General features: G+C 38.7%; 1 protein-coding gene across 1 annotated transcript; it reads left to right on the top strand.

Moving 5' to 3' along the window:
* Positions 1 to 109072: 109072 nt before the first annotated feature.
* On the top strand, positions 109073 to 265232 carry SNAP91 (synaptosome associated protein 91). Its single transcript, XM_089906135.1, has 28 exons — positions 109073 to 109769; positions 162343 to 162485; positions 163124 to 163199; positions 163954 to 164056; positions 165819 to 165912; positions 167583 to 167694; positions 175617 to 175723; positions 179727 to 179768; positions 185360 to 185430; positions 187513 to 187518; positions 191008 to 191035; positions 202427 to 202536; positions 204982 to 205100; positions 222945 to 222959; positions 223108 to 223275; positions 229236 to 229343; positions 229986 to 230249; positions 230489 to 230566; positions 230727 to 230798; positions 231223 to 231306; positions 232585 to 232668; positions 241078 to 241212; positions 242763 to 242912; positions 248700 to 248730; positions 249844 to 249955; positions 259252 to 259335; positions 260091 to 260195; positions 263650 to 265232. The coding sequence occupies exons 1-28, from the start codon at positions 109640 to 109642 to the stop codon at positions 263740 to 263742; spliced, it is 2724 nt and encodes a 907-aa protein (XP_089762261.1). The 5' UTR covers positions 109073 to 109639; the 3' UTR covers positions 263743 to 265232.
* Positions 265233 to 270332: the final 5100 nt, after the last annotated feature.

Genomic DNA, 270332 nt, shown 5'->3' with positions numbered 1-270332 from the left:
CAATGAAAGAGGCAGGAGATATACCAGGGACGTGTGTGGCCCCAGAGAGAGCTGGAACATAACAGGAGAGAAAGAAGACACAAAGTGTCTTACAGGGCAGAGGAAAGGAAAGTTGTCATCTAAAGCATCCCCCCAATTCCAGTTGCGTCGCTGGATCTGCTGGTGCAGTTGCCAAGTGCCCTTGAGCTTTTCTCCTCGCCTCCACTCCCTCTTTAGCATGCCATCCAAGGAAGGTCATTCACACTTAGGGCAGGCAGAGGACAGATCAGTACTCTTGGCTTTCAGCTTCTAGGAAACTGGAGGTGAGAGCCAGGAGTTCCTGCCCCCAAGAATTCCCCATAAGAGATCACGGTGGTGGCAGGAAGGGGGTTGTGTATCAGACACCCGCTGGGCCCTGCATCACAGCCCCTGAGCTTCAGCACTGTTCACAGCCGTGACTTTGGCAAATTACTGTGTGGCTTCACACTGAGAGCCCCTTGCCTCCAGCACACTCTGAGCGTCCTTTGCTGCCTGCCCCCCGGGGCCACTGTTCCAGGACCAGGGCAGACAGCTCAGCCCTGAAGACAGGAGGGTCGTTTCCTCCTGGGGCCAACCTCAACCAGTGGGTGATGGAGAAATATTTCTCCTGGTCAAATTGTTCAGTAGACAGTTCGACACTATCTATGTACTCATCAGCCGGCCCTGATGGGATCAAGCCCCAGTTGCCCACCGGGGTGAATAACTTGATAAAATAGCCTTGTAGTAGTTTTTCCTTCTTCCCTGTTTTACACTTTCTGGTTCCTTCCTCTGGCCCCTCAAGGTCACATGCTAAATAAACAGCCTGCACACAAGCCTTTGTTTCAGTCTCTGCTCTCAGGGGAGCCAGGCTGAGACACAGCAAGTGCTAAGGAGCCAAAACAAAGCTGGCTTCAGGGATTATATCCATGAAAACAGCAAGCAGCATTTATGTGGGTCCTAGTCACTCTAATTTTAAATATTAGAAAAATAACTGTATGGTGTATCCAAGGTGTCGGTAACTGTGGTCCCATCTCAGAGGTCCCTGGTGTGGACAGACCTTGCATGTACAGTTCAGTACCCCTAGTACAAGCCAGACCTTTTCACCACCGCACTATCTTATTAGGTGTCCAGGATATGACACCTCTTGGACTCACAGGCATCCTGAGGTGCAGTGGGGAGGTAGGTAACCAGGGAACAATCAGCGGGAACCCCAGAAAAGTCTTTCTTTCTAATATATCCCTCCTACTATACACTCCCTGGGTCTGGTGCCAGTGCCCCCTAAGTGATGTTCTCTTGGGGACTAAAAGCAAAATCAGTTGGTGTTTTAGTCGTGACAGTGCTGCATTAACACACATACCCCAGATTTCAGTGGCTCAGCACAATGAAAGTTTATTTCTTACTTTTGCAAAGTCCAACGCACATACTCCAGCAGCTTTCCAGGACGGGTGTCCTCCAAATTCCTGCCATCCTGTCGATTCACAGGGTGTAGTGAAAGGGAAAGCAGGATCCAGCGTAGATGATGTCTTACATCCCAGGCCTGGAAGTGGTACGTGCTGCTTCCGTCCAATCCCATTGGCCAGAACCAGTCACATGGTCCCACCCAGATGCTGTGGGCTGGAGACTGCAGACTCCTCGTGTGCCCAGGAGGGAAACAAAATGACTTGGTGAGCAAAGGAGTGTCTCTGTCTCCTGTGGCTGGAGGCTCTTGTGATTGCCGGGCCATCATGGAAGAGGACTCAGATCCCTCCTCAGGCCCATTCTCATGGCACCGGGCTTTTCCCCTTCTTGGGCCACTTGCCCCAGTTTAACTCCCAGACTTCTGGGGTCCCAGCTGGTATTGCTCATCCCTTGCTCCTCTCTTCCGTTTCCCCATCCCCACAACCTCTATTCCTCTCCATACCCCATGTTCTTTTACAACAGACTTCAAAGACTTTTTAAATCTAGAGCCTAAATCAAAAGTAGTCAAATTCATTTCTCCAAGAGAACAGAAGGCTCAGTCTTTGAACCCTCCCAGGGGTAAGAAATAATTACATTCCATCTCTCTCATTCAGCAAAGGAAAGGCTGAAAAAGAACAAAGCAGTCAAATTTTCACCTTCAGGGTGACTGAATATTTGTATTTCGCTATGACTCATGTCCCCTTTTCTCCGTCCGCATCATCCCCTTCCCCATTCAGGGCCTCACCATCTCCCACCTGGACCTGTCCTGAGTCTTTGCATCTATGCTACACCGTCACTGATATCTTCTAACATGAAAATCTGTCCAAGTCATTCTACAGAGTAGAAACTTACAATAGTTCTCAATATCTCATAGATATGCTTGCACTCAACAGCATGATACCCATGGTAGGAAGAGTAATGCATCCTCCCACCCTGTAAAGGTGTCCACATCCTAATTCCCAGGACCTGTGAATCTGTTTTGGTAAAATGGACTTTGCAGGTGTGATGAAGGATCTTGAGATGGGAGATTATCCTGGATTATTTGGGTGGGCCTGGGATCATCGCAAGCATTTTTGTAAGAGGAAAGCAGAAGGATATCAGTAGTAGGAGACGTGGTGATGGAAGCAAGAGGTCGGAGTGCTATAAAGAAGGGGCCATGAGACAAGGAAAGCAGGAGGCCTCTAGGAGCTGGATGAGCCAACGAATGGATTCTCTCCTGGAGCCTCTAAAAGGAGCCAGCCCTGAGACACCTTGATTTTAGCCCCACAAGACTTATTTTGGACTTCTGGCCTTCGGAAGTGTAAGAAAATAAATGTGTTGTTTTGAGCCACTAAGCATGTGGTAATTTATTACAGCAGCAATAGGAAACTGTTATAGTTCCCAAAGCTCTTTCCATCTTCAGCTTCAACCCCTCCCTCTTCTATCCCCTCCAACCACAGTGTAAGAATCACTGTTGAAGGTCTGACCGCAAGTTCTAGGGGCTCCAGGCCCCTCAGGAATATCTCTCTGCCTCCAGTGCTGACTTTACAATGGGAGGTTTGTGTCCCCAGATGAATGAGTGGTGTGTGGGTGTGCTCTTTCTGTGAGAAATAATAGGCACCACACTCTGCTCTCTGCACTCCATAATATTAGATTCAATTATTTAAAGTTAATTTGTTAATAGATTGAAGTTTCATTTTCTTTCTTTATTTTTTATCCATGCTTCATGGCTTGAGGGATCTTAGTTCCCCGACCAGGGATCGAACCCGTGCCCCCTGCAGTGGAAGCACAGAGTTCTAACCACTGGACCGCCAGGGAAGTACCTGAAGTTTAATTTTAAACACAGGATGAATTTTATTAGTGAGCACCCAACTTCTTTAAATTCTTAATAACTATAGTTTCCTCATAAAATGAAACGGTAAACTATTACCTCTGAGAAATTCCTCAACTTCACTGGGTTCTTGTCCTAAACCACTTTGCTGGTTCTCTCTTTACTATTAGCCTTGACAGTGGTACCCAGGCCTTTTGAATCCACAGCTGGGTATGGATCCTGATCTCCCCACTTGTACCCCTGACCTGGGAGGAACTGGAGGTAATGATGTCACAAAATTATATACAAGAAATCTGCTTTTCATCCTGCCTTTGCAGAAAATTTAGCTTTGTCTCAGGGTCTTCTTATGGGAAATGTAAACAAAGACAAAGGTCAAATGAATCTCCACTGTGGGTTCAATCCATGGCCTTTCTGAGCGTCTGGTCTTCAACCCTAAGACATCACACTATGTTCCTAGGCTTGCCTCGTTGTCTCATGGTTAAGAAGCCTTCTGCATAGGCTGGAGGCCTACCCGCAATCCTGGGTACTAGGCTGGCCATGCTCAGCTCTTGGACACCAGCTGTGACTGCTAGGACCTGCTCTGGAGTCAGACAGAGCTCCAGGGATGCAAAGGAAGTCAGTGTTTGGAAAGTACAGCAGACTTGGCTCCAACAGCACGTGCTCCATGAAGACTTCCCTAGTCCCCTCACCTCCCAAGTAGGAATAACCCACCTCCTCCGTCATGCCAGCCCCACTCTGGACACACTTCTGGTCTGGCACCTAACATAGTGAAACGTTACCATAATCACTTGCTCACATCTGTGTCTTTATAATAAACAGCAAGCTCCCTGAGGGAGAAGACCACGTTTTCTTCATCACTGTGTCCCTCCTCCCCAACAAGATGCCACAAACCAGTATTATGGAGGCACTTAATAAATGTCTGATTGATGAATGAATGAATGGATTTTCTAGGATCCCCTCCCGGGATCTCCGGGAGTAAGAGATTGTGAACAATGGGTCTGCATAACAGCATCCCTCTATTGTGCTCATCTGAGACGGGTCAGGCAGATGGCTGTGCGGTGCTACCAGCAGTCCAGGCAGAACGCTCTGAGCCAGGAGGTGAAATCAGGCTGAGCCTGGCAGCTTCTCCCTCCTCCGGCCTCTTGAGGTATTTGGCCCCTTGGGCTATTTCCTGGAGGAAGGAACCAAGAGCCTACTGGCTGCACAGGCTTTGGGGGCTGTCCTTGGAGTTCTCTATCCTAGGTACCTAGGGGTCAGCCTGGCCTCTAGGTGTGGCCAGTGGCAACCTGCTCGACAGCTCCAAGCGTGAAGCCACCAGTTCAGTGGAGGACAGGTTGCAACATGGTGACTCACCCCTCTCCTCCCTGCTGGAGCCATGAATAGCTACGCTCCTGTTCTCTGATTTCGGAATAGGGATTTGAAAAGTCTGTCAGACATCTTCTGCAGTTTTTTCAGGAATCCGGTGCTGTCATTTCTGAGCACAAAGAAGGGCCTATCAGAGCACTTTATTTTGCCCTTGTCTCTTCTGACTAGTTGATGAGAACTATGTTCTCAGCTGTAGGACAGAAGCCTCTTCCCTGAGAAAAAGACATATGGAAAATCAAATCCCTATTTTGCATTCATTTAGAGGGAAGATGCATAGAAAAGGCCAGAGCCTCATTCACAGCAAGCATAAAAATACATGCACAAGGGTGTACACAAATAATGAAATGATGAGATAAATTATGTGATACAGCCCCCAAATTTCAGAATACTATAGAGTTTTTAAAAATGGGTATCTATTAACACTGATAAATAACTCTATAATATACTTTTAAGTGAAAAAGCAAATGATCTAATTTATGTTTTAAAAAAACACCCTATAGATGTATATGTATGCCTGTGTATTTTGTAAAAGCAAATTTCTATAAGAAATATATAAATAAACTATACTGGTGAGAGGTGGGTAGAAGGTAATTTTCATATTTTTATTCATAATTCTATTTTGTTTAAATTTTTATAACCAGCATCTACTTTTTATTTAAAGACCAAAACTGAAGAGGAAATTAAATTAATAGAAAAAGGAAAATGGGCAAAGAAAATGAACAGTTTTTAAAAGAAAACATACAAATTACAACTTACCAAAATGTTTAAATGTCTATTTTAACTAGCTTGAAAGAAAAGCAAATTAAAGCAACATAGAGGTGCTATTTTGGGCACATCAAACTAGAAACTATTCTTTTTTAATACTAGTAAGTAGTCTGGATGAGACTATGGTGAGATAGATAATCACATTCTTTTCCACTGGTGGTGGGAGTTCATAAAATTTACATCGGTATATTAATTCGGAAGAATACAGGCAAAATATATTTGAACCTTAAGAAAGTTTTACTTTTATATTTTTCTCACCAATTCCAATTCTAGAAACTATATAAAGGAAATAATCAGAGATATGATAAAAAATTTGTATATCAAAATACTCATTACTGTGTCATTCATAAAAAACAAAAAAGTAAAAACAACCTACACATTCAACAGTAATGAAATTGTTAAAGGATAATATTATGCAGCAGTTTACAATCTTGTGCTCAGAGAATATTTAAAGGCATGTTAAAATCTCATTGTATAATTCAGTGAAATCAGGGACAAAACTTATTTAAGGTATGAATTCAATTTGGTAAGCAAACAGAAATCTAGATATGCATATGTATTCACACAATCATAGATAAAAGACTAGAAAAAATAGACAAAAATATTAAAATTTGTTAGAGCTGGGGGTTGCAATCACAGGTGATTTTTATTTCTTTATAATGTTCTACATTTTCCATTTTTTCAGCAATGTTCTTTCTTTCCACTAATAATCAAGAAAAATAGTAAATTTAAACTAAAATAATATCAAAAGTAGAAGGGGAAAACTTCCTAGAGTTCTTTTTGACTAGCATCAAACAAATAAACCATTGGCTATCCGTATGTGATGTACTCTAAGTGAAATATATTTTAAGACAGAAAATTTAAAACGCCGGTAATGTCTACTTGTAATTTTCCATAAGCTTTTAATGTTGAATATATTGGCTTTTTGAATTTGGAATCACATAGTTCAAATAAACATACAGCTGCTTTGAAAAGTCCATAAGTATTTTTACACCAACCAGGGAATTCACATAGATTCAGCTGGGTTGCACCCACTCAGTACAGCCAGTCATATACATAAAGACCTTGTTACAAAGGATCTGTGGTTTCACGGTCCAACTCCAGCTCTGATTCAGCTCTGCACTGAAACAGGATTTAAGGCATCTGTATTTTGGATGCAGAGGATAAAAGAGCTCACTTTATCTCACCACCCTCTCCAGGAAACAAATGCTCCAGATAGCAGCCTGGCACCAGCAAATGCTCCCCGGTTGCTTCACTAATGCCTCATCTTTACATACATGTTACTTTTGCTGAGAGGTTTTCTTTTTTTCAAATGAGCATAGAGAATTCTTGGGGAAAAAAAATTTTTTTTAATGACTACCCTTAAAAAGTATTTCTTAAAAAAATAACTCTATATACTTTATATGGGTGATATTACACAGTCACCATCCTTGATAAGAAAATTCCTGCCAATTTCTTCATCTTTCCTTGGGAAGTCCAGATCATAAGAGAAAAAGTATTCAAGTGAATCTCATTATTTTCTGTCCAAAATTGCTCTCTTCCATATTCAAACACATTTAAGAAACCACAATCAAACTCTCTGGAGACTAGGCAGTCTAGTCCAGATTTGATAAACGTTTATACTTTGCACTTCGTTTAAAGTAAACAGAAAGGGCTGATGTTGGCTGGAGATCAGTCTGTATGTGCTAATGAAAACACTCCACATGGTCCAGGTGGTATGTGACAGGCAAGTGTTACTCACACAAATACCTGGGAAAAGACAATGCTCCCACATAGAAGGGGCAGCAAGCTTTGCCCCGTTCAAGTGATTTGTCGATACTTTAAAGGTACCAATATTCAAACTTGGGTTTCTCTAACTAGTCCCAGTGTCTATTTGACTCTCTTTGCTTCTGACTTACAAAGTCATGCCATACTGTAATACCCTCTCACGGAGAATGAAAGATTATTCAGTATTTGGGATAAAATAGACTGTAACTTGAAATTCTCCCTCATTTGGCTCACTTTCCATGTACTTTGGCTTTTTCTTTTTTTTTTACCATGGAGTGTTCTTCCTAGAAACTACTATATCAAAGGGACTTTGTAGGAACTCTCATTCCTATTTGTGCATTATTTATCTTAATTTCCAAATTATGTAATCAATTCCAGAATAATCTAAGGAGGAGGCAGGGTAGCTAACCAAGATGTGTATAAAGTCTAACCAGTTGCCAGTGGCCTGTGGCACATCCACATATGTGGCCTGTGTGACACGTCAGCATAGACACTCTTCTCTGGGGCTGTCGAGTCAGTCCGAGGGTCAGTAGAGCACAGGTTCCTTGCTCCCCTGGCCTATTCCAAAGCTCTTTGAATATCCTGGGTGCTCTTTGAAATACAGTCTGGCTTCTGTTGCTATGGGGTTATGTAAGTCTAACTTCTTCATCTTGCACTTTCTGACCACAGTGTTGTAGTGAATCAAATAAAATGGCATTTTGTGAAAGAAATTAGATTTTGGTGCAGTTATGACAGGTCACTTCTTTTTTCTCTAATAATGAGAAACGAAATGGAAATATAACTTTCCAATGACCTCCAGAGGTTCCCCAGAACTTCCATTGTGAATGCTTATTGCCTTGGGCCCCACGTGCAGCCACTGGCTCAGTGACCCACTGCGTGTGGTTATTCTCTAGAACTGACCTGCCTTGCAGGGGAGCTGCTTCAGCGTTACTTGATTCTTAACTGCGCTGTCCTTGGAAGTTTTTTGTAACCTGGGAGGTACAGATGCTCTTCAGTTACCCAAGACCATTATTTGCCAGGTTCGTTACCCCTAGTTCCAGATTGCCAGAATCGATTTAAACCTGATTCTGCCATGACTTTGGACAATATATTAAATTCACTTACAAAGCCTCAGTTTACAGTTTACCTGCAAAATATTGTCAGGTCTAGGGTAAGAGTTAACTGAGATAACGTGTTTAAAATGCTATCACAGAGACATACAAATGGCCAACAAGCACAGGAAAAGATGCTCTGTATCATTAGTCATTAGGGAGATGCAAATCAAAAACCACAGCAAGACATCACTTCACACCACCTAGGAAGGCTAGAATCAAAAAAAAATGAAAAGCAGCAAGTGTTGGTGACGATGTGGAAAAATTAGAACCCTTGCATATTGCTGGTGGTAATGGAAAATAGAAACTGAAAAACAGTCTGGCAATTCCTCAATAAGTTAAACTTAGAATTACCATATGACCCATTAATTCAACACCTGAGTATATGCCCAAAAGAACTGGAAACAGGTGCCCAAATAAAGACTTGAACATAAATATGTAAAGCAGTACTATTCCCAATAGGCAAAACATAGGAACGGCCCAAATGTCCATCGCCTGATGAATGGATAAACAAACTGTGGCATATCCAAAAGGCGGAATCTTACTCAGCCACAAAAAAGGAAGGAAGTGCTGATACATGCTACAACATGGATGAAATCTTGAAAATATTATGCTAAGAAAAAGAAGCTAGATCCAAAAGGTTACATATTAAATGAATCAATTTATATGAACTATCGAGAATAGGCAAATCCATAGAGACAGAAAGCCCATTAGTTGCCAGGGACTGGTGGGAGGGGAGATTGGGGAGTATAATGGGTATGGGGTTCCATTTTGGGTGAGGAAAATGTTCTGAAACTAGATAATGGTGATGGTCGCACAGCACTGTGAATATCAAAATGTTACTAATGATAAATTTTACGTTACGTGTATTTTACCACATGAAACTTTGTTATCACATAGTAAGCATTCCATAAACATTAGTTATTATTACTAAATAACTTTTGGCATTTTTATGTATTCTCAGAACAATATTACTTGACGGTTATTATCTAGCAATATTATGCATTGGGCTTTATTCTATTGTTGTCTAACCGATAAATTTTTTCTCTCTCCAGCTAAACTGCTTGCACCATCAGATCGGAATAGGACCTCATTATCTCTCACTAAGCCATCCCTGTACATAGACAGAACTTCCTGTGTAAACTGATCTGGGAGATGCTGAACAGCTTATCTGCCCCAAGGTCTTTACCCCACGGGCCCACTCTGAGCTCTGAAATTCCATATGAGAAGGACTCCGATGTGTAAGGCACTGTGTCTCTACCATTGAACTGCAGGGTTATTATCTGGAAGAGGTAATCCAATGTACCACCAGACCAGAAAATTTAACATCGTAGCATGAATTAAGTCGGTCACCAAAGAAAACATCTGAGGAAATGAGACTTCGGTGGGGGATGACTGAGGTGACCGTTTGGCCTATTAAGGTGATCTTCAGTGAGTGGTTCTGAACCACCAGGGCCTTGGGAGAAAATAGTACTGTGGAGGAGGGCAGCTGAAAGGGAGGAAAGAAATTTCAGAAGCAATTTTCACCTAGTTGAGATTTTACCAAGATCTTGTGTTGTATCCAATGCCATTACTTCTACCCCGATAGAGTGAGCACCCAATATGACAACCAAGGGGCTTCTTTTGAATGAAGAAATGAGTGAATGAATGATGTCTGGAATAGGTTTTAAAAGACCTCCTTCCTCTACCCCTCTCTTTTATCACCAATATAACTAAAGTAATAATAATAGGAGTTAACATTTATAGGGCTTATCATGGGCTAAACCATTTATATGATTATTTCATTCAATCTGCCCATAATCTTATGAGATAGTTACTATTATTATCTCCAATTCACACACACACAAAAGGACACTGAAACTTAGAAAGGTTAAGCAGTTTGCCCAAGTTATAGCCTCGTAGAGTTGGGTCTCTATCCATCCAGAACCTCCACTCTAACCACTCTGCAGACTATTCTAGTCAGTCTTTCACTCTTAGTGGGAACATCAATCAGCATGAGCTAAATGGGTGTCAGAGTATGAGTCAGAGACAACAGAAGCAAAAAGCAATCACGGACACTGTGGGTCGGAGGGCCATTTTGGTCATTTCCCTCTCTGCCCTTGCCAGTCTCCCATACTTCCCACCCAAGCCTGGGAGCTGGAATTGTTAATATCAAGGCAAGATCACTGTAGCCCCTATGAGGAGAGCATATCAAGCGCTAATTCCAGGTGCACTGGCATTCTCCCTTTGTGGAAAACAAAATTAAACAAAAAGGCGTATTGAAATAATGGATGCAACTTACAACTCTTATTGGCCGTTCATTAGGTGATGTTCGTTGCAAGTGCTATGTTTAGCTTGTGTGGAATATCCACAGCCCATTTTGTTTCTTTTATTTTGTCTCAGCATATTTACCAAATGGCCATTCATGAGTTTTAGTAACACATCTGCTAAGTCAGCTATATTTATTCAGTGACTTCTCAGGATAGCCCCTGACCAGCAACTTCAGACAATTCAGATCCCTGGGTTGGATATTTCTTAGCATTGGCATTAACCATTGTATAAATTGGTCCAGTTCTCCTTATAGTTGTGCAGATTTGTTTATCGCATTTATGTGCTTCGAAGTCAAGTAAGACTTCGGATCTAAAACATCTGGGTGTGGAGTGTCATATAACCAAATCATCTGGTGATATTTGGAATTTTTCACTCTCTGAGTCTATTTAACAACCACTTTTCTTTTTCTATATCTCATTCTCTCCAAGGGCTCAAAATCTCAGCGTGGCTTTTATCTAGAATTGCCGTTGTTTCCTTGACATGTAGAATTTTCCTTTCACAGCTAAGGAATTGCTAGGCTATAGCGTTTCATCCAGGTGATTGTAAAACCTTTATCTCTTCCATGCCGTGATGCTCTCCAGAGGCAGCGAGCAGGAAATGTTTTAGGATTTAAGTGCAAGAGTGGTGTGACCAGGAGCAGCTGTCCCCTTCTGACTTGAGCAGAGGCACACAGTGACTGGGGACAAGTTACAACCCTGTCTATGCACATGTGGTAACGTGTTACTCCAAACACCCGACAATCCTCTGCTCCCCCCTCACTACACACACAAACCCACATGCTGGCAAATGGCTAAATCGATGCAACCAGATGGGTAAGTGGCCTGAGAGTTGCTGAGACCATATGATGCAATTAGAGATTTGATTTGATGGAGATGTTAATTACTTTGCGTTCAGATAAACACTATAATGTGTCCGGGAGGGAACTGTTATTTGGAGTTGACTCCTGTTTTAGAGCACAGAATGGCAGGAGGCTACTCTGGTTGGTTGCTTTAGGATCTACCCTCTCAACAAGGCTTCCTGAAAAGATAATTAAAGGACTCCCAGCTCAGCTAAGCACATAATGTTTACATCAAGCAGACAGTACCGACAACAACAAAGAAATACTTCTCAATATTTGTATTTTGGTTTCTGAGCTTCTGCAGGAATCATATAAAGCAGGTTAAACATATGTGTCTGTTAGCTCACAGTGTGCGTGTTGAACCTCTCTTCCTTACAAAGTAGGTAGCTATCTGGGTAACGATTCAACAGTGTTACTTACTGAATGGCTGCTACGTTTTCAAGACTGTGCTGTGTGCTCTGGCAATAAAGATGTTATTACTCCCTTCAAGGAAACTACAGTCAAGAGTGAAAATGCAAGAGAGGGAGGGTCAGACTCTAACCAAGAGGCCAACTCAAGAGTCATTTCTTTCTTTTTTCCCAGCAGAATTCCAATTTTGTTTGGGTAGCAATGTGCCCTGCCCCAAGTGATGAATTTTCTAAGCCAATCATGGCATCCCTTTTCTCCTTTCCCAGACACTCCTTTTGCTAGCCTCTCCAACTAGGGTTGACATATTTGCCATTGATACTTTCTTCCACTTGGGACACTGAAGTGAGGATGTAATGACTGGAGCTATAGCAGCTATATTGTGATGGTGAGGTAAAAAGCACAGAGATGAACATCCAACAGGCTGAGAATGGTGAAACCAAAGGGTAGAAAGACATTTATAGGTTGTTGATGAAACTTTGGAAGCAGAAAATAAATATCCCTAGGGTTTAACCTTCCATTAATGTGGTCTTCTATGACATGTAACTGAAGGCTTTCTAAACTGTTATAACATATATCCATAAACTATTAATCAAGCAATAGATAGTTCTAAAATCTGTGATGTTGACTACTAGAGAAAGGATAATTAAAACAGAAATATTTATCAAACACTTACTATGTGTCAGATATTCTGCTTGATGTCATTAGACATACACATTGAAAAAGCACACATTGAAAAAGCACAACCTCTGCTGCAGTGGAAGAGGTAGAATGTGAGCTGGGCCCTGAAGAGTGGTTAGAATTGAGACAGGTAGAAGATAAGAAAGGGGATCTTTCCAGGGAAGAAAAGCAACCCAAACGAAGGTAAGGTGGTATGAAAAGTCTTGACTTCCTCCGGAGACAGTAAGTAGGTCTCTGAAAGGAGAGGTGAAGCATTGGAGAGCAAAGAGAAGTCAAGTTGGGTGGGTGGGGCTTGATTACTGAAGGTCATGATAGTCAGACAGAGGAGTTTGGGTCTGATCATCAGGTAATTGGGGAAGCACTGAAGGCCAAAGAAGGACCATGAAGAAAATGATTGCAAAATTAAATGCAGAATGGAATGGAGGGGATAGAGTCTGGGAATAGACGGGCCAGTTAAAAAACTGTTACAGAAATAATAATATTAATGTAACACTACAAGAACATCAGCTAATGTTTATAGAGCATTTGTTATGTGCCAGACTCTCTTCTAAGTGCTCTCCATACAGTAACACATCTAATCCTCAAATGACTCTGTGAGATAGGTATGAACACTTTTACTAATAAGGATCTGAGGCCCTGAGAGTTTGCCTAACTTGCCAAAAGTAATAATTAAGGCAGAGCAGTAGTACAGTAACTAAGTCGTAATATAGATATGAGGGCTTAGACTAGGGTGATGTACCAGGGAAAAGAAAAAAGCCAGTCTAGTAAGCTCTGTAATCTTAGCAGCGCCCTTCCTGCCCCCAGAGTCATCAACAGATGCTCATAAAAGTTCCTTTGCCCTACATCCATACTTCTAGAACCCTTTGTACACTTTGCTTCTCAGACTTGCTTGTTCCATCTTGCAGGTTATATGCTATAAAACCTTCCCCATATTTCTCACCGTTGTTCTCAGTCCTCTCCAATGGACTTTCTGCTTTGACCTCTCACTGATTCACGGATCATGAACCCCAAATGCCCGGTGCTCTGATCACACAGTGCATGGCCAACCCCCTTCCCATTCCCAGGCCCAAGCTGCCTTCATTCTTAGAGCCCCAGGCCTCCAGCTTGCCCTGCAGGAAGAGCAGGCAGGATGAATATGAGGGACATTTATCCCGGAAGAATTGGTCTTCTGAAGGTTGGGTTGTTGACTAATTGAATGAAAGGGTAATGTTCTAGACACCAATATCTCCAGTCTCAAGAGGAGAAGAATAGTGTTACCACCCACAGAAGATAAGACGTGAAAGAGGTCCATGATAAGATCAATCTGGATATAAAATGATAGACCTGTAGCCTAACAGTGTCAGAAGGTATCGATAGTAGAGGGTTACTGAGCCAAATCCTCTGATGTTGGGTTTGTGTGGAACATTCAGGCAGAAGGGTCCTGGGGAGTTAGTAGCTAGGATGAAGCAGCCCAGTATGAAGTCTGAAGCTCAAGATGCTGGTTTGGGAGTCAAAACATAGTCATGGGAGTGAAAAGTGAACAGAGACTGGGTAGAGCGAGCAGATATCAAGAGAAGAGTCTTAAGGGCTCAGGGGACAAAAGCCCAAATAGGAGGCATGAAAGTAAATAGGAACCAAAGGACCAAAAATGGAGACTGAGAAGGAATAGAAGAGTAGAGGGAGAAGCTGGACACCAGGGCCAAAGAATTCAAGAAGAGAAGAGAGTTTCTAGGAGTTTTTTACCTGATTCAGTCTCAGAGGACTCAAAGTGCAACTGAAAAATATATTTTCTTAGAAGGGTCTCCAAACCTTTACAGTTAGATCCTGCTTTAAAATCGATATATTTTCAGATTATGCCCATTGATTTTTATCCATTTGCTTTCTAAAGGACATCTTGGTTGCTTCCAAGTTTTGGCAATTACAAATAAAGCTGCTATAAATATCAATGTGAGATTTTTGTGTGGACGTAAGTTTTCAACTCCTTTGGGTAAATACCAAGGAGCACAGTTGCTGGACCATATGGTAAGAGTATGTTTAGTTTTGTAAGAAATCAGTAATCTGTCTTCCAAAACGACTGTACCATTTTGCAATCTCATGAGCAATGAATGAGCATTCCTGTTGCTCCACATCCTCACCAGCATTTGGTGTTATCAGTGTTCTGGGTTTTGGACCATTCTAATAGATGTGTAGTGGCATCCCATTATTGTTTTGATTTGCGTTTCCCTCATGATATATGATGTAGAGTATCTTTTCATATGCTTACTTGGATATATACATCTTTATATTTTATTTGGTGGGGTATCAATTAAGATCTTCGGACTTTTTTAGTCTGTGTGTTCTTTTGTTGAGTTTTAAAGAGGTCTTCATATACTTTGGATAACAGTCCCTTATCAGATACATCTTTTACAAGTATTTTCTCCATGTACCGTTGTTCAGAATCTCCAATTTTATCTCATCCCTGCCATACTCTACTATAATTTTTCTTTGACAATCAAAAATGATTTTTCCCTAGAACTATGTTATGCAATATAGTAGCCACTAGCCACCTGTAGGTATTTTAATTTAAATTAAGTAAAATTAAATAAAATTTTAAATTAAGTTCCTCCATTGCACCAGCTATACTTCAAATGCCATGTGTAGCTAGTGGCTACTGCACTGGGCAGAGCAGATATAGAACACTTCCATCATCACAGATAGTTCCATTGGACAGTTATGTTCTGTAGATTCAAGGGATTATAGTTTTACAGGATAAGATCATGCTACATTTTCTATCTGCAGATCATAAAGTCTCTACATAATGCCAGAACAATCTGATACTTTTGTTCTTTTGCTCCTGTCATTAATTAAAATTTCTGCCTAAATGGATCACTGTTAGACATAGTTAAGGTAATTTGCCACTATTCCCAGATGCTTCCGGCAATTACGAATGTCTATCAAGTTGCTATTACCTTTCAGAATTTTTAATTCATATTTAAGGATCTGGATTTCCTATGTATTCCTTGAGTCTCAAGGTCCAGTTGAGGATGTAAAAGGAGAACCTGAGTTCACTAGGAAATCAAGACTTGGTGCTCATCCTTTTGTCTGACTTGGATATCAGAGCATTTCATAGGGACAGTATGCCTGAGTATAAATAGCCTACAGTCTCTGTGTTAAGTACATACCTAAGAGCCACTGTCTACTAGACCATAGCCTAAGACATGTGGAGCAGATCAAATTAACAAGAGCATTAAATAAATAATTGATGTAGCTTCAACTAAATAACCAAGCATAGTAAATAAATAAACCCTAAACTGGCAGGATGTTCTTGTCTATTCTAAATCCAATCAATGTTGGCTGAATACCAGTCTTCTTGATGCAATTAAAACACAGTAGTGCACATATGTTGTCCTCTAAGTAATATTTTTTTTTACAGGAATGCATGCTATTCGCCAAGGATGAGTCAATGTCATGCTTGAATTGTGCAGGGTTGTAACTGCAACTTTGATAACTTTGCTGTATTTTGCTTTTCCATCGTAATCGTAATCTATATGTTTGACTACTTCAGACCTTTATGATGTTTTCTCCAAAGATATAGAAGAGACATGCATAGGAAGCCTAGGGATAAATATTTACAAGTTTCATTTTCCTGGTCCTATGCTCATGCCTTTCTCTTTTACACGCACATGCACACACACACACACACACACACATCCACGGGTGCACTCACACCCTGGAGCTTTAGCTGGGAAGAAAACCTTACAATAAATCCACTTCCAATGTAACAGCAGCTTTTCATACTTCCCATTGCATAGACCAGAGAAAAATCTCAGTATTTCTGCTGTCTTCTGAACTTGGTGAGGATTACTGAGCCATGAGTGTAGGAAGACATTTTCCATCCTTCTTCTCTTATCCACCTATCTTCCAGAATGCTCAGAAAAGGAGTGTTATGCTTATTTTTCTGTTTAAAAATCATCCAGTGTTTCCTGTGAGTCATCAGCCGGAGGAGTAATATGACTCCACCTTATGGCTGAGTAAACACACAGAGATCTGATTTCAGGCTAGGGACAAATTTCAAAATGCACATATAAATCACATAGCTGATCCGTTTTTTTCCTCTTCTAAGCAATCGTACCAGGCATCCAACAAGAGAGTGAAAATCACACTTCTTACTTGAGTACATGATTCCCCACTTTTCATCACCTCTTTTTTTGTTGTTAAAAGCATTTCTTTCTTGAATGTTTTTTCTCCCAACTTGGGTCATCTTTATAATTGATTTTTCAAGGTTAAGTAATTTTGATTATTACTGTTTGGGTAATGAATGAGGGAGTTTCAGGACAAAGCATCAAGGAACAGTTCTAAGAAACAGTTTAACACGGGAAGAACTGGGGGCAAACCAGAAGACATGCAAAACAATCCATATTTCTAACTATGTGGGCATATGGCTCAGAGGTAGGTGACTAGAAACAGGATACAAGGGCAGGAAGAAATGGTCAAAATGTTCTTTTCACCATCTAATCCCATGAGGGTTTATTTCATTACCTGGCACTTTTCATTCCAGAGAAAGGGGTACAGGTCATAACCTATGGCCACAATGTAGCAAGAACACTAGAAAAGAGAAACACCTATCTACTCATTTGGCCATTTGGCCAAGTTAGGAACTTTTATGTGAAAGGAAGGAAAGAATGAGACAACTAGAAGGTGGGTAAGAATGGAAAAACATACAACTTAGAGGAGAGTTGGGTGACCTGGAACAGACTTCTTATTCCAAATCCCGCCATCTCCTTGACGATGTGGAATCAGTGCTGCCCCTTGTTGAACAATTGACTCAGTTTATGACCAAGGATAAGCCACATGATCTCTCTCTGGACTGCAAATCTCCGTGCCTCATAAATTAAGGATTTGGAGACCCACAGAACTTCAGGGTTTTGTGAAGATAGAGTAAGAAGAATGACCATCAGGTCCAATAATAACAACCATTTTACTTCGAGGGCTGAAAGAGAGACTTCCCAGAAGGCATCTTGATATCCTGGATCAATGATATATACTCAGTGCACTTGGCTTCTCGCACACACTCTTTCCCACTAACTCATAATCCACTACTCTGTGCAAGACCTTGTGATGACCCTGATCATCAGAGCAGCTTGAAACAGGCAGCCTGGATTCTCTTCCTGGGCATTTGCTTCTGTGGAACCCTCATAATAACCAATGTGATGAAGTCTATTTGTAGGATAATTTGATCTTTCATTATTATCAAGAGAAAATGATGTTTGGATGTAAAGATTTAGAGACAAACTAATGTCCTTTAGAGTGAAAGGTAGGGTGGGGGAGAGGTGTAGCAGATGCTGGTGCCTGCACACTGGCTGGGCTTCCAGCTGCCAGCGACTGCACCAAGGACTTTCTCTTGCTACTGGAGCCCACTCTGCCTCACAGAGGGCAGGCTTGACCCATGGCAGAATCGTTGCCCCTCCCCCGAGCAGCCCTCATTTGATGACTAAAGCAACAACTGATGGGAGTTGATGTGTCAATGTCCCAACTCCCTCACCCTTCTTGGATGCATGGTCTCCATTGGCTTTCAGGGTTTCCCCAGGGAAATTAGACTCCACTCATACGAGGTGATAACTGGCTTCTTAATGTGCCCTTTATTGGTTGCCTCCTTCCTGTCTCTCTTCCCCACTCTCTTCTGGTCACATCCTTCTCCTCCCAAACAAACTATTTGCTTTTCAAGTCTTATCTCAGTGTCTGCTTCTGTGGGACGCCAAAGTAAGATACAAGGTCACTGGAAATTTGACTTATTATATATTAGTTTTATCTTAAAGGAAGCATTTTAAAAATGCCTGTGCTGGGTGTTCTTAAGTACTTCACAGGTTTAAATCTCATCAACCCTTTCAAAACTTTCTGAGTTGAGATACTCAGTAAAATTTGTGTATTTGAATTTTCTGCAAGAGTAGAAGATAAATGCTTTCAATCTTTTCTTTCCTTTTTATTTTAAATGAGTTAAACTTTAAAGTGGATAAATCCCTAACAATATTTAGGTTTTTAACTTAGTTGTAAAACTCTATATAATATGAGATCACCAGGGAGACAAAAATGATATATAATTATCTCATTATTTCACATTGATTCTCAGTTCTAATTCATTTATGCATGGGTTTCTCTTATTAAAACTGAAGTACTGGTAATAGCTACCACCTACTTTTATGGAATTTTCAGTTTTATTGATATTTTCATAATAAAACTCATCTCTATTATTCTGTTTTTATGATAACAAAATGACCTAAAATACATTAAAATGCACTGTGATATAACAGCATAGGATAAAAACGAAGTTTCTTCATGAAGACATGAAATTTAAAATCAGATTGCCTGGGTTTAGATCCTGGTTAATGATACTTTCAAACTGAGTAATCTTGAGCTATTTACTTAACCTTTCTGTGCCTTGGTTTCTTTATCTGCGAAATCAGGGTCATAACTGTTCCAAATATATAAGTTTCTGTGTGGATCGATGAAACTGTAATTCCAGAGCACTTCCAGATGCCTGGCACGTGGTAAGAACTCAATACATGGCAGTGATTTACTCTCATTGTTATCACTCCTCCATCTGGATCATGTGAGGTCAGCCTCCAGCTCCTTGCAAGAGCATTTTTCTTATTCAGAGCTGGGTTATCCCCTGAGAAAATGTGAACAACTGTGGATCAAAATGCTTCTGTTAGAGTGTAACTGTGTTTTTGTGAGTAAATTGGAGGTTCTCTATCCTTTCCCTTCTTCCCCCACCATTGATCACAGATTTGACCAAGAAATGAAAGACAATCACATGATTAAAGGACAAGACATCTTCCTGAAATTCAAGACATCTTTCCCGAGTCTCTGCAGGAATGGTGCGGGATGAGAATAGTTAATTTAGTCAGTCATCTTCCCCCCACTACATATTCTTTCCTTGTAGCTCAGCAGTGACAGGACAACTGGATAATCACCGTCAGACCTCCCCCTCCTCCTCCCCTCCCCCCCCACTGCTTTGCCATTGTTTTAGACTTTGTTACTCATTATGTAATGTGTTGCCTTTCAAATGGGTACCCCTTTTGTGAGTCATCTATTGACTTGATTTGCCTGTGTTTTTTCATCTTTTGATTCTTTGGATGGCAGATGGTAGTGTTTGACAGATTTTCTCATTTTAATGAAGGGCCACACAATTAGAGTGTTGTACATATGTCATTATCTTATACACCTTAGTGGTTTCCCCCTTATTTCCCCATGTTTCAAGTCTTCCTGGAAACGTCATAGGTATTAGGCTTGTAAACTCAATTTAGGCAAACAAGGTTGAACTTGAGAAACATGTATAGAATTTTCCTCAATGTTCTAAAAATAATCCTTTAATTTTTTCATCTGCACATATTAAATAAGTAGCCATTATGTAACCAGCGCTGTCTGAGAATTCAAAGGAGAAGGAGAAAGAGAAGAAGGAGGAGGAAAAGCAGGAGAAGAAGAAGAAGAGCAGACGTTTCTAACCCTCCATAAATTTATAGTCTTTGGGGGGAGATGATACCTAATTAGAGGTCAATAAATAATTATATAGCACAAGTGCATAGCACACTAACAATCCCTGCCCCCCACGGAGGCTTGGACTCAACTCGTAACAGAGTTTCTCCCTTCTCTCAGTGTGTGGGCTGATGTGTGAGACCTCCATAAAGAAATCATTTCTAAAAATTCTGATTCTGGTACTGAATCTCTGGGAAATATGAGGAGTCATTATTTCTCCCACATTCCCTTCTCCCTCTTCCCCAAGATACAGACTAGAAGTGAAGTAGAAATCCAGAAAAGAGTGACAGAACTGCATTCTGGAGGACCCGTGCTCAAATTCTCCTGCGTGGGCCTGTAACCTTGTCAATCACACAAGCGACAATTTTTCCTCACTGTTGGGAAATGAATGGGATTAGCCAATGTGATTGTTCTTTATTGCAATGAGGAATGGTGAGTGCCTTTTCAGGAAGATAAATTTCACAAACTGTAACAAGTGGAACAAGCTGTTTCTCTTTGCTGTTTTTTGGGTCACTTTAAGAAACCAGATTGGGGCCTACCGACTGAACTGTCCTCAAATGAAGACATGGAGCTAGTGTGTAGCACAGTGACCTGCCATTTTTGTCACAAAAGAGGCAAAAAACATAGAACGCCACCTCTCCCTGTGAGGCAATAGCCTGTATGTGCAGAGAACTCTGGGTCCTCATCTCCCAAAATAGAGGTTCAGATTTGCTTGGGCATTTGGGCGGAAAAAAAAATCTCACCAACAGAGGACCAAAAACCTGTATGGGTAATGCCAAAATGTTGTATACTATTGTTCTCAGTAGAGAATAAACAAAGGAGTGGTAGAGAAATTAACTGGCCTCAAAGTGTCTTGGAGTCCTCAAACTTCTGTCTCCATTGCTTAACTTAGAAGAACCAAAATTAGGCCCAGTTCAGAGAAGGGAGTTGTTGCTGATTTGGCCAAGTGATTAAAATAAATGTTGACTGGCCTATTTAGGGACACTTTAAAGGAAGATGTGCTTTATGAACTAAACTCTGAAAGATGGGTAAGATTTGAATACTCAAAATACACTATTGGGGTTAAGTTCAAAGCTTATAAACAGATGGAAATGGGAATTTATACTGAGAGAGAGTTAAGGAAGCCTTTTCAATGAATTGCCCTGGTGATAGCCTGAGGTCTAAAATGTGACAAAGAGGATCTCATCAAAATTACTCCAAAATTTATATCCTTGAGACCAACGTGGAGTCAGTTGAGAAGGGTGAGGATGAAGTAGGTTTTGAACATCTCATTTTAAGGTGCTGATGTGACTTTGAAGCAGCCTGTCCTTCAGAGGGGTGGAAAAATGAAATTGGAGCAAACTGAAAGGGTAAGATGGGAATTAGAGATTAAGAGATCACCCCTGTGGAGGTACCAGCTGCAAAACCGTAAGAGATGAGGGTTCTCTTTGGAGTTCACAGAGCAATGAGTACAGAGGGCAGATAAAAGGATGGTAGGGATCCATATGATGTGGGAAGTGAAGGAAGAGACAAGCCAGAATAGGGCAGAAAAAGAAGACTGCAAGGCTGAAGGACAAATGGGGAACCAAGGAGTCACCAAAAACTAAAAGGGAAGGGGGAGTTTCAAGGAGCATGTGATAATAGCCTAAAGGGTTATAAGATCAAGTCGAATGGAAACCAAGGAAAAGCTACTGAATGTTATCACATTTGTGGGAGCAATTTCAGTACTGATAGGGCAAAAAGTCAGAACATGGGGAAGTGAAGCAATGAGAGGATATAAAGAAAGAGGTGACCAGAGGTTGGGCAGGAAAGGAAGGGAAAAGATGAAAAGAAAAGGTGAATTTTAGGTGAAGCTGATACAGCTTGAGCTTCACTGCCCCTTACTTACAAGGATCTCTTCCAAGGCCCTGGGAGGAATGCTAGCAATGGACCCATATGGTTGTATGTTTTGTAAATCTTGCAAGAGCAAGATATTTTTACTGCAATTTGTTGTAAGACCATTTTCTTTCCTCTTTAACTTCTCCTCCTCAGTACGGGATGCAAATTAAGGGGGAGTTGAATTGGAGATCCATTTAGTTTGGGTTTATTGGAATTTATTACAAAGTCACAACTGAGTAGAGTTAAATTACTGCTGGTTGACCGGATATAAGAATAGCTTTCAGAAATAGCTTCTGCCCACACTATGCAACATCATGACACGAGGACATCAACACAAAAATAGGTCAAGTGTTGCCAGTATCCTTTCAAAATGATATTTAAAATTTGTCACTTAGAGAAAACTTGAAACTCCCCCAAATCTTGTAACTCACGTAGGAAAGAAACTTGATAAAAACTCCTCTAAAATTGGCAACAATTCTACAATTTAACATGCCCTTCCCAAGAACAAGTTATGACCCCCCAAAAAAGTTTTCCCAGACTAAATAGAATTAAAAACCAAAGTTCCATCAACGTACTAGAAGAAAATCTGAATTATTTTCTTTTTCTCAATATAGAAAAATGCTATTACAAAATTTGTTGTCATATGAGGAGGCTAACAAAAAGTATGTTGTTTCATCTGGATTTTTAAATCAGCTTTTTAAAAAATGTGTAACTTGTTATGATTTATTTTCTCCTTCCAAATATATATTTACTTTTAAAACTAATTTTGTATTCTTAAGCTTCGTACCACCCCAAACCACAATACCCTCATGATGTACCCAGGTTTTATTGTTTTGTTGTTTTGAGGGTAGAGGGTGGATTTCAAGTGAAATAATAGCCTACTTACTAACTGTGACAAGCAGTATTTCCTGATTTCATTTTTGTAACAACCATTCAAATTAAATATTATTATACCTGTTGTATAAGTGATGGAACTGAGCTTTAGTTTCCAAGGTCATTCTGCTAGTAAGTGGGAGAGCTGGATTTAAAGGCAGATCAGTCCAATTTAAGAGCTTATGCCCTTTCCATTATAACTACGAGGTAAACTGGAAATGTGGATAGCTAGAACAAAAATGGGGATTTTAAGCACCATGATTCATTAATAAAATGTAGTGTTGACTATTTGCAGAAAACTCTTCTGTTTCTTTTTCTTTTTTTCCCTACTAATTGATAATTCCCATGCAAATACACGGGCTTCTCATGCCATCTCAAAACAACAGTGTATGCCTCTAATATTTAAATATTCTACGATTCTGGCCACATACCATATTGCATTACACTTATCAGTCTATAATAAATACAACACCATCACACTGATAAAAGCAAATATAGGAATTGCTATTAAGAAACCTCAGAGAAGGAGGCAATAAATGTGCTAATAAAGTCAAAAACTGGAAAGCTCGTTGAATATCTTTCATTATAGCAAATGTTCTGTTCATAGTCAATATGAAGTATGCTAATTTGGATTTCCTGGCTTGTTTCCATCTTAGTCAGTAGGCATCTGTCAATTCTCCGAGGCAAGATGGCCACTGGCTGACTCCCAGGTGCTTATGTAACAGGAAGAAAACAGCTCAAGCAGATACATGCCCTTCCCGAATAAGAATTTCTATTGTATGCAATATATTCCCTCCAAGATCTTCCATTATATTAAATGCTTCCACCTTACAATGGTACTTTTAGTACTTCATGAGTTTGATATTAGAATATTTCATGAAAGTGGATGTGATTATTCTTTGGGGGTTGTTTAGCATCTAGAGAAAGGACAGGTTAAAAATCTGTGATTAAATTTTATTGGTTTATTCAAATGGCAACCAGGACACCATAGTGTGATATTTTTAATCATGGTTTTATTTGTAGAGTCTGAACACACCTAGATGATGGGAAATGGCCTATGACAGACAGGCAAGAACTTTGTAGGAGGTAATTATTACGGGATTACAACCAATTCTTTCCTGAGATGGACTACATGTGAATTTCTGGGGAACTGAATCATCTTACAGTATTTTATGTTTCCTGTGCTAATCTATATAATATCCATTTTTAGCATGAATTTGTCATTAGGGTGTTTCTGAAAGCTTATGGGCTTTTAAAATAACTCATTTCCACTAATATCTTTTACAAGATAGAGAGTGCTGCTCTGAGAAATGATCTAAATGCAGTGTCTATTTGTAGCTGATTAAATGCAGAAACTTGATCTGGGTGTCTATATGGCAAATTCGTCAACTGCTCTTGGCTTATACCTTAATATAGAATTGTGATGCAGACGACTAAAGCTTTTGTAGTAAGCGGAATGCTATCTGTCTTGATTTTGATATGTTTCATTAGCATAAGGGAGAGGTACCTTACTAATATTATTTTGATGATGTTTAAAAATTTGTTTTCTGTGTATACAAGAAACTAATAAAACTTAGATTACGCTATAGCAGTGTACTTGGTTTGGTGTGAATCCAAATATAGTTTTGACAGTGTTGTTTCCTTTTTTCTCAACTTGAGTTGAATTTTATTTAAATTGTGATTACACGTTGTCAGGCACTATTCTGACCAAATCAACTGTTTAGCTTGGTATCAACTAGGTACCCACAGAGCTCATTTTGTGACGTTAGGGACTTTAATAAAACCAAAAAAGAGCAAGCTAAAAATATTCACTAGGCTGTAACCCTAGCATTTACATACTGCCCAGAGCCTACTAGGTACTAATAACTATTATTTAAACAAATGACTTAAGGGTGAAGTTATAATTCAACTGCATCTACTTGATAATCATGGTGAGGTAAAAGCAAACCCAGAGAACCAACGGAAATATGTGTGTATGGAATGTAGATTAATTTGTAGAATAACGTATGAACCCTGTTTCTTAATTTTTCATCCTTCAATAGTGTTTTTTAATATTGCATCCTGGAGAGCAGGATGGGGTCTGAAGACACAGTTGAACACAGAAATGTGAGCATTACTAGGAGGACTGAGGAACCTACCAGAAAGCGGAATTTTAAAATAGATCAATATTCTCTTTCTGCCCAGGTAATGTAGCACATAGGTTTAGCTATGGTCAAAGAGATGGACTTAGTCATCTTTCAAGGAAGCTTTCATGTCACTGATTCTTACCCTAGCTTTGCTTCACTTAGCAGAGTATGTCTCTTGTGTTAATTTTAAGGAAGAACTGGAAATCGTTACTCAGAATCCACAACCATTTTAGTATAGCTTAATAAAAAAAACCTTAGGCATATAGAGATATTTAAATCCATATATAAATATTATACTTTTATATTATATAATATAAATTTAATATTAACAATGAGAAAAATGTGAACCATGATTTCCTATGCCAAACTGAAGGATATAGTAAAGATTCTGATAGAGTCTATTTGTAACTGCATTGTCTTATCAGAAACAAGAAGTGCCTATCTTGCAATTAGGCATTCCTTCCTGTTTTGAGGACCAGAAGCCTGCTATCACGTACTGAGTTCCGGTCAGCCAAGAGAATGTAAACATCATAAACAAAAGGTAATGTTCGAAGAGCATTCTGCTATGGCCCTTATTTGTCTGAATTATGTGAACAAGTATCTAGTGCTCGGAGTTTTTTGTTTTTTGAAGTATAGTTGATTTAAAATGCCATGTTAGTTTCAGGTGTACAGATTCAGTTGTACATACATATATATATATTCTTTTTCAGATTCTTTTCTCTTATAGGTTATAACAAAATATTGAGTATAGTTCCCTGTGCTATACAGTAGGTCCTTGCTGGCTATCTATTTTATATACAGTAGTGCTTATGTGGTAATCCCAACTCTCAAGGGCAACTCTCACCCTGCCCTTTCCCCTTTGGTAACCATAAGTTTGTTTTCTTTGTCTGTGGGTCCATTTTTGTTTGTAAATAAGTTCATTTGTATCTTTTTTTTTAGATTCCACATAAAAGTGGTATCATATGATATTTGCCTTTGTCTGGTTTACTTCTTTTAGTGTGATAATCTCTAGGTCCATCCATGTCATTGCAAATGGCATTATTTCATTTTTTTTTTAGGGCTGAGTATTACATCTTCTTTATCCATTCATCTGTCAATGGACATTTAGGTTGCTTCCATGTATTGGCTATTCTAAATAGTGCTGCTATGAACATAGGGGTGCATGTATCTCTTCAACTTGGAGTTTTCTCTGAATCTATGCCCAGGACTAGGATTGCTGGGTCATATGGTAACTCTATTTTTAGCTTTTTAAGGAACCTCCGTACTGTTTTCCATAGTGGCTACACCAATTTACATTCCCACCAACAGTGTAGGAGGGTTCCTTTCTAGTGCTCAGTTTTAACAGGCTTAAAATGATCTACTGAGATGAGGACAGAACTTTAACATAAATAAAATAAATAACATAAATATTATTTGTTTTATTTATGTTAACATAATAATAAATGTTATTATTTAAAATAACATAAATGTTAAAGTACCCTAAGTTTGTCACAGATTTTCAAGAACCTTGAAAAATAGTTTTTCTACTTGTGAACAATGCAATTTCATAAGTAACATCAACTCATGAACCAACCAACGAAGAAATATTTGGCCAACCTCCCAAGTTGACAGGTGAGCAAGTGACCTTTCTGGAGGTCCAGACTGTCATTGGCTTGGCCAGTCTCTCAGCTGGCTGGTGAAAGATTACAGACTAGAATCAGATCTCTCACCTTTCGGTCCTCTCTGCTTTGCAAAATTGTATAACCTCATACCTGCACTGCTGTTTCCTTTCTTAAAAAACCGACAGAAATAAATATGTGCTATCTTAAAGGTGAATGGACTAGAAATTTCCCATGCTGGCCTGTCTCTGACCCCTGAACATTATTGGCAGAACATGGGTATTTCCCACAATGGCGGGATATTGCACCCTCCTAGAAGAGATCTATTTAGGTTTCTAATTAAATGATTTGACCTGTAAAGGAACAGTTGTGTGTAGCGGATTGTTAATATTTATAATGTGCATAGTGGCTCAGGAAAAACTAATCATAACATCTAGTACAAGTTCAGGTACACAAGCCATGCTCTGTAAATATTTGACTATAAGGGTGTTTAAAATCTATTTGAAACGTTCTCAAAGTGAACACAAACACGGTTATGCTACATGATTCACACCTTCTCTCCTTCAGACAAACGCTTATGTAGAAATCTATCTTCTGGGTTGTCTTGGGTGAAGTGCTCATTAGAAGAAATGGCATGAGTTGTACATCTCCTTGCCCTTTCCAGACCTAAGCTTCTTTTACTCAAAAAATTATCCAGCTTTTTTTTTTATCGTGACTATTGTGTCATAGTATATTTTAAACTAATTTCTGCCTCTCCTTGTCATGCCCCACCCTCCCCAAAATGGTGGGAGAGATGAAAACAGGACTGTTTGTAATTCAAGTAGACCCCACTAGAGTGCACCATATGATCCAAAAAGCTATTTAACAAGTCTTTAAAGTCTCAGAATGGAATCACAACTCTAATCATCCAGGAAAAATTTCTGAACACTTAAGTAAATATGTGCTTTGAAAAATAGTAGCTTGGAAAACTATTAAGAACAAGACCATAGAATTTATATTTACTACATTTATAACTTCTGCACCACGTGAGTTGGCTCCAGGGAATGCTAATGTTACATTTTTCAAAGGTAAAAATCATTTTAACATTTCTGTGTCAATAATAAACAAGCACAGACTACTTTCTTGAATGTGGCATATGACAGAATCTTACACTAAGAGTTTGACGGGCATCTACTTTATGTTCTGGTAAAATGATGAGAAGAGGTTACCGGTTTTAAAACAAAGAGAAAACAAAAGCAAGTGCCAGAAAACCTGGGCGTTGGAACAGAAATGGTGGAAGGAGAAAGCATCTGATGGAACACGGCATTAAAACTTGGTCTGTGGATATAGATGGTCTTGAATGAGAAGACAAATGCTCCTAGAGCCCTTGAGGGAAAAGGTAATGAAAATGAAAAACCCAGCTGTGTGGACAATAGAGGGTTGTGAGCGATGGGCGGGGCCCAGGAGGAGCAGAGGCTGGGATCACCCTGGAACACAGGATCATCGCATGGGCTCCTAGAAACCTGGGGTCACTCTAATTGTCAAAACGACAAGTTGATATTGGGGAATACGTCAGGACAGGAAAAAGGAGAGAGCCATTTGACATTTGAACTTATAATGCAAGACAAGGACTGGCTGCTATAAAGCCCAACCCAAGAGGTCTTTACGTTGCTGGTGCCTCCATCAAATAACTGAAAGGCTGCCCAGGAGGCCAGTCACACGCCTGGAAGCTGCTGCTGGGGAACAGGCAGAGTGTGGTCAAGACACAAAAGGAAATGAAATTAAGTTGGGAAGAACAGCTCCGTGGTCATGTAATTCTGAGAAGTGTTATTGAACACCCCCGATGACTCCATAAAAAATGCTTCTTCAGTTACATGGACTCCACAGGTAAATATTTCAGGTGTGGAAAAAAATAACAAGAATTTACAAAGAGACTCCAAGAAATTGGAAGGATGAACATCAAAAGCATAAGCCAATTTATGGTTACCAAAGGGGAAAGGTGGGCAGAGATAAATTATGAGTTTGGAATTAATAGATACACATTAGTGTATATAAAATAGATGAACAACAAGGATCTACTGTATAGCACAGGGAACTCTATTCAATATCTTGTAATAACCTGAAAAAGAATATATATATATATATATATGTATATTACTCTAACACAACATTGTAAATCAACTATACTTTAATTAAAAAATATTTTTAAAATGAAGCATTAAAAAAAAAAAGCATAGGCCATCAAGAGGAAGTTGTGCAAAGGCAGCAGCCATAAACTCCCCCGCAAGTTTTAGGGTTATTGTTATTTAAAAAAATTCTCTTTGAATGGCTAAGCCACAGAATCCACATGTCCAAAAGTAATGACTGATCATCAAATCTTTGTGTTTATTTTTAGGCACCATACAGTATTTCACTGCAAGGGGCTTCAGGTCAGCCATGTATATAACTCTTGTAAAGGCAGGAAAGTGGTACAGCACAGCTGTTGAACATGGTAAAATGGTCAGATGAGTATGGAAATGTTGAAACCAAGATTATAGTATGGAAGGAAAACATTTATGATCTGATAATTGAAGAATACCTCCCTGGATGAGAAGAAAAAGATAATTTAGACAAGAATTTAAATGTTCCAGCAAGATTTAGCAAGGTGCTAATGGAATTGACTGAGAGACCTTTGACACCTGCCTGAGCTTTGTGGTCTATTGAGAAAAGCAATGATTCCACAATGGATGGTGGGAAGTGGCACGGTCAGGACAGACATCTCCAGGTAATGGACAAAAAACAAACTAACAAAACAACTCAAGAGGCCTTCTGTGTGGGCACATCTGCAGAGAAATCTAGCAGTAGTGCATGCAACAGACTGGCACTGACCACATTCAGTGGGCTTCTCTGCCCTGGAAAAAACATGAAATTTAGAATTACCATTGATTCTGAGAATCATTCTATGTTCCATTCCTTGGGCCTCTATTTTCACAGAATAATTGCCTTTTCAGTATTTACTGCATGTTTCACCCAAAGGAGTCCAATTACAATAGCAATTTATGAATAATTGAAGTTGAAATATAAGTCACAAGAACTCTGAGACAAGTTGGGAATTGGAGTGATTTGTTTCTATTTAAAAATCAGGAAAAATTTTTCAAAAACTATTATTTTTGTTTCTAGCTAACACTTCTCCAGTCTTAGTCATTTTGCTTGTGCTTTCTTTGACTGCTTTGACACTTTCTCAGTTAAAATTCTTCATAAACCAACTGAACTTAGTATGAGGCTGTTCAAAAAGACACTTTTAAAAAACCATATCAGATCATTCAAAATAAATAAATGTGAAGTATTCAAGAGCTATCATACCATTCTATGAAAGGGAAAGGGGGAAAAGAAAAGAACTACCTGAAAGTAATTCTCTTGAAGATATCTATGACATACTGTTGAAGAAAAGAAAACCGCCAGCAGTATGTATAGTCTGACCTCCTCATTTAAAAAGAGATAGAGAGACATAGATGGACCTAGAGACTGTCATACAGAGTGAAGTAAATCAGAATGGGGAAAACAAATATTGTATATTAACGCACATATGTGGAACCTAGAAAAATGGTACAGATGAACCGGTTTGCAAGGCAGAAATAGAGACACAGATGTAGAGAACAAACGTATGGACACCACAGGGGGAAATCGGTTGGGTGTGGTAGTGGGATGAATTGGGAGATTGGGATTGACATATATACACTAAAATGTATAAAATAGATAAGTAATAAAAAATAATAAAGTAAAAAATAAATAAAAAGAGATAGATGCTAGATAGACAGGTAGGTAGATAGATTACACATGTACACAGTTTAAAGTATAAAAGGACACACCGAAATTATTTTATATTAAAAAAACATATATAAGTGGTATATTTGTAGCCGATTCTTGTTTCTTCCTTTTACTTATTTGCATTTTCCTAATTTTCTGCAATTACTGTATGTTCCTTTGAAATAAGAAAATAATTTTAAAACTTATTTAAAACTAAAACGACTCATTTTCATATAAATGCCCCTGGTATGGTTAAGAATGCCAGAACTGGTGACTCAGTAGACTACTGCTGGATCTGACTGCTGTATTTTGGGAATTTTCTTTTTTTCTTTTTAGTGAGTCATGCATGGCAGTTTACTCAGAGTGAAGTAAGTCAGAAGGCGAAGGGCAGGCATAGTGGAGCTCATCACTTTAAGCTCTTTCCTCACCCTATCCAGATCCTCAGAATTACACCAAATCTGGTTAAAAGAGGCCTATCGGCCTGAGTGTTCCATCAGCATGATGTATTGTGTACAGACCCTGCTTGGCGGCCAGGCCTTGCTCCACCTCTGCCTAATTTGTCTTGACAGCTCCCAACCCTCACTTTGCCTATTTTGTTTCTTCAGTCTTAGCTCTAGCCTTGACACCTGCACCTTTGCCTCGACACCTGCACCTTTGCCTCTGAGGTCACAACTGGTGTCTTTCTGGCTGCCTCGGCTGTGTTCCAACTGTACATTGCACTTGACATCTCTCTCTTTCTGGAAATTTCTTGAGGGGTCTCTTTCATGTAGCAAGGATTAGCGGGTACAGCTCCTGGCCTGGCTGACCTGTTTAAACAGCTCAATTCAGGATTCAAGCACACAGTCAGCACCAGGTTAGAGGAAGTCCCAGCTGTAATGAGATTTCTCAGCAGGACGATGAATCTGGCATGGTGATGGGAAAGTGCAGGGGTGTAATACCAGGTGTGGGCAGTGGTTCCTGGGCAGATCTGTCCACAGGATCAAAGCACCAGCTTCTAGATTGGGTTTATAGGACAATTGCCAATCTTGAGGAAGAACCAAACAAGAGAGAAGCAGAGCGCTGGTACTTATTTTATAGAACTGGTAAACTGAGCAGGTTAATGCAAGAACATCTCAGAATTGGGATCAAGGCAGATAGGCTCTCAGGGCTAAGAAGCAGAGCCACAGGACAGCGCAAATACTGGAGCCCCACTCTCAGAATGCAGATACTACAAGAGGCAAGTTACAACTCTAAGATGAGAACAAGAGCTTAGGGCTTGAGTACCAAATCTCACCAGAGGGGGAATGAGGCAGAGAGTATTGGCTTAGGAGCTGGGAGAGCTCAAAGAAGCTTGGAGAAACAGTAGGGAGCCCACATTGAGACTCCAAAGGGAAAATGGACAAAGGAAAATTAAAGCAGACCAAAATCAGAGAATTCTGGATGACACTGGAAGTTATTCAACCATATGAACTCATTTGAAAATAATTTTTAAGTACCCAAGTAAATTATAAGTATGTATTCGTTGTAAAAATTCTAAGTTATTACAGGTAAGGTTAAAATTCTTTTTTGAAACCATCCCAACCTGGTCCACTCCCCTCTCCTCTCCAGTGATATCCCAAATGTATCACTTTTACTATCCTTCCTGGCTTTGTATGCATTTATGTGCAGATTTTAAGGATAATTATCCCCAAAGAAGAGCTTTCCAAATATGTAGCAATTGGAAAAATGACTAAGAAGAAGTAAGCATTTTGCACCCATGATGAATGGCCTTTGATGAGGCTGTCTTGCTGTTACTTTTCTCAGAAAGCTAGCTTCTCATCTTAGCCATGCAGGCTGTGCTGGATCTCCAAAGGCAGCACTAAGTATCTGGGCTATGGCTTCAGACATGAGCAGCGGCCCAAAGATAATGACAAAACAAAGATGTTTGAAAGTATTTCATGTTGATGTTAAAACAAATTCAAGTACACATTATTAGAAAAGCCAAAACTTTGTTGAACTCCTTGTATTTATGTCATATTTTAATATTGGTTTGCTTTTAAATTACAAATGGAGAAAGGGCAGTATAATCTCATTGTTTAGAGTCTTGGAGATTCAAATGCACCCACATTAAACAGGTCATGGAGTGTGATGCTGTGATATCATATGATCACTTGCCCCTCCTTTTTGTATGTGCGAGTGTGCACACGCATGTGCACACCCACACACGCCTCCCCCACACCCAGCCAAACTGTTAACAGTAACAGTTCTTCATTTACTAGAATGAGGCTTTATGTAGATGCCTAGAGTTGCGGACTCCATCTCCCTCTGTGTGTGTCATGAGTCTTCCATCTTCTCCATCCAACTGGACACAGTGGGGCATACTTAACCACATCACTTCTGTTTTTCTCTCTCCCTTTCTCTTCACTTCAATGCCCTTCACACTTTCAACCCTTTTTACTTCGTGAACAAGAATCATATATAGGAGAAAATGTTACGATTGAGATAGTGATTTCAATGTTTAAAGCTCTCTCTGAATCTTTATTACAATCTCACCACGTGAACCAGGGTGGGCAGAAAAGCTTTTCTGGCATTATGCTGTTTCTTTAAATTGACATAAGGGCTTCCCTGGTGGCGCAGTGGTTAAGAATCCTCCTGCCAGTGCAGGCGACATGGGTTCGAGCCCTGGTCCAGGAAGATCCCACATGCTGCTGAGCAACTAAGCCCGTGTGCCACAAATACTGAACCTGTGCTCTAGAGCCCACGAGCCACAACTACTAAGCCAGCATGCCACAACTACTGAAGCCCATGTGCCTAGAGCCCATGCTCCTCAACAGCAGAAGCCACCGCAATGAGAAGCCCACGCACCACAATGAAGAGTAGCCCCTGTTCACCACAACTAGAGAAAGCCCACGTGCAGCAACAAAGACCCAATGCAGCCAAAAATAAATAAATAAATAAATTTATTATTATTATTTTTTAAAGACATAAAACAGGTTGTTACCCTAGCCCCTCTCACTTTTTTCAAAGCCTGCTTCATAACTGGGTCAGTTTTCAGAAGACAAGGCTACTTCCTTCCTGTGGTCGGTTTTGCCAGCCACCCAGCTGGACTCTGCATCTGTAGCAGACACACCTCGTCTGCCCACACCTGCTGGCCCACAAAGGTCAGCCGCTGTCATCCAGTGGTGGGCATGCCCATCCTCTCAGGCCTTCCTCCCTTGTTCCCATCTGTTCCTCCTCTGACCCAGTCTGGTTTCTGGTCCTGGCCTCCATCAGTTCTGTGTGATTGTACTCCTGACCTTGACATTTGTGAGCTTCTGGTCCACATCTTGATCTCCCTCCAAGACTCTGGCTGGCATCTGTATTAACAGCCCCCTTCAGTTGGTGTTTTCTCAGTAGCAAAATTCACACCATGTGGGCCTTCATTCACTCCATCTAATGTGTGTCAAGCTAATATGGCACAGCTGATATCAGCTAATATGTGTCAAGGTTCCTTATTCCCCCAAACAGAGACTTAGCTCTTTTTCCAGCCCCTTCCATAAGTAGTTTCAATGATGGCTTCCACCTGTCATTAGGTGGAAGTTCACACCCAGCTCTTGAGCCAACACTGACAGTTACGAGACACAGCACTAATGGTGGACTGAATCTGTGGTCTTTCTGTTGTGGACCCAGAACGAGCCCACCACACTGCAGCTCTCTCTTACTTCCAGCTGTACAGACCAATACATACAGTAAAGTCTATGCCTGAATTTTCTCAGCTAGCAATCTAGTTTCCTTCCCAGGTCTGGGTCATGGCCTCTGCCTAAGCCAGTCCACTTCGGGGAGCCCTGACAAGCCCAGCTCCTGCCAGTATGCCTCCGCCATCACCACCACAGCCGACTGCTCCATGCACACTCCCTCACACGGAGTCTTCTCCTAAGCAGATCTGGACCGTATGCCTGGTTTTGAGCACTGCCTATTGCTGGTCACATCCACCAGATTGGATTTTGTGTAACATCCTCTGAAGCAAAATACACCACTTTGGACCTGTTCAGTGTGTTACAGTTTCTTGAGATTCTTTACTCTTCCTTCCATTCCCATCCTGTTGATCTTTCTTCTGGACACCACTTCAGCCATGTTGCTCAGTCACTGCATGTCTCAGGCCTGAGCTTGTGTGAGTTACAATATGTGATGATGCTAAGGTAATCACATAATGTGTAATCCAAACCAGGACAATTCTGAAAGTAAAATGGAGTCCTAATAATAACTACAGCAGGACAGCAACATGGATGGACCTAGAGATTATCATACTAAGTGAAGTAAGTCACATGGAGAAAGACAAATGCCATATATCACTTATATGTGGAATCTAAAATATGACATAGGGGAGGACCTTCAAGATGGTGGAAGAGTAAGACACAGAGATCACCTTCCTCCCCACAAATACATCAGAAATACATCTACATGAGGAACAACTCCTACAGAACACCTACTGAATGCTGGCAGAAGACCTCAGACCTCCCAAAAGGCAAGAAACTCCCCACGTACCTGGGTAGGGCAAAAGAAAAAGAAAAAACAGAGACAAAAGAATAGGGACAGGACCTGCACCAGTGGGAGAGAGCTGTGAAGGAGGAAAGGCTTCCACACTAGGAAGCCCCTTTGCGGGCAGAGACTGCGGGTGGCGGAGGGGGAAGCTTCGGAGCCGCGGAGGAGAGCGCAGCCACAGGGATGCAGAGGGCAAAGCGGGGAGATTCTCGCACAAAGGATCGGTGCCAACCAGCACTCACCAGCCCGAGAGGCTTGTCTGCTCACCCGCCGGGGCGGGTGGGGCTGGGAGCTGAGGCTCGGGCTTCGGTTGGAGCGCAGGGAGAGGACTGGGGTTGGCGGCGTGAACACAGCCTGAAGGGGGCCGGTGCACCACGGCTACCCAGGAGGGAGTCCGGGAAAAGGTCTGGAGCTGCCAAAGAGACTTCTTCTTCCCTCTTTGTTGCCTGGTGAGCAAGGGGAGGGGATTAAGAGCGCTGCTTAAAGGAGCTCCAGAGACGGGCAGAAGCCGCAACTATCAGCGCGGACCCCAAAGACGGGCATGAGACGCTAAGGCCGCTGCTGCCGCCACCACCAAGAAGCCTGTGTGTGAGCACAGGTCACTGTCCACACCGCCCCTCCCGGGAGCCTGTGCAGCCCGCCACTGCCAGGGTCCCAGGATCCAGGGACAACTTCCCCGGGAGAACGCACCGCACACCTCAGGCTGGTGCAACGTCCCGCCAGCCTCTGCTACTGCAGGCCCGCCCCTCATGCCATGCCCCTCGCTCCCCCCAGCCTGAGTGAGCCAGAGCCCCCGAGTCAGCGGCTCCTTTAACCCCATCCTGTCTGAATGAAGAACAGACGCCCTCCGCGACCTACACTCAGAGGTGGGGCCACATCCAAAGCTGAACCACGGGAGCTGTGCGAACAAAGAAGAGGAAGGAAAATCTCTCCCAGCAGCCTCAGAAGCAGTGGATTAAATCTCCACCACCAACTTGATGTACCTGCATCTTTGGAATACCTGAATAGACAACGAATCATCCCAAAATTGAGGCAGTGGACTTAGGGAGCAAGAGTAGACTTGGGGTTTGTTGTATGAGATTGACTAGTTTCTGATTTTTATGTTTATCTTAGTATAGTTTTTAGCGCTTGTTACAATTGGTGGATTTGTTTATTGGTTTGATTGCTCTCTTTTTTTAAAAATCTTTTTAATTACTTTTTTAAAATAATTTTTTTTATTTTTTATTTTAATAACTTTGTTTTATTATTTTTCTTTCTTTCTTATCTCCCTTTTCTTCTGAGCCGTGTGGCTAACAGGGTCTTGGTGCACTGGCCGGGTGTCAGGCGTGACTCTCTGAGGTGGCAGAGCTAAGTTCAGGACATTGGACCAGAAGAGACCTCCTGGCCCCACGTAATATCAATTGGCGAGAGCTCTCCCAGAGATGTCCATCTTAACGCTAAACCTACCTAAGGAGATAAAAGACCTGTATGCAGAAAACTATAAGACACTGATGAAAGAAATTAAAGATGATACAAATAGATGGAGAGCTATACCATGTTCTTGGATTGGAAGAATCAACATTGTGAAAATGACTATGCTACCCAAAGCAATCTACAGATTCAATGCAATCCCTATCAAACTACCAATGTCATTTTTCCCAGAAATAGAACAAAAAATTTCACAACTTGTATGGAGACACAAAGGACCCCGAATAGCCAAAGCAATCTTGAGAAAGAAAAATGGAGCTGGAGGAATCAGGCTTCCTGACTTCAGACTATACTACAAAGCTACAGGAAGCAAAACGGTATGGTACTGGCACAAAAACAGAAATACAGATCAGCGGAACAGGATAGAAAGCCCAGAGATAAACCCATGCACCTATGGTCAACTTATCTATGACAAACGAGACAAGGATATACAATGGAGAAAAGACAGCCTCTTTAATAAGGGGTGCTGGGAAAACTGGACAGCTACATGTAAAAGAATGATATTAGAACACTCTCTAACACCATACACAAAAATAAACTCAAAATGGATTAAAGACCTAAATGTAAGGCCAGACACTATAAAATTCTTAGAGGAAACCATAGGCAGAACACTCTTTGACATAAATCACAGCAAGATGCTTTTTGACCCACCTCCTAGAGGAATAGAAATAAAAATAAACAAATGGGACCTAATGAAACTTAAAAGCTTATGCACAGCAAAGGAAACCATAAACAAGACGAAAAGACAACCCTCAGAATGGGAGAAAATATTTGCAAATGAAGCAACTGACAAAGGATTAATCTCCAAAATTTACAAGCAGCTCATGCAGCTCAATATCAAAAAAACAAACAACCCAATCCAAAAATGGGCAGAAGACATAAAGAGACATTTCTCCAAAGAAGATATACAGATTGCCAACAAACACATGAAAGGATGCTCAACATCCCTAATCATTAGAGAAATGCAAATCAAAACTACAATGAGGTATCACCTCACACCAGTCAGAATGGCCACCATCAAAAAATCTACAAACAATAAATGCTGGAGAGGGTGTGGAGAAAAGGGAACCCTCTTGCACTGTTGTTGGGAAGGTAAATTGTTACAGCCACTATGGAGAACATTATGGAGGTTCCTTAAAAAACTAAAAGTAGAACTACCATATGACCCAGCAATCCCATTACTGGGCATATACCCTGAGAAAACCATAATTCAAAAAGAGTCGTGTACCACAGTGTTAATTGCAGCACTATTTACAACAGCCAGGACATGGAAGCAACCTAAGTGTCCATCGACAGATTGGATAAAGAAGATGTGGCACATATATACAATGGAATATTACTCAGCCATAAAAAGAAATGAAATTGAGTTATTTGTAGTGAGGTGGATGACACATACTATGGAATGAAAAAGAAATGGTTCTGATGAACCTAGAGGCAGGACAGGAATAAAGACACACACGTAGAGAATGGACTTGAGGACATGGGGAGTGGGAAGGGTAAGCTGGGACGAAGTGAGAGAGTGGCATGGACATATATACACTAGCAAATGTAAAATAGCTAGTGGGAAGCAGATGCATAGCACAGGGAGATCAGCTTAGTGCTCTGTGACCACCTAGAGGGGTGGGATAGGGAGGATGCGAGGGAGACACAAGAGGGAGGGGATAAGGGGATGTATGTATACATATAGCTGATTCACTTTGTTATACAGCAGAAACTAACAGAACATTGTAAAGCAATTATACTCCAATAAAGATGTTAAAAATAAATAAATAAATAAAATGTGACATAAATGAACTTATCTACGAAACAGAAACACTTTGCTGTACACCAGAAACTAACACAACATTGTAAATCAACTATACTTCAATAAAATAAAGCAGGCAACAGGTATCAACATGAGCTAAACCAGGCAAACCAGTTGACTCTAGTCCATAACAAACAGGATGATAAATACCCTCTATACTGATTTTTATGACTTCCTCTTCCAGCACTAAGAATGGCCTTAGGAGAAGCTCATTGTATTTTTAAAAATCTAAATATTAATTTTAGCAACACGTAAACTGTTTTTTGGTCAAATATGCCTTAGCATACTAATGAATGTTATCAAACAATTATACTTAACAGATCAACTCATTTAGTTGTTCAGTGTCTATTTCCAGTTAATGTTATCTGTCAGATGCTAGCACACAGTGGTTGCTTTTGGATATGACAGGTTTGTAAGTTTACATTTCTGCACAATTAAATGAGTGAGGAGAGCTCTATTAAGATTTTATCATCATCATCATAGTAAGCCCTGTGGGGATCCATGGGAATGAGGGTACCTCACAACTCCAATCATCAAAATCCTATACACCAAAGCCTTTTCTCCTACATTGTATGATTGGAACCTTGGGCTCAAAACGGGTACCAATTTGTGCCTTTAAATAGACATGGGATTTGGAGGTGTGGCCTGAGAAAAAAATTTTATTGAAGTATAGTTAATTTCCAATGTTGTGTTAGTGTCAAGTGTACAGGAAAGTGATTCATATATATATGAATTCATATATATATATATATATGTCTATTCTTTTTCAGATTCTTTTCCATTAGAGGTTATTACAGGATATTGAGTATAGTTCCCTGGACTGAGAAAATTTTATCCTTATGCAAAGATAAGGATATCTTCTTCTTCTTGTGGAGGTTAGAATTCGCCTATATTAATGCAAAACTATCCATGAATATTGTTCTTAAATGTTACCATAGAACAATACTTTGCCAACCCAATGGGCATCTTCTTCTCTTCCATAACATACCTACTTATCAAACATGAAGGTTCTTACATTTTATTAATGTCCTGATGAACTCTGTCACAAGAGAGATCAGGTATTTCAATGCAATATGGAGCTAATTTAGAGGGAAATCATTATTTTTCTTCATTGCATGAGGCTACCCCTTCTCAGAAAAGATCTGGAAACAGAATCCATGCTGTACACACACACACACACACACACACACACACACACACACACACATTGCCCGCAGCCTAATATAATCACATCTGAGGTATGCACTTAATTTGAAAAACTTTCCATTTTCTCCTTATGATAGCATTTGGTTGTGTTCCAAACACTAAGTCAAGTCCAACTATGTACCTTCCCACAAGTTCTTGAGAGGTGCTAATGTTCTGTTGTCAGGTTAATAAAACGTAGGCCACCTAATTGAGCCTTTTACTAAAGAAGCAAGTATATTCAAAGCAAAATCATTTGTTAGGTAATATCATAGCTGGTGTCTTTACTGGGAAAGAAGTGGAAAACACCAATGAAAGCATAAGCCCAGAGTCTCATGAAACTTCTCAGTTTATGCATTTTAAAGACTCATATGTCAGAGACATGCTATTTCAAGTCCTCTTATAAGGAGGACTTGGAGTCTCCCTGCCCGTGGCCATCAGTTTGTCCCTTTAAGGAAAGGCCATGGCGGATGGCAGAGGTCTTCAGAGACTTCATAGTCTCATAAATTTTGGTGTCTTTGTTAGAGAGTAGATAAGATACTTCTTATCGAATAAGTCTGGACATTGAATAAGTCTGGACAAGCCCTGGAAAGTGACCACCTGTGTTTAAATCACGGACCAGCTGCTGAATAGATATGCCGTCTTGAACAAATTACTCAACACCTCAGGGCATCCATTTCCTCATCTGTAAAATGGTAATAATAATTTGTACATTCCTCAGAAGATTATTGAAAGGATCAAAGGAACTAAGAGTAGTAAAGTGCTTTACAGGAGCGCCTGGCATAGTAAGCGTTTAATAAATATTAGGCATTATTAATATCAGACATGCCCAACAGAGAGGGCAAACAGTTGGCCTATGTACTGCCACATCCTGTGACAAGGGCACATTTTTCTACTGAACCCAGACAGAAGCTCAGAATCCTTCTAAACATGGTGCCCCAACCGGGCACTACCCTATCAGCCAGGTAAAACCTACATCACAAGGAATGGACAGCTAGAAAGAGCGCTCACGCAAGAGCACACCCCAAAAACGCATTACGAAAATAGTGTGTTCGGGCATGTGTGGTGGTTTTCCTGCTGTGGGAGGTGAGTTGCCTGACAGAAGGAGAGAAGTCAGGCTCCATTTGGCAGGCTCTGACTTGCGGAACTCCCATTTCAATGGGAGATCCACGTGCATACGTTTAAACCTTGACAGCTGTGGTGTAAAACACCTCCCCCGAATAAGTCTGCAACTGATACTCCACAGGGGTTTTGCCTGTAACATGATCCCCTGCACTTTGCATCCTCCATCTCCTTTCATTACGCAAATCTCATTTCAAATCAGATGTGGAAAAACAGGCACCAGGCTTTGTACCCAGGGCCTTAAACAAGTCAGGACAGGAATTCCCTGGTGGTCCAGTGGTTAGGGCTCGCTGCTTTCACTGCTGCATGCCTGGGTTCCAAGCCGCATGGTGCAGCTAAAAAATCAAAATCAGAAACAAGTCAGGAAGGCCTCAGGAGAATTAGGGGCTACCCAGAAGACAGTAGAAGCCCAGACTTGTGAAATATAGTTACCAGCTGAAGTTCCTTTAGCATTTATCGATACTTTCTAACAGTAATAGGGTTATGCATGAGTAGTGGAGACATTCATATGATGTGGTCCTTTATCTTTGAGAACAAAACTTTAATAGGTGAGAAAGAGCCATAGGCAAGCAATTATAATACATTTTACTAAAAACGTGATAGGTTGGACGTTGGACTAATTTTCAAATAGATACAAAGAGAAAAGGATTCAGTGTGTTTTCCAGAATCACCTAAGAGGTTAGTGTCAGGGCTGAGGCTGGAGATAAATGCTTCTGCCTCCCAGTTGACTGCCCTTGCTTCAACAAGACCTAATAATCATAGAATATCTTGGATTTACATTTATGCTATCTTATGCTGCAAACACAAATCACTCTACATAAATTACCTCACTTTTCATAAGACTTCTGTGCCCCTCCTAACTGCTTTGGTTTGCTGGGTCTGTATATGAGTTCTGTATATAATATTGATGTACAATAACTGCTTTGGTAAAGCATTAGCTTTGTTAGTGATAAGGAGAAGCAGTAGGATAACCAGGAGTGTCTGGAAGGAGAAATTATACATTTTAAGAATAGCTAGGGCTTCCCTGGTGCCGCAGTGGTTGAGAGTCCGCCTGCCGATGCAGGGGACACGGGTTCGTGTCCCAGTCCGGGAAGATCCCATATGCCGCAAAGCGGCTGGGCCCGTGAGCCATGGCCGCTGAGCCTGCGCGTCCGGAGCCTGTGCTCCACAATGGGAGAGGCCACAACAGTGAGAGGCCTGCATACCGAAAAAAAAAAAAAAAAAAAAAAGAATGGCTAATCGATACACAATTTCTGCCACCTAATGGTTTTAAAGTTATTTGAATGTCTGGCATCAATGCTTTACACCTACATGTGAAGAGGACAAATGATGGAAATGAACAAATGCTCAGGGAACAGCCTGATAGTTCAGCAATATAAGGAACTATGACACAGGAAAAGAATGTTATGTTTCCTTGAATATGACAAAAGGAATGTTTACAATTAGCACTGAATTTTAAAAATTTTATTGGGGTATAGTTGAATTACAATGTTGTATTAATTTCTGCTGTACAGCGAAGTGAGTCAGTTATACATATTGTTTTTCATATTCTTTTCCATTATACCTTATCACAGGATATTGAGTATAGTTCCCTGTGCTCTACAGTAGGGCCTTGTTGTTTATCCATCCTATATATAATAGCTTGTGTCTAGCACTGAATTTTTGATGTGTGATAATACACTTTCAAAATGCCAATATTATCTTACATAGAAGCAAGGAATAGAGGGGAAAAAAAATCAATACACTGCCTGCTTGAGCTACACCATAGTGAGTATTGGTTCTAAAATCAAAGTGCTTTCTATAGAAGAGCTTTCAGGGGAAAAGTTAAAATTAGAATAGCTGGGGCTTCCCTGGTGGCGCAGTGGTTGGGGGTCCGCCTGCCGATGCAGGAGACACGGGTGCGTGTCCCGGTCCGGGAGGATCCCGCATGCCACGGAGCGGCTGGGCCTGTGGGCCATGGCCGCTGGGTCTGCACGTCCGGAGCCTGTGCTCCGCAGCGGGAGAGGCCACAGCAGTGGGAGGCCCGCGTACCGCAAAAAAATAAAATAAAAAAATTAGAATAGCTGTTTGAGGATTGAGCAAGAAATGTCGTGCAGGTAGATTCAAAATATTTGAATAAAGTTCAAGGTGGGAAGCCTTCGACCCTGTTTTCCAATAGAAATCTAAAAACATCTTAACAGAAGTTCTTGAATCCTCTTTATTATAGATGGGGGGGGTGTGCTAAATCAATGAATTGAATGATGGGAAAGAAATAAACACATTCTTTAACTTGAAGGAAGAGTCATCTTAGGGAAAGGATGCATTGGAAATCTCAAATAAGGGGAATAATTTCTTATTTGCTTGTTTCTGGTGAAGATGCATTCTATCTGTGAAAATTGACTTACCCACTGATAAAAAAAATATCATTTCTCTTCTCTAGGACCACAAACAACTACATTTTTGTTTTGTTCCTCCTCTCACATCATTAAGGATTTTGACATGGTATATTATTACATACCAAATGGAACATAATGCACCAAGTAGAATCATCACTCAAGACAAACAAATACTACCTGCACATTGTGGTTTAGGAGAAAACACAAAACAGCATGTTATTAAATATTCAGCAGATTTCCTCACTTCTCTTTGTCAGGAACTAAGTACAGCATTGGAGGATACTCAGAGTATAAAGTTGGTGTGTTTACACTAATAACACACCTGTTCTCTAAATAGAGCTGGCTTCTATTTAAGGAGAGACCAAACTGAAGTCATATCCTGCTATAAATTCCTTGTTTCTTTGAGTTGTGTTACAGTGCATTGCTACTGCAAGCAAATGATACCAAGTCCAAGAAAGTCAGAGTCGGTGCATTAACTCTATTTGGTCAGATTAGTAATTCATATTGCTCAAAATGTTAATTGGTAAAAGCATAAGTCTGCAAATATTCTCTGATTTCTTTTTTGAGGCCAACACTTTGCATTCTGTGAACTCAGAGCTCTTTATTTATGGAGAACTGAGTTCTAGCCTCAGCTTTGCTGCTAATTAGCTATGATAAGTTTACTGGTCAGGTCACTAAGTTTACTGTCACTCAATTTCCTAACCTGTAAATGGAGATATTTTATGAGATGGTTCCTAAGATCTTTCCTACTTCTGAAATCCTCACTCAGTTCATGAAATTATAACAAACACATTCTCTCAGCGTTTCTGTGACTAATAATAATAATCAAATTTTAGTAAGTTAGGGATATTTGCAGGCCTTGTAGGACATGTAAATCAACAAGTAAATCATGATTTAGGACTGGGCCTGGGGCAAATTATTTAAAGGCCTCTGTCAGTTTCAGGATAAAATAAATTTTGACTAGATTCAAAGACCACAATGATGTTTTAACATTAACTCATGATTTGGTTTGTTGAGTAGTTGAATTTCATCTGGTCCTGTGGAGGTTTTCTAGTTAAGTCTCTAAAGGACAAGTTTCTTGTCATTAAAATCAGAAGAAATACTGTGTCTATTGAAAAATTGTTTTTCTAAAATTTCTCAGGGTTTTCTTCGAATTCCCTCTGTTAGACCTAGGAAAAGAATAGATAGTTTTGGAAGTTGGGGCCTTTATATGGAGCCAGAAAGAATCTAAAAAAGAGGGGATAAATGTATACGTATAACTGATTCACTTTGCTGTACACCTGAAACTAACACAACATTGTAAATCAACTCTACTCCAATAGAAATTTAAAAAAATAAATAAATGGAGCAAGAAGGAGGAGCTAGTAATAGTGACAGTGTGGCTTCTCCCTGAACTGGTTAAAGCATGTAACAGAAACAATGTACTATTTCTTATGCTTATTGAATAAAGTTCTCTAGTCTGTATTTTGAAATGATAAACTTTATTTTTTAGAGCAGTTTTAGGTTCACAGCAAAATCGAGTGAAAAATACAGAGAATTCCCACATACTCCATGCCGCCAACACACACAGCCTTCCCAACTACCAACATCCCATACCTGAGTAACGTGTCTGTTACATTTGATGAACCTACATTGGCACGTCATTATCACCCAAAGTCCACAGTTTACATTAGGGCTTATTCTTGGTACTGTGCAATCTATGGGTTTTGAGGAACGTATAATGACACATTCCCACCATTGCAGGATCATACAGAATAGTTTCATCGCATTAAAAATCCCCTGTGCTCTGCCTATTCTTTCATCCTTCCCCGCTAACCCTTGGCAACCACCAATCTTTATACTGTCTTTGTAGTTTTGCCTTTTCCAGAATATAGTTGGAATCATATAGTACCTACATTTTCGGGTTGGCTTCTTTCAATTAGTAATATGCATTTAAGTTTCCTCCATGTCTTTTCATGGCTTAATAACTCATATCTTCTTAAAGCTGAATAATATCCATTGTCTGGATGTACCACAGTTTATCCATTCACCTATTGAAGGACACCTTGGCTGCTTCCAAGTTTTGGCAATTATGAATAAAGCTACTATAAACATCCATGTGTAGATTTTTGCGTGGATATAAGATTTCAATTCATTTGGGTAAACACCAAGGAGTGCAATTACTGTATCTTAAGAGTATGTTTAGTTTTGTAAGAAACTTCTAAACGGTCTTTCAAAGTCATTGTGACATTTCACAATCTCACAAGCAATGAGTGAGAGTCTCTGTTGCTCCACATCCACACCAGCACTTGTCAGTATTTTGGATTTTGGTCATTCTAATACATGTGTAGTGATATCTCAATGTTGTGTTAATTTGTATTTCCCTAATGAAATATGTTGTTGAGCATCTTTTCATATGATTACTTGCCATCTGTATATCTTCTTTGGTGAGATGTCTGTTCAATTCTTTTGATCATTTTTTTACTCAGCTTTTTCATTTCATTTTTCATTTTCTTATTGTTGAGCTTTAACTGTTCTTTGTATATTTTGGATAACAGTTCTTTATCAGATGTGTTGTTTGCAAATATTTTCTCCCAGTCTATGGGTTTTTTTCTCTTGATTCTCTTGATATTGTTTTTCATAGCGCAGAAGTGTTTAATGAATTCTAGCTTATCAATTTTTCCTTCATGGAAGGTGCCTTTGGTGTTGTATATAAATGTCATCGCCATACCCGTCATCTACATTTTCTCCTAGAAGTTTAATAGTTTTGCACTTTACATTTAGGTCCATGATCTATTTTGAGTTAATTTTTGTGAAGGGTGTAAGTTCTGTGTCTACACTTAGTTTTTTGCATGTGGCTGTCCAGTTGTTCCAGCACCATTTGTTGAAAAGACCATCTTCGTTCCATTGCATTGCCTTTTTCAAAGGTCAGTTGACTATATATATGTGGGCCTATTTCTGGGCTCTGTCTTCTGTACCATTTATCTATTTGTCCATAGTTTTGCAAATACCACACTGTCTTGTTTACTATAGCTTTATAGTACATTTTGAAGTCAGATAATGTTAGTCCTTGAATTTTGTTGTTCTTCATTATTTTTTGCCACTCTATATAACTTTAAAATCAGTTTTTTGATAATTACAAAATAATTTACTGGGATTTTGATTGGATTGCATTGAATCTGTAGATCAAGTTGGGAAGGACTGACATCTTGACAATATTGAGTCTTCTTATCCATAAATATGGAATATCTTTCCATTTATTTAGTTCTTCTTCAATATCTTTCATCAGAGTTTTGTCATTTTCCTTATATAGTTCTTGCACGTATTTTGTTAGATTTATTCCAATGTATTTGGGGGAGGTTAATGTAAATGGTAATGTGTTTTTAATTTAAAATTCCACTCATTCCTTGCTTCTATGTAGGGAAGCAATTGACTTTTGTATATTAACAGTGTGTCCTGCAATCTTGCTATAATCACTTACTAGTTATAGTTTCAGGAGTTTTTGGTCAATTTTTTCAGCTTTTCTACATAGATGATCATGTCATCTGCAAACAAGCCAGTTTTATTTGTTCTTTCCCAATCTGTATAACTTTTAGTTTATTTTCTTGTGTTAATATGTTAGCTAAGACTTCCAGTAACATGTTGAGAAGCAGTGGTGAGAGGGAATATACTTTCCTTGTTTCTGATCTTAGCAGAAAAGCTTTGTGTGTCTCACTATAAAGTATGATGTTGGCTATAGAGGGTTGTTTGTAGATTTTCTTTATGAAGTTGAGAAAGTTCCCTTCCATTCCTAGACTACTGAGAATGTTTATCTTAATTGGTGTTGGATTTTGTCAAATGCTTTTTCTGCATCTATTGATACAATGATGTGATATTTCTTCTTTAGCCTGTTAATGTGGTGAATTACATTAACTCATTCTAGAATGTTTAACCAGCCTTACTTACCTGAGATAAATCCCACTTGGTGTATAATTCTTTATATACATTGTTGGATTTGACTTGCTAATATTTTGTTGAGGATTTTTGCATCTCTGTTCATGAGAGATGTTGATCTGTCGTTTTCTTATAGCATCTTTGTCTCATTTTTTTGTATTAGGGTAATGCTGGCCTCATAGAATGGGTTAGGAAGGATCCCCTTTTATTTTACCTTCTGGAAGAATTCACCAGCGCACACATATATGACTGGTGCTTTCTGTTTTGGAAGGTTATTAATTATTGGTTCAATTTCTTTAATAGATATAGGCCTATTCAGATTGTCTATTTCTTCTTGTGTGAGTTTTGACAGATTGTGTCTTTCAAAACATTAGTCCATTTCATCTAGGTTATCAAATTTGTGGGCATAGAGTTGTTCATAATATTCTTTTATTATCTTTGTGTGTGTGTGTGTGTGTGTTACGCGGGCCTCTCATTGCTGTGGCCTCTCCCGTTGCAGAGCACAGGCTCCGGACGCACAGGCTCAGCGGCCATGGCTCAGGGGCCTAGCCGCTCTGTGGCATGTGGGATTCTCCCAGACTGGGGCACGAACCTGCGTCCCCTGCATCGGCAGGTGGACTCTCAACCACCAGGGAAGCCCCTTTATTATCCTCTTAATGTCCGTGGGATCTGTAGTGATGTTCACTCTTCCTAGTCAGTTTTTAAATAAGTGATTGAAACATTTCTTGTACCTCTCAAAAGACATCAAGTAATTGTTTTTTATTTTTATTTATTTTTAATTTTATATGGCACATGACTGATTAGGATTTAGAAATTAATGGCATTTGGTACAAAAATGGGTCCTCTACTCACTTTCTATAAGGAAGAATAGCAAATATAATTTGGTTTCTGTACATTAGCCATAAACTACTTAATAAAGAATAATATAGCTAAAACGCTCCTGTAGAAAAGAACGTATCCCCTTAATGTGTTTCTTTGTTAATAAAATAAACTATGTATTTTAAAAATATATTGAATTTCCAGCATCTTACAGAATGGGAGAAAATATTTGCAAATCATCTATTTGATAAGGGGTGAATATCCAAAATATACAAAGAACCTTACAACTCAATAAGAAAAAAATATTAAATTAAAAAATGTGCAAAGGAACTCAATAGACATTTTTCCAAAGAAGACGCACAAATAAAAAACAGATACATTAGGCTTCCCTGGTGGCGCAGTGGTTGAGAGTCCGCCTGCCGATGCAGGGGACACGGGTTCGTGCCCCGGTCCGGGAAGATCCCACATGCTGCGGAGCGGCTGGGCCCGTGAGCCATGGCCGCTGAGCCTACGCGTCCGGAGCCTGTGCTCCGCAACGGGAGAGGCCACAACAGTGAGAGGCCCACGTACCGCAAAAAAAAAACAAAAAAAACAGGTACATGAAAAGGTATTCAACATCACTAATCATCAGGGAAATGCAAATCAAAACCACAATGGATATCAATTCACACCTAATTAAAAAGGTAATCATTAAGAAGACAAGAGATAACAAGTACTGGAGAAGACATGGAGAGAAGGGAATCCTTGTGCACTACTGGTGGGAATTTACATTGGTGCAGCCACTATGAAAAATAGTATGAAGAGTCCTCAAAAAATTAAAAATAGAACTACCATATGATCCAGCCAGTCCACTTCTGGTTATATATTCAAAGGAAATGAAAACAGGATATCAAAGAGATATATGCACCCCCGTGTTCACTGCAACATTATTCACAATAGTCAACATTTGGAAACAACCTAAGTGTTCATCAACAGATGAATAGGTAAAGAAGATGCAATGTATAATAATATACAAGTATTATTCAGCCATGAGAAAGAAGGAAATCCTGCCATTTGGGACAACATGGATGGTCCCTGAGGGCATTATACTAAGTGAAATAAGCTAGACAGAGAAAGACAAATACTGCATGGTATCACTTATTTGTGGAATCTTTTTTTAAAAAAAGTCAAACTCATAGAAACAGTAGAAATTTGTTGTCAGGGGCTGGGAGGTGGGGGAAATAGGGAGAGGTCAGTAAAAGGGTACAAACTTTCAGCTATAAGATAAATAAGTCCTGAGGATCTAATGTAAAACGTGCTGACTATAGTTGATAACACTGTATTGTATAATTGAAATTTGTTGAGAGTAAAACTTAAATGTTCTTACCCCCCCCCGCCCCCGCAGAAAACAAAGAGATAGCTATGTGAGGTGATGATGTGTTAACTAGGTGGTGTAAATTCTTTCACAATGTTTATGTATATCAAATCACCAGGATGAACACTTTAAATCTAATAATTTTTTTGTCAATTATACCTCAGTAAAGCTGAAAAAATATATATATGGAATTCCCCAAAGGATCTGTTAGATTTTGTATGGCACACCCATCATTCTAGTTAGCATTTTTCCAGCTTCTGCTTTTCATAAGGAAGTAATTCAAGAATTAAATGTGAGTCTTCCTCTCATTAAACAAGTCGAAAACCACCCTTCTTGGAAATTTTGGTCTTCTCCATACAAACATTCTTTAGGGACTTTTTTCCCCACAAGGCAGTCTCTCAATGGCAGCTATCACATAGCTAATGAACGAGTTTGTGCCAACATCTAACATTTTATCATAAATTCTTAATTATTTCCTAAAAATATTATTAAAATATTAGTCATTTTTTCAACTACAAGTAAATCACTCTTCTTTCAGTTTTTGGAGTTTAACATAATCATATTAATTCTTGTTTTACCAACTGGTATCTGAAAATGTTTTGAAAGTCTTTGTAAGACATACTTTCAACATATTCCTTTAAATAAATCCATAAAGTAGTTAAAAAAACAGTTCTATTCCTTGGCATTAGGTCACAATGTCAATTCTGCAACAATAAAACAATTGTTCAGGTACAGAATCAGAAAAAAGTAATCTTTGTCTTTCATTTATTATTTTACAGATTTTCTCTGAAAGCATTTATATTTAATCCTTGCACATTTAAAAAACATTGAGTAATCAATTTCCTAAAGCCAAATATATTCCTTGACTGCATTTATTTTTTGCTATTGAAGTTCTGCTGTTATGAATTACATCTGAAGTTCAGTAGAGTGTTTAACATATTTAACTTCCCTAATTAATTTCATGTTAGCACCAGGGATTGACAGTGTTCCCTCAAACCTCTGTTCATCTGCATACAATTCACAATGACAATGCAACAGAGCAGTGACCTGGGTGAGCCCACAGAGGAAGAAAATAGTGGTGATCAGAACCCCCAGGGTCTGGGCTTGTGGAAGGGGGAGGGGTTTCTTTGATCCTTTCTGGTGTGGAGTAAATCCTGACGCAAGCAGAAAAGCCTAGGGAAAAGGGAAGTTGTCGGTCTAAACAAGTCTTATTTCCTCTTTTCCTTTCTTTCCTTCCTATATTTCTGGTCACCAATTCCAATGTGTGGGAGTTTTTCCCACACCACCAAGCAATTCTCTGACACGAGCTGGGTGTCCTACAATTCAACTCAATTCTGACACTATCCACCTGGAAACAGCATCAGATCCCACAGGTTAGGGGCTCAGTCCCTCAAAAATGCCCCACCCAACCCCACTCACCACTTCAGTCCATGTTGTCACCAGTGCCTCTGACCAACCAACCATAGATCAGAGGTCCCAATGACCCCTGCTTTGATTAATTTGCTAGAGTGGATCACAGACCCAGAGAACTATTTTACTTACTAGATTACCAGTTTCTTATAAAAGGATATAACTCAGGAAGAGCCAGATGGAAGATCAGTAGGGCAAGGTATGGGGAAAGGGCACAGAGATTCCACGCCTTCTCTAAGCATGCCACTCACCTTGAATCTACAAGTATTCACCAACCTGGAACTCTTCAAACCCCTTCCTTCTGGGTTTTTATGGAGGCTTCATTACTCAGGCATGACAGATTAAATCATTAGCCACTGGTGACTGATTCCATCTGAAGTTCCTTTCCCCTCCCCCAGAAGTCAGGGGTGTGGGACGGAGGTTCTAACCCTCTTTTCACAGGGTTGGTCCTCCTGGCAACCAGCCCCCAACCTTAGGTGCAGTCCAGAAGTTGCCTCACTAACACAACAAAAGACACTTTTATTTTCATCACTTAGAAAATTCCAAGGGTTTTAGGAGCTCTGTGCCCAAAATACAATGAAGACCAAATATATATTTCTTATTAAAAATCACAGTGCCACACCTCCTTTCCTCTCCTGTTCTCTCCTCTCTCCCTGTTTCAGTTTAGACTCTTTTATTTACAAGGAGCAGAAATTCATTCAGATTCATTCCCATAAAGATTTAATGTTAGAATACAGCAGACACCAGAAGTAAGAGAAACTGGTTGTATGACTTCTCTATCATAATCTGTTTTTCTTTGTGCATCTGTTCTGTTTGCACCCCTCTATCAACTGACTTCTCATTACTATTCATTTGTGCTTCCACCATGCCCATTTCTTGACTCTACATCATGCCTTCAGCTCCAGTTTCCTTTCCTAATTCACTCAGTTTCTCATTCCCCAACTCTGAAGCCCCAAGAAATGAATCTGACTGGCTCAGCCTTTACGAGCCATAGCATTGAGGGTTCTAATCCCCTGGGGCTGAGGAATAGGACCCCGTGGTGCAGAGGGGCTATGAGCCAGGTGGGCAGTGATCAACTCTCTAGTATAATCTTCTTTTAACTTCCTCTCTTTGTGTCTTTATTTTTTTCAAGTAGTTGCTGAATAGTCATGATGTGCCCATTACTGTTGTAGGCAACAGGGTTTGAAAGACTCATTCTCTGCTTTCAAGAAGCTATGTGTCCATGAGGAGAGAAAAGCAAGCTAGCAACAGCTGTCAGGTATTGTCATAACAGCTGTAGTAAATGATGCTAAAGAAGCACTTGGAAAGGGCACCTCAGCAGACGGCGAGTCCAAGGAGTTCCTCAGGTGAGATGATGCCTGAGCTAATTTTAAGAGAATAAGTAGGAGTGATAGGAGTGGGAGGTTGGTGAAGAGGGGAACACAGGGGATTCCCAGCAGAGGGAGCCATTTGTGCAAAGGCACTGGGGTCAGTGACACACTGTAAACTCCTGGAGCTGCAAGTGGTTTGGGGGTCCTGGGCACCTGGCAGGAGTCAGGCTGAAGAGGCAGGCAGGGGCTAGACCATGAAGTGTCTTGTGGGTCCTGAGTTTGGAAGACAATGGACCATGGAAGAATTCTTAATTCAGTAGTAATACAATCAGATATGTGTTTTATAAAGATATGTCTGCTAGGGCTTCCCTGGTGGTGCAGTGGTTGAGAATCTGCCTGCTAATGCAGGGGACATGGGTTCGAGCCCTGGTCTGGGAAGATCCCACATGCCACGGAGCAACTAGGCCCGTGAGCCACAACTACTGAGCCTGCGCGTCCAGAACCTGTGCTCCGCAACAAGAGAGGCCACGACAGAGTGGCCCGCACACCGCAATGAAGAGTGACCCCTGCTTGCCACAACTAGAGAAAGCCCTCACACAGAAACGAAGACCCAACAGAGCCAAAAATAAAAAATAAATTAAAAGAAGGCTCAACATTAAAAAAAAAAAAAAGATATGTCTGCTAGCAACACTGGCAGTGGATTGCACTACTGGAACCTGGGAAACAAGGTAGAAGGTCACTCTACGCTTCAAGATAGGAAATGATGTGAGAGCCAGAATTAAGGAACACGGACAGGGGTGGAAAAGAAGGGAAGGATTTAGAAAACAGAATCAACACATACACACAAAGGATCTAAAAGAAAAAGGGGTCAGGGGTCTGGTAGGTTTACCTCCCCAAATACTCTCCAAACTCACTAACATAGGTCCTAGTCAAACGCCCAGGTCTTTCTTCCATGTCTGACCATTGGTTCCCACAGCGGGTGAGAAGAGTCAGGGAGAGAATAAGGGTTCCTATTTAACATCGAGGAAGAACTATTTTAAGATGTCTCCAACCCCCTTTACAAAACTTATCTACTTTCATCCCTCAAGCCCCTTTTCCGTCAGCTCTCTCTGCCTTCTAGCCCTTTCTGCCACGCTCTATTTTCCTACCTTGGCTGCTCTACTCTCCCCACTTCCTTTGATATTGACCGGAAATTCCTCACTCATCTAGTCAGTCAACATTTACTCACTTCCTGCTGTGGTCAGGAGAGAGTGATCAGAGAGCAAAAGATCGGAGTAGGAGTTTATGAGCACACAGGGATAAGCAAAAATTGCACATCAGCAAGGCTTTCATGAACTCAACGTGGTCCCAGACGTTTACTGGATCTCATGCTTTAGAAACCAGAGGAGTGTTGATATAGGTTTCCATATCTTACTGTCTGTGGTCAATAACAAGGGTAGAGACAAATGTTATTTGGGACTACTTCCTTTGGATACCCCTCTAGCCTGTCTCACCTGCATCATCTCCTCCATCTGCAATAAATAAAATTACCGTTCAGGGCTGATAAACATGTAACTCTTCCTCAGAATCATTAGCAGTCTCCCCCCCCACCCCCAGAAAACCGGTTAGTGTATTCTTCAAGCATAACTTGGTGTTCAGCCATGACTCCCTGCCAACAGACTTCTTGTCTCTGAAATGGACGAGGAGAGAAAGAGAGAAAGAGAGAGAGAGAGAGAGAGAGAGAGAGAGAGAGGAGGGGCAGAGTTGAGCCCTTGTTTTGAGTTTTATCCTAGGACGGCTTCAAGGAGCATATGCAACACCGGGATCAAGCTATACCCCTCTGACTCCTAAGGCATTTCACCTCAAAAGTCTGAGCAAAGTATGCCTGGTTTATTTCTGGAAAGGAAGTGAAGCTGTGTGTGAATTCAGGTCATCCAGTGAGGAAGGCTCACAAGGAAGATCAATGGCAGAGCATGCCCTCCTCTGCTTCACAGTGACTGGCAAGCAGGGCAGGGTATCCATACATCTAAGGGACTGATGAAAGCTTCAAGGTTCCACTGAAGTGCAGTTGGGAACAATTTAACAGTGTAGCAGCTGAGATACATAGTAACTGACAGAAAATTCCTGATAGCAATCAGGGCCTGGGGTATTCTGTTTGGGCTGAAGCAATTCATAGACTACCAAGAAGGCAAAGTTGCAAATCTTGCCCTAGAGGTCAGGACATTGACATGAAATTGCACGTGGAATTCTTGCAGCCAATCACAGTAGACTCCCCTAGATGCTTGGTAAACAATCTCTGTCTTGGCTGCCATGTCAGGGCCAATATTCGGTGGCCAAGGACAGCTACAAAAAGGCTTCCTGCAGTTTTACTTAGGTTACCTTCTGCCTCCAACTTCCAGAAGATCAGATGTTTCCGCTGAAGAGACTGTGCGCCTGGGACCATGAGCTCTCAGGCTCTCCCGTTGTGCTTTCCGCCCGTTGTTCAGTGAGCGCTATAGAATACGCAATCCACAGAAGGCAGGTGGGTGACAGCTGCATCAATTTGTAGCACTGCATTCCTTTTGACATAAGTTGACACCTGTGATGGCATTTTAGGGTAGTTTTGGAGGCCCTCTCCTAATTCACTTGTACAACCACCTTCCTTGCAAACCAGAGCTACTTTTCCCAGCTTCCTTGGTTAATGAGAAACTGAAATCCCTTCTCTCTGAGCTACAGTTTCACCTCTGTTTCCAGGTCACACCCATTTCATTGCTTGAACCCACTTGAACTGTAACTTAATTTGCTTATAAAATATTCACTAATTATATATCCCTGGGTAAGAAACTCAATGTCGTCCATGATGTAACCACTTCTTCCTGTTCTAAAACCTCCTCTAAAAGCTCCCGTGTTTTCCTCCAATTCTTCCAACGATTCTTTTCCACATCTTAGGGTCCCCTCGGTCCCCATGCAGCCGCCTCTCCAAGTACTACATCTGGTCTGTACTTTCCCCTCAACCATACAGGAAGCATCATCATAGCACCTCTTCAGGCTGACTTTGTTGGTTTATTCTCTGCCCATTTGAATTGTTTTACTATCTAGTCTTCCTTTGATTTTGGTGGAAGATGGGAATTTATTTTGTACCATGTACTTAGGCTGTATTGACAGAACAGATGGGAGTCAGGGAGGTCAAAGGAGCTGAAATATATGTATAGAAAGTCAAAGCTGTCAGGGAGAGAGAGAGAGAGAAGGGGGGAGAGACAGATTCTCTGTAGAAAATTACCGCCTGCTGTATTAGTTAACGCTTTTCAAGTCACTTACTATATCACTAAGTTAATGTACACAGTGATTTTCCCCTCTTCTTCCTATAGCAGGTAGTGATGATATTTTCTGACAAACCTGGGCAATCTCCTTATTTATTCTCTACTCCTCCCCTAAGCAGGACGGCAGTCGTCTCCCTCTGAAACAAAACTCTCACGGTTCAACAGCCATGCCATTTCGTTTGTTTAATTACAATGCTTATTTTTACCAATACCCAGCAGCCTGTTACTGAAGGCACATTTTTAGAAATCTAACAAATAAGCAAATACATCCTTAGATCACAGACACGGCTATCCAAATTTGTACACAAGGGAAAGAGCACTTATCACACCTACACACTTGTTTTGTTGGTTGGTTGTTTTTCCTATTTCATCTACTTAAAGGCATTTTCTGGAGAAATGACACATGATTTCTAGTTTTTTAAACCATAACTAAAGCTGCCTTCTTGGGTATTTATGTGAATACTTTCTGAAAATCTTCTGTAATTATATTCAACTCTTCTTTCATGCTTTAAAATGGCTTTATAACAGAGCAAATAAGCAAATAAAATTATGTGGGCACAGGCAGGCTAGAGAATAATTAGAAAACTATAATGGTAACCCAGCAGGACTTTCATTTGGGAAGTGCCCAGATGGCTTCCTTGGTGAATTCTTCTCACATGTAAGGAAAAAAATAATACTAATTTATCCAAACTTTTTAAGAATATAGAAAAACAGGAAACATTTCCCCATTTGTTTGTGATGCCAGCACAACCCAGATAATAAAACCTACAAGGACATCTTAAGAGTAAATTAGAGCCCAATCTATCTCATGAAGACAGACGCAAGAAATCTTTCAAATAAGTGGTTGAATATCCAGATGGGAAAAAAATGAACCTTGACCCTTAACCCACACTCACTTCAAATAGATTATAGACTTACATGTAAAAACTTCTAAAGTAATAAATCTGGGAGAAGAAAACATGGAATATTTAATAGCCATGAGGTAGGTAGGCGAAGAATTCTTAAACAGGACACAAAACATTTCTAATCATAAAGAGCAAGAATGATAAATTAGACTTCATTAAGAAATTGTCCTTATCACAGGACAACAAAGTAAATGATATGGCAGTTCACAGAGGAGTTTTTCCATACATATATCCAACACAGCACTTGTATCCAAAGTGTATAAAGAACTACTATAGCTCAATAAGGAAAAGGCAGCCAATCTAATTTTTAAATGAGGAAAATCTTGAACAGGCACTTCATGAAAGAGGATAACTAATAATGGAAAAGAATCTGAAAAAGAACTATATATATATATATCACTTTGCTGTACACACATTGAAATTATACTTCAATTTAAGAAATGGTTAATTAAAAAGCAAAACAAAACAAAAAAAGGGCTTACCTAAATATCCAATAAGAATTTGAACAAAGCTCTCAATATCATTAGCCAGTAGGAAAGTGTAAGTTAAAGTCACAATGAAATACCGTGACACAGCTGTCAGAATGGCTAAATGTTTTTTAATGATACAGTAGGTCAGAGAGGGTGGGAAACAACTGAAACTCTCATACACTGCTGTTTGGAACAACTGTTTTGGAAAGTTGATTGGCAGTATCTACTAAAATGAAACTTGCAATATCTCTATGACTCAGCAATTCTACATATCTACCCCAAAGAAATGAGTACACATGTTTACTCTAAGACACAGATCAGAATTGTCATAGCACTATTAGGTATAATAGCCCCCAACTAGAAACAATGTAAATGTCTATCAACAGTTAATGGATGAATAATTTATGACATGTTTATACTATGGAATGTTTTACAGCAGTAATAAAGGATGAACTACTGGTATGCAATGACAAGGATAATTTCACAGAAATAGTGCTGAACTTAAAAAGCTGGTACAAAAGTGTACATTCTGTATTCTTCCATTTTACAAAGTTCAAAGAAAGGCAAAACTAATGTATGATGATAGAATTTTCTTTTTAAAAGGCTCCTGAATGATTCTAATGTGCATCTAGGTTTGAGAACTACTTACATGCCAGGGAGGTAACTGAGGTCCCAGGAAGTGAGGAGACTTGGCCGGGTTTTCTTGATTCCCAGCTTTGTTTTACGTGTATGAACAATACTGCCGCCTCCATTACAGAAAAATGATCCCACCAGAATTTGATTCTATGTGCAACACATGGATCCCAGATCCTAAGCTGTTTTTACAAATGTCCTCAACAAACTCACTCAGTGTAGATTGACTCCATGTGCGCCTGAGAGATGGCTTTCATTCAGGAGTGAGTGACCATTTCTGATTCTTTTTCCACAAAAATTTTTTAGATAATTTGTTATTTTATTTTTATTGAAGTATAATTGATTTACAATGTTGTGTTAGTTTCAGGTGTACAGCCCAGTGACTCAGTTATATATATACATATATATTATTTTTCAGATTCTTTTCCCTTATAGGTTATTACAAAACATTGAGTATAGTTCCCTGTGCTATACCGTAGGTCCTTGTTGGTTATCTGTTAATTTCTGTTATTTTAAAATGGCAAGCACATAAGAGTATCCATAAACATGAAGGAAGCAGAAGCAATACTTATTTCCCTCAGGTGTCATTTTACATCTCTACCTGATACTAGTTAAACCAATGTTCTGATATCGGTGTTCACCTTCTTCTTCTTTTGGCTTTTTGTTCATTTTTTAATAAACTGAAATATAGTTGATGTAGAATATCATGTTAGTTTCAGGTGTACTACATAATGATTTGACATTTGCATTCATTATGAAACGATCATCATAGTAAGTCTAGTAACTATCCATCCTCATACAAAATTATTACAATATTATCAACCGTATCCCTTATGCTGTATATTACACCCTGTGACTTATTTATTTTATAACTGGAGGTTTGTACCTCTTTCTGTTCATTTTAAAAATCATTTAGAAAGATTCTGAAAGGCTTAGGAAAAGGAGAATTTCAATCTCCATTGGGGAATTGAGAAACAGTTTTTGGTCTATTAAAAATGCTTATTATGTATATTCGGTGCCTTAATTCTACGTGACAAAATGATAAATGCAGAAGAACGCTCATATTCTCTACTTTTGGCATTAGCAAGCATTGAATGCATTCAGATTAATAAAATTCAAGTGTTGCCAATATAAACGAAAGAGGCTGTTATCACTTTGCACCCTTAGTTATTAGCAATCATGACAGCTCAAGGAAAGTCAACTGACATTTATTTATGAAAGGATTTGAACAGTCACAGCTGAAATTCACAAATGTAGATGCAGATAACTGTGGAAAGTCACAAGAAATGGTAGGAAAGAAAAACTAGTAAGGAGAGCAAACGTAATCAGCTTTGTTGAAACAAGGAGTATTAATGGAGGTAACTCCTCAGTTTTTTACTCTTCTGAAATCTTTCTTTTCTAAATTTCTCCTTCTCCTCTCTTCCTCCTCCTTCTTTGTCTTCCAGAGTGTTGTCACCTATACAAAATGCTCTGTGGAGCTTGAAATGTGTTTCCTTATTAGTTTATCTGAATCTCAACTTATTTTTTCTATTGGTGAGAACACTGGTTCTTAACCTGTAGCTTTTTTTATCTCCAAGTATATCAATGGTGTTAAGTAATACCCATCCAGTGCCATTTTCTTCATAGTTACCATTTCCTCATACTTCTCAACGTGCCTGATAAGTCACACCTGCTTGTGAGTTCCCTTCCACCCACAAGTCAACCATCCTAATTCATGGCCAGAGCCAAGGGCTCTCTGCTCCACCCGCCACCAGTATTGCAGTTCTCATTGCTAGCTGGGCAGCGAGTCATCCAGCTCCAAAGCCCCATCATATTATCTGTGTTCTTGGACCACTGCTGGTACTGTCTCAGGTTGGCTTCTCTTGATGAAACAATCAACACATGTGTAAAGGAGGGGCTGACGCAGATTGGGCATAGGGAAACGTCAGACTGTGATACAGGATGACAAAGCCTCAGCCAAGGCCCCAAGGAGCTAGAGCACATCCTGTTCATCATTGTGGTGCCCAATGAACCCTCACTGGCCCGCCAACATCAGTCACTGTATGTGGGCCTCTGGGAAGGGCTTGCCTGGAAGGAGGAGTCTGTCTGCTGCTGAGGCAAACCCAGAAGGTGCTGACAGCTCCGGCATTGAGGCCTTCCTGGAAGGGGGATTGTTTCCATCACAGAGATGCATGAGGACAGAATGCAGATTAGGTCACGTCTGAAAAGGATCCAATCCTCCAAAATGACCCCAGATTTCACTTGAAAGACTATAGGTTTCATTCAGGTCTGATCTTAATTTACAGCCCAGAGTGTGGGCCAAAACGTCTCCATTTACTTTGGGAAATACTCCCAAATCTCACTTACCTAAATACTTGGTACACTGTAAGGTCACTAAGAGGGCTTTTTAAAATGTACTTTTGAAAGAGATTTCTAGTTTGGTTTTCAAGAAAGATTATGTATGAAAAAAAGTTTTGGAGGGAAATGATATAACTCTAAAAGAGATTTAATATCAGCGGGGGAAAAGGATTAGGGAAAAAGAGAACTCATGGCATCTCACTGAAGTACGTTTGATCTTAGGCCCTGCTTTAGATATTAATTTCTGAGCTAATGAGGCTCGGCCAGACTCTTGGGATGTAGGAACCATTTTCCAAAAACATATTTAGCTTTATCCTATTTCCCTGAATCCAGACCAGGATCCTATAAATCTGTAATTTAAATTCTGTCCTGGCCATGTAAAAGGTTTAACCACTACGTTAAATCCAGCAGACAATTTAACAATCCTAATTTAGGGGCGTTAATCCCTTTTTTTTTTTTTTTCTTCCGGTACGCGGGCCTCTCACTGGTGTGGCCTCTCCCGTTGCGGGGCACAGGCTCCGGACGCGCAGGCTCAGCGGCCATGGCTCACGGGCCCAGCCGCTCCGCAGCATGTGGGATCTTCCCGGACCGGGGCACGAACCCCTGTGCCCTGCATCGGCAGGCGGACTCTTAACCACTGCGCCACCAGGGAAGCCCCCTTTCTCTCTTGAGAGTGTTCCATGTTTGGTCTCATCACAAAAGTGAGCACCCTGTTACCACCAAGCTTTCCATCCTTGAAACAGCTCCCATTAACCAGCAGAGCAGCCTAAAGAAGAAAAATGTCCACTAAGCAGAGCATGGATGTTCTCTCAGGACACCAGAGCTTTGCTGGGAACTAATTTGAAACCAGTTTCCCATACATTAGGCTTCACAAGGTCACACTGTGCACTTTTGGTATCTGGCCGATAAGGGTATTTTCAGTAACAGTTTCAAGAACAGGAATGCTAGAATGCTAAACCATTGTTTTCGATTGTCTTACCAACTGTCAAATCAAATTCCTTTGTTTCTCTGGTGGCCAATAAGAATTGTATCAAATATTTTGTGTGTGTGTATGATTTTAAAAATTGAAGTATAATTGACATAGAACATTATATTAGCTTCAGGTGTACAACATAATGATTCAATAGTTGTATATATCGTGAAATGATCATCACAGTAAGTGTAGTTAACATCCCTCACCATCCACAGTTACAGAACATTTTTTTCTTGTGATGAGACCTTTCCAGATCTATTCTCTTAGCACCGTCCAAGTACACTAATACATTATTATTAACTATGGTTGCCATGGTACATTACATCCCCATAGCTTATTTATTTCATAACTGGAAGTTTGTTCCTCAAAAATATTTCTTGAAATAAAAACAAAAAATACTTTTGTATTATAAATTTGGAGCTTGTGTCATTGATCAATAATCCACATACTATGGGTTGATCCTATCAATTATGTAAAAATAGAGCATCCACCTTATGGTCAGATTCACATTTCATTCAAGAAAGGTTTGGAGAGTTTATTGGGGTCTATGTCTGGTGATGAAAATAAATATTCTACTTCAGTACTAAAGGTACTCCTGGAACTCTTCCCTTTGTTCAATTAATTGATTAGGAGCAATTCAGATGCAATGTTTCCTCTTATTAAATTCATAGCACCCCAAACTTTCTTCAAACAAAGCAAGGTTAACATTTTGTTCTCAGTCCTTCAGAGTAAGTGACACTATCCAAGTTCTTCTCACTTTCTCCTATTGCTTCTTCTCCCTCTTTTATCCTCCTCAACCAGAGTAAGTGACACTATCCAAGTTCTTCTCACTTTCTCCTATTGCTTCTTCTCCCTCTTTTATCCTCCTCAACCAGAGTGTAAGCTCCTCCAGAGCAAAAAAAAACAAGCCTTGTTTTCTATCGCCTTCATTGCCTGGCGCGAGTCCAGTAGATAAAACAGTCCCCAAGGCCTGGACAAGTGGAACTATTAAATGTAATTTTACAGTTTGGTGGGGTTGAAGCTGTAGCACATATCAGCCTGACGGGCCTATGTAATTAGTTCCTGTGAGAAGTCAGGAAAAGGAGGCGATGTCAATAAACTAGAACTCAGTCAGCAAAAGTGACCCATGTCAGCATGTAATTCCCCTTCCTCGTCCTCCACTGTCACCATTCAGCCATCTTTTCCACACTGATGGTCACCATCTGGCAGTCATCTCTTCCCACCTCTGCCCTCCAGCCAAAGGACTCAGGTTGATCAAATTGTCAGTGGGGAGAGAATGAAGGAATGGCCCTTCACAGCATAACTAGCCCTGAGCCCCACACCTCTGTAGGAATCACCTTCATAGTAACAGATGAAACCACAGGCCTCTGAAGCTGCTGGGGGCCTCAGAGTTCTCCAGAAGCCTGCTGCTAAAAATAAGTGTTAGATAGAAATGCAGACTCTCAAGCCCTGCTCCTTTCCTACTGAACCAGAATTGGAGGTTTAACAAGATCCCCAAGTCATCTGCATACACAATAAAGTCTGAAAAGCACTAGAATATGCTTCATTATGTATACCAGAAAGCTGAGCCCGGGAGAAGCCAGGTACCTAAATAAAATGCATCAGGACAGATTTGTAGATCAATTCATTCATTGATCCTGGAGAAACAATAACAGGAAAGTGTACAACACATTAGTAAAAGCAGGGCTTTGGCTCCTTACAAAAGACTTTACCATCAATTGAACAAGAAATCCAATTGCGTGACAATACTTCGGAGTGTATCACAGCAGTTCATTAACATTTCTAAGCACCATCATAAGGACTATACAGTAAATACTTGCATTAAATTAAATTAAAAAGTGTTTTCTTTTTTAACTCTTTATTTTATAGTGGAGTATAGCCGATTAACAATGTTGTGGTAGTTTCAGGTGCACAGACATATATATGCACGTATCCATTCTCCCCCCAAATCCCCTCCCATCCAGGCTGCCACATAACACTGGGCAGAGTTCCCTGTTCTATACAATAGGTCCTTGTTGGTTATCCATTATAAATACAACCGTGTTTATTTATTTGTTTGTTGCTTTGTTTTGTTTTTACCTGAGCTGGGTCATACAAGTGCTAAAAGACATTTCTTTGTCTTTAAGCAAGATTTTTGTAGTTTCTAGGATTCCTAAGGTTATTACTCCCTTCATCCTTGACTTTTCTACCTGGTCTATTATTTCACCTCCAGCCACGTGCAGATCCCTATTTTTTAATTACTTGTTAATAAAAGGTAATATATGCCCTACATGGAAAATACAAGAGAATATCTCAAAGATTAGAAATTACCTAGAGTTCCAACCCAAGAGAAACACAGTTAACATGGGAAATGTATTTTCTTCCAACTTTTTAATGTAGTTAAAATGATACTGTATTTATAGGTTGGTATGCTGATTTATTTTAAATTAAGAAAAAGAGTATTATCAGGTTATTACCTGGAACATAATCAAAACTTCATATAGGAGACCTTCAAGATGGCGGAGGAGTACGATGTGGAGATCACCTTCCTCCCCACAAATACATCAGAAATACATCTACACGCGGAACTGCTCCTATAGAACACCCACTGAACGCTGGCAGAAGACTTCAGACCTCCCAAAAGGCAAAAAAGTCCCCACGTACCTGGGTAGGGCAAAAGAAAAAAGAATAAACAGAGACAAAAGAATAGGGTTGGGACCCGCACCGGTAGGAGGGAGCTGTGAAGGAGGAAAAGTTTCCACACACTAGAAGCCCCTTCGCGGGCGGAGACTGCGGGTGGCGGAGGGGGAAAGCTTCGGCGCCGCGGAGGAGAGCACAGCAACAGGGGTGCGGAGGGAGAAGCGGAGAGATTCCCGCACAGAGGATCGGTGCCGACCGAAACACCAGCCCGACAGGCTTGTCTGCTCACCCGCCGGGGCGGGCGGGGCTGGGAGCTGAGGATCAGGCTTCGGTCGGAGCGACGGGGAGGGGACTGGGGTTGGCGGCGTGAACACAGCCTGAAGAGGGTTAGTGCGCCATGGCTGGCCGGGAGGGAGTCCGGGGAAAAGTCTGGACTTGCCGAAGAGTCAAGAGACTTTTTCTTACCTCTTTGTTTCCTGGTGCGCGAAGACAGGGGATTAAGAGCGCTGCTTAAAGGAGCTCCAGAGACGGGCACGAGCCGCGGCTAACAGCGCGGACCACAGAGACAGGCATGAGACGCTAAGGCTGCTGCTGCCGCCACCAAGAAGCCTGTGTGTGAGCACAGGTCACTATCCACAACCCCCTTCCGGGGAGCCTGTGCAGCTCGCCATTGCCAGGGTCCCGGGATCCAGGGACAACTTACCTGGGAGAACGCACGGCGCGCCACAGGCTGGTGCAACGTCATGCCGGCCTCTGCCGCCGTGGGCCCGCCCCTCACGCCGTGCCCCTCCCTCCCGCCGGCCTGAGTGAGCCAGAGCCCCCGAAGCAGCTGCTCCTTTAACCTCATCCTGTCTGAGTGAAGAACAGACGCCCTCAGGCGACCTACGCGCAGAGGCGGGGCCAAATCCAAAGCAGAGCCCCGGGAGCTGTGAGAACAAAGAAAAGAAAGGGAAATTGCTCTCAGCAGCCTCAGGAGCAGCGGATTAAAGCTCCACAATCAACTTGATGTACCCTGCATCTGTGGAATACCTGAATAGACAACGAATCATCCCAAATTGAGGAGGTGGACTTTGGGAGCAAGATTTATGATTTTTTCCCCTTTTCCTCTTTTTGTGAGTGTGTATGTGTATGCTTTTGTGTGTGATTTTGTCTGTATAGTTTGCTATTACCATTGGTCCTAGGGTTCTGTCGGTTTTGTTTTTTTTTTTAGTATAGTTTTTAGTGCTTGTTATCATTGGAGGATTTGTTTTTTGGTTTGGTTGCTCTCTTCTTTCTTTTTTTTATTACTTTTTTATTTCTAATAATTATTTTTTATTTTAATAACTTTATTTTGTTTTATTTTACTTTTTTTCTTTCTTTGTTTTCTCCCTTTTATTCTGAGCCGTGTGGATAACAAGGTCTTGGTGCTCCGGCTGGGTGTCAGGCCTGTGCCTCTGAGGTGGGAGAACTGAGATCAGAACATTGGTCCATCAAAGACCTCGCAGCTCCACGTAATATCAAACAGCGAAAATCTCCCAGAGATCTGCATCTCAACACCAACACCCAGCTCCACTCAACAACCAGCAAGCTACAGTGCTGGACACCATATGCCAAACAACTAGCAAGACAGGAGCACAGCCATACCCATTAACAGAGAGGCTGCCTAAAATCATAATAAGATCAAAGACACCCCAAAACACACCACCAGACGTGGACCTGCACACCAGAAAGAAAAGATCCAGTCTCATCCACCAGAACACAGGCACTAGTTAACTCCACCAGGAAGCCTACACAACCCACCAATCCAAACTTAGCCACTGGGGGCAGACACCAAAAACAACGGGAAATACGAACCTACAGCCTGCGAAAAGGAGACCCCAAACATAGTAAGTTAAGCAAAATGACAAAGCAGAGAAACACAGAGCAGATGAAGGATCAAGGTAAAAACCCACCAGACCTAACAAATGAAGAGGAAATAGGCAGTTTACCTGAAAAAGAATTCAGAGTACTGATAGTAAACATGATCCAAAATCTTGGAAACAGAATGGAGAAAATACAAGAAGTGTTTAACAAGGACCTAGAAGAACTAAAGAGCAAAAAAACATTGGTGAAAAACACAGGAAATGAAATTAAAAATGCTCTAGAAGGAATCAATAGCAGAATAACTGAGGCAAAAGAACGGATAAGTGACCTGGAAGATAAAATAGTGGAAATAACTACTGCAGAGTAGAATAAAGAAAAAAGAATGAAAATAATTCAGGACAGTCTCAGAGACCTCTGAGACAACATTAAATGCACCAACATTCAAATTATAGGGTTCCCAGAAGAAGAGGACAAAAAGAAAGGAACTGAGAAAATATTTGAAGAGATTATAGTTGAAAACTTCCCTAATATGGAAAACGAAATAGTTAATCAAGTCCAGGAAGCACAGAGTGTCCCATACAGGATAAATCCAAGGAGAAACACGCCAAGACACATATTAATCAAGCTATCAAAAATTAAATACAAAGAAAAAATATTAAAAACAGCAAAGGAAAAACAACAAAAAACATACAAGGAAATCCCCATAAGGATAACAGCTGATCTTTCAGCAGAAACTCTACAAGCCAGAAGGGAGTGGTAGGACATATTAAAAGTGATGAAAGGGGAAAACCTACAACCAAGATTACTCTACCCAGCAAGGATCTCATTCAGCTTTGACGGAGAAATTAAAACCTTTACAGACAAGCAAAAGCTAAGAGAATTCAGCACCACCAAACCAGCTTTACAACAAATGCTAAAGGAACTTCTCTAGGCAGGAAACACAAGAGAAGGACCTACAATAACAAACCCAAAACAATTAAGAAAATGGTAATAGGAACATACATATCGATAATTACCTTAAATGTAAATGGATTAAATGCTCCAACCAAAAGACATAGACTGGCTGAATCAATACAAAAACAACACCCATATATATGCTGTCTACAAGAGACCCACTGCAAACCTAGGGACACATACAGACTGAAAGTGAGGGGATGTAAAAAGATATTCCATGCAAATGGAAATCAAAAGAAAGCTAGAGTAGCAATTCTCATATCAGACAAAATAGACTTTAAAATAAAGACTATTACAAGAGACAAAGAGGGACACTACATAATGATCAAGGGATCGATCCAAGAAGAAGATATAACAATTGTAAATATTTATGTACCCAACATAGGAGCACCTCAATATATAAGGCAAATGCTTTATGTATAAACAGCCATAAAAGGGGAAATCGACAGTAACACAGTCATAGTAGGGAACTTTAACACCCCACTTTCACCAATGGACAGATCATCCAAATTGAAAATCAGGAAACACAAGCTTTAAATGATACATTAAACAAGATGGACTTAATTGATACTTATAGGGCATTCCATCCAAAAACAACAGAATACACTTTCTTCTCAAGTCCTCATGGAACACTCTCCAGGAAAGATCATATCTTGGATCACAAATCAAGCCTTGGTAAATTTAAGAAAATTGAAATTGTATCAAGTATCTTTTCCAACCACAACGCTATGAGAGAGATATCAATTACAGGAAAATATTGTAACAAATACAAACACATGGAGGCTAAACAATACACTACTTAATAACCAAGAGATCACTGAAGAAATCAAAGAGGAAATAAAAAAATACCTAGAAACAAATGACAATGAAAACACGATGACCCAAAACCTATGGGATGCAGCAAAAGCAGTTCTAAGAGGGAAGTTTATAGCAATACAATCTTACCTTGAATCAAGAAACATCTCAAATAAGCAACTTAACCTTACACCTAAAGCAATTAGAGAAAGAAGAACAACAAACCCCCAAAGTTAGCAGAAGGAAAGTAATCATAAAGATCAGATCAGAAATAAATGAAAAAGAAATGAAGGAAACAATACCAAAGATCAATAAAACTAAAAGCTGGTTCTTTGAGATGATAAACAAAATTGATAAACCACTAGCCAGACTCATCAAGAAAAAAAAGGTAGAAGACTCAAATCAATAGATTTAGAAATGAAAAAGGAGAAGTAACAACTGACACTGCAGAAATACAAAGGATCATGAGAGGTTACTACAAACAACTCTATGCCAATAAAATGGAAAACCTGGAAGAAATGGACAAATTCTTAGAAATGCACAACCTTCTGAGACTGAATCAGGAAGAAATAGAAAATATAAACAGACAAATCACAAGCACTGAAATTTAAACTGTGATTAAAAACCTTCCAACAAACAAAAGCCCAGGACCAGATGGCTTCACAGGCGAATTCTATCAAACATTTAGAGAAGAGCTAACACTTATGCTTCTCAAACTCTTCCAAAATATAGTAGAGAGAGGAACACTCCCAAACTCATTCTACGAGGCCACCATCACTCTGATACCAAAACCAGACAAAGATGTCACAAAGAAAGAAAACTACAGGCCAATATCACTGATGAACATAGATATAAAAATCCTCAACAAAATACTAGCAAACAGAATCCAACAGCATATTAATAGGATCATATACCATGATCAAGTGGGGTTTATCCCAGGAATGCAAGGATTCTTCAATATATGCAAATCAATCAATGTGATACACCATATTAGGATATTGAAGAATAAAAACCATATGTTCATCTCAATAGATGCAGAAAAATCTTTCGACAAAATTCAACACCCATTTATGATAAAAACCCTCCAGAAAGTGGGCATAGAGCGAACTTATTTCAACATAATAAAGGCCATATATGACAAACCCACAGCCAACATCATCCTCAATAGTGAAAAACTGAAACCATTTCCACTAAGACCAGGAACAAGACAAAGTTGCCCACTCACCACTATTATTCAACACTGTTTTGGAAGTTTTAGCCACAGCAATCAGAGAATAAAAAGAAATAAAAGGAATCCAAATCGGAAAAGAAGAAGTAAAACTGTTACTGTTTGCAGATGACATGATACTATAAAGAGAGAATCCTAAAGACTCTACCAGAAAACTAGTAGAGCTAATCAATGAATTTGGTAAACTTGTAGGATACAAAATTAATGCACAGAAATCTCTTGCATTCCTATACACTAATGATGAAAAATCTGAAAGTGAAATTAAGGAAACACTCCCATTTACCATTGCAACCAAAAGAATAAAATACCTAGGAATAAACCTACCAAAGGAGACAAAACACCTCATGCAGAAAATATAAGACACTGATGAAAGAAATTAAAGAGGATACAAACAGATGGAGAGATATACCATGTTCTTGGATTGGAAGAATCAACATTGTGAAAATGACTATACTACCTAAAGCAATCTACAGATTCAGTGCAATCCCTATCAAACTACCACTGGCATTTTTCACAGAACCAGAACAAAAAATTTCACAATTTGTGTGGAGACACAAAAGACCCCAAATAGCCAAAGCAATCTTGAGAAAGAAAAATGGAGCTGGAGGAATCAGGCTCCCAGAATTCAGACTCTACTACAAAGCTACAGTAATCAAGACAGCCTGGTACTGGCACAAAAACAGAAATACAGAGCAATTGAACAGGATAAAAGCCCAGAGATAAGCCTACTCACATATGGTCACCTTATCTTTGATAAAGGAGGCAAGAATATATAATGGAGAAAAGACAGCCTCTTCAATAAGTGGTGCTGGGAAAACTGGACACCTACATGTAAAAGAATGAAATTAGAACACTCCCTAACACCATACGCAAAAATAAACTCAAAATGGATTAAAGACCTAAATGTAAGGCCAGACACTATAAAACTCTTAGAGGAAAACATAGGCAGAACACTTTATGAGATAAATCACAGCAAGACCCTTTTTGACCCACCTCATAGAGAAATGGAAATAAAAACAAAAATAAACAAATGGGACCTAATGGAACTTAAAAGCTTTTGTACAACAAACGAAACCATAAACAAAACGAAAAGACAACCCTCAGAATGGGAGAAAATATTGGCAAATGAAGCAACTAACAAAGGATTAACCTCCAAAATTTACAAGCAACTCATGCAGCTCAATATCAAAAAACAAACAACCCAATCCAAAAATGGGCAGAAGACCTAAAGACACATTTCTCCAAAGAAGATATACAGATTGCCAACAAACACATGAAAGGATGCTCAACATCACTAATCATTAGAGAAATGCAAATCAAAACTACAATTGGATATCACCTCACACCAGTCAGAATGGCCATCATCAAAAAATCTACAAACAATAAATGCTGGAGAGGGTGTGGAGAAGAGGGAACCCTCTTGCACTGTTGGTGGGAAGGTAAATTGATACAGCCACCATGGAGTACAGTATGGAGGTTCTTTAAAAACCTAAAAATAGAAGTACCATACGACCCAGAAATCCAACTACGGGGCATATACCCTGAGAAAACCATAATTCAAAAAGAGACATGTACCACAATGTTCATTGCAGCACTATTTACAATCGCCAGGACATGGAAGCAACCTAAGTGTCCATTGACAGATGAATGGTAAAGGAGACATGGTACATATATACAATGGAATATTACTCAGTCATAAACAGAAACGAAATTGAGTTATGTGTAGTGAGGCTGATGGACCTAGAGTCTGTCATACAGAGTGAAGTAAGTCAGAAAGAGAAAAACAAATACGGTATGCTAACACATATATATGGAATCTAAAAAAAAAAAAAAGGTTATGAAGAACTAGGGGCAGGACGGGAATAAAGATGCAGATCTACTAGAGAATGGACTTGAGGACACAGGGAGGGGGAAGGGTAAGCTGGGACGAAGTGCCAGAGTGGCAAGGACTTATATATATTACCAAATGTAAAATAGATAGCTAGCGGGAAGAAGCTGCATAGCACAGGGAGATCACCTCGTGCTTTGTGACCACCTAGAGGGGTGGGATAGGGAGGGTGGTAGGGACGGAGACGCAAGAGGGAAGAGATATGGGGATATATGTATATGTATAGCTGTTTCACTTTGTTATACAGCAGAAACTAACACATGATTGTAAAGCAATTATACTCCAATAAAGATGTTAAATAAATAAAGGCCACCTTGGATGCTGCCTACCAAAAAAAAATACTTCATATAATCGTACTCTATAGTCATAAAGTAATAAGATCCTTCATAATCATAACCTTAATGATTACATAATATTTTATTGGACACCATAATTTACTTAACCATTGTTTCATTACCAGACACTTAAATTATTGGCAATTTTTACTTTTCAGATAAAGAGGTGAAAATCATCATTGTGAATAAAATTTTGTTCATGCTTTGGCATGGAATCATTACAAAACTCTTGATACAGACTGCCAAACTGATTACCAATTCTTTACAAGACTGATCATCTCATCAGAACCTCACAGATACTTAAGGTATTTATTAATTTGATTGGGGAAGATCAAATTTCATAGTGTGAACAGAAAATTTTAAATTTATATTGTATTGGGTTGGCCAAAAATTTCATTTCGGTTTTTCCATAAGATCTTATTGTAAAACCCCAACGAAATTTTTGGCCAACCCAATATTTCTTCTTTGGTGAATAATTCATTTTTTCCAATGTTCATTTATCTACTGACGTTCATAGCATTTTTCTCACTGATATGTATGGGGTAGTTATAGATATTGTCTTTATTTGGATCTATGTTGCAAATTTTTTTATTGTAGCCATTTTAATGTACAGGAATTTTTTAAACAAAATTTTATATAGCCAAATCTATCTTTTGCTTACTATATCTTTTGTTTGCTTCTAGGCTTAGAAAATATTCTCCTGCTCAGAGATACACTATTTATTTCTATTATTGTCTAGTTATCTTCTGTCTTGACTTTTAGATTCAACAGTTTATTCCGTCTGGAACTGATTTTGGTGTGTGTTATGAGATGAGAATATAAAGGAATTTTTCCAAATTATGAACCACTTGTTTCAATACAATTTACTGAATCTTTTTGTTTTGTACTCAGTTATTATACCACACACACATATAATATACATAATTATTTAATATATAAAAATATTCTATTGTCTGTTCTGAGCTATATATTCTTGAGTGGGAAACACTATTTTTACTATTGTGACTTTATGGTATGTTCACATACGTGATTGACAACTCTTTTCTTGCTGTTTTTCTAAGTTTTTCTATATATTTTCCTGTATTTTCAATATAGGATTTTAATTGTTAATTTCTAATATTCTATTATGGTGAGAGGATTTGGTGGATGTTGCAGTAATTTTTTGAAATTTACGGGAATTCCTTTTTGCCTTGTAAAGGGTCAATTTTGTAAATGTTTGATGTGGGCTTGTCTGATAGAAAGGTACAGAATTCTCTCTATACGTCCATTAAATCAAACTTGTTATTATATTTTTTATATCTTCCATATTCTTACTAATTTTATGTCTGCTTGATTTACAAATTTTTGAAAGCTATGTTAAATAAACCACTATGACTGTGGAGTTATCAAATTGGCTTACTATTTCTTAGGGTTTTTTTTTATGTATTTCGTGGCTATGTGGTTAAATACAAGTTTATGATCAATGTTCGTGCTGGTTTTTTCTTTGTATTGTTATGCCATGTCTCTTGATTTCAATTAGTACTTCAGTTCATATTCAGTTCATATTCACAGTTTCAATTTCATTACTTGTGATTGGTCTGTTCATATTGTCTATTTCTTCCTGGTTCAGTCTTGGAAGGTTATACATTTCTAAGAATTTGTCCATTTCTTCCAGGTTGTCCATTTTATTGGCATAGAGTTGCTTGTAGTAGTGTTTTATGATGCTTTGTATTTCTGCGGTGTCCATTGTAACTTCTCCTTTTTTATTCCTAATTTTACTGATTTGAGTCCTCTCCTTCTTTTTCTTGATGAGTCTGGCTACAGGTCTCTTAATTTTGTTTATCTTCTCAAGAAGCAGCTTTTAGTTTTATTGTTTCCATTTCATTTGTTTCTGCTCTGACCTTTATGATTTCTTTCCTTCTACTAACTTTGAGTTTTGTTTGTTCTTTTTGCTCTATTTCCTTTAGGTGTAAGGTTAGGTTGGTTATTTGAGATTTTTCTTGTTTCTTGTGGCAGAATTGTATTGCTATATACTTCCCTCTTAGAACTGCTTTTGCTGCATCCCATAGGTTTTGGATCATCGTGTTTTCATTGTCATTTGTCTCTAGGTAATTTTTGATTTCCTCAGCGATCTCTTGGTTATTTAGTAACATGTTGTTTAGCCTCCATGTTTTTGTGTTTTTTACGGTTTTTTCCCTGTAATTGATTTCTAATCTCAGCGTTGTGGTCAGAAAAGATGCTTGATATGATTTCAATTTTCTTAAATTTACCGAGGCTTGATTTGTGACCCAAGATGTGATCTATCCTGGAGAATGTTCCATGTGCACTTGAGAAGAAAGTGTAATCTGCCATTTTCAGATGGAATGTCCTATAAATATCAATTAAATCTATCTTGTCATTTAAAGGTTGTGTTTCCTTACTAATTTTCTGTCTGGATGATCAGTCAGTTGGTGTAAATGAGGTGTTAAAGTCCACCACTATTATTGTGTTACTGTCGATTTCCTCTTTTGCAGCTGTTAGCATTTGCTTTATGTATTGCGGTGCTTCTATGTTGGGTGCATATATATTTATAATTGTTATATCTTCTTCTTGGATTGATCCCTTGAGCATTATGTAGTGTCCTTCCTTGTCTCTTGTATCATTCTTTATTTTAAAGTCTATTTTACCTGGTACGAGTATTGCTACTTCAGCTTTTTTTGATGTCCATTTGCATGGAACATCTTTTTCCATCCTCTCACTTTCAGTCTGTATGTGTCCCTAGGTCTGAACTGGGTCTCTTGTAGACAGCATATATATGGGTATTGTTTCTGTATCCATTCAGCCAGCCTGTGTCTTTTGGTTGGAGCATTTAATCCATTCACATTTAAGGTAATTATTGATATGTATGTTCCTATTACCATTTTCTTAATTGTTTGGGGTTTGTTTTTGTAGGCCCTTTTCTTCTCTTGTGTTTCCCACTTAGAGAGGTTCCTTTAGCATTTGTTGTAGAGCTGGTTTGGTGGTACTGAATTCTCTTAGCTTTTGCTTCTCTGTAAAGATTTTGATTTCTCCATTGAATCTGAATGAGATCCTTGCTGGATAGAGTAATCTTGGTTGTAGGTTCTTCCCTTTTGTCACTTTAAATATATCACGCCACTCCCTTCTGGCTTGTAGAGTTTCTGCTGAGAAATCAGCTGTTAACCTTATGGGAGTTCCCTTGTATGTTATTTGTCATTTTTCCCTTGTTGCTTTCAATAATTTCTCTTTGTCTTTAATTTTGGTCAATTTGATTACTCTGTGTCTCAGTGTGTTTCTCCTTGGGTTTATCCTGCCTGCGTCTCTCTGCACTTCCTGGACTTGGATGGCTATTTCCTTTCCCATGTTAGGGAAGTTTTTGACTATAATCTCTTCAAATATTTTCTTGGGTCCTTTCTCTCTCTCTTCTTCTGGGACCTCTATAATGCGCATTTTGGTGCATTTAATGTTGTCCCAAGGGCCTCTTAGGTTGTCTTCATTTCTTTTCATTCTTTTTTCTTATGTTCTGCAGCAGTGAATTCCACCATTCGCTCTTCCAGGTCACTTATCTGTTCTTCTGCCTCAGTTATTGTGCTATTGATTCCTTCTAGTATATTTTTCATTTCAGTTATTGCATTATTCATCTCTGTTTGTTTGTTCTTTAATTCTTCTAGGTCTTTGTTAATCATTTCTTGCATCTTCTCGATCTTTGCCTCCATTCTTTTTCCGAAGTCCTGAATCATCTTCACTGTCATTATTCTGAATACTTTTTCTGGAAGTTTGGCTATCTCCACTTCATTCAGTTGCTTTTCTGGGGTTTTATCGTGTTCCTTCATCTGGTATATAGTCCTCTGCCTTTTCATTTTGTCTATCTTTCTGTGAATGTGTTTTTTGTTCCACGGGCTGCAGGATTGTAGTTCTTCTTCTTTAGTGCCCTTTTTGAATTGATATTCTTCATACCCCCTTTTTCCTCCTCTGCTGATTTGTAAGCTATAGATTGTATTTCTGCCTTTTTGGTGATTACTCGTAAATGTTTACATATATGCAAATAATTCTAACAAAGTCTACTTTTTTAGTACTTCTATCTTCCTCTCAAATATCAGATTCTCATTGTAATTTACCTATTAAGCCATCCCATCTACAATCATGTTACTGTTATCTAGAATTTCATTTTTCCTTCTTAAAGGCAAAATTTTTATGTTTTAATAGTCAATTACATTTAAGAGGTCCTTTTATCATTTTCTGAGCTAACAATTGTTTCCTCATTCCATGTCTCCACTCTTTATTTATTTATTTTTTTTGCGGTACATGCGCCTGTCACTGTTGTGGCCTCTCCCGTTGCGGAGCACAGGCTCCCGATGCGCAGGCTCAGCGGCCATAGTTCACGGGCCTAGCTGCTCCGCGGCATGTGGGATCCTCCTGGACCAGGGCACAAATCCATGTCCCCTGCATCGGTAGGCGGACTCTCAACCACTGTGCCACCAGGGAAGCCCCATGTCTCCACTCTTAATCCAGTGTTATTAATACGTGTATAATTTAGAAAAAGTCTGAAGGGGGTAAACTCTTTCTGACTATGTCTTTCTTCTTTTCATTTTACCTCACTTTTTAATAATAGTTTTGCCACATAAACAATTTGAATTTGGCAGCTATGTTCCTTTAGCACTTTAATGATATTATCCTATCATTTTCTACCATCCATGGCTACTGAGGAAAAATTTGTTACCAGTTTCAAAGTATTTCCTTTCAATATAATTTACCTTTTTCCCTTGGTAGCTTTATTATAAATAAGTAATCTTATTTTTTCTTTGATGTTCAACAGTATCACCATGATACATCTCACTTTGAATTTATTTTACCTGCTTGCTGTTCTTAGTGTACTTTTGTTATGAGAACTCACTCTTTCTTTTTCAGCTCAGCTATTATTTCTTCAAATGTTATTTTTCCTCTATTCTCTTCTTCTGGAACTTCTATTAGACATGTGTTAGAGCTGCTATACATAAGCTACTGTCTCAACTGCTCTTTCGTATACCTCATCTCTCTTTCACTCTGAGCAAACGCTTCAGTACCATCTTTCAATATGCTAATTCTCTCTTTGACTAGGTCCAACCTAGAGGTTATCCTACTTTTAGAGTTTTTCATTTCAATGACTATCCCTTATTTTCATAATTTTTGAATGTTTATTTTCTCATGTCTGTTTAATTTTTGCCTTATCACATTTTTTTTTTTTTTTTTTTTTTTGCCGTACGCGGGCCTCTCACTGTTGTGGCCTCTCCCGTTGTGGAGAACAGGCTCTGGATGCGTAGGCTCAGTGGCCATGGCTCATGGGCCCAGCCGCTCCGCGGCATGTGGGATCCTCCCAGACCGGGACACGAACACGTGTCCCCTGCATCGGCAGGCAGACTCTCAACCACTGCACCAACAGGGAAGCCCACATTATCACATTTTGATTGTTTTTTTCGTTGTTATTCAGATTCCTTCATTTAGCTCTTAGAGACTTCTACATATATTCATTTTGAAGTTGTTGTCTAACTGATACGAAATACTGTTTTAATCTGAGGTTAATCTGTGTCCCATTGTTGATTTTGTTAGATGGCCTTCTGAGATCAAATTTCTTGATGCACTGTAGAGGTTTGGCCATATTTCTGAAATTAAATTTCCTCATGTATGGTAAAATTTTGGTTTGTAGACTCATTTTGAATACAAAGTTTTTCAGTTTCATTTTTTCTCAATCTCTTAGCTATTTATTTGCTTTTTGTATTACATTTCATCTAGAATTTCTATATGTTTGAAATGGGTGGGATGGGGAAATAGGTTCTCACCAGTTAATTCTGTCATGTGTCATCTCTTTTTCTTTATTAATACTAAGGTAAATTCCTCCAAACATCACAGAGATTGTGTTTAGAGATGTTAAAACTTTAAATTAATTTGGGAAAAATTGATACCGTATTAGACTTTCCAACCAAGAACAAGGACCTTGTGAATTTCTATTTGGTCAGGTCTTCTTTTCTGTCTCTCAGTAAACTTTCATATTCTAATGCCTTCTGGAATAGTTAAATCTATAGTACTCAAAAAAGTTCTTTTTATTTATTTATTTTTTGATGAACAACAGAGCAATAGATTTTATTACACTTGTCTTAGTGATTCGTATTTTAACATTACAAAAATGTATGTCCCCTTTTAAAAAATTCAGATAATACAAATATGCACAAACTAAAGGGCATACATTATTTCCTTCTTCTCCAGTCCCTTGTTCTTTCCTAGAATTAATTCTTTTATTTTATTTTTTAAAACATCTTTATTGGAGTATAATTGCTATACAATATTGTGTTAGTTTCTGCTGTATAACAAAGTGAATCAGCTATATGTATACATACATCCCCTTATCCCCTCCCTCTTGTGCCACCCTCCCACCCTCCCTATCCCACCCCTCTAGGTGGTCACAAAGCACTGAGCTGATCTCCCTGTGCATGTGGCTGCTTCCCACTAGCTATTTATTTTACATTTAGTAGTGTATATATGTCAATGCTACTCTCTCACTTTGTCCCAGCTTACCCTTCCCCCTCCCTGTGTCCTCAAGTCCATTCTCTACGTCTGCATCTTTATTCCTGTACTGTCCCTAGGTTCTTCAGAACCATTTTTTTTAGATTCCATATATATGTGTTAGCATATGGTATTTGTTTTTCTCTTTCTGACTTACTTGGTTCTGTATGACAGACTCTAGGTCCATCACCTCACTACAAATAACTTAATTTTGTTTCTTTTTATGGCTGAGCAATATTCCATTGTATATATGTGCCACATCTTCTTTATCCATTCATCTGTTGATAGACACTTAGGTTGCTTCCATGTCCTGGCTATTGTAAACAGTGCTGCAATGAACATTGTGGTACATGACTCTTTTTGAATTGTGGTTTTCTCAGGGTATATGTCTAGTAGTAGGATTGCTGGGTCATATGGTAACTCTATTTTTAGTTTTTTAAGGAACCTCCATACTGTTCTCCATAGTGGCTGTATCAATTTACATTCCCACCAACAGTGCAAGAGGATTCCCTTTTCTCCACACCCTCTCCAGCATTTATTTTTTGTAGATTTTTTGATGATGGCCATTCTTACTGGTATGTGGTGATGCCTCATTGTGGTTTCGATTTGCATTTTTCTAATGATTAGTGATGTTGAGCAGACTTTCACATTTTGGTGGCAATCTGTATGTCTTCTTTGGAGAGATGTCTGTTTAGGTCTTCTGCCCATTTTGGGGTTGGGTTGTTTGTTTTTTTGATATTGAGCTGCATGAGCTGCTTGTATGTTTTGGAGATTAATCCTTTGTCAGTTGCTTCATTTGCACATATTTTCTCCCATTCTGAGGGTTGTCTTTTCATCTTGTTTATGGTTTCCTTTGCTGTGCAAAAGCTTTTAAGTTTCATTAGGTCCCATTTGTATATTTTTGTTTTTATTTCCATTTCACTAAGAGGTGGGTTAAAAAGGATCTTGCTGTGATTTATGTCATAGAACGTTCTGCCTATATTTTCCTCTAAGAGTCAAAACAGTTCTTGATCAATGTTGCTAACTTAAGATTCCTAGAATGTATCCAGTACGCAGGAACATTCAGACTTGAGGTGATATTTCTCCTCATTCCCTACAAGGTCTCTTCTATCAATTAATACCACTCGTTATTTGTTTTTTACTGTGTAAGGATGTTATCATCAGTGCTTCATGCTCTGTGAGGACATGAGTCCATTTCTCTCCCTGGGATTGCTAGCTGTTCTGATAATTTAGAGCTACGTCTTCTTGGACTCATTTCCTACAGTCATCTGTTTCCTTTTTCAAGGACAATGTCAAAGCCCAAGGCCAGAAACACATGGCCATAAGCCAAGAACAGAAGTGCTCTATAAGCTAGAGCAGCAGAGGTAGTTGATGGAAGGTGTGTGTGGGTGTGAGTGTGTGTGTATTTGTCCATATTAAGGACACCTGCTTATAAGTCTCCAGAGAAAAGAATTGTTTCTCATAATTGTTGAGCTCTACTTCCCCTCTGTTGCATATTGTTGATTATAAAGTATTTGTTCTGAATACTAATTATCTGGTGGGGGGTGGGGGGAACTATAGCAATCCAAGAAATAAATATACCATTATGTTCATATTTAATCCATTTAAATTTGACTGTTTATTTATTTAGCAACGGGAACTTCCAAATGTTTTTGAGTACCAGCATGTCATGCTTGAACCTAATTAACTCCTTTCATTTTAATTTACTTATGTTATGTCTGCTATCTTCAAAAGAAATGTCACTTGGCCTACCACTCACCAAGGAAAAATAGATTTAAAATATAGATAGTTTGTTCTGAGATTTGCCCATAAAACATTTACAAAATGGAATAATTTCTGAACTGCTGACAAACAATATCCTATATTTGATATATGTGTGTACATAAATAATGCTTTCTTTCAAAATTAAAATCCTAAACAAATATCGTATATTAACGCATATATGTGGAATCTAGAAAAATGGTACAGATGAACCAGTTTGCAAGGCAGAAATAGAGACACAGATGTAGAGAACAAACATATGCACACCAAGGGAGGAAAGTGGGGGTGGGGTGGGGGGATGAACTGGGAGATTGGGATTGACATATATACACTAATATGTTTAAAATAGGTAACTAATAAGAACCTGCTGTAGAGCACAGGGAACTCCACTTTGCTGTACAGTAGAAACTAATACAACATTGTAAAACAACCATGCCCCAATTAAAATAAAAATCTGGGGCAAAAAAATAACAAAGGAAAGTTTAGTACTTCATAAATCCAAAAAATGAAAATCCTAAACAGTATCAAAATTTCAAGATCTACAAAATTCCTGTTGACAACAATAACAACAAAGAAAACCAAATCAAAACGAAACAAAATGTCATTAGATCAGAAGGACTAAACCATATTGTCTTGAAATGAAATGTGTGCTACGTGGGTCATCTCTTTAGGCACCAGAAAATCAATTTCCCATAAGATAAAATAGTTTCAATCAAGCATTTTTTTCTTTTTTTTAAAATTTATTTATTTATATTTATTTTTGCCTGCATTGAGCTTTCACTGCTGTGTGCAGGCTTTCTCTAGTTGCAGAGAACGGGAGCTACACTTTGTCACGGTGCACGGGCTTCTCATTGCAGTGGCTTCTCTTGTTGCAGATCACGGGCTCTAGGTGCATGGGCTTCTGTAGTTGTGGCGCACAGGCTCAGTAGCTGTGGCTCACGGGCTCTAGAGCGCAGGCTCAGTAGTTGTGGTGCACAGGCTTAGGTACTCCGCGGTATGTGGGGTCTTCCTGGACCGGAGCATGAACCTGTGTCCCCTGCATTGGCAGTCTGGTTCTTAACCACTGCACCACCAGGGAAGTCCCCAGTCAAGCATTTTTAATTAAACTAGTTTACAACAGAATCCCATTACCCCAATTAAAGGACTAAACATAGTATTTGTAGACACTTCTTAATAACTTAAAAATAGATACCAACAATTACGCTTAAAATTCCACATTAAAACAAAAATCCTAAGATCCAGTAGGCTGAAGTGAGTTATTATAAGTAGGAACTTCTGAAATGTTGGCCGTTCCTTGCAACTCTTTCAAGCGTCATGAGAAGACAAACCAAGATTTAGAACATCCCTTTGTCTGAATTATGTCCTTGTACTTTGCCACACATCACTCAATTAAAACAAAAAGCCTTGAATTATTACAATAATAATCTGAATCTTTGACTTCAAGAAATGAATTCTGTCCTATGAAAATCATTAAAGCAAAAAGCAATAAATACGTTATAATATTTTTGAGACTAGGTCGTTAATAATCAACCACAGAAAATTCCCAGTTCAGAAACCAGCTTTTCAATACCCACTGCTATATTTAAAATGGATAACCAATAAGGACCTACTGTATAGCCCAGGGAACTCTGCTCAATGTTATGTGGCAGCCTGGATGGAAGGGGAGTTCAGGCGAGAATGGATACATGTATATGTATGGCTGAGTCACTTTGCCGTGCACCTGAAGCTATCACAACATTGTTAACTGGCTTTATTTTAATATAAAATTAAAAGTTTAAAAAAATAAACCAGTTTTTCAAGAATAAAAAGAATCCACTTTTAAATATATTTTAAGTATATCTTTCATTCTCAAAAACCAGAAAATATGTGAGTCCATAGCTATTGCTCTAGGTTCTGCAATGTTCCTTCAACATTCCTTCAGAGGATTTAAAAGGATTTAATTTTTAATGGAATGAAATTTAATAAAACTGTTCTTCATTACAAAATGCCAGTAATTGGAATTGCTACTGTAACACAAGCTTTCAGCTTTTCATCCAGCTTTTCATTACTGAAGGATTTGATAGTAGCACCTTTTCAAGTCACCACTTTCATCCTTAAATATCAACTTTCTTCATTTCAACTCATTCTAACATCTTACCCAGCTCTTTCTCATTCCTAATTATAGCAGCCCAGTTAATCATAAACATGATACAAAAGGGAAGTAACAAGTAGGTTCTGCAGATTCAAGAAAGCATGCCAAGTTGTGGATTTCTTCAGAGGACAATTTGAGTTATTGACTTCCAAACTCTCACCTCCTCTGTAATATCCTCCTCAGATTGTATCCATCATCTAGCTAACCAGTCTAATTCCAAGGAATTCATTATCTTTCATGGCTGACCATTTTGTTTTTAACAGTACTAAAGTGACTATTCAAAGAGACTCCTGGATTTACATAAAGAAAGTCTATTCTGTCTTCTCCAAGACAGCACTTAACATTTTTGAACAAAACTATGACATCTACCTACCCCCAAGTTACCTTCCCCTGTGTTAAGAATTGGCACATTCTTCAATTCCATTCCCTCACCCTTTCTCATCTGAGTATAGGCCAATTTGCCTATATCTCTCTTACAATGTGGCTTCCAGAACAAAATAAGTTCAGACAGTCTGATCAGTGACAACTAAGATGGGGTTGCGACATCCCTATTGTAAATTCTATTCTTCTGGTTTAGCTCCTCAATATGGAATTTGCTTTTTGGGGAATGATATCAAATTGTTGTTTCATTTTGAATTTATAGTTAAAGTCTCTGGGCCTTTTTATCTGATGTGTTGTCAAGCTGGTCTCTTTAATACAATATTTATATTTTTGGACCTATATGAAGACATTTTCATTGTTTTCTTTTGTACTAAAATTAACCCGCAAAAATAAAAACAGAAAAATACTTAAATAGCCACAGTTCCACTAATCTAAACATATCAAATCAACCATTTAAATTTTTCCCTTAAATCTTTCCTGTATGCTTAGTACTACTCCTATCATACATACCATTTTGTTATTTCATTTTATATTATGTTGTATGTTTCCATATTTCTAATACATGGATTCCAAGATTTCTATTTAAATCTTCTGCAGAATTTTCTGTTAAGTTAATATACCACGATTTCATTAAGCATTTCCAGTTATTATTATAAATAGTCCTACTTACTTCCCAGGATTTTAAGGTTAGATGAACTCCTCTATGAATCTACAGTAAAATGGTCAAACTGCTTCCAAAATGTAAGGAGATGCATGTGCTAGGTTTCCCCTAACTCTGTAGGAATGACCATCCCAAGGAATACCCTCTAAGTATTTAAGGATATCTTTGTTTCCCTCAAATCAATGCATGGATATTACAGATATTGGGTTTAACTTCTTAATTAGAAAATGAAGAGCAGTCATTATCCTTTTCTACCTTATGCAAAATTCCCTAGCAGTGTCATGCAAGCACCTGTTTAACCTGGTCTCACCTGACCTTTCCTACTCTCCTCTCTTCCTCCAGGCACAGTTAATAACCTCTACCTGTGTGTTCCAATAGCCTTTTGTACATGTGTCTTGAGTAAGATATACAATTCATCACATTGTTTCATAATTGAACTCTACATCTTTGTCTCTTACCTAGACTGAGATTTTCAAGGGAAGGATGAGGTCTTCATTTTTCTGTCACCAGTATGTACAAGTGTACCTGGCATAAAGAGTAAGTGTGTTGTGAAGGAACAGAGAAACATACCCATTCCATCTTGTCTGCAATGGTATTACCATTATAATGGTACCTTTTTTTTTTTAAGATACATCCCATTGATTATTATTAATGTTGAATATTTTTCCATGCTTATTCAATCGCTGAATCATCTGTTGTGTGATTGTCTATGTTCTTTGCCCATTTATATGTTGGGATAGGCCTTTATATTGCCATCATCAATCTGAATGTCCATTTTCATTTAACAAATGCTTATATCGCATTTATGATTTGCCAAGTGTTGCTCTAAGTGCTTGGCAAATATTAACCCATTTAATCCTTGCAAAACCCCTTTGAGATAGGTGCTATTAGAGGTATAGAGAAATTAACTCACTTGTCCAAAGTCACACAGCTAATAAAGGGTAGAGCCGGGATTTGAAACCAGGGACTTCAGAGTCCAGGGTCCTAATCCCTATATTATGCTATCCCTATTCATATTTTAAAATTAAATTTTGTAATATTTAATTTTGTAAAATTAAATTTTGTAATATTTATTATTGTAACATAATCAATAACTAGTCTGTGGTTGTGCTATGTATTTTAGCTACTCTATTTTCAGTTGTACTAACATTCTGAAAATAACTTCAGTGTTTAGAGCTATCCAGACCAAAGCTGGATTATGATCTGGAGCCCCGTTCCCTCAAATCGGTTGGTTGTTTTTAGTGTTGATTTGCCTAGCCTGGCATCTGACACCTCAAAGTGGACCCCTCAAAGTGGTAGCCTCACCCACTGATCCTTCCCTCCCCTGCCCCATGTGCAATCCTGATTGTGAAGATGTTATCCTTGTTTCCAGGATTTAATTCACTTTCCCTGCTAAGACTGAGACTCGTTTATCCATAGAATTGACTTTCTCCATAGCTTTTTTTTTTTAATATAAATTTATTTATTTATTTTTGGCTGCGTTGGGTCTTCGTTGCTGTGCATGGGCTTTCTCTAGCTGCGGTGAGCGGGGGCTACTCTCTGTTGCAGTGCGCAGGCTTCTCATTGCAGTGCCTTTTTGCCAGCCTCCCCTGCTGGGAACTGTGCTGCTCCTCACCTGGACTTCCTGCTCACCACATTCCAGCCACCTAAACACTAGGAGGCAGATTGCGCCTTCCACTGAGAAACCCCCCACTGGCTCATCCCAACTATCAGACAGAACACTGTGTCAGACAGTAAAACGTTTCCTTCGAGACTAAGGCCACCTCCCCTTTTGGGTGTCATGATCTTAAACTGCTACTTATACCCACAGAAAGCATAGAGTCTCTTAGAGTGTGAATGCTGACCCCCAGCCTCCAAAGCACAGCACAGACACAAGCCAAACTCCCACCCACACCCACCCCACACCTCAGCATCCTCTGCCAATTCTTGGCTCATTTCCCATTAGCCACTGCCTCTCTGTAGGGATTCCAGCTATGCTCACTGCATTGAGAGAATCTGTTAGTCTTCTTTACATTTTGTTCTCTCATTTCAAAGCTTAGAAAGTTGCCAAGCCTTGGAAGACGTTGGGACCGAAAGGCGAGTATCAGGCTCTTCCTTTAAAGTTTAATCTCATTCATTTGATTCATTAATCCACATTTCAGCATTCTTCTGAATATGAATTCTGTTTCTAATATATTCACATCAGCAAATTTATTATCTGAAACTTGTTAAAAAATGTCTCTTGTATTTCATTCCACTTACTCTCGTCATATACAAGGCCACTCACATATACGCAGGGTCACCTGTCTCATTTGAACACCTAAGGATCCATACAGCTGTACTGTAATCCAGCCTACATTTCTCTCTCCTGTCCATTATGTTGCCATAAGAGACTGCAAAATGCCATCCTGAAATCCGGGTAGATTTTTTACACAGATTTGCCTGATAAAACAATGTATTTGTGTTAAGGAAGGAAAAGGTGTCCCTAGGGATTTTGTGATATGTGTTTGATTTTTTTATCTTAATTGTATTTCTCTTCCATATTCAGAAGTTGTAAAGTTGATGTGGTATATCCCTAAATGGCTATGAACTTCATTCCAACCTAATAGTCCCTGCAGGTTTCAGAAGTAAGGCTATCTACTACTAAGGTATCTTGTGTTATATTCTCTCAAAGTTCCCCTAAGTCTGGTAATTTTTCTCAGGAGAACCATAAATATTTCAGAAAGCAGAAGTGACAGGTACTCACTGGGTTCATCAGATATTTCTTGATCACTAGATTTGAGTAAAATAGCTTTCCAGTAAGTATTATAAGTAGACAGCTGATTTCTTTACAGTCATCAAGAAATAGTAGGAATTATTTTGAGAAGAATACAATGGAGGCCTTTTATAAAAAATAATTTTGTTGCTTTCACAATTGAGCTATTTCCATTGTTTATAAAGATAGAACTCCTCCCATTTTATCTCAGGTGGCTTCTGTCTTCATACAAAAGACCCTCACCACTTCTCGTCCATCATTTCATTAACCTATTTAAAGTTGATTTCAGTGACACAGAGTTCACTTGAAGCACAAAGTTCCAGACACCTTTAACTAACAGTTCAGTGTTCTAATCACTTACACAATTCAACTTCTGTCTCAGTTGTTATTCTCTATTACAAAATGATTTTTCAATGGCCCATTTATAAGAAAGTTGTTTCACAGCCGTGATCTTAAAATTTGGAATGAAAGTCCTAAAATGATTGCATGTAAAAAATTCCATCCTGTCCAATGTTAACCCTAGCAACAGGGCAACCATGATAGAAATGAAAGCTTTATGAAATTCTTAACATTTTCTCATTGCTGTGGGGATTTTCTTAGCTGAATGCATATATATATATATATATATATATATATATACGTAATTTTAAATTAGTGCTTTCCCTTAGCAAGTTCTCATATATTTTTTAGTGTCCCAGAGCTAGAATTGTTAGTTTAACTCCTCACCATTCTGAAAAGAAAGTCTAATATAGGTTTCTACTTTTAGGCTTATGTGGTTTTAGGACAAATTTACCTTACTGGTCCTGACTTTTGGTAATCTCTCATTCCAGAGAACAAGAATGAAAAGAGTGAACATTTTGTAATTAGGAAATTCAGTAAATACCCTCAATGAATACTAGAAAGTATAAAATGAAAAAACGACTACTAGTTTTGATTCCTTAAACGCAGTATTGTGTTTGTTTGTTTTTTTTCAGTGATTTACTGGCAACACCAAGTGAGCAACTGTTTCCCATATGAAAGGCATCCTTTAACATGTCATCCAAAGTAACAGGTTCAAAACCTAATCTCTCTGCTTTAACTATCAAGTACTATTTTGTTTGTATGTTTTGTGTAGTATGTGGAATCCTAACCATTTTCCTTCAAAATCCTATCATAAAAATAAACAAGCAGCATATACAACTACCTCTGTAGTCACATATACTTGAGCTCAGTTTTGTAATGCTTATAAATGGGCAATTAACACCTTTGCATACTTAGCTAGTCTAATTGTGATGTTAATCATCTATCTTTTGTCCTAATCCATTTTATTTTAATATAGCCATTAAGCAAAGAAATAAAATGAGAACCTGTAGTCAAAAAGGTATCTGTGGATACTTAGAAAACATTAATGTCTTCATCTATATGTATTACAGGGTAAGGCGTGCAATGGAAAATGTTAAATTCCTATGTTGTGATGAGTCAGTTTTGCTCTGTGGCAATACAAATAACTGAATAAAGCAAATTTGTCCTTTGCTGTATGCTGACAGGATTACCACGTGATCATACACCATAATTAGTGACACTCCACACTCTCAGGAATCTTAAAGTGTGGAAAGCAAATGGAAAAAGAGTATTATCTAATGCACCAACAATTCAAATGCACATGTGATAAAATGGTTGCTTTTAGTACAGCATGCATGGAATGAGGTCTTCAGAATTTGTCAGTAGCAGGTGTTGGCTATATAAATATACATCCAGAACTGTACGTTTGGCCTCTCTCTGTTTCCCCTTCTCTGTTACTTCTCTTTGTTAAGCCACTGACCTTACGGCTTATGTGAGAATAACTTACCAGAAGCGACTCACGTTCTTCAGATTAGAATAACCAATGTGTATTATTTTTTTGCTACCATCTAGTCCACTTAGAGTACCTCTTTTAAGATGGATGAATTCGGAAATAGGTGGCTTTTTAAGCTATAAGAGCTCCATCTATTTGATTATGTTGAACATAGAATTCATTGCCTAGTATACAATCTTCTAATTAAAAGCTCTATAGAAAAAATACACTGTGTGCAGTATACTTTTAAGAAATTTGCTTATAGACACCCGAGGGTCACCATCTGCTCCTAAACGAGAGATTTTGCAAGTTTGAGAAAAATGCCATTTATTTAGTCAAATGTTCAGTCTTCTGGCTTCCAAGACCAACTTTAAGTCCCTGGTATGGTGTTATATTTCAAGGTAACTGACCAGGCATTTAGGGGCAAGTTGTTACTCTTGGCCTTCTTCAGCTCTATAAGGGACATGATTCACCTTGCCTATAATTGACATATATCCTAGGTAGTGGCTTCCCTTTCTGATTGCAGACCTTAGTCAAATATGCAATCCAAAGGCTTACAAAATGCTTGCCCCATGGACATAGACTACATCATAAAATAGACATTTCCGCATTTGGTTCACTTTGAAGAACTGGAACATCGCTTTATAATCCATCCTGCTATACTACATGCTTAGTGATTGATGAGACTAACTTCAAAGATGTAACCCTGTAAAGAAACTTCCAAATAAATTTTGATTAACAAGCTCAAGCTAGGTTGCCAGTGCCCCAGAGCAAGATCAGATCTACTTGCTTACGGCACATGCAACATCTAGGCTAGAGTTTGGCACGTGGCAGGATGTCAGGAAAGGTATTTGGTTTGTCTACTAGGTGAAATTGATGGACTGGCCAGTTGTAGTTATGACTGAACCACTCAGCAATCCCATCATTAGAGGTTCTTCCAAGACTAATGAGAATCATTATTCGCCTAAAAAAGGCAAAATCCAAGGGTTCCACCTGAGATTCCACCTCAGATAGAAGAGAAACCGTATGATTTGCTCATGCTTTTAACTGGTTTCTGAATGGTCCAGTCTCCTACTAATGATATGGTGAGACCAGATTATAACAGAACCTCTGGTTCTAACAAAATTACTTGTCCTATATCAACCTGTACAAACATGGCTTATAACTAACCTCAGAAATTAAAAAGGTCTCCACAAGCTCAACAGTAACACTATTTTGTGATCATCACAATGATATTTTAGGGCTTCCCTGATGGCGCAGTGGTTGAGAGTCTGTCTCCCGATGCAGGGGACGCGGGTTCGTGCCCCGGTCTGGGAGGCCGCGGCTGGGCCTGTGAGCCATGGCCGCTGAGCCTGCGCGTCCGGAGCCTGTGCTCCACAACGGAAGAGGCCACAACAGTGAGAGGCCCGCGTACCGCAAAAAAAAAAAGATAATTTATAGAAAATAAATAGAAAAATACTTTTTTCATAGAAAAAATACTTTTTATAGAAAAATACTTTTATCTTTATAGAAGAATACTTTTATAGAAAAATACTTTTATTTCAACTCACAGGAAAATTAAGATATCATATGATCACAGTCATTTTTTTTAATGATTAGAAAACTATATCAGAAGGAAAGACACCAAAATAACAAGTGATTATCTCTGGGTGTTAGGATTATTGGTGAGTATTTTCTTATTTCTTCTTTCCCATATCGTCCAAATTTTCTACAATAAACAGGTACTATATGTGTAATTCTAAAACTTTTATGTTTAAACTGTTACCAAATTGCTATTCATGTTTCACTTATGTCATTTCCAGATAACTGTTCAGTTCACCTCTGCAGCTTAATTAAGACCTAAATTTTCACAAATGGCTGGGATAAGAACATAATTTTATTTGAATGAATGTTTGTCAATGCTTTTCTGCAAACAGAAAGAAAAGCCTGAGCTAGAACTTGTCACACACAAAAAAATGAATGCCACTTAGAAAAGTCAATCTATTTGTTATTCCTTTTTAAAAGAAAGGCGTATGGATATCTCATCTGTATTCTGTTTCCCCATGCTAATCTGAATTCATGGTGAACGGTAACTAAAACTTAGTGTGGTGTGCCTGGCGAAGAATCATAAGAATTGCTTTTATTATCATTTTTAGAAAAGGAATTTCCATTTGAGGTTGCTGAAAGTTTCAGTTCCTAGAGTTGAAAATATCAGTTAAATTTGGTAACAAATTCCCTTTGTTTTGGGAAATTCACCAGGAAGGAACTTTTAGTTACACATAAAATTACCTCCCATTGTTCCTGGAGAGACTTGGGAAGTCACCATAAATCTGAATGTAGTTTCTATGGAATAAATCCTTGTTCTGTCAGGTAAATGCAAACGGCTGCATTTTCATGCAGACTGTGTCTTTGCAGGTTAGTGAACTGTTTTCCCCAAATATGGATTTACACTGGATATTAGTGCCCTCCACGTACCAAGACTGAAGTACCCCAAATTTGGGAAATACATTTTCAACTAGTAATGTGATTGTACCATCTGAGCCTTCACTGTCAGCTATGCCCTGCTTCTTCTGCTAAAGGAATGGGAGTTTCCAATGTCGGTCTAGCTGGGGCAAGAATGGGAAGGAGAGACACTCCTTGAGATATGGAGCTAAAGAAGTAGGGAGCCAGGGCTTCCCTGGTGGCTCAGTGGTTAAGAATCTGTCTGCCAATTCAGGGGACACGGGTTCGAGCCCTGGTCCGGGAAGATGCCACATGCCGTGGAGCAACTAGGCCCGTGCGCCACCACTACTGAGCCTGTGCTCTAGAGCCCGCAAACCACAACCACTGAAGCCCACACGCCTAGATCCCATGCTCCACAACGAGGAGCCACCGCAAAGAGAAGCCCGCGCATCACAACGAAGAGTAGCCCCCGCTCACCACAACTAGAGAAAGCTGCGCACAGCAACGAAGACCCAATGCAGCCAAAAATAAATAAATAAAATAAATTTATTTAAAAAAAAAAGAAGAAGAAAAAGTAGGGAGCCTGAAGTGAAGGAACGTGGAGATTTCTACTTGGCTGGAGTAGTAGACTAGCTTCCAGACACACAAGAATCTGCAGGGGGCAGGGCTAGAACCCCGACACTGGGTTCAAACCTCCAGGTAAATCACTTCAGCACCAGAGAGTATTATTTCCCAAAGATTCAGTAAAGCCTTACTGAACATCATTGCCCTGCACCTCAAAGGGGTTTTGAAGGGTTCAGAGAAAGATATATCTGCACTTAGAGCAAATCGATCTTGCATGTGCAGTGTTAAGTCTTACCAGAAATGGTCACAGGTGACTTGGAAAACTCTGGAGTTCTGAGTGGTCATCTGGGTGGGTTAGAGAGATGTGGAAGCATTCCCTAGTGATTCCCAGGACTACGTGAGGAGAGGAGTCCTAGGAAAGAGATTGCAGACTTCAACATTCTGGGCAAGCAGGAAACACCAATCGTTATGGCTTGAATAGTCAAATAAACGTGACCCCAAGCCAGGGAAGAGAGGTGCGTTGCCTATACACGTATAATCCAGTCTTTATAATATATCAAAACACAGGGTTTGAGACTTTTAGTCAATCAGATGACCCATTTTGAGTTCTCAGTTTCACCTGTTAAAATGTGTTTAGCAAATGCTTCACTTAAAAAAAAAAGTTTTCCATATTGTTTTCAGTTCTACCTAATTCCTGATACTTTCCTCTCTGGCTTCACTATGAGATTGTCATTCCATTCTTATTGTTAGAAAGTTCTTTCTTATACCTTCCTCTCCTCCAAGCTAACATTCCCTTCCTATGTATATGGAGAGAACTGTGCCCTCTACTGCAAAGAACACATCAAATTGCTTCAGAAAATAAGATAGAATAAGTCAACCTTACATTCCTGACGGGCTATCGGAGGAGTCCATAAATGATCCAAATCCTGTTAAAAGGTTCAGCACGCTTCCGAGGAAAGTGGCCTGAATCACTTCTCAGGATCCTGTATGAGCATTGTGGCTCCTACTGCATGGTTTTCATGAAAACAGTCTTGTTTACCACCTCCAGGAGAGTCTAGCCCTGACGTGGAGGCAAGGTAAACAGCGGCAAGTGACTAAGAACCGCTGAGGCAGGAGAAGCATCCGGACTCCTTGTTCATGTTGTTGACCAGACTGGCTTCTCATACTTCTTGAAGAGCTGAGGCAGGCTCCTTCATTATCGTCCACCAACACCTGGGAGCCATTCCTCTGCATCACCTGTCAGGTGGGGACCGAACAGTGTCAATTTCTCCACCGTATCCTCAAACTAGGTATCTGGGAGAGTCCTACAAGCTGCTATTAATTGGGGGTGGGAGGCATACAGGGAAGTTGCTTTCTCCTTCAGGGCTTTATGGATGAGACAGGGGCAGTCATGGGTCTGTAGGAACCCTCCGTTCTGCTCTTGCCTTCTTGTCTCAGGGACAATGGCTTCCCTCACAGCACCTAGTCCATCCCCTTAAGGGCCTAAGGCTGGGATGCAAATAATCAGAGTGCAGTTCAGCAATGAGAGTTCTGGAACTGGGCCAAGACACAGAGGTCAGTGACCTCTTAGCAGCTCAACATTAGGAGAAATTCAAGTCCAAGCTGAGGACCAAGGCAGGTGAACTAAGAACCAGGAGCCATGTTGGGCAGGATGGCTGACTGGAAGGTGAGCAGGTAAGAGGGCAGAGGAGAGCAGGGAGGGTGAGACTGATGGGCACAGAGCAGCTTGGTGGGAAGGAGTGCAGCTCTGAGCCCCCTTGGCTTGGACCATTGCACCTGCAAGTCTTTAAAATGAATGATTGCACCTGACATTAATTATCCAATTGGAGGGGTAGTGACTGAAACTGTGAGCCTCTGAGGGCTTTCTAAGGCCCCTCAGGCACAGACTGCCAGAAGTTAGCCCTCCTCCCCAGAACACAAGGATGGCTGCCACAGGAACACGTAACCCAAGGATGTACCTCCTTCTAGGGGCTGAGACAAGCACTGGTGCCTCCTAGTTAGGGACTGTCACTGCTTCCCGCTCTGTGAGGCCTGGAGCTCCGCTTCTTCAGGTGTAAGAAGACTTCCTGTGTGGAAACAGCCGGTGTTTTTGTGCCACCCCAACAGTACGCTTTCTTTTCTCTTTCGAGACCCACTCATTCATCTCACACTCATTTTCCTTTTGCTCTGCCCTTCACCTCTACTTCCTGATAATTTTTTTCTCTTTCTTTATGCTTTCCTTCTTGACTTGTTTCTTTCATCTTGTCAAGATGCACTTTATTCCTCCTAATGAATGGAAGGATACTAGTCTGAATTAAGAGTACAAATAACCCCAAGCCCAGACGCAGGCCAGCCCACGCTCAGAGGATGCCTGTACCCTCAGCTCCACGGGCCCATGCTTCCTGAATCCCAGTCTCTGGGGATAGGATCGAGGCCTCTCCTTGGAAGCAAAACCAGCAGGTGAGCCTTGAGAAACCCCTGCATCAATGCCGCCTCCTTCTAGGGCAGGGACTCTGTCCTTTTCATCTTTGTCACTCGGTCCCCAGAATAGTGTTTAATAAAAAGTAGGTGCTCAAGGGCTTCCCTGGTGGCGCAGTGGTTGAGAGTCCACCTGCCGATGCAGGGGACACGGGTTCGTGGCCCGGTCTGGGAAGATCCCACATGCCGTGGAGCGACTAGGCCCATGAGCCATGGCTGCTGAGCCTGCGCGTCCGGAGCCTGTGCTCCGCAACGGGAGAGGCCACAACGGTGAGAGGCCCGCGTACCGCAAAAAAAAAAAAAAAAAAGTGGGTGCTCAGTAACTTCTTGTTGAAAGAAGAACTAAACTAATGGCCAAATTGAATAAATAATGAAGTATCAGCCCTGGGCGAAACAGTAAAAATGTATTCAGTTTTTCAGCTTATCACGTTTATCAAATTTTGCCTGTCATCCCAAAGCACCAACACCTTCCATTATACCCTTGATCTCAGTGATCCTAATAAAAGGTTCCATTGAGTCCTTATCCCACAAACCAAACATGTTGATTCCGTAATTTGCTTTCCAAAATTTTCACTAAAACATAATTGCTCATTTTCTCTTCATCTAGGGTCTCTGTGCCTTTTGTGATGACAGCTCCCTAATATGATAAATAAATATGTATATTTGATAATTGTATAAGGGTAAAAGTGTTTCCTGAGAGCATTCTCCCTCTCCTTTTAGGTCTTGTGGATTCATTTGAATACTGTTTTCAGAAAACATGGGTATCCAATGTCTTTGCCCTGATCCCCTGGTGAGACCCAGATAACAAAGGCTGCAGGCTTCCTGGGAGGAAACCTCAGCAAAAAAAATTGGGAAAATTTATTGGATAAAATAAAGTATTTGATTTGTAGCACCTGCTATAAATAAGAAAATGGCCTTTGCAAATTTTGTTGGGTTTTTTTTTTGTTGTTGTTATTTTGTTTTTATTTTATTTTATTTTATTTTTTGCGGTACGCGGGCCTCTCACTGTTGTGGCCTCTCCCGTTGCGGAGCAACAGGCTCCGGACGCGCAGGCTCAGCGGCCATGGCTCACGGGCACAGCCGCTCCGCGGCATGTGGGATCTTCCCGGACCGGGGCACGAACCCGTGTCACCCTGCATCAGCAGGCAGACTCTCAACCACTGCGCCACCAGGGAAGCCCTGTTGTTGTTTTTTTTAAAGACACTTACTACTATGGTTTTTCTCAATATTTCTCATATATTTAAAACTAAGCATGCATTTCATGTTATGGTTTATAAAATAAATTTTAAGCTGGAAAGAAAAATCTTTTACTTTTGAAAAAAATGACTATTAAAATCTTATTAATTACAAAGTGAATTTTTATCTTTTGTTTTAGCCATCAAAGAATTTTTAATATGGTTTATAATTTTAAATTCTATAAATACATGATATTTTTATATAGGCCTGAATACTGCATCACTTTTTCCAACAGGGCAAAAAAAGTGTGTTTTTAAAGATATAAACCCATCTAAATAAATATGAACTAAAATTTATCCTTGACAAAGATGACTGTGAAATAAGAATAAGTGAGCCAGGTTACTGAAATTCAAAATTCAAAAGGTAGGCCAAAAAAATAAGATAATAATGAAATTAGAAAGTTGCTAACATGTTGAGACAGAAGTTTGGGATCACCAATGGATCCCAGTGGAAAGAACAATCAAGAAAGCTTATGGTCATGAAAAGATGCTCAACACCATTAATCATCAGGGAAATGCAAATCAAAACCACAATGAGATGTCACCTCACACCTGTCAGAATGGCCATCATCAAAAAGAACAAATGCTGGTGAGGAGGTGGAGAGAAGGAAATCCTCACACACTGTTGGTGGGAATGTAAACTTGTGCAGCCATTGTGGAAAACAGTATGGAGATTTCTCAAAAAACTAAAAATAGAACTACAATATGACCCAGCAATTCCACTCCTGGGTATATATCCAAAAAAAAAAAAAACCACCTGAAAACACTAATTCAAAAAGATACAAGTACCCCAATGTTCATAGCACCATTATTTACAATTACCAAGATATGGAAGCAACCTAAATGTCTATCAACAGATGAGTGGATAAAGAAAATGTGGCATGCATATATATATATATATATAAAGGAATACTACTCAGCCATAAAAAAGAATGAAATTTTTCTATTTGCAACAACATGGATGGACATGAAGGGTATTATGCTAAGTGAAATAAGTTAGACAGAAAGACAAATACTATATGATATCACTTCTATGTGGAATCTAAAAAAATACAACAAACTAGTGACTGTAAAAAAACAGAAACAGACTCACAGATATAGAGAGCAAATTAGTGGTTACCAGTGAGGAGAGGGAAGAGGGGAGGGGCAATATAGGGGTGGGGGATTAAGAAGTATAAAATACTATGTATAAAATAAATAAGCTAGGGGCTTTCCTGGTGGCACAGTGGTTGAGAGTCCGCCTGCCAATGCAGGGGACGCGGGTTCGTGCCCTGGTCCGGGAAGATCCCACATGCCACGGGGTGGCTGGGCCCGTGAGCCACGGCCGCTGAGCCTGCACGTCCGGAGCCTGTGCTCTGCAACGGGAGAGGCCACAACAGTGAGAGGCCCGGGTACCGCAAAAAATAATAATAAATAAATAAGCTACAAGGGCATACTGTACAACATGAGGAATATAGCCAATATTTTATAATAACTATAAATGGAGTATAACCTTTATAAGTTGTGGGGGACTTCCCTGGGGGTCCAGTGGGTCAAAGACTCCACGCTCCCAATGCAGTGGGCCCGGATTCGATCCCTGGTTGGAGAAGTAGATCCTGAATGCATGCCACAACTAAGAAGTCCGCATGCTGCAACTAAAGATCCTTCATGCCACAACGAAGATCCCGCAACTAAGACCCAGCGCAGCCTAAATAAATAAATATTTTGAAAAGTAAAAAATAAATAAAAATTGTGAATCACTATGTTGTACACCTGAACCTTATATAACATTGTAGAAAAACTATACCTTAATAAAAAAAAAGAGAGAGCTTATGGAATTCATTTCTCGAATCTTCATTAAAAAAAGAGATTTTCCCTAGTGTGGAATGACTTACGTGGATTGTTATCAGAAGGCAAGAGCATGTACTAGATAAACATGCAAGTATCTTTGGCCCAACAGGCCTTTCTTCCTATTCATGTGGTCCTGGTATTTCAAACTAGATTGTCAACTTATTTTTTTTCTGTAATATAAAGCATTGACATATATACACTACCAAATGTAAAATAGATAGCTAGCGGGAAGCAGCTGCATAGCAGCTCGGTGCCTTGTGACCATCTAGAGGGGTGGGATAGGGAGGGTGGGAGGGAGACGCAAGAGGGAGGGGATATGGGGATATACGTATACATATAGCTGATTCAGTTTGTTGTACAGCAGAAACTAACACAACATTGTAAAGCAATTATACTCCAGTAAAGATGTTAAAAAACAACAACAACATACATTTTAAATTTAGTGTCCAAGCTTTGGTGATAGTCAACTAAATTTAAATCAATAAATTATTTTACTTGCAGCTAGACCACATGAAGTTTCTTCTGAGCATGGTTTGAGGGGTTCAGTTTCTGACCCTGTGACAGTCTTGGTGGACACTGTTTCATTAAATATACTGGAGCTACATTGAACAGAATAGTCTGTACTTATAGTTTTATTTTTTTCAGTCTCCCATAGAAATAACTCCTAAGAAGAAAGTAACATGTAATAATAAAAAGACTAGGAAAATGGACTCCAGGTTCACATATAGGAAACATACACATCATTCAAGACAGAATGTGTTCAATACACATAAAAAATATGTCTTTTTATCTTATTAAGGAGAAAAGAAAATAACTTGGCAGAACTGTACACCTGACTGTTTCCATGACAAGCATGGTGTATGCTCTCTTCTATTCACTAGCTCAGCTCTGAATAAGGACTTGCAAGGGCTGAGGCGGGGCCACCCTGGAGAGGCACTACAATCCTTGTCACACGATGTTCTGTTGCCAGAGTCCGCAAGCGGTTGCGGTGGAAGGCAACATACTGTAAAACGCACTAATGCAGATGTGTGTGTAAGGCATTATAGGAATGTGGCGGCTGAGTGTGCAGCTCACCTTGTGAAGGCACAGGGGCAGGGGCTGAGGCTCTCAGGTGTCCTGCCTGTACACATCCTGCTGAGGATTTGGACTTAATCCTGAAGTTAATGCGACTTCTTCAGAGAGTTTGACATGGAAGGGTCTGATCAGAGCGCTCTTCTAGGAAAATCACTTTGGTAACCATGTAGAAAACAGATTCGAGAGCAGTGAGGGTGGGTGGAAACAGGGAGATGAGTTAAGAGGCTATCCAGGAGAGAAATGGCGATGGTGCTTGAAAATTTCTTTGTACAACTGAGCCTCAAAACCTATTTCTGTGTCAGTCAGGATAAGTTAGATGATATTGTAAAAGCAAATCACCCAAGGTTTTAGCGACTTAAATACAGTAAAGGTGAATTACTCCTCCGGGCTATATATCCATTGTGGGTCAGCTGGGAGCGCCACGTTACTCCAGTGCAGGGACCCGCTCACAGACTAGCTGCCACCTAAGGCACTGCCTGGTGCTGTGGCAAACAGAAGGAAAAAGGTGGCCAAGTGTGCAGTGACTCTTAAAGTTTCCTGCCAGAAGTGATATATCCTATAGCTACTCAGTTCACGAGCCAGAGAAGGTCCCGTGGCCACACCCAACTTCAGAAGGGCAGGGAAGTGCATCCCTACCACATGCCTGGAACCCAGGGGCTGGGGGAGAGTGAAATGTTTGGAGAAGAGCAGTAATGGTGACACTTTCTAGTCTATAATCATTATCGAAGAAGACTCATTGCCGGTTATATGCGGATCCATGAGAAGAATAGACCCTAAAAGGGTTGCCTATAGACCTTAATGGTCTTTCAGTCTTGACCATTTGGTTTAATAGTATGTTTAGGTCATTCAGGGAAAGAATACTTTTCATTATTATTTGCCCACTGTGTAATCTGGGTACACTCTTTCTCCCTAGCCCAACAACAGGCATCCCACCTCATTTCAAGCTTGCTTTATTCACTCAACAAATATTGACTATCTATCACATCCCAGGCACTAGGGATATAGGAATGAACAAGGCAGACATCAGACAACATCCGTATCATATGGCTTAAGGTCTATCAGGAAAAATAGAAATTAAATAATTACACAAACAATTATTTACTTATTGTTGCAATAAGAACTGGGAAGGCAAATATAATGTGCAATGAAAATCTAAGAACGGGGGGCAGTTTGGAGGGTGAGAGGCATCAGCTGGCTGGAAAGTGGGTCAGGTAAAAGTCCAGTCCAGGGAATGGTTACAGGCAGAGAGAAATGCTTGTAGGAAAGCCATTGGTATTCAAGAGGGAACTGAAGTAAATCCAGCATGGCTGGGGCATAGTAAGCAACAGAAAGAGGCAGGGGGCTGGAGTTGAGACAGGAATGAGATCACAGAGGTTGTCATAGAACAAATTAAGGAGATGGCACATTACACTAAAAGCAGCAGGAAATGATTGAAGTTTTAGGCAGGGGGATGACATCACCCTCATACAGACATATGAGGGCTGCTCAAAAGGAAATTTACAAGAGGAAGTAATGTGTTGGACACCATAGTGGCTCATTCATCTTCTTCAAGTCTTTTTTTTTTTTTTGGCCACTGGATCTTAGTTCCCCCACCAGGGATCAAACCCGCACCCCCTGCATTGGAAGCGTGGAGTCCTAACCACTGGACCGCCAGGGAAGTCCCATCTTCCTCAAGTCTTTACTTATATGTTCCTCCTCCATGAACCCACCACCTTTTACCACCCTTTCTAAGATTACAGCCCCATCTTCCCACATTAGCCCCCAGATGCCACTTGCTCTTCTCTTTTTCCATTGCACTTGTCCCTTTCTAACATTTTGATAATTTACTTATTTATTAGTTTATTTTCTGTCTTCTGTTCTAGAATGTAAGCTCCACTGGGGCAAGGATTTTTTTCCTAGAAAGTACCTGCCACGTGGATTCTCAACAGATATTTGTTGAGTTAATGGCATATCACATTATTATTTAAAGCTATATTGTAAGATGGCCTATCTACCAGTGTTTATGCTTCAATATACTTTGTTTAAAATAACTGTTTCCTAACTAGGCAAAGCATGGATGGTGATTTGATTCTTGAAAATTGTTGCTGCAGCAGAAATGCATCATCTCCTCACTCAAGTGTATGGAAAAGTGTTTTTAGTTGATCAAATATCAAAACACTGAGCAAATTTTAGGAAGAAAAGATTATGAAGCATGGTCAGGAATCATGAGTCACTGGGACAGCTTAGCTATTTTACAATGTTGCTACATATAACAATCAAAATATTCTGCTGTGCTGACTAAATTAAAGTATTTTCACAACACAGGAGTGATTAACCCTTTAAACCTACTTTTGAAACACAATTGTAGCCTTACTTGAAGGTGTTTTAAGGACTAATGTGCAGTTGGCAAAGTATAGCTTGTGACAATGTCTAGAATTCCTTGGAGAAAAGCCAGTTGAGTTGCAAAAAGGGCTGGGAATTCTCCCTTTAATTTCCCTGTGTATCTGACCTCATATAATCAGAGGGATCTGAAGAGTTTCCAAGCTTATTTCACCAATAAAATTTTCCAGGAAAAACCATTTCCATTGTCAATGTCATTACTACCCATGATTTCCCATTCATTCATTTATTAAACTCATTTAATGAACATCTATTACATTTTTGGCACCATGGTAGATATTGGTCCATTCATTTATTAGCTCACTCATCAAATATTTATCTGTATTGAGGAGGGACACAGATTTTAAGAGGTAAAATGGGCCAATTGTATAGTCAGGAAATTATTTGTAAAAAAAAAATGAGAAGGCTTAGGTAAATAGAGGAAGATATATTTAACTTTTATTTAAAAAAACACATTCAGTTAGCTCCAGTTTTAAAAGTTATTTTGGCCAAAAGCAAGGCAATGAGATTATAATTGGAAATCTTCTTTGCATTAAACATATATAGATATGTTAAAGCAAATATAAACACCAAAAATAATTACATTACTTCATTTATATGTCTAGCACTATAAAGAAATATGATTGCATATTATTGTCTACTTTCTAAACCACTTGAAGACAGCTTTCACATGAAACTATAGTGCAAGATAATAAGACTAAAATAAGGCAGAGTTCTCACTGAGCTTGGTTTCTTGCCTATGCACCCATTTTTGGAAATGGGGTTCTTTTATTCATCCTTGCAGAATGAGTGTTATTCCAAGTCTGAATCAGTGGGTAGTATTAAAGAATGACTTTTAATCCCTGCTCTAGAATTTCTCTTTCTAGCACTCCTGCCCCTGCCCTTGACCTGCTAACTGGGTTCTACTTCTTCATAACACACTTGCCTGGATAACTAGGTATTGCCTGCTTGGTCCTAGGCTCACCAAGGTTAATGAACACCGAGCATTTTCTGGCATGTTGAATGTTACCCCAATATGTGCAATTTGGTCGTAGACACCTGCACCTCAAACACTAGAGATGAGCTGAGATTCATATCCTTTTTTTTTCATCCTTCTGTACCTAGATCAGCCTGAATAAAGCACCCAAATATATGCTTTCAACAACAATTAAAGCAATCTATTCTACATAAACTTGTTCATAGTTAATAAAAATGGACATAGCTTGTGCCAGAATATTCTTTCACACATGTAAGAAAATCTTTCATTCCACTAGCCCAAGATATCCCTCAAGATTATGAAGGTGGGTTGTGTTATTTTATTCCTCAAATAATTCTGCTATTTGCTATTCTTGAAGATTCCATGTAGGAAGGAATTTCCTGGCCGTGGAATGAGCACATCTCTACTGACCTGATCTCAGTCAAGCCTCTGCGAGGTATCCCTACCACAATTAAGACCTTTCACCTACTCTGTGGAGTCAGAGGTCCCAGGGCAGTGTTTGAAGACAGATACTTTGGTTTCCTGAATCAAGGAGGCCAAGATGAAGCTGGCAAAGTTTAGAATCGGTGAGTTATCAAGCTCCAGAGGTATGGGTCTAACTTTCCAGATGACAGTAACACTTAAACCTATCATAAATGTCATCCAGCCTTTGAGATGGTCACTAGGGAGAACAAAGGGGCAACAGGGACTCTGCAGCAATGAGTTCCTTGACTGTGGACAGACCCCTGACATTAAAGGATTCTGCTACGCAGCAATGAGTTCCTTGACTGTGGACAGACCCCTGACATTAAAGGATTCTGCCACGCAGCAATGAGTTCCTTGGCTGTGGACAGACCCCTGACATTAAAGGATTCTGCTATGCAGCAATGAGTTCCTTGGCTGTGGACAGACCCCTGACATTAAAGGATTCTGCTACACGCAGCAATGAGTTCCTTGGCTGTGCACAGACCCCTGACATTAAAGGATTCTGCTACGCAGCAATGAGTTCCTTGGCTGTGGACAGACCCCTGACATTAAAGGATTCTGCTACACGCAGCAATGAGTTCCTTGGCTGTGGACAGACCCCTGACATTAAAGGATTCTGCTACGCAGCAATGAGTTCCTTGGCTGTGGACAGACCCCTGACATTAAAGGATTCTGCTACGCAGCAATGAGTTCCTTGGCTGTGGACAGACCCCTGACATTAAAGGATTCTGCTACACGCAGCTGTATGCAATGAAGCAGATGAGGACTTGGAAATGCCTCCACCATTGCCAGCTGAAGCTCAGACAACTGCAGCTAGAGAAAGCACCAGATGTGTTTTTTATTTGTTTTTTTTTTTGTGGTACGCGGGCCTCTCACTGTTGTGGCCTCTCCCATTGCGGACCACAGGCTCCGGACGCGCAGGCTCAGCGGCCATGGCTCACAGGCCCAGCCGCTCCGCGGCATGTGGGATCTTCCCCGACCGGGGCACGAACCCATGTCTCCTGCATCGGCAGGCGGACTCTCAACCACTGCGCCACCAGGGAAGCCCACCAGATGTGTTTTGAGGGCTTATTATGCCTAGTAAGTGGCAAGGCTGTGGGCTATGAGGGGATTATAGCCCGTGAAAGATGATGTACTTAAGTGAATATAATCACCATTAAGGGTTTATGAGTAAGAGATTGTGTATCTGAGGCAGGTCTCAAACAGAAGCAGCCACACAAACCATGAGTATAGTTGGAAATTCATCAACAATATTTATATACATAGCTCAGAAAGGGCTATGGCTCCCTAATAAGGACTGATTGGTAATGACAATCAATAATATCTCCAAATGCAAAGGACAGCAACCAGCAATAAACCACACAGCTGCCAAAAAATGTCCCTCACTGGACAGCACCAGGCTAAGGGCTAAAGTCCCCAACAAAACTTCAAAGACCAAACAAGAGTATGTGTTACCCGAAAGAAATGTGTATCTTCAAAATTTTGCTGCTGACTAATGAGAAATATTTTGATGTCCCTAGGTAACAAAGCTACATAAATACTAAGTTTATTGACTTATTTATTTGATTCCTATTTTATTGCCTATGTCCATGAAATGGAAGCTTTAGGGTTTTCTTGTATGTCAATGTTCACTCTTTCTTATCAGCAACATCCTGAGTGAACTTGACAGGGGCTGTAGAATAAAGTCAGTAACAATGGAAACAAATTGGCTGTCTCTCCACATCTAGTAGATATAAAAGATGCACCACTGACACTGATTCAGGTATCATTAAATCAAATGCACATCTCTGGCGATACCCATCTAGAAGCATCTGAAACAGAGACATAACAAGCCTCCAAGTCCACGAGTGATGAACGATGATGCCAGAGAATATCAAGTTTTGTTCTTATGAATACATCTAAAATCATTCACAATAACAGAATTAATCCAGTTTTAAGTTGAATAAGACAAAAATTTAAGGTTAAGACATACAGTGATCAAGTCAATAATGGCCATAAATTTAGGGAAGCACAACAATCAACTCGTTCTTTTCTTTATTAATTTTTATTGGAGTACAGTTGATTTACAATGTTGTGTTAGTTTCGGGTATACAGCAGAGTGAATCCATTATACATATACATATATCCAAAGAGCTGGCACCCTGGCATTATTTTTTTTACCTGTCTTCCTCCTTAAAAGCGAAAATGTGATCCTCCATTGAGAAGTTGGTTTTCCAAACTAACATTTTGTTAAAAAGGAAATTATATATTTTGTTTCATTATACTTGTATTTGGAGTTTAATTTGGGAACTTTCTACCATGAGGCTAACATAAATATTCGAATAAACTATAAATGTAGAGACTTCTAATTTTCTAAACCTCGCATGACAGTCCTCTGTCCTATGTAATGACATCCACATGCCTGAAGCATAAGCCCCTGGACAAAGGAAAGCACCTGAGGCAAGTAGAAACAAAATTCAATATTGTTAAATGCATTATGTGCTAGAAAGAGTAAGGCCTTACTTGTTCCAGCCAAAATTAGTTTAAACAGTAACACAGCAGTCATTCTCATCTGGTTATACTGAACATCAAATGGCCTAAACTTTCCATTTCTCTTTAATATTCTCTTTACTGGAGAAACAGAAGTGGATGACTGATATAATAATAGTTGATAATTATACAATTATAATTATAGCTGATCTCTGTAATTACTTTTGCATGAGAACTTTTGAAACTGACCGGCAATGTGTGCATGTTCCAGTTACACAATTTGAGGGAGGGTCAGAACCTTGGGTCTTTTCCTAGTGCACTGCTGTGTTCCTGCATCTGGACAAAGAGAAATGCACAGCCTTCTGTAATACCCAATATCAAAGACAGCCTGAGTCACTCACCCTAAGCAGTTCAGAATATAAACTGTAGACAAACACAAACAACAACTGAAAATACAGAAGGTAAAATAACGAGAAGAAAACTTAAAGAAATACACAGTGGGAGGTGAGGCCCACTGGCTCAGCCCTCACATGCTTTTAAGTTAGAAATTTATTTAGGGAACTTCCATCTCCAGACAAACTTTTCTGCTTAATCCTCTCCTTTTTCAAAGAAAAATCTTCTCACCCCCAAGAATTCCCTTGAAATCATCTCTTTAGATTGGAAAAAAATAGAAAAATGTTGCTGTTCAGAACAGCATTACTGTACAATGACTGTATATGCAAGTGTTTTCTTCTCTAGTTTACTGAGAATAATAGAAGCTCAGTTCAACCTATGATGATATTTGAAATAATCTGGTTTCATGTCTCAGGAACTAGGTAAATTCTTAGTTTATTTTCTCACTTTAGAAATGATACTAGCTGAATAATGTATTTATCAGAGAACTGTATAAATTTGAATTTTAGTTCCAAATTAATAAAATAAAATAATAAAAATACAATGTAACAAGACCATATATTCATTACTCCATGAACAATTCTGAGTACTATTACTCAGAATCCATTATTCCATGAACTATTCTGAGTACTATTAATCACATTTATTGGTCTTTTAATGTGCGTCATACACTGTGCTATGGGCTTTATATGCCATTGTCTCATTTGGTGGTAATAACAATTTTTTGAGGTGGATGTTATGATCATGCCTATTTAACAGGTGAGGAAACTAAGCCTTAAAGACTACAGAATTTGCCCAGTCATACAGCGAACAAGGTCCAATGCAAGGGATTCAAACCAATACTGTAACCTAAGATATTAGCTGCTACACTTCCCAGCCCATAAATTTCTAAAAAGGACTTTGCTGACTAAAAAGCTAATTAATATTATGACATGAGAGTCTATTGTAATACTATCATATCTTTATCAGAAGCAATGAGTACAGTGGAAAGAACACTGGATTGGAAATTGGACATGTGGGGTTTAGGATTTGTTATGCCATTATCTCACTGTGTGATAGAGGGAAAGTCACTTAAACTCTCAAGTCTTAAATGTCCTTATTTGTAAAAATAAGAGACTAACAGAGGATTTGGGAAAGATTTGCAGATCATGTGCAACTCAATCTGGGGTCTTGAAGGATGAGTAGGAGTTTACCTAGTATGTGAGAGAGACTATTCCAACCAGAGGAAATGGTGCACTGTGTTATTTTAATTTATGCTCAAGCAATTTTTTGCTAATTTGGGGGGTACTTCTCCATGAGACCTAAGTGAATCACTTAACCTCACACTTTGAGAGCATAGGTTTCTCTCTATAGGTCCTTCACAAGGGTTTACTTCTGTGTGTCACTGTGGTAGTTGGTCCCCAAATGAACCTTCCAGTAAGAGTCTCTTCCCCTTGAATCTGGGCTGTCTGTGTCGCTTGCTTTTGATCAATAGAATATAAAAGAACTGCTGCTGCATGACCTTGGAGTCAGGTCACAAGAAAACTTATAGCTTCCACCTAGGTTTCTTGGAGCACTCACCTTGGGATGTTCCCTCTTGGAAGCCAGCCAGCATGTAAGAAATGTGACTACCCTGGACCACTTTCCCATGAGGAGCCCAAGCCACATAAAGATAACTTGTGTTGGTGCTCTGGTAGAAACCTCAGATGAGCTCTCAGTGAGCGGCCAGTGTCAAGTGCCAGGCATGAGAGTGAATAAGCCATCTTGGACAGCCCAGCGGGGACTTCCGATGACCACAGCCCTGGCTGTCATCTGATTGCAACCACATGAAAGACTTCAAAGGAGAACTACCCAGCAGAGCCCTGTTAATTTACAGAACTGTGAAAGAGAATAAGAAATTGCTTTTTTAAGCCAAAGATTGTTGTACAATAGTAAGTAACCGGAACAGCCACATGAGACTTAAAACAGGGAAGCAAAATGAAAACACCATATTTAAATTATTCTAATTGTTATCATGTATTAAAATGTACATATTCCTTCAAATATGCTTATTGTCATGGAATTCTTTCCTAGACTGATTATGAAGCAGAACCAACTTAATAAATGTTTGTCCTGTCTTGGAATATACTGTCTCTTTGTTTACTTCCATTCTTAAATAAGTTGAATGGTTTCATGGATGAAATGTTATATTTCCTGAGATGATCTAGTTGTTTGAATCTCAATCTTACTGATATTTTATGCAACCTACAGTTTTCTTGCTATGTTAGAATCCTCATCAGTTTCATGGTCCCTTTCATTTGCCATCTTATAAAAGAGAAGTGGGACTTCCCTGGCAGCACACTTGTTAAGAATCTGCCTGCCAATGCAGGGGACATGGGTTCGAGCCCTGGTCTGGGAAGGTCCCACATGCCGTGGAACGACTAAAGCCATGCACCACAACTACTGAGCCTGCGCTGTAGAGCCTGCGAGCCACAACTACTGAGCCCACGTGTCACAACTACTGAAGCCTGCGCGCCTAGAGAGCATGCTCCACAACAAGAGAAGCCACCGCAATGAGAAGCCCACGCACCACAATGAAGTCCCAAGGCAGCCAAAGATTAATTAATTAATTTTAAAAATCATTTAAAAGAGAAGCAATCTTTTTGTCTCTGTACAGTACAAGTGCATTCGGGATATCAAATTTTGCTTTTTGTTGTTGGTTGCTTTTGAGTTTGGACAGACATGTCACATTTGTGTGTGGAGGTGGATATATTCCAATATAGTTATATTTGCACCTCATGTGTTTTTTTCTGCTTTGTCAGAAAAGCATCCCTGGAATAAAATCACTCTACAGTTTTACCTGAAGAAGGACATTAAGTTTTTAGAGAAAAATGCAAATTCCACTTCCTCCTCAGGTCGTTGCCTGAGGCAATCAGATTGGCCTTAGCTTTATTTCTGTTTCTTGTACTCACTGTATCTTACTCTTGTGTCTTAAAGACATTTGCCCTCACATGTTGGTGTAAATTGTCGATCTACATGTAATTATTGTTAGGTTTTTTCTTTATTAAATCTGATACTCAGAAGAAAATATGTATTAAATCAGACATACAGAAAAGAATGTATATGGTGACATATATGTAGATTGGTTCAGAAAAAAATAAGTGCAATGTATTTTTTAAAAACATGTTTTGGATATCTATGTATTTAACTTCTTTTCTGACCACTGAGAGAGATCAAAAAACCTTTCCATTTTTAAAAATATTGACTGTCAATACTTATTCTTGCTTCAGATTTGTTGAATATTATTTATTATGTCCTTGGGCTTTCAGAGGGAATATATTGACAAGGAATCCTTTTTCTTTCTCTCAATGTATTTCTTTTAGTCAATTTTCTTTCCTTCAACTTTCATGGTTGAAATTTCTAAGTTTTTCTGGAGATAAGAACATGGCATTTCTTAATCTTTGCCACTGGAAATATGCTACTATTTTCAAAGCTTAGGAAGATTTTCTTCCAAAACAACCAATTACATTTCAAAAGTTGGTTTTACCCTTGACATGATTCACTAATTTGTATATGATACTTCCATTGTAGGGAGATTTTCAAACATTTTTCTGCTACCACCCATGACAGAAGGATGTTCATGTGTGGGATACTCTCCCATGTATAGTAACAGAGACATGATTAGCATACTGAAGACAGACTATGGCTTTCCATACTTCCCATGCCACGTGTACATAATTTACTGTATGTAATATCACACTATTATAGGATTACAAGGAAGCCACTCCAATTTATTTTTGAAAAGTATATCACTCACAGATTGTATTATTTTAACCATTTTTGGAATCATGTTACTTGCTCACAATCTCTTAACTAGTAGCAATGTATATGACCCAACATCACTTTTGGACTATGGGAGAACCAGTATTCTACACTATTTCCTTATTTCATGACAATTGTATAATTTATTGGCATAATGTTCAGAACAATCTCTTATCCTTTTAGCATCCATAAGACCTCTCTTTCATTACTATCATTGAAAATTTGTGTTATCTCTCTTTTTCCTTTCTGGCTAGGGAGCTTATCTGTTTTATTGATCATTTCAAATAAACAGTTTTTGGTTTCATTGAATTTCTCTATTATTTGTCTATTTTCACTTTCATTGATTTTTACTTTTATCTTTATTATTTCTTTCTTTCTGCTCATGCTGAGTTTCATTTCTTCTTTTTCTCGTTTCTTAGTTGTTTTCCATTCTTTAAAGTATCTTAATGCTATAAGTTTCCCTCTAATTTCTGCTTTACCTGCATCCCACAAGTTTTGATATGTAGCATTTTCATTATTATTTAATTCAAAGTAATTTCTAAATTTCCTATGGGAAAGTTAGACCCATGGGTTGTTTGGAATGTGTTGTTTAATTACTAAACATGTAGGGATTTCCAGATATCTATTTGTTATTAATTTTCAGTTAAATTCACAGTAGTAAGAGAATGCAGTTTGTATAATAGTAATCCTTCTAAATTTATGAAACTAGCTTTATGGTCCAGAATGTGGTCTATCCTGATAACTATGCCATGCGCATTTGAAAAGAATGTATTCCACTGTTGTTGGGTGGAGTCCTTTATAATTGTCAATTAGGTCAAATTGATTGATATGGTTATTTCAAGTCATCTGTAATCTTTCCGTCCACCTGTGCTATCAGTAGAAGAGTGTTGAAATCTTGAAGTATAATTGTGGATTTGCCTATTTCTCCTTTCAATGCTATTCGTTTTTGCTTCAGCCCATTTTGAAACTCTTCTCAATATATATACAGGTAGGATTCTTACATATGCTTGAGGAATTCTTATCTTTATGAAATGTGCCTCTTTAACACTCCTAATATTCCTTATTGTGTAGTCTGTTCTGTCTGATAATATTGCCACCCCAGCTCTTTTTATCAGATTTATTGAGGTTCAATTTACATACAATAAAGTCACCAATTTTAAGTGTACAATTTGATAAGTTTTGAGAAATATATGCAGTTGTGTAACTATCACTGCAATCATGATATCCAACTTTTCCATCACTCCAGAAAAGTTTCCTTCTGCCCCTTTGCAGTCAATCTCTTCCCCCATCCCTGGCAGCTGACATGCTTTGTTTCTATAGTTTTGCCTTTTTTAGAATGTTATATAAAGAGAATCACAGCTATAAGTAGCATTTGAGGTGGGGCTTCTTTGATGTAGCATAATACATTTGAGATTCATCTATGTTGTTAGTTCCTTCCTCGTTATTGCTTAGCAGTATTCCATTTTGTTCATTTACCGCTAGAATAACACTCTTCCAGTTCAGAGCCACTATATAAATCTATTACAAAATGGGAGGACAAGGTTTTGAATGGAAGTGTGTTTTTATATATTTCTTTTGTTTAAATATCTAGGTGTGGTATTGCTAGATATGGTAAGACTAGCATTTGAATCCTGATAAAGATAGTCTTGGGCTGCCTTTCTTTAGTTGTCAAGCTTGCGATTAATGCTAGAATCAGTCCCAACAGTTACAAAATCATGATTCGTACTCAACACTGTACCAGGTGAAAGAGAGTACACAACAAAACCTTGATATCTATAGGTAGACATTTTAAAGCCTCCAGGCCTAATAGAGGCCACCTGTAGCCAGGAAACATGGCAAGAAAATTCACAAATGAAGTTCTGATCGTGATTGTACCGTGAGAATTTAAAATATTTTTTTAGGTTAAGGTAAATAACAGTCTTTGAAAATGTCAACACGTGAAACTTTTAGCATAGCCAAATCCCTGTTTAGAAATCCATGTATACAATTCAAATACACTTAAGACATTCAAACACTATTTAATTAGCAAAAATTACTTAGGGGTACAAAGAGTTTTCCTTGCACACCTAAATGATTACTGTGCGTATGATCTGGGACTCGATTGATGGTTTTGTGAATTACTCGTCCTTGTGGTAGACTTCACTATGCGTTTCAGACCAAAGTGGCTAGAATTAACTGCCCACCCCAGATCCCAACTAAAACAGAGACAAGTAGAGGAGCTCCAAGGAGTTGAGGACGCACAGGTAACGGGCGCGGTTGGCCAGCAGAAATCTGACATTTTAAATCGCCCTGCCCATCAGGGCCTCTGCTGCCTTTGACGGGCGGGCGAGTCAGAGGTAGGGGAGAGCTGGCTGGGCTTTGCCAGGCAGCGCGGGACGACGCCCCAGTCGCGGCCTTCACAGCGCTGAACTCCAGGAGCCCACTTGCCCAACTGCGCCAACGCCCCCGGCGCCCCCGGCGCATCCCGCAGTCGGCCGGCAGGTGTGCGTGGTGCGCGCGCACGCAGTGCGTGCTGGGTGCGGGTCCCGCGAGCCGAGAGGCAGCTGGGCGCCTGGCGGAGGGTGGCTGGCTGGGTGAGTGTCGCCCTCTTCGCCTGCCCGCCTCCTCTCCTCGCGCCTGCCGGGGATGCTCGCGCGCGGCGCCCCCTTGCCTGTAGGCTCGCGGCCCCGGGGGGCGGCGTGTGTGAGTAGCTGGGAGGGGGCCGCGAGGCGCTGCGTGGAGAGCTCGCCCGGGTTTGTCCGCCGCCGTCACCTGACTCGTCAGAGCAGCTACAGCTGAGGTGGGGGCGGGGATGGAGACGCAGCGCGGAGGGCTGGAGAGACACGGCGGCGGGCGGGTGCGGCTGGCTCCTGGGGCCACGGGCGGCGGGCGCAGGGACCGCGGAGCTGAGGGCGGGGGCCGGGCCAGGGCCGGAGGCGGCGCGCAGCGGACACCGGGTCCGCTCGCGGCCGCTCACACCCACCCGACGCGACTTCCCTCGGCGGCCTGGGCTCCGCTCATCCTGCGGCTGGCGGCGCCGCTCCTGGGGCGGGGTGAGTACCGCCGCCCAGGCTCGGCCCCCTCCCCGTGCTTGGGCCGCCCGGGGATCCGGAGAGGATAATCCTAGGGCGCGGAGAAGGGCAGCGGCCGTGTGACAGCTCCGCGGCGCGCTGAAGGGCGGGCGGGGGGCTGGGCTGTCAGCCCGTCTCTGCTCCGCTGTCAGGAAGGGCGAGGCGCTGCGAGACTCCGGCGCCTCCGCGGAGCCCTGCGGCGGCCCCTGCGGCGGCGATTTGGGGGCGAAGGGAGGGGGTCCGGGCGGAGGGCCTCGGCGGGTCTTTGGAGACCGCGGCGAGGAAGGAAGGGGAGGCGGGCGCGTAATATGGCGCAATACTAGGATAATCTCTGCCGCGACCGAGGGAGGACGAGCCGGTTGCTGCAGCAGCGCGAGGAGGAGGAGGGAGGCGGCCAGGGCTTGGGTATACGATCCATTCTCCGAAGCCTGCGGGCTGCTAGGAGGAGACGCTGCGGCTGGCAGGCGAGAGGTGGGCACACGGCGGGCGCGGCGCCCAGGGCATAACCCGAGGCACGCGGGAGCTGGGCTGGCACCCGAGATAGCTTGCAGGGGAAGTGCTGATGGACTGGGGGGCGAGGAAGGGTGAGGCGGGCAGCATCCGGGGGGAGGGGAGTGGGGGGGGGTCGGTCGGGGACATTGTCACGATGCTGGCACCGGACTCGCACTAGTCTCGCTCAAGACTCCTAAACCGCGTCGTTCGAGCGGAGCTTAGCGCGGTGCTGGCTCCGGGAAGGTGGTACCAGGGCGGGGACGGAGAAGAGAGCCGCCCTGCGGCTGGAGGAGGCAAGGCCTGGGTGCTCGGAGGGTCTGGTCTGCGGCTTAAAGCAGGACCATCTCCCCCTTTTTCCCGCAGAAGAGAAGGCGGTAGACGCGGCCGGAGAAGATGTCGGGCCAAACGCTCACGGATCGGATCGCCGCCGCTCAGTACAGCGTGACAGGCTCCGCTGTAGCCAGAGCGGTGTGCAAAGCCACCACTCATGAAGTGATGGGCCCCAAGAAGAAGCACCTGGACTGTAAGCATCTCTTTATATAAGTGGGACATGCGCACGGCCGAGGCGCCGTGGATACGGGCGACGCGGCCTGGGCGCTTGGTCGATAATGCTGCAGCCTTCCGACCTACCAGCGGGGCTGCCCCTGAGCTCGAAATCTCCCACCGTGGAGGTGTCGCCTTGGGTCGGCCCTGAAACCTTGACTTTGAGCCATTTTTTTCTCCTTTTGACCTCCAAGGTTTTGCTGGAGGAAAAAAACGATTATATATATATAGATAGATAGATAGATTAATAATTTAAGATACCAAGAATTTGTAAATTCAGGGTTAGGCGCTTTTCACCTCTTTCCCCCTTCCTTTCTCCACCCTTCCCCTTTTCCAGTCCACGTTCGAGGAAATCAGGGGTTACACAGTGGTAACAACAGTAACCCCAAAAATAGATTCATGGAAGGTCAAATTTATCACCCTAGTTGTTTCCTAAATACATTTTGGGTAGTTTTAAAAGTGTCATCTTTTTCGGTGCTGCTGCTGAGATTTGGTGCCTGAGTGTGTGTTGTATGTCACCACACCAAACTGAAACAAATTCAAGCTCTTGAATGAGGAAATTGCACATCATAGATAATGGAGATTTCATTTTACCCATCCCGGCACACTTCTTTGTCCCATTCTTGGGAACTGCTGGGCAGAATGACCATGCAGTGGACACAAAATGGATGTGCTTTCCCAGCCTTAGAGATGGTGCAATTTTAGATGAAAACATTCAACTTATAATTTTTTTTAAAGTATTGGGTTTTTTAATCTAGTTTGGAATCTATGTATTTCTGAAGTAAATATTTCATTTGATTAACATAGTGAATGTTTAGTTATTGAAGGGCAAATGGGGACACTTAGAAAAAGGCTTTCACCTGCTTTGAGTAGTGAGGCTCCTTATAAGTAAGGCTACATCAGAATATATTCTGTAGTTGCTGTTCAGTCTTTTGGGACCTGCTTAGAATCTGTCCTGCTATTGTGTTCGTTGGTAAAGGTCAGTGCTGGCATGAAAGACACGGGCAGGTCAAGCCATACCCATTTCCCACCTGGCTTCCTTTGCCCATTTTCTGGTTTTCTTATGCTTGAGGCCTTCCCCAGTGTCTGCCTTGTGCAGCTGAGAAAATGGCACCACTGTTAGAATTGACTCTGGTCCTGTTACCTGTTTAAGCAAAGCTTGATGAAGCTGACAGCTGGATATTGTAAGGGTTCTCCAGCCTTGCGAACCTGTTGTCTCATAAAATTGAATAATTTTGCTACGAGAAGGTTGCCTGAGGGGGAAACACCATTACTCTTTTCCTGAGGGAATTTTCAACAAAATGTGTTGATTATGGTATCGTGTGTTATACATGCAGTACAGGGTGAGAGAGGTGGCCAGGGACCCTAACAGAAGTGGAAATTATAAATTCATGACCAGCTCGTTTTGCTGCAGCGTGCTGAATCATTTAGCCATCTTTGATCAGTTTCCCCAACCCTGGAAGGATGATTCATGTTTTAAAGGTAGGTGTAGGTGTAGCAAATCCTCATAATAAAAAAGCAATAGGTTATGGATTTGCTCAATGATTTGAAAATGATAGATCGATATATTGATACATTTCAGAGAACACTTACAGGTATTTCATTAAACGTGATTCACATAAAGACTGACTTTTCCATATCTAGATAGTCACCTTAATCTTTAGATCTTGAAAAGTCTTTTATAAATTTTCCAGGTGGGGGGTTTTTCAGTATCTCCAGCGTATGTTAGTAAGTGAAGTGATTCTGAAGATGTGGAACACAGCGGGAAGATTTAAGGAAAGCCGTGGAAGTAGGAACTGGTATTGAGTTAAGAACACGGACAATCATAAGAGCTAAACATTTATTGAGCAGTTACTATATGCTGGGCACTGAGCTTTACATTATTAATTTATCATCACTTAAAAGTTTCGGGGAAGGTAATTAACTTTCATAACTTTTAACCCCTGCACTTAACTGCCATCTGTGGTTTATTTAGTAATATTCTCTATGGGGGGGGAAGGGAACCAAATGAGCTGAATGGTCTAATCTTCAAAATACCCATCCTTTTTGCATGGCTTTGTGTGAAATTGAGCATCACAGCCCCACACACTTATTGTAATTTCTATGATATGCATGCAGAAATGTTAATTCTGTCATTTAAAAAATGAGCAAAAGCCAAGCAGTGAGGAGTATTGGTCTTTCTTTTTAACATTTTACTTTTCCAGTAAGACATAAAATAAATTATCTTCACTTAAAGCCAACCTTAGGGTAGAATTTGGAAAGATAGGTATCAAGTTACTGATATGTCCTATTTTAAGAAAACATGATATGGAAAGTCTGAACATATAAATAATGTTGTATGTATATGTACTGCAAGAGGGGATCTTTGCACAGAATTCTTTGTAATGTTCCTTTAAATAACAGTAGACTACCTTATAATTTATTCACAGGTGTTCCAATAACACACCAGTTTTAAAAGTGAGTTATACCAGTTATTAAAACATGCAAACATATAACTAAGTTTCACTATAGGCACTGAAATAATCTTAAGTTTATTTAGTTTTGAAAATATTAAATACTAGGAGGAAAAGAGTGCAAAATGTAGAGTTGGGGATTTGAAACCAAAAAAGTTTTTTTTTTAATTTCTCTTGTAAGTTTATTTTCAATATTCATAACGAAGAGCTTCCTGTTTTTTAGCTGGTATATAGGTCTTTTTTTTTTTTACATCTTTATTGGAGTATAATTACTTCACAATGGTGTGTTAGTTTCTGCTGTATAACAAAGTGAATCAGCTATACATATACATGTATCCCCATTTCTTCTCCGTCTTGCGTCTCCCTCCCACCCTCCCTATCCCACCCCTCTAGGGGGTCACAAAGTACCAAGCTGATCTCCCTGTGCTGCTTCCCCCTAACTATCTAGTTTACATTTGGTAGTGTATATATGTCCATGCCGCTCTCTCACTTTGTCCCAACTAACCCTTCCCCCTCCCTGTGTCCTCAAGTCCATTCTCTACATCTGCGTCTTTATTTCTGTCCTGCCCCTAGGTTCATCAGAACCATTTTTTTTAGATTCCATATATATGTGTTAGCATATGGTATTTGTTTTTCTCTTTCTGACTTACTTCACTCTGTATGGCAGACTCTAGGTCCATCCACCTCACTACAAATAACTCAATTTTGTTTCTCTTTATGGCTGAGTAATATTCCATCATATATATGTGCCACATCTTCTTTATCCATTCATCTGTCGATGGACACTTAGGTTGCTTCCATGTCCTGGCTGTTGTAAATAGTGCTGCAGTGAACATTGTGGTACATGACTCTTTTTGAATTATGGTTTTCTCAGGGTATATGCCCAGTTGTGGGATTGCTGGGTCATATGGTAGTTCTATTTTTACTTTTTTAAGGAACCTCCATACTGTTCTCCATAGTGGCTGTATCAATTTACATTCCCACCAACAGTGCAAGAGAGTTCTCTTTTCTCCACACCCTCTCCAGCATTTATTGTTTGTAGATTTTTTGATGATGGCCATTCTGACTGGTGTGAGGTGATACCTCATTGTAGTTTTGATTTGCATTTCTCTAATGATTAGTGATGTTGAGCATCCTTTCATGTGTTTGCTGGCAGTCTGTATATCTTCTTTGGAGAAATGTCTATTTAGGTCTTCTGCCCATCTTTGGATTGGGTTGTTTGTTTTTTTGATATTGAGCTGCATGAGCTGCTTGTATATTTTGGAGATTAATCCTTTGTCAGTTGCTTCGTTTGCAAATAATTTCTCCCATTCTGAGGGTTGTCTTTTCATCTTGTTTATGGTTTCCTTTGCTGTGCACATGAAACCAAAAAAGTTTTAATTAGTTTGATTTGTATATAACTTTGTAGTTTGGAGTTCATATTAGAAGGTTGTAAGAATAGAGTTTATGGCTCTGTGATTTTCTTTTTTTTAAGACACTGGGTTAATTGAATGGGCTCAGAATCTTTATGAAATGTGTACTTAATATTATTTAAAGTACTGGTTTAGAAGATAATTTTTTTCTCTTTGGGTTGATAGGCCACAAAAATTATTGTTAACTGTGGTAATTTATAAAATGATGCTTAATGATATATGATTTATACATTTGAAGAAATGGTTTGTTAACATCTGGAGGCAGAATTACATGTAAGAAGGTAGAGAGATAAGCAAACTCTAGACATATATTCTCATATATTTTGTCCTTCTTTTCACTCATAGTATGTTTCTTGGAGGAAAAAAATGTATTCAGAAAAGCTTGACCATAATCAGCAGTTATAGATGAAAGTTAACGGTTATGATTAACCTTAATAATTTAAATAAGGATTATATATTTTAAGGTACTTTTGGATTATGTAAAACTTTTATTCTATACTATAATAAGATTGCCCTTTGCACATGAAAATTAAACACCTAACCAATGTTAGTTTAACATTAGTTTTTCTGGATCCATCTGTACATCCTCACTTCCTTTCCCTTTAACATTGTGTACCTATTTGATAGCACATGAAACATCCAGACTTGTCAAGCATTCACCTTCTTGATTGCGTTACATTATAATGTAAACTATTTTACATTTCCACTGTTTTTCCTTTTCTGTTTTGTAGTTGATGGCCTAAGGGATAGCCCAAGTCAAATAATAAAGTAACAGGATCCAGTAGGGCACCCAGTGCTTTCCCAAGTGCTGCGTCAAGGTTAAAGAACAACAACAAAATGGAGTTGGCCCAGAGTAACACCTGCAGGGAGAATTTGGGAAGTTTTACAGCCCTTGTATAGGATTCATTTTGGTTAATTGCTCTTATGAACAGTTTCTGTGTATGCTATACTTTTAAAATACCCTATTTAAGATTGTCAAAATTCCAAACTTAAGACATTACTATCAACATCAAACCAAACCTTATGAAAAGCCAAATTGCTTATCAGTAATCCTACTTTTTTCCATTCTAAACCTCTTGTGAGTTTTTAATAATGAGCTTATCCTACATAATAAGCAAGTAATTCAAGTTCTGAATCTTATGTTTGAGAGATATTGGCATTTTATAAATGATTCTTTTCCTCCCAAATTAAGAAAAAATAAGGTTGTATTTCTTTTTTTTTTAAATCAGACTATCTTTATTAGATACCTTTTTTTTTAATACATTTATTTATTTTTGGCTGCGTTGGGTCTTCATTGATGCTTGCGGGCTTCCTCTAGTTGCAGCAAGTGGGGGCTACTCTTCATTGCGGTGCGCGGGCTTCTCATTGCGGTGGCTTCTCTTGTTGCGGAGCATGGACTCTAGGCGTGCCAGCCTTCAGTAGTTGTGGCACGTGGGCTTCAGTAGTTGTGGTTTGCAGGCTCTAGATGCACAAGCTCAGTAGTTGTGGCGCATGGGCTTAGTTGCTCCACGGCATGTGGGATCTTCCTGGACCAGGGCTTGAAACCGTGTCCCCTGCATCGGCAGGCGGATTCCTGACCACTGCGCCACCAGGGAGGTCCAAGATTGTATTTCTTATAAGAACATGTGGTAAAGGGAATGGGAGATACAAGACTATGTTTTGATTCGAGACAAATATTGGCAAATGACCACAAAATTCCTACTGCTTTTACTTTATAAAATATCTGCTAATAAGAAATTTTGTGAGTAAACATAGAATGAAAATTTAAACCTAAAAATTTATTTGCTTTACATAAGCTTCTTTAGGATACAGTATATAAAATATATTTCAATTTATAGAAGTACTATTTGCACACTGATTCAGTTGATACCATATCTATCTTTGTGATAACTTATAGAGCTTTCTGTAATGCTAGTATCGAAAATGTAAGCTTAGTTTATTGAGTAAAATTAAGCTGGAACAGTGTATAAAAGTTTACTGAACACTAGGGTAACTTTCAGTATGAGAAGTGTACTAACTTGCTGTAAATATATTTTACTTTGATTCCAGTTCTCATTTAACCATTTGTTATTGTCTAAAGAAACCCTCTAATTTTCTATACCGAGGCATACTCTGTTCCTCCTCCTTGATTTCACCGGAAGCCTCAGCCCATGTGGAGATGGTTTAGAACAGTCTGTGTTATTTTGTAGGTAGTCAAGAAGAGATGAGGGAAATAGACTTCTGAAAAACATTCAAGCTGAGCATCCTTTATACCTTAAATCTGAAGGGGTCCAATCTGTGTGGTCCTGTGACATTCTCAGGTGACGTTCAGCATCCCAGGAGGGGAGAAAAGAGATCTTGTGAAGTTTAGGGGTTAGCAGGATTAGGAAAAGAACAGTGGCAAGGAGTCTTAGGTACATCTTTGGGTCACTTTAGATTTTTTTTTCCCGTTTGAGATCAGTGTGGTTAGCGGGTACTTTCTTAGAAGCAGTATAAAATTGGTAACTCAAATCAATTTTTTTAGAAGTTACTCTAGTGATTTAAAAGACTGTAAACATGGAAAAAGATGTAAAACTATGGACGTAGTAGGTAAATTCATATCTTAATTGCAATGTTAGCTTGATGCATTTTAGATTAAAATCTGTATTTTTCGTACATTGCCATATTAGTTTTAACATTTAACAAATGGCTCCTGAAGTCTTATTTGAAATTTAATCTGTGCACTTAGTTGCCATGGATCTTTCCCTTCGTTTTTGACAAGTAAATATCCTTTAAATATCTTACCTCTTCTCTTCAAATTGATTGATCCTGGGGTAGGGTGTTCTTTGGGGCTTATCTTGGTTTCAGTAACTTGGTAAAGAAGGTCAGGAGTGGCATATAACCCTGTTCCCTGAGGGCCGAGGATGCTTGAGTTGTATTTTAGGTGACTCAACTCCTGAGCCAGCAGCTCCTGAGAGAACCTTCAGTATAATCTTAGTGCAGTTAAATAATTTGAAAAGCCACATTTCTTGCCATTAAAAATATTTATTCATCAGTTTCACTTTGTAAAATTCCTTTCTCTTTACAAAGGAATATATTGTTCGCTTGTAAGGGACATGTTGACTATCTGTTTTTCCTTAGGTGTTTATGTAACATGGAAGTTTATCTTTTGTTCCTCACAAAGGGGAGAATAGTTGAATGGCATACTCATTGTCAATTGCATGGTGACCTATAAGTGCAAAATGATGGTGTCTTCCTTGGAGCAGTTGGGTGAAAGCACAAACCAGAGCGAGAATTGTACCCTGAAGCCCACAGCCCTTCTCTAGCTGTTTTCCTGCTCTCTGTTCATTTGTCCTAAGCGTGTGAGGATCCCCCGTCCCCCCTCCCTGCCCTCCCATGTGTACATAAGGTTTCTCTATTATGCATCTTTAAGAAGGGTCTAGTGTCTTCTAAAAGATTTTGTGATGTGCCATTCCTGGCTACCCAGGAGAGAGAAGCTAGATCTTTGCTTTCTGTGGTTTTGCTTTATGGCCTGATCATTTGATTATTCTCCTAGGGTTAGCACTTTTATTTTAAGCTATAACTCTCCTCCTTTCTGCATCAGTTATTCTCTCTGTCATCCGTATCTTTAACCTCTCTCTCTAGCTCTCTTACGATTTTCGAGTATCTCCGTTGAAAACAAACAAACAAAACCTCCTACACACACAGCTCTCCTTGGACTCTATGACCTCTTCTAGCAACCAACCTGTCATCCTTTGCTTTTCTTTCACAGCCATGCTTCTTGAAACAGACACTCACGATTCCAAAGAAAACAAGCATAGCTCTAAGCTTACTTTGGATATTCTGTGTCTTTGGCTTAATTCATGCGTGAAATATTAGAAGCTTTGTGAGGTGCCAGGTATTGCCCACCCAGTTGCCCTGGCCACTGACCTGAGGGTTTTCCCTCCTCTCTCAAATTCAGTGAGTGATCAATTCTTTTTTTTTTTTTTTTTTTGCGGTACACGGGCCTCTTACTGTTGTGGCCTCTCCCGTTGCGGAGCACAGGCTCCGGACACGCAGGATGCGCAGGCTCAGCAGCCATGGTTCATGGGCCCAGCTGCTCTGCGGCATGTGGGATCTTCCCGGGCCCGGGTATGAACTCGTGTCCCCTGCATTGGCAGGCAGACTCTCAACCACTGCGCCACCAGGGAAGCCCTGATCAATTCTTTTAAAACTCTCTGACCTCTCCTTCTTTAGCTGTCTTCTGCCTGGTTTTAATCAGTAATAAACCTTATCTGTAAAATGATTAGTAATAGTACCTACCTCATATCTGTTAAGGAGTATGAGAGAGAGAGTACATGTAAGAGACCCAGCCCAGAGCTTGACACACACACCTGCAATGAACATCAGTTATTACTACCACTACTGTAGTTAACCATTACTAGTACAGTTGCTGTTGTTGCCATGACTAGTACCATTACTGCTACTCCCACCACCATAACAACTGATGCATGAGCCTTACTAATTTGCCCTTACTGTGCTTGTTTTTCGTCTCCTTTCAATTGCTTCAGGTTTTACTTTAATTCTAACTTTCCCCTTCTTTAGTTTGGAAGCTATATATACTATTTCTTTTTTTTTTTTTTAACAAGAATACCTTTATTGAATCACATTTTGAATTTATAATTCTAGACATTATAGTTTTATGAATAAATAATATTTGTATTGCATTTATAGGAAATGTTCAGAAAGTGCTCATTACTTTGAATTTGTTCCCAGTGATTTTTGTAGCTCTCTAGAAATGTACTACCATAAATGTATTATTATAAATCAGATTCTAGCTTTAGAAAAGAATGTGTTATCTTTAATCATGGAGACCATATCCTATATTATATTTATCATTATTAGCAATACAGCTAGGTAGGACGTTACCTGGATTACAGTATATTTAAAAGACTTGTTTTACTTTTATTTCTTTTTTTTAATTTGATTTTTTTTACATCTTTATTGGCGTATAATTGCTTTACAATGGTGTGTTAGTTTCTGCTTTATAACAAAGTGAATCAGTTATACATATACATATGTTCCCATATCTGTCCCCTCTTGCGTCTCCCTCCCTCCCACCCTCCCTATCCCACCGCTCTAGGCGGTCACAAAGCACCGAGCTGATCTCCCTGTGCTATGCGGCTGCTATTTCAGTTCTTTTAGTGTTTGCCCTTCAAAATTTAGTATGCATTCTAAAAGTCTCAAGTCGATCAGTATCTCTTTTTTTTCCTACCAAAGAAAAGAAATTTAGAAACTTTTTATTTTGCCATGAAGTGTGTTTTATTGTCATTAATCATACAAACAATTTTCTACAATATCCCAGAGCAAACCAGAGAATTTGGCAGTCCTATAGAGGATCCCCTCAGAGACCCACAGGCCGGTGGCATCGGCACAGAGTGCCCGGGTTCACAGTGCAGCTTGTTGCTCGTGTCCATCTTGCAGGTGGCTCTTCCTCCACATCATGACTAGGGTCTCCAAGATGATGGAGGCGGAGAATCCTCCAGGTTCTTAGAAAATCTCAATTGGCTTGCAGGGTGTTCTTCTCCTGCATCTCCATCTTCTTCAGCTTGGCCTTATCAAAGCTCACGATTTCTCTCATGTCCAGCTTGTCTGCCATTTTCTTAAAACAATCTTAGAAGTTCCACTCCAAGCCTCTGGTCCCGGTGCACCCACTTGCGTCACTGCAACAAGAGACGAAATTTAGACATTTTTAATTCCAGTCATCCACTTTTTACTTATATGCTATTATTGTCCAGGGATTTAGTCCACCATTGATTTAACCCCCAAAGCCAGACATTATTACTTCATACAGGCAGTGTTCATTTAGCTGAATCCACCTTTCCTTCTTTGTTCACCATTCCTTGATCATGCCGAGGATTTCCTTGAACTATATCTTTTTGAAACTCTTTCAGTGAGGCTGTTTAGTAGTAAACTCTGTTTTTGTCTAAAAAAAAATATTTTACGCACATTGCTGAAGGGTAGTTTATCTGGGTATACAATTTTAGATTGAGTTATTTTCTTTTAAAGATTATATTTGGCTTCCATTGTTGCTCTTAAGAAGTCATCTATTAGACTACCAACCTTTAGGTAATCTCTGTTTTTGTGGTTGCTTTTAAAATCTTGTGTCTTCTCTATCTATACTGTATGTGTGTTTAGACGTACTTTTTATTTACCCTATTTGGAGCTTTATGAGTTTCCAGAATTTGAGAATTCATGTCTCTCATTAGTTCTGGAAAATTCTCCATCTTTGATTGTTGCCTATACCCATTCTCTTCCTTCTCTCCTTCACACATGATTATGTATATGCTGGACCTTCTCATTACACCCTTATATCTATAAATATACCTTTCATAGTTTCTAACACTTTCTTTACTGTTTGGCATGCTTTGTTTTTCAGATCTCTTCCAGTTCATTAATTCTTTCTTTAGCTGTATCTTGTCTGCTTTTACTCATTCTTAGTTTCTAATTTTATTCATTTATATTTTTCATTTTTGGAGTTTTTCAAAATTGCCCTGTTTGGGGATAACATATTACTTCTTGCTCACATTTTTGAGTTCCTCTTTTATTTCTTTACCATTTTGAACACAACTCATTTTATATTCTGTATGTCATAGATCTGTTACATGAAGCTCTGTTTCTGCTGTTGTTTTTGCCTAACCATCAGTCATCGTTTATTTCTTCATGTGTTTTATAATTTTGGACTATGAGATCACGTTGGCTAGGACTTCATCTTTGGGAATCCTGGAAAGCCTAGGATCACCTAGAGAGGATTTGTGTTTGCTTCTGCAAGGTCCCACAAGTGCTACCATCCTGGGAGCACCTTAAGTTGATTTGTGCTCTTGGAGCTTCCCATCTAGTGCAAGACCAGGTCCATAATCCTTATCCATAATTTGAAAATCCAGAAAGCTCAGAAGAATGAAATTCTTTTTGTAAATCATCTGGTGGCAAAACTTGATCAGATATAGCTGTTGTACTACCTACCATGAAGGTTCATATAATGAGCTACAGAAATGTCATATTATGGTGTGTTGTCCACATTATACTAGGTTACTTAGTATATGGTATATGCACCACATTACTTTTGTAAAATCTGGGAAATCCTAAATTCTGAAACATGTATCGCTCTAAGGGTCTTGGATGGAGGAATGTGAGTCTGTAATATAAATTTGAATCACAGGCTCCAACGAGGTGAAAAGCTATGTTTACAAAATGCCCCAGAGATTTTTTTCCCCCTGACATCTACTAAGAACCTAGGTTGAGTGAATAGTTTTCTTCTGGTCTTCCTTTGCTTGAAGGTGTTCTTTGTTGGTTTTTTTCCTCCTAATTTTAGTAAGGGAGTAACTCTTTGAGGATCCCAGCTCTATAAGGAGGTCTTAGTTCCAATCAGCCATTTTGCTTAGTCCCAACTGCCTTGTCTTCTATTCCCCACAGGGTTGTTAAAATCTAAGCCTCTGGCTGCTCAGACTAACACATGGCCTCAGGGCAGCCTTCTCTTAAGTATCAGTTTACTATGTGGTTTTCTGCATCTTCTTTCATTTCTGGCCCTGGGGATTGCTTTTATTTCCTCATGAGTACAGCCAAATGGGTAGAAGATGCCTGTAATGTTTATCTAAATTATCAGGTGTTTTTTTTCCTTGATAGTCCACCTATATGCTAGAAATGGATCTAGCCTGTTTTTCCCATCCTCTGTCCTCCCACCCCCTTTACACACATCCCAGAGCAGCTCTGACATTCATCGGCTTCACTATACTGTGCATTATTTTGGGGCCTCTGTACACGCTGCTTCTATGTTTTAATATATATTTTAAAATCTCATGTCTGAAACCTGGCTTCACTCATTCCTTTTCAGTAGGTCGATGGCACCCAGTGCTTCTGTCCCTGTCATCTCACTCATGGAGCTGTGGTGGGTTTGGTGGCTCCCTCTGACCTGCAGTTTTGTGAGGCTGCCTTATCTCTAACACCAAACACAGCATGGTAGCAGGTTTAGGTAAACATTTGCCGAGTGTTTTTTTATTACACCTTTACTAAATTTTAGGCCCTTTTTTTTTCTTACTATTTTTCTTACTATTTAAAGATTCTATTTAAAGATTTTACTCCTTTATTTAAAGATTTTACTTTTGCTTACTAATCTTTCAGAAGGGCATGGACTTAAATGGATCCATTTTCTCTCAAGTTTATGAAAACAATAGAAGTATGATATTGAAGGAAAACAAACAAAAGAAACATTAAATTGCTTAATGTACATAGTTAATGTGCATTTCCTGACCCTCTCTTGACACTTGCATTCTTTTGACATGAAAAAAATTTAATTTGGGGAAAGTTATAGCCTTGATATGCAAAGTTTTTTGGATTTAAAGTATATGTACTTCTCTTGGTGCATATCACTAATGATTAGATAGGAGATGATTGGGTATTAATATCAGAGAAAATTCTTCACCAGCGTCTTGTGTGTGCAGATGCATTTGCTTTGGGTTTTTTAGAGCTGGATACAGTTGGGTAGCATTGTTCTTCAATAGCCCTTTTATAATTTATAACTGCCTACATTATGAATGGTAAGGGTATTATGGAAGAAAAGCATTATTTCAAAAGTAGCTACATGTTGTTAATTTTCACTGAAATGATATCACTCACCAGGTGTATAGTGATATGATATTACCATTAACAACTTGAGGGTTTTAGAAAAACAGTGAGGAGAGGAGACAAGCTTAACCTAAAGCTTTGGATTCTCTTGCCTTTGTAAAAAGAACAGTGAATATCAACATATTTCATTTAGCTTTTAATGATCTGTTTGGAGAAATTATAAATTACTTTTACTATTGAGGCTTTTAGTAGCTTATTAAGCACAATCCCATCATTCGTTCATTTAACAAATATTTGGGTGTTTACTAAATGCCAGGAATTATTCCAGGAGGCAGGGGTACTATGGTGAACAAGATACATACAGCTCTTGGCATCAGAGAGCTTGCAACTTACTAGTGCTGACAGAAAATGCAAACACTAATTACTGGTGGTTCTGAAAGTTTTAACAGGGGGAGGTGAAGACATCCATGGGAATGCACTGAAGAGGAACTGATATTTAAGCCCAGCCTTGAAGAACGATCATGACTTAACCTGAGTGAGGGGTGGACAAGGGCTGCCGCACAGTGTTATCTTGGAAGAGGCTTAGAGCAAGCGAGGTACGTTTTAGGAACTGAAGGAAGTTAAGGGCTGCTGGAAGACTGAGGTTAAGAAGGCTAAGAATGCTGTGAGAGGAAACCTGAGTTGTGGGCAGTGGCAGATCTGGAGGGCCTTCTAGGCTACAGAGGATATTAGAAGTTGTCCACCTTTTTCATTTTTATAGATGAGGAAGCTGAGTCCCAAAGAGGCAAGAATCACACATTCTTTGTGTGTTCATACTGAATATTTCTTGGGACTTCCCTGGCGGTCCAGTGGTTAGGACTGTGCACTTCCACTGCAGGGGGCATGGGTTCGATCCCTGGTCAGGGAACTAAGATCCCACATGCCATGCAGCACGGCCAAAAAATAAAAAAACATACTGAATACTTCTTAGCTATCTGCCTTCAGCAGGTACACTAATGGGTCATTGCTTTGTTCACCTAGTTCTGATGGCTGTGCCTATGGCATATAACATTCTCCATGTGGGGTCATGTGGGAAATATAAAATATATATAAATATTAAGTAGACACACACATGTACGCACACTTTAATAGTGTTGAATTCAAATTCACCATAAATGTACACGTAACCCTGGGCACTTCTGACACAGGGACAACCATGCATCTGTCCCTGGTAAGTGTTGCAGGCCTCATCCTGCCAGCCTGAACCTTTCTTACCTTTCTCCTCTCCTTGTCTTTTGCTTGGTTCTTGGGTCCTGGTGCTGGCACGAGAGAATGCTCTCTATGCCATTGGTGACAGTGAAGACTTTGAAGATTACAGATGTGTAGTTTAGTTGAAAGTCTTCTAAAACTATGTATTGAAACACACTTTAAGGCCATTTGGTTTGGTCTTATTGTGGTGACATAATTTGTAACATTCCTTAACTATCACCACTGAAATAATAGAATTTTGCAAATCAGGCTTCCTAACTATTAAAACTACAAAACAAAATACCAAAAATAATCCCCCCCCAAAACACCATACATGTTAAGTATATCTAAGTACGTTCATGCCATACTTCACTGGGTTGGTCTGTTAGCCTGTTAACACCAAAGAAAAACACAACAGTTACTAAAATTTAGGTTAAGAAAATATCCAAGTGAAGAATGTTACCTTTCCCCTATTCTTTCCAAAGCCAGTTGCTTTCATATCGCTATCCTTTGTAATTTTTTCCTCAAGGTAAATACTAAAAAGATATAAGAAAATATCCTATTGGTTCTTCCTTAATAGAATTTTTTAAAACTTTCTATAATCTCACTAACAACTTGATTAACATCAAATTGTACAGCTTACAAACCATCATCTAGCTAAACACTTGAGTTAGACGGTGGCTTAATGAAGTTTTGTTATTTTTGTCTCCCCATTACAACAGAGTTGCAGCGTGTTCATGTTTTTCTGGTCTCTTCATTAAATATTTTAACATTTAAGGTTCTGGTTTTGGCTCCCCTTGAATGAGCATGAGTGTACTCATGGCACTTTCCATGGAAGACTGATTTGAGCCTTGCTAATGGACAGGCTGCACCAAATTTTTTTTTTTTTTTTTTTTTTGCGGTGCGCGGGCCTCTCACTGTTGCGGCCTCTCCCGTTGCGGAGCACAGGCTCCGGACACGCAGGCTCAGCGGCCATGGCTCACGGGCCCAGCCACTCCGCGGCATGTGGGATCATCCCGGACTGGGGCACGAACCCGTGTCCCCTGCATCAGCAGGCGGACTCTCAACCACTGCGCCACCAGGGAAGCCCCTGCACCAAATGTTTTTCACACTTGAATCTCCTTTTTGCTTTGTGGTTCTCTAGTTGTTCATTTTTTCCCACAAGAGTTCTCATCATGGTTCCAAAGGAGTCACTTAATTTTTAGTTATAAAAAATTTATTGCATTTTTTGAAGAACAGTGTGTTGCACTAACATTCCTATGTCAAGGGTCTGTTCTGTATGTGTATGTATATATATCGGTAGAATAGAGATTTGACTTTGGTCCTTCTTGTGGATTGTACTAATCATTTCATGCGGTAATGCTGTGAATTCAACAAGAAATGCTTCTTCAGTTGAGTTCAGCATTACTTTCTCAGGTGGAAAAAGAAGGGTATGAATTGGGCACTGAGTTGGTGGGAGTATAAATTGGTACAAACTTTTGGGAGGGCAGATTGGCAGTACTAGTCAAAACTCTTGAAAACAGCAATTTGACTGTTATAAATTGGTCTCAGATAAATAATTGGAAAAATAGAGAAAAGTATGCATTTAAGGGTATTTGTTGCAGCAATGCATACAGGAATACAAAATAATACACCTAAATACTTGATTAAAAAAGGATGGTGTGTGCCAACAATAAGATACTAGGCAACCTTGAAAAATGAGTTTGTTAAAGTATATTTGACATGGAAGGACAGTTTATGAGATATGATTCAGTTTTCATTTTTTTAGAAAGTATGTATATGCCCATAGTACTTAGTTTGGTAGAATATATGCCAAAATGTTGTCTGTGCATGGAAAGATTTTTACTTTCTGCTTCATACCCATATTCATCCTGACTGTTTTGAATGTGAGTCACAAGAATATAGATCAAACTTATTTTGGCAAACAGCTTCACCAAAAGAAAGGGACTCTCTTCCTAGAGCTAAAGTTTTACAAAATCCTAGGGAAGAACTTTTTTTAACATCTTCATTGGAGTATAATTGCTTTACAATGTTGTGTCAGTTTCTGCTGTATACCAAAGTGAATAAGCTATATGTTTACATATAACCCCGTATCCCCTCCCTCTTGCGTCTCCCTCCCATCCTCCCTATCCCACCCCCCTGGGTTGTCACAAAGCACCAAGCTCATCTCCTTAGGGAAGAACTTTGATTTGCTTTGCTCAAGTCCTTGTTGACCTGTGAGAGTATGTGGCATGATACTAATGATTACCGGTCCAACCAGAACTACTTAGTTGGGAACCCCAAGAGCTAGTGGCTTGATACAAGTTTTATTTCTTGCTTGCCTCACAATTTGCTACAGATTAGTTCATTCCATCTAGGTGATTTCATCACCTAGGGTTTCAGAGTCCTCCACTGGATTCTATGCATCTGTGTGGTGGAAGAAGGAAGACAGAAAGGGGAGTATTGCAGGGGAAGATTGAGGGCCAGGCCTAGACATCATTTCTGTGTATTTTCCATTGACAAGAATTCAGTGGCCTCACCAAAATGTAGGAGAAGATAGGAAATGAAGTCTAGCTATGAGTCCAGGAGTAGAAGGAAATGAGATGTGAACACACAATTGTTGGCTCCACCGTGCCTATGGAAGAAGAAATTGGATTATAGCTTGTCGCCTATATCTTAAAAACACTTATTTTATGCCACTGAGATCTCCAGCGATTTGACTGCTATAGTAATGTCATTCATATCTAGCAATAAGCTAGTTGCTGTTAATTTTTTTTTCAGTGAGGCCAGATCATTCTGGAAATGGATGACTAATGGCTGGTCAGTAGACTCTCGGCATATTCCTCCCTCCTTGGCAGACATTGCAGATTGATGCTGGCACTCTTCAAAGCATTGATTCAGCCTCAAAATGCCGTACATATACAATGTTTTGGATTTCTACTGTCAATCATAGTTGACATTTAAGATGAAACAGATTTGCTATTACTTGTCTAGGTAATTTATCTATGTTAGATACTGAGGCATACTGCTCTCTGGATTTATCTAGACGCCCAGAATTGACATTCAGCTTGGCTGGTTCGTAGCCCGGGATTCATCTGCCAGTGATCTTGTCTTTAAAAGCTAGTAATAGAGTGATTTGTGTGGTTAGGCCGTGGGGAGAAGTTCTTCCTGGCTCCATTTAACAGCAAAAAGCTATTGTTCTTGATTTTATATTTTGTGTAACAGAGACAGTTATAGCTTTTGTGAGATAGGGAAAGGATGTTTTGAATTTTTGCATAAAATCTAAACTTTCTCTAGGTAGGCATCAAGTCTGATATTAACCAGTGGCCTTAAAATATAAGTTATGCAAAGCATATTAGAATTTTAGTATGGAAGAATTGTCTTTGAGCTGCTGCTTAGGTACCTACATGGATATGGTTTCTTTTTTAATGTAAGTTGATTCTTGATTCACTTGTTTGATGTATAATGTATTAGCAGTCTGTCTTTTCCTGGAAGATTTAAGTGAAGAAAACTAAAGGAGGCCCCTGGGGCTGAAGTGGGTGAGCATTGTGCCTGGCACGTGTACAGGACCAATTGCTGTTTTCCTCACAAACCTCCGTGAAGTTAATACTCCTATCCTAGGGAGGTTGGGAAACTCACCTGAAATCCCCCGGCTAATGAAGGAAGGAGCCAGGGGTTCTAACTGCAAGACGTAAGGATTATTTTTTTCCTTTGTATCGTGTTTTTTGCCTCTTGCCTGTGTCTCTAGTTATCACAAGTCTCAATAATCCGAACAAAACCAAACCAATTAAGATACCATATGATTGTTGTAGGGAGGAAAGACCAGGGTGAGCTCTGAAGGCAGTTCATTAGCTAATTAGCTTGATGGGCAGAAGCCCTGTGAAGGTCCTCTTCTGCGTAATGGGGAAAAAAGTGGAGGGGTGGTTTCAAATGACTGCCCTTAGCCCAGTCTCACCTCTCATCAGTTACGTCTTTTGATGCTTTGCTACTGTAAGCCTTTATTGGAAATACTTGTTAACTAAGGACTTTGGGCAGTGCTGGGAGGTACAGGAGGAGTAGTGATTTGTGAAGACGACCTAGGGTAATGCCAGGCTCTGTTGCTCTCTGGCTGTGATCTTGGCCAGATGAATTTCATTTCTTTGGGCCTCAATCTCCTCTTTTCCAAGGCATCATGGGGTTATGGTAATATTTAAATGAATATATTTGTTAAAAACATCAGTAACAACAATAAAATTCAAACCTAAATGACTCTACAAATTATTGTGATTAGAGGAATAAGCCTTGTGGGCCCCAACAGTTAGCGTCCTACGATGTGCAGCAATGAATGTACAAAAAGAGCCCAGCCTCAGCTGCTCTCCACATATCTTTGGCATCTGCTTGAGAGATGATAGTTTATTCCTAGAAGATAAGAAAAGAGAATTGGGCAATTAAACCCTCACTGTATGGTTTTCATGATCTTGTTTTTATTCTGTTGACAGATGTTAGTACTAATTATCAAAATACAGGTGTAACTTATGTTTGATTAAAATCATCTACTGAAATAGATTGAATTGATGCTATAGGTTTAAACTTCGCAGTTTTAGATATTAAGCTTTTCAAATATAGTCTTTTAGTAAAAGAGGGTTATTGCTTTAAGAAAGATAATGGTCGTTGCTCACTGAAATGTTTAATAAGACATGTAGGCAGTGGGAAGACTGAAAAATGTGGAGTGACTATTGTTGGCTCTAGATTCTTCATGGTTAGCATTTTGTACTATTTTTGGTTTATATTTGAACACATGAATAGAAATGGAGAGACACTAAATATACTGTTTTGCATTGAACATTAAAGAATTGAGGAAAGATTTTTTAAATATTTAGAAAAAATTTTTGAACTGATAGCAAAACTGATTTAAAAGTGAGGTCAGTTTCATGGTGAATCTCAATTTATATTGTATGTACTAATAATATTATATTTGAAGGATTTGACAATTTTTAGTACTAATAGAAAGATAAACAAGACGTAGTAGAACCATATAACAAGATGTAGTCAATAAATAATGTTAAGAATACTGATGTTCATTGTTTGTATTGAAGACATTTTGAAAAAATATTAGCAGGATAATTGAATCATTTAAAATTTTACATATGAGAATTTAGTCCTTATAGCTAACAGTGAGCTGTGTAGTTGTGGTTAGGAATTCATAACATTTAATAAACTAATTGATCAGGTGCAATATAACTTTAGGGAGGTTATAGTATGTAGAGCTTGTCAAAATCTTAGTTAGGTCATAATTATGAGCTGTCTTATTTTTAAACACTTTTTGTGTTTTTGTTGTATATTTCTAAAAATGTGTAAACTTGGCCAGCCTCTGTTAAGAGTGTGAAAAGGGGAAGCATTTGTCTTGACTCAGGAGTACCATTTTTTGAATTAAAATTTTAATTTTAAAAACCCAGGAATTAATTATCTGTAGTAGAACATTGGAGTTGAAAAGGATAGGAAATGGAATATTAGCAATGTCTGTACCATAGTACGACTCACTATGTATATCAAATCTTGGTTATTTTATATAAAACTGTGTTATATGGTAGTTTAAATGATTTTCTTTATATTATGTGATAGTTCTTAGAAAAATTAATGCTTTTCCCATTCTAATCTAATAATTATTTTTGGACTGTTAGTTAATATAGGAACCAAACTAATACTGCCCATCTCATCTTTCTTACAGTGCATGGCAGAAGAGATAAAATTGAAGGGTATTAGGGGATGAGCTGGAAAAGCAGAAATTGTCAAAGTTGTAAGACTTATCTGTTTTCAGCTCAAGATTCACTACTTCTGTTTCCAGACTTATTCCTATGGAAACACATGAGGTTTTATACTGTCACCCTTCTCTTTCCTTTCAGGTATGTCAGTCAGTTTGGATATAACCAACCAAACGAAACAACTTGTTCAGTGTATCTGTTGCTTTAACAGAGAATTGAGTATTTTATTACTAATGTGTAACTGAGCTGAACTGTGTTTTCCTAGACCTACAAACCTTCTTTCAACAAATGCTTCCTAACTAACTTTGAGATCTTAAAATATGTTCTAGTCTCTTTTGAGTTATACAGCAAAAGAAGGCTAATGGGTTCACAGTTGTCATCAAAAACTGCTAAAAGAGAGGTACTTCAGAAATGTGTTCCGTTTCTCTTCATCACAGTATGATTTATTCCTCACAGAGAGTTTTGTTCATCAGAGTAGTATTAGGAAGTACTTCCTGGAAAACATTTAAGTACTCAGGTTAAGTTATTGTTCTCTGTCCGTAATCATTAGGAAAACCTTCAATGTATGATGTCCCCTTTTATCCTTAAGTTCAAGAAAATTTACCTGAGAGTATTTTTTTATACTCATCATGAATGCAAAGAAAACTTTAATTGTTCACACATAGGGTGGAGTAGAAAGAAGCTGTTAAGATTAATAAAAGTTTTTTTAACATATAAAATGAAATTAAATGATGAGAAATGGAAAGGAAGTAAAAGGAAAAAATGAAGATAATGATTGTAAACCACTTAAGATAAAATTTTATACTCTGAAGAAAAGATAGTTAAATGACAGAATGTGTAAGATAGAAAAGAAAGAAAGGTGAGGCAACTGACACGAAGAAGTGGGGGGTTTGACGACAAATATTTGACATAGTTTAATAGAAAATTAAAGATGTGATATTTATAGCCATACTTTTTTAAGGATTGATGTCAAAAATTGTTTTCAAAAAAATTTTTTAACATCTTTATTGGGGTATAATTGCTTTACAGTGTTGTGTTAGTTTCTGCTGTATAACAAAGTGAATCAGCAATATGTATACATACATCCCCATATCCCCTCCCACTTGCGCCCCCCCCCCCCATTTGAGGCCTCATTCTTTTTGGTCCTCTTTCTTTTCTTTCTGTCTTTTTTTTTTTGGTGGTGGGGAGGCGCCACACTGCCTGACATGTGGGATCTTAGTTCCCTGACCCGGGATCGAACCCGTGCCGTGCCGCTGCAGTGGAAGCACGGGGTCTTAACCACTGGACCACCAGGGAAGTCTCTGGTCCTCTTTCTTGATCTTTAGATGACAAGAGAGTACTTAGATGACAGAGTAAAGAGAGTACCATCATACTGAAATTGGGTTAATATTTACCAGATTTAAAAAATATTTATCCCAAAGTTATTTGAAAGTTTCCATTTTTTAGTGCTTGTTTTGTGTATACTTTTTCTTATAATCTACCATTTTTTTAAACCATTCTCTGTATGAGCAAAATGTATTAAGATTCATTTATCACTGCTATGTTCAGCAAATGTTTACTGAAGACCATAGAATATTCCGCTAGGTGTTGGCTTTCTGGCTCTTATGGTTTTGTAATTTGGCAGGAGAGCCAAAGTAGAATTTTGAATTTTGAGGACTTAATTGGATGCTTGTTTGAAAGCTGTGCTTTGTAGTTTCATAGGCATGTTATAAAGACTTCAATATATTCAAATTCAAAGGATGGCTGATAGTTCAGTTACCATGAAGGCTGCTCTGTCATCAAGCTGTCTTGGCCTCCCACCCGCTTCCCTTTCTCTGGGTGGTCCTAAATGTCTTTGTCCCTAATGTTGCAGGTGGGATGGGGGAGGATGTCCTAAGGCCTACTCTGAACCTTGATGGGTGGCTCATCTGAAGGTGAAAGATCTTGAATAAGAAGTACCTTTGCTACCTCTGAGCAACACTTAGTTTCATTGGGGAGGCTCAGTTTAGCAGAGTTTTCCATGAACCTACTGCTTAGTGAGATGCTGTGAAGAAAACAGATAAGACACAGCAGCCTCTATTGAGATCCTCATAGGATAAACATGTAAACAGACCAATAATAATATACCATTATAAGTGATATAGTGAAGGAATAACCAGTGTACTGTGAGAGCACAGAGGAGGGATGGCCAGTTTTGCCGGAAGAGAGTCAGGAAAGGCTTTTCTGAAGTGGTGATATGTTTGGCTGCATGGGAGACAAATAGGAGTTTGCAAAGAACAAAGGAGTGTGACTAGGCACAAAATATTCAGTGTGCAGTGGAAAGGAAAAAGAAGTAGGGTGTAGTAAAGAATCATAGGGGCCAGCCCTAAGTCTTATTTTATAAAGCAGTGAAAAGCCAATGCAGAGTTTTAAACAGGAGAGTTCCATTGTGAGATTTAATTTCTTGGAATATACATCTGGTTATGGAGAAGATGGCTACATTAGGAAGAATGGAGACCAGATGGAAATACTGGAGTGAGTCAAGTGCAAATGAGGGTCTGAGCAAGGAAGTTGCGGAGGGGATAAAATGGAGAGGCTAGATTTCAAAGGAAATTCTGCCTCAGAAGCTACGGGAGTGTGTTTGAAGGGTAAGGAGGAAAGATTTTAAGCTGGCTAACCATGGAGGCAAAATTAATGAGTTTGCAAACATCTAGACTCTTACACTCAGCACATCCAAGACTGACCTGTTTATTTTCCCCTCAAACCCATTTCATCTCATATCAGCCATCTGAATCTCAGTTGATAGCAGCTTCATCCATTCTGTTGGTTAAGTCATTGGGGTCATTCTCGACTCCTTTCTTTCTCTCCTCCCCTGTATTCTGTCGGTCAGGAAAACCTGTTGCCTCTGCCTATCTGCAAACTTGTATTTATCCAACCACCTGTCACCACCTCCTCTGCCAGTCTCAGCCGCCATCATCTCTTACCAGGATTACTGCAGTAGCTGCCTAATTCTGCAGCTCAAGTGATCCTTTTCAGTGTCATTCCAGTTATGGCACTGCTCTGCTCAAAACCTCCATTCCACTCACCCCCAAATTTAAATTCTGATAAATTCATTACAGTCTACGCCCTGTCATTGTTAATTAAATACCTCTGTGGCCAGTAGCTCTTTTTTTTTTTTTTTTTTTTTTTTGGCCATGCCACGTGGCATGTGAGATTTTAGTTCCCCAGCCAGGGATCGAACCCACACCCCCTGCATTGGAAGCACAGAGTCTTAACCACTGGACCACCAGGGAAATCCTGGGGCTAGTAGCTCTTAAAAAAGAAAATGGTGAATTTTATTATGAGTTATGTAAATATGACCAGCTTATTCAGAAAAATACTCAAAGTAATAAAAATAGCACGTAACTAAGGAGCCACCTTACACCTGAGAGACTTCATCTAATTTTGTCTGTTTTGCAGGCCTGGTATAGGAAGAACCCAGATTAGAATCATAAGAAAAAATCAGAGCTGACTATAAGAGATGAAGGAAGACTAGACTTAGGCAATTGAGATAAAGGCAGAGTGCATTCCAGGTTGACAATAAGTATTAGTGAATAGGTCCGCTGTCTACCAGGTCCCGTTCTTGATGCTTGGGGGTACATCAGTGAACCAAACAGATGACAATGCTTCCCTTGTAGAGTTTATATTTGAGGTGGGTAGGACAGTCAAAATAAACATAAGGAAATGGAGTTAGATGTTAAAGACAAAAAATGGTCTAGAAAAAGAGAGAGATGAGAGCACAGATGCAGGAATTCATTGGGAGGGGCCTTGAGTGTGAAATAAAAATGACTGGATTTTATTTGTAGGTAATAGGCCATTGAGATTGTTTAGAGCAAGAGAACAATCAGCTCAAAGAGATGTTTTTGAGAACCTCAGTCTTGTCGAATGTAGAGAGGGTTGGAGGGAGGGGAATCTAAGATTGTTTCAGAAGACCAGGTTCTGAAGGGTTGGTAGGCAGTGTTTACAAGGAAATTGGAAGGAATGGACAGAATAAAAGACATTCGCAACATTTAGTGTGGTGATCAGGAAAAGGAAAGAGTCAGAGATTGCAGTGCTTCCAAGCCTTGTTTTGCCCCCGAGAATGGTTGAATAAGAAGTTAAGCAGTGTGTGGTCATCTTTAATTTACTAAAGTTAGGGATGGTCCCTCTTGGTGTTGAATCTCACTTTAATTCTTTTTAATCACAACGAGATGAATGTTTTTGGATAGGGAAAATCAATTTATGATTTCCTCGATTCTCTACTCTTAGTCTGTGCCAAGCAATGCATTAGGCATGGCTTCTCCTCCTTCTGCCCTCTGCCAGAAATGAGATGTCTCCCTGTGGGGAAGGAGGCCTGAACCCCCAAGCTGGTGCACCCACTGTGCTTGGGGAAGGCGCAGAGGGGTTTCAACACTCATGTTCTGAGGGCACAAACAGGCAACTGTGTCCATGTGGGCTGTGTTCTGACCCTTATTCTATCTTTCTCTGATGCATAAATGTTGGGTCCGTGGCATCCAATCATAATTTTTCCCTTGTTTACACACTGAGGGACAAGTTTGGCTCCTTTTTCTAACAAGAAATTAGAGCAGCAAACAAGCATGATCTTTAAAGAGAATTTTAACAAGGTCTATGCGGATATTGCCCGTCCTCCTCCCTTTCTTTTGGTCACGTGTCAGTTATCTTCTGGGAAGGAGGCACAGATTTTGTTGCAACTCACTGTAACGATAGTCATCGTGGTTTTCTCCATCTCTTCCTTTGAGAAAGGGGAGTCGTTATATAGTGGCTCGAGAGTTTCTTGTGACTAATGTCAATGTGATATTACTTTCTGATTTTCTTAATTGATGGATACAGCTCCAAGAATTGGAGTTACTACTGCAGGTTTTTTGGGATAAGGAGAAAAGGAACATTTATTATAGTTCTCTCCAAAGGGTTTTATTGCATATCCACTGTGTTTCAGGGATTTTGCTGGTGAAGCAGAGCTCACATCCTAGTAAAGCATGCAGATATGCAAATTATCCTGTATGATATTGTGAGATGAGCCCGAAAAGTGGGTCCAGAGTGCCATGGAAAGGACTGTGTTTGGTGAAGTCCAAAGAAGTTCACAAAGAAAGCATTGTGTGAGCACCCAGGCTGCATGGGAGCTCTTGAGTGGACAAGTGGAAGAAGAGAACGCCAGGCCAGGGAACAGCACGTGCAAAAGCACATGGGTGTGCAAAAGCACATGGGTGTGCAAGAGCCTGGAGGTCCTGTTTGGAGGCAGGCTGTGTGTGTGAAGAAGTAGCAGGACGTGATGGAAGTTGGGCAGCTGGAGGCCTGTGTTAGTCTTTCTCAACCGGGGTAACTCATCTGAACCACAGAACATAGAACATGATTTAAGTGACTCCTTCCTCAGTTCTCCCAGTGGTGGTCTATAACTAATCTATTCCAGATGCACGCCAGAGACGTTAATTTGTTACATACAATGGCTGCTCTAGGGCATTGGGGAACCCAGGTTGAAAAGGACAGTATTATATGAAACTGTTCATTTTATCAGTAGGATGACACCCCATTTATATTTAGAAATATACTTTTGAGAGCTGATTAAAAATAAAGTGAGAAAAGGACAGGGAAACAAGTTAGGAGGTAATTGTGTGAGTGATCCTAGTGGAAGATAATAAGATGGTTGAGCAGAGCAGAGAAACAGTTTCAGAGATACGTAGGATCTGTATGACTCAGTAATTAAATACAAAAGACAAGAGAGAAGACAAGGATGACGCTGAGTTAGAAAGCTGAGGCGCCTTGTGGATGGCGGCACTGTCATCTGGTCAAGGCTAAGTAGGTTTGAAGAGAAGGTAATGATTTCTGTCTTGCTGGTCCATTTCAGATTATCCAGGTCTAGTAGAAGTATAGGCATGGGAGCGAGTGCTTAGTAAGAGAGTCTTGATGAGAAAAGAAAAGTGATCTTGGGGACATCCAATATTTAAGGGACTGGAGGAAGAAGAAGGGCCAGTAATGGAGACTGAGAAGGAAAATCAGAGATAAGAAAAGGACTAGAAAAGGGCGGTTCCCCCAAATCACAGGAAATATGACTTTAAACACTAAAATTAGGGGGAAAAATTATTCAGCGACACACGAAATGGAATAGGACGGGAACTAGAGGGTGTCCATTGGTTTTGGCAGTTTAGGGGTCCCTGCTGGCCCCGGAGCAGATTCGATAGCATGGTGAGGATGATTGTCATGTTGTAGAGACTCCTGTGACTGAGTTCTAATGGATTCCAGACCCTTGAGTGAAGAAATGGAGGGAGAGAGAGAAGGTTTGAGTTCACGAAATCTAGAGTATAACACAGGGTCAAGAGAGGGATTTCTTGTTTCTTCGCCCTCCAAAATGGGCTATGTTGACCTTGTTTTTAGAAGATACAGAGGAGCGGGTATGATGGAAAGAATAAAGATATAGACAGAGTGGCAGAGAGGCCGGGGGGAATGAGAGCACAGACTGAGGTGTGGCCTTAAGAAGGAGAGGAGGACTCGTCTTTCTCCAAGGTCGAGGAGAGAAAGCAGTAGAGTATCAGACCACCAGATGGAAGGGAGGTCCAGAGGGTGTCAGCAGAATTCTAGGGAGCTCTTGTTACCCTGTGACTTAAAAGAACATTCTCGTTTGCTGATTGCCCCACCACCACCACTTCTGTGACTTGATCATGGGAGCCCCATGACCCATGGAACTGGAAGTTTAAACTGCATCTCCACTGGTTTTGAGTCCAGGATTCCGGCCTCCACTCCCCATTTCAGAACATTTCGGGAGGAACGGTAGAGTATGTTTAGTCATCTTTGGTGCAAGTTATTGTGTGCAGAGTTAATTGCTGCTTAATGGACAACCCTCTGATCTACCTCTCAGCCCTTTCTCTGCAATACAGAATTGCTCCTCAAAGCAGCTACCCTTCATCTACCTGCGTTCTCTACTATTCTTCACTTCCAACAAGTGCAGTTCTGTTTCTTTCCTCATCTTTTCTTCCTTTGATGTTTTCTAACTTTTTCTTTTGCCTCTGAGCTGGCTAGTAATCTTTGTCATATTGTAAACTATAGATGAATCTGAAGTGGACTTTTGTAGATACTAAGACCTATCATTTGTCTTTATCTTGGGGATCTAAATAAATGGGAGAAAAGAGCCGAAGAGAAGCATAGGAAGCCGACATCTTTTGGGGGCCGCTGGGTCTTATAAAAGCTGGAAGGCGGTGTATTTTCCCACGGAGTCTGGAAAGGTGGAAAACCTCATCAGAGACAGAGACCGCTCTTGGAGAAAATGAAAATGTGAGTCAGTAGTGCCTAAGGACCTTGAGGTAAAGGGACAGCCGGAGTAGAAGAGTTCAGCAGGATTTTGTGGGAACATAGCATTGTTACAGAAAGAAATGATTATGTTGAATCATATGAAGTTGCTGGTAGTGTTAAACCATTTTTTGATTGACAAAAATGGTAATTTTGATATAGCTCAACTGAATGTGTTCCTGATTCTAAGGACACTTGTAAACTTTAAAATCATAACAATCATATAACCCTTTCGAAAGCTGGGAACTGCTGTCCTTGGTTATGTGTGAGAGTTCCTTTCCTGTAAGTCTTCTTTGCTTACAGCAGTACATGCTCTCTGTGTATGTTCAGTTCTTATAGACTGCTACCCATGCAGTGCGGTCCTTTGCCCACAACTGCAACTGGAGAGGATACTGGTCACAGGCTGGGACAGGTTCCCTGGGGACCTAATCTAGGCTGACTTCAGCTCCTGAGATCTCCAGACTCTTACTCTAGACAAGCAGTTCTTACTAGGGGGCAGTTCTGTCCCAGTGGGGAAACTTAGCAGTGTCTGGAGATGTGTTTTGGGGGGGCGGGAGGATGCTACTGGCATCTTGTGGCAGAGGTCAGGGTTGCTGCTAAGCATCCTCCAATGCACAGGACAGCCCCCATAACGAAGAATTTATCTGTCCCCAAACGCCGGTAGTGCCAAGCCTAAGAAACTTCTTCTAGACTGAGCCACAAGGGAACTTAAGGAAGCACACGCAAATCATATTTCTTCGTGCTGAGCATGAAAAGTGTGTAAGGAGATGGGTAGAACTTGGCAGAATAAAGTTTGGAGAATATAATAGAGCAAAACCAATGGCTTAACTATCCTAGATTTCTGAGGCTGCTTGTCTGCAGAGTGCACTCAGAGCGCTTAGACAACAGACAGTTTTGAAGAAGAGTTGGGATCTGGGGTCTCAGGAGTTGAGTAACTGGTTTAGCTTTCTGCTGCTACCACCTGTTATATCTGAATTTCTGACCATCTTTCATTTTTCCCTACAGTGACGCATCAGTACATGAAGTCTCAACAGCTTCTCTTCCGTGTCTCAAGAGCAAATGTAAAGCCTTTTTTCGGCTTTTCCTTTATTCCCCCCCTTTATCCCCTAGGGATTAAGGATATATATGAAGGAGAGGCCTAAATATTCTTTCCATTTCGCTTAAACACTCTTTTTCTCTTTTACTGCAGGAAAGTGATATTACATATATGTGTTTTTATATATTTATTTATGTGTTGATATATATAATATTTATGTATTAAATAATCCATAAAATAAATATGTATAAAGAACTAGAGTTGTATTCCTTAGTATTTCAGACCGAAAATAGACTTGGGTTTTTTTGAGGGTTTTTTTGGACATTTCCTTCTAGGAAGTTCTGTAGAGGATTGCGAAAAATAAAAACAAATATGGCTTTGGGTAAGCCAAAGAGATGGGATAGTGCTGGGAGGTGTTGCCAAGGATCCTTGTGTTGTGGAGGAACAGGAGTGGAAAGCACAGAACATCCAGCCCTGTACTAGCCTTGGAGTGAGGGCTAAGAATTTGGGAGAGGGCTTCCTGGTGGCGCAGTTATTGAGAATCCGCCTGCCAATGCAGGGAACGCGAGTTTGACCCCTGGTTCGGGAAGATCCCACATGCTGCAGAGCCACTAAGCCCGTGCGCCCCAACTACTGAGCCTGTGCTCTAGAGCCCGCGACCCACAACTACTGAAGCCTGCGCACCTGGAACCCGTGCTCTGCAACAAGAGAAGCCACCGCAATGAGAAGCCTGCGCACCGCAACGAAGAGTAGCCCCAGCTCGCCGCAACTAGAGAAAGCCGACACGCAGCAACTAAGACGCAGTGCAGCCAAAAATAAATTTATATAAAAAAAAAGAACTTGGGAGAAACCTTGAGATTAGGCTGTAGATACAGCAAAGGAGGAAAGTTCTAAATGTCTACAGCAGGAGTTGTCATTTCTGGATACTATTTATTTTTAGGAAACATAAGCTTCACATATGTGAGTGGGGAGCTTGATTGGAATCAGAAAACTGATGCCTTATTTCTGCTGCCTGAGTCCTAACTATGCAACGCTGCTTTTCTCTATGGCTCGAGAGCAGTCTGAAAGGAGATGTTGAATATAAAGAGTTAACCGAGGTTGGAATGGCTGTTCTTTTCTGAGGATGGAATAAGAAGTGATGGGCTGTGGTTAGTGCATGAAGGACTTAGGTTAGACATTTAAAAAGACGTGCAGGGTTGATCAGTGTTAAGATACAGTAATTTACTAACATGGCAAATTCTTCTCCAGACACCCCTAAAATGTTGTTTGGGGATAACTTAAATATAAGCCCCTTAAGCTTTTAATTTTAGTCCAAGTCTCTGTGAAAAACAAAAACAAAACTTAAGGTCATCATGTAAATAGGGCATGAGTTAATTTACCTGACACACTTGAAGACTAGACGTAGGTAGATCATCATGTGGCAGTAGCAGGAACTCAGAAACCCAAGCTGCACATATCTTCTGAAATCTCCCTGGCAACGAAGTCAGCAAAGGCCATCCTTCCAGCAATTACTGCCAGCTTAAAGAACTGGCTTTAGATTCTTTGTGGATTGCCCAGAACACCATGATCTTCTGTTTCAGTGGTTCTGTTACAAATGTCATCTCCTACCTCTGTGATACTGTCTCCTTTTCTGGTATCCTTTTAAAATTCTGTTCATATAAATTGTCATCTGGTTCTTAAGGCACAGAGTTCTTTTGAGAACCCTATGATAATTTATAGAAAACAATTGGAAGAGGATAACATATAAAAGCAATGTAGTGTTATGGCTAGTGGACGTATGTGTTTATTTCTACCTCAGGGTTACAGTGTTAATGCCAGCACTGTGTACAGATCCTAAAGGACAAAAATGTAACCTTCCAATTTTTGTGCTAACAATTTTCTACTACCCTAGAGTTAACTGAGGGTGCAATATTTGGTACATCGACTGCTTACCTGCCCCCTACCCCCCAATCCCAAGCAATAGTGGTTCACGGCCCTGGATCCAGAGTCAGGCAGGCAGGCAGGCAGGCAGGTGGGCACTTGTCCTGGTTCGTTGAAGCTCTGTGAGTCATGATCCTGCATTCGGGAGGCACATGGTCAGTATCTCCTCTACTCCCCCCGGTCAGAACAATCATAGTCAGTAATTTATAATGTTCCTTTTGAAAAGTTGCCTATGTCTGCATGTCAAACCAACCCATGTTCAGAACTCTTTTGGGTATAGTTTCCATGAGGCTTAAATGATTGACGTAATTCTTGGGACGTCCTTTTATGTGTTCCACAGACAATAGACCTTCCATTGGATGTAGCTCAAACATTACACAGGGCATGGGCCTCCCTGTGGATGGGAGTAAAGTCCAAAAAGAGACTGACAAAGTAGGTGAAAGGAAGTAGAAAGAGAAACAAGAACACGAATGCAAGCATATGCCTACCGTGCTTCTCTTTCCCAGAGGATACAAGAGGCCCTTCATCCAATTGTTCAGATGCTACAAGCTCATCATTCTTGATTCTTCTCTGTATCTCACGCCTACCATCAAATCCATTGGCTAATATTCTTGGCTCTGCCTTTGAAATATCCAGAATCCTACCTTTTATTTTCCTGCTTCTATCCCATTGTCACACTGATGTAAGCTCACTATCACCTCTCACCTGAACTATTGAAATAGCCTCCTTTATTGTCTCTCTAACTCTACTCCCTCTACCCAGTGTAGGCTCCACATTGCCCCCAGAGAAACTCTTCAAAATATAAGTTGGGTCATATCATTCCCCTGCTCAAAACCCTCTAGTGACTTCCTACTGCATTTTAATGAAATGTCAAGTCCTTCCTGTGACCTATGATGCACTGAGTTACCTGGTCCTGATAATTGTCTGTCTGCCACTCTCTCTGTTGCTTGCTGTTCCCCAGGAACCTGGCTTTCTTGCTGTTTCCTTTTTTTTTTTTTTTTTTTTTTGCAGTACGTGGGCCTCCCACTGCTGTGGCCTCTCCCGTTGCGGAGCACAGGCTCCAGACGCGCAGGCTCAGCGGCCATGGCTCATGGGCCTAGTCGCTCCACGACATGTGGGATCTTCCTGGACCGGGGCACGAACCTGTGTCCCCTGCATTGGCAGGCAGACTCTCAACCACTGCGCCACCAGGGAAGCCCTGCCAAGTCGTTTTTGATCTAGGTAGCCAAAGGGTGACTCTAATTATAATTGTGTGTGTGTATCCATCTCTTTTTGTGTATACTATATTATGTATGTAGTAGAGTATTATATATGTGTGTGTATAAATGTGTGTGTGTGTGTGAGCGTATCTCAACCCAAGTATCTAGCACCCAGCCTGATATATTATCAAAGGATCCATCCCTTATAGTGTATCAGGCTCTGTGCTAGATATTTTGCTTGCATTACCCACTTTAATAAAATAGCTCTCAGATAGGTGTCGTCGTTATCCCCATCATGGTGATGTAGAAATGGAGGTTGAGAGGCAACTTGGCTCAAGGTCACACAGTTACTAAATAACAGATGAATAATGGACAGGATGTGATCTGGCTCCAAAACCTTTACTGAGTGACTTGACTATGCTATCTATATACTACATCTCCTAATTTTGTTTTTTGTTTTTTCGTGTTTTTTTTTGCGGTATGCGGGCCTCTCACTGATGTGGCCTCTCCCGTTGAGGAGCACAGGCTCCGACGCGCAGGCCCAGTGGCCATGGCTCACGGGCCTAGTCGCTCCACGGCATGTGGGATCCTCCCGGACCAGGGCACGAGCCTGCGTCCTCTGCATCGGCAGGCGGACTCTCAACCGCTGCGCCACCAGGGAAGCCCCATCTCCTAATTCTGAATTTGCCAAAACCCTATAGGGGAGCAAATAGGATAAGCAGGAGATTCTTATAGTATATATTTCTACAAACGATTACAAAAAATCACAAGGTATACATATTTTTGTTTGAGATGAAAGATGTTCCCTTAGTGGTTTAGAAATTAGGTTACATTAAAGTTCACAGATGGTAATATGAAATACCAATAAAGTTTTTATTCAGCTGTATTGACCAAATTAAGTGAAAAATATTAAAAGTTTACATTTTATACCTTCTATTTAAAGGATTTGTTTGAAGGACACCTGTTGTTATGTTCTGCAAATCCTATTCATCAAGTTGGGCACATTTACAAAGTGCTCCCCCTTGATCTCTGTAAACTCGAAGGTGTTTATTCTTTTATTTCCTGCTCCATTCATCCTTGTTATCTACACTTAACAGTTGAGCGACATCACTTACCCTTGCTGTCTCCACCTTTGCTGTCGTTCACGTAGCTCTCAACGCCTCCCCATTAAGCCCTCACTAGGTCACTTCATTTCACATGCTCAGCCCTGCCTAGACTTGCCAAGGTTCTCCCAGTACCCCTCCTCAGCTTCTTTTCTTTTGGGATGTCCATGCAGTGTCCAACCACCTCCTTCATATTTTTGTTCTGATTACTGTCTGTGCTACCTCTGAACTTCTATATGCAAAGTTTATATCTTATAAAATTATTTCACATCTGTTAGGTCTTTCTGCATGGCACACAGAAACTCTCTTTCTCCTTCCCGATATATAATTCTTTCAGTTGTACCCTCTATCCTAGTTCCTGTAACCAGCTCACCTGAAACAACTTCTATGCAAAAAGTGCTTACCTCTCAAGGGAAGGCATTAAGGGATTGTTGAACACTGTAAAAGCTCAGAAGCAACATGGTTTTGAGGAGCGGTGAGTGAGATGCTCAAAGGATGTTAGAGCTGGAAGGCACTGGAGAAGTCATGGGCCTGGTTCCTTTTGTTGTGTTATGTTCTGTGTAGGTTGTATCACTTAGGTTGCTTTCAGCTGCAAGTAACAATACCCTAAGAAAGGAATTGACAAGATTATTTACCATCTTCCTTAACAAGAAGTCTGGAGAGGAGCCAGTTCCTGGGTTTGATTAGGAGCTCAGCAGCATCACCACTGAACCAGATGCTATCCATAGTTCCCCTTGCTGTCTTCAGCTTGTTGGTGAAGCCTGTACTTCTGTGTCGCGGTGACCATGATGTCACAGGCATACACAACTACGTCCACTGAAAGGGAGGAGACTTGTTTCCACTCTGCTAATTGTACAGCTCTGCTCATTCCAAAGGGAAACGTTTTCCCAGGTGATCCAGCAGACTGCCACTTCTGTGTCCACGGCTAACTACAGGGGAAGCAGGGATGGCATGTATCTGGCATTTGTAGTCTTTCTGATGGGCGAGGTGGGCGTGTGGATTCTGCTGGTATAGAAGAAGAGAGAAGGAACTAGCTATTGGTGTGGCACCCATTCATGTCTGCCATTCATACTGAACCCAAGAAGAGGAGCTTCTGAACCATCTGCATCATTACCTTTCTGCATTGCCCAAACTGGAAGGATTAGTTTCTGTTTACAAATGTTTGAGCTCTCTGATGTTGTTAACTAGCAGGAAGGAAGGGAGAGAGGAAGAAAGATAAAAGATACAAATTTAGAAGAACTATAGTTAATAAATTTTCATGTGTATCAGTTCCCGTGGCAAATACTCTGAGATGTTATGACGTATCAGCAACTCTTAAAACCTGCATATTAGTGTGTCACTGGACTTTGGTCTATAACGTCTCATTTTCTTTTTGGGGGCTCAAGTTTAGATGATTGTAAGATAAAATAATGACCAATCTTTGTACCCCTTTCTGGCATTCAGTCGAAGGAAAATTGCTTTCTTAGTGGAGCTTGACAGAATCATGTAATTGAACTTAGGAAGAGATTTTTTAAAAAATTGAAGTATAGGTGATTTACCTATACTTTACAATATTGTATTAGTTTCAGGTGTATAGCAAAGCAATTGTTATTTTTATCAGATTATATTCCATTATAGGTTATTACAAGATACTGAATATAATTCCCTGTGCTATACAGTAAATCCTTGTTGCTTATCTATTTTATGTATAGTAGTTCTTATCTGTTAACCCCATACTCCTAATTTGTCCCTCCCACCCTCCCTCGCTCTCCCCTTTGGTAACCACAAGTTTGTTTTCTATGTCTGCTAATCTGTTTCTGTTTTGTATATAGATTCATTTGTACTGTTTTTAGATTTCACATATAAGTAATACCACATAATATTTGTCTGTTTCTGTCTGACTTACTTCACTCAGTATAATATTCTCTAGGTCCATCCATGTTGCTGCAAATGGAAATATTTCATTCTTTTTTATGGCTGAGTAATATTCCACTGTATATATGTACCACATCTTCTTAAGCCAGTCATCTGTTGATGGGCACTTGGGTTGCTTCCATGTCTTGGCTGTTGTAAGTAGTGCTGCTCTTGAGGTTCATGTATCTTTTCAAATTAGATTTTTTGTTTTTTCCAGATAATATACCCAGGAGTGGGATTGCTGGATCATGTGGTAGCTCTACTTTTAGTTTTTAAGGAACCTCCATTCTGTTTTCCATAATGGTTGCATCAGTTTACATTCCCACTGACAGTGTACAAGGGCTCTCTTTCCTCCACACCCTCTCCAACATTCATTAATTGTAGACTTTTTGATGATGGCCGTTCTGACCAGTGGGACGTGATACCTCATTGTGGTTTTGATTTGCCTTTCTCTGATAATGAAAGATGTTGAGCATCTTTTCATGTGACTTTTGGTCATCTATATGTCTTCTTTGGAAAAATGTCTATTTAGGTCTTTGGCCCATTTTTTTATTGGGTTGTTTATTTTTTTGATATGGAGCTATAGGAGCTGTTTGTATGTTTTGGATACTAACCCCTTGTTGGTCACATTGTTTGCAAATATTTTCCCCCATTCTGTAGGTTATCTTTTCGTTTTGTTGATGGTTTCCTTTGCTGTGCAAAAGCTTTTCAGTTTGATTAGGTCTCACTTGTTTATTTTTGCTTTTATTTCATTTACCTTGCAATGAAGGCAAATTTCATTGACCTAAGAAAATATCACTACGATTTATGTCTGAAAATGTTTTGCCTATGTTCTCTTCTAAGAGTTTTATGGTGTACTCTTATGTTTAGGTCTTTAAACCATTTTGAGTTTTTGTTTGTTTGTTTGTTTTTTGTTTTTTTAGTATGGATGTGAGGGAGTGTTCTAATTTCATTGATTTATATGTAGCTGTCCAGCTCTTAGGGAGAAATTTTTAAATGGAATAGAAGATGCCTTTCTAAATGTAGGCTGCTGATAAAAGTACATGTAACAATGAAATAAAAAGTAACTCTTCCTTTTTAATTTGGTGATTCAGTTATGTCCAGTAGGAGTTACAGAAAGAAATAGCCTCTAATACCTATCAATTTTATCATGAAAGTATCTTAAGTTGAGGCAGATAATTCTAAGCCAGTCATGGCCATCTCATTTACTAAGTTTCTTTTGTATGTCAGGGCCTGTGTTATGTACAAAGGATCCAAAGATATGGAGATGGCCTCATTCCTATCTATTGGACCTTGAGCTCCAATGGGGCAGAGACCTATGTAATCAAGCAATTACAATTCCAGGTACTACAGACTACAATAGAGATGTGTAAAAGTAAGGATTAGCACAAATGACAGTGTCTGTCCTATAAGATAGTTCATATTATCCTCATTTCTAGGTGAAAAAAACAGAGCCACAGAGTAGTCAAATTAACTTGTCCATAAACAGCCGAGTCAGGTTGTGAACTGCATCTCTGACCCCAGGTCCAGTGCCCTCTGGCCTACTCTGCATGGAAAGGAAAATGAGGTCTCTCTTCCCCTTGAGGGCAGTGTCAGAAAAGATCTCACAGAGGTAATAGTATTTGAGATTGGCCTTGAGAGATGAGATCTCAGTAGGGTGAGGGCAGAGACATTGTAAGCAATGAGAACAGCATGAAAGGCTTCAGTGCTATATAGTTGGTGCACAATTTGTAGCAGAGAAAAAAATTAGGAAGGTAGCTGAGCCTTCTAATGAAAGACCTTATAGTCAGGGTTGAGGTATTTACTTAATTCAGTGGACAGCAAGAGGATCCAGTGGGGTTTGAGCAGGTGACTGCTATAACCAGAAGGGTACACTTAAGCAATTATTTTTCCACAAATATATCTAGTTGGGCTGGAGGTGATCCAGAGAAAAGGCTAAAGAGCAGTCCAAGCAAGAGGTAACGAGGGCCTGTCACGTGGCTACCTTTTCACGTGGCTCAGGTAGATGAGAGTCTCCCGTAGTCATGGAACAAGAAGCAGGTGATCACAAATTTGAGAGCCATTCAGGTTTGTTGCTATTTTCTTGTCTTAGTGAACAATTATTTACAACTCCTAAAAGTTCAAAATTTTTCCCGACTCCCATTTATTTCTTTTATTCTCTTGATTGTATTATCTTGCCTCAGAGAGATTTTTCTAAGACATTTTTAATAGCTTAAAACTACTGAAAATAGAGACTTACTTTGTGACAAGATAGAGTAGCAGGGTCTGTATTTACCCTCCTGCCTGCAACAGCTGAGAAACTGGACAAAGCATATGAAGTAACTCTTTTCAATATGTTGGACGTTAGGCAATAAATGGCAGTGACGCCTGAGAGACGGGGAATAAACAAGGCTAACTCTAGGACTGTCGAAGCTCATTGCCATGAGAGGGTCTCCGTGCCATAGCACAGGGTGCTGGACCCCAGCTGGATCCTAGTGGTCTCCTGAATGGTGGAGGGTGGAGCTGGTTCTTTGAGAACATTGACACAGTTAAATGCCTTTACCCAGGCTGATCAGAAAAGAAGAAAGATGTAAATGACCAGTATCAGGTAATTAAGAGAGGGGGTAACGTCACTACTGATTCTGTAGCGGTTAAAAGGTCAATAAGGGGATACTGCTAATGAGTTGATGCCAATAAATTCAACAACTTACATGAAAATGATAAATCTGTTAAAGGCACAAACTACCCAGGCTCATTCAAAAATAAATTTAAAACCTGAAAAACCCTGTATCTATTAAAGAAATTGAGTTTATGGTTAAAAACCTAGCAAAGAAAACTCCAGGCCAAGATGACTTAATTGGTGAATTCTGTCTATAAAAGAAACAATCCCAAACTCTTTCTAGAAGAATACACAGACTCTTCCAGAAAATTGAAAACGAGAGAACACTTCTCTGCTTATTCCATGAAGACAGCATTACCAAAGATGTTACAAGAAAAGAAAAGCTATAGACCAATATCCCCCATGAACATAGATGTAAAGATTCTGAACTTCCCTGTGGCACAGTGGTTAGGAATCTGCCAGCCAGTGCAGGGGATATGGGTTCGATCCCTGGTCTGGGAAGATCCCACATGCCGTGGAGCAACTAAGCCTGTGTGCCACAACTATTGAGCCTGCGCTCTATAGCCCACGAGCCACAACTACTGAGCCCGCATGCCACAACTACTGAAGCCCACGTGCCTAGAGCCCATGCTCCGCAACAAGAGAAGCCACCACAATGAGAAGCCCGTGCACCACAATGAAGAGTAGCCCCCATTCGCTGCAGCTAGAGAAAGCCCGCACACAGCAGTGAAGACACAACACAGCCAAAAATAAAAATTTTAGCAAATCAAATCCATGATAAAATATCATGACCAAAGGGGTTTATCCCAGGAATGCAAACTTGGTTTAACATTTGAAAATCAGTCAATGTAATTCTCCATAATAACAGACTGAAAAGGAAAAGTGATTATGATCAGTATTTGACAAAGTCCAATATTTATTCATGAGAAAAAAATCTCAGCAAACTAGGAATAGAAGGGAACTTTCTTAACCTGTCATAGTAGATCTATGAAAAACCTACAGCTAACATTATACTTACTAGTAAAAGGCTGAATGCTTTCCCTCTAAAACCAGGAAAAAAGACAGAGATATCTTCTCTTACCATTTTTGTTCAGATTGCACTGGAGATTCTAGCCATTGCCATCAAGTTTAAAAAAAAAAAAAAAAAGAAGGAAAAGGTATTGAAATTGAAAAGAAGTAAAAACTGACTTTTATCACAGAACACATGATCATCTGTGCAGAAAATGTGATGGAATCTACCAAGAAGAACTATTAAGTGACTGTAGCAAACTGTAGGATACAAAGTCAATAATACAGAATAAGTTGTATTTCTCAATATTGGCAATGAACTATTAGAAATTGAAATGGAAAATAGTACCATTTACCATATCAAAGAATATGAAATACTTAGAAATGCATCTGACAAAATATGTATGAGACTTGTATACTGAAAACTGCAAAACATTGCTAAGGGAAATTAAAGCAGATTTAAATAAATTGAGAGACAAACCATGTACATGGATTGGAATATTCAGTATCGTTAAGATGCCAGTTCCGCCTCAATTGATCTATAGATTCAACATAATCTAAATCAGAATCCCAACAGACATTTTTGTTAAAATTGATCAGCTCCGTCTAAAACTCATATGGAAATACAAAGGATCTAAAAAGAGCTAAAACAACTTTAGGAAAGAACAAAGTTGGAAGAGTAACTTTACCTGATTTCAATTAATTATTATAAATTTATAGTAATCAAGGTAATGTGATATTAGTATAAAGTTGGACAAATAGATCAGTAGAACAAAATAAAGAGTCCTTTAATAGGCCCAAGGATATATGGTCAAAATTTATTTTTAACAAAGGTACAAAGGCAATTCAGTGGGGAAAGAATAGTTTTTTCAACAAATGGTGCCGGAACAATTTGATATCCATCTGCCAAAAAAAAAAAATCATATATCCATACCTCACACCATTTATAAAAACTAACGATGTATTATAGACCTAAACGTGCAATCCTAAAATTATAAAACGTCTAGAAGAAACACAGGAGAAAATATTTGTGACCTTTACTTAAGCAAAGATTTCTCAAATATGACACCGAAAGCATAATCCATGAAAGACAAAAACCTGATAAATAGGACTTAATCATAATTTCTGTTCTTTGAAAGACATTGTTAAGGGAATGAAAAAGAAAGCCACAGACTGGAGAAAATATTTACAAATCGTGTGTCTGAGAGAGGACTTTATCCAGAATCACTCAGTGATAAGAAAACAAACAATCCAATAAAAATGGGCAAAGAATATATACCAATGGCAAGTAAACTAATGAAAAGCACATGAAAAACATGTTCAACGTCATTAGTCATCAGGGAAATGTAAAGAAAAACCATCATGAGATACCACGCTACACCTGTTAGTATGGTAAAAAATAAGTAAACTGAAACACTCATGTACTGCTGGTAGGAATGTAACATGATACAGTCATTTTCGAAGTATTGATAGTTTGCCACTTTCTTAAATATCTACTTCCAAATGACTTAAACATTTCACTCCTGGGCAATTACGCAAGGGAAATTAAAGCATATGTCCATACAGATACTTGTACACAAATGTTTATAGCAGCTTTACTTGTAATAACCAAAAACTGGAGTTGCCTCAGATGTCCATCAACAGATGAATGGATAGACAGTTTTGGTATGTCCATATAAGGCAATATACCTCAGCTATATAAAGGAATGAACTGTTGATACATGCAGCAATTTGATGAGTTTCAAAATAATTATGCTAAGTGAAAGAATCCAGACCTCTGCCACCCCTGCCCAAAGAAAAAAGTATGATTTTCTTTACAGAAAATTTAGAAAATACAAACTAATGTATATTTACTGAAAACAAATTGGTGGTTGCTAAGGGACAGCAGGGAGGCAGATGGGGAGGGATAGGAAGGAGGATTTTATAAACGGGATTGAGGAAACCTTTGGGGTGATGGATATGCTCATTATCTTGATTTTGGTGATAGCTTTATAGGTGTATAATGTTAGTCAAAACTTATCAAATAGTATGCTTTAAATATGTGCAGTTTTGTGAATCTCAATTATACTTCAGTAAAACTATTTCTAAACTACCAGAGTGCCACCAGCTCTGTCTTCCCAAGTTCAACTAAGACTTTGAATTCTAAGGAATTCAAATGTGATAAATATTTAGCATTTAGATTCTCAGGATTTTCCAGAGTTTTGTTCAGCATGTTTATGTCTTTGTTCAATTTTTTGAAGTTCTTTACATGAAAGCCCTTTATTTCATGCAGAAGTAGAGCAGTATAAATGCATACAGACTACTGGTGAGAATATAAATTGGTGCAATCACTATGTGACAACACTTCTAATGTAAAATATGTGCGTACTCTACAACATAGCAGTTCTCTTTCTTGGAATGGACCGAGAATAGCAGCTCTCAAACTGGTCTCAGGTCGCCTTTGCACTCTTAAATTATTGAGGAATTAAAAGAGCTTTTGCTTATGTTATGTGAGTTATATCTTTAGATATTTACTTATATTAGAAATCAAAACTGTTAACATTTAGAAATATTTTTCATGTTTAAATAACCATAATAAACATACTGACAGGTTAACACAATTAATACTTTTAGGGAGAATAATGGTTTTCCAAAACAAAAAAACAAGTGAGAAGAGTGGTATTGTTTTATATTTTTAATATATTTATATCTAATACCTTGCTCAATCGAAGCTGGACACTCATATCTTTTTTAATATTTAATCTTTTGGGATATACTGTCTTTTTTTTTTTTTTTTTTTTGCGGTACGCGGGCCTCTCACTGTTGTGGCCTCTTCCGTTGCGGAGCACAGGCTCCGGACACGCAGGCTCAGCGGCCATGTCTCATGGGCCTAGTCGCTCCGCGGCATGTGGGATCTTCCCGGACTGGGGCACGAACCCGTGTCCCCTGCATTGGCAGGCGGACTCTCAACCACTGCGCCACCAGGGAAGCCCTGGGATATACCGTCTTAATTGAAGTGTATGAGGAAAATCTGGCCTCACACAGATATACAGTTGGAAAAGGGAGAACCTTTGCAGATAATTGTGGGTAGTCTTCTTTGATACTACACCGTAACTCTCTAAGTGATAGTTTTTAAAATTGAAGTTGCAGTGTTGAACCTGAAACCACATCAGTGAATTTTCTGTACTCTGTTGCATTAAAATCTATTGGCATTTGTCGATCTGTACTTTGAATGGACTGATCACATTATTTGTAATATTATGCACTAGTTTGGAAAATATTGGCTCAGGTGAGTTATTCACATCTCCCAAATGTTGACACATTTCATTATATAATATCAACAAATGATACTCATTAATATCACCAACAATCTTATCAGAAAAGTCTCGAAGAGCTAGAAAGCTGTCAAGCTTGCCATGGCAGACATAAGTTTTCTGAAATTCTAATTTTTACTTGAAAGACTGAGTTTTATCAATGGCAGCCAGTAATGCCATTCATTTATTTGAAGCGACAGGTTCACTTTCTTTGTTTTCGAGAGATAACTGTTAAATACCAAGTCTGAATCATGATGGTTTGAAATCTGTCAGTCATTCTTTCAAGTAAAACTGTGGTCTGTGGAAAAAGTGGTTAGTTCAGCTTGCAATTCAAGCACACGACTGCTTTTCCTTGAGATAGACGTTGCAATTTGTTAGACAGCAGAAGTGCCTTATGCAGCTTCCCATTTAGGGACAGAACAGGAAACATTTTCTGTAAGAGGTCAACAAGTATATACGTTAGGCATTGTGGACCACGGAATTGAGTTTAAGTTGAGTGTTGTAACGATTCAGCTACATCAGTGCAGTGTGAAAGCAGCCTTAGACAATATGTAAACAAATGGATGTGACTGTGTACCAATAAAACTTTATTTACAAAAACAGGGAGCGGACTAGGTTTGCACAGCAAACTGTAGTTTGCCAACCCTGACATACAGTATTAAAAAGATGAGTATATTAAGGTTAAGAGTTAATAAAATTAATAACTTACTGCTTCACCAAGGACGTGCTTCTCAGTAGCATTGATATCTGTCATCATGCTTCTATCTGAATGATAGATGCTCTTGAGCATCTGTCAAGAGGATCCATGCTTACTGCTCTTCATTGTGTAACCCTCCGCTCTGATGCTATTCTCAGCATCTGAGCCCTGGATTCTAGAGTTTATCCTGCCTTGAGAACGTCCCATAAATTATCTCTACCCTCTTTTCAAACTCAGCTCTTTTTGACTTCTCCTTCTTGATCTCAAACATGCTTACACGTGTCCCATCTTTAAGTGATAAAAGCCTTCCTTTGACCCTCTCCTCCACTCACACCCAGTCTGTGCTTGGGCTCTATTTCCTTTGCATGGCAGCAGTCTCCTAGTCGTACATTGTGTTCTTAGGGTTCTCTTTGCTAGGACTTTTGCAATGTTTGATACCAGTGATCCCTGACTGCTTCTTGAAATTTTTGAAGCTCTCTTCTTAATTCGCTCCAAAATTTAATTTTCCTGGGCTTCTATTTACCATTCTGATGGTTCTTTCACCCAGTTTTCTTCCATTCATTTCTTAAATGTTGGTCTTTCTTGGTTTTGCTTCTTATTTTCAATAAGATAACTTTCATTGTTCTTTGTATGATCCATGGGTTACCTCTTCTACTTTCATGATTTCAGCTCCCATGTCTTTGCTGGTGACTCCCAAAGTTGTATCTAGACTAAGTGTTTCTCCTGAGCTTTAGAACATGCTTCCAGTCCCCTATCAGACATCTCAATTTGGAGCTCCAATAGCTACTTCCTATGTATCATGTCTAAAATAGTTTATATCTCTTTTGAAACCCACTTTCCTCCTTATTTCAGTCAAAAGCATTTACTGGACCCCAAACTAGAAATCTGGAATTATTTAAGATTCCTTTTCCCTTCACCTCTAATATCTATGTGCTCACCTGCAAATCCCCATAGCTGTATCTCCTAAATTTCTTTCTGCTACATTCATTATCTCCCTGTCTTCACTGCCTTTTCGTGAGTTCAGCTTCCTCTCTCTGGCTATCGCTGGGCTTCCTAATGTACCCTTGTCCTGTCTTCTAGTATATCTTTCCAGGCAAAGGTGATTCTTCCTTATCTGCCTCTTCTTACCTTGCAGATATTATTTAGTAGTCACTGGGTAATGTGGTTGCCTGTAAAAGCAAAATCTTATTGGTACTTTTCTGCTAAAAGACTCCCAGGGGCTCCCCTTGGTCCAAAGGGTGAAGTTGAAACTCTTTAATGCCAGGTGTGAGATCTCTCACTGGCCATCCCCTGGCTCTTTAGTTAAGTTTCTCCCCTCCGTCTGCCCACATATACCCAGCCCCCAGACCACCACAGTTCTCCAGGGACACGTCCATCACCTCTTACAGCTGCACTCTTGGCATATTTGCTAAAAATGTCCTCACTCCCCTCCCATGTCACAGTCGACTTAAGGGCCCCACTCCTCTCTTTCCTTCCCATGGAGTCTTTCCTAATACCCCACCATACTCTCACAGTGCACTGCATGGATAACAGCATTTACAGACATTTATTTTGGGTGCCTACTTTGTTCAGATCATTTGCAATCCTTATAATAACCCTGAAAGGTAGTAATTATTACTCCCACTTTAAAGATGAGTACCCGAGTCCAAGATATATAATATTAAATGATTTGTCTGAAGTTAACACATCTAGACGGGGGCTGACCTAGGCTCTGGACCTGGGCTCTTCCTGTTCTATCAGTCTGTATCTCTTTACTCTTCTAGGCATTTCTTTACTATCTGAACATGTATTCATCTCCTCTGATCAGCAATACATTTCCATATCACCAGTTCAATAAATAAAGGAATAGAAGAATTTGTGACTGACACAGAGTTTCAGGTATAAAGCAGTCCCCTGATATAACCTCAGAAAACAGTGTTAGAGCTTAGTGATTTGTCTTTGTCAAAGAGCTGTTTATTTAGATCTTGGGTAAAGTATTTTGGTTCTTGTACATTTTGGTCAACAAATGTTTACTGTGCGCAGTGTTCTCCGAAGCCCTGCCCAGGAAACAGACGTTGGTATGGTTGTTTCCATCCTCAGAGAGCTTTGGTATGGCAGGAATTTATGACAGACACACAGCTGATGTGGACAGGCGGTAAGAATAAAGTGCCTCAGGTTTTTAAGCAGAGGAAGGTCACGTGAGACTGCATTCAAATGGGACCAGGAAAGATTTCCTGATGGATGAGTAGAATACCAATAAAGGGAGGTATTTATTTTAAACTTCCCATCTTCCTATTCAGGGGATAGGAAGTTTAAAATAAATATAAAGTAAGAAAGAAGTCTGGTTTGGTCCATTTATAATTCAGATCAATTATTGATACCCTTTAATCTTGGAGTTAAGAGCAGTGATGGAGTATCAATTTTTAAAATTCTGTTTATTGTACAGTAAACAAATGCATAAAGTAAATGTGGAGCTTAATGATTAATGAGTGTGGATTTTAAGTAAGGAACAGGGTGGGTTTGTCTTTGCATTTGTTGCATGGGATTTCCTAGACACTGGGTATCATATGCAGTCCTCTGCAGGACGGATGTGGCCTGTAAGAGAATTCCCACAGTTTTCTCATCCTGACAAGGTCATCTTGTCTGTTGAAGTAATTTTCTTAAGTCCACACTGCGCCAGGGTGGCTTTGCTTCTGTTCCTTAGGACATGGTCTTTGGTTGCCTCAGCTAACTTTTTGACAGTGCTCACTTTTTCTGAATTCTCGGCAGCCCCTCTTGGACACTATAGACATTTTTTTCCCCTGAGGTACACCTGGAATAGTAGCTAATATGTAGATGTGGATGGTGAATGTGTTACAAAGATTTACTCTCTTATAAACTCAGGTCAGATCATAGTAATTTAGCGCCTGCATGATGTTCTGTGAAAGCTTTGATGAGCAGAGTGGAATTCTTTTACTGTTCCCTCTCATTCTGCCACTTACATGACAAGTGTGTTATTAGCTCCCATCAAAATTAAAATCCAAGTGAAGTAGGCTTTTCGATATAGTATTTCAAAAAATACACTTATGTTATTGCCTTCAGATGGTATATAGCAGGAGTCCCCAACCCCCCTGGGCCGCACAGCAAGAGGTGAGTGGCAGGCAAGCGAGTGAAGCTTCATCTGTATTTACAACCTCTCCCCATCGCTCACATTACTGCCTGAGCTCCGCTTCCTGTCAGATCAGCGGCGACATTAGATTCTCATAGGAGCTCGAACCCTACTGTGAACTGCACATGCGAGGGATCTAGGTTGTCCGCTCCTTATGAGAATCTAATGCCTGATGATCTGAGGTGGAGCGGAGGTGATGCTAGCGCTGGGGAGCGGCTGCAAATACAGATTATCATTAGAGAGAGGTTTGACTGCACAGAGACCATAATAAATCAATTGCTTGCAGACTCATATCAAAACCCTATCAGTGAGTGGCAAGTGAAAACAAGCTCAGGGCTCCCACTGATGCTGCATTATGGTGAGTTGTATAATTATTTCACTATATATTACAATGTAATAATAATAGAAATAAAGTGCACAATAAATGTAATGTGCTTGAATCATCCTGAAACCACCCCCCTGCCCAGTCCGTGGAAAAATTGTCTTGTATGAAATCGGTCCCTGGTGCCAGAAAGGTTGGGGACCACTGGTGTATAGAATAAGTGTCCACATGTTTGAGACATTGTGCTAGGAGTGATAACAAAAAAGATTAACATAAAGTTTAGCTTTCCTGGGAGTTTGTAATTTTAAAAAATGACAGTGGTACCAGAAAACGGATAAAATTCAGAAGAGGATACAGAAGAGAATTCAATAGAAAAAATAAGCCCAAGAAAAAATAAGTACATTGGGTAAACGTATTTATATGTCCATGTGTGAAAATATGACATTTACTTTTCTTTGAAGGCAAGATATTTATTTTTTTTGAATTTTATTTCATTTATTTTTTTATACAGCAGGTTCTTATTAGTCAACAATTTTATACACATCAGTGTATACATGCCCATCCCAATCTCCCAATTCATCACAGCACCACCACCACCACCCTGCCACTTTCCCCCTCTTGGTGTCCATACGTTTGTTCTCTACGTCTGTGTCTCAGTTTCTGCCCTGCAAACCCGTTCATCTGTACCATTTTTCTAGGTTCCACATATATGCGTTCCACAAATATACGATATTTGTTTTCCTCTTTCTGGCTTACTTCACTCTGTATGACAGTCTCTAGATTCATCCCCGTCTCTACAAATGACCCAATTTCATTCCTCTTTATGGCTGAATAATATTCCATTGTATATATGTACCACATCTTCTTTATCCATTCGTCTGTCTATGGGCATTTAGCTTGCTTCCGTGACCTGGCTATTGTAAATAGTACTGCAGTGAACATTGGGGTGCATGTGTCTTTTTTAATTATAGTTTTCTCTGGGTATATGCCCAGTAATGGGATTGCTGGGTCATATGGTAATTTTAGTTTTAGTTTTTTAAGGAACCTCCATACTGTTCTCCATAGTGGCTGTATCAATTTACATTCCCACCAACAGTGCAAGAGGGTTCCCTTTTCTCCACACCCTCTCCAGCATTTGTTTTTAGTAGATTTTCTGATGATGCCCATTCTAACTGCTGTGAGGTGATACCTCATTGTACTTTTGATTTGCATTTCTCTAATAATTAGTGATGTTGAGCAGCTTTTCATGTGCTTCTTGGCCATCTGTATGTCTTCTTTGGAGAAATGTCTATGTAGGTCATCTCCCCATTTATGGATTGGGTTGTTTGTTTTTTTAATATTGAGCTGCATGAGCTGTTTATATATTTTGGAGATGAATCCTTTGTCTGTTGATTCGTTTGCAAATATTTTCTCCCATTCTGAGAGTTGTCTTTTCATCTTGTTTGTAGTTTCCTTTGCTTTGCAAAAGCTTTTAAGTTTCATTAGGTCCCATTTGTTTATTTTTTTTATTTTTTTTTAACATCTTTATTGGGGTATAATTGCTTTACAATGGTGTGTTAGTTTCTGCTTTATAACAAAGTGAATCAGTTATACATACATATACATATGTTCCCATATGTCTTCCCTCTTGCATCTCCCTCCCTCCCACTCTCCCTATCCCACCCCTCCAGGCTGTCACAAAGCACCGAGCTAATATCCCTGTGCCATGCGGCTGCTTCCCACTAGCTATCTACCTTACTACGTTTGTTAGTGTGTATATGTCCATGACTCTCTCTCGCCCTATCAAAGCTCACCCTTCCCCCTCCCCATATCCTCAAGTCTGTTCTCCAGTAGGTCTGCGTCTTTATTCCTGTCTTACCCCTAGGTTCTTCATGACATTTTTTTCCCTTAAATTATATATATATGTGTTAGCATACGGTATTTGTCTTTTTCTTTCTGACTTACTTCACTCTGTATGACAGACTCTAGTTCTATCCATCTCATTACAAATAGCTCGATTTCGTTTCTTTTTAAGGCTGAGTAATATTCCATTGTATATATGTGCCACATCTTCTTTATCCATTCATCCAATGATGGGCACTTAGGTTGCTTCCATCTCCGGGCTATTGTAAATAGAGCTGCAATGAACATTCTGGTACATGACTCTTTTTGAATTTTGGTTTTCTCAGGGTATATGCCCAGTAGTGGGATTGCTGGGTCATATGGTAATTCTATTTGTAGTTTTTTAAGGAATCTCCATACTGTTCTCCATAGTGGCTGAACCAATTCACATTCCCACCAGCAGTGCAAGAGTGTTCCCTTTTCTCCACACCCTCTCCAGCATTTATTTGTTTCTAGATTTTTTGATGATGGCCATTCTGACTGGTGTGAGATGATATCTCATTGTAGTTTTGATTTGCATTTCTCTAATGATTAATGATGTTGAGCATTCTTTCACGTGTTTGTTGGCATTCTGTATATCTTCTTTGGAGAAATGTCTATTTAGGTCTTCTGCCCATTTTTGGATTGGGTTGTTTGTTTTTTGGTTATTGAGCTGCATGAGCTGCTTGTAAATTTTGGAGATTAATCCTTTGTCAGTTGCTTCATTTGCAAATATTTTCTCCCATTCTGAGGGTTGTCTTTTGGTCTTGTTTATGGTTTCCTTTGCTGTGCAAAAGCTTTGAAGTTTAATTAGGTCCCATTTGTTTATTTTTGTTTTTATTTCCATTACTCTAGGAGGTAGGTCAAAAAAGATCTTGCTGTGATTTATGTCAGAGAGTGTTCTTCCTTTCTTTTCCTCTAAGAGTTTTATAGTGTCCGGTCTTACATTTAGGTCTTTAATCCATTTTGAGTTTATTTTTGTGTATGGTGTTAGGGAGTGTTCTAATTTCATTCTTTTACATGTAGCTATCCAGTTTTCCCAGCACCACTTACTGAAGAGGCTGTCTTTTCTACATTGTATATCCTTGCCTCTTTTGTCATAGATAAGTTGACCATAGGCGTGTGGGTTTATCTCTGGGCTTTCTATCCTGTTCCATTGATCTATATTTCTGTTTTTGTGCCAGTACCATATTGTCTAATTACTGTAGCTTTGTAGTATAGTCTGAAGCCAGGGAGCCTGATTCCTCCAGCTCCATTTTTTTTCCCTCAAGTCTGCTTTGGCTATTCGGGGTCTTTTGTGTCGCCATACAAATTTTAAGATTTTTTGTTCTAGTTCCGTAAAAAATGCCATTGGTAATTTGATAGGGATTGCATTGAATCTGTAGATTGCTTTGGGTAGTATAGTCATTTTCACAATATTGATTCTTCCAATCCAAGGACATAGTATATATCTCCATCTGTTGGTATCATCTTTAATTTCTTTCATCAGTGTCTTATAGTTTTCTGCATACAGAAAACTTTTGTCTTTTGTCTCCCTAGGTAGGTTTATTCCTAGGTATTTTATTCTTTTGTTGCCATGATAAATGGGAGTGTTTCCTTAATTTCTCTGTCAGATTTTTTATCATTAGTGTATAGGAATGCAAGAGATTTCTGTGCATTAATTTTGTATCATGCAACTTTGCCAAATTCATTGATTAGCTTTAGTAGTTTTCTGGTGGCATCTTTAGGATTCTCAATGTATAGTATCATGTCATCTGCAAACAGTGACAGTTTTACTTCTTCTTTTCCAATTTGTATTCCTTTTATTTCTTTTTCTTCTCTGATTGCCGTGGCTAGGACTTACAAAACTATGTTGAATAATAGTGGTGAGAGTGGACATCCTTGTCTTTTTCCTGATCTTAGAGGAAATGGTTTTGGTTTTTCACCATTGAGAATGATGTTTGCTGTGAGTTTGTCGTATATGGCCTTTATCATGTTGAGGTAGATTCCCTCTACACCCACTTTCTGGAGAGTTTTTATCATAAACGGGTGTTGACTTTTGTCAAAAGCTTTTTCTGCCTCTATTTAGATGATCATATGGTTTTTCATCTTCAGTTTGTTAATATGGTGTGTCACATTGATTTGCATATATTGAAGAATCCTTGCATCCCTGGGATAAATCCCACTTGATCATGGTGTATGATCCTTTTAATGTGTTGTTGGATTCTGTTTGCTAGTATTTTGTTGAGGATTTTTGCCTCTATATTCATGAGTGATATTGGTCTCTAATTTTCTTTTTCTGTAGTATCTTTGTCTGGTTTCGGTATCAGGGTGATGGTGACCTCATAGAATGAGTTTGGGAGTGTTCCTTCCTCTGCAGTTGTTTGGAAGACTTTCAGAAGGATGGGTGTTAGTGCTTCTCTGAATATTTGATAGAATTCACCTGTGAAGGCATCTGGTCCTGGACTTTTGTTTGTTGGCAGATTTTTAATCACAGTTTCAATTTCATTACTTGTGATTGGTCTGTTCATATTTTCTATTTCTTCCTGGTTCAGTCTTGGAAGGTTATAACTTTCTAAGAATGTGTCCATTTCTTCCAGGTTGTCCATTTTATTTGCATAGAGTTGCTTGTCGTAGTCTCTTAAGATGCTTTGTATTTCTGCGGTGTCTGTTGTTACTTCTCCTTTTTCATTTCTAATTTTATTGATTTCAGTCCTCTCCCTCTTTTTCTTGATGAGTCTGGCTAATGGCTTATCAATTTTGTTTATCTTCTCGAAGAACCAGCTTTTAGTTTTATTGATCTTTACTACTGTTTTCTTTGTTTCTATTTCTTTTATTTCTGCTCTGATCTTTATGATTTCTTTCCTTCTGCTAACTTTGGGTTTTGTTTGTTCTTCTTTCTCTAGTTCCTTTAGGTGTAAGGTTAAATTGTTTATTTGAGATTTTTCTTGTTTCTTGAGGCAGGCTTGTATTGCTATAAACTTCCCTCTTAGAATTGCTTTTGCTGCATCCCATAGGTTTTGGATCATCGTGTTGTCATTGTCATTTGTCTCTAGGTATTTTTTTATTTCCTCTTTGATTTCTTCACTGATCTCTTGGTTATTTAGTAACATATTGTTTAGCCTCCATGTGTTTGTGTTTTTTACATTTTTTTCCCTGTAATTGATTTCTAGTCTCATAGTGTTGTGGTCAGAAGAGATGCTTGATATGATTTCAGTTTTCTTAAATTTACTGAGGATTCATTTGGGACCCAAGATGTGATCTGTCCTGGAGACTGTTCCGTGCACACTTGAGAAGAAAATGTAATCTGCTGTTTTTAGATGGAATGTCCCATAAATATGAATTAAATCTATCTGGTCTGTTGTGTCATTTAAAGCTTGTGTTTCCGTATTAATTTTCTGTTTGGATGATCTGTCCATTGGTGTAAGTGAGGTGTTAAAGTCCCCCACTATTATTGTGTTACTGTCGATTTCCTCTTTTATAGCTGTTAGCAGTAACCTTATGTGTGGAAGTGCTACTATTTTGGGTGCATATATATTTATAATTGTTATATCATTGATCATTATGTAGTGTCCTTCCTTGTGTCTTGTAACATTCTTTATTTTAAAGTCTATTTTATCTGATATAAGTATTGCTACTCCAGCTTTCTTTTGATTTCCAATTGCATGGAATATCTTTTTCCAGCCCCTCCGTTTCACTCTGTATGTGTCCCTAGGTCTGAAGTGGGTCTCTTGTAGATATCATATATATGGGTCTTGTTTTTCTATCTGTTTAGCCAGTCTGTGTCTTTTGGTTGGGGTATTTAATCCATTTACATTCAGGGTTATTATCGATATGTATGTTCCTATTACCATTTTCTTAATTGTTTTGGGTTTGCTTTTGTAGGTCCTTTTCTTCTCTTGTGTTTCCCGCTTAGAGAAGTTCCTTTAGCATTTGTTGTAGAGCTGGTTTGGTGGTGCTGAATTCTCTTAGCTTTTGCTTGTCTGTAAAGCTTTTGATTTCTGCATTGAATCTGAATGATATCCTTTCTGGGTAGAGTAATCTTGGTTGTAGTTTCTTCCCTTTCATCACTTTAAATATATCATGCCACTCCCTTCTGGCTTGTAGAGTTTCTGCTGAGAAATCAGCTGTTAACCTTATGGGGATTCCCTTGTATGTTATTTGTCATGTTTCCCTTGTTGCTCTCAGTAATTTTTCTTTGTCTTTAATTTTTGCCAATTTGATTACTATGTGTCTCGGCATGTTTCCACCTAGGTTTTTCCTGTATGGGACTTTCTGCACTTCCTGGACTTGGGTGGCTATTTCCTTTCCCATGTTAAGGAAGTTTTCAACTCTAATCTCTTCAAATATTTTCTCTGGTCCTTTCTCTCTCTCTTCTCCTTCTGGGACCTCTATAATGTGAATGTTGTTTTGTTTATTGTTGTCCCAGAGGTCTCTTAGGCTGTCTTCATTTCTTTTCATTCTTTTTTCTTTATTCTCTTCTGCAGCAGTGAATTCCACCATTCTGTCTTCCAGGTCACTTATCCATTCTTCTGCCTCAGTTATTCTGCTCTGGATTCCTTCTAGTGTATTTTTAATTTCAGTTATTGTATTGTTCATCTCTTTTTGTTTATTTTTTAATTTTTCTAGGTCTTTGTTAAACATTTCTTACATCTTCTCGATCTTTGCCTCCATTCTTTTTCCGAGGTCCTGAATCATCTTCACTATCATTATTCTGAATTCTTTTTCTGGAAGGTTGCCTATCTCCACTTCATTTAGTTGTTTTTTGGAAATTTTTCTTGTTCCTTCATCTGGTACATAGCCCTCTGCCTTTTCATCTTGTCTGTCTTTCTGTGAATGTGGTTTTTGTTCCACAGGCTGCAGGACTGTAGTTCTTCTTGCTTCTGCTGTCTGCCCTCTGGTGGATAAGGCTATCTGAGAGGCTTGTGCAAGTTTCCTGATGGGAGGGACTGGTGGTGGGTAGAGCTGGCTGTTGCTCTGGTGGGCAGAGCTCAGTAAAACTTTAATCTGCTGACCGCTGATGGGTGGGGCTGGGTTCCCTCCCTGTTGGTTTTTTGGCCTGAGGCAACCCAACACTGGAGCCTACCGGGGCTCTTTGGTGGGGCTAATGGCAGACTCTGGGAGGGCTCACACCAAGGAGTACTTCCCAGAACTTCTGCTGCCAGTGTCCTTGTCCCTTGGTGATCCACAGCTGCCCCCTGCCTCTGCAGGAGACCCTCCAACACTAGCAGGTAGGTCTGTTTCAGTCTCTTATAGGGTCACTGCTCCATCGCCCTGGGTCCCGATGCGCACACTACTTTGTGTGTGCCCTCTAAGAGTGGAGTCTCTGTTTCCCCCAGTCCTGTCAAAGTCCTGCAGTGCAATCCCGCTAGCCTTCAAAGTCTTGGTTCTCTAGGAATTCCTCCTCCCGTTGCCAGACCCCCAGGTTGGGAAGCCCGACGTGGGGTCAGAACGTTCATTCCAGTGGGTGGACTTCTGTGATATAAGTGTTCTCCAGTTTGTGAGTCACCCACCCAGCAGTTATGGGATTTGATTTTATTGTGATTGCGCCCCTCCTACCGTCTCATTGTGGCTTCTCCTTTGCCTTTGGATGTGGGGTATCTTTTTTGGTGAGTTCCAGTGTCTTCCTGTCGATGATTGTTCAGCAGTTAGTTTTGATTCCCATGCTCTCGCAAGAGGGAGTGAGAGCACATCCTTCTGCTCCACCATCTTGAACCAATCTCTCTGACATTTAATTTTTGAAAATCTTTTTAGCTGTTGTCAGTGCAATTTTGGACTCATAAACTCAACAGGTTTAAATGTTTAAAATTTGAAATGAAATTTTTTAATGCAATCATTAGTGTCATTGACTGAAATCTTCTATTTCCATAGATTTGATCCAGGCTACCAATGAGACCAATGTTAATATTCCTCAGATGGCGGACACGCTCTTTGAGCGGGCAACAAACAGTAGCTGGGTGGTTGTATTTAAAGCTTTAGTCACTACGCATCATCTCATGGTGCATGGAAATGAGGTAAGCCATGTAGACCTAACTTTTCTTTTTCTGGCAGGGGAGGGAGGCTGGTGATGACTTAAGTTTCTTAAGCTTTCACTAATTAGGAGAAAAATAAGAGGAAGTATATGGTTCAGAGTCATCTGGAGTACAATTTTAATCTACTGTTTAGCTGTTTTTCAGAAATATGTTGTCAGACATTTTGTTAGGGATATCAAAGTGTTAAATCTGTATATACCATGTAAATGTATTAATGGACAAAAATATTAGGAGAAAGGAACAACAAGATTATTTTCCCATTGGGAAGTAATTCTTTGTGCCTCTGTGTGAAAATTGCTTTCATAAAAATGTTTAATTTTGGAAAATATTGACTAAACTAAAAATTAGCCATTTTATATGGGATACCTACCGAATCCTATTAAATTGCAGTGTTTCTGTTATATACAGAAATGAAAGATCACACAATTTAATTCGATTTCAGTGGGTCTGATCAGTTTTTATTCCCCCTCAGAGAAAGCCCGCAGACTAGGAAACTTTATACTGAGTAAAAAAGAGCACAATGAGAATTTATGTTTTTAGAAAATTGTCTTTAGTATCAGAACTTGTTTAAAGTAGTGATTTCAGAATATTGATGTTTAGTTCTGACTTTTGTTTTTCAGAGATTTATTCAGTATTTGGCCTCTAGAAATACACTGTTCAATCTCAGTAATTTTTTGGACAAAAGTGGATCCCATGGTGAGAATATTATGTTTTACAATTTTCTTGCTAATGTTTTTGATGCAGAATTTTTTGATTTTTGAAGTGAGGTTATTAATTAAAAATCCGTGTTAACTGATAGCTCCATTGGATATAAAAGGGAAAAAAATGTAAACCTAACTATATAGTTACTTTATATTAGCTTTAAAATACTTAATTGTTATGCAACTCAGCATATGAATTATACATTAATTCTATTTCTTGTCTTTTTCAGTGTTTACCTTAAAAAGTAACAGTGGGTATGTTAGATCCACAATTGTTTGTTAATGAAGGTGTAAGAGACAATGAAATGAAAAAGTACTTTGCCAATGAAAAATAACCCAGTTTTAAATGTTTTTTTGTAAAGTAATAGAATTTGTACTGCAGTCATTTGTTCATTCAGCATATTTACTGGTTGTCACTTAATGTATAAGGCAAGCACACCAAGCACGTGGATAGTTCTCAGATAGCTACATGTATTAAATCTGCAACAGTGAACAAAAATGCAAGGAAAAATCAGAAAAGGCATTCTGTACAAAGATGGTAGCATATCTAAATTGAATAGTCTTGGAATGTCTCATGCCAAAAGTATTTTTGCCTGAAGTAGGATTTTAAATGAGGCCTGTCTGGTACACTTATTGACCTCATCTTAGAATTATTTATATTTGAGGAGTTTAAAAAAAAATTGGAGCTAGCAAAGCACAGTTGAAGGTATTTTATTAATTAGTTTTATCTCCTCTGCCCCTCTCCCCAGGTTATGATATGTCTACCTTCATAAGGCGCTATAGTAGATATTTGAATGAAAAGGCTTTCTCTTACAGACAGATGGCATTTGATTTTGCCAGAGTGAAGAAAGGGTATGTTTTTTCTTTCTCATATTTATTTGAGCAGAAGAAGTCTTTGAGACATACTTGATTTATCTCAACTAAGTTAATTGCCAACTAGTTTTGATCATGAAGGCCCAGTTTATAATAACCTAAAAAAAAACCTCAATAACATTATGCAAGTTAGCCTTGTGGTTGCAATGTTACTTATTTATATTTTCATGCAGAAAATCTGATTTGCTGCTCAGAGTTGACATGGTACAACATTTTATTTTGTTAAAATCAACTCAAAATTCTTCAACAGTTATATACCTTCAAATAATTTTAAATGGAGAGAATTTAAACAAGTTTCATTTAAAAGAACATGGCTGTAGTCGACAATAGTTATTTCATTGTGTTTTGATTGAGGTGAAACTGAACTGTATGTGTGTGTGGAGATCTGTCACAGATTTGGAGAACAGATAACACTGTCCAACTGTTATACATGCACACACACAAACACATGAAAACACACCATATCTGAACTAATTATTAATACTAACCATTGATTAGGAAAAATCTCATTGATACAGACTCCTTGCATGTTTAATTCATAATTGCTATTTATTTCCCTCTAAATAGATGTTTGAGTTTAATTAAAAGTGTTCAGCTGTAGATCTGTGCAAATCTTCTATCCATTCCTAATTTGAAATAATGGCAACATATTGTACAAAGTTTAATATTTTAGTCTCAAGAATTCACACAAAGAGATATAACTCTGTTTTCTGATAGCTGACCTCAACTTAGCTTTGAACGACTTTTTTTTTTATCATGGTAGTGAAAAATATAAACTTGCCTATTCAAAATAAACTAGTTTCTTGTGGGTGAAGATTTTATAAAATTAAGGTTTGAGTTCATCCCCATCTCATTAGAGATGATTCTAGTTGCTATGCCTTCCTCTGACTTCTTACATGGCCCTGGGCAGCCGTGGCTGATGTTCCGAGCTGGATTGTGACCTCTCCACGATATGTCCACAGCCTTCTTAGAAACTTCTGCACCGCTGAGTGCACATAAGGGCACTTTGGGATGCTTTCCCTACCGTTGAGGTGGGAGAGACCGAAAGCTGCCATTATCAGCGCAGTCATGTCACCTGGGCATTTTCCTCAGATGTTTCACTCCTGCTGCTTCTTGACCATCTCTGGATACAGGAGCTCTCTAAGAGGCCTGTGGGTGGGTGCAGGCTTCAGTGCCCCTTACGATGCACCCTTCAGTGCTAACCTCCAGTCACGTTCTCTACAGCTGGTTAAACTCAGCTCTTTTTGACCAAACTGCAAATCAGAATGCCTTTTTCTTCACTTGATGGTTAATAGTATAAATTCTGTTCCCAGTCCTACAGGTTTTGAAGACTTCCAAGACATGTTTTCTCTCTCTCTCTCTCAAAAACAAACAAACTGGGGTTTAGGAAACCTAGATTTTTAATACTACTATTTCTAGATTTTTAATACTACTAAATCTATAGTAATACTACTATAGATTTAGAAAAATCCATTCATAAATTCAGCTGGCCTCTTTTATCCAGACCACATTGCTTTCTTCCTGAGGGCAGTGCATAGAAAGCACAGCCTTTGTGGTTAAGGAATGCATGTGGGTGAGAAGGAGTATAGAGAAGGAACCCAGCCAAAGCCTCTTCACATCTTAGAATCATCCCAGGAGATTAACAAGGAAATAGGAGGAAAACAGTTTGGAACAATGCATGTGGTCTCAAATTTTCCACATACAAGTAAGTCTTACCTTTTTGGTTTTTGTTAAATTGTAGGGCTGATGGTGTCATGAGGATAATGGCTCCTGAGAAACTACTGAAGAGTATGCCCATACTACAGGGACAGATTGATGCACTGCTGGAATTCGACGTACGTACCTCACCAGAAAATGCTTCTTACACAATCATGCTGCCTTTTATTTGAAGGTGGGCTACAGATAAGGAATTTCCTCAGGAGACAGATTTAGGTCTCCCTCATATAGTTGAATTAGATGAACGCTTAGTTTAGGCTATCAGTGAGGAATAGAGGATTTTGGTTGTCCAGATTGTCAGAGAAGTTTACAGGTGTTTACTTCAGTCATGGAAAACTACGAGTGGTGCATTCTTGGATCCCCATGTTCAGAGCAGGATGGTGGCCTCCTGTTGTGTTTGACAGAATAAAGTAGCTGCAAAACATATGTTCTGGCAGCTAAATACCCCAGCCTGCTATTAGAAACTATTTTATACAGTCTGTTTAAATGGCACCATCCATGGAAGAGAATTATTTTTGTTTTGTCATGGTCCTTCTTCCTGCCAATACCAACGTGGCTTGTCTCTTAAAACCAAACCTGTATCTTGACTGTGATGGTGGATACACTAACTTACACATGCGATAAGATGATGTAGAACTAAACATACACACAACAGGTAAAACGGGAAATATGAGTAAGATGGGTGGATTGTATTGATATCAGTATCCTGGTTGTGACATTGTACTATAATTTTGCAAGATTTTACCTCTGGGAGAAACTGGTAAGTAGTAAATGGGAATCTCTATATTTTTCACAGTTTCATGTGGATTTGCAGTTATTTCAAACTAAAAATTTTAATTGATGAAACATACCTGATTTGTGAAAATAAAATGTTCTGCCCTGTAGGAAGATTCTTAACTCACATTGTTATCTTTCCTCTGTTTTGGTGGTTGCTTAAAACAAAGATTTTCCTCAAATATTAGTAACTAAAATCTCTGTTAAGATTATGGTTTCGTCTATCCTGGTCACAACACCCAACTCCTGTGAAATTTCATTTAAAGCAGCAAACCATCTTACTGTTTTTTTTTTTTTTTTTCCATCTTACTGTTTTTTGACAGATTTGACAGTAAGGACGTCACTAGGTATATATGGAATTGCTTCTCTTAACTTTTTTTCTTATTATTCATTTTTCTTTGTTTTCCTTACCCTTAATGTTGGTACTGTATTACTTAAAGGAGAAAAGAAGTCAGAAAAGGAAAAAGAGCAGAGCATGAGGAGTTGTGAGCAAGGACTGGGAAATGGAGAGAAATCATTCTTCTTTGTGCTAGTGATTAGAGTATTTGCTGGGTGGGCGAATACTGTGAGTCTCCAGAACTATTTTAGGGGTAGCCGGCTAAGGTATGTTTTCCCTGTGCTAGGCTTCCTCTCTGAGTCACTGCAGGCCCCTGGAGCCTGAACCCTTCCACAGAGATCGTTACCCAGGGGAAGGAGAAGAATGTAATATGGCATAGTAAAAGCAACAGGAGTTCAGGTGTTCAAAAGTTGGATTTGATTTATCTGTGGATCATTAATCACATAGAATGTATATATGTCTTTTAATTGATAGGACTAATTTCATTGACTTAAATTGAAGCAAAAAAAAATAGGCAATCCAGTTTTTGATATTGGTAGTGTTACTCAAAGAGTTATGCAGCATTTGGTGAATATGAATGAATTTCTTAGTCATCATTTGAGACTTCTTAACATGCTCTGAGAAAAATTGTCATTTGATGATCTGCAGTTAACTTATGAAATTTTCATCTGTTTCTAGGTACATCCAAATGAACTAACAAATGGTGTCATAAATGCTGCATTTATGCTTCTTTTCAAGGACCTTATCAAACTTTTTGCTTGCTACAATGATGGAGTTATTAATTTACTTGGTAGGTAGAACTACTGCATGGTGTCTGTGAAGAGAGACTGTATCAGAATGCAAAGATGTGGATGCTACAGACTTCATAAAAATCTAAATACACGGCTCATTCAGGTCACATTTCTGTGTGTGTTCTTATGTCGAGATTAAGTGCAGGGAATGGAAAGCTTTCTAGGTATTTTCAGCAGAAAGAGATTTCATACAGGGATTTTGATGCTTACAAAATTTTGGAATGACCGAAGGAGCAGGTTCTAGGCTTTGCCTCTTAGAATAAGTCCCATAACAATACATAACTGTTCCACTGTGCTGACAGCTACCTCTGATGCCTCCCCTGGAGTTGCTCCTATTTTGATGTAGTTCCATACATCTCACTATCTTTCATTTGCCATAAAGTGAAAATCAGATAGATACACTGCTTGACGTTTGGCCTACAGTAAAAGATTTCTTTCTCCTGACAAGGTCACCCCTTTCTGGGATATAATGATTCAGCAAACCACTTCCACCTAGTGCCAGTCTGAGAAAACATCTCTAAACCAAGCTTGAATTATATTTTTCCCGCTGTCAGCTGGTCATAGGGATCTCCCAGAGGCTATAGGCATGATTGGAGGGAGAAGTAGCCGTCCAGAAGATGTAGGTATGCTGGGAGTATGGGCCACCTGTTCATACAACCTACATGGGTATTCAGGCACTGCTCGAGGCTGATCGCTTATATTACCACCTCCATTTGATGATGGAGTATATTCTTTTTTTTTTTTTTTTTTTTGATGGAGTATATTCTTGCACTTGTCTAGCTTTATGGTTTGGTGTATAAGATATCGCTTGAGGTCTTATGATCACTTGGTATTCTCTGGTCAGAACTTCAGTCTCTAGAAGCAAGCCTAGAGCAGTTTTTCCAAAGGAGATCAGTTACTATCTGAAAAAGAAATGGCCCTGCTCCAAAGCGCTAGAGGCTTCTGTTGTATTTTCCTATTGGCATGTGCCAGAGTTGTCCTGCAGCATTTGGATCTGCTGTAGACACTTGCAGCACCTTTAGCTTTGCAGGAACAAAGGCCCGAGTAGCCCCAGGTTGGAGCAGTTGCAGAGTCTTCCTTGAGCTGGGCCCTGCTTCCATCTGACACCATACACCGATACTCTGTTTAGAGCAGCACATACACATGTTGTCTATGCTACCTCCAAAACCGAAAAAAGCTCGGCAAAACTTTCGCCTGCATTTTCGTTACAGAGAGTGCAAGGTGAAGCAACGTGTCTTTCAGATGGAGGGGACCTTTGGACCCGCAGAAACTTCATCGATGTAGCAGGTCCCTGGGCTTTCATAGATTCTCTCTCCTTCCCCTTGACCTGCCTCTGACTTATTAGGCACCTAGCATACCTGAAATTCTTTCCCACCAGCCACAGTCAACCTGATGTCAAGTGATATCCAGTGGCATTATGACAACCAGAGAGGTTAATATACTTGAAATAAGACAGTGACCATGTACTGGCATCCCTGCCAGATGAAAGAAAACTACTTCTGATGGGCTGTGTTTACTGGGGTAGATAGAAGAGAACTTGCTAGTTTGATAGATGCTTATCACATGTCAGCAACTGTGCTGATTTTATGCTGGAAAGGAGGACACATCTGGATCTCTGCAAGTAAGGATCATCACCTGATTAAGTTTCCAGTAACCTACAGTTCATCTCTAAGATTCACTCATCTTTTGCACAAACCAGGTATGCAAGTTAACTGGGAATATGATGGAATTGCTACCCTGTATCTTTGTAGAGATCATGAAACCGATGTGGAGATCCTGCTAGGTTTAAAGTATTTCTGTGTATTTCAAAGTATTTCATCTATGTATTCAGGAAACTGGGGAAATAACCACTGACAGTTTCATGCATCCACTGGATCGAATTTTTTTAAAATCTCCTAATCCCCAGAAAGCCTCCACTCAGATCGGTAGAAAATGTAGTGACATTTTGGATCCCCAGAGACTAGCATCGGCTTAGAGTCTGTGTCCCTGAAAATTCTGGGTATGTCCCCTTTCCCATGTGTGTAGTCACTCTGGTAAGTGTCCCTTTGCAGAAGAGTAGGAATAGATGCTTTTGGCTGTGTTTCAAGGCTCTTACTCAAGAATATCTGGAGGGCTTATTAAAATTGAGGTTGCTGGATACTAACTCAGAGTTTCTAATTCAGTAGGTCTGGGGTAGGGCCTGAGAATTTGCATATCTAGTGAGGGCCTGGATGGTGCTGGGTTTGGGGAACTACAGTTTGGGAACCACTGTGTTAGATCCACTTCCGGATGTTCAGGCCAGCATTTTTTTTTTTTTAACATCTTTATTGGAGTATAATTGCTTTACAATGGTGTGTTAGTTTCTGCTTTATAACAAAGTGAATCAGCTATACATATGCATATATCTCCTCCCTCTTGTGTTTCCCTCCCACCCTCCCTATCCCACCCCTCTAGGTGGTCACAAAGCACCGAGCTGATCTCCTTGTGTTATGCGGCTCCTTCCCACTAGCTATCTATTTTACATTTGATAGTGTAGATATGTCCATGCTACTCTCTCACTTTGTCCCAGCTTACCCTTCCCACTCCCTGTGTCCTCAAGTCCATTCTCTACATCTGTGTCTTTATTCCTGTCCTGCTCCTAGGTTCATCAGAACCTTTTTTTCTTAGATTCCATATGTATGTGTTAACGTACAGTATTTGTTTTTCTCTTTCTGACTTACTTCACTCTGTATGACAGACTCTAGGTCCATCCACCTCACTACAAATAACTCAATTTCGTTTCTTTTTATGGCTGAGTAATATTCCGTTGTATATATGTGCCACATCTTTATCTATTCATCGGGTCGATGGACACTTAGGTTGCTTCCACCTCCTGGCTATACGGGCCAGCATTTTCAATCGGTGATTCTTGGCATGTTCACGCAAATTGGTGAATTATCAGTGACATCAGAAAAACGAACGTAATGGTCCTTCTTTACTGCTCAGAACCTTTAGAATTTATTTAAATTCTCTAGATTTTTATCAATTAGGATTGCCCGATTCAGGAGGAAAAAATTACAGGACGTCTCGTTCAGTTTGTATTCAGATCAACATGAGTAACTTTTTTAGTATTAGTAAGTCCCATGGAATATCTGGGACCTACTTATGCTAAAAATTATTTTTTACAATTTAAATTTAACTCAGTGTCTTGTATTTTATCTGGCATCCCGACTGCCGACATGGATTTGCACAGTCTTACACTTCTTTTAGCATGTATGTTTTTTTCCTCTTGAGTCAGGCTTTGTACCTGTCTCCTGAGGACATGCTGGATTGCTGGGTTCTAAATCTCATTCTAGGTATTGAAGCAGTTGGCAAGGGGAAGGGAGTAAGAAGTAGAGGGACAGAGCACGAGGAGAATTTTTTGCTTGTTTGTTTTGTTTTTTGCGGTATGTGGGCCTCCCACTACCGTGGCCTCTCCTGCCGCGGAGCACATGCTCCGGATGCACAGGCCCAGCGGCCACGGCCCATGGACCCAGCCGCTCCGCGGCATGTGGGACCCTCCCGGACCGGGGCACGAACCCGTGTCCCCTGCATCGGCAGGCGGACTCTCAACCACTGCGCCACCAGGGAAGCCCATGAGGAGAATTTTTATTCCCTCGTGGAAGGTGGGTTGATTACAGGATCTCCAAGCAATGCAGGACCAGCCTCTTCAGACTGAGAAAGAAAAGCTTTTCCAACAAGGGTAGCTCATTTTGGTTTGAATCTACCCAAGTACTTTCCTTTCCAGTTTTCTTTTTCAATAAGAGTCCTAACTTTCACAAAGGAGACCATGTTGAAGCTTGGAATTTAACTTGCCCACATACATTATAATTCAGCATCTCACAAGATTAGACTCTCTGACTTTGGCGATGACAGCCCTGTGTCTGTAGGGATAAGATTATTTTAGGGCAGCTTGGAGGACCACAGTCTGACTGGAGCCTGGAGCCAGTCATCTTAAACCCTGTGTTGTCGTTTTCCTTTTTAAGCTCTCCAGTGGAGTCGGGAGCAGCCGTCCACCCCACAGTTCCATCTGCCTTGTTCTCGTCATGGTCTATCCCAGCAGCTTCTTATTCTGATAAGCTCCATTCTAGGTGCTTATTTCAGAAAACCACAGGTCGTAATTTAAGTCATTATTTTGCTCCTGTGCCGCACAGATTCCGAGAATCCCATTCTCTGCTAGTTGCAGGTGGTCATCATAGCCTTCACATTCATTCAGTTATCTATCTAATCCCAGATTCCTCCCTTTGACGTTTTCGAGGGTCTGATTTCTACAGCCTCTTCAGCCACCAAATACTGCGTCTAATGCAAGAAACAGAAACCACTCTACGTATTCTAAGTAGAAAGGGATTCAAAACAAGGGGTTAGGTCTTCATTTAATTATGGGAAGCCTACAGGAACTGGTTCTGGTCTCGGCCTCCTGAGATGCTCCTGAAGTAACCAGTTCTTGTGCTCTAGGGAAGCTACTGCTTGTGAGGCCACTACTTGAAAGTATGCTGAAACAATCTCGGCTGCCTTACAACACTAGGGAGCTGGAGAACGGACACTTGAAGCTGTAATCCAGGGAGTCAGATCAAGTGGCTGTGACTGTGACAGTTATTCCCTAAAGCCCAGGAAAGCTGGAGGGTGACAGTGAAATGCTGTGAAAGGTAGCTCACCCTCCAAGGATCTTATCACTTGCCATAGGAAACAGCTGTTCAGGTACAGGAAGCCTGCTGCTTCGGCCTCAGTTTCACCTTCCAGATCGCCCACAGGTCTGTCTAATGTGCGGAACTAAATTTGCATCCAGATCCCTGGCTTCTCATGAGTCTAGAAAAAGATAGAATGGAATTGGGTGAGCCAGTCACCAACGTCGAATACAGTGCCCTGGGAGGTTTTGCCTTTCCTGGGGAGAGATTCCTGCCCGTGGTGTGCAGTTCAAAACCACATCACCTTTACTTCACATGAGGGAGTTTGGTGGCAAGCCAAGTAAGGTAGACTTTTCCATTCGCTTTTGCTGGCTGACCTTAATCTTCTTTACAACTCATAAATGTGAGCTTTTGCTAAAGTTCATGTCCAGCCATCTGCTGTTTTGCTTTCTCTGTGTATTCTTCACTGGGAAACTTATCGTTTCCATTATGAGGAGTCTCACATCTATGCTTTCAGTCCTTCCCTTCCTCCTGAGCTTCAGTTTTGCACGTCTGCTTATTTGTCGACACTTAAATTTAAATATTGTGTTCTTACCTCAAGCTTTGAGTTGCCCACTGACTAAAATCTGTGCCAGTCAGAAATGAAGTTCTGTTGATTCATTCTCATCCTCTCTCCCCAGCGTACCCCCGCTTCATCCCCACTTCTGCTTCATGAACACTGGACTTAATGCCTTTACCATTGATTTAGCAATTAAAGATGTTAAGTCATGTGACTCTCCTCTGTTACTGTCTTGAACACTCCTTAAGTGCTGCTCTGCTTTACTTTATGTTGACTTTACAGATGGAGTGTATTAAGCATGCATTTTCTCCTTATATTAAAATAATAAACACTCCATGTATTTTTTTATTTCATTTAATTTGAAAAAGAGAGTCTCTTGCCTAAGATTAGGAGCAGAAAAGGAGAAGAGTTGTACCTTTTCATATTAGAGACCTAACCTTTCAAAAGTGGTAGTTGTACATTCTGGCCTCACGACACTGTGGTGTTGAGTGGCCTTCATTCAGCATTGTCAAATTGCTCTTGTAAAAGTAACACTCTAGAGAAGTATACGCAGTATCCCGAGTGGTTTGAGACAGGTCTGTTTTTTGTTTGTTTACTAACCAAGCGCTAGGAATTAACTTTATAAATATATCATGGGTGAGTCTCAGTCAAGGACTTCATGACCAGTTCTCTACATCTAATGTTGGAATCAACAGTGGTGCAAATCTTAGCAAACATTTTATCACTGTAATGAAACTCTGACGCATGAATAAGAAGATGCTTCCCTTACTGACCAGTGGTCGTTAGTAATAGCTTACATGCAAGGTCTCAGTTTGTTTCACAGGGATGAGATACCTTTTCATCTGGTTCTTTTCCTCGGACAGTTATTCTGCAAAAGCCAGTACTAATATGACAAGGGAATTTGTCAACACTTTATAAAGATTCATGTTACAAATGTCAATATTTGATCATTTCAGATACTGAAAATCAACATGTTATCTTTATTATGAAAGAAAGAGACTCATTTCTGGGTGACCCATCCCCTCTGTTAAAAGTGTTAATTTCTCTGGTCTCTTAAGCGGGTGAGGGAACTTCCCAGCTTTGCACTGATCAGTACATGTTCCTTTTCTGTGTCATTACCACTGTTACAGAAACACTTATGAGATTATAACCTAAAACCATCATTATTGAAAACTCTTTTGTTGCTGAATCCTAAATTACCACAAAAGATACAAACAACTTAAAAAGCATCCAGAGGAGACAAAAAAACACTGCTTAAGATTTTGATGCATTGGTTCTAAGAGGAGATTGAAATTATTCAGTTTGATTTCTCTTTTTGTGTTATCCCTGAAGATCTGATTCAAAGAAATAAACTTATAGTAAAGAAAAGTAATTTAGACACTTGGAAGAAATTATGTGAAGATTGCTTAAAAAGCAAGAAAGGTGTGTTTTACCAGAATAAGTCCTAATTTTCAAAGGTTTAAACTGAAAAGATCTGTTCCCCTATAACACCATATTTCTGTCTCTAGCTTAGAAGACAGGGTGGGTGGACAAAGAAAGTATACTTAAATTTGGCCATTTTTTAAAAGACCCACTTTCCTCTCGAATCCTAACAACTAGAATACATTATGTGTTTGTTTTCTTGATCTTTTTGCTTCCCTCGAATACCCTACAGGGGAGGTGCATGTTAAAAGTAAAATTACCAAAAAACTGTCAACAGAAGGTAATGAGTAGCTACCCTCAATAATTAGTTCTTTGTGTAATTATATATTATTAAACCTTTCATGAGAAAATTAAAAATACTTTTGAGGTAGTAAAATTACATGCCGAATGAAATCCAGAACTTTCAAATGTGAGAGAGCATAAAAATAGCATATGTTTAACCATGTGCAAATATGAAATAATGAAGATACTGAGCCATCAGTTATGATCCAGGGTTGCCAGGGAGCTATTGTAGACACTGGCCGACTGTGTCTCCATCCGCAATGTTAGTAATTTTTGACTGAATGAATGGATGAATGACTGGCTGGGGAAAGCACTGTTAAAATGCTAGTTTTCTTCAAAACATGTATGGAGAAAATACACTCTCATACTACAATTATAATTCATAATTCTAGTCTTGGGAGGCAGAAGAGAGCAGCAAAAGGACCCTTTGTTTTTCTGTCTAGAAAGCTAAAAGTTGAGAAAGACGATACGATTATGGACTAGAAGGGACGAAACTCCACTATTTTATAACAAAAAGACAATGTTTGAAAGAAATAGTTGATGACCAGTGAAAGCAAGTATCACTTATATGGAGTGTAGACAATTTCAAGAATTCTTTAATTCAGGGAAGTTTATAGATTATTGCTTCATAGTATATAGATTATTGCGTTATAGTGAACTATTAAGAAAATAAGGATGCTCTAGGGTGCAGTTTTAACTTTTGAGATTGTTATCAGTAAGAATTTGATACTATTTTCTGAAACAGAATATTACGCTATATGTATCATGAAGTATACCTGTTATGACAATTAATATATTCTTCTACTTTAACTGTATTTTCGTTATTTAAATTGTTTCATGTGAGACATCTTAGAACATAACACCTTTCCTAAACTACTCAGACCTCACTTGTTTAGGTGTTTTTAATATTTCCCATAAGTTTTAGTGCCAAGTGTTTTGATTCAGACATTAAAGTTGTTAAGTAGTAGTATCAGTGTAAGCTTAGAAGAAGATTGAATATAATACACTTTCCGAAATGCTTATCTGTCTCTTCTAGAAAAGTTTTTTGAGATGAAGAAAGGACAATGTAAAGATGCTCTAGAAATTTACAAACGATTTCTAACTAGGATGACACGAGTGTCTGAATTTCTCAAAGTTGCAGAGGTAAGTAATATTAACACATGTATCTGGAGTAAACAGTAGAGTTCATAATCTGGCAAGACATTCTGCCACAGAGTCACAGGTTATTAGGGTTGGAAGTGGCCTTGGAAGACATTTCATCCTGCTTCTTACCCAGAGCTGTGCTCTGCACTCTTGCTTTTCAATCAGAAGATCATCCTGTGTCCAAATAAAAGTTTCATGGATAATGAGCTCACAGCTTTGCAAGGTGGTCTGTCCCTCCATCTCACCTCATGGCTGTCCTTGATTGTGAGAAAGTGCTTCCTTTGTATTGAACTGTAGAAAAAAGCCCTTAGAAAAGTCTGTCCATTGTTCTTAGTGTGTAAACGATAAACCCTGACTTTTCTTACTGTGTCAAAATGATTTCAATACAAGGAAAAAAGAAAACAAAGTATAATTAATTTTATAAAGTTTATAAATTGTGTCTTAAGGATGTCTCTTTATACGTAATCACAATAACTGTGTAACCATACAGTTGTTGTTCCTGAGGTTATCTGTAAATTGGTGTCTTCTCTTATGAAATCCAATGATTGACTCATAGTGGAAATTATGACATTTTATTACATTCCTTTGTCAGGGTGACAAATGGGTTCTTATCTTGCTTGTCAACTAACTGATTGCTAGGGCTGACTGAAGTGTTTTGTGGGAAGGGTTCTGAAGCTCACCAGCAAAGCATAAAATGCTGTGGACGTGGGACATTCATGCCATGTTTTTGCTGTTTTTGCCATTTTCAGAATGTAGCACAAGAACAGACATTTTATACACATAGTTTCAAAAGCGCTCTAGTCCAAGCATTATTCTTCAAATTTCATTTATTCACAGGAGTGATAATTGTCATATTTAAATTCCAAGACCAAAATAATCTTGCAAAATACTGTCTCTCGATCTTAGATCCATACAGTTTATAATCAGAATTTGTTAAAAAAATCAATATGGGAAACAGAAGGTAAAGATTAGCTTAATAAACTACATATACATTAAAGCATGTTCATGTATATTTCCATGGGTTTATTGATGTTGGTGGCCTTTAAGGAAGGATAGAATTGCTTGAAACTTTTGCTGCTACACAAGTTTTATTTTTTGTATTTGATATGATTTTCCCATGGTTCAACTGTAATTATCAATGTAATCTAGCAAAATTTGCCTAATTTCTTTTCTGTGAGAGGATCAATTATACCTAAACACTCAGGGCAGAAGATTATTTCACTGTTCGATTAATTCCTGATGCACACTCTTCCCAGTGTTCCCATCTGATGTTGTGTATATCGAAAAAGTAAAGAGCTGGACGTGTTACAATTTGGGGGCAAATATTTCTCTAATCAACATAATAAGGCTGGGCTCAAGGTCTCCTTGAGAAAAAGGGTGCTTATATATCAGTTCCTTCTATTCTTACATGTAAAATTTTACTTTGTGTCTCTTGATAACCTCGTGTTATCACAGGCCCATTTCAGGCTGCTGAGAAAGAGATATACAGAAATTAGATGTCATTCTGAGAGTTTGTCTTTAAACAACATAATAATAAATATTTTAATTTTATTCAAACATTATGACTAAGACTTTTTATAGAATGGATACTAATTTACAAAATTACTTTTAGTAGAATAAACATTAATCACAATGGGTTAACCATTAGTGTTTTCTTTCACATTTAAATCGCATCGTTCATAATTTAAACATTAACTATTTGGATACCAGTGTCGAATGGTTTGGTTATGATTGGTAAATACAGAAAATTTTCAACAAATATACGAAGCTTCTCTTTTCTACCAAGCAGTGCTTGTGTGGTGTACATATGTATGGACTCCTACCCAATAAGCTACCCTGTTGTTAATACCATTTGCCTGAAGAATGTGTAGATGACTTGCAAGAATGTTGTTTCTAAAATACAACTCTATATATAGGCTATATGGCAAATGTTAACATTAAATTTCCCATCGTATTAAAAGAAATGTGGAGTAATTGAATAATTCCTATGGATATATTCAAATTTTGCAGAGGAATTGCTTAAAGTACAGAAAACTTCCTGTGCTTTCAATTCTTATACTGAAGTCTCCTAAAGCAGACAACTGAAACTTTGTAAAATGGTTATTTTACAAGTAATAGACATGTCTGCTAAACGCACTTACCTTTTATAGAACTAAATTATTCTTAGTTTGCTATTCCAAGGTAAATACCAACTCATTGGAGTTACGTCTCCCAGAATACTTGCAGACAGAAAGTGATGAGATTTCTGTAATACAATCGCACTTCATCCTCCAACTTCATTGTGGTTCAGAAGTTCAGGACAGTAAGAATAGCAATGTAAAGGAAGAATTCCTTTAACAGAGTTACCCACTTCATAGAATCGAATCACCTTTTAAGGAGGTGATTCCAATATTAGGGACCCATAATGCTTTAATTTAAAAAACACTGACTTCATTCATATTCATATTTATTTTAATGGGTCATCTCAAGAGGTATTGAAATATGGAAATAAATAGAATGAAGTTGCCTTAATTTATAATTTCCATACTTTGAAAGAATGTGAGTTTAGGGCAGACATAAGACAGCCCCCAGCAAAGAATTATCATCCCAAAATGTCAATAGGGCCAAGGCTGAGAAACGCTGCTTTATTTTGTATTTTTTTTAACATCTTTATTGGAGTATAATTGCTTTACAATGGTGTGCTAGTTTCTGCTTTATAACAAAGTAAATCAGCTATACGTATACATATATCCCCATATCTTTTCCCTGTTGCGTCTCCCTACGCTGCTTTAGATATAGAAAAGACAAAGGAAAGAAGTTAGCTCAGCATTTGACACACAAGTGGACTTGCCCCTCTCCAGTTTGCCTTATTGTCTTTCAGGAGCCGACACTTAGGCTTCCTGTATTTGCTTCCACATTTCCATCAGCATAATGAAGCACTTCATTTCTCACAGAGAGACTTGGGTTAACCCGCTTTGTTTCTTTAAGCCTCAATTTCATCATTTATATAGAATGAGAGAATGAAGTTATGATTTGTATTTTTCCCCAGCTTTTTATTTTGAATAATTGTCAAACCTACAAAAGAGTTGATAAGCTTGTATAGTGAACACCTGTGTACTCTCTTCATTGATTCACCTTTATTAATATATTCCCGTATTTGCAGTCTTGATAGCACTTTCTTTTTCTGCCCCTCCCTCCCTCCCTTCTCTTCCTTACCCAAGCTACCAAAATTTAAAATTCACATTTGCTTTTATCTAGTAACTCCACTTCTACAAATGTGTCCTACAGGTGTGTCCACACAGGTGCAAAGTGATGTGTGCAGCATTGCTTGCAATGGCAAGGGATTGCAAGCAACTTAAATGTTCATTAATAGGTGACTTGTTAAATAAATTGTAAGACAAGGAAGCTGTTTAAAAATGAGGAAATTCTGTATATTAATATGGATATAGTTCCAAGATGTATTGTTAAATGAAAAGTATAATCCCAGTGTATATAGTACACTATTATTGTATAATAATGTGGGAAATAACTATGTATTTATGGATTTACTATTTCCTTGGATATGCATAAAGAAACTCTGGAAGGATACATCTTGGATGTCACAGTGGTTCTCTCTGTGTGAGGAAGGGTGGAAACTACACCCTGAACAAGTTATTAAAATTCAGTGAACATTCCCTGTCCAGAGGACTGACTGGGCATAATTAACAATTTAAATTTAGTCGAAGCATTTTTAAAAAATTTTAGTTGCCATTAACCATGGAGGAAACCTTTTACACTTCAGTTTCCTAAGTTCTTTTTTCAGGTTCTAGCAAAATTCTGTACATTTGTTATATCTATATTGCCAAAATCATTGCTCTTACATTGAGTGGAAAACTCCACAAAAAGCACATATTCAAAGTGAGATTGATATATATAATAATTATTATTTTATACCAAGATTGAGCTGTGGTTTTAACTAATTCTATAGGTGATCTGAGAAATTAATTTTTTAAAACCTATTAAGTAACTTTTTTTTAATCCGCAGCAAGTTGGCATTGATAAAGGTGACATTCCTGACCTCACACAGGTAAGTGATTCTCTGAGTGAAAAATTGAGTACGCATGAAATTATTAATCCATAGTTTGCCATAAATGGTCTTACCTAGGGCAGAGGCTTATAAGCATTTAATGCATTTTTGAATGTAGGCCAACCACCTTTCTTGGAAATCATTCTAACTTACTATTTCTTTTTTAGCTATTAAATATATTTCTGGAGATAATATGAATATTTTCCTAATCTTATAAAATCGTTTCCTCTTTAAAGGCAACGGTATTTAATTATTGAGCTCGTTTTTTCATTCTTAAACTTGAATCAAACGGAAGCCTTGAAAAATGTTTAAAAAGTGTTTTATCCATGAAACGTGACTATTCATAGGCATGTAATCAGAACATTTGAACTGTTCTTCCTGCTTCTTCTCCTAGTTTTCAACATGTCCCAGGGATGGAGGAGGGGCACGAATAGCGAGAACACTGATGTTGTAGTTCTACTGTTCAATACACTGATTTTTGTCTCCCCTGTGAAGGGGAGGAATTTCTATATACAAAAGAACCTTTTTTAAAAAAATAGTAGTGGTAGATGAGTGATTTTCTGGAGACTATCTAGGAAGCAAAAACAATAGTAGAGCTTCCTTATCAATCCTTTTATCTGTTAAGAGGGTACATTGTACGGCTCCTTGGATTTAGAATCAAGATCATTCACATGTGCAGAATTACTGTAGGACCTTTCTCATAATTGGCAGGAACTATTTTTGTTTAATCAACTTGTCATTCTGCTACGGTAAATTTCTGTTCCAAACATGTTCTTTAACTAGAAATAGATGATAGGAGAGAGTTAAGAACTGCTACCATATATACCAGTAATGAATATATGAGTTTTCTGTCTTTGCAAATAAAAAAAAGTTATTGTAATTGAAGAAAATTGTCATAATGAAAGGTTACCCATTTTTAATAGTATCAAAATGTGTTTAATAATTTATTATCTTTATTATCCCTTAAAATGTTTCTATATTTAAATGTTAACCTTAAATTTTTATTAAAAATTAGGGAAACCCAAAGTAATGGTCTCTGTATTGAGACCATTATTATTATTATTATTAAAATACCAATACCAAGAATTCTTCATAAATAAAATTCACAGAACAATTCAGAAAATGATGGCATTGTATTTTTTTATTTAAAAGTTGGTGGAAAGTGCCTTCTAATAGACATAATATTAGTACAAAAAATTTTTGCTACTATGAGAAAATAGTGTTCTTTGATTAGGTGCATACCTAAATAAGATATTGGTATCATCTTGGATATGGCTAAAAATTGTGTGCATAAAATACTATTAAAATTTCTTTATTAGATTATAATCTAATAAAGATTTATTAATTTTGTACCACTGTAATAAAAAGCAAAGAAAATCACTGTGCTTTCATTTTAAATTATTTAATTATTTACATTATTAACATTTACATTGCAGTTTAAAAAAATAACCCAACTACATGTTAACCTAAAAAATATAGATATTTAAATATTTAACTCAATGAATAGCTTTTAGAAATGGTAAATCATCTTTATTTCAACTGTATAGACTGCTCTCACCATGGAACAGAAGTAAAACTAGTCATGTTGTTAGAGAGGCTGGCAGGTTAAGAAGAAAATAGGTCCTCATTTATCTCAGTTTGGGCAGAGTCTGAAGGGAGATAAAAAAAGGTTTAAAAGGATACTTAAATACCCTTCTGTTTTTAAAATTAGAAAATTATAGCATATCATTGACAGATTTACATACTTGGCTTTAATTTTTAATGATACTGTTATATTCATTACAGTTTATATAATCTTAAGAAGTCCAGAGGCATAATATTTTATGTAATGATGTATGTTCTGTGTTGTTATAAGTTGGGGAACAGAGACCCATCCTTAAAGAAGATAAAATCTTACTCTGGGTCTAGTAGAAAGCAATTCTGTGGTAGAGATTCATTAGACACTGGTAACATTCTATCCTCTGCTTTTGTTATGACTTGAAGAGCCACATAGACTTCAGTATTAGCATTTATTTTGAAATTATCTCCTTATAAAAAAAATCCTCTAGTTCATTTCTCCAGTGTATATTTAAATCTCAATTCAAAAGTTTTGTGTGCTTCTGAAATTTCTTAATAAGTTACTTAATTGTGATTTCTGTTGGGTTCATGAGCAGCAGAGCTAAACACACTCCCTAATTTTTATTTAGAACCCTTCCACAGGTCTCATTGGAGGCTTGTCATTGAGCTGGGGTTTTAGACCCACTGTGACAGTCTGGTCAGACAGAAACTGGAATGTGAGCTGTTCTAGGGTTAGTCCTTCAGATAGTGTTAGACAAGAACTAATCTGGAGATGGGTCAGAAATGCCAGGTAGTGTGGACTCTGTTAGAGACCTGTGAGATTGGGTTCTACTCTCTGCCAGGCTTCTCTGTGGCTGCCATGGCCACTGAATCTAGCCGTGGCGATGGACAAAAATAGCCAGCAAGGAAGAGGATTAAAGAGATGATGGGGACCAGAAGGGCTACCTATTGACTGGGAGTAGGGAAAGGCTGCTCCTAACTGAGAAAGGATTAGAATTCCTCTTGCAGCAAGATGAAACAGAGGAATTGAATGGATGTCTTTCTGGTTAGAAAATGTACCGTAAATACCAGTGTGGTCATCTGTAGCCCTTTTTAAATTGTGCATATAATATCATCATAACAGCATTTTAAATGATTTATAAATACCAATGAAAAACGTTGTTAAACACTCAGAAGTACTGTATTGAATAAGAAGTGAATATGATATCAGAACTGAAATATTCCTCCTCAGCACTTTCCAATGGTTTCTTAGATCTAATAATCAAAAAATTTGAATGACCTTTTGGTTGCTTTTTATTTGCATTTGTTTTTAATGATGCTTTAGGATCTAAAGCATCTGAATTGTAGATGGATGCTTCCTTTTTGATCCTGTACTCACAATCAGCTATGAATTTGTTTCAAGAAAAGGATTTTCAAAATATTATTTCCTGTTTGGTGTGTGTGCATGTGTTCCGAATTTAATATATCTCCGTTTATGAAAAACATCTTAGGTTTTGATGTCAGGAATTCTGGTTGATCTGAAAACTACTGGTAAAGAAAAGTCTCCTTTTAAAGACTGTACCACTGATGAATCGGTAACCATGATATATCACTGTTATTTATTAGTTACAAGCTGCCTCTTGTTCTTTGGGTTGGTATTTTCACCTGATTGGTCTGTTGACTTCAGCAGTATTTAAACTAAGCAACTGAAGATACTGCTAATTATACTAAAGTTCCTTTTACAACAGCAGAGGCATTCTCAAAGTTTTGCCCCTTGGAAATTTGAGACAGTTTTCATTTTTGTCTGCTGCATGCCAGGATGTGCTCAGTGCCATAGAGCTCAGAAGGCCAATATTCCTACACTCAATGAACTTTACTATCAAAGTAGTTTTTTTCCCTCCAAAAATGTTTGAAGAGTTTATTTCTGTTAGATTTCACATGTCCTAATAAGAGATATAAATGATGAAGCATTTTTAAACTTCTAAGCTAAAATGCTCCAAACTTAATTTTATGTGCAATGCATTGCAAAATAACACCTCTTAAAGTCAGTTTTGTAGTCTGTGTTCTTGGTCACATTTCTCTCAACTATTGTGATTTTAGTGACTACTACTTTATTTTTTTCTTAAATTACTAAGAAACTTTACAAAAAGAATGAAATTGAAAACTATCATCCTGTTTTTGGTTTTTTTGTTTTATATAATTAAGAAACTATATAGGAAAAAATACTACTTCTTTTGTTATCCCATACTGTTCTCTATTTTATAACTATAAATAGCATTTCTTTAAACAGGTTTAGCACAGAATCACATTTCTTTTACATTGCATTTAATATTCAGAGGACCTAAGTCTTCCAACTGGAGAGAGGTTCTATGGCATGATATATTTTTCCTTACTGTGATCCCAATGAAAAGAATGGAAACCGAAAAGGTTAAAGTTATATGCCCGGGCCTCCTAAGTTCCATTATTATGACAGTTATAATTATTACTATTATGAGAGTTATAATGGAAGTTCTCAGGTGTGAATTCATCTAAAAATTGTTAAGCCATTTCTGTCTTCTTCCTTTTAAAGTTACAATACACATTCTGTTTATTAAGCGAGCGCATCTTAGTAGTTTACAATTTTTCTATAGAGCAAAATTTCCTTTATCTCTTAAAAATTCATTCTTTAAAACTTAGAAGTATACCCCTAGTTGTAGTTTACTGGAATTTGCTAAGTCACCTTTTACCTGAGCTATATTAAGAATTCTAATTTTTATAACTTTCAAAATTTATTATATCTCCTGAAAGTCATTTTTTCTACTCTACAGTAATTAACTTTTTATATAATGTTCACAGGGCTGTCCCTTTCTACCCTACCTTCGTCACTTTGATCAAGTTAATATTTTTGTTCACTTACTAATTTATATTTATAAATTTATGTGTGGCTCACTTTGTAATTTACACGTACAATAATCTCACATAATTATATATGTAATAATATTATTGTTAAGGCAGTATATGAGTCTATTAGTGAAATGAAAATTAAATGTACTAAACAATTTTAATAAGAATTTTATTTTCATTTGTCGTTATAGGTACAATGTAAAATGTAGAGTTATACTATTTTAGCAGTTAGCATAGTTACTTTAAAATCCCTCAAAATTAATTTTATATTAATTTTAAGAATAATTGTCAAAATTAAATGTATCTATAAATGTTATGCCAGTCTTTGAATGCCTGTGCTGCTGTTAAAGTCTAACTTGGGTTAAGATTATTCGAGAAAGGTGAAGGTAAATTTCTAATGCTTGAGGAATAGATGGGGTGGAATATTTATATGAACCTATTATTTCTTCTCCTAATATACAGCAAAATGCCATCACTTTATATTGCCTAAAATATGATAAAGACATTCAGGTACTTCTTAATAAAAGAGGTGAAATATATTAAATTTGCCAAAACACAGTAGTCTGTTATAACATTAATATTTGCTAAAGTTACTTTATTATGTATATAAATTACATAGCTGAATAATAAGAAAATCTTAATTGTGGTTGACTATTAAAGTTGTATTTTTTTCCCCACAACTCTCACTTACCCTCTCTTTTTTAATAAAGTAGTAATTTTCCCTAATATTTCAGTCAAATATGGATAAGTGAGATTTTACTGTATTTTCATATTTCTGTAAGTTTGTATTTGGGCACTTATATTTTTGACTTGGATACAAATACCTTTACTTTTTCCACTGTGGTCTTATGGAAACATATGGTGAACTTGATTTAATTGAGTTTACTACATTTAAGTAATATCTTAGTAAAAGTCTATCCAATGTCATTTCTACACCGAAACCACACTGTAACACTGTTTGTTATGCAGTGAAGTTAAGTATATATGTGATGGGCCTGTTTGAGATTCTGTGGAATTTAAATATCTAAGTACCAAAAGACCCTGGGATGAAATTATCTCCCATATGTATTAGGGTGCCCAGACCTGCACTATACAAAGTTACAGTGATGTTCCAGTGTATTTATTTTGAAAGAAAGCGATGCAGACATTTATTTTTTACTTTCTTATTGTAGGCTCCCAGCAGTCTTATGGAGACCCTTGAACAGCATCTAAATACATTAGAAGGAAAGAAACCTGGAAACAAGTACGCATTAGTTGTATATTCTAAATAAGATGAAAAATACTAGACTTATTCTTTATACAGTGAGATTTATCACAGTACTACCGTTTTAGGGTATGCTTTATTGTAATTATCCTGAGTTCCCTCAAAACCCCTACCCTTCCCATTAACTTACGACATCATGACCCCATTATAGGTAATCTATCTGCAGGCTAATTCAGCAAACTAGTAGGTTGTACCTGTGTTGGCTGGACTTGCTGATTTATTTATTATTTTGCCCTCAGAAGGGTCTCACAATCCTCAGAAAAAGAATTGCTCGTGCTAAAACTTGAGACTGTCATCATTGGGAACCCAATTTCCCAAGCAGCCTTGAACACTCTGTTATGTTACCGACCCTACTGTGAAAAAGCAGAGCCTTCAGGAATGGCTTTCTGGATTCAGACTCTTCCCAGGTGGACCCTTCAGCATGACATGCTGCTGACACTTGACAGTTATTTTTCTAGACAGAGTAGCAGTTGAGCAGTGATAAGCATAGTTTTAATAGACTTTCAACCTTTCTGTTTAGACACTTAGATTTTTGACCATTTTTTCTGACTGCATGCCAAAAATGTCCAGGTTCCATTTTTGTCCTCTCTCCAGCCGGGGTCATACTTGTCGGTTCACAAGACCTGGTACTTTGCCGTCTTTGTACCTCGCTCAGAGTGTAATTCTGCTAATCTTGGGTGCCTCCGCTCCTTGTCTCTGCGTGTATGCATTTTACACATCCTGGGAGGGCCATCTCATGAGGGCTTCCTTAATCATGCACCACACTGTTTTATGACTCTCCTCCCCACCTCCCCTGCCGCGATATGTGGTTTAAATGGATTTTCTGATTCTTAAGGTCAGGGACTATTTTATACTTCATTATCTCCACCTAAAAACATAATGTAGCTCTCTCTACAGAGTCAGCTTGAAATCTGTTTTTGTTGGTGATCCCAGCTTTATGTTGATTCTGTTTAGATCGACAGCAGAAATTGGTAGAGACAACGCGTGAAGTGCTCATTGCAGGGCTATAGGCTGATCGTGGATTTTAACTGTGATACAGCTACCAAAATGCACCTCCTTTCTGCTTGCTTCTCTCTGGGCGTTCTCCCAGAATCTAGACTCATGTGTTGAGTCACTCTTTTGCCTGTTGTTTAGCTAAGGGTGATTTCTGTCATCTTTTCCAAGTTAGTATAAAAATTATTGCATGTCTTAAGTTTTCGATGGTAAACAACGGAGTAGGGCTCTCTCAGGCTGTGATGGCAGAGCTATTTGGAATGATGGATGACAGGACCTCTCAGGGGCTCTGTCAAGGTTGTACCATTGTCCAAGGTCTGTCCCCACTTCAGTGTGGCCATGGACGATCAGACTTGTGTGTGTAGATTGACGTCAACTGAAAAGACGTGCGAGTATATTAAGCCACAAAAGAGGGTGCCCGCTTCCAGTAATTGCTGCCTCCTCCCACCCCTCCCGTATTAGGGTGTCTGGGAAGCAAAATGAGTGGCCTAGGATTTAAGCCAAAGGAGGCAGGAAGCCTGAGAAATTTCCCTCTTCCTGTGGCACATGGATCCCTTTAGCTGAGGAAATATGCATATGCCAGAGTTAGAGCCTCTCCCTTGGGCCATGCAGGATGCGCATGGGTGCAAGTCAGCTTCTCTGCCCTCTTCCCCGCTCAGGTCCCCGCACCATGCACAGGTCCACCCTATTCCCTCCTGAAATCTGCCAGGGCTGCAGTCCTGTGAGAAGCCGCCTTCTAGAGTGGATCTCATCAGCCCTAACTTCAGCTCTAAAGCCGCCCCCTTGTGGCTGCTGCCAACTATTTTTGGACTATTTGGCTATGGACACTTGGTTACATTTCTAGTAGTAAAATAAGAACCTAATGATCTTCTGTTTTGAATTACCTTGTACTGAGCGTAATTTTCCTCTCTCCTTTAAAATCATTTTATGCTTGTCAGATTTCTTTTCTGAATTGGCTGAGACCACCTATGAACTTGTCTTTTGCTTATTCCCTATTTTTAAAATAAATGAACTATAGTAGTTAACTATTTTCTTCTTTGTATGTTTGTGCTTACCTGGGACCTTAAGTGAAGGGTGAGTACTATATTGAGTGACATTTTTTGCATTTGGTTATTCCTAAAAATGCAAAAAACACTCTTAAAATTCCACATTTGGTATTTAGAACATTGAAAACTGATTTCTGTCCATTTTACACATCTGTGTTTTTTCATTATACTCTTAAAATTTTCTCCTAAGGTGGCTCGCATAAATGGTTTTATTTTGGTCTTCTTTGATCAAGACTAACAGAGTCTCTTAGTTGTATATTCAGATATCCCTCTTAGATTTTAGACATCAAAGACTCTTTCACTTGTTTAGTAAACAAAAGATTTCCCTATGGCACGTGGCAGAAGTGCCAAAAGACAATGCTATTAAGAAAATTAATTACTTAAACGGGTTTTCTTTGTCTTCTGGTAGCAGTATAAAACTATTCTAACCTCTAAGTCAAGTAAGTGCATAAAATGAAGCATTTTCAAATGTCTGCTAAAAAATATGTAGGCCTTTTATATTTAGTGCCTTATATCCACCGATACTCGTTTTTGAAATTCTGTGCAATACTGTGTGATATGCCTTTGTATATTGTCTGTTTCTGTAATTCCACAGAACAAAAGAGAGAAATTGATTTTATTTTATATGTGGGTTTACTAAGTGTTGAGGGTGCAAGAAACTCAAGTTTATTGTAATTAAAATTATTTGGAAGAGATAGGTTTTTCACATCTGTGTTTTGTTTGTCTTTCTGGCTAGCATTTTTGACCAAAAACTGTGTAGGGATTAGTGTTGTGAATAAGAAATAAAATTTCTTCTTTTGATAGTTTACCATTAACACATGGGAAGTGTAAACCTTAGCATTTTCTGTGTTCATCATAGAAACCCATGGACTTGTTTGTAACATTTTACAGGATCTGTGGGTCATTCATTCTCCTCTAAAATTACATTCGTGTTTTATTTTCCCCCAACATGGTTCACCATGTACTAAATTTCTCTAGCTGAAGTTATTGAAATAAGTATCGGGCTTTAAGTAATGTCATTATATATAAAAGATTGTAGCATTTCCTTTTATAAAGGGCAAAGAGCCAGTGGTAGGGTAGAAAATCAGCTGAGGAACAGGTAAAAAGAAGCAATTTGTGTGTTGTGTAGGGGAGGAACAAATGTCCTGGGCTCCCCTGTGCTTTTGTCAGGACGGGCTGGAATGTGGAATGTGCACAGACAGACTTGGACTGGAGCCTGAAATCCACCATTAAAGAATGATGAGACTTTGGCGAGTTATTTACCTCTCTGAGCCTCAGAGCCCTCAGACTTGAATCAGTGTTGAGTGATGCTTTTTAAAGCTGTGGCCCCAATGGGAGCACCTCTGGTTCTACCTTTTTGATGAAATCATGGCAAAACCTGGATCTGGTCCATGGGAACAGAAGTCATACATCCTGACAGTTTAGTTTCATACAATATAATTTTTAAGATGTTTGGTTAATTTATTTTTAAGATGTTTGGTTAGTTTATTTTGGTTAATATGTTTATCTGATATAAAACAATGAGATAGGTTCGCTTCCTTCAAAAACTTTGGCATCTAGTGGAGAAGACACGAATAAGATACAGTGCTTTAAGTGGGGTAATAGTGGGAGACAGGAGATTTTTTTGCTGAATCCATGGGGTAGCTACAAGTGTCATTTAGTAATAGCACTCATGCAAGAGCTTGACAAAGTGATTCTTGTGCCAATTATGATATTTTGTACTTAGGTTTGAGCATGATATTCTTTAGTAGTAGGTAGAGAAATTCTGTCATTTTTACTATATCTTTATTTTGCTACAGAGTATAGAATATGTTAGAAACTTTTATGTATTAGTTTGGAAATACAGTTCAAAAAGTTCTCGTTCATCCTCAGTTCTCTTTTCTATATTAATATTGCTCACTGTGTCAGTACCACTAAGAATTGGTTCATGAAAATCTCTTGAGAGAGAAACAAATTAATTTCAATTAACTCATTCTTAGAAACTGACCACATCAAATGGCTTCTATGTTTTCTTTGCAGAGTTAAGGCTATTATTTTCTTGAATTTTTATTTAGACTTAACTCCCTTCCTTTTCCGCATATGTAAAGAGAAAAAAATGGTAGGAGTGGAGGAATTATTAACCAAAAATTCATTAGGGAATTTTCAACCTCAGTACTAGATTTTTAGGTTCCTAAGTTTCTGAGATATAGAGAATACTGTGATTCCATTTATTTCAGTAGACCCTTAGTGAGCAATATAGAGAAGCATATATCCTTTTCTTCATAGGATATGTTACTCTGAAGATAACAGCCCAAGTACACATAACCTAATCAAGTGTAACCCTTATGCATCTGTCTTCCTTATATCACAGAAATCTCTGTTAGCCCTTGCTTTCATGTTCATTTTAAGTGAAAACTAAATTTAGACAGGAAATGGCAGGCTTGTGTTTGCAAATGAAGTTGAACATAAGAGGTATTAATCTGGCATATAATATTGTTAAATTTCTTTTGCTATATCCAATAAAATAAAAATTCATGATATTGTACAAAACTCCAGTTACTAAATCTCTGCTGATTTTATTTTACTCCTGCCACGTGTGATATTTTCTCTGTAGATAAGTAGAAGGGCATCCCTGCCATTCTCTGAGACCCTGACAATAGTCTTCTTACTGAAATGTCTTTTTTTCTTCATTTTGTTTCCTTACTAATTTATTTTCCACCAACTCAGGTTAGTAAAACCTAAGCTGTTTAGGCAGTCATCTCTGAAGCATTTTTCTGGAAATGATATATATAATCAGCAATCTAACTGAAAAAAAAATGTATTTCTTCCTGATTTTCCCTCACTCCCTTAGACACAAGCATTGAGGTTACTCTTCTTTTTCCAGCTCCCAAGTTCTCACAGGATAATGGGAATATTTCTCATAGATAGTTTTCATTACAGCCATGAGAAAAACCAGACAATCTCTAGGAGTACACACAGTGTGGAGTATGCACAGTGTGTCTCAGCTCAGTATGGAAGCTGAGACACACATCAGGCACAGGGCTTGTAGGGATCTTTTTTTTAATTCTAGTGTTCCTTTTATGTATCACAATTATGACTAAATGAATCACAATGTGCTTTAACCCTTAATGGGTTTTCTAACTTTTAAAAATAATAAACTGGACGATTTTCTAAAAATTCTGTAAAGCATTATTTTTCCCAAGTCTTGGCAATTTTTTTAAAATTCCAATTTGAACAGTTTATTTTTGATGGACGTAGGCAATAAAGATCAATTCGAATAATTAATTGAGTTGCTAGAGATACCAAAAAAAAGATTTTGAATTTAAGAATTTCTAATACTAGAAATTAAGTGGATGGGAGACATTGGAAGCAGATGTTGTAATTGAGTAAAAGATAAAATATATTTTAAAAATAGTTTATCCATTACTAAAAAAGTCTGTATATAAACAAGTTCATGCTTTACCAACCATCAAACTTAAGTGCTTCTACAAATGTATTCATGTATATCCAATTTTAATTCTTTTTGGTTGCCTTTTAGATCTGGTGCTCCCTCTCCATTAAGTAAGGTAAGTTTGTTTTTTGTTTTGTTTTGACCATTTTAACAACTTTTGATTGTACAGTTCAGTGGCATTAAGTACATTCACATTGTTGGGCAGCCATCACTATCATCTGGTTGGAGAACATTTGTCATCTTCCCCAGCTGAAACTCTGTACCCTTTAAACACTAACTCCCCGTCCCCCTCTCTGACCACTCTCACCCCCAGCTCCTGGCAGGCACCATTCTACTTTCTGTCTCTATGAATTTGATTACTCTAGGTACCTCAAATAAGTGGAACTGTCCTTCAGTATCTGTCCTTTCATGACTGGCATATTTTACTTAGCAAAGAATCTTCAACGTTCATCCATTTTGTAGCATATGTCAGAAATTTCCTTTCTTTTTAAGTCTGAATACTATTCCATTCTATGTGTGTACCACATTTTGTTCATCCATCCATCTATCCATTAATGATCACTTGGGTCACTTCCGCCTTTTGGCTATTGTAAATAACGCTCCTGTGAACATGGTGTACAAGTATCTGTTCAAGTCCCTGTTTGCAGTTCTTTTGGGTCTACACCCAGAAGTGGAATTGCTGAATCATATGGTAATTTTATTTTTAATTTCTTGAGGAAAGGTAAGTTTTTATGTATTCCCCTTTATATTAGTTTCTTAGTCATATAGCAATGTGTACTTAGCCCTCTATCTGGACTAAATTTTTAAGTAGACGAAATTTTCATACATTTATATTACAACTGAAAACAAATGTGTCAGTGTTAACGTCTTACTAGTGACAAAGCACTTTCTCGTACTCTGAATCACAGCCCTGTGACATAAATAAGGCACATAACATTGTGCCTGCTTTGATGGTAGAGAAACCAATTGTCATTGGGTATCCTCACAAGCATACCTTTTAGACAGTCTACCGTAATAACTGTCACAACTCCTTCACCTCCGTCTCTCCTTTAGCATCCTGAAGGACAGGATTAGGGTTGTTAGTGACAAGAGTATTTACTTCTATAGATCAGTAGTTCACATTTGCCATTGTATTTTTCACATTGCCATTTTCATTGCAAAAATGTGATAAATATGCTCTTTCCTCTTTGCCAAATTTCTGTTACATAACTGCTGTTATTACAGACAAAAAAGTTGGCATTATGACTGCACAGGGTACCCCAGACACCCTTTACTGTGTCAATACCTGGCCGGCTGCCCAAGAGATCCTCAGGGAGCTCCAACAATCAAACAAAGAAACAAACAACCTAAGCTCCCTGGTGATTCTGCTACAGAGCCAGGTTTAAAATCATTATGTCACATGGGAGAAGATGATGGTGTGGGAAGATGCAGAGTTAGCGTCTCCCCACAACTAGGGAGCCTGCTGGCCGCTGGTGGGGGACTCTGATGCCCAAGGAGATTGGAGGAACCCCAAAGTGAACCGGTAGGACATAGGGGGACTGAGTGGGGAGGAGAAGTGGATGCCAGACAAGATCAGTGCCCCTGAGGCCGGGGAGATCAGGAGAGGCAGGCGGGAGGGGCCATCCAGGAGGAGCGGGAGAGGAGCAGAGGGCAATTGCCCTGCCCACTGGGGCCGTAGGAGCCTCTGACCTCCCAGGCTGGTCCCCTACAATCCAAAGCCCCCTCCAGGCGACGTGGGTTCTGGGAGCATAGGAGGGAGGCCAGGGAGATTAGGAAAAGCAGGCGGGAGGGGCCCTGTGGGAGGAGCAGGAGAGGAGCAGAGGGTGATTGCCCCACCCACTCGGGCATGGGGAGCCTGCTGAGCTCTCAGGCCGGTCCCCTCCCCACCAAGACCCACCCCTCCCTGCCAGCCACATTGGTCCTCGGGGCATAGGAGGGAGGCCGGGGAGATCAGGAGAGGCAGGAGGTGGTGGGGCGGTGGCCCTCTGGGAGTAGCGAGAGAGGAGGGGAGGGCGTTTGCCCCACCCCCTTGAACCCAGGACGCCTGCTGGGCTCCCAGGTAAGGTCCCCCGCCCTCTGAGACCAGGGGTGGGGGGCACGCCTGGGCCCCTTCTGTTCCTTGAGCCTAAGCCCCACCCCCTACTGTCCCCAGGGCCTTTTCCAGCCCTGTGGGTCCTGAGCACTGGCCCCACCCATTGTCCAAACCTCACCCTTGCTTACTCCCTGCCCTCCACAGCCAAGGCCTTTCCCCCCATTTTTTGTTTTCTTTTCCCTCCTCTTTTTTACTATTGTGGTACTGATGTACCTTCCGGTTGATTCATCTATATTTTATTTTTATATTCTCTCTAACATATCTGTTAGTTTCCTACTCTAATTTTATTTTTTACTTTGTTATTCGGGTTTTTTTGTTTTGGGTTTTTTTTTTTGCCACCCCACGTGGCTTGTGGAATATTGGTTCGTGAGCCTGGGGTTGGGCCGAAGTTCCTGCAGTGGGAGCTCCGAGTCCGAACTACAGGACTAACAGAGAACCTCAGACCCCAGGGAATATTCATCGCAGTGAGGTCTCACGGAGTTCCTCACCTCAGCACCAAGAAGCAGCGCTCTAACCAGCAGCCTACAAACTCCAGTGTTGGAAGCCGCAGACCAAACAACCAGTAAGACAGTAACACAATCCCACTCATTAAAAAAAAAAAAAAAAAAAGGCAAAAAACTATGTCACAGATGAATGAGCAAGGTAAAAACCTACAAGGCCAAATAAATGAAAAGGAAATAGGCAATCTACCTGAAAAAGAATTCAGAGTAATGATAGTAAACATGATCCAAAATCTTGAAAATAGAATGGAGGCATGGATTGAGAAAATACAAGAAATGTTTTAACAAAGATCTAGAAGAACTAAAGAACAAACAGAGATGAACAACACAATAACAAATGAAAAATACACTAGAAGGAATCAATAACAGAATAACTGAGGCAGAAGAATGAATAAGTGAGCTGGAAGACAAAATGGTGGAAATAACTGCCAAGGAGCAGAATAAAGAAAAAAGAATGAAAAGAATTGAAGACCTCTCAGACAACACTAAACACACCAACATTCGAATTATAGGGGTCCCAGAAGAAGAAGAGAAAAAGAAAGGGTCTGAGAAAATATTTGAAGAGATTATAGTTGAAAACTTCCCTAACATGGGAAAGGAAATAGTCACCCAAGTCCAGGAAGCACAGAGAGTCCCATACAGGATAAACCCTAGAAAAAACACACAAAGACACATTAATCATTAACTAACAAAAATTAAATTCAAAGAAAAAATATTAAAAGCAGAAAGGGAAAATTGAAAATAAAATGCACAGGAATCCCCATAAGGTTATCAGCTGATTTTTCAACAGAAACTCTGCAGGCCAGAAGGGAGTGGCAGGATATACTTAAAGTGATGAAAGAGAAAAACCTATAACCAAGATTACTCTACCCAGCAAGGATCTCCTTCACATTCAGTGGAGAGGTCAAAAGCTTTTCAGACAAGTAAAAGCTAAGAGAATTCAGCACCACCAAACCAGCTTTACAACAAATGCTAAAGAGACTTCTCTAAGCGGGAAACACAAGAGAAGGAAAAGACGCACAAAAACAAACACAAAACAACTAAGAAAATGGTAATAGGAATATACATATCAATAATGACCCTGAATGTAAATGGATTAAATGCCCCAACCAAAAGACACAGACTGGCTGAATGGGTAGAGAAACAAGACCCATATATATGCTGTCAACAGGAGACCCACTTCAGACCTAGGGACACATACAGACTGAAAGTGAAGGGATGGAAAAAGATATTCCATGCAATGGAAATCAAAAGAAAACTGGACTGACAATACTCATATCAGATAAAATAGACTTTAAAATAAAGACTGTTACAAGAGATAAGGATGGACACTATATAATGATCAAAGGATCAATCCAAGAAGAAGATGTAACAATTATAAATGTTTATGCACCCAACAAAGGAACACCTCAGTACATAAGGCAAATGCTAACAACCATGAAAGGAGAAATCGACAGTAACACAATGATAGTAGGGGACTTTAACACCCCACTTATAACAATGGACAGATCATCCAAACAGAAAATAAATAAAGAAATACAGCTTTAAATGGCACAATAGACCAGATAGATCTAATTGATATTTATAGAACATTCCACCCAAAAGTGGCAGAATACACTTTCTTCTCAAGTGCACATGGAACATTCTGCAAGATAGATCACATCTTGGGTCACAAATCAAGCCTTGGAAAATTTAAGAAAATTGAAATCATATCAGGCATCTTTGCTGACCACAGTGCTATGAGATTGGAAGTCAGTTACAGGAAAAAAACTATAAAAAACACGAATATATGGAGGCTAAATAGTGTGCTACTAAATAACCAAGAGATCACTGAAGAAATCAAAGAAGAAATTAAAATATACATAGAAACAAATGACAACGAAAACACGAAGGCCCAAAACCTATGGGGCACAACAAAAGCAGTTCTAAGCGGGAAGTTTATAGCAATTCAGTCTCAACTCCAGAAACAAAAAACATCTCAAATGAACAATCTAACCCTACACTTAAAACAACTAGAGAAAGAAGAACAAAGAAAAACCAAAGTCAGTAGAAGGAAAGAAATCATAAAGATCAGAGCAGAAATAAGTGAAATAGAAACAAAACAGTAACAAAGGTCAATAAAAACTGGTTCTTTGAGAAGATAAACAAAATTGGTAAACCCTTAGCCAGACTCATCAAGAAAAAAAGGGAGAGGATGCAAATCAATAAAATTAGAAATGAAAAAGGAAAAATCACAACTGACACTGCAGAAATACAAAGGATTATAAGAGACTACTACAAACAACTATATGCCAATAAAATGGACAACCACAGAGAAATGGAAAAATTCTTGGAAAGGTAAAATTTTCCAAGACTGAACCAGGAAGAATTCGAAAATATAAACAGATCTATCACAAGTAATGAAATTGAAACGGTAATTAAAAATCTTCCAACAAACAAAAGTGCAGGACCAGATGGCTCCACAGGTGAATTCTAGCAAACATTTAGAGAAGAGCTAACACCCATCATTCTCAAACTCTTCCAAAAAATTGCAGAGGGAGAAATACTCCCAAATGGAATCTATGAAGCCACCATCATGCTGATAGCAAAACCAGAAGAGATCACAAAATAAGAAAATTATAGACCAATATCACTGATGCACACAGATGCAAAAATCCTGAACAAAATACTAGCAAGTGGAATCCAACAACACATTAAAAGGATCATACACCATGATCAAGTGAGATTTATCCCAGGGATGCAAGCATTCTTCAATATATGTAAATCAATCAATGTGAAACACCACACTAACAAATTAAGGAATAAAAACCATATGATCATATCAATAGATGCAGAAGAAGCTTTTGACAAAATTCAACACCCATTTATGATAAAAAAACCTCTCCAGAAATTGGGCATAGAGGGAACCTACCTCAACATAATAAAGGCCATATATGACAAACCCACAGCAAGCATCATACTCAATGGTGAAAAACTGAAAGCATTCCACTAAGATTAGGAACAAGACAAGGATGTCCACTCTCGCCACTTTATTCAACATAATTTTGGAAGTCCTAGCCACAGCAATCAGAAGAAAAAGAAATAAAAGGAATCCAAATCAGAAAAGAAGAAGTAAAACTGTCACTGTTTGCCAGTGGCATGACACTATACATAGAAAATCCTAAAGATGCCACCAGAAAACTACTAGAACAAATAAGTGAATTTGGTAAGGTTGCAGGATACAAAGTTAATGCACAGAAATGTCTGGCATTTGTATACACCACCAATGAAAAATCAGAAAGAGAAATTAAGGAAACACTCCCATTTACCATTGCAACAAAAAGAATAAAATACCTAGGAATAAACCTGCCTACAGACGTGAAAGACTTGTACTCAGAAAACTATAAAACACTGATGGAAGAAATCAAAGATAACATAAACAGATGGAGAAATATACTATGTCCGTGGATTGGAAGAATCAATATTGTGAAAATGACTGTACTACCAAAAGCAATCTACAGATTCAGTGCAGTCCCTAGCAACCAACCATAGCATTCCTCACAGAATTAGAACAGAAAATTTTACAATTCGTATGGAAACACAAAAGACCCAGAATAGCTAAAGTAATCTTGAGGAAGAAAGAGAGAGTTGGAGGAATAAGGCTCCCCAACTTCAAACTATACCACAGAGATACAGTAATCAAGACAGTATGGTACTGGCACAAAAACAGAAATATAGATCAATGGTACAGGATAGAATGCCCAGAGATAAATCCATTCACCTGTGGTCAACTAATCTATGACAAAGGAGGCAGGGATATACAGTGGAGAAAAGACAGTCTCTTCAATAAGTGGTGCTCGGAAAACTGGAGAGCTACACGTAAAAGAATGAAATTAGAACACTCCCTAACACCATACACAAAAATAAACTCCAAATGGATTAAAGACTTAAATGTAAGACCAGACACTATAAAACTCTTAGAGGAAAACATAGGAAAAACGTTCTTTGAGATAAACCACAGCAAGATCTTTTATGACCCACCTAATAGAGGAACAGAAATAAAAACAAAAATAAACAAATGGGACTTAATTAAACTTAAAAGCTTTTGCATAGCAAAGGAAACCATAAACAAGACAAAAAGACAACCCTTAGAATGGGAGAAAATATTTGTAAGTGAAACAACAGACAAAGGATTAATCTCCAAAATATACAAATAGTGCATGGAGCTCAATATCAAAAAAACAAACAATCAAGTTTAAAAAATGGGTGGAAGTACACCATGATCAAGTGGGGTTTATCCCAGGAATGCAAGGATTCTTCAATATATGCAAATCAATCAATGTGATAAACCATATTAACAAATTGAAGGAGGAAAACCATATGATCATCTCAATAGATGCAGAGACAGCTTTCAACAAAATTCAACACCCATTTATGATAAAAACTCTCCAGAAAGTAGGCATAGAGGGAACTTACCTCAACATAATAAAGGCCATATATGACAAACCCACAGCCAACATCATCCTCAGTGGTGAAAAACTGAAACCATTTCCACTAAGATCAGGAAGAAGACAGGGTTGCCCACTCTCACCACTATTATTCAATATAGTTTTGGAAGTTTTAGCCACAGCAGTCAGAGAAGCAAAAGAAATAAAAGGAATCAAATCGGAAAAGAAGAAGTAAAGCTGTCACTGTTTGCAGATGACATGACACTATACAGAGAGAATCCTAAAGCAGCTACCAGAAAACTACTAGAGCTAATCAATGAATTTGATAAAAGTAGCAGGATACAAAATTAATGTGCAGAAATCTCTTGCATTCCTATACACTAATGAAGAAAAATCTGAAAGTGAAATTAAGAAAACCATCCCATTTACCATGGCAACAAAAAGAATAAAACACCTAGGAATAAACCTACATAAGGAAGCAAAAGACCTGTATGCAGAAAATTATAAGACACTGATGAAAGAAATTAAAGATGATATAAATAGATGGAGAGATATACCGTGTTCTTGAATTCGAAGAATCAACATTGTGAAAACGACTATACTACCTAGAGCAATCTACAGATTCAATGCAATCCCTATGAAACTACCACTGGCATTTTTCACAGAAGTAGAACAAAAAATTTCACAATTTGTATGGAAACACAAAGGACCCCGAATAGCCAAAGCAATCTTGAGAACGAAAAACAGAGCTGGAGGAATCAGGCTCCCTGACTTCAGACTATACTACAAAGCTACAGTAATCAAGACAGTATTGTACTGGCACAAAAACAGAAATATAGATCAATGGAACAGGGTAGAGAGCCCAGAGATAAACCCACGCATACGCATATATGGTCACCTTATCTTTGATAAAGGAGGCAAGAATATACAGTGGAGAAAAGATAGCCTCTTCAATAATTGGTGCTGGGAAAACTGGACACCTACATGTAAAAGAATGAAATTAGAACATTCCCTAACACCATACACAAAAATAAACTCAAAGTGGATTAAAGACCTAAATATAAGGCCAGACACTATCAAACTCTTAGAGGAAAACATAGGCAGAACACTGACATAAAGCACAGCAAGATCCTTTTTGACCCACCTCCTAGAGAAATGGAAAGAAAAACAAAAATAAACAAATGGGACCTAATGAAACTTCAAAGCTTTTGCACAGCAAAGGAAACCATAAACAAGACCAAAAGACAACCCTCAGAATGAGAGAAAATATTTGCAAATGAACCAACTGACAAAGGATTAATCTCCAAAATTTACAAGCAGCTCAATATCAAAAAAACAAACAACCCAATCCAAAAATGGGTGGAAGACCTAAAGAGACATTTCTCCAAAGAAGATATACAGATTGCCAACAAACACATGAAAGAATGCTCAACATCATTAATCAGAGAAATGCAAATCAAAACTACAATGTGATATCATCTCACACCAGTCAGAATGGCCACCATCAAAAACACTACAAACAATAAACGCTGAAGAGGGTGTGGAGAAAAGGGAAACCTCTTGCACTGTTGGTAGGAATGTAAATTGATACAGCCGCTATGGAGAACAGTATGCAGGTTCCTTAAGAAACTAAACATACAGCTACCATATGACCCAGCAATCTCCCTACTGGGCATATACCCTGAGAAAACCATAATTCAAAAAGAGTCATGTACCACAATGTTCATTGCAGCACTGTTTACAATAGCCAGGACATGGAAGCAACCTAAGTGTCCATCGACAGATGAATGGATAAAGAAGACATGGCACATATATACAATGGAATATTACTCAGCCATAAAAAGAAATGAAATTGAGTTATTTGTAGTGAGGTGGATGGACCTAGAGTCTGTCATACAGAGTGAAGTAAGTCAGAAAGAGAAAAATACGATACGCTAACGCATATATATGGAATCTAAAAAAATATATATGGTACTGATGAACCTAGTTGCAGGGCAGGAATAAAGAGGTAGACGTAGAGAATGGACTTGAAGATGTGGGGTGGGAGGGCGAAGCTGGGGCGAAGTGAGAGTGCCATTGACATATATACACTACCAAATGTAAAATAGTTGGCTGGTGGGAAACAGCAGCATAGCACAGGGAGGTCGGCTCGGTGCTTTGCGGTGACCTAGGGGGTGGGATAGGGAGGATGGGAGGGAGGCTCAAGAGGGAGGGGACATGGGGACATGTGTATGCATATGGCCGATTTGCTTTGTTGTGCAACTGAAACTAACACAGTATTGTGAAGCAATTTTATTCCAATAAAGATCTATTAAAAGAAAAATGAATAAAATCATTATGTCTGTGGAAAAATTTCACCATACGAATACTGAGTAGAGTGTGGTAAAATTCTGGAATCCTTTGGGATGGTCTGTTTCTGCAGTTTGGCCAAATTGAATCTTCATCTTTTCTTCTTGTAATAACAGGATTATTTTGGTTCTGTTTTCATACCTCCGGCATCTCTTCAGAACTTATTATTACAAGGCAGTTTTTAATGAGCCTTTGAAGACCTTCTTTTCTGCATTTATATTGGTAGATTCATTGCTGTCATTACGTTCTCCCTGGTGTTTCATAAACATCACTTTCTAAGGTATTTACATGTATTGGTTTATTTTTATAAATTTATTTATTTTATTTTTGGCTGTGTTGGGTCTTCGTTGCCGTGCGTGGGCTTTCTCTAGCTGCGGCAAGCAGGGGCTACTCCTCGTAGAGGTGAGCAGGCTTCTCATTGTGGTGGCTTCTCTTGTTGCCGAGCACGGGCTCTAGGCACACGGGCTTCAGTAGTTGTGGCTCGTGGGCTCCAGAGTGCAGGCTCAGTATTTGTGGTGAACCAGCCTAGTTGCTCCGCGACATGTAGGGTCTTCTTGGACCAGGGCTTGAACCCATGTCCCCTGCATTGGCAGGTGGATTCTTAAGCACTGCGCCACCAGGGAAGCCCACATATATTCGTTTAAAAAAAAAAGCCACTAATTTATTTCAGAGTTGTCAGTGTCCACAATGGATGACATGCAAATTAATGTTAGTCCTTTCTATCCCCTTGATAATCTTTCACATTCCATTTGGAAATTTTAAATTTTGGGTGAAGAGCAAAGCTTGAGTTCACCCTTTCTGAGCAACAGCATCCATACTGCTCATGGGTTTGTCTTTCTTGAAGTGCTGAGCGCTTGGCACTTGTGTATCTTTGGATTTTGACTTCTTGATTAGTTATATTCTTGGACAAACAGCTATTAAACAGATATTATCTAAGTCTGGAAACTCCTATACATTTTTTATCTCCTCAGTCCTTTTTCTTAAATTGTTCTTTTTCAGACTTCCTCTGAGTTTGGCCTACTTGACATTAGATGTCCTGTTACAGCAGTGTCTGATGGCCCTTGCTGGACCTTGGTCTCTGTGCATTTTGCTTGCTGTTAGGTCTCGTTTCCACTTACAGAACTAAGTATTGGTGGATTGGTTTGAAATTGCTATTAATCTTTCTCTTGTGAATACAAGCAAATTAAATATACCAAACAGAGTTAGGATAGTTACTAAACAAACATTTTTTTTGATATATTAGCTGACTATTAAGTCCTCTTCTTAAACCAGCCCAGGACAATAAATGTTAGGTTTTATTTCACTTTTTTAGTTTTATCTGTTTCATATTAGTGATGGGCTATCCTCAAGCTGTCAGTGACTTGAATCTTGTTTGGGAATTGTTCTCTGCCATCTGTGAACTATTTTGTAAGTTACATTTCTAGATTTTAAAGGCATCTGAGAAGACTTTACATGAAATCTGTTTAGGATGCAGAAAAGAAAATAATGGCCTTGGTTTCACAGAAGTCATTACAATTAATTTTTTTTTCCATTTTTGGCAGCTAGCAAGATCTTTCCCACTAATTTAATGTTTAGAAAATATGTTTGGCTTTGATTTTATTTTATTTTTTTATTGAAGTGTAGTTGATTTACAATGCTGTGATAGTTTCTGATGTTCAGCAAAGTGATTCACCCCTTATATGTATGTATATGTATGTGTGTGTGTGTATTCTTTTTCAGATTGTTTTCCATTATAAGTTATTTCAAGTTACTGAATAAAGTTCCCTGTGTTATACAGTAGGACCTTGTTGTTTATCTATTTTATATATAGTAGTGTGTATCTGTTAATCCCAAACTCCTAATTTATTGTTTGGCTTTAACTGTAAATACACGCATAGAAGTCATTGCAATGTTAGGCCAATTATTTTTTTCATAATTTTATGTAAATTACATATAACTTTTAAAATTTGAAACATGTTTTGTCCAGTACTGATTATTTATTACAGTTCTCAATTTCAAATTTTCTTGAGTTTTTTCTCCCACGAGGAGCAACCAGAAAATTGCTGGGAATGGCATGGGTCTGAAAATTGGAGGTCCTCTTGCCTTGTGTCCTGTAGATTCAAATCTGACCAGAGTGTGCTTTGCATCTTCCCTTTCAGTCATCTCCAGCCACAACTGTTACGTCGCCTAATTCTACACCAGCTAAAACTATTGACACATCCCCTCCAGTTGATTTGTTTGCAACTGCATCTGCGGCTGTACCAGTCAGGTTAGTTCATGAGAATGCAGCGAACCGTTTATTAATATTATGATCAGGTTTTCATTTTATTTTTGTGTACCAAACCCAATGACTTCACAAAATGAAATGTAGTCCTAGTAAATGTGTGATATTTGGGGTTATTTTCAGGTACATAGACTAAGTTCTTCTATACTCCATACAGTTACTTAGGCTTGTACCTCTCAAAGTGTAAGAAAGACCTAAGCTGTGGAAATCACCTTGGTGCTCACACATTTGGCAAAGGAAGTGGAAGAAAGATGCACACACTTCAGGTTCTTCTGAAATGGATGATATGGACATTGTTTTCTGAAATTAGTTTCTTCTTGTGTGAAATTTAAAGGGTGTCTTAAAGTGGTAAGAAATGAGATGAAAGGAAGTGTAGTGAAATGAAATGCTTGTAGTTGCAGGCCAATTAGCTGGTGCATATGAGGAAGTCAAACTCTGGTGGTAGGAAGAAACTGTCAGGATGTGCCTAATTGCTTTTTTAAAATATTTATTTATTTATTTGGTTGCACCAGGTCTTAGTTGCAGCAGGCAGGCTTCTTAGTTGTGGCTCATGGGCTCCTTAGTTGTGGCAGGTGGGCTCCTTAGTTGTGGCTCATGGGCTCCTTAGTTGAGGCTCCAGGAATGCTTAATTGCAGCTCCAGGGCTCCTTAGTTGTGGCATGTGAACTCTTAGTTGCGGCATGCATGTGGGATCTAGTTCCCTGACCAGGGATCAAATCCGGGCCCCCTGTATTAGGAGCGTGGAGTCTTATCTACTGCACCACCAGGGAAGGCCCCTTATTGCTTTCATAGTGCCTAAAGGTCAGAACAGTAGTGAGAAAACGGGAGATGACTGTGCTTTCTGTAAAATCTCTGGGCCACCTGAAATGAAGCCCCAACTCAGAGAGGCTTCCTCAGATAATAATTTTAGGTCAACTCTTTGTTTGGTTCTTTAGCCTTGAGAGCATTCTAGTCCCATCTTGTAGTATCTGTGACTCTGATTATGAATGCCCTGTATTTGGAGACGTGAATTTTGAACTGAGCAATAAAGCCCCATAATGTATGCATGTTAACTATGCACGTTACCCTCTACTTGCTTAATTCTGCTTTCATAATCACAGGCTTGGTAAAGCCAAGTCCCTTCTGCCTCTATACTAAGATAAATTGCTTCTTATAAAAGCTTTGATTCCAGTCTTAATAATAAATGTTTCCCTGTTCTGGCTCTTAGACCAGTGGTATTTATGAAATAGACATCAAAACTATGCAAGTTTCAGGGGTCTTGAAACTTTTTTTTTTTTAAGCAGCAGAATCCTTTTTTCCAAAAAATATTGCTCAGAAATCTAATACGTAAAAAAGAAAAAGATGGAATGGCTATTTATGAGGAGGGGTGGGGAACCTGGGACCCTGATGGCTTAGTACCTGGTCTGGCAGCCTTTAAGCCAGTGCTCCTTAAACCTGACTGTACAGTGAAACCCCTGGGGTTGTAGTAAAATGAAGACTGATGTAGTAGATAATGGTTAAGCCTGGGATTTTGCATTTCTAACAAGGTGCCAGGATGCTGCTAGTTTGGAAACTACACTTTGAGTAACAACGCTCTAGGCTCCTCCTTGGAACTTCTTTAGATGGAGGAGCTTTGAAAAGCACAGCCCCACTTGAATAAGAGTGAAAAATATAGAATTATTTTTAGGTGAGGTCTCTTATAGGCAAACTTGATGTGTTGTAGTTTAACTTAGAAAAAAGGTACAATAGTGATTATTCATTTTAGTATTCTTTGGTTTATAAATTCTTTTCAAGTTAAGAATTATTTACCATACTACAAAAAAAGCATACAAAAAAACTTTAGAAAATAGAGAAAAGGAAAAAAATTACCAATAATTCTCTTACCTTTATTATTTGGAGTACGTTTCCTTTTGTCACAGCCCTCATAACCAGCATTTCAGATGCTACCCAGTGGACATAACATGTTTAAAATTCCCCCTTATTTTGAGGCATTTAGATTTTCCCTTTTAATTTCTGCTCTGTGATTTGCTGAGTGACCCATTGCCTGAGGTATAATTTAACTTTGCAAGAGTTGGCAAACGATGGCCCATAGATCAAATCTAGCCCATTGTCTTTTTCTGTAAATAAATTTTTATTGGAACAAAAGCATGTTCATTTGCTTACGTACTGCCTATGTCTTATTTCACTCTGCACTGGCAGAGTCGGATAGCGATAGAGACTGTCTGGCTCGCAAACCTAAAATTTTTAGTATCTGGCCCTTTATAAAAGTTGTTTGCCAACTCTCAGTATAGAGGAACATATGTTTTACTGCTGTACTTTACAAAATATTATTCTCTTACTGAATTTAAAATAGCCAAAATCTGTGATGTTTTCTGCATAAGTCTTTATTTAAAAAGCATCTTTACATTTTAAAATTTCAAAATCTGATTTTGAAATCATATTTTCCTTTCAGCGCTTCTAAACCATCTAGTGATCTCCTGGACCTGCAGCCAGACTTCTCCTCTGCAGGGGCGGCAGCAGCCGCGACACCAGCACCACCACCACCTTCAGGAGGCGCCACTGCGTGGGGGGGTGAGTGAAACCAGGCAACCATGCCATTTTTCTATTTAGTTGTTTTTATTCAGGCTGTAATTGTTATACTTACCTTCTGATTATCCAAAATGGTGCTAGAAACTCGGGGAGAAAATGTTAAGAATGGCATTGATTGATTGATTGAAATATGTATTGAGAGAGCGAGACAAAGACAGAAAAAGTACCCATAATACAGTTAAAATATTCGGGTAATCATACATTTTTTTTAGTTTAAAAGCTGGAACAATGGGAGTATTTTTTCTTTGCTGTTCTCAAATTCTGATTATTTTTAGTAGTTGCTCCCTAGAGATGCAGGCCTTAGAAGATTGGGTGTTCCCATGAACTTATGAGATTACTCAGAGGCAGCATTTCGAATTTGGTTTGTTCAGATATGGTCTCCTTCATGGATTCCTTTAGACCTTAACTGGTTTTATTCACATTGTGTTTGACTTCATGCAGTTGAAATCTGGGATAGATTCTTCTTGGTGCCAGAAAATATCCGTACTAAACTGATTAAGAGGAATCACACCCAAGTGCTTGATTTCCATTTTATTCATGGATCTTAGGGAAAAAAATTAAGCTTTTATATGTTTTTAATTAAACATATTTAATACCAATATAAAAGTTAATTACTGCTTAATTCTCAAAGCTTCACAGAGTTGGTGTTAAATAACTTACTCTACTACATCAAACTATCAAAATAAAAAATTGTTTAAGTTTGAAAATGGCTCGTAGGAACAACACAGAGGGAAACAACACAGAGGGACTGACACAGGAGGTGTCCCATCATATCTCTCCATAGGAACAATACTTTGGCAGCCACCCACAGACAAAAGTGCCTTTGTGGGAGCTTTGGGATCCAGGTAAAAGGTTGCAAAGCCCAAGTGGAGCCCAAGACCAAGAACAGTTGATTTGAGAAGGCAAGCCTACTACCAGGTGGGAGGCTCGCCAACGCTGGTCCTGGCAACAGACCTGGAAACACTGCCATGCCCCTGTGGACTGACTACAGTCCTGTTTGGCCATGATCCTGCCACCAGTAACATCTGCCAAGGGACCAGGGAGGAGTGTATACAACCATGCCTTGGGTAACAGGCCTCCTGTCCTTGGTCTCAACTGTGGACCCTGAAACTGCCTGTGACCCAGCTCCAGCCTCTCTCAGTCATGGTCCAGGAGCAGTCCTGCCTGCCCAGGGATCCAGCAGGAGACACATCTGTCTGTGCCCCCAGAGGCAGGCCCAGTGACCTTAATCCAACCTCAGATCCTGAAGCAGCCTTGTGACTAGGCTCCAGCCCCTCAGTCCTACCCACCCAGGGACGCTGTGGGAGACACACTCATCCATGCCCCTATGGGCAGGCCTATAGATCTTGGTCCCAACTGTGGACCTTAAAGCAACCTTCTCACTTCATTTAGCCCCACTTAGCTGCAGTCCAGGGCTAGTCTGGCCTAGCCGGAGACCCAGCAGGAGGTACACCCAGACACGTACCTGGTAACAAGCCCACCATCTCTGAACGCAACTGCACATCCTGAAGTGGACCCTTGTCCCAGCTCCAGCCCTACTAACCAAGGTCGTGAAGGCAGTCCTGTCCGCTCAGGGACCAGGAGGCAGGATCTATACCCACCCAAGGCCCTGGTAACAGGCCCACTAACATGGACACTACAGCAGACCCAGAAGCAGCCACATGACCCAGCCCCAACCCCACTCAACTGCAATCCTGGAGTCAGTATCATGAGCCCAGGGACCTGACAGGAGAAGGCCTGCCAAAACCAGTGTTTAAAAACAGGAAGAGGTGTTTGCTCCTTCAGGTGCACAGACACCAACACAGGGCTACACAGAATATGAAGAAACAGGCAAACAGACATGACACTGCCAAAGGAAACTAATAAATCTCTAATAACTTACCCTAAAGAAATGGAGATCTCTACATAGCTTGATAACAAATTCAAAATAATTATCTTTAAGAAACTCAGTGAAATACAAGAGAACACAAATAGGCAACAAAATTAAGTCAAGAAAAGTATACATGAACAAAATAAGAAAATAGAAACCATAAGAGGGAACAAAACAGAAATTCTGAACGAAACAGAATAGTATGACTGAACTGAAAAGAAAAACTCAGTAGAGAGCTTACTTGATCAGACAGAGTAAAGAATCAACAAACTCAAAGATAGAGCATTAGAAAATAGCCAATTAAAGGAACAAAAAGGAAAAAAAGTGATGCATACAGGACCTATGGGTTGCCATAAAATTAATTAATATATGCATTATGGGAGTCCCAGAAAGAGAAGAAAGTGAGAAAGAGAAGAAAGCTTATTTAAAGATAATGGCTAAAAACTTCATAAATCATGGGAGGGATATGGACATTTAAATTCACGAAGTTCAAAAGTCTCCAAGCAAGATCAATCCAAAGAATATTACCTGAGGCACAGTATTTAATCAGATTGTCAGAAGTCAAAGACAAAGAGAAACTTTTGAAAACAACAAGAGAAAAGCACCTCCTCACATACAAGGGAACCCTGATAAAGCTGTCAGCATATTTCTCAGCAGAAACCTTGCAGGCCAGGAGTAAGTAGCATGATATAATAAAAGTCCTGAAAGAAAAAAACTGCCAACCAAGAATACTATACCTGGCAAAGTTGTTCTTCAGAAGTGAAGGCGAGAAAAAGACATTACCTGACAAACAAAATCTGAGAGAATTCATCACCACTAGACCTGTCTTACAGGAAATGCTAAAGGAATTTCTTTAAGATAAAACAAAAGGATGCTAAATAACAATGAGAAAATGTATGAAAGCACAACCCTTGAACAACATGAGTTTGAACTGTGAGAGTCCACTTCCACACAGATTTTTTTTCCACTAAATATGTAATACACAACTAAACAATACATGGTTCATTGAATCTGCAGAACTGTGGATATGGAGGACCAACTGTAAATGTATAGGTGGATTTTTGACTGCATGGGTGGTTGGCTCCTGTAACCCCTTTGCTGTTCAAGGGTCAGCTGTATCAAACTCACTGGTAAAGGTAAATTTGTAGTCAAATTCAGAATACTCTAATACTGTAAATGTAGTAGGTAAATCACTTTTAACCCTGGTATGAAAGTTAAAAGACAAGAGAACTTAAAATAACTAAAGCTACAATAATTTGCTACTACATACACAATATAAAAAGATGTAGGATGGATAATATGTGGAGAGTAGAGAAAGGTAAAAGTGTCCATACTTTTTGTATGTGATTGAAATTAAGTTGTTATCAGCTTAAAATAGACTGTTAAAACTATAAGATGTTTTATGTAAGCCCCATGGTAAACACAAAGAAAAAAACCTCTACTGGATACTAAAAAAAAAGAGAAAGGAATCAAAGCATACCACTGAGGAAAATCATCAAGTCACAAAGGAAGAGAGGAAGAAAAGAACAAAGGAACTACAGAATGGTCAGAAAACAGTAAACAAAATGACAATAGTAAGTCCTTACCTATAAATACTGTAAATTTAAATGGATTAAATTCTCCTATCAAATAATAGAGTAGTTCAGTGGATGTTAAAAAAAACAAGATCCAACAATCTAGTGCCTACAAGAGACTCCTTTTAACTTTAAGGACATACATAGGCAAGGTAAAGGGATGGGAAAAGATTTTCAGTCAAAATCTATCACAAGAAACAAAGAAAATCACTATATAATGATAAAATCAATTCATCAAGAGGGTATAAACATCAAAATGCCTAAATATATAAAGCAAATATTAACAGAACTCAGGGGAGAAAGAGACAACCATACAGTAATAGTGGGGGGCTTCAGTATGGCAGTTTCAACAATAGATAGATCATCCAGACAGAAATCAGTAAGAAAACAGCGAACTTGAATAACAGTTTACCCCAAATGGACCTAATAGGCATAAACAGAAAATTTCATCCGACACAGCAGAATATACATTCTCCTCAGGTGCACACAGAACATTCTCCAGGGTAGATCATATGTTGGGACACTAAAAATTTCTTAACAAATTAAAGAAGATTGAAGTCATATCAAGTATCATTTCTGAGCTTCAGTGGTATGAAACTAGAAATCAGTAACAGAAGGAAATTTTGAAAATTCACAAATATGCGGAGATTAAATAACATACAGCCAACCAATGGGTCAAAGAAGAAATCAAAAAGAAATTTAAAAGAATCTTAAGACAAAGGAACATGGAAACGCAACATATCAAAACTTACATGATTCTGCCAAAGCAGTTCTAAGAGGGACATTTATAGCGCTAAATGCCTCCATTAAGAAAAAGGAAGATCTCAAATAAACAATCTAGCTTTACATCTCACAGAACTAGATAAAGAGCAAACTTAGCCAAAAGATAGCAGAAGGGAAGAAGTAATAAAGATTAGAGCAGAAATAAATGAAATAGAGACTAGAAAGACAATAGAAAAGATCAACAAAACTAAGGGTTGGTTTTCTGAAAAGAAACAAAATTTCTTACAGCTAGACTAACCAAGAAAAAAAGAGCAACAACTCAAAACTAAAATTATAAATGAAAGAAGAAGCATTATAGCTGATACCATAAAAATACAAAGAATCATAAGAGACTACTGTGAGAAAGTTATGCCATAATTGGATAACCTAAAAGAAATGGATAAATTCCTAGAAAGATACAATTGACCAAGACAGAATCATGAAGAAATAGAAAATCTGAACAGACCCATATGAAATAAGGAAATTGAAGTGGTAATCAAAAACCTCCCAACAAAGAAAAACACATGACCATATAGCTTCATGGGTGAATTCTACCAAACATTTAAACAGGAATTAATGCCAGTCCTACTCACACTCTTCCCAAAATATTTAAAAGGAGGGAATACTTCCAAACTTATTTTTTGAAGCTAGTTTTACCTTCATTCCAAAGCCCTATACAGATACTACAAGAACATAGATGCAAGAATCCTTCACAAAACATTAGAAAACTGAATTCAGCAGCAAATTAAAAGGGTCATACACCATGATCAAGTGGGATTTATTCCTGGGATGCAAGGATGGTTCAACATATGCAAGTGATACACACCACATTACAGAATAAAGGATAAAAATCATATGATCATCTCAATAGATGCAGAAAAAGCACTTAACAAAATTTAACAACCTTTCATGATAAAAACTCTCAACAAATTAGGTAAAGAAGGAATATATCTCAACATAATAAAGGGCATATATGACAAGTCCACAGCTAACATGATACTTAATGATGAAAAGCTGTAACCTTCTCCTCTAAGATTAGGAACAAGACAAGGATGCCTACTCTCTCCACTTCTACTCGACATAGTACTGGAAGTCTAAACAAGAGCAGTTAGTCAAGAAAAAGAAATAAAATGCATCCAAATAGGAAAAGAAGAAATAAAATTGTCTCTGCAGATGACATAATCTTATATGTAGAAACCCAAAAGACTCCACCAAAAAACTGTTAGAACTAATAAACGAATTCAGTAAAATTCGGGATACACAATTTATGTACAAAAATCAACTGCCGTTCTATACACTAACAGCAAACTATCTGAAAAAGAAATGAAGAAAACAATCCCATTTAGAGCAGCATCAAAAAGAATAAAATACTTAGGAATAAATTTAACCAAAGAGGTGAAAAACCTGTACGCTGAAAACTATAAGACATTGATGAAAGAAATTGAAGATACAAATAAATGGAAAGATATCCTGTGTTCATGGATTAGAAGAATTAATATTGTTAAAATGTCCATACTACCCAAAGTGATCTACAGATTCATTGCAATCCCTAGAAAAATTGAAATGGCATTTTCCCATTAATAGAAAAAAAAATTTGTCTTCATACAGACCACAAAAGACACCAAATAGCCAAAGAAATCTTGAGGAAGAAAAATAAGGCTGGAGGCATCAAACTTCCTGAAATCAACCTATATTTCAAAGCTATAGTAACCAAAATGGGATGGTACTGGCATGAAAACAGACACCTCAACCAAGAACAAGAACAAGAGAATAGAGAGCCCAGAAATAAACCCATGCATATTCAGTTAGCTAACCTTTGACAAGGATGCCAAGAATACACAACAGGGAACAGATAGTCTCTTTAATAAATGGTGTTGGGAAAACTAGATATCTATGTGCAAAAGAATGAAATTGGAACCTTATCTTACATCATACACAAAAATTAACTCAAATGGATTAAAGACTTTAAATACAAGATCTGAAACCATAAAACTCCTTGAAGAAAACATAGGGAAAAAACTCCTAGACATTGATCTTAGCAGTGAATTTTTTGATTTGCCACCAAAAACACAGGCAACAAAAGCAAAAATAAGCAAGTAAGACTACATTCAAACTAAAAAACTTCTGCACAGCAAAGGAAACAACAAAATAAAAGTGCAGCCTGTGGAATGGGAGAAAATATTTGTTAAAAAAACCCAAATAACTTGATTTTAAAATGGGCAAAGGACATAAATAGGCATTTTCCAAACAAGATATGCAAATGGCCAACAAGTATATGAAGAGGTGTTCACTGTCATTAATCATTAGGAAAATGCAAATCAAAACCACAGAGATAGCACCCCACACTTGTTAGGGTAACTGTTATCAAAACCACAAGAGATAACAAGTGTTTGGTGAGGGAGTGGAGAAAAGGGAACCATTATTCATTGTTGCTGGAGATGTAAATTGGTGCAGCCATTATGGTTTATTTTTTTTTATTTTTAAATTTTTTTTATTGGAGTATAATTGCTTTACAATGTTGTGTCAGTTGCTGCTATACAACATAGTGAATCAGCTATACGTATACATATATCCCCATATCCCCTCCCTCTTGAGCCTCCCTCCCACCCTCCCTATCCCACCCCTCTAGGTCGTCACAAAGCATCGAGCTGACCTCCTTGTGCTATACAGCAGCTTCCCACTAACCATCCATTTTACGTTTGGTAGTGTATATATTTCAATGCAACTCTCTCACTTCATCCCTACTTCCCTTCCCCATGCCGAGTCCTCAAGTACGTTCTTTACATCTGCGTCTTTATTCCTGCCCTGCCATTAGGTTCATCAGTACCATTTTTTTAGATTCCATATATGTGCTTTAGCATATGGTATTTTTCTCTTTCTGACTTACTTCCCTCTGTATGACAGACTCTGGGTCCATCCACCTCGTTACAAATAATTCAATTTCGTTCCTTTTTATGACTGAGTAATATTCCATTGTATGTATATACCACATCTTCTTTATCCATTCACCTGTTGATGGACATTGAGGTTGGTTCCATGTCCTAGCTATTGTAAATAGTGCTGCAATGAACATTGTGGTACATGTATCTTTTTGAATTGTGGTTTTCTCAGGGCATATGCCCAGTATATGCCCAGTGGGATTGCTGGGTCATATGGTAATTCTATTTTTAGTTTTTTAAGGAACCTCCATACTGTTCTCCATAGTGGCAGTACAACCATCATGGAAAAAATGTAGAGGTTCCTCAAAGAATTGAAAATAGAACTGTCACATGATTCACCAGTCTCACTTCTGGATGGATGGAGATCTGTACCCCCATGTTCATTACAGCATTATCCACAATAGCCAAGATATAAAAATAACCTAAGTGTCTGTCAACAGACAAAAGGATATAAAAAAAAACACATTGTATATATTCAATGGAGTATTAATTATTTAGTCCTTTAAAAAGAAAGAAGTCCTCCTATTTGTTACAGCATGGATGATGAACATGGAGGACATTATGCTAAGTGAATAAACCAGGCACAGAAAGACAAATATGTATGATCTCACTTCTGTGTGAGATCTAAACTCATAGATGCAGAAAGTAGAAGGGTGGTTGCCAGAGTCTGGTGGTGGGCGACGGAGGGCAGGGCATGGAATGGGAAGACGGTCAAAGGGTACAAAGGGTCAGTTGTAAGATGAATAAGTTTTGGAGATCTTATATACAGTATGGTTACCATATTTAATAATACTGTATCGTATACTTAAAATTTGCTAAGAGAGTGAATCTTAAGTATTTGCACTACAAAAATACAGTAACTATGTGAGATGATAGATGTGTTAATTTGATTGTGGTAATCTTTTCATAACGTATATGTATATCAAATCATCACATTGTTCATCTTAAATATATACAATTTTTATATGTCACTTATACCTCCATAAACCTGAAGGGGGTGGGGAGAAACAGCACTGGTAAAAGGCATTAACTGGCTGATGAGGAAACCAGTAAGATGATAAAGCTGGCTCAAAGAGCATTTTGAGGAACTGGGTATTTATAGACATTTGAAAGGAAATGTTAAAATAAGATGGCTAGGTTAAGTACAAAACTGGTTAATGTCCAGTAGAGCAGTAAAAATCATGTCTTGAGGTTATCTTTTCTCCCAGACAGAGCATCACTAGCAGACAAGAACTGTAACTCAGTATATCATTTCAGAATCAGAGTCCTTAATTAACAGTTAAATTGCAGCATCAAATGAAGATACATTTCCACAGGTAATTAAATAATCCTTGGGTGAGTTTGGTAAACATTGGCAATATAACATCAACACTACCTGCTATAATCTCTTGGTTTTATTTCCAAGTTTTTGTGGTAACAAAATAAACAAAAATAACTACTTGTGAAACGAAGTTGCTAACTATAAGCATTTAAATATTGGTGCTTTTCCATTTAAATACTTAAAACTTCTCCTTTGTTGAAATGGTCAACTCCTAAGCCTATAGCTATCATTTTCTTAATAAAAATTTTCTTTCAGCTACACTTAACTTTATTAAATTTCAGTTGGTAAAGGAAAATATTTTTGTTGAAGAGCTTTTATAAGGGCCTTCTGGTTTTCATGTTTTTTCATTCTGAGCTTCATCTTTCAGAAATGTTTGATTATTTCAGTTTACTAATAATTTTCATTGCCACGGTATCTTATACAGTGTATCATGTTTTCCTATTTATTTAAGAGTGCTTCAAATCCATATCCTTAAATCAGGTTTTCTCTGTCATAAAATTCATATAAATGACTTTCATAGAACTTTTATAATTTAAAATTTAGTATTAATTATAAATTTGTAGGGTTATACAAAATTTTTTTTCAGTATTATATGAATGTGTTAACTCTAATTCTCTCAACTGATTAAATCAGTAGATTGTTCACACTGTAATTTTTAGAACTTATTGAACATTTAGTTGTTTAGTGATTTAGAACTTTAATGAATAAACAGTGAAATTGTAAACTGTCTCCTTTCACTGTATTCTCCAGCATCAAATTGAAGAGAAATTGTGTCCTTTTTGTTTGGTTGGTTTGTTTGGCACCAAAATAATAAATGAAAAAGAAAATCCCTTGGTGAAATCTTTTTAAATTGCATTGTAACATTTTTATTTATATTCATCTTCAAGTACTTTTTGCTAAGACACATTATGAGGAATAAGTTTTAATAACCAACTTTATTATAACACATTTCAGTCTTTACTTGTTAGGAATAAGTAACTATTGATGACTGAAACATTGAGGTGTCAGTGGATATAGAAGAAAGCAGATTACTGTGGTTTTAACCAGGGCTGTGCAGTGTGGACCCGCAGTTTGTGCCTTGCCCAAAGGCAGGGCGAGAGGCCTGAAATTCAGCCTGCTTTCTGCTAGCCAAGCTGTGGGCTTTTTTCGTCCTTGAGGAAGAAGTAAGTGCTTTTCCTGTTCCAACCTGCTGGCCCAACGGGAGCACTTTTTTATAATTAGTACAAAACGCATTATAGTGTATGAAAATGTTGGCTTAGGACCTGATGGTTAGCATTAGTCTTTTGTCTCAACAAAATATCTACAGCTCCTTTCATAGCAGTAGAAAAGTCAGCTGGGGAGAAAAATACTAATAAGTAAATTCTCTCATTCCTAAGCAAAACAGTAAAAATTATAAGCCTTAAGAAATTCAAGTAGGGAATTCCCTGGTGGTCCAGAGGTTAGGACTCAGCGCTTTCACTGCCAGGGCCCGTGTTCAGTCCCTGATCGGGGAAAATAAGATCCCACAAGCCCGCGCACACGGCCAAAAAATTAAAAAATAAAATATGTATCTTATTGAAAAAAAGAAATTCAAGTAAACTAGTGAAATATGAAATTGATAAATGTTACCTTCAGTTTACATTTATCCTATAGATACCCAGTTGTATTTGAAGAGGTGCTAAATTGTTACCAATATGTTTTGGCTCATTTGACTAAGCAAAAAATTAAATACATAAAACCACTTTCTCAGTCTTGTTTGATAAGATCACTTCACTATTATTGTAGTTTATTTGAATTTTGTGTAACTAGATGGTAAAATGCAAACTCTAAAACTCTTTAGACCTACTTGGATGTTCTTATCTGACCACAGTGATAGAGGATTTCATTTTCAAATGACTATGGCCACATCAGTTGTTTACAGATTTCTCTTGGGGTTTCTGCGTATGGATGAATATTGCCATTTTAGGGGACGTATTGTAAAGGATAGTATTTCTTGTCATTGGTGTAAACCAAATTTTAGCAAATTCATATTTTAGTAAATTTAATTTAAATAGTGCATATTCCATGTGGCATTCTGCCAGCCAGTAATGAACCTGGAAGAATACAGAGTGCTTTTAAAATTTCTACCTTTCTCCCCATAAAAGGGAGAGTGTTTTTTCCTTCATAATAAATTCACCTCTCTGCACAAACAACTGAGTGTGTGTGTGTTGTACTCCTATGCATCTTAGAAGTGGAAAATGCGTAATTTTTTATTGTAAATGCTTGAAGTGAAATTTCTACTTTTTGAGAAATACAGAATTACTGCTAGGGTTTAATTAGAGTTAATAGACTTAATAGAAGTTAATTTACACATGCTGGAACGCTCATCAATATTATGTGATCACATGACTTTAATAGTTTCCATGAGAAATATTAGCTACAGTACAAGCAGATTTTGTGACCCATATTACCATTTGCTTGTTAATTAGATCTGGGGGGGCACATCTGCAGACTGTCTTCAAACACATTCATGTGTACACACACACACACACACACACACACACACATATACACACATATACACATGCTCTCTCTGAAAGATTTATAGAAGCTTTGAAATTCACAGTCCTATAATGAAAAATTATTATTTAACTTAAATGTTAGTTATTGCTATTTTTTTATTGAAGTATAATTGACATGCAACATTATATTAGTTTCAGGTGTACAACATAGTGATTCAACATTTATACACATCGTGAAATGATCACCACAGTAAGGCTAGTTACCATCTAAGCTATTGCTATTATTAACTTTTATTATTGATATGTTCTTGGTATGGGCGAGCACTTAAATAAATTAACACATTTAATCTTCATAAAAACATGAAAAGTTCAGCTCCATCTCACAGCACAATATAGATTTCCTTGTTCATTTAGTTGTAGCTCTGTTTCCTTTAGTTGTAGCTCTGTTTCCTTGGGTACAGGGAATATTTTCTAGCAATTTCTATAATACAAACAACTCTAATTATGTACTACTTGCAAATGGATTGAACTCATGCTGAACTCATGATTGAACTCTTGCAAATGGATTGAACTCAAAAATGGGGTTTTTTTGTATAGTTTAATCCTCTATAAAAAGTAGCAGTTTTGAGAATATTTAATAACCATCATCTTGTAATAGGGACTTGCTTTTATAGTAGAGAAAATTTTGCATAAAACAAGGAATATATAACATAAATTATATTTCATCTAGAAAATTAAGATTTTGGAGACTAACACCTGTGGTTTCCAAGAGTGGAAAAACTTTTCAACATCAGTTATCCACCAATATGCTTAATCATTGTACATTTTCCTAGGAAATTTTACTTTCCATCTTCCATCATATCATTCTCATCACCCTCCATCTGAACAAAACACTAGTTAAGAGCAAGGAACTAATATTTTAATCTTTCATACCTCTTTTTAAAATCTTTTTAACTCTCTCTCCTTCTAGTACACATCAACAGTCTTCTCCTTTCTCACTTACCAAATGTATGAAATAAATTACCTGTCCCCTGTTATAGACAATGAGAGGTGTGGAAGTAGACAATGAGAGGTCTGGAAGCTGTTAAATCACATGGCTCTTAGCTCTTCTGCTAAGTCACACTGCAGCTTGAAGTAGCCATTGTTAAGGGCAGGGCTAAGGAGAGCCCCACCAATGCCAGGAGAAAAGAGAATCCAATCTCTCTGGCTTCTGATGACCCACTTTGGTTTCTAATGAATATTTTTATTTATATATTTTATTTTTTTAACATCTTGATTGGAGTATAATCGCTTTACGATGGTGTGTTAGTTTCTGCTTCATAACAAAGTGAATCAGTTATACATATACATATGTTTCCATATCTCTTAGGACTTAGGACTGTAGAGTAACAGTTGTATTGGGCCAGGTCCGGTTGGCTTGAGGAATGATTGGAAGGACCTTCCACTTCTCAGGATTTGGGACCTGGACACCTAACAGCAGAAAATACCCTAGCCCTACTTCAGCTATCCACTAGGCGTACATTCTAAAATTTAAAAACTATTTCTAATGTCAAGAACTCTATGTGCTATAATTTTCTGATGTTGCTATGAAATATGTAAGATTTAGTTTTAGGAAGAGCCTTGATTATCTTAGTGGATCTGTAGCGTGCTTTACCTAATATTTATTGGGTTCACAAATTGCATAGTTAAATTAATGTGACAATTTTTTTCTTCCAGTTTTGTTGAGACATAATTGATGTACAGCACTGTAAGCTTAAGGTGTCCAGCATAATGATTTGAGTTGCGTACATCATGAAATGATGACCACAGTAAGTTTAAGTGAACATCCATCATTTCATAGAGATACAAGATTTAAAAAAGAGAAATTTTTTTTCCTTGTGATGAGAACTCTTAGGATTTACTCTCTTAACGACTTTCATATGTAGCATATATAGCATGGTGTTGATTATGTTTGTGATGTTGTATATTTTACCCCTAGTACTTTTTTATCTTATGACCGGAAGTTGGTATGTTTTCACTGCCTTCATCAAACTCCTTCATTCTTCCCCTGCCTCTGATAACCACAAATCTGACCTCTGTTTCTATGCATTTGTTTGTTGTTTTGAACTATAATTGACCTACAACACTGTTAGTTCCCATTACATAACATAGTGATTCAGTATTTCTATACATTTCAAAATCATCACCACCGTAAGTCTAGTTACCATCCATCACCATACAAAGATAGTACCTATTAATGACTGTATTCCCCACAATACATTTCATCCCCATGACTCATTTATTTTGCAACTGGAAGTTTATATCCCTTAATGTCCCTCAGCTATTTCTCTCCTACCCCCCAACCCCTCCCCTCTGGAAGCCACCTGTTTGTTCCCCAAATCTGTGATTCTGCTTCTGTTTTGTTGTGTTTGTTCATTTGGTTTGTTTTGTAGATTCCACATATAAGTGAAATCATACGGTATTTGTCTTTCTCTGACTTATTTCACTTAGCATAATCGTCTCTAGGTCCATTCACATTGTTGCAAATGGCAAATATGGCTAAGTAATATTCCATTATCTATATGTAGACACACACCACATCTTCTTTATTCATCTAGTGATGGACACTTAGGTTGCTTCCATATCTTAGCTATTATAAATAATGCTACAGTGAATATAGGGGTGCATGTATCTTTTCTAATTAGTGTTCTGATTTTCTTTGGATAAATACCCATGAGTGGAACTGCTAGATCACATGGTAGTTTAATTTTTTGAGGAATCTGTATACTGTTTTCCATAGTGGCTGCACCAGCTTACATTCCCACCAACAGTGCATGAGGGTTCCCTTTTCATCACATTCTCACCAACACTTGTTATTCATTGTCTTTTTGATAATAGCCAGTCTAGCAGGTGTGAGGTGATATCTCACTGCGGTTTTGATTTAATTTCCCTGATGATTAGTGATGTTGTACATCCTTTCATGCGTCTGATAGCTATCTTGTATGTCTTCTTTGGAAAATGTCTACTCAGGTCCTTTGCCTATTTTTTAATCAGGTTGTTTGCTTTTTTGATGTTGAGTTGTATGCGTTATTTGTGTATTTTAGATATTAACCCCTTGTTGGATATATCATTTTCAAATATCTTCTCCCATTCAGTAGGTGGCCTTTTCATTTTGTTGATCATTTCCTTCACTGTGCAAAAGCTTTCTAGTTTGATGTAGTCCCATTTGTTTGTTTTTGCTTTTGATTCTCTTGCCTGAGGAGACATATTCAGAAGAATATTACTAAGACCAATATCAAAGAGTGTACTGCCTATGTTTTCTTTGAGAAGTTTTATGGTTTCAGGTCTTACATTTAAGTCTTTAATCCTTTTTTTTTTTTTTTTTGCGGTACGCGGTCCTCTCACTGTTGTGGCCTCTCCCACTGCGGAGCACAGGCTCCAGACGCGCAGGCTCAGCGGCCATGGCTCACGGGCCCAGCCGCTCCGTGGCATGTGGGATCTTCCCGGACCGGGGCACGAACCCATGTCCCCTGCCTCGGCAGGCAGACTCTCAACCACTGCACCACCAGGGAAGCCCTGCGCCACCAGGGAAGCCCTCCATTTTTAACTTATTATTATACATGGTGTGAGAAAGTAGTCCAGTTTGATTCTTTTACCTGTAGCTGTCCAGTTTTCCTAACATCATTTATTGAAGAGGCTGTCTTTTCCCCATTGTATATTGTTGCCTTCTTTGTTGTAGATTAATTGCCATATAAGTGTGGATTCGCTTTCTGATAGTTCACTCTTAATGTACAGAAACTCAACAGATTTCTGTATATTAATTTTGTATCCTGCAACTTTACTGAATTCATTGTGAGGTCTAGTCATTTTTTTGGTGGCATCTTTAGGATTTTCTATGTATGGTATCATGTCTTCTACAAAGAGTAACAGTTTTACTACTTCCTTTCCACTTTGGATTCCTTTCATTTCTTTTTCTGATTGTATGATTGCTATGGCTAGGAGTTCCAATGCTATGTTGAAGAAAAGTGGCAAGAGTGGGAATCTTTCCCTTATTCCTGATCTTAGAGGAAAAGCTTTCTGCTTTTCACTGTTGAGTATGATGTTAGCTGTGGGTTTGTCACATGTGGCCTTTATTATGTTGAAGTATGTTCCCTCTATACCCCCTTTGTTGAGAGTTTTTATCATAAATGGATGTTGAATTTTGTCAGAAGTTTTTTCCCCATCTATTGTGATGATCATATGAGTTTTATTCTTCAGGTTTTTTGTATCACATTGATTTGTAGGTATTGAACCATCCTTGCATCCCTGGGATAAATCCCACTTGATCATGATGTATGTTCCTTTTACTGTATTGTTGGATTTGGTTTGCTAATAGTTTGTTGAGGATTCTTGCATCTATGTTCATCAGTGATATTGGCCTGCAGTTTTTTTGTGTGTTATCTTTGTCTGGTTTTGGATCAGGGTGATGCTGGCCTTGTGGAATGAGTTCGGAAGTGTTCCTTCCTCTGCAGTTTTTTGGAGTAGTTTCAGAAGGATAGGTGTTAACTCTTCAATAAATATTTGGTAGAATTCACCTGTGAAGCCATCTGGTCCTGTACTTTTGTTTGTTGGGAGTTTTTCTTACTACTGATTCAATTTCATTACTGAACTGTTTGTATTTTCTATTTCTTCCTGATTCAGTATTGGGAGATTGTCCATTTCTTCTAGGTTGTCCATTTTTTTGGCATGTAATGGCTTGTTGGACTCTCTTATGATCCTTTGTATTTCGTGGTGTTGGTTGTAAGTTCTCCTTTTTCATTTCTGATTTTATTGATTTGGATCCTCTCTCTTTTTTTCCTTGATGAGTCTGGCTAAAGGTTTATCAATTTTGTTTATTTTTTCAGAGAACCAGCTCTCAGTTTCATTGATCTTTTCTGTTGCTTTTTTTAGTCTCTATTTCATTTATTTCTGCTCTGATCTTTGTGATTCCTTTCCTTCTTCTAACTTCTTTTTTGTTTGTTTGTTCTTCTTTTTATAGTTCTTTTATGTGTAAGGTTAGGTTGTATTTGAGATTTTTCTAGTTTTCTGAGATAGGCTTGTATTGCTATAAACTTCCCTCTTAGCCTTGTTTTTGCTACTTTCCATGGATTTTGGATCACTGTATTTTCATTTTCATTTGTCTCTGGGTATTTTTTAATTTCCTCTTTGATTTCTTCAGTGATCCATTTGTTTAGTAACATATTGTTCAGCCTTCATGGGTTTGTGTTTTTTGAAGATTTTTCTTGTAGTTGATTTCTAGTCAAGGCATTTTGGTTGGGAAAGATGCCTGATATGATTTCAGTCTTCTTAAGTTTACTGAGACTTCTTTTGTTGCCCAGCATATGATCTATCCTATAGATTGTTCCATGTGCTCTTGAAAAGAATGTGTATTCTGCTGCTTTTGGATGGAATGTTTATATACATAAATTCATATATTAAAAAATATATATATATATATATATAAGTCCATCTAATCTAATATGTAGTTTAAGGCCAATGTCTCCTTATTGATTTTCTGTGTGGATCTGTCCATTGATGTAAGTGGGGTATTAAAGTCTCCTACTCTTACTGTGTTACTGTCAGTTTTTCCCTTTATGTCTGTTAATATTTGCTTTATGTATTTAGGTGATCCTATGTTGGGTGCATATATATTTAAAATTGTTATATCTTCTTCATTAATTGATTCCTTTATCATTGTGTAATGTCTTTCTTTGTCTCTTGTAACAGCCTTTATTTTAAAGTCTATTTTGTCTCACTTAAGTATTGCTACCCTGACTTTTCATTTCCCTTTACATAGAATACCTTTTTCCATCCCCTCACTTTCAGTCTGTGTGTCTTTATATCTAAAGTAATTATTTTTAATGTCAAATTTATGTTTCTCAATCTTTTAAATGTCTTCTAGAACTTTTGGTTTACTGAGGTCCCATATGGCTTTTAAGGCTCTGAAAAAAATAGCTCCCTAATGAGTTCTGATAAAGTTTCTTCATGATTAAAATAAATTTCCAGTAACATTCATGAATTTGAATGTGATCCCTGAGATGTATCACATGACTGAGAGTAGAAGAATGCCATTGGACACTATAAATGTTTAACCTAACATCATAGTGCAGTTAAAAATAATCCCTTCTAGGCTTTTTATTTAGAATGCCAACTGTAATCCCACTGTTGGTCACTAAGTCTGAACCTCCCATTGGAATGCTGACCGCAGAAGGGCTGAAAAGTTTTGATGCTGTATAATCTCTCATATTCTTCTTAAAAATAATTTTCATATGTTGTCACATAATGTTTATAAATTAGAGATTATATATTGAACTGAAAAACACCTGGTAATGTGAAACTTACAAAGAAGAAAATAGTTTAAGTTAGAGTTTCTTTTTTCTAACCCCTAAACTTGCATTCAGCTTAGTATGTTCCACAGTCAAACTATAGCCATTGTAAAGCCTCTATTCATGCTCTGGTATGACACATCAAATAAAGAGGATCAATAAAATTCAGTTAACTATGGTTTCTTCAGAATTGACAACTACAGTATAATGAAATCAACCAAAGCAGATGAAATGGTAAATCTGATAAGAAATCGATTGAGTTTGTCAAAGTTGTTTAGACCTAGCTTAAGGTAAGTCTCTTGACCTTCCTTGCTCTCAGTTTTCCCATCTATGAAGTTGGAAAGTTGATCTGGAGGATCTCTGAGGTCCATTCCGGCTCAAAAGTTCTATGGTAATAATAGGTAATACATTTATTTTTTAAATTTCAAATGGTCCAGAAAGGTACATAAAGCTAAAATTTCTTCAGTTAGTGCCTCACCCTGCTTGGACATTGGTGTGGTTGAAAGTTTCAGCTTTATCTCTTATTTCTTCATATGCTGACCCATGGACATCGATAGACCTCTTGGGAGAGGGTGAGTAAAACTTTATTTGTAAACTTCTGTTTCAAGAGACTTCCGTATCTTAATAACTGTCCTCAGTTTGATCATTTGGAGCCTGGTATATCTTTTGTCCTTTCCTTTTCTTCTCTTCCATTTGTTCTCTGTCTCTGGTGCGACATAGATTCTCTGGCTGCACTTTCCTCTGTTCCCTCCGAAGCACAGATTTCAGATCCGTTCGCACCAGAACCTACTCCTCCTGCTACAGCTGCTGAAATTGCAACTACTTCAGCCTCTGTCTCAACTACTACAACTGTCACTGCTGTCACTGCTGAAGTGGATCTCTTTGGAGGTTAGTCAGTCACATCACTTTTCTTTCATTTTCCTTCCAGGATTGCTAGCGTTAAAGCATTTAAATCTTTTACATGATAGAACATGGCAGATAGATAGAACATGCATGGCAGAGTGTTTAACTACTTTTAAAATGTTTATTCATATATATTTATCTTTGCTCAATTTGTCAACTTCATATTCATTTAATTTTAGTGATTATAGAGCAAAGGTTGCAAATGCTTTGGACCTATTCAATTTTCTACTTTTTGCGAAGTTAGGATTTAAGCTGCTATTAGAACTCTTGTCCTGTATATGCTCCAGCCCTGCAGTATCTATAATAGTGGTACCAGATCTTTCTATCATATTTAGAATTGGTTTTTTGGCATTTTTTTAGATTTGAACTAGCTGAGAGAAAAAAATGTTTGGGGAACATGGGAGGAGAAATCCTGGCCTAAGTTATTTTTTAAGATTTAGGACAAAAAAAAATCACCTAAGTGGAGTTCAGATCTAGAGGTCTCTGAAGAGAGTTTAGGGATATGTCCATTTTTGCAACTTTTTAAGCTTGTTCTGTCCAAGCAAAAACTTGGATCATCTTTGGCTTCAGAACTTTGAGAGATCACTGGAGTCGGCACTTGCAACGCTGATTGAAAACAGGTTTATATCAGACTTTGAAACGATTGTCTGAAAATATTTTTTCCATGCAAATGTAAATTCTGACACAGAGTTGATTTACAGCTGTAAGCTTCAGTCAAATATCCTACACTCTGTCAATATAATATGCCTGGACCTGATGAACCATCTGAAACCAGTTTATTTACATCTTCCCATTTTGAGTGGTGCTAATGTCCAAACCTGGAGAAGTGCTCATTATGTGTACATTGAACAGTGTTATAGTCATCATAGTTTTGTGTTTCTTCGTTACAGTATAACATCTTTCCCAGGGCATTTTGAGAATATGGTAAAGAAATTGGAGGAAGCAAATGATAAGGGGTGGGGGCAGGAGAGATTTGGCAGGCTCTGGTGGAGTTAACGTATTCCCCTGGGAACGTACACTTACTTACGCACTGTCACATACCACTGTGCTACATGCCGTGCCCCAGTCTCTGAGGCTTGCCAACGTTGTCTAAGACAAGGAGTACTCAGCGGGACACAGCATCGTTGCCTCTGTTTCATGCGAGGAATTTGATCCTGCCTTGTTGCACTGCCATTCTGTTGCTCTTCCAAATCTATTATAGGAGAAATTCGGGGTTTTTTGTTTGTTTTTTAAAGTAGGAGAAGGGATTTGCATACTCTTGAATAATTTATTATGAGGAGTCATCCACTAGAGAAAGTTAGTTTTTCAGTTATGCCTCTGTAACTTTTGAGACCAGAAATTAAAATATTAGCTTAAATTTATAAAAACCAACTTCTTCACCCCATCCTTCCTACCTCCATTATTGGTCTTGAGTATGGATGGTTTCTCATAGGCTTATGTTCAGAGAAAAATTCAAGGAAAATATGGACGGGTTGGATGACAATTTTGTACGTGAGCATTTCTATTCCTTTAGCTATTTAGATTTTTGTTTTTCAGCCCATTTTAAGGAGCTTAATTGCCTATAAGAAATCAGTCAACTCCATCTTGCTTCTCTCATGGTCCTGCCTAAGATGTTTCTTGGAAATATTCTTTGTGCCATTATGCTGTTTGTGTTAATCATTTATTACTGCTTTGATGACAGTCATCAAGCAGAAGAATCTGTATGTTTGAAAATATTTTCGTGATGTCAGTCTTTCTACCCTGAAATACAAATTTAAAAGGTCAGTACTGTAGAAAATCATATGATTTAATGCCAAAGAATGGAGGCTGTCCTTTAATTTCACCAATATCCTTTCTAGTCATCTGGATGGAGGATAAGTAAAGATGAGTACATCTGCAAATCTCATCACAATTATTTTTACTAATCTTTATAGTTCTGTAAACTGTCTCCCGGCCTCTGATAGCTATAAAATCTCTATCTTTTATGTTCAGAAATCTATATGTGTCACTGTCTGTCTTGTAGTTTTCAGTGATACTCCCTGATTTCTTTCGTGTTCTTTATGGATTTATAAGGAATCATTTAGAGGTAAGATTTTAAATTAAAACTTAAACTAAAATCTCTTTGGTCGTGTTTTGTGGCCATTTTTTTAAAAATTTTGTATCTCTAAAATGGGCAAGTGGTAGAACTTTTGAATAATAAGAGCACCAGTTATTTCATTTATATGACTTTAAAATATCCCCTTTGAGGTTTTATGTAGCATATATAGCAGTATTAAGTAGATTTCTTTAGAAATAAGCTTAATGAATTTTAATTTCTGAATAATGGCTAATTGTTTAATTTCAGGACTATGAGATACTGAAATGTTGAATTTTTCTATGTATTTTAGTCTTGTATTTTCATTACAAATTTGAAAAATACGGAGTGTCTGTTATTTTAAAATACTCAGATTGATACCCACATAATGTTTTAGTCGTTTCAATGTAAGTCATTAAAAAAAATTTTTAGAAACATTATATTTACTAAATGCTTATTTTTTTTAAGGGAACTTTTAAGAAATGAAATCTGCCTTCTGCCTTCTGTGGTCAGGCAGAACAGGACTGCAAGGCAGTGTTATGCTTTAAAAATTTAGTAAAACTTACAGATATTGATAAAGATAAAACACAAAATCCTTAAAGGCATTCTGTTTTTCACTGATGCAAACTCTACTAACAACAGCACATTAGTTTGTAACAATACAGTTTTTTTCTAAGGAGTGCAATGCTAAATTGATGCTAATTTCTCTACATGTTCACGCGGGTACCCTTTCAGTCAACTGTGTTAATTTGTGTGCAAGCCTCCATGATGGTAGGCTGTGAGCACAGAACCAAGTGGCTGGAAAACCAAAGAACTTGCCTCCCAAACCTGACTTCATTTGAACAAGTTGGTTAACCAAGTTAATCAATCTTCCTTAACACCAATACTTAAATATAAGCACTTACAACTAGATTTCATGTAAGAGCCTTATAATCTGGGACCTTTGGGGAAGAAAATGAACTGGAATGGTGACTCTTGGGCTCAAGACACTGAGAATGATTGAAACCTTTGTGCCGAGTATGTGATTTAAAGATGGTGTGTCTGCCTGGAGAAGACAGGGAGAGGAGTTCAGGCTGGAGAAGACAACAGCAGTAAGAAATTTTTACAAAGGTAGTCAGTCACATGATAAAAAATGAGGGAGAAAATTCTTCCTAGATTGCCAGAAGGAAGAGAAGGCTAGTCTGCAGCAGTGTCAAGAGACTGGTTTGCTGAGTAAGGCTGGACTGAGTCCATAACAGTAGAAAAGCAGGAACATGCATTTCCTGGAAGTAGCACTGGTAGGTAATGGGCAGAATATAGACCTGAACTGCAAATGGGTAACAAGGGAATGAGAACTAGATTGGAGATTGCTTTAGCTTTCAGTGCTGGAAGGATAATGCTGCCATCGATGATGAAAGAAAGCTGGGTAGCTAAGAAGTTTTGCTGTTTTTTTAAACAAAATCAAAATTATCTTATTGTCTCTGACAGTCCCGGGGGGTCTAGTGGGCTCAGCTGGACGGTTGTCTCTCAGGGTCCCTTTCGTGGCTACAGTCAGACAGTGGCTGTGGGGCTGGGATTATCCAGTCTCACTCGTTCACATCTCCATCAAATGGGCTGGGAACACTTAGCAGCTCGGGGCTGGAGCAGCTGGGGCTCCTTTGTTTAGGAGAAGTGTTGACAGTTGATGAGTTAAGTTTACAATGTTTAGTTTCAGAGAAGCATTGAAAGGAGATGTCTTGCTGACCGGGAATGGAGGGACACCACCTCTCCTAAAGATATAACTACAAATATGGGTTTCACCTACGTACACAGAAATCATAATTAAGGAGGCCAGCCTGTGAATATTTGTTTGAACTCTAGCACTGATATAACTGGTGCTTATTCCATCCTGCAAGGAGGGGACAGTATAGTAGAATGTGGCACAGTTCATAACAGTAGAGTGGTCAAACACCCAAACCTCCATCTAACAACTTACAGCCAAATCCTGACCCCGCCACTTGACGGACCTTGGTCACATCCTCAGACTTTACAAGTTTCTGTTCTCTTATCTACAAAGTGGAGATGATAAAACCTATATCACAAGAAAGTTGGAGGAATTAAATTTAATAACGCAAATAAAATATTTACACAGCGACTGGCACATAAATAGTGACTGCTATTACTGTTTCTGTTACTTCCAATGGCATTACCGTCAGTTCCAAATTTTCTAAGAATGAAAAGAAAGAAAACAGACCTGACCCGTGGCAAAATATTTTCAGCCCTTCCAACCTCCTCTTAGACTTTTCTTGTGGTCTTTTGCCCCAGCTGTTAGGGCTTTCAAGTTGCTCTAAGTCCTCTGTGATAGTATTCTTAGCATGGCATCTGAGGAGGTGTGTCTGTCCTATCCCCTGGTGTGTTTTTCCTACTCCATTATTATTATTCAGCCTCTCCCCTGACTGCCCTCTACTCAGAACATATATATATTCCCTCAGTGTAGCTGTGGGAAGCAATCAAATCAAGCTGTAACATATGATTGTCCCATTGTCCCTTCTAGGGATATTTGTGTTTTTGTAAAGGACCTTTTAACTCAAGCGAGTCTCTAATGTTTAATGTTTGTTAAGGCCGGGCTTCAGGACGTTACCATAATGTGTCTCATCTCAGATCAGTTTGGAACACGCTGGGTGAACCTGAGAAACAAGTGTCTCGACTGCAGGACTTCCTGCAGCCCAATACACCACATAAATCTCTGAGAAAGTGGGTATACTATGTAGCATTTCCCAAGCATGTTTGACAAACTCTTTTTAATGGCTAGAGGAACAGTGTTCTAGGGAACACTGGTAGATACTGCAGAAGGCGGTATTTTAGGATGGGAAATCTAGCAGGTCAGTGGCAGGTTCTTGTTGGTCCCTACCTTCCAGAAATTTCTTCTAGGCAAGGCATATTTATGATGGCTTCATTCCTTCTGTAAAGGGTTTCTTTGAAAGCTCCAGGATTTTTTTTTTTTTTACCATAATTAACATGGTGTGTTGACAGAAACACATTGGGAATCATTTGTACACATCAGCCACTGATAAATTGGACATTTATAAATGGAGGCTGCCTGCATGTTAATGGATCTACTGTATATTGTTATAATCTACTATAGATAGTTATACACTTGTAGTCTTAAAACATGAAACTACATTTTTAATCTGTTGAAAATGGATCATTGACCACATAACTGGAGCAATTCAGTATTTGAAAACAACTATAAATTTAAGTCAAAATAAAGGCATTGTGGTGTCATCTCCTAATTTTGTTTCTTTAGTTCTTTAAAACAAATCCTTGGTTGTGTCTGAAAATGTTTTTCAGGGATAGTGAAGATTTAACTTTTAGGAACATTTAGTATACCTTTCATGTTAACAGTGTAATTTTGTCTGTAGTAGACTATAAAAGAACATGTAAACTAAAATTGTTTACATCATCATCATATATTTAATTTTATTGGGCTTAAAGAAGATATCCGTGTTTGCTAGAAACCACTAGTCAGAGACATCATAGTAACATAGTATATAAATATTACCTGGACATGAAAGATCGATGTCTTAAATTGCATAATAAAGTTATTTTTGTGTTTTATTTTTCACATCCATTCCTTCCTAATGATACATAAAACATGCTTCTCAGAGCCCTTATACAATGAGAATCTGTTACCTTTTGGATCCTCACAGGCCTCAGCAGGATCAAGGCTGTACCACTTGCATGTAACCAACATGAAGGGGTGCCAAGAGTCATTGTCTTGTGACCGCCAACAGTGCATGGGCCATAAAAATGCGTTTCAAGCAATTCATGTTGTATAAGGGAGCCTTCTTTGCAATTTAACTTGGTTCTTTTACTACATTTTTCTTCTCTTTTTATCCCTTTCATTTCTGTTGTTTTAAAACCTGCACCCAAGATGCCTTTGCAGCTTCTCCCGGGGAGGCCCCTGCAGCATCCGAAGGGGCCGCTGCGCCAGCACCCCCGACCCCTGTAGCCGCGGCGCTTGATGCGTGTTCAGGAAACGGTGGGTTTCCAGTCCTGAGCCCGTCTGTTGTCGTTCTGTCCTGATGTGAAACTCCCGTAGCTAGACTTGGCTCTATGTGTTTCTAATTTTGCTTTCTTCTGAGCATAAAGTATCACTCATCGTAACGGAATAAAGAATGCGGGCACTTGAAAACATTAAGAAAACGAAGGGCATCCTTATCAAAATTGACAATTTCTCAAGATTGACAATTTTTGTCAGTGCAAGTATGCTCTCTTAATGTTTTTTTGTTTGTTTCCCTGTAATGCTGTATTGTACTCTTTTGTAACACTGAGTTCCAATACGTTGGCATGTTTTCATGAATTTTCCAAGCTACCAAATTGACCAGATTAAAGTAAGGATTTGAATAACCATCTCTGATCCTAGACTGTAGGCTAATCTGACAATACTCTGAAGTGTTTCCGTTTCTGAACTTCGTGGTGCCTACTACATTTTCTTTTCTCTTTAGAAAAACATCCTAATGACTGACCCCTGCTAATAGGGTAGTAGCTCAAAGCAGGCCGCCTAATGCCTAGCTCGCATGTGAATATCTGTGCCAGGTGTCTCGTACCTATAGTTTTGACGCCTCTCTGTTGTCTGTTTCCTTACTGATGCCGTATGTGTCTCCACTTTCCTTTCCCCAAGACCCCTTTGCCCCATCTGAAGGTAGTGCAGAGGCTGCACCCGAGCTGGACCTCTTTGCAATGAAGCCACCTGAGACCAGTGTTCCTGTAGTTACCCCTACAGCTAGCACAGCCCCTCCGGTTCCCGCCACCGCTCCTTCTCCTGCTCCCGCCGTCGCAGCTGCCGCCGCTGCCACTACCGCTGCCACCACAGCTGCCGCTGCCACCACTGCCACCACCTCTGCCGCCACCACCACCGCTCCTCCTGCTCTAGATATCTTTGGTGGTAATTTTTTTTTGTCATTGTCGTTGAACTCTTTCCACCTGGTGGATTGAATTCTGGTCCTTGTGATGTACTGCATCCGCACCTCTGTCTGCATGGTGACTGTGTCATTAAATGGTTCTCCAGCAACCATTTGCAGCTCGTTTCAGAACCCTCCAGAGTGCTCATGCACAACTGGAAAGTGATGCTGTTTCAGGCGGGTTTGTCCAGTTGAGTAAAGGCATGTGTGTTCTTGGTCTTAGATTTATTTGAGTCTGCTCCCGATGTCGCCCCCGCGCCTAAGCCAGATGCTGCTCCTAGCATAGACCTGTTTGCGACAGGTAAAGCCAACTCCCGCCTTTCTTTACACTACTTTGCCTAGATGTTTTCATGACTAAGCCCTTTGTCCTCACCTGTGATAATGCACTTGTTAGACTTGTGACTTTGATTTCAGCTCTCTACTTACCTCTGCTTGGTTTTGGTTTGTTTCACTTTTGGAAGATGCTTTCTCCTCTCCACCACAAGGGGCCTCTCCCGTGCCTGAGAGTTCTCTCACTGCTGACCTCCTATCCGGTGAGTGCTTTTGCCAAGGGGAAGCCTTCCGAGATGTCTTGTGGGCATCATATGTGGAGAGGCAGATGCGAAAACACACGGGTTCGTCTTGAGTTCTTTTACACTCAAAACTCACTTTACAATAAAAAAAAGTCTCATTTTGTGTCCATCTCCAACTGATGAGGGTAAATATTTCAAATCTACTGCCGATTGAAAAGAGAAAACCTCTTTTTCACACTAAAACCTCTGACCTCAGGAGTCAAAAGTTTTATTTTCTTCTGGAAAGTATGTATTTTAAAATCTGTTGGCTTTTCCTTAACTGTTAAGATTGTCTACAGTCTTCGGGCTATTCAACATGAAATCTCAAGAAGCCGTTTGTCGAGGCTCATGGTTTCATTTTCCTTTGGGTGACATGCACTTTGTCCTGTTCTGTGCTTTGCTACAGTGGATACATTTGTAGCACCATCTCCTGCAACCACTGCCTCGCCAGCAAAGGTGGATTCTTCAGGTGTGATAGACCTTTTCGGGGGTGCGTATCTCTCCTCCTTCAACACTCACAGAATCTTTTATTCCCTCAGGATAGCTTTTAGATCTTCTGTTTCATGATACTTGGTCTTTTTTCTTTCGACTATGTGAATTTATTTCCGTCTTTTAAATGTAAACTTACGTTCACATCTTTTCCATTTGTCATCATCATCTACATGCGCGTCAGTTCATCATATTTTTTAGTGCATGTCCTAACAAAACCAGATCATTTTTCATTTGCAGTCTTTTCATTTGAAGTCTTTGTGTTTTTAACTTTTTGTTCATCCTAACGTAGAATCAGCTGATTGGAATTTCCTTCTACTGCTCTTCCTTAGTGATCCTGATCTGTTGGCTAAATCAACATTTCTAAGCTCTTAAAAGCAATATAAACATAGATAATTCAGAATTGAAAAGACATAAGCCAGTCGGAACTGAAAGCATAAGCTCTAGATGTCATACATTATTCTATAGGGTTTATTTATGTTGCGTTTAATGTTTCTAAATCCTCCCAGAGAACTGGAAGAGGTTTCACTGATTTACATGCATTTTCCTTTTCCTGTGTGTTATCAGAAGACAGGCAGATGTACTGAATTAACTCTTGAACTACTCATTTGGATGATACATTCGAAGTCTTCTATTAGCAGTAAATTTATAGGGAAAAGTCCAGGTTTGAAGTGATTTCTTCATGAACGTCTATAAATGTGTATGCTGTGGGGTAAAATACCATCCTTAGCAAATTAAACCCACAGTGAGTACCTATAGTACATTGACACATCATGGCGTACAAAGATGTCACAGTCTGTGACATTCAGGGGCTCAAAACTTGTGCAAATAAACACTGAAATTTAATATATAGGTACAAGTAGGGCTGCTGCTGTTTAAATTAAGTTTGTTAAATTTTATTTAATAGAGTTCTAAGTGGGAAGGTTCTTTCATTTTACCTTTGGGTAAAAATTTTAAAAACTTTGATCCTGTTTGGATAGGAATTAGAATTTACAGAATTTAGTCCCAGAGTTTTAGTCTTAAAAAAAAGAAAAAAGAAAAAGAATTCTCCTACTCTTACAGAGATGTTAATTCTTAAATAGCCTAGAACTCATCTTTTGAGAGAATAAACTGGTCAGAGCGCAATTCAGTCCACTAAGTCATTTAACACATCCACAGCAGACAAGCTTACCTCACAGAGTGTCATGTCTGTGCATTTCTCGGGAAATCACTTCCCTTACTTGCTGTACTTACTGTTTACACTCTTTTACTTTTTTGCTGCATAATGGATAATGGGTAGATGCATTTGGAAGTAGTGCTTCTGAACCCCAACCTGCATCTCAGGCTGCTTCTAGCTCGTCAGCATCGGCAGACCTACTAGCTGGTAATTAATTACATTTACATAAAATGGTGTTTTGTTAAAGTTAAGTTTGGGTGTATTTTTATAAGTAACAGATATTATATAAATTTCAAGGTGCATGTTTTCTTTCCCTTTTGAGACATGAAATTGAAAAGCAAGACATTGTGTAATAGAAGGTTGATTATTTCCCAGGATTTGATGAAATTGGCCTTAAAATCACAGCTGTACACAAGCCACCCCTGTGGCTCCTTGGGTGCTCTTAATATGCGTTACTTTCAGTTAACACATTCCTTTTTTGTTTATTAAGGAGGTAATGTGCTTATGTAGCAATTTTTATCTTGTATTGCCCATGCCCACCTTTTTTTTTTAAGGAATTTGTGGGGAAAAGTACCGTGATATTTGACAGTTGGTTCTGTAACATGAGAAACTGTTACAGAATTCCACCCTTGGGTTGAAGCCGCTGCTACCTATATGTTACTGTAAAATAACTGATTATTCTCTCTGAAAACCCCTCGAGTGATCCCAGTTCAACAGGGCCATAGTGTGAAGTAGATTGGCACAAGGTGCCTACGATTATTGCTCATTGCCAGGATGGGATAGATAGAATAACGGGAAACATTTCAGCAACTCAAAGATAGTAAAAGCCAACTAATAGTTTTTCTTGGGACCAAATCAAAGTGTGCTTAATGATAGCTAGACCTAGACATTATTATTGTTACAAGCAAAGCATTTGCCAGTTGTCAGACCACAGTAGTAAGTTTCAGGTTCAAGTTCTCAGTCAACAGTGTCTCAGCAGACGTTGCTGGTTTACCTTGCTCTGACTTGACTTAGAAGGGTACGTAACAGGAGGTACGGCAGTGGCATCGCCGAGGCCACAGACACTCAGATGCAGCTTTGATGTCCCTCTCCTGTCATCACAAGGGATGCATTTTGTCACAAGGCTGGCAAGGGGCTGATGAGAGTGTGGCTCACATCAGCACAAGGAAGTCACCAACGTCTGGAGTCTCTCAGCTTCAATTCCCTGCTACCCAGGTAGCCCTTGATAGGGTGAGAGACTAGTTCTCATTTTTTTAGTGTAATGAACAATCCTGACACCAGGAACGGCAGGCTAAGGAACATTCTTTCTTGGATTAGTGATGACTAGGGACCTCGTTAAAGGACCCTCATCAGCTTTCCAAGTTGTAGGAAGTTTGACACAAGGTCCAGAGTCTGGAGGTGTCATCACAGCCCAGCTGTTACCCTTTCCTTCTATCAGTCATTCAGACAGGTTGTTTAACAGTCTTTCCCAGGGGCAATAGCATTTCTTTTGCATCTTTCCCATTCTCTCCAGACTACCCTGGTTAAACGTGACAGTCTTGTTTTCTGAATCCACTTCAAACCAGTAACTGCCAACCGATATTTTCCTGAAGGGTGAAGAGCCAGGGTTCCACTGTGATGTCACTGTGGACTTTGGAAGCTACAAGTATAAGAGGCAGTGCACTTAACACAGACCACAGCTGGTTACTTGGGGAAAACAGTACTACCTTGCCTGGCTTTTCTCCTGACCTAGGTAGTCTTCATAACAGCTTCAAATTGGTCACAGTAACTTTGAAGCTCTTACTAAACCAGTAAACTTAATCCATGTTTTCAAGGTTCAGCAAAAGGATTTTAACGGGCCACAGAAATAGCATATTTGGGGGAAATGACCTTGTCAATTTTTACATGAGGTTGCTAATTATAAACCTTTTGCTCTGAAGTTATAATTAAGCTTCAGGTAGCACATGAAATCAAACGTTCTGGCTTTTTGCAAAATTCTAAGAAGTCTTTCTTTCTCTCTGGGTAGCCCCCATCCTGCCACAGACCCCAGCAAGGGGTTTGAAGCCTGCCAGACAGAAGCCTGGCAGAGTGGTCAGCCACCACTGACCACATCCAGCACTGCAAAGCCATGTCGTCTTCTCCAGTGTCCCCAGTTTGTTTGGGCTCTCTGTGCTTCCAGGGCTAGAACCTGAGATACTGTGTTTCCAAAAGAGCCAGGTACACTAGAAACAGGAGCAGAGAGGCCAGTGGTGAAAGCCACTGTTCCCTTCCAGTGCCAAGTCAGACGTCAGTGACAGAGCTGAGAGATTTGATCCTGGGAGATGAGATGGATCTCAAATACACCTGTAACGAGCAGGAAGGGTTCTGTCACCTACTGCTGAGTCTAAGAGCAGGTAGCTGAGCCTCCACCGCTCAGCTTGGTACATGGATGGGTCCCACGGGGGAAGTGCACAGAAAATGCAAGTCAGGTCCCTTCACTAGAAGCAAGCTTAGATTACTCAACTGTGTTGTCCATCCAGAAATCTTAGTAAAAATGCGGTAGAAAAGAGCAGAAATCAGTGCTGAAAGTGACAGTGTCATTTACATAGGTGGTGTTGTTTTTTTTTTTAATTAATTTATTTTATTTATTTATTTATGGCTGTGTTGGGTCTTCGTTGCTGCGCACGGGCTTTCTCTACTTGCGGGGAGGGGGGGCCACTCTTCGTTGCGGCATGCGGGCTTCTCATTGCGGTGGCCTCTCTCATTGTGGAGCACGGGATCCAGGCACGCGGGCTTCAGCGGTTGCAGCCCGCAGGCTCAGCAGTTGTGGCTCCTGGGGTCCAGAACACAGGCTCACCAGTCGTGGCGCATGGGCCCAGCTGCTCCGCAGCACATGGGATCCTCCCGGACCAGGGATCTAACCCGTGTCCCCTGCATTGGCAGGCGGATTCTCAACCACTGCACCACCAGGGAAGCCCTACATAGGTGTTGTTGACTGTGCCCTTCCCCCCTTTTCCACCGTATCTTCTTGTGATTATTTCAGTGATGGGAAAGGTATTTTTGTGTACATGTTTTCCTCTATTTTTTTCCTATTTAAATTAATTAACTTTTTAATATAAATAGGTATAAATGGGTTTTAATGTCTAGTTTGCTTTCCAAATATTTCTTGAAATTGAGTTTGTACATTTCTGTGTCTGATTTACTTGGCATGGGCCAATATCCTGATGTAAGAAATTTTCACCTAATATCCTGATATAGGAAATTTTAAATTACTTCTAACTTCCCCAGGTCTTAATTATTTGGGCTGGTTTTTCATACTTCTGTTTTGCTTATAGAAAAACATTTTTCACGCTTGCTCAAGTAACAAAATAGCAAGAAGCCATGTTTTCAGTGAAGAATATCATGGACCATTAATGTAATTCTATCTTATGAACCAGAAGCAACTTTCCTAGCCAAAAAATGAATAAACACAAACCCTGCAAATATATACAGTATAAAATCACAGTCATATTTGTATAGGTAATCTAGCTGACAGTGCCTATTCTGAGCTTTCACATTGCCTAGACATATTTATTTGATGAATATCAGTGATAGGACAAACATTCGGGGCCCTGTATTATGGTAATTTGCAGTGAAGCTTAGCACTTGGGTTATATCTGTGTGTGTGTCTGTGGAGACAGATCAGATAAGTCCACAGGCTATCGAAATAAAGAGGAACATTATTTTAAAAGATAAATGAGCCTAATCACGGATAACAAAGAAGTCCACAACTGGGCTTCCCTGGTGGTGCAGTGGTTGAGAGTCCGCCTGCCGATGCAGGGGACACGGGTTCGTGCCGTGGTCCGGGAAGATCCCACATGCCGCAGAGCGGCTGGGCCCGTGAGCCAGGGCCGCTGAGCCTGCGCGTCCGGAGCCTGTGCTCCGCAATGGGAGAGGCCACAACAGTGAGAGGCCCGCGTACCGCAAAAAAAAAAAAAAAAAAAGAAGTCCACAACTGCCATCAGGTTCAAAGTAGGAATTTGAATTAAGAAAAAAAGAGAGAGAGAGAAGGTTGTATTATGTGAGTCTCTAGAATCTTGTATTATTGGCTTTCAGTAATAAGACGATTGTGAAAGAGTAAAAAAGAAAAATAATACACAGACACAGTAATGGGAGGTTTAGACTGTCCATAATGTAATGTCCGTTGCTTGACTGGGAAGAGATCTCACCTTATGCTTGACTGAGGTTAGATTTTTTTGAGGGCATAAATATGCATGTAAATAACAAGGGAAATGCAATAAAGATGTAGTGTAGATGTAGTGTAAATTTTAAAAATGATTTTTAGAGATTTTAAACCAAAAATTAAGAATCATCTCAAAATTGGGGAGAAAGCTTTATCAAAACTTGGTTTGTAATTTAAAACTAGAAAATAAAGGCTAAGTGGATAATCTCTTAAAAATGGGCTTATCTCCCAGAAAAACTTGTTTTTCTTCTTCATTTAATTTACTTCTAGAACTGTCAGATAGTACCAATTCCACAATTGAACTATGGATAAAGTATCATCTTAGTCACCTTCTACTCCTTGAGTAAAAATTTCAAGTTCTGTTTGGTGCGCCCAGTGTGGTGACACTAGAGAAAATTCTAGAAAAGGCAACTGCTGTGGCCAAGGAGAACAGACTAACAGAATAAGTCTCTCCAAGTCATCGAGATTACTGGTGGGATGCAGGTATTACCCGTATCTCAGACAGAGTCTGGCTGGACCCTTGAGAGTTAAGTTTATAACAAATAGAAGGAAATATTATTTCACACAGTGAAGAGTAAAGCTGTCAAATTCCTCTCATGATGTACCAGCTGAAAATACAGATGTTTGAAAGCTAGAGACAGATTCCTGGATGACAGTGGGAAATGGATTATTAAGGGAGGTTAGGTATGTTGAAGGATATGAGGTTGACTTCTGAGGTTGACATTAAACGGGAAAACCATGTTCTTCCATAATAGACCATTCTGGGGCAACTGTGCCATAATCTGTACTAGCATAGGACTGTGCCTCTTCCTATCTTTGATTCCAAAGGTAGGGAAGAATAGGGGCCTGCCCTGCAGGTCCTTCATAGTTTTGCATTCTCTGTTAACCACGTGACACAGCTGGCTTTTTTTTTTTTTAGCAGAGCCACAGAAGTCCTTGAACTGATTTAAAATATAGCCATGTGGAAATAATAACTAACCATTTCCACTAAATGGGAAGGTCTATAGAGGACCAATTCTTTCATCCTCTCTGGGGGTCAAAAACAGAAAATTGTCAGACAAAAGGTTCCCAGGGTATTATTCCTAGAAATATCGACTCTCTCAGATTGATCTTAGTAAATGGAATTTAATAACTGACTTTACCACTGAGAATAAGGGAAATGACAGTGTCTTTAACATAATAGAGCACGTGTGAGTGTGGGGGAGTATGTGTGGGAGTGTGGTTATCTACCCGATGGTTTTAACATTGCGCTCCTTCAAGCCAGGTGATATGTAGGCAATGACTGTCAGTTTTGACATGTCTGCGTTAACAGAACTTCATTAAGTGTGTAGGCCGTTCCCCTGTGGAAAGATACACTCATAAGACTGATCATCTGTGATAGCAGGCAGGGTGCCTGGAGCTGGTGATTCAGTTGTAGAACAGTTCAAACGTGTCTGCAGGACATCCGGAAGCCTAGTGATTATTACTTTATTTTCAATTCCACAAAGCACCTTTCTTAATATCATTCAGAAGCATAGAGAAAGGAAGAGTCGTGGTTAGGATTCTCTTATTACTTACCTCTATTCCAGGGCTCTGACACTCTTCACTAACTGGAGGAGTTCCCCAAACTCCTTAATTAATGTCTATAATTTGCCTGCTTAGCTCTTCATTAAAGAGTATAGCAACAGATTTTTCTTCTTTAACATAATCCATTGGTTATTCTATATCACTTAGCTTTTTAATTAGTCTAGGTTTGTAAGGGCCCCTGCTTCATAAGAACTGAGTATAATGGGGGAAAGTCATCTTTCTAGATCTCTGTCAAGTTCATAAATGTATCAGAAGGGGACAACTCTGGCGTTACTCCTGGCTGTCGGAAAGACGCCAAGTAGTATTGTGGTGAAGAACCAAGGCTCTGGAAGATTCCTTTGTGGAATCCTGGCTCTGCACTTGCCATCCTGTGACCTTGGGCAAATTATTTAACCTCTCTGGCCTCAGTTTCCTCATCTGTGAAACTTCCTAGGGTTGTTGTGAGGCTTAAATGAGCTAATATATGTTTTAGGTTGAACAATATAAAATTGCTGTTTTGTAGGATCAAAATAGTCAAATATTGGCAGTTCATGTGATTCAGATGGTTCACCCTAAAAAAAATGCTCAGAACAGTGCCTGGCGCTTGGTGAGCCTCGTGCCAGTTTTGGCTTTACCATCACTTTTTTAGAGAAAGCAGTAATTGTTTTCCATTGAGTAGTGTTATTTATTCACCTATGGGAATGATCTGCTTACCTTATGAAACTGAACAGCCCTAAGCAGATGAGCCCTGGGTAAATGCACGTATTTTTCTATTTCTGAATTGTGGGTAGGTGTGTTCACTTCTCTTTGCATCTTTTCTAACTGGAAAAATAGGATTGAATCAGATGATCCTAAGGCCCTTTCCAACACTAACGTGCTGTGATTCTAGAATAGTCTCTTCTTGAACAAGTTTTAAGAAACGGAGAGTCAAGTACAGTTGCTTGCACGTTCACCTGTAACAGAGAGAACCACACCCTAGAACAATTGCCTAGATTTCCTGCAGCCGTATTCCAGATTGTGTGGGATGTCTCCAAAAAGTCAGCATTAACACAGCCACCAATATCCCTAAAACCGAAGCAGTCATATCTTCAAAAATAATTACATCTAACCCATCTTTGCTTCATAATATTAGTTCTTAAAGATCTGGGGAATGTCTTGTCTTCATTTAGGAAGGTTACATGATCCCTAAGTCACTCAAACAGCGCTAAAACCACTTAAAGTAGTCCCCATGGATTTTAAAAGACCAACTTCTAATAGGTAACAGTTTTCCAAATCACAATTTTTCATAAACATATGAAAAACTTAGGCATGGAAAGACTAAACCCATGTCACTGTCAGTTGCCAGGGACAACATGACTTTCTGGTTAGAAAATAGTAACTGGAGAACGTCAGTGGAGGTCATTTTCAAAATGATAATTGATTATTATGAATTGTAAGCGGAAGGATTTTGGTAAGCATTCTTTATGTTTTTTGGCAAGCAGTTTGTGAAGAAAAGATATAGCTAGATGAGAAAGGAATGTATATGTGTGTATATATATACATATATAGTATATGTGTGTGTATATATACATATATATGTATGTGTGTGTGTGTATATATATATATAGCCAAACTGAGTGTAAAAAAGACTTCTGGTAGTAATACATTTTTGATAATAGAACATCATCTAATGTCTTATTAAGAAATCACTTTCTTCACAGGCTGCATAATTTTGTACGGAAGCGAAACAGAGTGAGCTCTGCTTCTGTCTCTTGATTGAGAGCAGTAATTTACTTCCAGACTTCAAAAGAGAAATATTTAATTTGAGGTTTGGTTACTTTACAGTAGGCTTTGATTTTTCCTCACCTTTTAAATTCAAAAGTTGCCCTTCATTCAATAAGTGTAATTCAGTGTTTTAGGCATTTTGTTGAATATTAGTGGAAAAGGTGAAAACAAGAGGAAACAGTTCCTGACACCAAAAAGCCATTCCTAGGCTGGGGTGGAGAGATGTACCAGGCGCTGAGGACACAGAGGCAGAGCACATAACCCACGTGTACCGGCGGTGGGAGGGGCAGGGCGCGTTATGGCTGGTAGCAGCAGCAGGCAATATAAGGTAAGGAAGCCCTCCCAGAGTTGGCATTTGACTCACTACGGTGCATTATGGCTGCAACTGAGTTTGCAGGGATGGGGAAGGGCCCAGAGACAGATGAGCTTGTTTGCCATGCAGAGGAACCTGCATTTTATGAATCTGTAAGTTAAGGGGAGCCAGTGAAGGATTTTAGAGACATTTTCCACTCAGAAAGATCACTCTGGCTGCACTGTAGAGGCTAGATTGGAGGAGGTACGGGTTAGAAGCAGAAAGCCCCTTCGGGTTGTGTTGGGTGAGCCTAAACTTGTCGGTAGCAGCAGTGGGACTGGAACATACATGAAATATATTAAGGAGGATTTGATGGCAGAGTACATGCATACTTTTCTGATTTGCCTTTTATTATTATACTGAGCCAGTGTGTACAACTAAGCATTTTCTAGCTACCTGGTACTGTGATTTGAAGAGGCAAAATTTAAATACGATGAAAATAATTATCTGAAGTTTAACCCTGGTGAGACCTTCTTAGCTTTATGTACTCCATGATAACAGTAGATTAGATTGCTGCAGTTTCTTTTAACAAGGGTATACAGTCTTGTGTGCTCTCTTATTTCCAGTTAAATTAAATCACTCATTAATACATGACAGGTTTCAAGGTACTTGAAAAACTTTTTAAAAACTAACTTCCTGGGTTTCAGTGCCTTCTCATCCATATGCATTCAATTCCTTTTTGGTCTTCTGTGACTTTTTCTGACTCTGTTTTAATGGCCTTTACTTATCTTTAGTTGTTTCTGCTTATATTTTTCTGGAATTATTTTTTTCCCAGGATTTGGGGGTTCTTTCATGGCCCCTTCTCCATCACCAGTAACTCCTGCTCAGAATAACCTGCTACAGCCCAATTTTGAGGCAGCTTTTGGAACCACACCTTCAACTTCTAGCAGCAGCTCCTTTGATCCGTCAGGTGAGGCAGTGATTTTCAAACATGCTTTTTATTCTGATTATAAAGTACACCACCTAAGGCTAGCGTGATATCAGGAAATTTATAAGCAAATATTGAGTGATGACCTTGTTTTAAAACTGTTCAATAAATCTCTCATTCTATAATTTAAAGTAAATATTTTCTGTACATTTTGGTAGCTTTAAGAGTAACCCGCAATCCCTTTCTGTGTTTGTTTTTAACTTTTAGCAGAAATCTAACTTAACATGCACACCCATCTGTTTGCATGAGCTTACATGCACATGGTTTGGAGAAGGTTAAGGGAAAACAAATACTTTGTGCTAAATCTTTGTGCAGTATGTTAACGTGTGGACACTCCCACTGCTGTTGCTTACACCCTCTGAAACTTGCCTGGCCCTTGGTTTTATGAAGTTGACACAAATAGTATTCTGTGCCTGCCTTTAACCTTTCATCCTGCTGTCATTTTGTTTGTATTCTCTTCCATTCTACTCTTCCCATGCTGGGTCCTTACTACAAATTTTCAATTGGTGAGTTTTTGGCAATCAAATGTGTTTCAGAAACACCCTAAATATATCCCCTGCTTGACAATTTGGTTGCTTCCTTTGCCAGTGCCTAGTTGAATGCTATCGTTTTTTCAACTTAGAATTATTGTAGAGTGGTGTGTATGGTAAATGTGCATAGTTTTTTGATAAAAAGTTAACAACCATAAAACCTTGACATAGTTATCAGCAATAACTTTTGTGCACATCCTATGAGCCTTCATTTTGAATGGTCTTTCTGTATTCCAGGAACTAAACAAGTGATCATTTGTTATATGCTGATCAGGAACCATCCATAATGGCATGATTCCTGATGTTTAAAATAGTGTTTACTGTAGCTATGCCCTTAAAGTTAGAACCAAAAGTGAATACTGTAATGAGAGAAGAAAATCAAAATTCTTACTTCTACAATATGGTCAACTGTTTTTCAGATACTTATTACTAGGTACTGACCATTAGATCAGGTTTTATTCCAGCACTGATTTCATAGAAACTAGGAGATTCGGCCTTCCTTTCTCGTTTAAGAATTGTTATAAAAGTAAGCATTGTAAATACTACACACTGAGTACCTATATAAAGCAAGCATTATAATAAAGGCGTGACATATATTATCTATTTTAGTTTTCACAGCAAATCCGTGTAGTAGTGGTATTCTCCCCACTTTCAAATGAGAAAACTAAAGCTCAGCCACTTTCTCAGAGTCACACGTTAGTGAGGCATGCAGCTGAATTTGAGCCCAATTCTGATTCCAAAGTCTATGCTCTTTCCTGTACATTATACAGATTTTCTTTTCCATCTTCACGTTCATTAGTATTCCCATACTTTATGAGTAGACATATGCAGAGATGTTCTTTTTTGGTGTTATAGTCGTTAAAAGTGTGAATGAAATGCCTTCTTTTATAAGATTGTAAATACATTCACTTGTTTCCATAGTTTTTCAAAAGGCAGTGTCCCTTTAATTTTGCATATGGGTTTTTTTGCAGTTATTCTGAACCCGGTCTATTTGATTTCCAGTGTTTGATGGTCTAGGTGATCTTCTGATGCCAACCATGGCACCAGCCGGGCAGCCTGCGCCCATCTCAGTGGTACCTCCCAGTTCTGCAATGGCAGCAAGCAAAGCTCTTGGGAGTGATCTTGACTCATCTCTTGCCAGCTTAGTAGGCAGTGAGTAATATAGTTTTTTTTAACAGAATCGTACGTGAATTTTTTTCTCTATCTGTTCGTATGTATTGTTTCTGGATTCACTTACAGGCGAGTGTGTCAAGGAGCAGACAGAAATTCTTAGCGCTTTACCCAGTACAGTTCCTTGGAAGATACACAGTCACTCTGCCGTTGTCTCCCAAGCAATACCCAGGACACTTTTAATCTAAATTACAGAAGGTGTAATTAGAGAGCATGTACAAGTATGAAACCAAGTGTATTATGTTTAAGAGGTACTTAATTTTTTATTTCTCTTGGAAATAACATAGAGTAGCTTAAATGCAGCATATTTACCAATTGAGTATCCAAGTTCATTTCATTGAACAAATATTTATTGAGCACCAGGCAGTCTTCTAGGCTCTAGAGATAAATCATGAACAAAACAGGTATAAATTTCTATTCATAAGATGCTTAGAAGGGCAGAGACAAACATTAAATATTTTCAAATAAATGAATTTTCTAGTGCCATGGAGGACAAAAACAGAACACGCTAAGAGGGATTGTGAGTCCTACAGAGTGGGAGTTAGAGTAGGCCTCACTGAGAAGGTAAAATTTGAGCAAAGATTTGAAGGTAAAGGAATGAACCATATGGATATCTGAAGGAGAATATTTGCAGGCAAAAGAGAGAGCCAGTGCAAAAGCACTGGGGCAGAAGATTGCCTGAAATATTCAAGGAGTACCAACGAGGCTAGTGGCTAGAGCTGGCTAAGTGAAGGAGAGGGTCCTAGGAGATGAGGGCAGCTATTATAAAGATTGCCTTTTTTAAAACAACTCTGAATTTAATTTTTTTATTAAGGTGAATGGGTTTACCATCACAGATACCTTTCATTTTACTCAAAGCTATATCAAAAATTTAGCAGATCCCCGAGACAGACCTTTTTTCCTATGCATTATCCTGTGGACATACTTTTTTTCCCATTCATTGTCCTTGGTCTGGACATTCATGAAAATGCTTTGATAACAACCACGGAGAGGTTATTTGAATATTTCTTCCTACTTTAAAATTTTATCTTGCTGATGGATAGTCTGCAGTAGTAACTGCTTTTACTGAATATTATAATGTACTGTCTAGATCTTCCTTCAGAAATAAAGACTTTATACCTCCAGGGCTGAAAGTGCCACTAGCACACATCCCTCAGGTGGCAACCACCTTTAAAATTATCTCAACTGGAGCAAGCAGACCCACTTGAGAAATAGCCAGATAATCTGGATAAAGAAGCATAAATTCGAAGGAGTCATATTTTGCAATATCAAAACTTCTACAAAGCTACAGTCATCAGGACAAATGGTATTGGCTTAAGGATAGAAAGATAGACCAATAGAATGAATAAAGATCTCAGAAATAAACCTCACATACATTGTCAAACAATTTTTTCAAGGATTCCAGGACCATTCAAAGTGGGAAAGGACAATCTTTTCAAAAAATATGCTTGGATAACTGGATAGCCACATGCAAACGAATGAAGTTGGGCCTCTTCCTTATACCATCCACAAAAATCAATTCAAAATGAATCAAAGATCTAAATGTAAGATAAATCTGTAAAACTCCTAGGAAAAAAACTAAGTACAAGTCTTTATGACCTTAAATGAGGCAGTGGCTTCTTAGATATAATAGTGAAAATACAAGCAATCAAAGAAAAAATAAATTAATAAAAATTCATCAAAATTAAAAACTTTTGTGTTACAAATTGATACCATCCAGAAAGTGGAAAAACAACCCACAGAATGGGAGAAAATATTCCCATATATCTCATAAGGGACTTACATCCATAATATATAAAGAACTCTTACAATTCAATAATAAAAAGTAAAACAACTTAATTTAAAAATCGGAAAAGGATTTGAATAGATACTTCTCCAAAAATAAAAGCACAGGTGGCCAATAAGTATGTGAAAAGATGTTGAATGTCATTAGCCATCAGAGAAATGCAAGTCAAAAACCACAATGACAGGCCACTTCACACTCACTAGGAAGGCTATCATCAAAAAGATAATAACAAATATTGGCTAGGATGTAGAGAAATTAGAATTCACACAGTGCTGGTAGGGATGTAAAATGATGCAGCCTCTTTGGAGAACAGGTTTACAGTTCTCCAAAAGTTAAACATAGTTTCCATGTGGCACAGCAATTTCAGTCCTAGCTATACATCCAAGAGAATTGAAAACATACGTCCACATGACTTGTACACAGATATTCACAGAAGCAATTTTTATAACAGCCAACAAGTGGGAACAACCCAAAAGTCCATCAACTGTTGAACAGATAAACAAAATGTGGTACATTCATAAAATAATCAGCCATAAAAAGAAGATGAACCTTGAAAATATTTTGCTAGGTGAAAGAAGCCAAATACAAAAAGCCACATATTATATGATTACATTTATATGAAATGTCCAAAGCAGGGGAATCTTTAGAAGCAGAATGTACATTAGTAGTGGTCAGAGTGACTGCTAATGGGGATGGGGATTCCTTTGGGGTGATGAAAATGTTTTGAAATTAGAGTGTGTTAATGATTTCACCACCTTGTGAACATACATTTTGCACTGAATTTTACTCTTCAACAGTATGAATTTTATGATATGTGAATTGTATCAGTCTTTTTAGAAGTCTCACCTTACTATACACCCATTAGAATGACTAAAATTTTTAAAAGAAGAGAAGAGCTGACAGTACTTTGTACTTACCAAGGGTGTGGAGCCTCTGGAATTCTCACACTTTGCTGGTGGGAATACAACATAGTGTTGCCATGGAAATCAGTTTAGCAGTTTCTTATAGTTAAACCTATACTTAATATGACTCAGTAAATACATGTCTAGGTACTTGTCCTAGAGAAATGAAAACATATGTTCTTACAAAAACTTGTCCATGTATCTTTATAGGAGTATTATTTTAAAATGCCAGAAACAACCGAAATGTCTTTCACTGGGTAAATGTATAAGCAAACTGTGGTAAACCTCTTCATTAGAATACTACTTAGAAATGAAAAGGAATGAACTATTGATGTACACAAGAGCACAGATGAATCTCAAATACATTATGCTAAGTGAAAGAAGCCAGACACAAAAAAATTATATACTGGTAATTCCACTTATACAGTTTACTTTTGGGCTTCCCTGGTGGCACAGTGGTTGAGAGTCCGCCTGCCGATGCAGGGGACACGGGTTTGTGCCCCGGTCTGGGAAGATCCCACATGCCGTGGAGTGGCTGGGCCCATGAGCCATGGCCGCTGGGCCTGCGCGTCCGGAGCCTGTGCTCCGCAGCGGGAGAGACCACAACAGTGAGAGGCCCACGTACAGCAAAAAAACAAAAAAACAAAAACACATACAACATATACAGTTTACTTTTGTTAAGGCAGAACTATAGGGAATGTATCAGTGATTGCCAGGGTTAGGAGTAAGGGGAAGTTTGGGTTGCAAAGAGAGAATATTTTTGAGTGATTAAATTGCTGTGAATCCTGATTGTAGTGATGATTACGTGAACCCATGTATTTGTCAAAATTTATAGAAATGTACAACACCCCGCAAAAAAGTCCCACTGAATTTCACTGTAAGTAAATATTTTATTAATGAAAACATATTCCAAAACTGAAAAAAATTTTATCTTCATACTCCTTATCAATATTGCAGCTTTGCTTTTTTTTTTACAGAAGTTTGACAAGCTGAACCTAAGATTTATATGGAAATGTAAGGAAGCCAGAATAAGCCAAAACATTTTGAATAAAGAAGAATCATTTTGAAAGACTCACACTTCATGATTTCAAAACTCAACTACAAAGCTACAGTAATTAAGACGAGTGGTACTGCATAGGAATAGGCATATACATCAGTGGAATAGAATGACAGGCTACAAATAAGCTTACACATCTGTGGTCAGTTGACTTTCAACAAAGGTGCCAGGACAGTTCACCTTTTTGATTTGTTGAAAAGAATTTGTTGAACAGAATTTGTTGAAAAGAATCACCTTTTCAACAAACAGTGCTAGGACAAGTGGATATCCACATGTAAAAGGATGAAGTTAGACTTTTTATTTACCCCAAAGTAATTAATTCCAAATGAATCTAGAACTAAGTGTAGGAGTGAAAATGATGAAACTTTCAGCAGAAAATTTATGAGTAAATATTGATGACCTTGGATTAGATAATGTTCCTAGATGTGACAGCAAAAGCACAAGCAACAGTAGAAAATAAAAGATAAATAGGACTGCATCAGAATTAAAAACTTTTGTGCCACCCAGGAGACCATCAAGACAGTGTAATATCCAGAATAAGTAAAGAACTCTTATAACTCAATAATGAAAAGACAACCCAATTTTTAAATGGTCAAATGATTTAAAAAAGACATTTCTCCAAAGAATATATACATGTGGCCAATGTACACGTGAAAAGAGGCTCAACATCAGTCATCTGTGAAATGCATATCAAAACCACAGTGAACTATCCCTTCACACCCATTAGGATGGCTATAATAAAAGAGGCAGATCATAACCAGCCTTGATAAGGATGTGGAGAAATTAAAACCCTCTATCATTGCTGGTGAGAATGTAACACTGGGCAGCTGCTATGGGAAGCAGTTTGGCAGTTTCTGGAAATGTTAAACATAGAGTTACCATTAGGCAGAGGTGCCTAGAAAGCTCTTCCCCAGATCTCTGCTCAGCTTTGCGTAAGCTTCACCCCTATGAGGCCTTCCTTGAACACCCTATTTAATCCTGCCTGCCCCTCACTCTCAGCCTACCCCACCAGCTCCCCCTTACCCTGCTGCTTTCCATTTTCCATAGGCTTGCCGTATCATCTTCTAGCAGCCTGTATACTCTCCTATTATTTTATTGTTTTATCATCCATCTCACCCATCAGAATGCAAATTCCTCTGGGGTTGGGCTCTTTGTTTTTGTAACTAACCTATCCCAACTGCTTAGAGCAGTGCCTAGCATATGTAGGGTTCAATAAATATTTGCTGAAATAATAAATGAATTGAGCTTAGAGCAGAATGACTAAGCCCGTTGGGTCAGGAGTCCCCAAGACCACCCACACATTTGTAGATCCACTAGAAGGACTCAAGGGAGTCAGCGCGTAGTTGTACTCACAGCTAAGGTTTATTACAGCAGCATAGTAAGGATACACAGCTGGATCATCAGGGGCAGAGACACAGGCAGCATCCAGAAGAGTCCACACATGGACTTCCTTATGCTCTCTCTTCCCCTTGAGGGGAAGAACACACAAACATGCAGCAACCCCTAGGATGTTCCTGCCCAGGAAAGCCCTTTAGAGACTCAGCATCCAGGGTTTTTATTGGATGCTGGTCCTGTAGGCACTCTGCCTAGCATGTACCAAAATATCAGTCTCGTGGAAGGAAAGCAGATTTCCAGCATACACCTTGTTTGTGCAGTTTAGATACAGTGATCCTCGCTTATCATTAGGAAAACTTTTATCTCAGTATAGAGGACAATTGATATTAGTAAGGTCCCCAGCCACACGGGCTTTCCTAAGATAGCAGTCTCAAGCCTGCTATGTTCACTCTTTTCTGGACACCAGTAGACATTAAAATATGATCCTTAAGAATAACGTGAAGTGAAAGAAAATGTTAGACTTGAGAATATGTTTCCTAACGTGGTTTCTCCTTTGTAAAACTAAATGCAGTCATCTGTAGGCAAAATATGGACTTTTGCTAGACCTCTGATTCTTTGATCTTTTAAATGTCATATCATTTAAGCTGAGTATAGAGGTTTAAATTCTTTTTTCTTCTATCCATTTATAGATCTTGGAATTTCTGGTCCCACGTCCAAAAAGTAAGTATTTTTGAAATTGTCTGGTTTTCTTATGAAAAGTGTATCTGTACTTATTTGAGACTATCAAACATTGCGCTCATTGGAGTAATTACTCATTCCCAGGCTAGGTAACTGCAAAATTGGTTTTTATTCATTCCCAGTTTTTGTTTTTGTTGTTATTCTATTGGAACCTCCAAACTACTGGCTCTGCAGTGAGAAGGAATAATCTATTTCAGCCTCCATATTGTCACTAAGTATATCTAGAAATATTTGGGAATTGTGGTTTGAATACTTTAGTATCTTTAAATTGTAGATTCATTGTAATATTATTAGCTAACATTGATTTTTAAAAAAGTCTCATGGGGGTCAGTTTTAAGGAAGAGTAGTAAAAATGACAAACAATGTACACTTTTTTTTTTTTTTGCGGTACACGGGCCTCTCACTGTTGTGGCCTCTCCCGCTGCTGAGCACAGGCTCCGGACGCGCAGGCTCAGCGGCCATGGCTCACAGGCCCAGCCGCTCCGCGGCATGTGAGATCTTCCTGGATCGGGGCACGAACCCGTGTCCCCTGCATCGGCAGGCAGACTCTCAACCACTGCACCACCAGGGAAGCCCCAATGTACACTTTTTTTTAGATGCATATTTCAACGTCTCTGAAATCGGGATGCATTTAACAGTAGATGTAATCTTACAACTACTTGAAGGCAGGTTGTAGTCATGACATAGTTATGTGAAACCTTCTTTTGAACCCTGTAAGATCCAGAAAGTGCCATTATGGATTCATCTTCAATTCAACAAAGGATATACAATATTTATGATATACTTATTTGGAATTTTTTATAACCAGTGATGAATTTCAGTTGAATTTTGTGGCACATTTTTCCATTAGAAGTGACAAGAAATTCTTGTTATCCCTGAGGTCTAACCTCTAACTGATTTTTTTGTCAAATGCTCTTAAGATCTCTTAGATGAGATATGGTAAGACTCCTCTATCTGTTTTAACCTGTTCTCTTTATTACCGCTTGACCCAAACAGACTGCTTCTGACCCCAGATAAAAGTATTTAGGGAGCCACACACCGTTCTTTTCTGATTGTGTGTTTGTCTCTTTGTTTGTTTTGCATGCTTGATTTTAGGGGAGATCTTCAGTGGAATGCTGGAGAGAAGAAGTTGACTGGGGGAGCTAACTGGCAGCCAAAAGTAGCCCCTGCCACTTGGTCAGCAGGTGTCCCACCCAGTGCACCCTTGGTATGTAGTCCCCAGAGGCCAGGGCAGTGTGGGCACTTTGCCAGTTTCCAAGTGTATAGAACAGGGTCCATGTTGCTGAATTTTGCTACTGACATTGTACTTTTTCACCCACATTAGGAACAAGATGCCATATTTACCGAAATGTAAATTTCATTGACTTTAATAAAGATTATGACCTATCTTTTTATTTTAATGATTTCAAAATAGTATTTATGCTTCTTCAGATATTAGTCCTTTATTTGTACAATTATGGAAATGATTCTTCAAAACATGTAATATCATTGATCGCTATCTGTGTTTTACCACATTTCTTGCCCAAATTTCCTGATGGCCATAGGAAGTAATGAAAACTTTTTTTCTTACCGGAAAGATTGGGCAGTTTTCTATCGTGTGAGTGAGCTTTCATTTTAAAACCCTGTGGATTCTTCTCACCATGTTTTCAATTTGAAACGACTTTCACCATCTTTTCTATAAAATTTAAATAGGTTTCATTTCTGTATATTAAATTTCTATCAGTATATTAATGCCAACATTCACTCTGTGGAAGAACATATCACTGGAAATAAAGACTTAATTATTACTTAGTGTGATTTGCCACCACAAAAAGTACGTTTCCAGGATAGCAAAATTTACTATTTTTCTATATATGCCCCATATTTAGCAGAACTAGGCTAGCTACTGCTTCCCCAGCTCACCCGTAGTTTTTCACCTTTGCTTACACCTTCAGCTGTCTAATTCACCCATCTCTAAGGTTTTCTTGATGCCAACCTCTCCTTGTTGCTGAATTAATTCCTAACCATCAACCGCCAACCCCAGCCAAACAAGCATGCATGGAGGTGAATTAATATAAATTAGAATATAAACATTTTAGATAGACTCCATTAAAAATGATGTGTTCCAGAAATTTTTTTAAATATCTGAGTTTTTGAATTTAGAACACATTTTCTTTTTTTTTTAACTTTTTATTTTATATTGGAGTACAGTTGATTAACAGTGTTGTGTTAATTTCAGGTGTACAGCAAAGTGATTCAGTTATACATATACATGCATCTATTCTTTTTCAAATTCTTTTCTTAAGTTGTTACATAATATTGAGCAGAGTTCCCTATGCTATACAGTAGGTCCTTGTTGGTTATCCATTTTAAATAGAGTAGTGTGTACAAGAACACATTTTCTTTTAAACAATTTTATAAATAGTAATGTTTTTACACATAGTTTCATAGCGAGTTTATAAATAAAAATAAGCTCAAATCAATCTGAAAAAGGACTTTTGAATCAAAATTTACCACTAAACAGTACTAATAGTATTAGTTGAACTACAGTTTATACCGTAGTTTCTATAGGAAAATACATTCTGTGCTCAGACTTGGTTCTCAAAACCCACTTCCTCTGGTCTCCCCACTCCACCCCCTGGTGCTTGTAAGAGAGCAGGAAATTCAAGGACTGATATTCTCTGCCTTTGGTGAGTTCAAAGTCTGAAAGAACTTAATTTTAAGAAGTGACTTCTAAAAGATAACAATGAGAAGATTGCCTATTATGTATGGGTATTTACCTCTTCAAATCTTTCTTTTCATTATTTAAAAACAGTGCTTAAGAGGGCCATTTTTGTATTTAGCTATAAATAGAGTTCCATTTTAATTTTTATAAAGGATACTTAGTAGAAAGCTACCAGTCTCTTAAACTGAGCTATGCCCAGGATAACCATATAATTTATTCCCCAAACTAGGGCTCTTTAAGGGTGGAAGGGAGCATAATTATTATCCTGGGACCCCAAGCATGTGCCTGGTACCTGGTGGCCCACATAGATGATCAGACCACAAGCAGGTAGCACTCTGGGCCTAGGCAGCTGCACTCCATTCTTTTTTTTTTTTTTTAATTGACATAAAGTTGATTTACACTGTTGTGTTAATTTCTGCTGTACAGCAAAGTGATTCAGTTATACGCATATATGTATATATATTTTTTCAGTTATACACATATATGTATATATATTTTTTCATATTCTTTTCCATTATGGTTTATTATGGGATAGTGAATATAGTTCCCTGTGCTGTACAGTAAGACCTTGTTGTTTATCCATTCTCTATATAATAGTTTGATTCTGCTAACCCCAAACTCCCAGTCCATCCCTCGGCTGCACTCTATTCTTAAATACAAAAACATTGCTGGGGGTAGAGGGAGAGAGATTCAATAAACGTAAATAACATCCCTAAAGAAAGAGAAAGCTTCTTTAGAACGGATCTTATAAATCTGTTAATATTGACAGAAAGCTCACAATTTATATTATCATCACCAAATTAAAAAAACTAATTTTTCTATTCTGTTCTATGCAAAATTAAAGAGACCTTATCTGCAGTCCTAAGAAGTTTAGACTTAGTAGTGTTGCCCTTATCAGCAGGATAAAGCCGTTTAATGTTTTTTTAACAGGTTAGTTTCAAAACAGTCATGGAGGGAAGGGCGATGAGAATACTGGCATCTGGCAGATCAGCTGTAGGTTTAAAAATTTTAAAAAGGTTGGAGCCAGAGGTTAGGATGGAAAGTAAGACAAGAAAGAAAAGTCTCAGGTAGATTCCACACAACTGGGGGTAATTGTGAACAAACACACCAAGACACTGGTTGCCCAGGTTTGTATGTGGGGCAGTTTGCTAAGTAATGAGGCCATTACCCCAGAAGGGGAACAAAGGAGAAGTCCTTTAAAAACGGTATTGAATTGGAGATCTTCCTTGGCCATCACCTCCCCTGAGATGAAGATTTTAACCATACAAGGTTAGGAATTCATCAGGTACTTAATTAACAACTCTTTTGCTTCTTCAGGCCCACGAGGCTGCCAGTTATCTGATTGTCAGGCACCATCCCTGAGACTGAGATTAATGCTCTTATATTTTTAAACCCCAGAACTCCTTATTTTTGTTTATGAAGCAGAAAACTTTATGTTGTTCATAGTGAAACTCCAGAAAGTTAAAGACGGTAGGCTTTAGCATGAAGTGTCCGCAGGCAGCTGTGGAAAGAGAAATTAGAACAACAGAAATAATTTATTAGGAAGGCAGAGTTACATGTAGTCCTATTTCTTTTGTTTATTTTCTTTAACATTTTAGGTAATAATATGAAGGCTGTCCTATGCAGTTATTTTATCATTATTAACCCTCACTTAGTTGTATAAAAATTCACTGCCATTTACTGCAAAGCTCTTCTTCCTGAACAAAGCTGTAGCCTTGCTTTTACTTGCTGGTGCAGCTCTAAAGTTTTTCAGACCATAGAACCCAAGTTATATCTAAAAACCTTTAACAGGACTGGCATATCATCATGGCCATCAAGAGGGTTACTCATTCCTAGTTTTGAGCACAACAGACCTGTTAAGTTTCCATCAGACAAACTAGGAAGGCACTTGCAACTCGGAAATATGTGCATTTTGCAGGAGGCCACAGAATCCACAATTCTCCCCCTAAAAGCAACTAATCTTTATATGCCTATAGGTGAAAGATTTTGTTGAGTGTGGAAAAAGAAAACAACTTTTAAAACCTTAGGACAAATAACACTGAGGGAGTAAATTATTAAGAGTTAATCTACCATTTGAGCAAAATGACAAACAGACTCCCTTGAAATTTTTTGACTCATTTGTCTGATCAGGATCTGCAGGTTCATTTTATTTTGGTAGCTTTTTTCTTTCACAGTCTTAAGTCCTAATGATACAATTCTTGTAAATACAGTTATTATTGTATGGTACAATTCTGATAAAATATGCAATTCTGGGTCTAGTGAATAGCCTACCACCTAACCTGTTGAAATGATGAGTAGAGTGAATGTGAAGGATAATACTTCTTTTGTAGGGGAGGAAAAATAACTTTCCCTCTATCCTTCTGAATTCTTAGTAGAGACTCCTGTAATAAAAGACGTATGAACAAGAGAAAAACAGAAGTTTATTAACATGTATGCCTCATATATACAGGGAGACACCCAGAGAAAAAAATGAGTATCTCCCCAAGGTGGCCCAAGCCACCAGCTTAAATATACCATCTTCAGCTAAAGACAAAAGAAAGAATGATGTGGGGAGGTTACCAGGAAAAGCAGGGTCAACAAAGTTAAGATTTGTTATGTAGATTTAAGTCAGTGACTTCTCCATTGATAAGATTCTCTTGTGATTTAGTCATCCTTCTCTTCCCGGTACAGAGAAGGAGACACCCTTACAAGTGGAGATTTCCTTTATAAATCTAAATGTCCCTTACAAAAGTTTAATTTCTACCGTTTTCAGAGTTTCTCCTGCTGTTCTTCAAAATAATCAGCTCAAAATCATCCTTATGCCAAAGAAGCGTACAGTGGTGGGGTGGGTTTTTCTGCTACCCTTTGGATTTTCTTTCATTTAAAAATTTTTGAGATAAATTTATGTAACATTAAATTCACCATTTTCACAACTTTAAAGTGTATAATTCAGTGATTTTTAGTATATTTTTGAAGCTGTAAAACCATCACCATTCTCTAATTCCAGAATATCTCCATCACCCCAAAAAGGAACACAGTCTTTCCCAATTTTCCCCTTCCCTATACCATGACATCCAAATATTTACTCTGTTTCTATGGACTTGCCTATTCTGGGTTTTTAATATAAACAGAATCATATACTTTGGAGCCTTTTGTGCCTGACTTTTTGGCTTCTTTCACTTATCATAATGTTTTCAAGGTTGATCCGTGTTGTTGCATGTATCAGCACTTCATTTTTGTATTGCTGACTATTCTGTTGTTTGGATATACCACGTTTTATTTATTCATTCATTAATGGACGGACATTTGTGGTGTTTCCACTTTTGGCTGTTATGAAAGATGATTCTGTTATTTATATACAAGTTTGGTAAGAATATATATGTCCTCAGTTCTCTTGGGAATATACCTAGGAATGGAATTGCCAGGACTTGTGTGACTCTGTTGAGCTTTTTGAGGAACTGCCAAACTTTTTCACAGCAGCTGTATCATTGTTTCCACCAGCAATGCATAGGGTTTCAATTGTGGTTTTCATGTGCATTTCCTTAATGACTAATGATATTGAGAATCTTTTCATGTGCTACTGGCCATTTGTATATCCTTTTTCAGAGAAATGTTTGTTTATGTCCTTCGCCCATTTTATAATTGGGTTGTCTTTTTATTGTTGAGTTCTAAGAGATCCTTATTATTCTGGATACCAGATGCTTATCAGATACATAATTCGCAAATATCTTCTCCCATTCTGTGAGTTGTCTTTCTTGGTAGTATCTTTTAACGCACAAAGTGTTTGGTTCTGATAAGCTCCAATTTGTCTATTTTTATTGTTGTTGCTTTTGCTTTTTTTTTTTTTTTTTTTGTGGTATGCGGGCCTCTCACTGTTGTGACCTCTCCCGTTGTGGAGCACAGGCTCCGGACGCGCAGGCTCAGCGGCCATGGCTCACGGGCCTAGCCGCTCCGCGGCATGTAGCATCTTCCTGGACCAGGGCACGAACCCGTGTCCCCTGCATCGGCAGGCAGACTCTCAACCACTGCGCCACCAGGGAAGCCCTGTTGCTTTTGCTTTTGCTGTCATATTTAAGAAGCCATTACCTAATCCAAATCTTAAAGATTTACACCCAGATTTCCTTCTAAGAGTTGTATAGTTTTATCTGTTACATTAGGTTTTTGACCTATTTTAGGCTTATTTTCATATGTGGTCCAAATTCTTTATGTTGCATGTGGCAATCTAGTTAATCCCAGAACCACGCGTTGAAAAGACTGGTTTTTCTTCATTTATTGGTCTTGGCATTCTTCTCAAAAATCAATTGACCATAGATATATAGATTTATTTCCAGACTCTCTATTCTGTTGTATTGACCTATATGTCTGTTCTTATGCCAGTGCCACAGTGTTTTGATCAATGTAGCTTAGTAGTAAGTTTTGAAAACAGAAAGTGTGAGTCCTCCGAATTTGTTCTTGTTTTATGAGATTGTTTTGGCTATTCTGGGTCCCTTGCATATCCATATAAATTTTAGGTTCAGATTGTCCATTTTTCCAAAAGAAGCAGTTGAAATTTTTATAGGGTTTACTCTGAATCTATAAAGCAAATTGGGAAATATTGCCATCTTAACAATATTGTCTTCCAGTCCATGAACAGAGGACATCTTTCTATTTATCTGAGTCCTCTTTAATTTCTTTAACAATGTTTTATAGTTGTCAGTGTACAAGTCTTATACTCTCTGTTAAATTTATTTCTAAGTATGTTGTTTTTAATGCTGTTGTAAATTAATTTTTTTATAATTGCATTTTTTATTGTTCATTGCTAGTGTAAGGTGAATGTCACATTGATTTTTGTATACTTATTTTGTATCCTGTGACTTTGCTGAACTTGTTTATTAACTCTGATAGTTTTTTTGTGTGTGGATTCTTTAGGATTTTCTATATATAAGCTCATATCATCTACAAATAGAGATAGTTTTATTTCTTCCTTTCTTTCTGGATGCTATTTCTTTCTTTTTCTTACCTAATTGCCCTGACTAGACTTTCCAGTACATCTTTGTCTTGTTCTTAGGGAGAAAACTTTCAGTCATTCAACATTAAGTACGATGTTAGCCGTGAGTTATTTGCAGATGCCCTTTATCAGGTTAAGGAATTACCCTTCTGTTCTTAGTTTATTTAGTGTTGTTTTGTTCATGAAAGGATGTTGGATTTCGTCAAATGCTTTTTCTGCATCTACTGAGATGATCTTTTTTTCTTATATTCTATTAATATGACATATTACATTGATTGAGCCTACCTTGCATTCCTGGGATAAATCTCACTTGGTTTTGATGTGTAATTCTTTTAATATGCTGCTGGATGTGGTATGCTAGTATTTTGTTGAGAATTTTTGTATCAATGTTTGTAAAAGATTTGGTCTGTAGTTTTCTTTTCTTGTGATGTCCTTGTCTGGCTTTGGTATCACAGTAATACTGGAATCAAAGAATAATTAGAAAATGTTCCCCTTCTATTTTTTTTATTTTTTTTTTTGAGAGCTTAAGAAGGATTGAAATTAATTCTCCTTTATAAATGTAATAGAACTGACCCGTGAAGCCATCTGGTTTTGGGCTTTTCTGTGATAGAAGGTTTTTGATTACTGACTCAGTCTTTTTACTTGCTATACCACTATTTAGATTTTTCTGTTTCTTCTTGAGTCAGTTTTCGTAGTTTGTGTCTTTCGAGGAATTTGACCATTTCATCTAGATTATCTAATGTTTTAGCATGTAATTTCTGATAATATTTCCTCATAATTTTTTATTTCTGCAAGGTTGGTAGTAATATCTCCACTTCCTTTCCTGATATTGGTTATGTAAGTTTCTCTCTCTTTCTTGGTTTGTCTACCTGAAAGTTTGTTAATTTTATTGATCTCCTCAGACAGCCAACTTTTGGTTTCTTCTATTTCCTCTTTTGTTTTCCCATCTCTATTTCACTTTTCTCTGATCTAATCATTATTATTTCCTTTCTCTGCTCATTTTGGAATTGGTTCTTCTTTTTGCTAGTTCCTTCTGGTGGAAGTTTAGGTTATTGATTTGAGATCTTTCTCCTCCTGCATATGGGCTATATGTTCTTGTTTCTTTGCATGCCTCATAATTTTCTGTTGAAACCTGGACACTTTGAATATTATAATATGGCAGCTTTGGAAATCATGTTCTACCCCCTCCCCAAGGTTTTTGTTGCTACCTTTTTTGTTGTTTTGCTACCTTGGTTGGGGGGGAGGGGGTTATTGTTTGTTTGTTTGTTTTGTCCTTTTAGCTAAGTGGTCAGCTAATGATTAGACAGATACTACTTAAACTCCTGGAACCAAAAATATCTCCCAGTCTTTGCAGAGGGGCTCTGAGTATGTATTAGGCATGACTTCAGACTCAACCAGGCAGTTTGCAACTCTGCCTTAGCGATCACGGCTGCTTTCTTAAAGCCTCAGAGTCAACCCAGAGGCATCTCACATCTATCCTGAGCATATGCGCAGCCCTGGGCATGTGCCTGGCTATCTAAATTCCCAGGAGAAGGTCTGGGTTTTTCAAACCCTTTATCCTCAAAGCATCTCATTCTCCAACCTTTTCTTCTGAGCTTTTTGTTTAGTCTGCTGTTTTTGCTGACTGATATCCATTGCCTGATACAGCAACAACTGAAAAATTTGCCTTTAAGTATTTTCCACAAATGTCTTCAGGTAACAGCTTTAGAACTAGATGGGTTCCCAGTTTGGCAAGGTAAGGACAAGCCTTTTGAGCCAATGTTTCCAGGGAGCCACCTATACACGAGACAAGACAAGGCAAATAATTAAAATATATTCTGCTCCTCGTGGTACTATTACTGGGACTGTGTGCTGTTATTTTCAAAGCTACAGCTGAACTGGAGAACAGTGGCTGGAACTCTAGGGTAAGTTAAAATGCCCCAAAGCTCAATGTTCTTACCAAGATTCAGCTGATTTTTTTTTTTTTTGATTAAGTACTTTTTAGGCCGCTGCAAACTTTTAGTTAGGTTCCAGAGTTCCAAAAAAGTTGATTTTGACCATTTTTGCCTGTTTTTCCATTGCTTTTATGCCTAGGGGGACTCTTAGAGTTCCTTATTCCACCATTTTTGTTGATATTACTATAGTATTTTCTTTTTCAATTAGGATTTTGCTCTAACGGTTAACTTAAATTTAAGAGATTGCAGCAGGGTTAATTTTATACATAAGGGAAATATTAGGGGGTTTGGTGTGTGACTGAAGACTATCAAACCTGTACCTGAAATGGGATATATGTATGATATTATGTGCAGTCCTCTAAATGCTTCCTAAAACTTAGAATTAATTTTGGTCTTTGTGCAAATGTACAACAGTCAAAAGTCAGAGAGAAGCAAATATAACACAGAAAAGAATAATATAAAAATGGGGGGGGGGAATGGAAACCAAGCATTAAAAATGTAAATGAAAGCATTCTTTAAATTTCTAATTCAGTGCCTATTGGAGGATATAATGATAGGAAAAGACAAGCTTAGAAAAATTTGACTTGTTTACAGTGAGGGTGGTATAAGGAGATAGAGAAAAAGCCCAGTGCTTGAGTGTAAGCTGAGCCCGAATAAGTGAACCCAAATAGCACCACAACAGTGAACATCAAGTTAGTAACCTTCTTCATATCATTGGTGTGGTGCTAGTGCCTTTTTTTTTTTAATTTAAAACTGAAATTTGAGATTTCTTTACATCTTTACACATACTTAAGGGCATGCATTTTAAAATTGTATTTTGTCATTTTAAAACCAAATTATATTGGTTCTTTTTGTTTGTTGTTGTTTGTGTGTGTGTGTGTGTTGTTTCGTTTTCATAGCAAGGAGCTGTACCTCCAACCAGTTCAGTTCCTCCTGTTGCCGGGGCCCCATCTGTTGGACAGCCTGGAGCAGGATTTGCAATGGTGAGTGATGACCGGTGCTAAAAATTGTAATGAATACTTCTACGGCCTTCACCAAATCCCAGATTAACTATAGAATATAATTCTCCCCAAAATGCAGTAAAGTAAAATGTAAAAAGTTAAGTCATCTGCTTTAGACATTAAGTAGTCTACAGAGGGCATGACTGAGTCACTTATAAGACACTTAAATTCTGCCATCAAAATAATTTTTATAGTACACTGTTATGTCATTTTTGAAGTACTATTTACCAAACATATTTTTAGCTCAATCATCAAAATCCACTTTTAATCACTATACTAGGACTTTTCACTTACCACGTTTATCACTAGCAAATTTTAGAGCCATTTTCCGTAAAGAAACAAGTTTTCATCTCTTCAAAAACTATGCTTCCAGAAGATGGATAAACAACAGCAAAGCCTGTGTGGGGTGAGGATGCTTTGTGGCCAGCCAGGCTCCTACTGCCCCTCAGTGATTCTCTGCCGTCTGGCAGCCTCACAGCACCCATCATTCAAAATTACAGATTATACTTTCTCACAGACGTGGATTCCTCAGGGGATATGGGGATATATGTATACATATAGCTGATTCACTTTGTTATACAGCAGAAACTAACACAGCATTGTAAAGCAATTATACTCCAATAAAGATGTTTAAAAAAAAAAGGAAAGAAAAATTTTCAGGAACATATTAAAGACGTAAAGGTCAGGGCATTGCCAGAGTAGATTCCACTCATGCTATGAACTGCTCTGCTTTTCAGCCTCCTGCTGGGACAGGCATGCCCGTGATGCCTCAGCAGCCTGTCATGTTTGCACAGCCCATGAGGAGGCCACCCTTTGGAGCCGCAGCTGTACCTGGCACACAGGTCAGTTTTTAAATGTCCCACAAAAGAATGACATTACTTTATAAATGTAAAACTGTCATGTGACAAACTGTTTAAAAATGTTTTTACCTGATACAGTCTTCATACCTGTTGCTTCAGAAGTAAAGGGAACATGGAAGAGAGATGAGCAATAGTGTGACATTTGGAGGAAAATGATGGAAATAACTGTCCTAAAGTCCCTCCGTTCCTCTCCTACTTAATTCAGGATGGTTCCTGAGAACTACCAGGTGTTTAAAGTATCCAGGCATTTAGTCCAGAAAAAATGAGCAGCTCTGATCCATACTCTTATTATGTGTTCCCAAAGTTAGCCAAACGGAAAGTTAGCGACACAGTCCTCCAGATTGCCAAGTTTGCCCAAGACTAGTAACACAAACTGCAGTGAGCCTGCCAAACTGCAAAGCCTGAGGGAGCAGTTCCCACAAGGCTGCCCTCGCATCAGACCCTTCAGGTCCCAAGGGCCACCCTCACTTCCAGCCAGCTGCCTACAGATTTGAGGGTTCCCAGGACCATCCTCAGATTAGACAGTTTTCTAGAATGACTCCTAGAACTCAGGGGAGCACTAACTTTATGATGACACTTTTAGTGTAGTAAAAAGATGCAAATCAGATCCAGCCAAAAGAAGAGATGCGTAGGGCAAAGTCTGGGAGGGGCCCACACATGAGGCTTCTTTGTCCTCAGGGATGCATTACCCACCTGGCATCAACGTGTGAGGGTACGCAAGCCGTACTGCCAACCCAGGAAGCTTACCTGAGCTTCAGCGTGCAGAGTTTTTATTGAGGTTTCATTCAATAGGAGTGACTGATTGAGTTCAACCACATGGGAAATAATTCAGTCTCCAGCCCTCCTCCCTCCCTGAAGGTCAGGCTCATATCCTGTGGCCCAAAGACTTAACTCTGGAATCACATGGCTGGTCTTTCTGGCGTGGCTAGCCCTCCACCCTGAGTCATCTTGTTGGCATAAATTATCAGGTGTGGTTCCAGACACCCACCCTGAATAATAAAGACATTCGTATCACTCAGGACGTTGCCAAGGGTTGAGAGGTTACCTACCAGGGTCCAGGACAAAGGGCAAACCTCTCTTTAGATGAGGCCAAATTTCTTCCTGCCCAATGTGCTACCTCCATTTGTGAAGATGCTAAAATATATGCACTTGGTTGAACTGTTTTGCTGCTAATAGTGATGTGCATACTGATGAATCACCCTTTCTTTATTACTCTTATAAATTGCCTGGCCAGAGTGAAGGTGTGTGTAGAACCAAAGAAGTCACTGTGAGAAATTGATTTAGATGGAGACAGAGCATTGTAACTACTAGCACCATGCTAGTCCTATTCACATAGCTCAAATATATTTTAAGGATATCAGTAAATAGTTTCACTTCTATAATGTTTTTAATTTACCACATGGGTATTTTTATTGTTTCAGCCGAGGAGTCCTACTGTGAACTTTCTGAGTGTACTTTAATCCCCTTTGCTTCCTTGAATCATTTCTAAATTCATTTTCTACCTGTTCCCAAAATTTGCTTTCTTCAGCTTCTTTACTTTAACCCTCAAAAGCCATAATGACCAGGAGAGAGAATGGTGGGTGTCCAGAGAGATGAATTTACAATGTAAGAGACTCTAGCCTTCAAGGCCATAGCCAAAGCGCTGGCTTCATGAGAAATCTTCTGTTCTGCTCTCATACTAATGAACGCTGCCTAAAGTTGTTTGGGGGGAGTGGGGTGGTAGTGAGGAAGCTTTTAGGTGTAATAGTTGGTTTTAAATTTAATCTGGATATATTTAAATTCTAAGAAGGATCTCATTTATTGTGAATGTCTCCTTGATGGTTAAATATATCCATGACTATCTACCACCTTTTTGAAAAAAAGAAAAGATGTTCCTATTTTTATGAGATTTTTAAAAGTCATTGTATTTGGTGTGCTGAAAGCTTTAGAAATAAATTAATATAATTTTATTATTTAAGGTAGTTTTTCTGTGTGATACCAGTGTTACAGAGCATCAATTTGCTTACTTAATTCAAAGAATGAAAATGAAAAATAGATGATATGATGAAAACAGTGTTTTCAATCATTTAATTGAATTTATGGTAATTTAGGAAATGGTATGCCATACTTACACAATTTTTAGATTGTATTTCCTATATCAGAGAAGAAGCATAGCTGATTATATACTAGATAAGAAAATAAACATGAGTTGGCAGCTTTAGAAAACAAAACAGTTTTTCATTACTGATATGTGGACTATTCCACTATTGCTCAGTTGGTTAGTATCACGATGTTGTCATATCACCTAATTATTAATTATAGACCAGTCCTTGAGTTTCTTATCTTCCAGACAACTTTGACCCTTACCCCGGTATTTCTATGAAATACGATCCCAGTTTTAAAAATGGAAATTTGACTGATAGATACTACAGTCAGTCAGTAGTTCATGGACATAGGAACAAATCTGAAACTTCTTACTTCTGGAGCTTTGTTTATGGAACCAATGAAAACATACATCCGTGCCCTACAATCCCAGGTCTCTGAGGTTTCCATCATGTTATAAGCATAGGAAATTAATAAGACTCGAAGGATACAGGTCAGTTATTGCTCTGTGTAAATTCCTTGACCTTTTTCAAGGCCTTGGACCTTAACATTCCTGCAAAAGCCTGTTCCTAGAACTTATGTCTGTCACACAATGAAATAATTTAGGTATTCACTAAACAGAAACAAGGTAAGAAAATTTTTTATTGCTTTTGCTGCAGGTTTAGTATGATTCTTCTCTACAGTCTGTAATAATTAGTCCTCTCTACAAGCTTGGATAGGCAAGATTGGAATTAGCGACATTCATAACTAGGAGACTGTTTGCTCATCTGAAACTAACAGTGCCCCAAAACTTGACAGGTTTTCACTTAAAATACTTTACATGAAATCCTCGTATATTTAGCTGATACTTTTAAATAATTTCTTAAGGAACTTTCTGCAAGCTGTTTTCTTCCCATTTTTCCCTCAAACTCACTGTCACTCTAAGAGAAGTCATTTATATTCCTTTATTAGTTTAGTGGTACTAATAACTCAAAGTAAAATGCTTTGAATAGAGAAATTGTTTGGGTTTTTGTTTTTTTTTTTTTACTGTATATTCATAATAGCTTTAATGTGACTAGTTTTTCACATCTTCCCTAACTAATATCCATATTGTTCTACCAGAGTCCTCAAATTTTACTTTGGCTAAATTTGATGTCAGAGAATTTCAAGAAAGCCAGTATCCTTTGCAGTGTGTTTTATAAATCCAAAATCTAAAACAACACTGTGACTAAGTAGAACAAAGTAGGTTTTGTAAACTTTTAGCCATCTAATCTTCTGCATGGTTGTTTTCTGTGGTATGTGCTCGGCCTAATGCTTATCTATCTCTCTGTTTGCTTTCTGTTTCCACTGTCTTGGGCTGGCTTTTCCCCCTTAGCTTTCTCCAAGCCCTACACCTGCCACTCAGAGTCCCAAGAAACCTCCAGCAAAGGACCCATTAGCGGATCTTAACATCAAGGATTTCTTGTAAACAATTTAAGGTATCTAATATTGAGCTTTTCCTGTGGGCTTGTAATAATGACCTATGCTATGCTTAGCTATTTTATTAGGTATAATATTTGTACTTCTGTGTTTTTAATACATGTATATAATAATAATAATTTGAATGTTTATGCTTTTTAAATCAATATTGAAAGCTATCTTTATCAATGATTTTTTTAATCTTAATTTATAAAACTAAGAGGGAGAGAAACCTCCAAATTGTCCTTACACTGGAAAGCACAAAGATTATACTGATAAAGCACAAAGTTGCCCAAGCTACTACATAAATTAGAAAATTACCACTTCATTCCATGATGACTGGAATTTATGGAAAGGTAACATTTATAATACTTCATTTAGAAATTGTCTAAGAATATATTTGGCTACAATAATTGTAATTTTATTTTGCTTATTCTTCTTTATTCTCATCAAATAAAGCTTAGATTATTATTTTGTATTTCTGCATTCAAGCAAAATTTTAAATTTCTAACATTCTAGTTTTAAATTTCTAATGTAGTTTATGAAATTACATTATGACTAATAGTGGACTTACAGAAGAAAACTGATGAAGGAAAAGGGTTTACTACTAACCCCAGCACCAAACACAGTGGGTAGGTTCTCAAGAAATACTTGCTGAATGTGAATGAACAGTATTAATGATGCTTTTCATTTACATGGTATTTTTCGTACTTGCCAGTCATTAACTCTTTGACCATCTCTGTAGAAGATCAGACCCTGCGAGATAAACTAGTCAGATACTTTTGCCTCCATTTCACAGCTAAAGAAACTGTTCCTTGGCATTAAGTGATTTACCCAAGGCCACACTGGCAGAGCAGTAAGAGTGTCGAAGCTTTTGGACCCCCATCCAGTGTTATTTTTATCCTATATCTACTACCTATATTTTTTTTAACTTTCTCAAATGCCTACTAAGATTTTTGTGGATTCCTGCCTTATGAGTTTTTTCTTCATACAAAATTAATAAACAGTTTATCATTTTAAGGCCTTGGCATCTCAGCCAAGTAATTCTCCTTGTGCCCAACTTTTCTGTCCCACTTTGGTTTGGATTGGGCTGAGGTAGGCATCATGTAGGCTTACGTAAGACAATGATCACTTATTTCTTAGCAGCTGAAGTTTCAGGAATGACCAAGGACACTGCAGGGGGCAGCCTTTTATCCGTCTTCTATCCAGTAATATTGCTGTCAGTCTGTGCAGGAACTCCGATAAGGACCTGAAACAGAGATGCTTTAGACAGCCCCTGCCCTCAGAGATTCACAGTCAAAAGAGGAACAGATACAGACTATGTTTTGAAGAAGAGTTACCCCCATGGCTAAGCCTGAAGACCCCAGGAAAGTTTTCCTGGCAGAGATGTTGAAGCGTGGGAGATAGCCAGGGTGACTAGTGGCGGGTGGCATAAGCGAAAGCTTTGAATCGCCAGGGATATCTCCCCTCTATTCTGTTCTGTCACTTGTGCAACTGTTTAGTGGCTCCTTGAAAACCATAACTGATAAAGGACCAAAAAAAAAAAAAAAAAGGGAGTCCCTGCCCTTCCCCCTTTTTTTCACTGCCCTTTTTTTAAGGTTAGCTGTTCTTAATTGGTACTGAATGTCTTGCTAAGGTTTCTAAGTATCCAAATTTCAAAATCTTGCCGATAGAATTTTCTTATCTAAAAATGAAGCTATACATTGAAAGTTTTTTTTTCCCCTGGATGAAATTTTAAGCTTGTTTTAAAGAATTGTGAAAAGTATATAAATGTGACTTTGGTAATACGAAAACCTTTGATGTGAAGATTTTCATTGTAACGGCGAAGTAAAATTGCAAGGAAGGTAAAATCTTTGAGGAGTACGTAGTATTGTTTTCTAATTCGAGTGCTTTTTATCTTTACAGCTGCAATTTTTGTGACTGAATAGGAAAAAAAAAATAATGAGTTTGGACACTTCAAATAAGACTGATGCTCAGAGTTTCAAAGGGAGCCACCAGTACCAATCCCAATGCTTATACATAACTTCTCTTCCAAAATGTGTAGCACAGCTGTGAAAGTGAACATTAGGAATGTGTACTACCTTAGCTGTTATCCCTACTCTCAAAATTGTAGTGTATATGGGTTCTTTGTGTGTTGTACGATGTAAACAACGAATGGATGTTTCTAATGCCTTTAGTGCTTCTCTGGACCTCACCCATGGATGGATGATGCAGCTGTTGTGTGGTGAGCCATTTGGAAAGACGTGTCTGTGTTTTTGAAGGTTTCAATGTATATATAACTTTTGGACAAATCTAAACTCTCCCCATAAATTCTCTTTTCTTCTGTATGTACGTTACAAACATAGTGTGATGATATCAGATAGTAAGGAAAACACTCTTAAATATACAGAACTTTTTTCGGTGTGGAGTACACTTTTCCAATCACAGGAACTTCAGCTGTTGTGGGAAATGTTTATTTTTGTGGCACTGTATATGTTAAGAACTTTTATTTTAAAAAAATGTAAAGGTTAATGTCCATAACAAATATTTCTCCTCGAAGCTACCTTATCAAGAATGAAATTCATATGGGAAGAATTCCATATTCAATCACTGCTACATTAAAATATATATTTTAATTATATTTGACAGGTTTTGCATCTAAATTGACCTATTTGTTCATTTTTGATTCAATGCACTGAAAAGTGAAGGGTCCATTTCCATCATGTCTGTGAAAATGCAATTAGAAATGTGCTATTCAAGTGATTATAAAGGCACTCCAAGGTATAACTGTAATTTAAAGATTACTGCAAATATTTTTATTTTCTTGTGGGTTTTATGTACATCTGTTAATTTAGTATTTCTTTATGTGTTCTGTAGCGTAGTGTTCTTCCATCCCTCAATTGAGCTCAAAGTAGGTTTTGTTGTACCATTGTGATTAGAATTTAAACTAAATCAGAGAATTGTATCCTTTACTGTACATATTGTATTCTTTAATTTTTAAGTTGTTGTCATATTGTCTGTGCTGATGGCTTGGCTTAAGATTTCGATGCATAAATGAGGTCACTGTTGATCAGTGTTGCTAGTGGCTTGGCAGTTTTTCGTTAAAGCATATTGGGTTGGAAAGGTGTTTGCCTTTTTTTCAAATTATTCAATAGATGTATGGTACCATTTAAAAGTGGTTGTATCTGAATTTACTGTGGGGATAACATACACTGTAATGGGGAAAAATTACCTAAAACCAATTTCAAAACGGCTTTTCTTTGTATTTCAGTTTAAAAACCCAGTGCATGTATGCCCTCTGAGATGCAATAAACACCTTGAACAAAGAAAATGCAAACATAATCTTTCTCTCTTTGATTATTTCTTAGGGGGAAAAGTCTGTTTCAGATGACGCACTTATCATATACAAAATACTGCAAATGCTAAAACATTTAGGATGAGAAATGCGGTCTGTGCCAACATAGTTTTGATTATTTTCCAATAAAGTAAAGACAAGGATAAAAAGAACAATTTTAATCAGCTGTCATTAAACTTGGGACTCCGTGGCTACTGCCAAATACACTGAAATTCCATATTCCAAAAAAGAAAAGGATGAACTTTCTTTTAAAATATGCAGTTAAATTCTTATAATAGTTTTGCATGAATTCTCTGTGGAAGTTGAAGAATTGTATGATTTTAAGTAATAGTTTACAGTACTCACACACTTGCATGCACAGATACTCAGACACAAAGTCTAGATTAGCCAATTTTAGTAAAATTGGATGACTTGATGCCTGTAACTAGATTGTTACAGTGTCTCAAAAAGTAGTCCAGTCTCAAATAGAAGTATTCCTCAAATAGAAGCACATTTCTATTTCTAAAATTGTCTTTCCCTTAGTTACCTAGGATTTGTATCCTGAGAACTAACTTTCAGAAGCTAGTATCTGATTATATAATGTGATTTTTATAGATTACATTTTGATCATATGTTACTTTGCAGGCATATTGTAATAAAAATGTGTTTCAGATTGTAAATAATTTTAAGCTTAATATTGCATTTTTAATATGCTTTTTTCCCTTCATTGAATGACCCATGTGGTATAAATTCTTAATAGGTGAAGCTACAACAGCAGTATTTTTAAATTGGATGCTGGAACCTTGCTGTGGTGAGATTCTTGATGTCCTTGGGTGGGGAATTGTCTTACAGATGAGATGCCAGATCAGGTCCTCTGCTCAAACGATTTATCTCTCTGGAGAACTTTCAACACAGATGCATTTTACCCTCGGTGTTCTTCCTCGTGGTGCGCATGCCTTTACTGCCTCTCCTGGGCTCTGCGTGCATACACACGCGAGCACACCCTTCAGGGTGTGACCACACCACTGCTCACACAAGTGGGCACTTTGCTGGCCAACACAGGGCCCTCTGCCTTAATTCCCTCCCCCAACCCCACGAGTTCAGCTAAATCCTACTCGTCCATCATGGCTCCCCACCCTCTTCTCAGAGCCCAACTTTCATCGGCCTTTATGGCACTTGACATACTGTGTTATAATCAGGTGGGAAGGTGGCTTCTGCCCTGGCCATTTGGGTGCCTCAAAGGCAGGAAACGTCTCCTCTTGTTCAGACCCTCAGCAGCTAGCACTTCAGTAGGTATGTGTCTGAAGGATGAACACAGTACATTAGTTCTTTTTTTTTTTTAATTTTTATTGGAGTATAGTTGATTTACAATGTTGTGTTAGTTTCTGCTGTACAGCAAAGTGAATCAGTTATACATACACATATATCCACTCTTTTTAAGATTCTTCTCCCGTATAGGCCATTACAGAGTATTGAGCAGAGTGCCCTGTGCTATACAGTAGATCTTTATTAATTAATCTATTTTATATATAGTACTATGTATATGTCTTAGAGGTCTTTTCACTTACTTGGATACTGCTGGGCTGTTGTATTTCTGATGACTAAAGAATAACTCTCATATAGTGCAGTTATCGTCAGATGTTACTAGAGTTTGAATAGCTCTCCCAACTCATTGCAGTGGAAGCATTAACACCAATTGAAAACCCATCTTGAGTTGAAGGTTTGAATTACTTTATGGTGTAATGATTACAGCAAGTGGTTCTCTCAGTACTAAAGTGTCTCCTTTGTTCTCTGTCTTTCATGTTATTTGTTGTGCTTTTTAAAACAAGAATAAAGACCAAAGACTTCTGGGGAGAAGTCATGGGGTTCAGAAGAGGAAGAAAGGAGTGGACGTGAAAAAAATACATGAGAACTTGGTTCACAGAAAGATAAAACGTGCAAAGCCCTCTGTCTGCCTCTTAAATAGACACACCTTTAACAATAGATCTCCAAATTTTTGAAGGTGGAAAAAGGGCATGGTCTTGTAGCAGTAATGACAGTGTTTCTTGTGTGGAAGTAGTTGATGAAACTCAAAATGTGTGTTGTCTTAGTTGAAAAGTCACATTGGTCTATACTTTTGAGGCAACAGGCTTTGTGGTAGTTTGTTATTCATCCTCTTGGACTGTAAGAAAACTTCTGTTTCTCATAGCCTTGCTGACAGCACATTTCACTACTGGATACATCATTCGGGTCTCCTGTATGAGTGGAAATGTATGAGGGAGCAAGGTTTCGTGGCTTAATGATATGGTCATTAACCTTAGCTAAACTGTCAGAGCCGCAGCACTAAATCATCCAAGTTCATTTCCGCTTATGACATGCCTCGTCAAACAATTCTGAAAGAGGAATCCATGCTATAATTGATTCCATAATTGGGTATTCTGTATCTGATCGCAGAACAGAGATTTTCAAACTCTTTGTCTCAGAACTGAATTTGAACTTTTTTTTCGCCGCGCATCATGTGGGATCTTAGTTCCCCAATCAGGGATCAAACCTGGGCCTCCAGCAGTGGAAACGCGGAGTCCTAACCAATGGACTGCCAGGGAATTCCCTGAAATTTATTGAGGACCTCCAAAAGCTTTGTTTATATGGGTTATGTCTGTCAATACTTGGCTATGTTAGAAATTAAAACTGAGAAAATTTTAAAGTTTTGTTTAATTCATTTTTTAAATATTAAAACTATTCTATATTAACATCAATAAAATATTTTTATGAAAAATTCCAATTAAAAAAAATTTAGAAGAGTGGCATTGTTTTGCTATCTTTAATCTCTTTAATGTTAGACTTAACAGAAGACAGCTACATTCTTATATCTGCTTCTGCATTCAATCTGTTTTCATATCCCATGTCATGCAGTCACTGGGAAATTTCACAATGAGCACAATTGTGAGAAAATGAGCATCCTAGTATTATTATGAAAACAGTTTTTACCTCACAGTATTGTTATAAAAATAACTTTAACCTCACAGACCCTTCGAAAGGGTCTCAGATCCTCAGGAGTCCCCAGACCACACTTGGAGAACCACTTCTTTAGATCTGAAAGAATTGTTCTCATGTTCTTTGAAAGAGAGAAAACATTTACTAGTTAACAGATTGCATCATTTTCTGTGTGTGTGAACAGAATAACCCTACCACCACCATGTGTTTTGTTCAGTGTCTGAACAAATGCCCTCCTCCACCAACCCCACATTACTTTTTAAGCAACTTTGAGACATGTACAGGAATGGGAATTCTGCGTCAGACTCCACAGA

This window comes from Delphinapterus leucas, unplaced genomic scaffold (genome assembly GCF_059928025.1).
Source record: "Delphinapterus leucas isolate spDelLeu-1000000601 "Yukka" unplaced genomic scaffold, BTC_Dleu_Yukka2 spDelLeu_asBTCV2_sq72, whole genome shotgun sequence".
Classification (NCBI taxonomy): Eukaryota; Metazoa; Chordata; class Mammalia; order Artiodactyla; family Monodontidae; genus Delphinapterus; species Delphinapterus leucas.
This window is presented reverse-complemented; position numbering and strand designations above follow the sequence as displayed.

Excerpts from the sequence above, each read along its gene's own strand:
- SNAP91 (XM_089906135.1), top strand. The coding sequence starts at position 109,640 with ATGTCGGGCCAAACGCTCACGGATCGGATCGCCGCCGCTCAGTACAGC. Across the intron at positions 231,307-232,584 it reads TGTGATAGACCTTTTCGGGG|ATGCATTTGGAAGTAGTGCT; the intron begins GTGCGTATCTCT and ends GATAATGGGTAG. Across the intron at positions 260,196-263,649 it reads CAGCTGTACCTGGCACACAG|CTTTCTCCAAGCCCTACACC; the intron begins GTCAGTTTTTAA and ends TTTCCCCCTTAG.